At 49.4% G+C, this 238637-nt stretch overlaps 1 protein-coding gene across 1 annotated transcript; it reads right to left on the reverse strand.

Annotated features, from left to right (window-relative positions):
* Positions 1–43310: 43310 nt before the first annotated feature.
* Positions 43311–225030, reverse strand: LOC147120802 (protein EFR3 homolog B-like). The gene is made up of 20 exons (XM_085978777.1): positions 224885–225030; positions 221325–221446; positions 220536–220685; positions 210507–210641; positions 204165–204243; positions 197568–197703; positions 196080–196241; positions 156149–156260; positions 138689–138740; positions 133663–133835; positions 131324–131399; positions 103385–103546; positions 93512–93643; positions 92591–92658; positions 88423–88550; positions 81540–81628; positions 68091–68139; positions 64657–64760; positions 56162–56211; positions 43311–46323 (listed from the first exon to the last, which is right to left on the reverse strand). The coding sequence occupies exons 1-20, from the start codon at positions 225017–225019 to the stop codon at positions 46218–46220; spliced, it is 2220 nt and encodes a 739-aa protein (XP_085834903.1). The 5' UTR covers positions 225020–225030; the 3' UTR covers positions 43311–46217.
* Between the last annotated feature and the right edge of the window lie 13607 nt (positions 225031–238637).

Genomic DNA, 238637 nt, shown 5'->3' on the forward strand with positions numbered 1-238637 from the left:
GAGCAGCGAGGCCCAGGGCCCCGAGAGAGCGGAGAGGCGGTGGACCTGCGAGGGAGCACCAGAGGCGGTGGCGGTATTTAAGGAGCTTACCAATCCAGGTTCCGGGAGAGGGAAGCAAAAAGTAATCGAAGTGTGACGTCACCAAGAAGCAGGTAAGTGATTGGTTGGTGAGTGCAGAGGGAAAGTAGTGAGTGAGGAGGACATAAAAAACCTGCAAGGGGACATAGACAGGCTAAGTAAGTGGGCAGAGATTTGGCAGATGGAATACAATACTGGAAAGTGTGAGATTATGCACTTTGGCAGGAAAAATCGTAGAGCAAGTTATTATCTTAATGGCAAGAAACTGGAAAGTACAGAAGTACAAAGGGATCTGGGGGTCCTGGTGCACGAAACTCAAAAGGTTAGTATGCAGGTGCAGCAAGTGATTAAGAAGGCCAATGGAATGTTAGCTTTCATTGCTAGGGGGATAGAATATAAAAATAGGGAGGTATTGCTTCAGTTGTACAAGGTATTGGTGAGACCGCACCTCGAATACTGCATACAGTTTTGGTGTCCATACTTAAGAAAAGACATACTTGCTCTCGAGTCAGTACAAAGAAGGTTCACTCGGTTAATCCCAGGGATGAGGGGATGGACATTTGAGGAGAGGTTGAGTAGATTGGGACTCTACTCATTGGAGTTCAGAAGAATGAGAGGTGATCTTATTGAAACATATAAGATTGTGAAGGGGTTGGATCGGGTGGATGCGGGGAGGATGTTCCCGATGATGGGTGAAACTAGAACTAGGGGGCATAGTCTTAGAATAAGGGGCTGCTCTTTCAAAACTGAGATGAGGAGGAACTACTTCACTCAGAGGGTGGTAGGTCCATGGAATATGCTGCCCCAAAAAGCTGTAGAAGCTACATCATTACATAAATTTAAAACAGAAATAGACAGTTTTCTAGAAGTAAAGGGAATTAAGGGTTACGGGGAGCGGGCAGGAATTTGGACATGAGTCTAGGTTCGGATCGGTCATGGCCCTGTGGGTAGCGGAGCGGGCCCAGGGGCCGTGTAGCCTGATCCTGCTCCTATTTCGTGTGTCTAATTCTGTTAGATTCAGGAGATGGTTCTGTGATAGTAGATTGGCGGTTAGGATCAGATCAGCCATGATCTTATTGAATGGCGGAGCAGGCTCGAGGGGCCGATTGGCCTACTTCTGCTCCTATTTCTTATGTTCTTATGTTCTGATGTTCTTATGAGTATTTTCTTTCTAAATTTTTCTAAACTTAAATTATGTGGTTTCTAAGGTCTCTGTTGCATAGCGGGGACTACTATTAAGCAAGGGCCTTCGAGTATATCATTTAATTGAAGTGAAATTGGTGGGATTCATTTAATTTTAATTAATTAATTAAAGCGTAATTCATGGCAGGACAGCCCAGCCCCATGGTATGCTCCTCCTGCGCTATGTGGGAACTCAGGGACACTTCCTGTGTCCCTGACAACTACATGTGCAGGAAGTGCATCCAGCTGCAGCTACTGACAGACCGCATTGCGGCACTGGAGCTGCGATTGGATGCATACTGGAGCGTTCGCGATGCTCGGGACATCGTGAATAGCACGTTTACGGAGTTGGACACACCACAAGTAGAGGTTGGACAGGAAGAAAGGGAACGGGTGACCAACAGGCAGAGTACTAGGCGCAGGCAGGTAGTGCAGGGGTCCCCTGTGGCCATCCCCCTCTCCAACAGATACACCACTTTGAGTACTGTTGGGGGGGATGGCTTATCAGAGGAAGGCAGCAGCAGCCAACTTCCTGGCACCAGGGGTGGCTCTGCTGCACAGAATGGGAGGAAAAAGAGGGGTAGAGCTATAGTAATAGGGGATTCAATTGTAAGGGGAATAGATAGGCGTTTCTGCGGCCGCAAACGAGACTCCAGGATGGTGTGTTGCCTCCCTGGTGCAAGGGTCAAGGATGTCTCCGAGCGGCTGCAGAACATCTTGGAAGAGGAGGGTGAACAGCCAGTTGTCGTGGTGCATATAGGCACCAACGATATAGGTAAAAAGCGGGATGAGGTCCTAAAAGCAGAGTATAGGGAGTTAGGAGATAAATTAAAAAACAGGGCCTCAAAGGTAGTAATCTCAGGATTGCTACCAGTGCCACGTGCTAGTCAGAGTAGAAATAGAAGGATACTTCAGATGAATACGTGGCTAGAGGAATGGTGCTAGGGGGAGGGATTCAAGTTCCTGGGACATTGGAACCGGTTCTGGGGGAGGTGGGACCAGTTCAAACCGCACGGTCTGTACCTGGGCAGGGCCGGGACCGATGTCCTCGGGGGTTTGTTTGCTAGTGCTGTGGGGGAGGGTTTAAACTAAAATGGCAGGGGGTTGGGAACCTGATCAGGGAGACAGAGGAAAGGGAAAAAAGGATAAAAGCAAAAGATAGGAAGGAGAAAAACAAAAGTGGCAGTCAGAGAAATCAACGGTTCAAATCAAACATGGCCACAGTAAATAATAATTCTAATAGGTCTAAGAGCGTTAAAAAAACAAGCCTGAAGGCTTTGTGTCTTAATGCGAGGAGCATTTGTAATAAGTTGGATGAATTGGCTGCGCAAATAGAGGTAAACGAATATGATTTGGTTGGGATTACAGAAACGTGGCTCAAGGATGGCCAAGACTGGGAACTCAACATCCAGGGGTATTCGATATTCAGGAAAGATAGGCAAAAAGGAAAGGGAGGTGGGGTAGCATTACTGGTTAAAGAAGGGATTAACACAATTGTAATGAAGGATATTAGCTCTGATGATGTGGAATCTGTATGGGTAGAATTGAGAAATACTAAGGGGAAAAAAACATTAGTGGGAGTGGTATATAGACCTCCAAACAGTAAAGCGAAGGTTGGGGATGGCATTAAAAGGGAAATTAAAGAAGCGTGCAATAAGGGCACAGCAGTCATCATGGGTGACTTTAATCTACATATAGATTGGGCCAACCAAATTAGTAACAATACTGTGGAGGAGGAATTCCTGGAGTGTTTACGGGATGGTTTCCTGGACCAATATGTAGAGGAACCAACCAGAGATCAGGCCATCTTAGGCTGGGTATTATGTAACGAGTAAGGATTAATTAGCAATCTTGTTGTACGAGGCCCCTTGGGTCGGAGCGATCATAATATGATCGAATTCTTCATTAAGATGGAGAATGAAATAGTTGAATCAGAGACTAGGGTCCTCAATTTAAATAAAGGAAACTACGATGGTATGAGGCAGGAGTTGGGTGGGCTGGATTGGGGAAAGTTACTTAAAGGGTTGACGGTGGATAGGCAATGGCAAACATTCAAAGACAGAATGGATGAGCTACAGAATTTGCTCATCCCAGTTTGGCATAAAAATAAAACAAAAAAGGTGACTCAACCGTGGCTAACAAGGGAAATTAGGGATAGCATAAGATCCAAGGAGAGGACGTATAAATTGGCCAGAAAAAGCAGTAAACCTGAGGATTGGGAGCAGTTTAGGATTCAACAAAGGAGGACAAAGGGATTAATTAAGAGGGGAAAAATAGATTCTGAGAGTAAGCTTTCAGGGAACATAAAAACTGACTGTAAAAGCTTCTATAGATATGTGAAGAGAAAAAGATTGGTGAAGTCAAGTGTAGGTCCCTTGCAGTCAGAATCAGGGGAATTTATAGTGGGGAACTGTGGTAAACCACTGTTATTGTTGTTCACCGTTGTTGTTGTTGTTGCACACTGTTGTCCCTATGCATGCCTCAGCATGTCTCTGCTGGCTCCGCCCCTGGCTCCACCCACAGGCCCAGGTATAAAGGTGATTGCTCTGCAGCCCCCTGCCTTCTTGGAACCCAGTCAACCACGAGAGGCATGCTCTGTTCTTTGCTAATAAAAGCCTTTTAGTTACTCTCCTAACTCTCCGTCTTTTATGAGTAATTGATAGCGCATCAATTTTATTAGCAAAAACAAAATGTCGACAACAAACGCTGAGCGGCAGGCTGCTGCACCAAACACTGAGCAGCAGGAGCTGCTGCGAGCCCTCAGACCAACATGCCTGGACCTAGACCCCCAAGAATCGGGTTCGGCTACCAAATTCGCGCATTGGCTGCGTTGCTTCGAGGCCTACCTGCAAGCCTCAACTGTGACCCTGGACGAAAACAAGCTGGAAATCCTGGCCTCAAAGGTGAGCCACCAAGTTTATACAATATTCCAGGACGCGACGACCTACGCGGCGGCTATCGATCTGCTAAAAGGGCAATATGCATGCCCGGTAAATACGGTCTATGCCAGGCACCTCTTAAGATCCCGCAGACAGCAGCCCGGGGAATCGGTGGAGGCCTTCCTACGGGCACTACGGATACTCGGCCGAGGCTGCGATTGCAAAGAAGTATCAGCCACAGCACACACGGAGGGACTGATCCGAGATGCTTTCGTTGCGGGTCTAAGGTCCGACTACTCCCGGCAGAGACTGTTGGAAAAGGGAGAAATGGACCTGAGAAAGGCAGTGTCCCTCGCGCTCTCGCTCGACGCGGCCCACAGGAATATGGACGCCTTCTCCCCTAACCGCTCCGCAACGTGGACGTCACAACCTTGGGTCATGGGACCGCCACCTTCAACTGCTGCTGCGATGTCCAAGGCACAGAAATGCTATTTTTGTGGCCAGGCAAAACACCCCAGAGCACGCTGCCCGGCGAGAAACGCGACCTGCTCCGGCTGCGGGAAGAAAGGACACTATGTCAGCGCCTGCAAAGGTAAAACCGCTAACGCCAGCAGCGCCGCGTGCGAACCGTGGGGGCAGCCATCTTGTCCACCATCTTGGGCTCCCCCAGCCGCGTGGGGATCGGGATCATGGGCGCCGCCATTTTGTCCGCCATCTTGGACATCTCCAACTTTAACCACGGGGGACCCGGACTCAACCACCGCCTCATCTGACGACCACATCGACTCGCTCGACCATATGCTGGCCTCCGTGACGCTGGACCAATCTCTCCCTCATCAACTGTCCAGGTCCATGATGGACATTACGGTAAACGGCCGTGTCACTACCTGCCTTTTTGACAGCGGGAGCACGGAGAGCTTTATCCACCCCGACACGGTGCGCAATTACTCTCTCCCGGTCCTGCCGACGCGCCATCGGATCTCTTTGGCTTCCAAAGCCCAGTCAGCGGACGTCGTTGGCTACTGTGTAGTGACCCTTTCAGTACGGGGCACAGAATACCAAAATTTTAAACTTCTGGTCATGCCACATCTCTGCGCTGCCGTTCTACTGGGGTTGGATTTTCAGTGCCACCTTAAGAGTGTCACATTAGCGTACGACGGACCCCTCCCCCCACTCACAGTCTGCAGCCAGCAGCTTTTAAATCGCCCGCCGCGCACCATTTGCAGCCTCTCCACCCTTAAAGTCCCCCCCCCTCCTTGTTCGCTAACCTCACCCGCGACTGTAAGCCCATCGCTACCAAAAGCAGGCGTTACAGTGCCGGGGATAGGAGCTTCATTAAATCCGAGGTAGCGAGACTCCTGAAGGAAGGGATTGAAAGTAGCACCAGCCCATGGCGAGCACAAGTGGTGGTAGTGAAGACTGGCGAAAAACAGCGCCTAGTTATTGACTACAGCCAGACAATCAATCGCTACACCCAGCTAGATGCATACCCACTCCCCCGCATATCTGACATGGTCAATCAGATAGCACAATACCGGGTGTTCTCGACGATTGATCTGAAGTCGGCATACCACCAGCTCCCCATTAGGGCTGAGGACCGCCAGTACACAGCTTTTGAAGCTGACGGTCGTCTCTACCACTTCCTCAGAGTTCCCTTCGGCGTCACCAACGGGGTTTCAGTCTTCCAACGGGAGATGGACCGGATGGTTGACCAGAACGCGCTCCAGGCCACTTTCCCCTATCTAGAGAACGTCACCATCTGCGGCCACGACCAGCAGGACCATGATGTTAATCTAGAGAAATTCCTCCGTACGGCCCAGCGGCTGAACCTAACATACAACAAGGACAAGTGTATGTTTCGTACCATGCGCCTTGCCATCCTTGGCTGTGTAGTGGAGAACGGAGTCATTGGCCCCGACCCCGACAGAATGCGCCCCCTTATGGAGCTCCCCCTCCCCCACTGCCAAAAAGCACTGAAGAGATGCCTAGGGTTTTTCTCGTACTATGCTCAGTGGGTGCCCAACTATGCGGACAAAGCCAGACCCCTCATCAAGTCCACCTCCTTCCCCCTGGCAGCAGAGGCCTGTGCAGCCTTCACTCTCATAAAAAGAGATATTGCAAGGGCCACGATGCACGCAGTGGATGAGTCCATCACTTTCCAAGTGGAAAGTGACGCATCCGACTTTGCCCTAGCTGCAACCCTTAACCAGGCGGGGAGACCCGTGGCCTTTTTCTCAAGGACCCTCCAGGGCCCCGAGATTCGACACTCCTCTGTCGAAAACGAGGCCCAGGCCATTGTGGAAGCTGTGCGACATTGGAGGCATTACCTGGCCGGAAAACGATTTACCCTGCTCACTGACCAGTGTTCAGTAGCTTTTATGTTTAATAATAAGCAGAGGGGCAAAATCAAGAACGACAAGATCTTGAGGTGGAGAATCGAACTCTCGACCTACAATTACGATATCTTGTACCGGCCCGGGAAACTCAATGAGCCCCCAGATGCCCTATCACGTGGTACATGCGCCAACGCGCAGGTTGATAGACTGAAGACCCTCCACAATGACCTCTGCCACCCGGGGGTCACCAGGTTTTTTCACTTCATCAAATCCCGTAACTTGCCCTACTCCATCGAGGAGGTCAGGACCATGACCAGGAACTGCCAAATCTGTGCCGAGTGCAAACCGCATTTTTATAGGCCAGACAGAGCAAGCCTGATCAAAGCCACGCGCCCCTTTGAACGGCTGAGCGTCGACTTTAAAGGGCCCCTTCCCTCCTCCGACCGCAATGTGTACTTCCTCAACATAATTGACGAGTACTCCCATTTCCCGTTTGCCATCCCTTGCTCAGACATGACCAGTACCACGGTCATTAAATGTCTGAATGACCTCTTCGCCTTGTTCGGTTTCCCTAGCTATATTCATAGCGACAGGGGCTCATTTTTTATGAGCGACGAACTTCGGCAGTACCTGCTCGCGAGAGGCATTGCTACAAGCAGGACCACCAGCTACAACCCCCGGGGGAATGACCAGGTGGAAAGGGAGAATGCGACGGTCTGGAAGGCAGTCCTTTTAAACTTGAAATCTAAGGGCCTTCCGACCTCTCGCTGGCAGGAAGTCCTCCCTGCGGCACTCCATTCCATTCGGTCACTGCTCTGTACAGCCACCAATGCTACCCCTCACGAGAGAATGTTCTCCTTCCCCAGGAAGTCCACATCGGGGATCTCGTTACCGACATGGCTGACTTCTCCAGGACCCGTCCTACTGCGGAAGCACGTGAGGTCCCATAAGATGGACCCCCTGGTCGAGAGGGTGAGCCTCCTCCATGCCAACCCTCAGTATGCTTACGTGGTGTACCCGGACGGGCGGGAGGACACAGTCTCCATACGAGACCTCGCACCTTCGGGTGCTCCCGAAACACCTCCCTCGCCACCCACCACTACCCACGCCTACCCCCAGTACGCTTACGTAGCGTACCCGGACGGGCGGGAGGACACAGTCTCCATACGAGACCTCGCACCTTCGGGTGCCCCTGAAACACTACCATTGCCATCCACCACTACCCACAACCCAACCCCGCTAGACGGCATGCCGCAGCCCCAGGACCCGTCATTGACCACCCAACCACTCAATGAGACGCCAGATTCAACGTTGGATGCTGCACCATCACCGCCGCCACCACGATGATCAGGACGGCATACAAGGCCACCTGATAGACTTACTTACACGAACCTTTAGTACACTTCACCCCGCTGGACTCAATTTTAAACAAGGGGTGAATGTGGTAAACCACTGTTATTGTTGTTCACCGTTGTTGTTGTTGTTGCACACTGTTGCACCTATGCATGCCTCAGCATGTCTCTGCTGGCTCCGCCCCTGGCTCCACCCACAGGCCCAGGTATAAAGGTGATTGCTCTGCAGCCCCCTGCCTTCTTGGAACCCAGTCAACCACGAGAGGCATGCTCTGTTCTTTGCTAATAAAAGCCTTTTAGTTACTCTCCTAACTCTCCGTCTTTTATGAGTAATTGATAGCGCATCAGGAACAAAGAAATGGCAGACCAACTAAATACATATTTTGGTTCTGTCTTCACAAAGGATGACACAAATAACCTCCCAGAGATGCCGGGAACATAGGGTCTGATGAAAGGGTGGAACTGAAAGAAATCAGTATTTGTAGGGAAATGGTGTTAGGAAAATTGATGGGACTGAAGGCCGATAAATCCCCAGGGCCTGATCATCTACATCCTAGGGTAATTAAGGAAGTGGCCCTAGAAATAATAGATGCATTGCTGGTCATCTTCCAGAACTCGATAGACTCTGGAACAGTACCCATGGATTGGAGGATAGCTAATGTTACCCCACTATTCAAAAAGGGTGGTAGAAAAAAAGTGGGGAATTATAGACCGGTAAGCCTGACATCGGTAGTAGGGAAAATGCTAGAGTCCATTATAAAAGATGTAACAGCAGAGCACTTGGAAAACAGTGACAGGATCGGACAAAGTCAACATGGATTTACAGAAGGTAAATCATGCTTGACTAATCTACTGGAATTTTTTGAGGATGTAACTGGTAAAATAGATAAGGGAGAACCAGTGGATGTGGTGTATTTGGACTTTCAGAAGGCTTTCGATGAGGTCCCGCATAAGAGATTAGCATGCAAAATTAAGGCACATGGCATTGGGGGCAAGGTATTGACTTGGATAGAGAACTGGTTGGCGGACAGAAAGCAAAGAGTTGGAATAAACGGGTCGTTTTCCAAGTGGCAGGCAGTGACTAGTGGGGTACCGCAAGGATCGGTCCTAGGACCCCAGCTGTTCACAATATATATTAATGATCTGGACGAGGGAATTGAATGTAATATCTCCAAATTTGCAGATGACACAAAGCTGGGTGGGAGGATATGCTGTGAGGAGGATGTCATGAAACTCCAGTACGATTTGGACGGGTTGGGTGATTGGGCAGAAACATGGCAAATGCACTATAATGTGGATAAATGTGAGGTTATCCACTTTGGTGGCAAAAACAGGAAGGCAGATTATTATTTGAATGGCAATAGATTGGGAGAAGGGGAAGTGCAAAGAGACCTGGGTGTTCATGTGCACCAGTCGCTGAAGGTAAGCATGCAGGTGCAGCAGGCGGTTAAGAAGGCAAATGGTATGTTTGCCTTCGTAGCGAGAGGGTTCGAGTACAGGAACAAGGATGTCTTGCTACAGTTGTACAGGGCCTTGGTGAGACCGCACCTTGAATTTTGTGTGCAGTTTTGGTCGCCTTACCTGAGGAAGGACGTTCTTGCCATGGAAGTAGTGCAGCGAAGATTCACCAGGCTGATACCTGCGATGGCAGGAATGACGTATGAGGAGAGATTGTGTCGATTGGGCTTATACTCACTGGAGTTTAGAAGATTGAGAGGGGATCTCATCAAAATCTATAAAATTCTGTCAGGCCTGGACAGACTAGATGCAGGAAGGATGTTTCTGATGGCCGGGGAGTCCAGAACCAGGGGTCATAGTCTAACGATAAGGGGTAAGCCATTTAGGACTTAAATGAGGAGGAATTTCTTCACCCAGAGAGTGGTGAACCTGTGGAATTCTCTGCCACAGAGGGCGGTGGAGGCCAGTTCATTAAATATATTCAAGAAAGAGTTGGATATATTTCTTAAGGCTAAAGGGATCAAGGGATATGGGGAGAAGGCAGGGACAGGGTACTGAATTTGGATGATCAGCCATGATCTCATTGAATGGTGGAGCAGGCTCGAAGGGCTGAATGGCCTACTCCTGCTCCTATCTTCTATGTTTCTATGTAAATGGTTCATTCTCGGGTTGGCAATCAGTAACTAGTGGTGTTCCGCAGGGGTCCGTGCTGGGACCCCAACTCTTTACAATCTATATTAACGATTTGGAGGAGGGGACCAAGTGCAACATATCCAAGTTTGCCGATGATACAAAGATGGGAGGGAAAGCAGTGAGTGAGGAGGACATAAAAAACCTGCAAAAGGACAGAGACAAGCTAAGTGAGCGGGCAGAAATTTGGCAGATGGAATATAATGTTGCAAAGTGTGAGGTTATGCACTTTGGCAGAAAAAATCAAAGAGCAAGTTATTATCTAAATGGAAAAAAACTGCAAAGTGCTACAGTACTAAGGTATCTGGGGGTCCTGGTGCATGAAACACAGAAGGTTAGTATGCAGGTACAGCAGGTGATCAGGAAGGCCAATGGAATCTTGGCTTTTATTGCAAGGGGGATGGAGTATAAAAGCAGGGAAGTCTTGCTTCAGTTATACAGGGTACTGGTGAGGCCACACCTGGAATACTGCGTGCAGTTTTGGTTTCCATATTTAAGAAAAGATATACTTGCTCTCGAGGCACTTCAGAGAAGGTTCACTCGGTTGATTCCAGAGATGAGGGGGTTGACTTATGAGGAAAGGTTTGTTAAGTATGTGTATTGTATTGAACAATTAACACAAAGACTTAAACGTATAACTCAAACAGGTCTTTACTGGTTGGAGGTAGGGACTGCACGTAGGTCTTTACTTCATGCCCACAGGCGGGAACTGAGGGGAGATCAGTACCCACAGTACTATTTATACCCCTATGGCCAGGAGTGGTACTGCGTATCACTACGCCCTACAAGTAGTGCAGTCCTGTCCATAGGTTCAAAGTAGCACACATATTACATACACAACATTCCTCCCTTCTTAGCTTTACAGTCATCTCCCCATTTAACATAACGTAATAACATATATACATATATAACTTCAGGTTTACATAACAGAATAACATAGATACATAGATAACTTCATGTCAAAACAGATCACAGATTCAGTCTCTGCGGAAAACAGTTCACAGATTCAATCTCTGTGGTGTAGTCGGTTCACGTTGCTGGAGTGACTCATTCAATAGTCCTTCCATGGATTTAACAGTTTGAACTTCCGAACTGAATTGGCTCCGTTCGGAGGGACCACGTGTGTGATCTGGTAGAGGTAATAATGGTTCAGATGGGTCATCTTCTGTTTCGACTTTTCCTTTTCTGCTTCTTGGAGACTCTCTGGGCTCCACTGTCAGCTGCCAGCTGCCAGCTGCATGCGCAGTTCCTCCTTCTCTTCCTCCTTTTTCCGTAGTAGAGCCACCTTCTCCCGATGTTCCGTAGACTTTCGGTGCTCCTCCATGATTTCTGTATGGTGGGAGTCGAAGTTACAAGTTGGGCAGGACAGGACATAGTAATATTCGGTGTCGTCCTGATCTAGGCCAGCGAGAGGGTCTTCTATTTCCTCCATACCCAGCTGGGCGTTAGCCAGCTTTTGTTCCAAGTCCAGACATCTTTCCTGAAGAGACTTCTTCATGCGTACCTCTTCATCCAGCTTTTTCTGGGCTTTCAGCAAGTCGTTTACTAATGACCTCATTTGAGATTTTACTACTTCAACTTCTTTTGGAGATTGATTGATCGGACTATTCAATCCCTCTACCGGAGCAGCTGTTTCAGCGGTCTGTTGTTCTACGTTGACGTGAGTCAGCGTACTTTTGGCATCCAAGGGCTGCTCTGTTGCAGTCATCTCAGTCTGTGTTGCCACCTCAGCTCTTCCAATAGCCTTTGAGAGCTCCGAACCCCTTTCGTTTGAATATTGAAGTTCGTGTTCAAGTTTTTCCCATTTCAGAGTCCTGTCCTTCAGCATATGCAGGAGTTGGCTGACCGTTAACTCCTCTGACATCAGACGTTTTGTGTGCTCCTGCTCCATTTGCTCCAGCAGCTGCTTCTGTTGTCTTTCCAGATGTTCCCACTCTATATCAAAGAACTCTTTCGTCTCATTCATCTCTCGCTCAAAACGGCGAATCATTTGTTCTAACTGCTGTTGCAGTTTGAAATGGAGTTGAGTTCGAGCCCGGTGTCCCTCAGAAATGTGCATGTCAGTAGACTGGACAGACTCAGAATTCTCTATCTCAGTGGAATTCTGTGCTGAAACTTTGTCTTTTGCACCTGAGTTGGGCTTACCATCATCCGTTCCAGAGTCTGGGTTGATTATGTTCACCGAGTTCTCACTCGTTATTGTTTGTAGGAAATGCCAGTCGATATTCATTTTCCTAATCCACTCCCGTCCTAGTAGTGGAGGACCTCCTTCAGATAGCACATATAAGTCCATTATTTGACTTTCTTCGCCCTTGTGGACCACTGTGACCTCAATTTTCCCGATGGGGTACACTCTTTGCCCCGTGTATGTTTTCAATATGAGCTCCATATCCTGTAGGGGAATATGTTGGAATAACCTTCCATAATCTTTCTTATTTATGACCGTCAATGCCGATCCAGTGTCCAATTCCAGTTTTACTTGGACTCCTTCTATCTGAAGTGACCCAAATTGTCTGGAGGTCTGCACCCTTACCAACGTTGAGTACCCTTAAGCTAGCCAGTTCAATACTGCTTAAGCCAGCCAGTTCATTACTGCTAGCGTCTGAATCGGACTCCTGTTCGGCCACCTTGTGTACTTTTGCGTATTTTCCTTGCGGTGACTTCTTGTTGCTGGTCTTCTTCCCTGACCTGCATACTCTAGCTATGTGTCCAAGCCTACCACAAGTTCTACATTCTTGGTTTTTAAACCAACACTGGTTCTGATCATGCGTTGTCTTTCCACAACGATAACATTTGCCAGAACTCACACCCAATTTGTGTGCACTGAGCTGCGGTGACCGTAGCTGCATTACTGCCGTGCCTCTCGCTGTGGCTTCGTGTGCTGCTGCCATAGTGACCGCCTTCTCAAGCGTCAGCTCATTCTCCTCGAGCAGTCGCTTTTGTGTATCCTATTTAAATAAACCACACACAAATTTGTCTCGTAGTGCATCTGTCAGTCCCGTTCCAAACTGGCAATATTTCGCTAATTTACGCAATTCCAGCAAATATTCAGCATTGCTTTCATGCTGTAGCTGCCTTCTGTCGTAAAATTTAAATCGTTCCGCTAGCATCAGCGGCGTGGGGTTTAGATGATCTTTCAGGACAGTAACAATCTCATCGAACGTCTTATCCGCCGGTTCATCTGGTGATAACAGGTGTTTCAATTGTCCATATGTCTTCGCACCCATTAAATTTAATAATGTTAGAGCTTTATCTTGGTCACGAATTTTATTGGCCTTACAATAATTTTTTACTCTTTCAACATATATGGCCCAATCTTCGAGGTCACTATCAAAGGTGCTAATATTCCCGTGTTTAGGCATTGTAGATTTGCAATTTCTCAGATTTTATTTTCTTTACTTGTTATCAAAGATGGCGGCTTCCCGCTCTTGCCGTCGTCCTCCGCCCACAAAATGGCGGTTTTCCCGCGCTTGGCGGTCTTCACCCGTCCCCCGACGCCGTCTCCCTTCAGCCCCCGAGTGCGGCCCTTATCAGCGGATGCGATCGCTGGATCGCGAAGTGGCTCCCGACCGAAGCGGCTCTCGGCCCTTAGCTTCTGTGCGATCGATAGCCCGCGCTGTGCACCGCGGCTCTCGCACCTTGAGCTTCTGCAGCCGCCGCGCCTTTCAGTCCGAGTGCGGCCCTTATCTTTGGTCCCGATCGCTGGCCCGCGCTGCGCCTCGCACTTGAAGGCGGCCCGGCCTTATCTCCGATCGCGATCGATGGCCCTTATCTGCTCCGACTTCCCCAGCCCTGTCTTTGCAGCCAACGCTGCACGGCTTACCCCACCACCTAGGTTGAACAAGGAAACTGCAGAAAGACTTCTGTCAGTCGCTGGAAGCTGTCAGGATGGCTGCTGCACTCCAGTGCTCAGTTGCTGATGGAGGCTTCAGAGTCCTAAGCCTGTCACTTCTAGTGGGGTGGTGAGGTTTGAAACCTCTCTTCAACTGCCGCAGGGTAAGAACCTGACTCGCCGCCAGTGTTAAGTATGTGTATTGTATTGAACAATTAACACAAAGACTTAAATGTATAACTCAAACAGGTCTTTACTGGTTGGAGGTAGGGACTGCACGTAGGTCTTTACTTCATGCCCACAGGCGGGAACTGAGGGGAGATCAGTACCCACAGTACTATTTATACCCCTATGGCCAGGAGTGGTACTGCGTATCACTACGCCCTACAAGTAGTGCAGTCCTGTCCATAGGTTCAAAGTAGCACACATATTACATACACAACAAGGTTGAGTAGGTTGGGCCTCTACTCATTGGAGTTCAGAAGAATGAGAGGTGATCTTATCGAAACATATAAGATTGTGAGGGGGCTTGATCGGGTGGATGTGGGGAGGATGTTTCCACTGATGGGCGAGACTAGAACTAGGGGGCATAATCTTAGAATAAGGGGCTGCCCTTTCAAAACTGAGATGAGGAGAAACTTCTTCACTCAGAGGGTAGTAAATCTATGGAATTTGCTACCTCAGAGAGCTGTGGAAGCTGTGATATTAAATAAATTTAAAACGGAGATAGACAGTTTCCTAGCTGATAAGGGAATTAAGGGTTATGGGGAGCGGGCAGGGAAGTGGATGTGAGTCTAGGTTCGGATCAGCCATGATCCTATTGAATGGCAGAGCAGGCCCGAGGGGCCGTATGGCCTACTCCTGCTCCTACTTCTTATGTTCTTATGTAGACATTCCCCTGTCCACTACTTTAGTAACTTCTTCAAAACATTCAGTCAGGTTGGCCAGGCATGACCTACCGTTCACAAATCCTGATCCTGGTCTCTCTCTGATCAACTGAAGATGTTCTTGGTGTTCAATCACTCTATTGTTAATTATAGACTCTAGCAATTTCCCGACAACAGATGTTAGGCGAACTGGTCTATAATTCCCTGATTTCCCTCTCTCGCCATTCTTAAAAAGCGGGGTGAATCTATTGCATTTGAAGCATTACTGTGTGACTTCTCTAACTTTAACCGAGTAAAGTATCAACAATCCATTTGCCTCCATCCCAGTGTCCAGTCCGGCCTCCGTCCCAGTGTCCAGTCCGGCCTCCGTCCCAGTGTCCAGTCCGGCCTCCGTCCCAGTGTCCAGTCCGGCCTCCGTCCCAGTGTCCAGTCCGGCCTCCGTCCCAGTGTCCAGTCCGGCCTCCGTCCCAGTGTCCAGTCCGGCCTCCGTCCCAGTGTCCAGTCCGGCCTCCGTCCCAGTGTCCAGTCCGGCCTCCGTCCCAGTGTCCAGTCCGGCCTCCGTCCCAGTGTCCAGTCTGGAATCACTCAGTGCACATTCCTACTGCTCATTCCGGAATGTTCAATTTGAGTTCCGCCCGGACCACACGGCTCTAGACCTCATTACAACCTGGGTCCAAACATGGACATACGATCTGAATTCCAGAGATGACATCGGAGTGACTGCCCTTGACATCAAGGCACCAAGTGTGGTACCAAGTAGCCCTAGCAAAATTGATCAGATTCCTGGGATGGGGGATTGTCCTATGATGTCCTAGGAGATATTGAGGAGACTCGGCCTATATTCCATAGAATTTAGAAGAATAAGAAGTGATCTCATTGAAACATATAAAATTCTTACAGGGCTTGACAGGGTAGATGCAGGGAGGATGTTTCCCCTGGCTGGGAGTCGAGAACCAGGGGTCACAGTCTCAGAATAAGGGGTCGGCCATTTAGGACTGAGATGAGGAGAAATTTCTTCACTCAGAGGGCGGTGAATCTTTGGAATTCTCTACCCCAGAGGGCTGTGGAAGCTTAGTCTTTGAGTATATTCAAGACAGAGATCGATAGATATTTGGATACTAAAGGAATTAAGGGATATGGGGATAGAGTGGGAAAGTGGAGTTGAGGTAGAAGATCAGCCATGATCTTATTGAATGTAGGCTTGTAGGGCCGAATGGCCGACTCCTTCTCCTATTTCTTATGTTCTTATGAAGTCAATGGAAATCAGAGGGGAAACTCTCCCATGGCTGGATGAAGCTTCCCCTACCCTGCCACAAACTCAGAATAGTGTTGGATTGAAATTAAATTTGAGGTTGTTTGGTGCTGTGGCTCAGCTGGGCCGTGGTTGTCCAAACTCACTTCATGTATGACCCTGACAGCCAGCAGAGAGAGGAAACTTTCATCTGTCAGCCTGATCTGGATTCAGAGCCCAGTCCCAGTGGTGTGGGGCCTGTGTTGAACATACTACATCACCCTTTACAATTGGAACATTCAGGAATGCACATCAACTTGACCTCACCTTAAATGGAAGGTGCTAACCAGAGTAAATAAATTATTACACTCAGATTTAAAAAAAAAATACATTTTTATTCGTTCGTGGGATCAGGGCGTCACTGGCAAGGCCAGCATTTATTGCCCATCCCTAGTTGCCCTTGAGAAGGTGGTGGTGAGCCGCCTTCTTGAACCGCTGCAGTCCGTGTGGTGAAGGTACTCCCACAGTGCTGTTAGGGAGGGAGGTCCATGATTTTGACCCAGCGACAATGAAGGATCGGCGATATACTTCCAAGTCAGGATGTTGTGTGACTTGGAGGGGAACTTGGAGGTGGTGGTGTTCCCATGCGCCTGCTGCCCTTGTCCTTCTAGGTGGAAGAGGTCACGGGTTTGGGAGGTGCTGCCGAAGAAGCCTTGGCGAGTTGCTGCAGTCCATCTTGTAGATGGTACACACTGCAGCCACGGTACGTCTGTGGTGGAGGGAGGGATTGTTTAAGGTGGTGGATGGGGTGCCAATCAAGCGGGCTGTTTTGTCCTGGATGGTGTTGAGCTTCTTGAGTGTTGTTAGAGCTGTGCTCATCCAGGCAAGTGGAGAGTATTCCATCACACTCCTTACTTGTGTCTTGTAGATGGTGGAAAGGCTTTGGGGAGTCAGGAGGTGAGACACTCGCCACAGAATACCCAGCCTCTAACCTGCTCTTGTTGCCGCAGTATTTATGCGGCTGGTCCAGTTAAGTTTCTGGTCAATGGTGACCCTAGGATGTTGATGGTGGGGGATTTGGCGATGGTAATGTCATTGAATGTCAAGGGCGGTGTTTAGACACTCACTTATTGGAGATAGTCATTGCCTGACACTTCTGTGGTGCGAATTATGGATTGAGTTTGATATTTGAATGGGGGCTGCTTCGCCACCTACTTACCTGGGCCCAGGTGTTGAGGTTAACCTCAGCTCTCTGTTGGGGAGTTCCAGGCTGCATGGTGAGAAGACACTGCTCCATCGGAGTCTCTCTGTGCCTGTTGTACTGTCTCCGTGCTTCTTGCAATATGAGTGATTTTCTCCTTATTTAAAACAGTTGTCTTTTCATCCTTCCATTCCACAAACCCTCCCCCGACACCCCTCAGAAATGGCAGACTGCAGCCTGTTCCAGTCCTCTGACAGGTTCCCAGCTGAGATAGCCTCCCTTTCTCAATGTCCTCATTCAATGTGGAAGCTCCTTCCCATTAGAGATCAGGAACTGGGTCAGTGGCATGGTAGGGCTACACAGGAAGCAGCTTGCACTGGGCTGGACCTTCTCACTGAAAATAATTACCGACAAAACCAATATGGAAATAAACTGATTTTAAAATGATTTCACTGTGATGCGCTATCAACAACACCAAAGACTACGAAATGGACTTTGAAGTAGGCTTTTATTGACTAAGAACTAGAGCATGCCTCTGCTAGTGAATCCATCCTAAGAGCTCCCGGGGGAAGGGTGGTGAGTCACCTTTATACCCGGGCTTAGGGGTGGAGCCAGGGGCTGAGACATGCCTGGACTTGTACAGGGTTAACAGTGGTTTACCACACAGGCATGTACAGGTTAACCGTGGTTTACCACATTCACCCCTCATTTAAAAAAGAGTCCGGCGGGGTGAAGTGTTTCAAAAGTTCGTATACGAAAGTCTCTCCGGGGGTCTTGTCTGCCGTAATGATCTTCGTGGTGCCGCTTGTGGCGGTTCTTTGCCCGCGGCCGCTTCTCGCGTGGGACGGAGCACTGGCGTGTCGTCCTCTCGGGGTAGGGATGGCACCGGCATGTCGTCAGTTCGTGGTAGACACCCCGGTGGTGCGTCGTGGGTAGTGGTGGTGGGTGGAGGTAGTGGATGGTGATCGATGGTGTTTCGGGTGGTACCTGAGGGTGCGAGGTCTCGAATTGAGACTGTGTCCTCCCGCCCGTCAGGATACGCCACGTAGGCGTACTGTGGGTTGGCGTGGAGGAGGTGAACCTTTTCGACCAGGGGGTCCGTCTTATGGCTCCTCACGTGTTTCCTGAGCAGGACGGGTCCCGGAGACGTCAGCCATGGCGGTAGTGATGTCCCCGAGGTGGATTTCCTGGGGAAGACGAACATCTTCTCGTGAGGGGTGGCGTTTGTGGCAGTACAGAGCAGTGATCGTATGGAGTGGAGCGCATCGGGGAGGACATCTTGCCAGCGGGAGATTGGGAGGCCCTTGGATTTTAGGGCGAGCATGGCGGTCTTCCACACTGTTGCGTTCTCCCTCTCTACCTGTCCGTTACCCCGGGGGTTGTAGCTGGTAGTCCTGCTCGTGGCTATGCCCTTCTCGAGCAGGTACTGGCGCAGCTCGTCGCTCATGAACGACGAGCCCCTGTCGCTGTGGATGTAATTGGGGAAGCCAAATATGGCGAACAGGTCGTGGAGGCACCTGATGACTGTGGCGCTGGTCATGTCTGGGCAGGGGACGGCGAAGGGGAAACGGGAGTACTCGTCAATAATATTGAGGAAGTACGTGTTGCGGTCAGAGGAGGGAAAGGGCCCCTTGAAATCGCCGCTGAGACGTTCGAAGGGGCGGGTGGCTTTAATCGGGTGTGCCCTGTCTGGCCTATAAAAATGCGGTTTGCATTCGGCGCAGACCTGGCAGTTCCTGGTCATGGTCCTGACCTCCTCGATGGAGTAAGGCAGGTTGCGAGCTTTAATAAAGTGGAAGAACCTGGTGACCCCCGGGTGGCAGAGATCATTGTGGAGGGTCCGTAGCCTATCGACTTGTGTGTTGACACATGTCCCACGGGATAGGGCGTCTGGGGGCTCATTAAGTTTCCCGAGCCGGTATAAGATATCGTAGTTGTAGGTGGATAACTCGATCCTCCACCGCAATATCTTATCATTTTTGATTTTCCCCCTTTGTCTGTTGTTAAACATAAATGCTACTGACCGTTGGTCAGTGAGCAGGGTGAAACGTTTACCGGCCAGGTAATGCCTCCAGTGCCGTACAGCCTCCACTATCGCCTGGGCCTCCTTCTCGACTGAGGAGTGTCGAATTTTGGGGCCCTGGAGGGTCCGTGAAAAGAAGGCCACGGGTCTCCCCGCCTGGTTAAGGGTTGCGGCTAGGGCGAAGTCGGATGCATCGCTCTCCACTTGGAAAGGGATGGACTCATCCACTGCATGCATTGTGGCCTTCGCAATGTCCTCTTTTATGAGGGTGAAGGCCGCACGGGCCTCTGCCGTCAGGGGGAAGGAGGTTGACTTGATGAGGGGCCGGGCTTTGTCCGCATAGTTGGGCACCCACTGGGCGTAGTAAGAGAAGAACCCTAGGCATCTCTTCAGGGCTTTTAGGCAGTGCGGGGGGGTAGTTCCAGGAGGGGGTGCATTCGGTCGGGGTCGGGGCCGATGACTCCGTTTTCCACCACGCAGCCAAGAATAGCGAGGCACGCGGTGCGGAACATACATTTTTCTCTGTTGTATGTCAGATTCAGCCATTGGGCCATACGGAGGAATTTTTCTAGGTTGGCGTCGTGGTCCTGCCGGTCATGGCCGCAGATGGTGACGTTGTCTAGATAGGGGAAGGTGGCCTGCAGCGCGTTCTGGTCAACCATCCGGTCCATCTCCCTTTGGAAGACCGAGACCCCGTTGGTGACGCCGAAGGGGACTCGAAGGAAGTGGTAGAGGCGACCGTCAGCCTCGAAGGCCGTGTACTGGCGGTCCTCAGGCCTGATGGGGAGCTGGTGGTATGCCGACTTCAGATCAATCGTCGAGAATACCCGGTATTGTGCTATCTGGTTGACCATGTCAGATATGCGGGGAAGTGGGTATGCGTCTAATTGCGTGTATCGATTGATCGTCTGGCTGTAATCAATAACCAGGCGCTGTTTTTCGCCGGTCTTTACTACCACCACTTGGGCTCGCCATGGGCTGGTGCTGCCCTCGATAATCCCTTCCCTCAGGAGTCTTTCTACTTCTGATTTAATAAAGCTCCTATCCCCGGCACTGTACCGCCTGCTTTTAGTAGCAATTGGCTTGCAGTCTTTGGCGAGGTTAGCGAACAACGGGGGGGGTTTGACCTTCAGGCTGGACAGGCTGCATACTTTGCGCGGCGCCGTGTTTAAATTCTGCTGGCTGCAGACTGTAAGTGGGGGCAGGGGCCCGCCCTATGCCATCGTGACGCTCTCCAGATGGCACTGGAAGTCTAATCCTAGCAGTACGGGAGCGCAGAGCTGTGGCAGGACGAGGAATTTAAACTCTCTGTACTCCACGCCGTTCACTGTCAGAGTCGCTACACAGTAGCCGCCGACGTCCGCCGTATGGGACTTTGAGGCCATAACGACCTGGTGGCGTGTGCGCATAACCGATAGGGAGTAGCGTTGCACCGTGTCGGGGTGGATGAAGCTCTCCGTGCTTCCGCAGTCGAAAAGGCAATTTGTGGCATGGCCATTTACCTTTACGTTCATCATGGACCTGGCTAGTTGATGGGGCCTAGATTGGTCCAGGGTGATGGAGGCCATCGTCGAGGTTGGTGGGTCGCTGTAGTATTCGCCCGCGCCGAGGGCCTGGTCCCGAGATGGTGTCCAAGATGGCGGCTCCCCCTCGGCTGGTGGTGTCCAAAATGGCGGCCCGCACGGCTCACACGTGGTTGGTGGGGTCCAAAATGGCGGCCTGTACGGTTCACACGCGGCGCTGCTGGAATTGGGGGTCGACTTCGCCTTGCACACTCTCGCGTAGTGGCCTTTCTTGCCGCATTTGGAGCAGGTCGCGTCCTTTGCTGGGCATTGCTGTCTCGGGTGCTTGGCCTGGCCGCAGAAGTAGCATTTCTGGCCTCTGGTCATTGCAGCTGTAGTTGGGCTGCTGGCGGCTTGTGGCCTTACCGGGTCCCAAGATGGCTGCTCCCGTGGCATCCACGTGGCCATCCGGTCAGGGGGGTAGGCGTTCATGTTCTGGAGGGCCACGTCTAACGAGTTAGCGAGGGCCACCGTCTTCTGCAGGTCGAGCCCCCTCTGTTCCAGCAGCCTCTGCCGAGTATAGTTGGACCTGATGCCGGCTACGTAGGCGTCTCGGATCAAGTCTTCCGTGCATTCCTTGGCCGTCACCGCTTTGCAATTACAGTCCCGGCCGAGGATTCTCAGTGCCAGTAAATATTCAGCGCCCGATTCCCCGGGGCGCTGTTTTCGGGTAGCCAGGAGATGTCTGGCGTAGACCTCGTTAACAGGCCTCACGTATTGTTCCTTTAGCGTCACGATGGCGGCCGCGTAAGTAGTGGCGTCTCGGATGATCGAGTAGACTCGGTGGCTCACCCGTGAGTTCAAGACAAGCCGTTTCGCGTCATCTGTAGTGACAGTAGTGCTGGAGGCCTCCAGGAAGGCTTCGAAACAGCTCAGCCAGTGTTCAAAGTTATTGGCTGCATCTGCTGCTTGAGGATCCAGGTCTAAACGTTCCGGCTTCAAGATTTGCTCCATGTTGAAAATTAGTCAATAAAATTGATGCGCTATCAACAATACCAAAGACTACGAAATGGACTTTGAAGTAGGCTTTTATTGACTAAGAACTAGAGCATGCCTCTGCTAGTGAATCCATCCTAAGAGCTCCCGGGGGAAGGGTGGTGAGTCACCTTTATACCCGGGCTTAGGGGTGGAGCCAGGGGCTGAGACATGCCTGGACTTGTACAGGGTTAACAGTGGTTTACCACACAGGCATGTACAGGTTAACCGTGTTTTACCACACACTGGCAATGAAGGATCTACAGAATAAAACAATTTCACAGGACATTGCCCCTGCACCCTCTCACTGAAAGAGCTATCCCTTTAGTCCCAATCTCCTGTTCTTTCTCCATTTGACCCATCTTGCCTGTGTGAGCTCTCTCAAGAGTTCTTCCCTTAGTCCGATTCCCTTACCCCATTTGATCCATGATGGAACAGTAGGATGGATGAATGGACAGAGTCCTTCCCTTGATCTAATCATGGGGTGATGGACGTAGAGAGCCCTTTACCTGATCCAACTGTGGAATGGACAGAGTCTTTCTTCTGATCCAATAGAGGTTTGGAAGGGAAGGACGGATCCCTTCTCTTGCTCCAACAGTGGGATGGATGGACAGACTCCTTCTCTTGATGAATGAATGGATGCAAAGAGTCCTTATATTGATTCAATAGTGAAATGGATGGATGGTGGATATACAGAGTCCTTGGCTTGATCCAAGTGGAATGGGTGGATGAATGGACAAAGTCTTTCTCCTGATGCTAGAGTCGGATTGATAGATGGATGGACAGAGTCCTTCTGCTGTCACAACTGTCTCAATGAGGGAATGGATTGAATAAACAGAGGATCCTTCTCTTGCTCCAACAGCAGGATGAATGGATGGGCAGAGTACTTCTCTAGATCTAATGGTGAGATGGATGAATGGTGGTCATATCCAACAGTCTGAGTGAACCATCTCAATGAGGGAATGGATTGGATGGATAGACCCTCCTTCTCCTGATCCAACCGTCTGACTGAGCCGTCCCACTGGAGTGTGGGTTGGAAAGTCAGAATTCCTCTTGTGTCTGAAGAACTGCCCAGGTCCTTTGACGTTCTTGGTTGTAATATACATACCTATCACCTGCTTCTACTCACTGAATGTCTAGGTGGTAAATCAGCCTAGGAACAGGTGAAGGTGGCCACATTGTGTTCCTGAGACTTTTGATCCTGCACTAACAGGTGTGGAAACAAAGACAAAAGGAGTCTTGGCTCATGTTTGAGGGCAGGACAGAAGGCATAACAGGCAATATCTATCGCCAGGCCATGGTGAGCCAGACACCAACTGCGATGCAAGATATCAAAACCAGTGCTCATTTAATGGGAGCATGAGACACAACGTTTATTTCACATCTACTGGGGTATCCCAGTTAACTCATGTTAGGGGTACATCTTTCCCACATGCCTGGACCACCACCTAAAACAGGAGTTTAAGAGCAGCTGTAGAGAGTGTGACTGTGTAGTGCACATGTGTCTGTGTATATGGAGCGTGCAGCTGTAGTCCCAGTGTGTGTGCATGCATGTCTGTGTATGTAGAGTGTATAGATATGTCTATGTGTAGTGTTTGTGTATAGAGGGTGTAAATGCAGTGTGTGCATGCAGTGTACATGTGCAGTGTCTAATGAATGATGAATGTCAATACATAGAAATTCAAAATGATCTTGACAAGTTTGAACAGTGCGGGGAGAAATGGCAGATGCAGTTTAATACAAGGAAATGTAAAGCGATGAGATATTGCAGAGGGAAGGTTGATGTGGCTGATGTCTGAAATGGAAATCTACTTATGGGAGCAGAAGAGGGATCTTGGGGTTTTAGTGGACAGGTCACTTAATCCATCAGCACGATGCTCCCAGGCTGTTCAAAATAAAATGATGGGATGCACAGCAAGGAGTATAACACATAAGAGAGGCCATTTTAAATCTGTATTGGCCCTGGTCAGACCACATCTAGAGTACTGCATGCAGTTATGGTCTCTCTATCTCAAAAAGCATAATCAGTTATTGAAGGAGTTAGTGAGAAGGATATTCAGTTACTGGAGGGGGTACAGAGAAAGAATTTCAGTTATTGGAGGGGAACAGAGAAGGATATTCAGTTATTGAAGGGGATACAGAGAAGGTTATTCAGTTACTGGAGGGGGTACAGAGAAATATATTCAGTTATTGGAGGGGACAAAGAGAAGGATATTCAGTTATTGGGGTACAGAGAAGGATATTCAGTTATTGGGGTACAGGGAAGGATATTCAGTTATTGGGGTATAGAGAAGGATATTCAGTTATTGGGGTACAGAGAATGATATTCAGTTATTGGGGTACAGAGAAGGATATTCAGTTATTGGGGTACAGGGAAGGACTTTCAGTTATTGAGGTATAGAGAAGGATATTCAGTTATTGGATGGGTACAGAGAAGGATATTCAGTTATTGGGGTACAGAGAAGGATATTCAGTTATTGGGGTACAGAGAAGGACATTCAGTTATTGGGGTACAGAGAATGATATTCAGTTATTGGGGTACAGAGAAGGATAGTCAGTTATTGGGGTATAGAGAAGGATATTCAGTTATTGGGGTACAGAGAAGGATATTCAGTTATTGGGGTATAGAGAAGGATATTCAGTTATTGGGGTACAGAGAATGATATTCAGTTATTGGGGTACAGAGAAGGATATTCAGTTATTGGGGTATAGAGAAGGATATTCAGTTATTGGGGTACAGAGAAGGATATTCCGTTATTGGGGTACAGAGAAGGATATTCAGTTATTGGGGTACAGAGAAGGGTATTCAGTTTTTGGGGTACAGAGAAGGGTATTCAGTTATTGGGGTAGAGAGAAGGATATTCAGTTATTGGGGTACAGAGAAGGATATTCAGTTATTGGGGTACAGAGAAGGATATTCAGTTATTGGGGTACAGAGAAGGATATTCAGTTATTGGGGTACAGAGAAGGGTATTCAGTTATTGGGGTACAGAGAAGGATATTCAGTTATTGGGGTACAGAGAAGGATATTCAGTTATTGGGGTATAGAGAAGGATATTCAGTTATTGGGGTACAGAGAAGGATATTCAGTTATTGGGGTACAGAGAAGGATATTCAGATATTGGGGTATAGAGAAGGATATTCAGTTATTGGGGTACAGAGAATGATATTCAGTTATTGGGGTACAGAGAAGGATATTCAGTTATTGGGGTACAGAGAAGGATATTCAGTTATTGGAGGGGGTACAGAGAAGGATATTCAGATATTGGAGGGGTACAGAGAAGGATATTCAGATATTGGGGTATAGAAAAGGATATTCTGTTACTGAAGGAGTTACAGATAAGGATATTCCATTGTTGGAGGTGGTGCAAAGAAGAATATTCAGTTATTGGAGGGAGTTAGAGAGAATGAGCTCGGCACGATGCTGAGCTCTTTTTCCACCGCCTTTGTCTCTGTGCCCACTTCTTTGGCCAGGAGTCTTCCCCCCGCACGGCTGACCCTTTCTCCCACTTTCAGAATTCTCGTTCTACCTGGACCCCTCCCCCTGGCCTCTTACCCTCTCTAGATCTTTTCATTGCAAACTGCTGGCGTGACATTGGCCATCTCCATTTCTCTGCTCCCCTCACTCACTCCAACCTACCTCCCTCTGAACTTGCAGCTCTCTTTTCTGTCAGATCCATCCCCGACATTGTCATTAAACCTGCTGACAAGGGTGGCACTGTTGTTGTTTGGCGAACCGACCTCTACCTAGCGGAAGCTGAATGCCAACTCTCCGACACCTCCTCCTACCTCCGCCTGGGCCATGACCCCACTACCGAACATCAAACCACTGTTTCCAAGACTGTCACTGAGCTCATCTCCTCTGGAGATCTTCCCCCCATGGCCGCCAACCTCATAGTTCCCCAACCCCGCGCAGCACACTTCTACCTCCTTCCCAAGATCCTCAAACAGGACTGCCCTGGTCGACCCATCGTTTCAGCCTCTTCTTGTCCCACGGAACTTATCTTTTCCTATCTCGACTCTATTTTTTCTCCCCTTGTCCAGTCTCTTCCCACCTACATCCGCGAATCTTCCGACGCCCTCCGCCACTTTAACAGTTTCCAGTTTCCTGGCCCCAACCGCCTCCTTTTCACCATGGACGTACAATCCCTCTACACCTCCATCCCCCACCAGGATGGCCTGAGGGCGCTCCGCTTCTTCTTTGAACAGAGGCCCAACCAGTCCCCATCCACCACCACCTTCCTCCGCCTGGCTGAACTTGTTCTCATAGAGTTATACAGCACAGAAAGAGACCCTTCAGCCCATCGTGTCCGCGCCGGCCATCAAGCCCGGTCTATTCTAATCCCATTTTCCGGCACTTGGTCCGTAGCCCTGTATGTTATGATGTTTCAAGTGCTCATCTAAATGCTTCTTGAATGTTGTGAGGGTTCCTGCCTCTACCACCCTTTCAGGCAGTGAGTTCCAGATTCCAGCCACCCTCTGGGTGAAAAAGTTTTCCTGAAATCCCCTCTAAACCTCCTGCCCCTTACCTTGAAACTATGCCCCCTGGTTATTGACCCCTCTGCTAAGGCGAAAAGTTCCTTTCTATCTACCCTATCTATGCCCCTCATAATTTTGTACACCTCAATCAGGTCCCCCCTCAGCCTTCTCTGCTCCAAGGAAAACAACCTCAGCTTGTCCAATCTCTCTTCATAGCTGAAGCACTCCAGCCCAGGTAACATCCTGGTGATTCTCCTCTGCACCCTCTCCAATGCAATCACATCCCTCCTATAGTGTGGCGACCAGAACTGCACACAGTGTTCCAGCTGTGGCCTAACTAGCGCATTGTACAGCTCCATCATAACCTCCCTGCTCTTATATTCTATGCCTCGGCTAATGAAGGCAAGTATCCCATATGCCTTTTTAACCACCTTATCTACCTGTCTTGCTGCCTTCAGGGATCTGTGTACATGCACACCAAGGTCCCTCTGATCCTCTGTCCTTCCTAGGGTCCTACCATTCATTGTGCATTCCCTTGCCTTGTTAGTCCTCCCAAAATGCATCACCTCACACTTTTTAGGGTTAAATTCCATTTGCCACTGTTCTGCCCATCTAACCATCTCGTCTATAGCATTCTGTACCCTGAGGCGTCCCTCCTCGCTATTTACCACTCCACCAATTTTCGTGTCATCTGCGAAACTACTGATCATACCTTCTACATTCATATCTAAATCATTAATGAACACTACAAACAGCAAGGGACCCAGCATCGATCCCTGCGGTACACCACTGGACACAGGCTTCCAGTCACAAAAACAACCTTCGACCATTACCCTCTGCCTCCTGCCACTAAGCCAATTTTGGATCCAATGTGCCAAATTGCCCTGGATCCCATGGGCTCTTACCTTCTTGACCAGTCTCCAATGTGGGACTTTGTCAAATGCCTTACTGAAGTCCATGTAGACTACATCAACTGCACTACCCTCATCCACACACCTAGTCACCGCCTCGAAAAATTCAATCAAATTGGTTAGACATGATCTCCCACTGACAAAGCCGTGCTGACTAACCCGGATTAATCCCTGCCTCTCCAAGTGGAGACTAATTCTGCCCCTCAGAATTTTTTTCAATAACTTCCCTACCACTGATGCTAGGCTCACTGGCCTGTAATTCCCTGGTTTATCCCTACTACCCTTCTTGAATAATGGTACTACATTAGCTGTTCTCTGTTGTGTATGTAATATGTGTGCTACTTTGAACCTATGGACAGGACTGCACTACTTGTAGGGCGTAGTGATACGCAGTACCACTCCTGGCCATAGGGGTATAAATAGTACTGTGGGTACTGATTCCCCTCAGTTCCCGCCTGTGGGCATGAAGTAAAGACCTATGTGCAGTCCCTACCTCCAACCAGTAAAGACCTGTTTGAGTTATACGTTTAAGTCTTTGTGTTAATTGTTCAATACAATACACATACTTAACACTGGCGACGAGTCAGGCTCTTACCCTGCGGCAGTTATTCCACGGCGGCTTCGTCCAAAGACAGGACGTTGAAGAGAGGTTTCAATCCTCAACACCCCACTCAAAACTGAAGGGCAGCAGAAATCCTGACAGCTTCCAGCGACTGGAAGCGACAGGCATTAGGACCCTGAAGCCTCCATCAGCTTGTGAACCGGAGTAAAGACAGGACTGGGGAAGAGAGAGAGGTAGGGCGATAGCGATCGGCAGATAAGGGCCGGGCCGCTTTGAAGTGAGGGGCGCAGCCGGGCCAGCGATCGGGACCAAAGATAAGAGCCGCACTCGGACTGAAAGGCGCGGCGGCTGCAGAAGCTCAAGGTGCGAGAGTCGCGGTGCACAGCGCGGGCTATCGATCGCGGCGAAGATAAGGGCCGCACTCGAGGGCTGAAGGGAGACGGCGTCGGGGGACGGGTGAAGACCGCCAAGCGCGGGAAAACCGCCATTTTGTGGGCGGAGGACGACGGCAAGAGCGGGAAGCCGCCATCTTTGATAACAAGTAAAGAAAATAAAATCTGAGAAATTGCAAATCTACAATGCCTAAACACGGGAATATTAGCACCTTTGATAGTGACCTCGAAGATTGGGCCATATATGTTGAAAGAGTAAAAAATTATTGTAAGGCCAATAAAATTCGTGACCAAGATAAAGCTCTAACATTATTAAATTTAATGGGTGCGAAGACGTACGGGCAATTGAAACACCTGTTATCACCAGATGAACCGGCGGATAAGACGTTCGATGAGATTGTTACTGTCCTGAAAGATCATCTAAACCCCACGCCGCTGATGCTAGCGGAACGATTTAAATTTTACGACAGAAGGCAGCTACAGCATGAAAGCAATGCTGAATATTTGCTGGAATTGCGTAAATTAGCGAAATATTGCCAGTTTGGAACGGGATTGACAGATGCACTACGAGACAAATTTGTGTGTGGTTTATTTAAACAGGATACACAAAAGCGACTGCTCGAGGAGAATGAGCTGACGCTTGAGAAGGCGGTCACTATGGCAGCAGCACACGAAGCCGCAGCGAGAGGCACGGCAGTAATGCAGCTACGGTCACCGGAGCTCAGTGCACACAAATTGGGTGTGAGTTCTGGCAAATGTTATCGTTGTGGAAAGACAACGCATGATCAGAACCAGTGTTGGTTTAAAAACCAAGAATGTAGAACTTGTGGTAGGCTTGGACATATAGCTAGAGTATGCAGGTCAGGGAAGAAGACCAGCAACAAGAAGTCACCGCAAGGAAAATACGCAAAGGTACACAAGGTGACCGAACAGGAGTCCGATTCAGACGCTAGCAGTAATGAATTGGCTAGCTTAAGAGTACTCAACGCTGGTAAGGGTGCAGACCTCCAGACAAATTGGGTCACTCTTCAGATAGAAGGAGTCCAAGTAAAACTGGAATTGGACACTGGATCGGCATTGACGGTCATAAATAAGAAAGATTACGGAAAGTTATTCCAACATATTCCCCTACAGGATACGGGGATTATATTGAAAACATACACGGGGCAAAGAGTGTACCCCATCGGGAAAATAGAGGTTGCAGTGGTCCACAAGGGCGAAGACAGTCAAATAATGGACTTATATGTGATATCTGAAGGAGGTCCTCCACTACTAGGACGGGAGTGGATTAGGAAAATGAATATGGACTGGCATTTCCTACAAACAATAACGAGTGAGAACTCGGTGAAGATAGTCGGCCCAGACTCTGGAACGGATGATGGTAAGCCCAACTCAGGTGCAAAAGACAAAGTTTCAGCACAGAATTCCACTGAGCAACAACAACATAGTTTAACTGTGGATTCTGAGTCTGGCAAGTCTACTGATGTGCCCATTTCTGAGGGACACCGGGCTCGAACTCAACTCCATTTCAAACTACAACAGCAATTAGAACAAATGCTTCGCCGTTTTGAGCAAGAGTTGAATGCAACGAAAGAGTTCTTTGATATAGAGTTGGAGAATCTGGAAAGACAACAGAAGCAGCTGATGGAGAAAATGGAGCAGGAGCACACAAAACGTCTGATGTCAGAGGAGTTAACGGTCAGCCAACTCCTGCATATGCTGAAGGACAGGACTCTGAAATGGGAAAAACTTGAACATGAACTTCAATATTCAAACGAAAGGGGTTCGGAGCTCTCAAAGGTTATTGGAAGAGCTGAGGTGGCAACACAGACTGAGATGACTGCAACAGAGCAGCCATTGGATGCCAAAAGTACGCTGACTCACGTCAACGTAGAACAACAGACCGCTGAAACAGCTGCTCCGGTAGAGGGATTGCATAGTCCGATCAATCAATCTCCAAAGGAAGTTGAAGTATTAAAATCACAAATGAGGTCACTAGTAAACGACTTGCTGAAAGCCCAGAAAAAGCTGGATGCAGAGGTACACATGAAGAAGTCTCTTCAGGAAAGATGTCTGGATTTGGAACAAGAGCTGGCTAACGTCCAGCTGGGTATGGAGGAAATAGACGACCCTCTCACTGGTCTAGCTCAGGACGACACCGAATATTACGATGTCCTGTCCTGCCCAGCTTGTAACTTCGACTCCCAAAGTGCAGAAATCATGGAGGAGCACCAAAAGTCTACGGAACATCGGGAGAAGCTGGCTCTACGACGGAAACAGGAGGAAGAGAAGGAGGAACTGCGCATGCAGCTGGCAGCTGTGGCAGCTGACAATGGAGCCCAGAGAGTCTCCAAGAAGCAGAAAAGGAAAAGTAAAAACAGAAGATGACCCACCTAAACCATTATCACCTCTACCAGATCACACACGTGGTCCCTCCGAACGGAGCCAATTCAGTTCGGAAGTTCAGACTGTTAAATCCATGGAAGGACTATTGAATGAGTCACTCCAGCAACGTGAACCGACTACACCACAGAGATTGAATCTGTGAACTGTTTTCCGCAGAGACTGAATCTGTGATCTGTTTTGACATGAAGTTATCTATGTATCTATGTTATTCTGTTATGTAAACCTGAAGTTATATGTGTATATATGTTATTACGTTATGTTAAATGGGGAGATGACTGTAAAGCTAGGAAGGGAGGAATGTTGTGTATGTAATATGTGTGCTACTTTGAACCTATGGACAGGACTGCACTACTTGTTGGGCGTAGTGATACGCAGTACCACTCCTGGCCATAGGGGTATAAATAGTACTGTGGGTACTGATTCCCCTCAGTTCCCGCCTGTGGGCATGAAGTAAAGACCTATGTGCAGTCCCTACCTCCAACCAGTAAAGGCCTGTTTGAGTTATACGTTTAAGTCTTTGTGTTAATTGTTCAATACAATACACATACTTAACACTCTCCAGTCCTCTGGCACCTTCCCTGTGGCCAGGGAGGTTCTGAAAATTTGTGTCAGAGCCCCTGCAATCTCCTCCCTTGCCTCACATTGATCAACTTCTCCTTTAACTCCACTTCCTCCAAATCAAAGGTGTTGCTATGGGAACCCACATGGGTCCTAGCTATGCCTGCCTTTTCGTGGGATATGTGGAACACTCTTTGTTCCAGTCCTACTCAGGTCCCCTCCCTCACCTCTTTTTCCGGTACATTGATAACTGTATCGGTGCTGTTTCCTGCTCTCGCCCTGAACTAGATAATTTCATTCACTTTGCTTCCAATTTCCATCCTTCCTTCACCTTCACATGGTCCATCTCCAACTCTTCCCTTCCCTTCCTCGACTTCTCCATCTCCATCTCTGGAGATTGATTATTGACAAACATTCACTACAAGCCCACTGACTCCCACAACTACCTGGGCTACACTTCCTCCCACCCCGCATTCTGTAAGGACTCTATTCCATTATCCCAGTTTCTCCGTCTCCGCCGCATCTGCTCTGATGATGCCACCTTCCATACCATGCTTCCGACATGTCTTCCTTTTTCCTCAACCGACGATTCCCCTCTACAGTGGCTGAGATGGCCCTTAACCGTGTCCGTTTTATCTCCTGCACTTCTGCCCTCACCCTTGCCCCTCCCTCCCGGAACCACGATAGAGTTCCCCACCAGCCTCCACATTCAACGGATCATCCGCTGCCATTTCCGCCACCTCCAGCATGATCCCACCACCAAATGCATCTTCCCCTCACCTCCCCTTTCAGCATTCCATAGGGACTGCTCCCTCCGCGACATCCTAGTCCATTCCTCTGTCGCCCCCAACACCCCTTCCCCTTCACCCGGCACCTTCCCGTGCAAGCGTAGGAGATGCAACACCTGCCCTTAGACCTCCCCACTTCCCACTGTCCAGGGCCCCAAACACCCCTTCCAGGTGAAACAATGATTTACTTGTACTTCTTCCAATTTGGTATACTGTATTCGCTGCTCACGATGTGTTCTCCTCTACATTGGGGAGACCAAACGTAGATTGGGTGACCGCATTGGGGAACACCTCCATTCAGTCCGTAAGGGTTACCTTGAGCTTCCGGTCGCCTGTTACTTTAATTCACCGCCTCATTCCCACTCAGACCTCACCGTCCTCGGCCTCTTGCATTGTTCCACGGAAGCTCAGCGTAAGCTCGAGGAACAGCACCTCATCTTTCGATTAGGCACTTTACAGCCTTCCGGACTCAACATAGAGTTCAACAATTTCAGATCATAACCTCAGCCTATCATATATATATTTTTTATCCACACTTTTTGTTTGTGCCTCCTGTTCTTCTCTCCCACATGGCAGCTGTCTTTCATTCTGCCAGCGCAATTTACACTTCTAGAGCCATCCTTTGTTTCTTAACCTGTCCCATTACCATCTCCTCCCGCCTTGAATATCTCTTAATGTCTCTTAACCTCTCCGGCCTTCTATCCTATCACAGACCTTCCCTTTTGTTCTTTCATCCCCTCCCCCCTTTCCCAGCCCCTACACTTCCTTAAAAATCTGTTCCATTTCCTGCTTTTTTCCAGTTCTGACGAAAGGCCATCGACCTGAAACGTTAACTCTGTTTCTCTCTCCACAGATGCTGCCTGACCTGCTGAGTATCTCCAGCATTTTCTGTTTTTATAATAGAGAGAAGGACATTCAGTTATTGGAGGGGGTACAGAGAAGGATATTCAGTTATTGGGGTACAGAGAAGGATATTCAGTTATTGGGGTACAGAGAAGGATATTCAGTTATTGGGGTACAGAGAAGGATATTCAGTTATTGGGGTAGAGGGAAGGATATTCAGTTATTGGGGTACAGAGAAGGATATTCAGTTATTGGGGGACAGAGAAGGATATTCAGTTATTGGGGTACAGAGAAGGATATTCAGTTATTGGGGTACGGAGAAGGATATTCAGTTATTGGGGTACAGAGAAGGATATTCAGTTATTGGGGTACAGAGAAGGATATTCAGTTATTGGGGTAGAGAGAAGGATATTCAGTTATTGGGGTACAGAGAAGGATATTCAGTTATTGGGGTAGAGAGAAGGATATTCAGTTATTGGGGTACAGAGAAGGATATTCAGTTATTGGGGTACAGAGAAGGATATTCAGTTATTGGGGTACAGAGAAGGATATTCAGTTATTGGGGTACAGAGAAGGATATTCAGTTATTGGGGTATAGAGAAGGATATTCAGTTATTGGGGTACAGAGAAGGATATTCAGTTATTGGGGTACAGAGAAGGATATTCAGTTATTGGGGTATAGAGAAGGATATTCAGTTATTGTGGTACAGAGAAGGATATTCAGTTATTGGGGTATAGAGAAGGATATTCAGTTATTGGGGTACAGAGAATGATATTCAGTTATTGGGGTACAGAGAAGGATATTCAGTTATTGGGGTACAGAGAATGATATTCAGTTATTGGGGTACAGAGAAGGATATTCAGTTATTGGGGTACAGAGAAGGATATTCAGTTATTGGGGTATAGAGAAGGATATTCAGTTATTGGGGTACAGAGAAGGATATTCAGTTATTGGGGTATAGAGAAGGATATTCAGTTATTGGGGTACAGAGAATGATATTCAGTTATTGGGGTACAGAGAAGGATATTCAGTTATTGGGGTACAGAGAATGATATTCAGTTATTGGGGTACAGAGAAGGATATTCAGTTATTGGGGTACAGAGAAGGATATTCAGTTATTGGAGGGGGTACAGAGAAGGATATTCAGATATTGGAGGGGTACAGAGAAGGATATTCAGATATTGGGGTATAGAAAAGGATATTCTGTTACTGAAGGAGTTACAGATAAGGATATTCCATTGTTGGAGGTGGTGCAAAGAAGAATATTCAGTTATTGGAGGGAGTTAGAGAGAATGAGCTCGGCACGATGCTGAGCTCTTTTTCCACCGCCTTTGTCTCTGTGCCCACTTCTTTGGCCAGGAGTCTTCCCCCCGCACGGCTGACCCTTTCTCCCGCTTTCAGAATTCTCGTTCTACCTGGACCCCTCCCCCTGGCCTCTTACCCTCTCTAGATCTTTTCATTGCAAACTGCTGGCGTGACATTGGCCATCTCCATTTCTCTGCTCCCCTCACTCACTCCAACCTACCTCCCTCTGAACTTGCAGCTCTCTTTTCTGTCAGATCCATCCCCGACATTGTCATTAAACCTGCTGACAAGGGTGGCACTGTTGTTGTTTGGCGAACCGACCTCTACCTAGCGGAAGCTGAATGCCAACTCTCCGACACCTCCTCCTACCTCCGCCTGGACCATGACCCCACTACCGAACATCAAACCACTGTTTCCAAGACTGTCACTGAGCTCATCTCCTCTGGAGATCTTCCCCCCATGGCCGCCAACCTCATAGTTCCCCAACCCCGCGCAGCACACTTCTACCTCCTTCCCAAGATCCTCAAACAGGACTGCCCTGGTAGACCCATCGTTTCAGCCTCTTCTTGTCCCACGGAACTTATCTTTTCCTATCTCGACTCTATTTTTTCTCCCCTTGTCCAGTCTCTTCCCACCTACATCCGCGAATCTTCCGACGCCCTCCGCCACTTTAACAGTTTCCAGTTTCCTGGCCCCAACCGCCTCCTTTTCACCATGGACGTACAATCCCTCTACACCTCCATCCCCCACCAGGATGGCCTGAGGGCACTCCGCTTCTTCTTTGAACAGAGGCCCAACCAGTCCCCATCCACCACCACCTTCCTCCGCCTGGCTGAACTTGTTCTCATAGAGTTATACAGCACAGAAAGAGACCCTTCAGCCCATCGTGTCCACGCCGGCCATCAGGCCCTGTCTATTCTAATCCCATTTTCCAGCACTTGGTCCGTAGCCCTGTATGTTATGATGTTTCAACTGCTCATCTAAATGCTTCTTGAATGTTGTGAGGGTTCCTGCCTCTACCACCCTTTCAGCAGTGAGTTCCAGATTCCAGCCACCCTCTGGGTGAAAAAGTTTTCCTCAAATCCCCTCTAAACCTCCTGCCCCTTACCTTGAAACTATGCCCCCTGGTTATTGACCCCTCTGCTAAGGCGAAAAGTTCCTTTCTATCTACCCTATCTATGCCCCTCATAATTTTGTACACCTCAATCAGGTCCCCCCTCAGCCTTCTCTGCTCCAAGGAAAACAACCTCAGCTTGTCCAATCTCTCTTCATAGCTGAAGCACTCCAGCCCAGGTAACATCCTGGTGATTCTCCTCTGCACCCTCTCCAATGCAATCACATCCCTCCTATAGTGTGGCGACCAGAACTGCACACAGTGTTCCAGCTGTGGCCTAACTAGCGCATTGTACAGCTCCATCATAACCTCCCTGCTCTTATATTCTATGCCTCGGCTAATGAAGGCAAGTATCCCATATGCCTTTTTAACCACCTTATCTACCTGTCCTGCTGCCTTCAGGGATCTATGTACAGGCACACCAAGGTCCCTCTGATCCTCTGTCCTTCCTAGGGTCCTACCATTCATTGTGCATTCCCTTGCCTTGTTAGTCCTCCCAAAATGCATCACCTCACACTTTTTAGGGTTAAATTCCATTTGCCACTGTTCTGCCCATCTAACCATCTCGTCTATAGCATTCTGTACCCTGAGGCGTCCCTCCTCGCTATTTACCACTCCACCAATTTTCGTGTCATCTGCGAAACTACTGATCATACCTTCTACATTCATATCTAAATCATTAATGAACACTACAAACAGCAAGGGACCCATCACCGATCCCTGCGGTACACCACTGGACACAGGCTTCCAGTCACAAAAACAACCTTCGACCATCACCCTCTGCCTCCTGCCACTAAGCCAATTTTGGATCCAATGTGCCAAATTGCCCTGGATCCCATGGGCTCTTACCTTCTTGACCAGTCTCCAATGTGGGACTTTGTCAAATGCCTTACTGAAGTCCATGTAGATTACATCAACTGCACTACCCTCATCCACACACCTAGTCACCCCCTCAAAAAATTCAATCAAATTGGTTAGACATGATCTCCCACTGACAAAGCCATGCTGACTAACCCGGATTAATCCCTGCCTCTCCAAGTGGAGACTAATTCTGCCCCTCAGAATTTTTTTCAATAACTTCCCTACCACTGATGCTAGGCTCACTGGCCTGTAATTCCCTGGTTTATCCCTACTACCCTTCTTGAATAATGGTACTACATTAGCTGTTCTCCAGTCCTCTGGCACCTTCCCTGTGGCCAGGGAGGTTCTGAAAATTTGTGTCAGAGCCCCTGCAATCTCCTCCCTTGCCTCACATTGATCAACTTCTCCTTTAACTCCACTTCCTCCAAATCAAAGGTGTTGCTATGGGAACCCACATGGGTCCTAGCTATGCCTGCCTTTTCATGGGATATGTGGAACACTCTTTGTTCCAGTCCTACTCAGGTCCCCTCCCTCACCTCTTTTTCCGGTACATTGATAACTGTATCGGTGCTGTTTCCTGCTCTCGCCCTGAACTAGATAATTTCATTCACTTTGCTTCCAATTTCCATCCTTCCTTCACCTTCACATGGTCCATCTCCAACTCTTCCCTTCCCTTCCTCGACTTCTCCATCTCCATCTCTGGAGATTGATTATTGACAAACATTCACTACAAGCCCACTGACTCCCACAACTACCTGGGCTACACTTCCTCCCACCCCGCATTCTGTAAGGACTCTATTCCATTATCCCAGTTTCTCCGTCTCCGCCGCATCTGCTCTGATGATGCCACCTTCCATACCATGCTTCCGACATGTCTTCCTTTTTCCTCAACCGACGATTCCCCTCTACAGTGGCTGAGATGGCCCTTAACCGTGTCCGTTTTATCTCCTGCACTTCTGCCCTCACCCTTGCCCCTCCCTCCCGGAACCACGAAAGAGTTCCCCACCAGCCTCCACATTCAACGGATCATCCGCTGCCATTTCCGCCACCTCCAGCATGATCCCACCACCAAATGCATCTTCCCCTCACCTCCCCTTTCAGCATTCCATAGGGACCGCTCCCTCTGCGACATCCTAGTCTATTCCTCTGTCGCCCCCAACACCCCTTCCCCCTCACCTGGCACCTTCCCGTGCAAGCGTAGGAGATGCAACACCTGCCCTTAGACCTCCCCACTTCCCACTGTCCAGGGCCCCAAACACCCCTTCCAGGTGAAACAATGATTTACTTGTACTTCTTGCAATCTAGTATACTGTATTCGCTGCTCACGATGTGTTCTCCTCTACATTGGGGAGACCAAACGCAGATTGGGTGACCGCATTGGGGAACACCTCCATTCAGTCCGTAAGGGTTACCTTGAGCTTCCGGTCGCCTGTTACTTTAATTCACCGCCTCATTCCCACTCAGACCTCACCGTACTCGGCCTCTTGCATTGTTCCACGGAAGCTCAGCGTAAGCTCGAGGAACAGCACCTCATCTTTCGATTAGGCACTTTACAGCCTTCTGGACTCAACATCGAGTTCAACAATTTCAGATCATAACCTCAGCCTATCATATATATATTTTTTATCCACACTTTTTGTTTGTGCCTCCTGTTCTTCTCTCCCACATGGCAGCTGTCTTTCATTCTGCCAGCGCAATTTACACCTCATCTAGAGCCATCCTTTGTTTCTTAACCTGTCCCATTACCATCTCCTCCCGCCTTGAATATCTCTTAATGTCTCTTAACCTCTCCGGCCTTCTATCCTATCACAGACCTTCCCTTTTGTTCTTTCATCCCCTCCCCCCTTTCCCAGCCCCTACACTTCCTTAAAAATCTGTTCCATTTCCTGCTTTTTTCCAGTTCTGACGAAAGGCCATCGACCTGAAACGTTAACTCTGTTTCTCTCTCCACAGATGCTGCCTGACCTGCTGAGTATCTCCAGCATTTTCTGTTTATATAATAGAGAGAAGGATATTCAGTTATTGGGGTACAGAGAAGGATATTCAGTTATTGGGGTACAGAGAAGGATATTCAGTTATTGGGGTACAGAGAAGGATATTCAGTTATTGGGGTACAGAGAAGGATGTTCAGTTATTGGGGTACAGAGAAGGATATTCAGTTATTGGGGTACAGAGAAGGATGTTCAGTTATTGGGGTACAGAGAAGGATATTCAGTTATTGGGGTACAGAGAAGGATGTTCAGTTATTGGGGTGCAGAGAAGGATGTTCAGTTATTGGGGTACAGAGAAGGATATTCAGTTATTGGGGTACAGAGAAGGATGTTCAGTTATTGGGGTGCAGAGAAGGGTATTCAGTTTTTGGGGGGACAGAGAAGGATGTTCAGTTATTGGGGTACAGAGAAGGATATTCAGTTATTGGGGTACAGAGAAGGATATTCAGTTATTGGAGTACAGAGAAGGATATTCAGTTATTGGGGTACAGAGAAGGATATTCAGTTATTGGGGTACAGAGAAGGATATTCAGTTATTGGGGTACAGAGAAGGATATTCAATTATTGGGGTACAGAGAAGGATGTTCAGTTATTGGAGGGGTACAGAGAAGGATATTCAGTTATTGGGGTACAGAGAATGATATTCAGTTGTTGGGGTACAGAGAAGGCTATTCAGTTATTGGGGAACAGAGAAGGATATTCAGTTATTGGGGTACAGAGAAGGATATTCAGTTATTGGGGTACAGAGAAGCATATTCGGTTATTGGGGTCCAGAGAAGGATATTCAGTTATTGGGGTACAGAGAAGGCTATTCAGTTATTGGGGTACAGAGAAGGATATTCAGTTATTGGGGTACAGAGAAGGATATTCAGTTATTGGGGTACAGAGAAGGATATTCAGTTATTGGGGTACAGAGAAGGATATTCAGTTATTGGAGGGGGTACAGGGAAGGATATTCAGTTATTGGGTACAGAGAAGGATATTCAGTTATTGGGGTACAGAGAAGGATATTCAGTTATTGGGGTACAGAGAAGGATATTCAGTTATTGGGGTACAGAGAAGGATATTCAGTTATTGGGGTACAGAGAAGGATATTCAGTTATTGGGGTGCAGAGAAGGATATTCAGTTATTGGGGTACAGAGAATGATATTCAGTTATTGGGGTACAGAGAATGATATTCAGTTATTGGGGTACAGAGAAGGATATTCAGTTATTGGGGTACAGAGAAGGATATTCAGTTATTGGGGTACAGAGGAGGATGTTCAGTTATTGGGGTACAGCAAAGGATGTTCCGTTTTTGGGGTACAGAGAAGGGCTACACGGTTGATCCCAGAAGTTAAGGACATGAGCAAAGATTGTGTACCTTGGATAACCTCTCTTGAGAACTGAAGACTGAGAGGGAATACGACAGAAGTGTTTAAAATTCTGAAAGGTTTGGACAAATTGAATCCCAGTAAAATTTTCTGCTGTGGACAGGATTGAAGCACAAGTGGTCATATTTACAATTTAATGAGAACAAAGGAAACTAGGTTTTGCTGGAGGAAGTTTTTTAATAAAAGGTTGGTCAGTATGTGGAGCAGATTACTGGCACAGACAGCGGAACAAGAAACCTCAATGGGTTTCAAGAAGGATCTAGACAGGTCGAACAATAGGGACTTAGGGTTATTAGAAAGGCATCAAATAATAATGTGGGTGGGGCTGGGGGTGGGGAGGCTAGAAAGACTGAAGGATTTCTCTAGCCTCAAACTGTTGCTACCTATGCCTGTGTGGACAGTGTCGGTGTGTGCAGTATGTGTGTGTACAGTGGGTGTGTGTACAGTGTGTGCGTGTACAGTGTGTGTGTGTACAGTGTGTGTGTGTACAGTGTGTGTACAGTGTGTGTGTGTATAGTGTGTGTACAGTGGGTGTGTGTACGGTGTGTGTGTGTACAGTGTGTGTGTGTACAGTGTGTGTGTGCAGTGGGTGTGTGTACAGTGTGTGTGTACAGAGTGTGTGTACAGTGTGTGTACAGTGTGTGTGTACAGTGTGTGTGTGCAGTGTGTGTACAGTGTGTGTAGTGTGTGTGTGCAGTGTGTACAGTGTGTGTGTGCTGTGTGTGTACAGTGTGTGTGCAGTGTGTGTACAGTGAGTGTGTGTACAGTGTGTGTGTGTACAGTGTGTGGGTACAGTGTGTGTGTGCAGTGTGTGTGTGCAGTGTGTGTACAGTGTGTGTGTGTACAGTGGGTGTGTGTACAGTGTGTGTACAGTGGGTGTGTGTACAGTGTGTGTGTGCAGTGTGAGTGTACAGTGTGTGTGCAGTGTGTACAGTGTGTGTGCGCAGTGTGTGTGCGCAGTGTGTGTGCGCAGTGTGTGTGTGCAGTGTGTGTGTGCAGTGTGTGTGTGCAGTGTGTGTTCAGTGTGTGTGTACAGTGTGTGTGCGCAGTGTGTGTGTGCAGTGTGTGTGTAGTGTGTGTGTGCAGTGTGTGTGTGTACAGTGTGTGCAGTGTGTGTGCAGTGTGTGTGTGTACAGTGTGTGTGTGCAGTGTGTGTGTGTACAGTGTGTGTGTGTGCAGTGTGTGTGTACAGTGGGTGTGTGTACAGTGTGTGTGTGCAGTGTGTGTGTACAGTGGGTGTGTGTACAGTGTGTGTGTACAGTGGGTGTGTGCAGTGTGTGTGTACAGTGGGTGTGTGAAGTGTGTGTGTACAGTGTGTGTGTGTGTGTAGTGTGTGTACAGTGTCTGTGTAGTGTGTGTGTGCAGTGTGTGTGTGTACAGTGTGTGTGTGTGCAGTGTGTGCATGTACAGTGTGTGTGCGCAGTGGGTGTGTACAGTGTGTGTGTGTGTGCAGTGTGTGTGTACAGTGTGTGTGTGTAGTGTGTGTGTACAGTGTGTGTGTGCAGTGTGTGTGTGTGCAGTGTGTGTGTGTACAGTGTGTGTGTGTACAGTGTGTGTGTGCAGTGTGTGTACAGTGCGTGTGTGTGCAGTGTGTGTGTGCAGTGGGTGTGTGTGCAGTGTGTGTACAGTGTGTGTGTGCAGTGTGTGTGTACACTGTGTGTGTACAGTGTGTGTGTACAGTGCGTGTGTGCAGTGCGTGTGTACAGTGTGTGTGTGTAGTGTGTGTGTGCAGTGTGTGTGTACAGTGGGTGTACAGTGGGTGTGTGCAGTGTGTGTGTGCAGTGTGTGTGTACAGTGTGTGTGTGTACAGTGGGTGTGTGCAGTGTGTGTGTACAGTGTGCGTGTGCAGTGTGTGTGTACAGTGTGTGTGTACAGTGCGTGTGTGTGCAGTGGGTGTGTGTGCAGTGTGTGTGTACAGTGTGTGTGTGCAGTGTGTGTGTGCAGTGTGTGTGTGCAGTGTGTGTGTGTACAGTGTGTGTGTGCAGTGTGTGTGTACACTGTGTGTGTGCAGTGTGTGTGTACAGTGTGTGTGTACAGTGCGTGTGTGCAGTGTGTGTGTACAGTGTGTGTGCAGTGTGTGTAGTGTGTGTGTGCAGTGTGTGTACAGTGGGTGTGTGCAGTGTGTGTGTGCAGTGTGTGTGTACAGTGTGTGTGTGCAGTGTGTGTGTGTACAGTGTGTGTGTACAGTGTGTGTGTGCAGTGTGTGTGTGCAGTGTGTGTGTACAGTGTGTGTGCAGTGTGTGTATACAGTGTGTGTGTGCAGTGTGTGTGTGCAGTGTGTGTACAGTGTGTGTACAGTGTGTGTGTGTGTAGTGTGTGTACAGTGTGTGTGTGTACAGTGTGCGTGTGCAGTGTGTGTGTAGTGTGTGTGTGCAGTGTGTGTGTACAGTGTGTGTGTGCAGTGTGTGTGTAGTGTGTGTACAGTGTGTGTGTAGTGTGTGTGTGCAGTGTGTGTATACAGTGTGTGTGTACAGTGTGTGTACAGTGTGTGTGTACAGTCTGTGTGCAGTGTGTACAGTGTGTGTACAGTGTGTGTAGTGTGTGTACAGTGTGTGTGTACAGTGTGTGTGTGTACAGTGTGTGTGTACAGTGTGTGTGTGCAGTGTGTGTACAGTGTGTGTGTGTAGTGTGTGTACAGTGTGTGTGTACAGTGTGTGTGTGCAGTGTGTGTGCAGTGTGTGTGTACAGTGTGTGTGTGTGCGTGTACAGTGTGTGTGCGCAGTGGGTGTGTACAGTGTGTGTGTACAGTGTGTGTGCAGTGTGTGTGTACAGTGTGTGTGTACAGTGTGTGTGTGTAGTGTGTGTGTACAGTGTGTGTGTACAGTGTGTGTGTGTACAGTGTGTGTGTGCAGTGTGTGTGTACAGTGGGTGTGTGTGCAGTGTGTGTGTGCAGTGTGTGTGTACAGTGTGTGTGTACAGTGTGCGTGTGCAGTGTGTGTGCAGTGTGTGTGTGCAGTGTGTGTGTACAGTGTGTGTGTACAGTGTGTGTGCAGTGTGTGTGTACAGTCTGTGTGTGCAGTGTGTACAGTGTGTGTAGTGTGTGTGCAGTGTGTGTACAGTGTGTGTGTACAGTGTGTGTGTACAGTGTGTGTGTGCAGTGTGTGTACAGTGTGTGTGTGCAGTGTGTGTGTAGTGTGTGTGTGCAGTGTGTGTACAGTGTGTGTACAGTGTGTGTGCAGTGTGTGTGTACAGTGTGTGTGTGTACAGTGTATGTGTGCAGTGTGTGTGTACAGTGTGTGTGTACAGTGGGTGTGTGTACAGTGTGTGTGTACAGTGGGTGTGTGTAGTGTGTGTGTGCAGTGTGTACAGTGTGTGTGTGCAGTGTGTGTGTGCAGTGTGTGTGTACAGTGTGTGTGTACAGTGTGTGTACAGTGGGTGTGTGTGCAGTGTGTGTGTACAGTGGGTGTGTGTACAGTGTGTGTGTACAGTGGGTGTGTGCAGTGTGTGTGTACAGTGTGTGTGTAGTGTGTGTGTGTACAGTGTGTGTGTGCAGTGTGTGTGTGTGCAGTGTGTGTGTGCAGTGGGTGTGTGTGCAGTGTGTGTGTACAGTGTGTGTGTGTACAGTGTGTGTGTACAGTGGGTGCATGCAGTGTGTGTGTACAGTGGGTGTGTACAGTGTGTGTGTGCAGTGTGTGTGTAGTGTGTGTGTGTGTGTACAGTGTGTGTGTGTGCAGTGTGTGTGTACAGTGTGTGCGCGCAGTGGGTGTGTACAGTGTGTGTACAGTGTGTGTGTGCAGTGTGTGTACAGTGTGTGTGTGCAGTGTGTGTGTGTACAGTGTGTGTGTAGTGTGTGTGTGCAGTGTGTGTGTACAGTGTGTGTGTACAGTGGGTGTGTGTACAGTGTGTGTGTGCAGTGTGTGTGTACAGTGGGTGTGTGTACAGTGTGTGTGTGCAGTGTGTGTGTGCAGTGTGTGTGTAGTGTGTGTGTGTACAGTGTGTGTGTGCAGTGTGTGTGTGCAGTGTGTGTGTACAGTGGGTGTGTGTACAGTGTGTGTGTGTACAGTGTGTGTGTGTACAGTGTGTGTGTACAGTGGGTGCATGCAGTGTGTGTGTACAGTGGGTGTGTACAGTGTGTGTGTGTAGTGTGTGTGTGTGTGTACAGTGTGTGTGTGTGCAGTGTGTGTGTACAGTGTGTGCGCGCAGTGGGTGTGTACAGTGTGTGTGTGCAGTGTGTGTGTACAGTGTGTGTGTGTACAGTGTGTGTGTGCAGTGTGTGTGTGTACAGTGTGTGTGTACAGTGTGTGTGTGTAGTGTGTGTGTGCAGTGTGTGTGTGCAGTGTGTGTGTGCAGTGTGTGTGTGCAGTGTGTGTGTACAGCGTGTGTGTACAGTGTGTTTGTGTACAGTGTGTGTACAGTGTCGGTGTGTACAGTGGGTGTGTGCAGTGTGTGTGTGCAGAGTGTGTGTACAGTGTGTTTGTGTACAGTGTGTGTACAGTGTCGGTGTGTACAGTGGGTGTGTGCAGAGTGTGTACCTGTAAGTGTAATATTCCAGCACCATTCTTTGTCAAGAGCTCTATAAATCTGAGAGATTGTGAGTGCCTCCTTCTGGCTCACTGTGACATTTTTTTTTCGAGTTCAGTGAAAGAAGTGGACTAGAGCTCAATGTAAAGCACTTCTTCAAATACTTCAGTGTCTACCAACAGCTTCCCACCATTGCCGTACAATCAAAATACAGTCGGAAAGAATGGAGAGGGACTGTGGGAGGCAGTGCTGGTGGAAATCTACCAGTTGCCAAATCGTACTTTGTACATCTAGTTTAGTTCAAGTAAAGCCTGAAAGTTCACCAGTAATATTTCTGTTAGCGCTACACGTACATTAAGAGATCAATTCACAATAATCAATGTCAAAAATGTAGGTTAATCCACGCTAGTTACTGAAGACTGGAACACCATTGCCTTCACAGAATAATACAAAAACAATGAGACAGGCTTGGCCTGAGAGCAGGGCTCCCTGTTTGAGGTATCAGGGACTGAGTGCAGGGTCAGGCAGTACCAGGGCTCCCTGTTTGAAGAGTCGGGACTGAGTGTAGGGTCAGGCAGTACCTGGGCTCCCTGTTTGAAGAGTCGGGACTGAGTGCAGGGTCAGGCAGTACCAGGGCTCCCTGTTTGAGGTATCAGGGACTGAGTGCAGGGTCAGGCAGTACCAGGGCTCCCTGTTTGAGGTGTCAGAGATTGAGTGCAGGGTCAGGCAGTACCAGGGCTCCCTGTTTGAAGAGTCGGGACTGAGTGCAGGGTCAGGCAGTACCAGGGCTCCCTGTTTGAAGAGTCGGGACTGAGTGCAGGGTCAGGCAGTACCAGGGCTCCCTGTTTGAGGTGTCAGAGACTGAGTGCAGGGTCAGGCAGTACCAGGGCTCCCTGTTTGAGGTGTCAGAGACTGAGTGCAGGGTCAGGCAGTACCTGGGCTCCCTGTTTGAAGAGTCGGGACTGAGTGCAGGGTCAGGCAGTACCTGGGCTCCCTGTTTGAAGAGTCAGGGACTGAGTGCAGGGTCAGGCAGTACCAGGGCTCCCTGTTTGAAGAGTCAGGGACTGAGTGCAGGGTCAGGTAGTACCAGGGCTCCCTGTTTGAGGTGTCAGAGACTGAGTGCAGGGTCAGGCAGTACCAGGGCTCCCTGTTTGAGGTGTCAGGGACTGAGTGTAGGGTCAGGCAGTACCTGGGCTCCCTGTTTGAGGTGTCAGGGACTGAGTGTAGGGTCAGGCAGTACCAGGGCTCCCTGTTTGAGGTACAGGGTCAGGCAGTACTAGGGCTCCCTGTTTGAAGGGTCAGGGACTGAGTGCAGGGTCAGGCAGTACCTGGGCTCCCTGTTTGAAGGGTCAGGGACTGAGTGCAGGGTCAGGCAGTACTAGGGCTCCCTGTTTGAAGAGTCAGGGACTGAGTGCAGGGTCAGGCAGTACCAGGGCTCCCTGTTTGAGGTACAGGGTCAGGCAGTACTAGGGCTCCCTGTTTGAGGTACAGGGTCAGGCAGTACCAGGGCTCCCTGTTTGAAGAGTCAGGGACTGAGTGCAGGGTCAGGCAGTACCTGGGCTGTTCGAATGAGACTGTCTGTTTTTTGTACAGGAAGTGCCGAAAAATCTGAGATGTCAGTGGACCAATGAAAGCGTATTTTTAAAGTAAAGTCCACTTTTTCTGCTTAATTCAGCACCAAAAACAGGTCAGAAGAAGCCAGGATCTGCGGCTGCACGCCGCCCCCCCACCGCCAGCACCCACCCCTGCCTGCCCTGCCCTGCTCCCCTCCTGGGGCACTAATTGTTGGGGTACATCCTGCCCATTTCCGAGCTCTCTCCAATACTGACTCTGGGAAGACAGAGTTCATCAGGGAGAACAGAAACTCAAAACATCGAAGAAGGAGCACTCCAGAAGAAATGACCCAGCGCTACTGGTTAGTTTGCTGATTTGTCAGTATGTTAAAACAGACTGTACCTGTCCCATTCCTTACCTCAATCAGTCCAAACCAAGACGCTCATGGACCAAGTGAAATTGGTTAAGATCATAACCAAACTTCCTAACTTGGGCCCAGATTGTGGCATCTGAGAGGCAAATGCTGGGGCTGTTGGTATCTTGTTAGACTGTGATTAGCAATGGATGTTTATTATCTTAATCACTTCCTCATAGCCCAGCTGGCCACGAGTGTTCAGCAGCCTGATCGTACACTCCCACAGGGAGCCCCGAACTGCAGGTACGCCTGCCCACGATCTCAGGTAAGCATACGCAGTGCACTGAAACGTCACGTCATAATAACAAGCACTACTAAGCTGTAAGGACGATGGCTGATATGTTTGTACCAGTAGAAGCAACAGCTGTGCTAACATTCTGTGGGGAATGGTTGTCATGACGCACTAATACAGGTTCTGCTGCTGGGCCGATCCCACAATCAGCAAATAAGCCTGGATGGGAAGCCAGAATCTCTGCAATCCAATGACGCATTGTGCCGTGCCGTGCTGTGCTCCTGTTAGTACACACAAAGATCCGGGAATTTCATCTCGTAAACTGGCACGGAACGGGGCTGCGTCTGGCCATAACCAGCCGTGATCGTGCCTGATGGGCTGGGAGGTGGCCTAGAAATAAAGAGAAACATTTAGAAAAGAAAAAGTGAGCAAGTGGGCGAATAGCCATTCATTGAAGTTATATGGATCACATTGCAAACTGTATCCAGTATACAGCTATACCACACACAGAGATGCATGTAAATCTACAGGCTAAACACAAAGGAAATAGGGTTCTGGAATATGGTTGCAGGGAAGGAAGACTGAAGCCCACAGTATTAATTGGGTCAGAGGCAATTAGACATCTTTATGGAGAGAGAAAGGACTGAAGGATATGGGGAGAAGGTGGGATTGGGGTATATGGAGAGAAGGTAGGTAGGTGGGGTTGAGAGATATGGGGAGAAGGTTGGTAGGTGGGGCTGGGGGATATGGGGAGAAGGTGGGGTTGGGGGATATAGGGAGAAAGTGGGGTTGGGGGATATAGGGAGAAGGTGGGGTTGGGGGATATAGGGAGAAGGTGGGGTTGGGGGATATAGGGAGAAGGTGGGGTTGGGGATATGGAGAAGGTGGGTAGGTGGGGTTGAGCGATATGGGGAGAAGGTTGGTAGGTAGGGCTGGGGGATATGGAGAGAAAGTGGGGTTGGGGGATATAGGGAGAAGGTGGGGTTGGGGGATATGGAGAAGGTGGGGTTGGGGATATGGAGAAGGTGGGTAGGTGGGGTTGGGGATATGGGTAGAAGGTGGGTAGGTGGGGTTGGGGATAGAGTCATAGAGTCATACAGCACAGAAAGAGGCCCTTCGGCCCATCATGTCCGTGCCGGCCATCAAGCCCTGTCTAATCTAATCCCATTTTCCAGCATTTGGTCCGTAGCCTTGTATGCTATGGCGTTTCAAGTGCTCATCCAAATGTTTCTTGAATGTTGTGAGGGTTCCTGCCTCTACCACCCTTTCAGGCAGTGAGTTCCAGACTCCAACCACCCTCTGGGTGAAAAAGGTTTTCCTCAAATCCCCTCTAAACCTCCTGCCCCTTACCTTGAAACTATGCCCCCTGGTTATTGACCCCTCTACGAAGGGGAAAAGTTCCTTTCTATCTACCCTATCTATGCCCCTCATAATTTTGTACACCTCAATCAGGTCCCCCCTCAGCCTTCTCTGCTCCAAGGAAAACAACCCCAGCCTGTCCAGTCTCTTTTCATAGCTGAAGCGCTCCATCCCAGGTAACATCCTGGTGAATCTCCTCTGCACCCTCTCCAAAGCAATCACATCCTTCCTATAGTGTGGCGACCAGAACTGCACACAGTACTCCAGCTGTGGCCTAACCAGCGTTTTGTACAGCTCCATCATAACCTCCCTGCTCTTATATTCTATGCCTCAGCTAATGAAGGCAAGTATCCCATATGCCTTTTTAACCACCTTCTCCACCTGTTCTGCTGCCTTCAGGGATCTATGTACATGCACACCAAGGTCCCTCTGATCCTCTGTCTTTCCTAGGGTCTTACCATTCATTGTGTATTCCCTTGCCTTGTTAGTCCCTCCAAAATGCATCACCTCACACTTTTCAGGGTTAAATTCCATTTGCCACTGTTCCACCCATCTGACCAACCCATGTACATCGTCCTGTACCCTGAGGCTTCCCTCCTCGCTATTTACCACCCCACCAATTTTCGTGTCATCTGCGAACTTACTGATCATACCTTTTACATTCACATCCAAATCATTAATGTAGACCACGAACAGCAAGGGACCCAGCACTGATCCCTGCGGTACCCCACTGGACACAGGCTTCCAGTCACAAAAACAACTTTCGACCATCACCCTCTGCCTTCTGCCACTAAGCCAGTTTTGGATCCAATGTGCCAAGGCACCCTGGATCCCATGGGCTCTTACCTTCCTGACCAGGCACCTATGCGGGACTTTATCAAAAGCCTTACTGAAATCCATGTAAACCACATCCACTGCACTACCCTCATCCACACACCTAGTCACCCCTCAAAAAATTCAATCAAATTGGTCAGACATGATCTCCCCTTGACAAAGCCATGCTGGCTATCCCTAATTAATCCTTGCCTCTCCAAGTGGAGACTAATTCTGTCCCTCAGAATTTTTTCCAATAATTTCCCTACCACTGATGTTAGGCTCACTGGCCTGTAATTCCCTGGTTTATCTCTACTACCCTTCTTGAATAATGGTACTACGTTAGCTGTTCTCCAGTCCTCTGGCACATCCCCTGTGGCCAGAGAGGTTCTGAAAATTTGTGTCAGAGCCCCTGCAATCTCCTCCTTTGCCTCACATAGCAGCCTGGGATACATCTCGTCCGGGCCTGGGGATTTATCCACTTTTTGGCCTGCTAAAACCGCTAGCACCTCCTCCCTCTCGATGCTAATATGTTCAAGTATATCACAGTCCCCCTGCCCGATTTCTATGTCCACATCGTCCTTCTCCATAGTGAACACAGATGCAAAAAATTCATTTAAAACCCCACCTACATCTTCTGGCTCTACACACAGCTTGCCACTTTGGTCCCTAATGGGCCCTACTCTTTCCCTAGTTATCCTCTTGCCCTTAATATACTTATAAAACACCTTAGGATTTTCCTTTATTTTGCTCGCCAGTGTTATTTCATGGCTCCTCCTCGCTCTCCTAATTTCTTTTTTAAGTATCCCCCTGCACTTTTTATACTCCTCTAGGGCTTCCTCTGTCTTTAGTCCTTTGTATCTGCCAAAAGCCCCCCTTTTTTTCCTAATCCATTCTCGTATATCCCTTGACATCCAAGGTTCCCTGGGCTTGTTGGTCCCACCCTTGACCTTTACGGGAACATGTTGCCATTGCACTCTCTCTATTTCCTTTCTGAAAGACTCCCATTGCTCTGATGTGGATTTTCCTTCAAGTAGCTGATCCCAGTCCACATTGGCCAGATCCTGCCTTATCATATTAAAATCGGCCTTCCCCCAATTTAGAACCTTTATTTCCGGTCTGTCCTTGTCCTTTTCCATGACTACCTTAAATCTCACCGAATTGTGGTCACTGTCACCAAAGTGCTCACCTACTAACACTTCTACCACTTACCCAGCCACATTCCCTAGAGTTAGGTCCAGTACCCCCCCCTCTCTTGTTGGACTTTCTACATGCTGGCTCAAAAAGCTCTCCTGGATGCATTTTAAGAATTCTGCACCCTCTAAGCCTTTCACACTCTGACTATCCCAGTTAATATTGGGGAAGTTGAAGTCCCCCACTATTATTACCCTATTATTTGCACACTTCTCTGAGATTTGCCTACATATCTGTTCCTCTATCTCCCCCTGACTGTTTGGGGGCCTATAGTACACTCCCAGCAAAGTTTTTAAGTTCTACCCATATGGCCTCATTAGAGGAACCTGTTAATATATCATCCCTCCTTACAGCAGTAATTGACTCCTTAATTAATATTGCGACACCCCCTCCTCGTTTACCTCCCCCTCTGTCTCGCCTGAAGATTCTATACCCCGGAATATTGAGCTGCCAGTCCTGCCCCTCCCTCAACCATGTCTCCGTGATAGCAACAATATCATACTCCCATGTGTTCATCAACAACTTCAGTTCATCCCCCTTATTCGCAAGACTCCTTGCATTAAAATAAATGCCACCCAGCCTTGCCCTGCTCCCTTGTGCCGTTACATATTTGCTCTGCCTTCCAAGCTGACTTGTTTTTTCCTCTATATTTGGCTGTACATCACCCCCTATTATAGCTCCACTCTGTATCCCATCCCCCTGCCAAGTTCGTTTAAACCCCCCCCAACAGTGCTAGCAAACCTCCCCGCAAGGATATTTGTCCTGTTCTGGTTCAGGTGCAACCCGTCCGACTTGCACAAGTCCCACCTTCCCCAGAAGCAGACCCAGTGATCCAGGAAACTAAAGCCCTCCCTCCTGCACCAACTCTTTAGCCACGCATTCATCTGCTCTATCCTCCTATTCCGATACTCACTAGCACGTGGCACCGGGAGTAATCCAGAGATTACAACCTTTGAGGTCCTGCTCTTTAATCTGCTACCTAGCTCCCTAAATTCTTGCTGCAGGACCTCATCCCTCTTCCTACCCATGTCGTTGGTCCCAATGTGAACCACGACCTCTGACTGTTCACCCTCCCCCTTCAGAATGCCCTGCAGCCGTTCAGTGACATCCTTGGGGAGAAGGTGGGTAGGTGGGGTTGGGGAGAAGGTGGGTAGGTGGGGTTGGGGATATGGGGGGAAGGTGGGTAGGTGGGGTTGGGGCTATGGGGAGAAGGTGGGTGGGTGGGGTTTGGGATATGGGAGAAGGTGGGTAGGTGGGGTTGGGGCTATGGGGAGAAGGTGGGTGGGTGGGGTTTGGGATATGGGAGAAGGTGGGTAGGTGGGGTTGGGGTTACGGGGAGAAGGTGGGTAGGGGATATGGGTAGGAGGAGGGTAGGTGGGGTTGGGGATATGGGGAGGTGGGATATGGGGAGAAGATGGGTAGTGGGGGTTGGGGATATGCGGAGAAGGTGGGTAGGTGGGGTTGGGGATATGGGGAGGTGGGGTTGGGGATATGGAGAGAAGGTGGGTCGGTAGGGTTGGGGATATGGGGAAAAGTTGGGTAGGTGGGGTAGGTGATATGGGGAGAAGGTGGGTCGGTAGGGTTGGGGTTATGGGGAAAAGTTGGGTAGGTGGGGTAGGTGATATGGGGAGAAGGTGGGTCGGCAGGGTTAGGGATATGGGGAAAAGTTGGGTAGGTGGGGTAGGTGATATGGGGAGAAGGTGGGTCGGTACGGTTAGGGATATGGGGAAAAGTTGGGTAGGTGGGGTTGGTGATATGGGGAGAAGGTGAGTAGGAGGGGATTAAAGGAGAAAAGGAAGGAAATAAAGAAAGAAGGGAATAAAGGAAGTAAGAACACATTTATGCAGGGTGATTCATGTTGCTGCGCATTACTTTGCCAGTGCAGTCTCTGTCGTTATGTTGGTAATTACATCAGGCAATATTGGTTCATGGGATGAAGGCCAGCCCTAATTGCCCTTGAGAAGGTGGTGGTGAGCCGCCTTCTTGAACCGCTGCAGTCCGTGTGGTAATGGTACTCCCACAGTGCTGTTAGGGAGGGAGTTCCAGGATTTTGACCCAGCGACGATGAAGGATCGGCGATATACTTCCAAGTCAGGATGGTGTGTGACTTGGAGGGGAACTTGGAGGTGGTGGTGTTGCCATGCGTCTGCTGCCCTTGTCCGTCTAGGTGGTAGAGGTCGCGGGTTTGGGAGGTGCTGCCAAAGAAGCCTTGGCGAGTTGCTGCAGTGCATCTTGTAGATGGTACACACTGCAGCCACGGTGCGCCGGTGGTGGAGGGAGTGAATGTTTAAGGTGGTGGATGGGGTGCCAATCAAGCAGTCTGCTTTGTCTTGGATGGTGTCGAGCTTCTCGAGTGTTGCTGGAGCTGCACTCATCCAGGCAAGTGGAGAGTATTCCATCACACTCCTTACTTGTGCCTTGTAGATGGTGGAAAGGCTTTGGGGAATCAGGAGGTGAGACACTCGCCGCAGAATACCCAGCCTCTGACCTGCTCTTGTTGCCACAGTATTTATGTGGCTGGTCCAGTTAAGTTTCTGGTCAATGGTGACCCCCAGAATGTTGATAATGGGGGATTCAGCGATGGCAATGCCGTTGAATGTCAAGGGGAGATGACTAGACTCTCGCTTGTTGGAGATAGTCATTGCCTGGCACTTGTGTGGCACGAAAGTTACTTGTCACTTATCAGCCCAAGCCTGAATGTCGTCCAGGTCTTGTTGCATGCGGGCATGGACTGCTTCATTATCTGAGGAGTTGTGAATGGCACTGAACACTGTGCAGTCATCAGCGAACATCCCCATTTCTGACCTTATGTTGGAGGGAAGGTCATTGATGAAGCAGCTGAAGATGGTTGGGCCTAGGACACTGCCCTGAGGAACTCCTGCAGTGATGTCCTGGGGCTGTGATGATTGACCTCCAACCACCACAACTGTCTTCCTTTGTGCTGGGTATGACTCCAGCCAATAGAATGTTTGCCCCCCGATTCTCATTGACTTCAGTTTTACTCGGACTCCTTGATGCCACATTCGGTCAAATGCTGCCTTGATGTCAAGGGCAGTCACTCTCACCTCACTTCTGGAATTCAGCTCTTTTGTTCATGTTTGGACCAAGGCTGTAATGAGGTCTGGAGCTGAGTGGTCTTGGCGGAACCCAAACTGGACATCAGTGAGCAGGTTATTCGTGAGTAAGTGCTGCTTGATAGCACTGTCGATGACACCTTCCATCACTTTGCTGATGATTGAGAGTAGACTGATGGGGCGGTAATTGGCCGGATTGGATTTGTCCTCCTTTTTGTGGACAGGACATACCTGGGCAGTTTTCCACATTGTCGGATAGATGCCAGTGTTGTAGCTGTACTGGAACAGCTTGGCTAGAGGCGCGGCTAGTTCTGGAGCACAAGTCTTCAACATGATAGCCGGGATGTTGTCGGAGCCCATAGCCTTTGCTGTGTCCAGTGCGCTCAGCCATTTCTTGATATCACATGGAGTGAATCGAATTGGCTGAAGACTGTCTTCTGTGGTGGTGGGGACCTCAGGAGTAGGCCGAGATGGATCATCCACTTGGCATTTCTGGCTGAAGTTGGTTGCAAACGTTTCAGCTTTGCCTTTTGCACTCACGTGCTGGGCTCCACCATCATTGAGGATGGGGGTATTCATGGCGCCTCCTCCTCCCATTAGTTATTGAATGGTCCACCACCATTCACGAATGGATGTGGCAGGACTGCAGCTTTGATCTGATCCGTTGAGTGTGGGATCGCATGGCCCTGTCTATAGCATGCTGCTTTCGCTTTTTAGCATGCATGTAGTCCTGTGTTGCAGCTTCCCCAGGTTTTATCAAACACAAAAAGTTAGTATGCAGGTGCAGCAGGTGATCAGGAAGGCCAATGGAATCTTGGCTTTTATTGCAAGGGGTTGGAGTATAAAAACAGGGAAGTCTTGCTTCAGTTATACAGGGTATTGGTGAGGCCACACCTGGAATACTGCGTGCAGTTTTGGTTTCCATATTTAAGAAAAGATATACTTGCTCTCGAGGCGGTTCAGAGAAGGTTCACTCGGTTGATTCTGGAGATGAGGGGGTTGACATATGAGGAAAGGTTGAGTAGGTTGGGCCTCTACTCATTGGAGTTCAGAAGAATGAGAGGCGATCTTATCGAAACATATAAGGTTGTGAGGGGGCTTGATTGGGTGGATACGGGGAGGATGTTTCCACTGATGGGTGAGACTAACATAGAAACATAGAAGATAGGAGCAGGAGTAGGCCATTCGGCCCTTCGAGCCTGCTCCGCCATTCAATGAGATCATGGCTGATCATCCAAATTCAGTACCCTGTCCCTGCCTTTTCCCCATATCCCTTGATCCCTTTAGCCTCAAGAAATATATCCAACTCTTTCTTGAATATATTTAATGAACTGGCCTCCACCGCCCTCTGTGGCAGAGAATTCCACAGGTTCACCACTCTCTGGGTGAAGAAATTCCTCCTCATTTCAGTCCTAAATGGCTTACCCCTATCCTTAGACTATGACCCCTGGTTCTGGACTCCCCGGCCATCAGAAACATCCTTCCTGCATCTGGTCTGTCCAGACCTGACAGAATTTTATAGGTTTCGATGAGATCCCCTCTCAATCTTCTAAACTCCAGTGAGTATAAGCCCAATTGACACAATCTCTCCTCATACGTCATTCCTGCCATCCTAGGTATCAGCCTGGTGAATCTTCGCTGCACTCCCTCCATGGCAAGAACGTCTTTCCTCAGGTAAGGTGACCAAAACTGCACACAATACTCAAGGTGCGGTCTCACCAAGGCCCTGTACAACTGTAGCAAGACATCCTTGTTCCTGTACTCGAACCCTCTTGCTACGAAGGCCAACATACCATTTACCTTCTTAACCGCCTGCTGCACCTGCATGCTTACCTTCAGCGACTGGTGCACAAGAACACCCAGGTCTCTTTGCACTTCCCCTTCTCCCAATCTATTGCCATTCAAATAATAATCTGCCTTCCTGTTTTTGCCACCAAAGTGGATAACCTCACATTTATCCACATTATAGTGCATTTGCCATGTTTCTGCCCGATCACCCAACCTGGGCAAGAACTAGGGGGCATAATCTTAGAATAAGGGGCTGCCCTTTCAAAACTGAGATGAGGAGAAACTTCTTCACTCAGAGGGTAGTAAATCTATGGAATTTGCTACCCCAGAGAGCTGTGGAAGCTACAACATTAAATAAATTTAAAACAGAGATAGACAGTTTCCTAGCAGATAAGGGTTATGGGGAGAGGGCAGGGAAGTGGACATGAGTCTAGATTCGGATCAGCCATGATCCTATTGAATGGCGGAGCAGGCCCGAGGGGCCGTATGGCCTACTCCTGCTCCTACTTCTTATGTTCTTATGTTGGCACTGCATTTTTAGGTATGCCTGGTGCTGCTCTTGGCTTGATGGTAATGGTAGAGTGAGGGATATGCCAGGCCATGAGGTTACAGATTGTGGTGGAATACAATTCTGCTTCTGCTGATGGCCCACAGCACCTCATGGATGCCCAATTTTGAGCTGCTAGACCTGTTCTGAATCTATCCCATTTAGCACAGTGGTAGTGCTACACAACACGATGGAGGGTGTCCTCAGTGTGAAGACGGGACTTCGTCTCCACAAGGACTGTGCGGTGGTCACTGCTACCAATGCTGTCATGGACAGATGCATCTGTGACAGGTAAATTGTGAGGTCAAGTAGGTTTTTCTCTCACCACCTGTCGCAGGCCCAGACTGACAGTTATGCCAATCAGGACTTGGTCAGCTCAGTCAGTAGTGGTGCTACCGAGCCACTCTTGGTGATGGACATTGAAGTCCTTCACCCAGAGTACATTCTGTGCCCTTGCTACTCTCAGTGCTTCTTCCAAGTGGCGTTCAACATGGAGGAGTACTGATTCATCAGCTGAGGGAGGGCGGTAGGTGGTAATCAGCAGGAGGTTTCCTTGTCCATGTTTGACCTGAAGCCATGTCCGGAGTCAATGTTGAGGACTCCCAGGGCCACTCCTTCCCGATTGTATACCACTGTGCCACCACCCCTGGTGGGTCTGTCCTGCCGGCGGGACAGGACATACCCAGGGATGGTGATGGAAGAGTTTTGGACATTGGCTGAAAGGTATGATTCTGTGAGTATGACTATGTCAGGCTGTTGCTTGACTAGTCTGTGGGACAACTCTCCCAATTTTGGCACAAGTCCCCAGATGCTGGTGAGGAGGACTTTGCCGGGTCGACTGGGCTGGGTGCGCCATTGTCGTGTCTGTAGCTGGTGCTGAGGTCGATGCCGGGTGGTCCGTCTTACTGTTTCTCGTAGCGTTTTTTTTACAACTGAGTGTCTCGCTGGGCCATTTCAGAGGGCAGTTAAGAGTCAACCACGTCGCTGTGGGTCTGGAGTCACATATAGGCCAGACCAGGTAAAGACAGCAGATTTCCTTCCCTAAAGGGCACTAATGAACCAGATGGGTTTTTATAACAATCCGATAGGTTTCATGGTCACCATTCCTGATACTAGCTTTTTATTCCAGATTTATTTAATTAACTGAATTGAAATTCCCCAGCTGCCGTGGTGGGATTATGAACTCATGTCTCGGGATCATTCATCCAGGTCTCTGGGTTACTAGTCCAGTGACATTACCATTACACTACCGTTCCCTTCCCAGCAGCACCCACATCCCAGGAACGAGTAAAGGAAAAACCCCTTTACTGCACAGCTCGAAGATGTGACGGTCTATTTCCACTGGGCTCAACAAAAGAGATGGCACGTTCACCCAGAATTCACCACTTTAGTTTTCAGATGGGCTTTTCATAGTGCGGGCTGAGTGAGGTACACAAGTTCCTGCAAAACCTACCTTATAGTTATCTCAAATATTTGATTCAGTTTACTCTGCAGAATGGTCGCCTGTAATTAAAGGAATGAGAAGCATAAAGTGAGTATATAAAACCACCGGCCGGACAGGCGACGATATCTTAAATTCAAGTATCTTAACCAGAACCAAACTCTACTCCACCATTCCCAACATATGGAACATCTTCCTCCCCTTGTAGAAAACGGCAGTGCACTTGATTGGCAAGATGGTACAGCACAAAATAACGATAACCAGCAACAACTGTGGCCTCTCACAGGGGAAGTGGGGACGCGGATGGGAATGAGCTGGGGAAATTGAGATGGGAAATTGAGATGGGGATGGAGATTAGGATATGAACCAGGGTATAGATTAGGATTCCCAACCCTCCCGGAATGACCGGGAGTTTCCCCCAGTCGGGGGTCCCTCTCCCGAGCTCTGCCTCCAGTAGCTCAGGAGATCAGTGATTTCACAGAATCATAGACAGGTACAGCACGAAAGGAGGCCATTTCAGCCCATCGTGTCCGCGCCGGCCAACAAAGAGCTATCCAGCCTAATCCCAGAAGAAATTTCCCCTCAAATTCCCTCTAAACCTTCCCCCAATTACTTTAAATCTGTGCCCCCTGGTTTTTATAGGGGATATGATTAAGAAGTTTGCAGATGATACTAAAATCGGCTGTGTGGTTGATACTGAAGAAGGAAGCTGTAGACCACAGGAAGATATCAATACATTGGTCAGGTGGGCAGAACAATGGCAAATGGAATTCAATCCGGAGAAGTGTGAGGTGATGCATTTGGGGAGGGCTAACAAGGAAAGGGAATACACAATACAGTAAATGGTAGGATACTGAGTAGTGTAGAGGAACTCTTCTTCTTCTTCTTAGGCAGTCCCTCGGAACCGAGGATGACTCGCTTCCACATTAAAAATGAGTTCTCAGGTGACTGATGAGTCCGATGCGGGACCTACAGTCTCTGTCACAGGTGGGGCAGACGGTGGTTGAAGGGGCGGGTGGGTGGGGTTCTTGGGTTGACGTGCGCTCCTTGTGCTTGGTTTCCGCTTGCTCCCGGCGAAGAGACTCGAGGTGTTCGGCACCTTCCCGGATGCTTCTCCTCCACTTTGTGCGGTCCTGGGCCAGGGATTCCCAGGTGTCGGTGGGGATGTTACACTTTTTCAAGGGGGCTTTGAGGGTGTCCTTGAAGCGTTTCCTCTGCCCACCTGGGGCTCTCTTGCTGTGCCGGAGCTTCGAGTAGAGCGCTTGTTTTGGGAGTCTCGTATCGGGCATGCGGACAATGTGACCCGTCCATCGGAGCTGATTGAGCGTGGTCAGAGCTTCGATGCTGGGGATGTTGGCCTGAGCGAGAACACTGACGTTGGTGCGCCTATCCTGCCAATGGATTTGCAGGATCTTGCGGAGGCAGCGTTGGTGGTACCTCTCCAGTGCTTTGAGGTGCCTGCTGTACATGGTCCAACAGAGGGACCTTGGAGTGCATGTCCACAGATCCCTGAGGTAGCAGGACAGGTAGATAAGGTGGTTAAGAAGGCATACGGGATACTTGCCTTTATTAGCCGTGGCATAGGATATAAGAGCTGGGACGTTATGCTAGAACTGTATAAAACACTAGTTAGGCCGCAGCTAGAGTACTGCGTGCAGTTCTGGTCACCACATTACAGGAAGGATGTGATTGCACTCGAGAGGGTACAGAGGAGATTTACAAGGACGTTGGCAGGACTGGAGAATTTTAGCTATGAGGAAAGATTGGAGAGGCTGGGGTTGTTTTCTTTGGAACAGAGGAGGCTGAGGGGAAACTTGATTGATGTGTATAAAATTATGAGGGGCCTAGATAGAGTGGATAGAAAGGAACTGTTTCCCCTAGCAGAGAGGTCGATAACCAGGGGGCATGGATTTAAAGTAACTGATAGAAGGGTTAGAGGGGAGTTGAGGAGAAATGTTTTCACCCAGAGGGTGGTGGGGGTCTGGAACTCACTGCCTGAAAGGGTGGTAGAGGCAGAGACCCTCATCACATTTAAAAAGTACTTGGATACGCACTTGAAGTGCTGTAACTTACAGGGCTACGGACCAAGTGCTGGAATGTGGGATTAGGCTGGAGAGCTCTTTGTCGGCCGGCACAGACATGATGGGCCGAATGGCCTCCTTCTGTGCCGTAAAGTTCTATGATTCTATGAGAATCTTCATTGCAAAAACCATTCTGGTGAATTGGTGCTGGACTTTCTTCAACCTCAGGATATCCTGACACCCAAAACTGAAACCAATATTAGACATGCTAGATGGGGGAAATGCAGTGGATGTAGTGTACATACATAGATACATAGATACATAGAAGATAGGAGCAGGAGTAGGCCATTCGGCCCTTCGTGCCTGCTCCGCCATTTAATGAGATCATGGCTGATCCTTTAATTCAGTATCCCGTCCCCGCCTTCTCTCCGTAACCCTTAACCCCTTTTGCCCGTAGAAATATATCTAATTCCCTCTTAAATATATTTAATGAGCTGGCGTACACTGCCCTCTGTGGCAATGAGTTCCACAGGTTCACCACTCTCTGAGTGAAGAAATTCCCCCTCATCTCTGTCCTAAATGGTTTAGCCCTTATCCTTAAATTATGTCCTCTAGTTCTGTTCTCACCCGCCAAGGGAAACATTCCTTCTGCATCCAGTCTGTCTAGACCTGTCAGAATTTTATACACTTCTATGAGGTCCCCTCTCAATCTTCTAAACTCCAGTGTGTACATCCCTAAACTACATAGTCTCTCCTCATAGGTCATTCCCGCCATTCCTGGTATCAGCCTGGTGAATCGCCGCTGCACCCCCTCCATGGCAAGAACATCCTTCCTCAGATGAGGCGACCAAAACTGTACACAGTACTCGAGGTGTGGTCTCACCAGTGCCCTGTACAGCTGCAGCAAGGTATCCCTGTTCCTGTATTCTAACCCTTTTGCTATGAAGGCCAGCATACCGTTTGCCTTCTTGACCGCCTGTTGCACCTGCATGCTCGCCTTCAGTGACTGGTGTACAAGAACACCCAGGTCTCTCTGTACTTCCCCCTCTCCCAATCTATTGCCATTTAAATAATAATTTGCCCTCCCGTTCCTGCACCCAAGGTGGATAACTTCGCACTTGTCCACATTATAGTGCATCTGCCATTTATCCGCCCAATCGCCCAGTCTGTCCAAATCGCTCTGGAGCTTCCTGGTCTCTTCCTCTGAGCCCACCCCACCTCCTAGTTTAGTGTCGTCTGCAAATTTGGAAATGCTGCATCCGACTCCCTGATCCAGGTCATTAATGTAAATTGTGAACAGCTGGGGGCCCAGGACAGATCCCTGTGGTACCCCACTTGTTACTGCCTGCCATTCAGAAAATGAGCCGTTTATTCCAACTCTCTGTTTTCTATCTGACAGCCAGTTCCCTATCCACGCCAAAACTTTCCCCTTTATCCCATGAGCCTCAATTTTCCATGCTAATCTTTTATGTGGGACCTTATCGAAGGCCTTTTGGAAGTCCAGGTACACCACATCTACTGGCTCTCCCCCATCTATTCTACCAGTTACTCCCTCAAAAAATTCCAATAGATTAGTCAAGCACGATTTACCCTTTGTAAATCCATGTTGACTCTGTCCTATCCTGTCCCCATTTGCTAAGTGCTCCGCTATTTCATCCTTAATGATGGACTCCAGCATTTTGCCCACAACTGATGTAAGGCTTACAGGTCTGTAATTACCTGCTTTTTCCCTACCCCCCTTTTTGAATAGTGGGGTAACGTTAGCTACCCTCCAATCCATCGGCACTGTTCCCGAGTCTAATGAATTCTGAAAAATCATCCTTAGTGCATCCGCTATCTCTAGGGCCACCTCCTTCAGTACCCTAGGATGCATGTTATCAGGCCCTGGGGATTTGTCCACCTTCAATCCCTTTAGCTTCCTTAACACCATATCCTTAGAGATATTGATTTGCGTCAGTTCCTCCTTTGCCAATGTCCCTATTTTTCCCGATATCCCAGGGAGGTTTTTTGTGTCTTCCTTCGTAAAGACTGACCCAAAGTATGCATTTAGTTGATCTGCCATTTCCTTATTTCCCATTATATATTCCCCCGTATCTGACTGCAATGGACCAACTTTGGTTTTCACCAGTCTTTTCCTTTTGATATATTTATAAAAGCTTTTGGAGTTAGTTTTTATATTTTCCGCCAGCTTGTTTTCGTAAGCTATTTTGCCCCTCTTGATCATGCCCTTTGCCCTCCTTTGCTCTATCTTAAACTGTTCCCAATCTTCCGCTCTGGCGCTTTTTTTGGCTATTTTATACGCCCTATCTTTGGATTTTATGCTGTCTCTAATTTCCCCTGTTATCCACGGTTGAGTCACCTTTTTAGATTTCCTTTTATGCCAGATTGGTATAAACAATTTTTGCAATTTTGTCATTCTATCTTTAAATGTTTGCCATTGTTTATCTACCTCCAGTCCTCTCAGGAACGTTGTCCAATCAGACCTACTCAGTTCCCGTCTCATGGCATCATAATTCCCCTTGTTTAAATTCAGGACCTTAGTCTCTGAGTCAATTTCTTCGCTCTCCATTTCGAGTCCATTTCATGGACCTTAGAAAAGCCTCTGACAAGATGTGACATGGGAAATTACCAGAGAAGATTAAGGGGAAATAGGGGGAGGATGGTAAACTTGATTAAAAGTTGGTTAGAAGGAAGAAAATAGAGTTGGAGTTAAGGGCAGTTTCTCGGAGTAGTTGCAAGCAATGTTCCCTACAAGCTGCACACCTCTCTGCCAGTCCCGCGCAGCCAGGACTGGCTTTTTCAATGTAAAGTTTCGTGCATGCATGAAACTGTGAATGTGACAAGCACCCCGCAAAAAACAAGAAGGAACATTGGTTGCATGTGGGCAGTGGTGTCCCACAGGGTTCTGTTCTGGGCCCACTTCCGTTCACTGTGTACATCAATGATTTGGATATAGGGCTGCAGAGAGTGATGTCGAAATTTGAAGATGATATCAAAATAGGAGGGATAATTAATTCTTTAGAAGACCAAAGGAAGATGCAAAGGGATATTGCTAAGATGGGCGAATGGGCTAAAAAGTGTCCGATGTAAGTCAATGGCCCAGAAATTCGGGTCTCCACGGGTGAGTACGCGCTGGGTACTCACCCGTAGGCCCAATGGAAGTGGCTGTTTTCTGCATGCACTGCGCATGCGCGGGAAACCGGCACTTCCGATCCTCTGAACGAAGAGGTTCAGAGGTCGAACGCGCGCGCAGGAGAGGCTGCGCGTGCGCATCGAACTTCGTTTTTTTTTGCAGGTTTTCCTGCGATCGTAAGCCTGCAGGATTTAGACATGTAAAAAGCAGGTGTAAGGCCTGCTTTTTACAAGGTAAGTGGTCAATTCATTAAAATTAAAACATTTTTTCCACAGGTTTATTATTTTAAAATACTTTAAAGCAAGGTAAGTTTATTTTTAGCCCCGTTAGAATATAAAATTATTTTTTTCAAAAATTTAAATTATTGTTTAAAATAGTTATTTAATGTAATTTATAGTTTATTTAAAAAGTGTGATTTAAAAAAAAATTTATTTGAAGGTTTACTGCTATTTTGGGGCCGTAGTATTTATAAGTTTTGACAGGTCTTCCTGTCAATCTTATGAATGGGCTTTTCCCTCCTCCGATTGGCTCCCCATGGCCCACGTGATCCCAGGGGACACATCGAACTAACTACACCCCTGGGATACGCAAGCACTGCGCGCCGGCAGCTGGAGGAGGCCCAGGATCGGAATCCCACGGGGGCCCACAGCTCAACTGCCAGCGCGCCAGGTAAGTGCAGGTCGGGGGCTTACACCGGCGGGAAGCCCCCAACCCGGATTTCTGGGCCACTGTAAGTGCGAGGTAATACATTATGGTAAAAGAAGTAACAGCAGCAATGATACTGTGAACGGGAGTGTGCTCGTACCTGGGGAAGAGCAGAGCCAGTTGGGGATCCGGGGTCACAGGATATTAAAGGCAGCTCCTCAGGTAAGGCTGTAAAACTGCCAGTGGGATTCTAGGTTTTATCTCAAGAGGTATAGAATATAAAAGCCCAGAGGAAACGGTGAGCCTACATCAAACCGTAATAAGACCCCAGTTAGAGGACTGTGTGCAGTATTGGGCTCCACTATAGGAAGGATATCGAGGCTTTAGAGAGGGTACAGCACAGATTCACTGGGATGCTGCCTGGTATGAAGAAATACAAATATTAAGAAAGATTTTAACAATTGAGTCTTTTTTTGTTAGATCAATGCAACACAGATTACAGGGCAATATGATCGAGGTGTGTAAAATTCTGTGAGGATGGGACAGGGTGGATAGAAGCAGACTGTTTGCAGGAGTTGAGGGTCTAGAACAAAGAGCCACAGATACAAGGTTAAATGTCAGAGATTTAGAACAGCGGGCAGGAGAAACTTCTTCACACGGAGAGTTGTGAGGCTGTGGGATTCACTCCCAGGGTTAGTGGTTGAGGCAGAAACAACGTCAACATTGGAGATTAGATTGGAGAGGGGGATGAAGGAAAGGGGTTGAAGGGCTATGGGAACAGGGCAGGTAAATGTGATTAGAAATAACAACAGAAAATGCTGGAAAAACTCAGCAGGTCAGGCAACATCCGTGGAGAGAAATTAAAGTTGACGTTTCGGGTCGAAACCCTTTTTCAAAACTGGAAAGGAAATAAAATAGATCGAAGGCAGGGCTGCGATCGAACAAAAGAAGTAAAAGAGACATTAAAAGGTATTCAAAACCAGACGAGATGGTAATAGGACAGTGGAGACAAAAGACAGCTGAGATTAGGTGTGAAGTTTTGGTCGCCTCATCTGAGGAAGGATGTTCTTGCCATGGAGGGGGTGCAGCGGCGATTCACCAGGCTGATACCAGGAATGGCGGGAATGACCTATGAGGAGAGACTATGTAGTTTAGGGATGTACACACTGGAGTTTAGAAGATTGAGAGGGGACCTCATAGAAGTGTATAAAATTCTGACAGGTCTAGACAGACTGGATGCAGAAGGAATGTTTCCCTTGGCGGGTGAGAACAGAACTAGAGGACATAATTTAAGGATAAGGGCTAAACCATTTAGGACAGAGATGAGGGGGAATTTCTTCACTCAGAGAGTGGTGAACCTGTGGAACTCATTGCCACAGAGGGCAGTGTACGCCAGCTCATTAAATATATTTAAGAGGGAATTAGATATATTTCTACGGGCAAAAGGGGTTAAGGGTTACGGAGAGAAGGCGGGGACGGGATACTGAATTAAAGGATCAGCCATGATCTCATTAAATGGCGGAGCAGGCACGAAGGGCCGAATGGCCTACTCCTGCTCCTATCTTCTATGTATCTATGTATGTATCTAAGTGTACTGGCAGGATGAGAGACAGCTGCCAGGTTTGGGGGCGGGGGGGGGGGAAAGGAGGACCCAAAACAAAGGGGTGGAAAAAAATATATAAGTAAAAAAGTAATAGGGGCCGAGGTTATGATCTGAAATTGTTGAACTCGATGTTGAGTCCGGGAGGCTGTAAAGTGCCTAATCGGAAGATGAGGTGCTGTTCCTCGAGTTTACGTTGAGCTTCCGTGGAACAATACAAGAGGCCGAGGACGGTGAGGTCCGAGTGGGAATGGAGCGGTGAATTAAAATGACAGGCGACCGGAAGCTCGGGGTCACCCTTACGGACTGAACGGAGGTGTTCCGCAAAGCGGTCACCCAATCTGCGTTTGGTCTCCCCAATGTAGAGGAGACCACATCGTGAGCAGCGAATACAGTATACTGGATTGCAAGAAGTACAAGTAAATCGCTGTTTCACCTGGAAGGGGTGTTTGGGGCCCTGGACAGTGGGAAGGGGGGAGGTATAGGGGCAGGTGTTACATCTCCTGCGCTTGCACGGGAAGGTGCCAGGCAAAGGGGAAGGGGTGCTGGGGGTGATAGAGGAGTGGACTAGGGTGTCTCGGAGGGAGCGGTCCCTACGGAATGCTGAAAGGGGAGGGGAGGGGAAGATGCGTTTGGTGGTGGGATCACTTTGGAGGTGGCGGAAATAGCAGAGGATGATCCGTTGAATGTGGAGGCTGGTGGGGTGAAAGGTGAGGACAACTGTTTGCTGGTGTGGAGAATAAAGGCCAACACGGGCTAGTTGGGCCGAATGGCCTGTTTCCATGTTTTAACTGCTGTGTATTTCTATGTATCCCAGATGAGGTTGGCCCAGCACTTCCTTGCTCTTCTTCTGTACCTCTTGTGGTGAAGCCACTACCTCACTACCCCTTCTGATCACTTTTTGCACCTATCTTTTAATGACGAATTACCTGAGCACCTAAATGACTTTGTAGATTTACGCCAGCACCACATCCGTCTCCCTCAGACCACATTGTGTCATTCTATGTAAACTACCTTGCATGCACCATCGTGGACTTTCTCTCCACAGAAAGATGTTGAGATCTAGTTAATCTCTCCACACACTCTCTTACAAACTGCATGTCCTTACCCTTGCTCCACAATGGGCTGCTATCTCTTCAAATGGAGCTTTCTGAAACTTTTCCACCACCTGCCGTCGCCTCTCTCTCTCCTGCTCCTCCATGGCACCACCGTCTACTGACCAACAAGGACAGAGTATCAGAGCAAGCAGTGACATACACCTCCAAACCTTGCTGTCATTGAGCAGGGCTTCATGGAGCCTCACTGAAGTTAGAGACATTCACCAAGGAACAGACATATTCTGCTCATCCTTTTTGGGGATTTTCCATGGCTTGGATCATTCCGAGCAGAGATGGAGGCCTAGATTTTCTGCCCAGGTTCAGGCGGTAATCAATGGACAGGGGCAGTGTGTCACGGGATGTGTGAGGCGGGTACCTACCCACTTTGGCACCAGCCAATTTTTTGTCCTCAGTTCACACAGATGAAAAGAGCCCCAACTATTGTTGGTGTGTGCATGTATGGTATGCCTGATTCTCCATCATCTCTGTCCTCAGCTCCATCGATTTATGTTGATGCAGGAAAAATCTCGTGAGGAGCTAACTTCAAGATAGCAATCAGTTCAAGGCACTGAGCTGTTACATTTCCAATGGTTTCAAACCCCTCATTAGTGACAGCTTCCTTTGCAGGTTATCACTGAGTTATACCAAATCTTCAAGTCGAACTGCAGACCAGTGTCACTGCAGGCCCCACACTTCCAGAGGAGGGACAGGTCGTGCATACACTGCGTCAGGTGGTCTCGCCAGGGGAGGGACAGGTCGTGCATACACTGCATCAGGTGGTCTCGCCAGGGGAGGGGCAGGTCGTGTATACACTGCGTCAGGTGGTCTCGCCAGGGGAGGGGCAGGTCGTGTATACACTGCGTCAGGTGGTCTCGCCAGGGGAGGGGCAGGTCGTGTATACACTGCGTCAGGTGGTCTCGCCAGGGGAGGGACAGGTCGTGTATACACTGCGTCAGGTGGTCTCGCCAGGGGAGGGACAGGTCGTGTATACACTGCGTCAGGTGGTCTCGCCAGGGGAGGGGCAGGTCGTGTATACACTGCATCAGGTGGTCTCGCCAGGGGAGGCACAGGTCGTGTATACACTGCATCAGGTGGTCTCGCCAGGGGAGGGACGGGTCGTGTATACACTGCGTCAGGTGGTCTCGCCAGGGGAGGGGCAGGTCGTGTATACACTGCGTCAAGTGGTCTCGCCAGGGGAGGGACAGGTCGTGCATACACTGCGTCAGGTGGTCTCGCCAGGGGAGGGGCAGGTCGTGTATACACTGCGTCAGGTGGTCTCGCCAGGGGAGGGGCAGGTCGTGTATACACTGCGTCAGGTGGTCTCGCCAGGGGAGGGGCAGGTCGTGTATACACTGCGTCAAGTGGTCTCGCCAGGGGAGGGACAGGTCGTGTATACACTGCGTCAGGTGGTCTCGCCAGGGGAGGGGCAGGTCGTGTATACACTGCGTCAGGTGGTCTCGCCAGGGGAGGGGCAGGTCGTGTATACACTGCGTCAGGTGGTCTCGCCAGGGGAGGGGCAGGTCGTGTATACACTGCATCAGGTGGTCTCGCCAGGGGAGGGGCAGGTCGTGTATACACTGCGTCAAGTGGTCTCGCCAGGGGAGGGATGGGTCGTGTATACACTGCGTCAGGTGGTCTCGCCAGGGGACAGGTCGTGTATACACTGCGTCAGGTGGTCTCGCCAGGCCACCACCTGGAGGGGGGGTGGGGAGGGACAGTCACCAATTTCATTGGCAGCTCGGCTGATTGACCCCTGGACAGGGGAAGGGTTGGAGGTCAAACCCCTCCACTTCAGCTAGCCTCAAGGCACAAAAGACTGAAATACATGTTCAGAGTTGGTTGCAAGTAGAGCAGTAAGGAGGATTGTCTCTCAAGAGGAAAGCTGGTCTAAGCATAGCTAGCAGGTTAGGTTACAAAGAAAAAGATTGTCTGAGAAAAGTGAATGGCCTAGAAATTCGGTGGGCTGCGCCACCAGTTAGCGCCTAAAGAGGGCACTCAGTGGCTTTACCGCCACTGGCCACGCCTCCCACGATATTTAGCTAGGGCGGTAATGGCGGCGTTAGCCTGTTGCGCTGCGCCCCGCTACCACCCCGATCACGATATTTGGTAGCGCCCGCCTCTGTAACGCCGTTCGCAAATCGCGCCCGGTTCACGGGGCCTACCTGTGGCGGCAGTGGTGCAAATTAAGGTGGAGGCGCGGGGCGGCCATTTTTTCCGGTGGATGCCTGCCAGCACCTCCGTCCCCGGCCTCCTGATCGCCCCCCCGGGCAGTGCCGGCTGTGTCCCAAGAGCCCAGCATGTCTCCTCGGTGCCGGGCTCTCTTGCTGGCACTCGCGATCGCTCATCGCGCTGGTGCAGGCCCCGCCCCCTTAAGAAGCGGAGGAAGGCCTGCAGTACCGCAGCGCGCCGTGCCGCGGCGTGTGGCGCTGCGGCACTTTGTGCTGCGATATTCAGTTTCAGCGCCCTAAGAGGGGTGCGGGGCGCCTCGAGCAGCGCCTCGAGCAGCGCCTCGAGCAGCGCCCCGAGTCCCTCTTGGGGCATTCAAGATGAATTTCCGGCGGTCGCAACTGCTCCGATCGCAGCGGTAATTCCGGCGCCAAGGCGAGCTGGGCGCCCGTTTGCGGCTCCACCGAATTTCGCCCCCAATGTCTTTAGCCTGTTACAAAGGTCAGCGAGCCACAGTCTATGAAATTACTTTTCTTACTTCCGAGCAGCGACTGGGGTTGTACTTAAGCGAGATTTACTATAAGTGTATGTTTGCTTATTGACTATAAAATAAAGCAGCTTAGCATCCATATCTGGCCCTGGCTCGCTAATGTGTTGGTTCACCTTGTGGAAGAATGGAGAAGCGGTGATGAGGATCCCGATACCCAGTTATGTAACAAGGGAGTCTCATTTTTACACACAATGTATAACCCAGGACCCCTATTTGCATAGAATAATGCTATTAGGAGCTTTCAACAAGGTAAAGAGAGCAAGAACTTCCAATTTTATAGCACCTTTCACATCCTCAGAGTGTTTTACAACTTTTGAAAAGTAGTCACTGTTGTTTTGGAGCCTAATGAGACCGACAATTGGCACACAGCAAAGAGCCCCGAACAGCAGTGGATGAACGAGCAGTTAGGCTGTTCTGGTGGAGTGGGCGAGGGAAGGAATGTTGACACGGACACCAGGGGATTGCCCTCCTTTTTTCTGAATACTGCCAATGGATCTTTAACACACACCCGAACAGGTGGATGTGCTCTCGGTTTAGCATCTCATCTGAAGAAGACAGCAAGCTCCGACAATACACTATTCCTTCAGTGTCTGCCTAGGCTATGCGCTCAACTCTGACAGAGGGAATTGAACCCACAGCCTTTTGACTCAGAGGTAAGAGCCAAGGTGGCAGTTCAGCATTCGTTTTCTTCAGTTGAGCGTATTTCCAATGGGAGGAGCTGGACCTTACCTATTGCTTTCTTCAGGGTTTCATACGTGATTTCCTCGGCTGGCATCTTCTGTAACAGGGGACAGATATTATAAAGTTACACATATCCCTCTGTAATAACAAAATGTATAAGCCAAGCAGGGATATGAAGCATTGCGCAGCAGGATGAATGTGATGAGTGAAACATAGAAACATAGAAGATAGGAGCAGGAGTAGGCCATTCGGCCCCTCGAGCCTGCTCCGGCATTCAATGAGATCATGGCTGATCATCCAAATTCAGTACCCTGTCCCTGCCTTCTCCCCATATCCCTTGATCCCTTTAGCTTTAAGAAACATATCTAACTCCTTCTTGAATATGATGAATGAATTGGCCTCCACTGCCTTCTGTAGTAGAGAATTCCACAGGTTCACCACTCTCTGGGTGAAGAAATTCCTCCTCATCTCTGTCCTAAATGGCTTACCCCTTATCTTTAGACTGTCACCCCTGGTTCTGGACTCCCCCGCCATCGGGAACATCCTTCCTGCATCGAGTCTGTCTAGTCCTGTTAGAATTTAATAAGTTTCAATGAGATCCCCTCTCATTCTTCTAAACTCCAGCGAGTATAAGCCAAATCGACTCAATCTCTCCTCATACATCATTCCTGCCATCCCAGGTATCAGTCTGGTGACTCTTCGTTGCACTCCTTCCATGGCAAGAACATCCTTCCTCAGATAAGATGACCAAAACTGCACACAATACTCAAGGTGTGGTCTCACCAAGGCCCTGTACAACTGCAGCAAGACATCTTTGTTCATGTACTCGAATCCTCTCGCTAGGAAGGCCAACATACCATTTGCCTTCTTAACCACCTGCTGCACCTGCATGCTTACCTTCAGTGACTGGTGCACAAGGACACCCAGGTCTGGTTGCACTTCCCCTTCTCCCAATCTATTGCCATTCAGATAATAATCTGCCTTCGTGTTTTTGCCACCAAAGTGGATAACCTTGCATTTATCCACATTATACTGCATCTGCCACACATCTGCCCAATCACCCAATCTGTCCAAATCATCCTGGAGTTTCTCGGCATCCTCCTCACAGCACACACGCCCACCCAGCTTTGTGTCGTCTGCAAACTTGGAGATATTACATCTAGTTCCCTCGTCTAGATCATTAGTATATATTGTGAATAGCTGGAGTCCTAGCACCGATCCCTGCGGTACCCCACTAGTCACTGCCTGCCACTCGGAAAAAGACCCGTTTATTCCAACTCTTTGCTTCCTGTCTGCCAGCCAGTTCTCTATCCAAGTCAGTACCTTGCCTCCAATCCCATGTGCTTTAACTTTACACGCTAATCTCTTATGCGGGACCTTATCGAAAGCCTTCTGAAAGTCCAAATACACCACATCCACTGGTTCTCCCTTATCTATTCTACCAGTTACATCCTCAAAAAATTCCAGTAGATTAGTCAAGCACGATTTACCTTTTGTAAATTCATGTTGACTTTGTCCGATCCTGTCACTGTTTTCCAAGTGCTCTGCTATTACAACTTTTATAATGGACTCTAGCATTTTCCCCAGTACCGATGTCAGGCTTATAATTCCCCGTTTTCTCTCTACCACCTTTTTTGAACAGTGGGGTAACATTAGCTACCCTCGAATCCATGGGAACTGTTCCAGAGTCTATAGAATTTTGGAAGATGACGAGCAATGCATCTACTATTTCTAGGGCCACTTCCTTAAGTACCCAAGGATGTAGATTATCAGGCCCTGGGGATTTATCGGCCTTCAATCCCGTCAATTTCCCTAACACCATTTCCCTACAAATACTGATTTCTTTCAGTTCCTCCCTCTCATTAGACCCTATGTTCCCCGACATCTCTGGGAGGTTATTTGTGTCCTCCTTTGTGAAGACAGAACCAAAGTATGTATTTAATTGGTCAGCCATTTCTTTGTACCCCATTATAAATTCCCCTGATTCTGACTGCAAGGGACCTACGCTTGACTTCACCAATCTTTTTCTCTTCACATATCTATAAAAGATTTTAGTCAGTTTTTATGTTCCCTGCCAGCTTACTCTCATACTCTATTTTCCCCCTCTTAATTAATCCCTTTGTCCTCCTTTGCTGAATCCTAAACTGCTCCCAATCCTCAGGTTTGCTGCTTTTTCTGGCCAATGTATATGTCCTCTCCTTGGATCTTATGCTATCCCTAAGTTCCCTTGTTAGCCACGGTTGGGTCACCTTTTTTGTTTTATTTTTATGCCAAACAGGGATGAACAAATTCTGTAGTTTATCCATGCACTCTTTAAATGTTTGCCATTGCCTATCCACCGTCAACCCTTTAAGTAACATTCCCCAATCCATCCTACCCAACTCACGTCTCATACGATCGTAGTTTCCTTTCTTTAAATTCAGGACCCTAGTCTCTGAGTCAAATACTTCACTCTCCATCTTAATGAAGAATTCTATCATATTATGATCGCTCCGCCCCAAGGGGCCTTGCACAACAAGATTGCTAATTAATCCTTTCTCATTACAGAATACCCAGTCTAAGATGGCCTGATCTCTAGTTGGTTCCTCGGCATATTGGTCCAGGAAACCATCCCGTATACACTCCAGGAATTCCTCCTCCACAGTATTGTTACTAATTTGGTTAGCCCAATCTATATGTAGATTAAAGTCACCCATGATGACTGCTGTGCCCTTACTGCACGCATCTCGAATTTCCCGTTTAATGCCATCCCCAACCTCAGCATTACTGTTTGGGGGTCTGTATAACAACTCCCACTAACGTTTTCTGCCCCATGGTATTTCTCAGCTCTGCCCATACAGATTCCACATAATCAGAGCTAATATCCTTCCTTACTATTGTGTTAATCTCCTCTTTAACCAGCAATGCTACCCCACCTCCTTTTCCTTTTTGCCTGTCTTTCCTGAATATTGAATACCCCTGGATGTTGAGTTCCCACCCTTGGCCACCCTGGAGCCATGTCTCCGTAATCCCAATCATATCATATCCATTTACATCTATTTGCGCAGCTAATTCATCCACCTTATTACGAATGCTCCTCGCATTAAGACACAAAGCTTTCAGGCTTGTTTTTTTAACACTCTTAGACCTTTTAGAACTATTATTTACTGTGGCCATGTTTGATTTAAACCCTTGAGTTCTCTGCCTGCCACTTTTGCTTTTCTCCTTCCTGTCTTTTGCTTCTATCCTGGTTTCCCATTCCTCTGTCTCCCTGCACAGGTTCCCAACCCCCTGCCATTTTAGTTTAAACCCTCCCCCAGAGCACTAGCAAACACTCCCCCTAGGACATTGGTCACGGTCCTGCCCAGGTGCAAACTGTCCAGTTTGTACTGGTCCCACCTCCCCGAGAACCGGTTCCAATGTCTCAGGAATTTGAATCCCTCCCCCTTGCACCATTCCTCTAGCCATGTATTCATCTGAAGTATCCTTCTATTTCTACTCCGACTAGCACGTGGCACTGATAGCAATCCTGAGATTACTACCTTTGGGGTCCTATTTTTTAATTTACCTCCTAACTCCCTATATTCAGCTTTTAGGACGTTGTCCCGATTTTTACCTATATCGTTGGTACCTATATGCACCACGACAACTGGCTGCTCACCCTCCCCCTCCAGAATGCTCTGCAGCCGCTCCGAGACATCCTTGACCCTTGCACCAGGGAGGCAAGTGAAGACTAATTAACATAAACGAATTGTGATTAGAGTTGATGTGTACCATGTGTGGGTTAAACAGTGTGTATACTCGGGAGAAACACTCGGCTCACTTGCCAGTTGTTATTTCAGAGCTTGTCCCTTGCAGCGGTTTGATTTTTGCATTTCTCACATTTCCCTAATCTGTTTGCTTCTGTGAGTGAGATTGCTAAATTAGCGCAATCAGTCGAAGAAGAGCTCAGGACTCACTCACCACTGCACTGACAGCTGCCCCCACAGATCCAAATCAAACACATCTCATCAAGGTGAAGGTGGTTTACAGCACAGACACAAGTCAGCAGTGTGATGGAATACTCTGCACTTGCCTGGATGAGTGCAGCTCCAACAACACTCAAGAAGCTCGACACCATCCAGGACAAAGCAGCCCGCTTGATTGGCACCCCATCCACCACCTTAAACATTCACTCCCTCCACCACCGGCGCACCATGGCTGCAGTGTGTACCATCTACAAGATGCACTGCAGCAACTCGCTAAGACTTCTTCGGCAGCACCTCCCAAACCCGCGACCTCTACCACCTAGAAGGACGAGGGCAGCAGGCACATGGGAACACCACCGCCTCCAAGTTCCCTTCCAAGTTACACACCATCCTGACTTGGAAGTATATCGCCATCCTTTATTGTCGCTGGGTCAAAATCCTGGAACTCCCTCCCTAACAGCACTGTGGGAGCACCTTCACCACACGGACTGCAGCGGTTCAAGAAGGCGGCTCACCACCACCTTCTCAAGGGCAACTAGGGATGGGCAATAAATGCTGGCCTTGCCAGCGACGCCCACATCCCATAAACAAATCCAAAACTAACTGCACTACCTCGCTCTCCCCGCAGCCTTGTACCTTCCGCTGCTTCAAATATTGATCCACTTTCCCCTTAAAAGATGCACTGGTCTCTGCATCCACCATTCCCTGTGGTGAAACATTCCATGCTCCGGTCTCTGCGTCCACCATTCCCTGTGGTGAAACATTCCATGCTCCGGTCTCTGCGTCCACCATTCCCTGCGGTAAAACATTCCATGCTCCGGTCTCTGCGTCCAGCATTCCTTGTGGTGAAACATTCCATGCTCCGGTCTCTGCGTCCACCATTCCCTGTGGTGAAACATTCCATGCTCCGGTCTCTGCGTCCACCATTCCCTGTGGTGAAACATTCCATGCTCCGGTCTCTGCGTCCACCATTCCCTGCGGTGAAACATTCCATGCTCCGGTCTCTGCGTCCACCATTCCCTGCGGTGAAACATTCCATGCTCCGGTCTCTGCGTCCACCATTCCCTGTGGTGAAACATTCCATGCTCCGGTCTCTGCGTCCACCATTCCCTGCGGTGAAACATTCCATGCTCCGGTCTCTGCGTCCACCATTCCCTGCGGTGAAACATTCCATGCTCCGGTCTCTGCGTCCACCATTCCCTGCGGTAAAACATTCCATGCTCCGGTCTCTGCGTCCACCATTCCCTGTGGTGAAACATTCCATGCTCCGGTCTCTGCGTCCACCATTCCCTGTGGTGAAACATTCCATGCTCCGGTCTCTGCGTCCAGCATTCCCTGCGGTGAAACATTCCATGCTCCGGTCTCTGCGTCCACCATTCCCTGTGGTAAAACATTCCATGCTCCGGTCTCTGCGTCCACCATTCCCTGTGGTGAAACATTCCATGCTCCGGTCTCTGCGTCCACCATTCCCTGTGGTGAAACATTCCATGCTCCGGTCTCTGCGTCCACCATTCCCTGTGGTGAAACATTCCATGCTCCGGTCTCTGCGTCCACCATTCCCTGTGGTGAAACATTCCATGCTCCGGTCTCTGCGTCCACCATTCCCTGCGGTGAAACATTCCATGCTCCGGTCTCTGCGTCCACCATTCCCTGTGGTAAAACATTCCATGCTCCGGCCTCTGCGTCCACCATTCCCTGCGGTGAAACATTCCATGCTCCGGTCTCTGCGTCCAGCATTCCCTGTGGTAAAACATTCCATGCTCCGGTCTCTGCGTCCACCATTCCCTGTGGTGAAACATTCCATGCTCCGGTCTCTGCGTCCACCATTCCCTGCGGTGAAACATTCCATGCTCCGGTCTCTGCGTCCACCATTCCCTGCGGTGAAACATTCCATGCTCCGGTCTCTGCGTCCACCATTCCCTGTGGTAAAACATTCCATGCTCCGGTCTCTGCGTCCACCATTCCCTGTGGTGAAACATTCCATGCTCCGGTCTCTGCGTCCACCATTCCCTGCGGTGAAACATTCCATGCTCCGGTCTCTGCGTCCACCATTCCCTGCGGTAAAACATTCCATGCTCCGGTCTCTGCGTCCACCATTCCCTGTGGTGAAACATTCCATGCTCCGGTCTCTGCGTCCACCATTCCCTGCGGTGAAACATTCCATGCTCCGGTCTCTGCGTCCACCATTCCCTGCGGTGAAACATTCCATGCTCCGGTCTCTGCGTCCAGCATTCCCTGCGGTGAAACATTCCATGCTCCGGTCTCTGCGTCCAGCATTCCCTGCGGTGAAACATTCCATGCTCCGGTCTCTGCGTCCACCATTCCCTGTGGTAAAACATTCCATGCACCGGTCTCTGCGTCCACCATTCCCTGTGGTGAAACATTCCATGCTCCGGTCTGTGCGTCCACCATTCCCTGCGGTGAAACATTCCATGCTCCGGTCTGTGCGTCCACCATTCCCTGCGGTGAAACATTCCATGCTCCGGTCTCTGCGTCCACCATTCCCTGCGGTGAAACATTCCATGCTCCGGTCTGTGCGTCCACCATTCCCTGCGGTGAAACATTCCATGCTCCGGTCTCTGCGTCCACCATTCCCTGTGGTGAAACATTCCATGCTCCGGTCTCTGCATCCACCATTCCCTGCGGTGAAACATTCCATGCTCCGGTCTCTGCGTCCACCATTCCCTGTGGTGAAACATTCCATGCTCCGGTCTCTGCGTCCACCATTCCCTGTGGTGAAACATTCCATGCTCCGGTCTCTGCGTCCACCATTCCCTGTGGTGAAACATTCCATGCTCCGGTCTCTGCATCCACCATTCCCTGCGGTGAAACATTCCATGCTCCGGTCTCTGCGTCCACCATTCCCTGCGGTGAAACATTCCATGCTCCGGTCTCTGCGTCCACCATTCCCTGCGGTGAAACATTCCATGCTCCGGTCTCTGCGTCCACCATTCCCTGTGGTAAAACATTCCATGCTCCGGTCTCTGCGTCCACCATTCCCTGCGGTGAAACATTCCATGCTCCGGTCTCTGCGTCCACCATTCCCTGTGGTAAAACATTCCATGCTCCGGTCTCTGCGTCCACCATTCCCTGCGGTGAAACATTCCATGCTCCGGTCTCTGCGTCCACCATTCCCTGCGGTGAAACATTCCATGCTCCAGTCTCTGCGTCCACCATTCCCTGTGGTGAAACATTCCATGCTCCGGTCTCTGCGTCCACCATTCCCTGTGGTAAAACATTCCATGCTCCGGTCTCTGCGTCCACCATTCCCTGTGGTAAAACATTCCATGCTCCGGTCTCTGCGTCCACCATTCCCTGTGGTGAAACATTCCATGCTCCGGTCTCTGCGTCCACCATTCCCTGTGGTAAAACATTCCATGCTCCGGTCTCTGCGTCCACCATTCCCTGCGGTAAAACATTCCATGCTCCGGTCTCTGCGTCCAGCATTCCCTGCGGTGAAACATTCCATGCTCCGGTCTCTGCGTCCACCATTCCCTGCGGTGAAACATTCCATGCTCCAACAACCCTTTGCTGAAAGATTTTCCTCCTACCCTCGTCACCAAATCTCCAACCAGGGGTCAGTTCTAGGACCACTGCTTTCCTTGATATATATTAATGATGACTTGGCCTTGGGTGTACAGGGCACAATTACAAAATTTGCAGAGGACACAAAACTTGGAAGTTCAGTGAACAGTGAGGAGGATAGCGATAGACTTCAAGAGGACACAGACAGGCTGGTGGAATGGGCGGACACGTAACAGATGAAATTTAACGCAGAAAAGTGCGAAGTGATACATTTTGGTAGGAAGAACGAGGAGAGGCAATATAATGGCCACAGGGGATGTACCAGAGGACTGGAGAACAGCTAACGTAGTACCATTATTCAAGAAGGGTAGCAGGGATAAATCAGGGAATTACAGGCCAGTGAGCCTAACATCTGTGGTAGGGAAATTATTGGAAAAAATTCTGAGGGACAAAATTAGTCTCCACTTGGAGAGGCAAGGATTAATCGGGGATAGTCAGCATGGCTTTGTCAAGGGTAAATCATGTCTGACAAATCTGATTGAATTTTTCGAGGGGGTGACTAGGTGTATGGATGAGGGAAATGCTGTGGATGTGGTTTACATGGACTTCAGTAAAGCTTTTGACAAAGTCCCGCATAGGAGACTGGTCAAGAAGGTAAGAGCCCATGGGATCCAGGGTGCCTTGGCGTGTTGGATCCTAAACTGGCTGAGTGGCAGGAGGCAGAGGGTGATGGTCGAAGGTTGCTTTTGTGACTGGAAGCCTGTGTGCTTCAGGGATCGGTGCTGGGTCCCTTGCTGTTTGTGATCTACATAAATGATTTGGATGAGAATGTAAAAGGTATGATCAGTAAGTTCGCAGATGACACGAAAATTGGTGGGGTGGTAAATTGTGAGGAGGAAAGCCTCAGGCTACAGGAAGATATAAACGAGTTGGTCAGATGGGCGGAAAAGTGGCAAATGGAATTTAACCCTGAAAAGTGCGAGGTGATGCATTTTGGACGAACAAATAAGGCAAGGGAGTACACAATGAGTGATAGGACCCTAGGAAGTACAGAGGGACCTTGGTGTGCATGTACATAGATCCCTGAAGGCAGCGGAACAGGTAGATAAGGTGGTTAAAAAGGCATATGGGATACTTGCCTTCATTAGCCGAGGCACAGAATATAAGAGCAGGGAGGTTATGATGGAGCTGTACAAAACGCTGGTGAGGCCACAGCTGGAGTACTGTGTGCAGTTCTGGTCGCCTCACTATAGGAAGGATGTGATTGCTTTGGAGAGGGTGCAGAGAAGATTCACCAGGATGTTACCTGGGATGGAGCGCCTCAGCTATGAAGAGAGGCTGGACAGGCTGGAGTTGTTTTCCTTGGAGCCGAGAAGGCTGAGGGGGGACCTGATTGAGGTGTACAAAATGATGAGGGGCATAGATAGGGTAGATAAAGAGGAACTTTTCCCCTTAGTAGGGGGGTCAATAACAAGGGGGCATAGATTCAAGGTAAGGGGCAGGAGATTTAGAGGGGATTTGAGGAGGAACTTTTTCACCCAGAGGGTGGTTGGAATCTGGAACTCTCTGCCTGAAAGGGTGGTAGAGGCAGGAACCCTCACAACATTCAAGAAGCATTTGGATGAGCACTTGAAATGCCATTGCATGCAAGGCTATGGACCAAATGCTGGAAAATGGGATTAGACTGGACAGGGATTGATGGACGGCGCAGGCACGATGGGCCGAAGGGCCTCTTTCTGTGCTGTAAAACTCTATGACTCTACAATGTTCCATCAAACACTCCCAGGACAGGTACAGCACGGGTTAGATACAGAGTAAAGCTCCCTCTACACTGTCCCATCAAACGCTCCCAGGGCAGGTACAGCACGGGTTAGATACAGAGTAAAGCTCACTCTACAGTGTCCCATCAAACACTCCCAGGACAGGTACAGCACGGGTTAGATACAGAGTAAAGCTCACTCTACACTGTCCCATCAAACACTCCCAGGGCAGGTACAGCACGGGTTAGATACAGAGTAAAGCTCCCTCTACACTGTCCCATCAAACACTCCCAGGGCAGGTACAGCACGGGTTAGATACAGAGTAAAGCTCCCTCTACACTGTCCCGCAAAACACTCCCAGGGCAGGTACAGCACGGGTTAGATACAGAGTAAAGCTCCCTCTACACTGTCCCATCAAACACTCCCAGGGCAGGTACAGCACGGGTTAGATACAGAGTAAAGCTCACTCTACACTGTCGCATCAAACACTCCCAGGGCAGGTACAGCATGGGTTAGATACTGAGTAAAGCCCCCTCTACACTGTCCCGTCAAACACTCCCAGGGCAGGGACAGCATGGCTTAGCTACAGAGTAAAGCTCCCTCTAGCCTGTCCCATCAAACACTCCCAGGGCAGATACAGCATGGGTTAGATACAGAGTAAAGCTCCCTCTACACTGTCCCCATCAAACACTCCCAGGACAGGTACAGCATGGGTTAGATACAGAGTAAAGCTCCCTCTACACTGTCCCCATCAAACACTCCCAGGACAGGTACAGCATGGGTTAGATACAGAGTAAAGCTCCCTCTACACTGTCCCCATCAAACACTCCCAGGACAGGTACAGCATGGGTTAGATACAGAGTAAAGCTCCCTCTACACTGTCCCATCAAACACTCCCAGGGCAGGTACAGCACGGGTTAGATACAGAGTAAAGCTCCCTCTACACTGTCCCGTCAAACACTCCCAGGGCAGGGACAGCACGACTTAGATACAGAGTAAAGCAATAAACCTGAGGATTGGGAGCAGTTTAGGATTCAACAAAGGAGGACAAAGGAATTAATTAAGAAGGGGGAAATAGAATATGAGAGTAAGCTTGCAGGGAACATAAAAACTGACTGTAAAAGCTTTTATAGATATGTGAAGAGAAAAAGATTGGTGAAGTCAAGCGTAGGTCCCTTGCAGTCAGAATCAGGGGAATTTATAATGGGATACAAAGAAATGGCAGACCAATTAAATACATATTTTGGTTCTGTCTTCACAAAGGAGGACACAAATAACCTCCCAGAGATGTCGGGGAACATAGGGTCTGATGAAAGGGAGGAACTGAAAGAAATCAGTATTTGTAGGGAAATGGTGTTAGGGAAATTGATGGGATTGAAGGCCGATAAATCCCCAGGGCCTGATAATCTACATCCTAGGGTAATTAAGGAAGTGGCCCTAGAAATAGTAGATGCATTGCTGATCATCTTCCAACATTCGATGGAATCTGGAACAGTACCCATGGATTGGAGGGTAGCTAATGTTACCCCACTATTCAAAAAAGGTGGTAGAGAGAAAACGGGGAATTACAGACCGGTAAGCCTGACATCGGTAGTGGGGAAAATGCTAGAGTCCATTATAAAAGATATAATAGCAGAGCACTTGGAAAACAGTGACAGGATCGGACAAAGTCAACATGGATTTACAAAAGGTAAATCGTGCTTGACTAATCTATTGGAATTTTTTGAGGATGTAACTGGTAGAATAGATAAGGGAGAACCAGTGGATGTGGTGTATTTGGACTTTCAGAAGCCTTTCGATAAGGTCCCACATAAGAGTTTAGCGTGTAAAGTTAAGGTACATGGGATTGGGGGCAAGATATTGACTTGGATAGAGAACTGGTTGGCAGACAGAAAGCAAAGAGTTGGAATAAACGGGTCTTTTTCCGAGTGGCAGGCAGTGACTAGTGGGGTACCGCAGGGATCGGTCCTTGGACCCCAGCTATTCACAATATATCTTAATGATCTAGACAAGGGAACTAGATGTAATATCTCCAAATTTGCAGACGACACAAAGCTGGGTGGGCGTGTGTGCTGTGAGGAGGATGCTGAGAAACTCCAGTATGATCTGGACAGGTTGGGTGATTGGGCAGAGCATGGCAGATGCAATATAACGTGGATAAATGTGAGGTTATCCACTTTGATGGCAAAAACAGGAAGGCAGATTATTATCTGAATGGCAATAGATTGGGAGAAGGGGAAGTGCAACGAGACCTGGGTGTCCTTGTGCACCAATCGCTGAAGGTAAGCATGCAGGTGCAGCAGGTGGTTAAGAAGGCAAATGGTATGTTGGCCTTCGTAGCGAGAGGGTTTGAGTACAGGAACAAGGATGTCTTGCTCCAGTTGTACAGGGCCTTGGTGAGACCACATCTTGAGTATTGTGTGCAGTTCTGGTCACCTTATCTGAGGAAGGATGTTCTTGCCATGGAAGGAGTTCAGCGAAGATTCACCAGGCTGATACCTGGGATGGCAGGAATGACGTATGAGGAGAGATTGGGTCGATTGGGCTTGTACTCGCTGGAGTTTAGAAGAATGAGAGGGGATCTCATTGAAACTTATAAAATTCTGACAGGACTAGACAGACTAGATGCAGGGAGGATGTTCCCGATGGTCGGGGAGTCCAGAACCAGGGGTCACAGTCTAAGGATAAGGGGTAGGCCATTTAGGACAGAAATGAGGAGGAATTTCTTTACCCAGAGAGTGGTAAACCTGTGGAATTCTCTACCACAGAAGGCAGTAGAGGCCAATTCATTAAATATATTCAAGAAGGAGTTGGATATATTTCTTGAAGCTAAAGGGATCAAGGGGTATGGGGAGAAAGCAGGGACCGGGTACTGAACTTGAATGATCAGCCATGATCGCATTGAATCGCGGAGCAGGCTCGAGGGGACGAATGGCCTACTCCTGCTCCTATCTTCTATGTTTCTCTACACTGTCCCATCAAACACTCCCAGGGCAGGTACAGCACGGGTTAGATACAGAGTAAAGCTCCCTCTACACTGTCCCATCAAACACTCCCAGGGCAGGTACAGCACGGGTTAGATACAGAGTAAAGCTCCCTCTACACTGTCCCATCAAACACTCCCAGGGCAGGTACAGCATGGGTTAGATACAGAGTAAAGCTCCCTCTACACTGTCCCATCAAACACTCCCAGGGCAGGTACAGCACGGGTTAGATACAGAGTAAAGCTCCCTCTACACTGTCCCATCAAACACTCCCAGGGCAGGTACAGCACAGGTTAGATACAGAGTAAAGCTCCCTCTACACTGTCCCATCAAACACTCCCAGGGCAGGTACAGCACGGGTTAGATACAGAGTAAAGCTCCCTCTACACTGTCCCATCAAACACTCCCAGGGCAGGTACAGCACAGGTTAGATACAGAGTAAAGCTCCCTCTACACTGTCCCATCAAACACTCCCAGGGCAGGTACAACATGGGTTAGATACAGAGTAAAGCTCCCTCTACACTGTCCCATCAAACACTCCCAGGGCAGGTACAGCATGGGTTAGATACAGAGTAAAGCTCCCTCTACACTGTCCCATCAAACACTCCCAGGGCAGGTACAGCACGGGTTAGATACAGAGTAAAGCTCCCTCTACACTGTCCCATCAAACACTCCCAGGGCAGGTACAGCACAGGTTAGATACAGAGTAAAGCTCCCTCTACACTGTCCCATCAAACACTCCCAGGGCAGGTACAGCACGGGTGAGATACAGAGTAAAGCTCCCTCTACACTGTCCCATCAAACACTCCCAGGGCAGGTACAACATGGGTTAGATACAGAGTGAAGCTCCCTCTACACTGTCCCATCAAACACTCCCAGGGCAGGTACAGCACGGGTTAGATACAGAGTAAAGCTCCCGCTACACTCCTGGGGACTGTGGATAAGGCCAGGAGGCACCATCCGCACAGAAGCACTGCGGTCGTGGATCAGCTCTCGCCTCCCCCCATGGGCGGAATCCACATCACTATTCCAGGGGAATGTGTGGTCTGGGTGTAACTACCCTCACCCTGCCAGCACCAACCTCAGCTCCTCCAGAGAAGGAGCTTGTTGCAATGTCCCTGAGCAGCGCCATTGTGCCTGCTGCTGATCCCTATCACTGTGCTGGTTCCTGGGGCTACATACATTTAGCAGGCAGCCCTGACTGATGCCGTGTATTCTCGCGAGCCACCTTCAGGTTCTCTAACTCAAGGCAAGCTGCCAATGGTAAGATCAGGGCGGTACCTCTTTTTCTGGACTGTTGCGTGACTCCACTTCCACTTGCAGTGAGATGGTCTCTCCAATGCTCTTCCTCTTTGATAAGCGGTCTTCATCTGTGACACACCAGACACAGCACAAATTAATCTCAGGCTTTTGAAATGGAATTTTTTGAGATGTATTTTGGAGAAAAGCCAGTCTGTGGCCCAGGTTGAGTGTTTGTTCACTCAGGTCAGTCTGTAAACCCCATCCCTCCTCCTTGTGTTGAAACCAAGCCCCGGCACTGTCTGCTACTCTAACACCTTCTCCCAGGCCCTCAAGCCTCTGACTCTCCTCCTCTCCCTCAGTCACTGAACCACCTTTGCCCGATTCACCTCATCTTCTCTCTTCACCCTTCGTGTTCTCCTTGGTTACTGGCCTTGGTTTTCCATTCACTGGAGAAAGGGCCTCAGCCCCAGTGTGATTAGAAGTGTGTGTGTTACAGCAAAAGTTTTCTAACAGAGCACTGATCACCAATTTCATCCAAGTTGCCGCTGTTCTCCCACCGTAACTCCAGCAGGGTCCAACGGAACTGACTAAAGGTTGGGACCCGGTTGTGCCGGGTTCCTGCTGACTCCTGAATTTCCTGGTCAGCCCGGAACAAAGGCCAATTCTGCAAATGGGCAGAGACCCCCTATGCTAGGAATTCCCACTTCCCTGTCCCACTAGGCCTGGCGTAGTACAGGAGGCTGAGAGAGATGAGACATGCCAGTCTCCAGATAGGTGGAGCTGGGATCCACTGCGGGGTTGGGGGGTTGGGGGGGGGGCGTGGGCGGTGGTGCAATGGAAGCAGACCCAGGCCTGGGGAATCCCCTCTTACTGATGGTGCCCAGGCATCAGAGCTTCTACCTTTTTTGGGTAAGCAGGTGCCAGAGATGTGCTGCCACTGACCCTGCACGCTCTGGCGAGGTCAGTGCTGGAGGGCATAGGTGGGCACGATCCCAGCATTACCGCCAGAATCACCACCACAAACATTGAGCCTCTCAGTGGGAAATGGGCACCAGCCCCAGTTGGACATTTCCATAATTAAAGCGTGCTTGTGATCGCAGGAAAATTACCCGCTCCGTGCTGGGACTGGGTCCCTCCCCGTGCTGGGACTGGATCGCTCCCCATGCTGGGACTGGATCCCTCCCCGTGCTGGGACTGGATCCCTCCCCGTGCTGGGACCGGGTCCCTCCCCGTGCTGGGACTGGATCGCTCCCCATGCTGGGACTGGATCCCTCCCCGTGCTGGGACCGGGTCCCTCCCCGTGCTGGGACCGGGTCCCTCCCCGTGCTGGGACCGGATCCCTCCCCGTGCTGGGACCGGGTCCCTCCCCGTGCTGGGACCGGGTCCCTCCCCGTGCTGGGACTGGGTCCCTCCCCATGCTGGGACTGGTTCCCGCCCCGTGCTTGGATTGGATCCCTCCCCGTGCTGGGACTGGGTCCCTCCCCGTGCTGGGACTGGGTCCCTCCCTGTGCTGGGACTGGGTACCTCCCCGTGCTGGGACTGGATCCCGCCCTGTGCTGGGACTGGGTCCCGCTCCGTGCTGGGACTGGGTCCCGCCCCGTGCTGGGACTGGGTCCCTCCCCGTGCTGGGACTGGGTCCCGCCCCGTGCTGGGACTGGATCGCTCCCCGTGCTGGGACTGGATCGCTCCCCGTGCTGGGACTGGATCGCTCCCCGTGCTGGGACTGGATCCCGCCCCGTGCTGGGACTGGGTCCCTCCCCGTGCTGGGACTGGGACCCGCCCCGTGCTGGGACTGGGACCCGCCCCGTGCTGGGACTGGAACGCTCCCCGTGCTGGGACAGGATCGCTCCCCATGCTGGGACTGGGTCCCTCCCCGTGCTGGGACTGGGTCCCTCCCCGTGCTGAGACTGGGTCCCGCCCCGTGCTGAGACTGGGTCCCGCCCCGTGCTGGGACTGGATCCCGCCCTGTGCTGGGACTGGATCCCGCCCCGTGCTGGGACTGGATCGCTCCCCGTGCTGGAACTGGATCGCTCCCCGTGCTGGGACTGGATCGCTCCCCGTGCTGGGACTGGAACCCGCCCCGTGCTGGGACTGGATCCCGCCCCGTGCTGGGACTGGATCCCGCCCCGTGCTGGGACTGGATCGCTCCCCGCGCTGGGACTGGGTCCCGCCCCGCGCTGGGACTGGATCCTGCCCCACGCTGGGACTGGATCGCTCCCCGCGCTGGGACTGGATCGCTCCCAGCGCTGGGACTGGATCGCTCCCCGCGCTGGGACTGGATCCCGCCCCGCGCTGGGACTGGATCCCGCCCCGCGCTGCGACTGGATCCCACCCCGTGCTGCGACTGGATCCCGCCCCGTGCTGCGACTGGATCCCGCCCCGTGCTGCGACTGGATCCCGCCACGTGCTGGGACGGGATCCCTCCCCGTGCTGGGACGGGATCCCGCCCCGTGCTGGGACTGGATCGTGCCCCGTGCTGGGACTGGATCCCGCCCCGTGCTGGGACTGGATCCCTCCCCGTGCTGGGGCTGGATCCCTCCCCGTGCTGGGACTGGATCCCTCCCCGTGCTGGGACTGGATAAATCCTCGTGCTGGGACTGGATCAATCCCCGTGCTGGGACTGGATCCCTCCCTGTGCTGGGACTAGGTCCCTCCCCGTGCTGGGACTGGATCCCTCCCCATGCTGGGACTAGATCCCTCCCCGTGCTGGGACTGGATCCCGCCCCGTGCTGGGACTGGATCCCGCTCCCCATGCTGGGACTGGATCCCTCCCCGTGCTGGGACTGGATCCCTCCCCGTGCTGGGACTGGATCCCGCCCCGTGCTGGGACTGGATCGCTCCCCGTGCTGGGACTGGATCGCTCCCCGTGCTGGGACTGGATCCCTCCCCGTGCTGGGACTGGATCCCTCCCCGTGCTGTGACTGGATCGCTCCCCGTGCTGGGACTGGATCCCTCCCCGTGCTGGGACTGGATTGCTCCCCGTGCTGGGACTGGATCGCTCCCCGTGCTGGGACTGGATCCCGCCCATCACACTCGGAAGTCTGACTCTAACATCCTGTCTGGCCCCAGTTGATCCACTGAGCTGGTGCAGTTGCTGCGATCCAGTGGGCCGACTGGAACGGGGACTCTCCAGCTCCGATGTGCATTCCAGCGCTGCAATGGCTGCAGGTACCTGGTTCTGACTGCAAGTGCCGAGGGCAGTCACCAAAATACTAAGCTCCTGAGGATATCACAACTTGTTCCTTAGCCAGTCTCAACCTCCCTGCCACGAGTATCCTCGGCCTCTAATAGCACAGCCACCCTCGGTTCATGGCTCGCTCACTCGGCCTCTAATAGCGCAGGCCACCCTCCCTGCCACGAGTATCCTCGGCCTCTAATAGCACAGCCACCCTCCCTGCCACGAGTATCCTCGGCCTCTAATAGCGCAGCCACCCTCCCTGCCACGTGTATCCTCGGCCCCTAATAACGCAGCCACCCTCCCTGCCACGTGTATCCTCGGCCTCTAATAGCGCAGCCACCCTCCCTGCCACGTGTATCCTCGGCCTCTAATAGCGCAGCCACCCTCCCTGCCACATGTATCCTCGGCCTCTAATAGCGCAGCCACCCTCCCTGCCACGTGTATCCTCGGCCTCTAATAGCGCAGCCACCCTCCCTGCCACATGTATCCTCGGCCCCTAATAGCGCAGCCACCCTCCCTGCCACGTGTATCCTCGGCCTCTAATAGCGCAGCCACCCTCCCTGCCGCGTGTATCCTCGGCCTCTAATAGCGCAGCCACCCTCCCTGCCACGTGTATCCTCGGCCTCTAATAGCGCAGCCACCCTCCCTGCCACGTGTATCCTCGGCCTCTAATAGCGCAGGCCACCCTCCCTGCCACGTGTATCCTCGGCCCCTAATAGCGCAGCCACCCTCCCTGCCACGTGTATCCTCGGCCCCGAATAGCACAGCCACCCTCCCTGCCACGAGTATCCTCGGCCCCTAATAGCGCAGGCCACCCTCCCTGCCACGTGTATCCTCGGCCCCTAATAGCGCAGCCACCCTCCCTGCCACGTGTATCCTCGGCCTCTAATAGCGCAGCCACCCTCCCTGCCACGTGTATCCTCGGCCTCTAATAGCGCAGCCACCCTCCCTGCCACGAGTATCCTCGGCCTCTAATAGCGCAGCCACCCTCCCTGCCACGAGTATCCTCGGCCTCTAATAGCGCAGCCACCCTCCCTGCCACGTGTATCCTCGGCCTCTAATAGCGCAGCCACCCTCCCTGCCACGTGTATCCTCGGCCTCTAATAGCGCAGCCACCCTCCCTGCCACGAGTATCCTCGGCCTCTAATAGCGCAGGCCACCCTCCCTGCCACGAGTATCCTCGGCCTCTAATAGCGCAGCCACCCTCCCTGCCACGTGTATCCTCGGCCTCTAATAGCACAGCCACCCTCCCTGCCACGAGTATCCTCGGCCTCTAATAGCACAGCCACCCTCCCTGCCACGTGTATCCTCGGCCTCTAATAGCGCAGCCACCCTCCCTGCCACGAGTATCCTCGGCCTCTAATAGCACAGCCACCCTCCCTGCAACGTGTATCCTCGGCCTCTAATAGCGCAGCCACCCTCCCTGCCACGAGTATCCTCGGCCTCTAATAGCGCAGCCACCCTCCCTGCCACGAGTATCCTCGGCCTCTAATAGCACAGCCACCCTCCCTGCCACGAGTATCCTCGGCCTCTAATAGCACAGCCACCCTCCCTGCCACGTGTATCCTCGGCCTCTAATAGCGCAGCCACCCTCCCTGCCACGTGTATCCTCGGCCTCTAATAGCGCAGGCCACCCTCCCTGCCACGAGTATCCTCGGCCTCTAATAGCGCAGCCACCCTCCCTGCCACGTGTATCCTCGGCCCCTAATAGCACAGCCACCCTCCCTGCCACGAGTATCCTCGGCCCCTAATAGCGCAGGCCACCCTCCCTGCCACGTGTATCCTCGGCCCCTAATAGCGCAGCCACCCTCCCTGCCACGTGTATCCTCGGCCTCTAATAGCGCAGCCACCCTCCCTGCCACGTGTATCCTCGGCCTCTAATAGCGCAGCCACCCTCCCTGCCACGAGTATCCTCGGCCTCTAATAGCGCAGCCACCCTCCCTGCCACGTGTATCCTCGGCCTCTAATAGCACAGCCACCCTCCCTGCCACGTGTGTCCTCGGCCTCTAATAGCGCAGCCACCCTCCCTGCCACGAGTATCCTCGGCCTCTAATAGCGCAGCCACCCTCCCTGCCACGAGTATCCTCGGCCTCTAATAGCACAGCCACCCTCCCTGCCACGTGTATCCTCGGCCTCTAATAGCGCAGCCACCCTCCCTGCCACGAGTATCCTCGGCCTCTAATAGCACAGCCACCCTCCCTGCCACGTGTATCCTCGGCCTCTAATAGCGCAGCCACCCTCCCTGCCACGAGTATCCTCGGCCTCTAATAGCACAGCCACCCTCCCTGCCACGTGTATCCTCGGCCTCTAATAGCGCAGCCACCCTCCCTGCCACGAGTATCCTCGGCCTCTAATAGCACAGCCACCCTCCCTGCCACGAGTATCCTCGGCGTCTAATAGCGCAGCCACCCTCCCTGCCACGTGTATCCTCGGCCTCTAATAGCACAGCCACCCTCCCTGCCACGAGTATCCTCGGCCTCTAATAGCACAGCCACCCTCCCTGCCACGAGTATCCTCGGCCTCTAATAGCGCAGCCACCCTCCCTGCCACGAGTATCCTCGGCCTCTAATAGCGCAGCCACCCTCCCTGCCACGTGTATCCTCAGCCTCTAATAGCGCAGCCACCCTCCCTGCCACGAGTATCCTCGGCCTCTAATAGCGCAGCCACCCTCCCTGCCACGAGTATCCTCGGCCTCTAATAGCGCAGCCACCCTCCCTGCCACGAGTATCCTCGGCCTCTAATAGCGCAGCCACCCTCGGTTCATGGCTCGCTCACTCGGCCTCTAATAGCGCAGCCACCCTCCCTGCCACGAGTATCCTCGGCCTCTAATAGCACAGCCACCCTCCCTGCCACGAGTATCCTCGGCCTCTAATAGCGCAGCCACCCTCCCTGCCACGAGTATCCTCGGCCTCTAATAGCACAGCCACCCTCCCTGCCACGAGTATCCTCGGCCTCTAATAGCGCAGCCACCCTCCCTGCCACGAGTATCCTCGGCCTCTAATAGCGCAGCCACCCTCCCTGCCACGAGTATCCTCGGCCTCTAATAGCGCAGCCACCCTCCCTGCCACGTGTATCCTCGGCCCCTAATAGCGCAGCCACCCTCCCTGCCACGTGTATCCTCGGCCTCTAATAGCGCAGCCACCCTCCCTGCCACGAGTATCCTCGGCCTCTAATAGCGCAGCCACCCTCCCTGCCATGTGTATCCTCGGCCTCTAATAGCACAGCCACCCTCCCTGCCACGAGTATCCTCGGCCTCTAATAGCGCAGCCACCCTCCCTGCCACGAGTATCCTCGGCCTCTAATAGCGCAGCCACCCTCCCTGCCACGAGTATCCTCGGCCTCTAATAGCGCAGCCACCCTCCCTGCCACGTGTATCCTCGGCCTCTAATAGCACAGCCACCCTCCCTGCCACGTGTATCCTCGGCCTCTAATAGCGCAGCCACCCTCCCTGCCACGTGTATCCTCGGCCTCTAATAGCACAGCCACCCTCCCTGCCACGAGTATCCTCGGCCTCTAATAGCACAGCCACCCTCCCTGCCACGAGTATCCTCGGCCTCTAATAGCGCAGCCACCCTCGGTTCGTGGCCCGCTCACTCTGGAATCCTGCACGCAATGACTTTGATGCTGTAGGAGGACAGATGGAAAGTCCCACAGGATTCGGAGGAGCCAGTTATTCACACAGCCCTCAAGTACTGCCTGGTAGTTGTCTGCAGGAGTAAGAAGGGGCTTACTGCAGTCCCATACCTGTGAACTGTGGAATGTAGGGGATCCCCAGTCTGTCAGAGCTGTAACCACTCCCTGCCAGAACCTCACTGATCTTACTCTGCAAGAATAGCATGTCCTTCTCCAATCTGTCCATAGTCTTGGGTACACTGCGGAAAAGAGAAAGGCAAGAATGCCATCAGTAAGGATGTGAGACTGTGTGAGGACCCAGTGGGCTTAGAAATGGCCATTCCTGCTCTTTGCAGCAATAAGAAGCAGCATGGCCTACAAGCAGCATCAACCTCTCTCTGGGCTTTCCTAGTGACTGAAAGCAAACTTCCGAAGAGCACCACTAACTGCGACACAGTGCCAAACGGAAGTGTCTATTCAGCCCCAGGAGGTGTAAAAGGACAGTGGCACCAACCAGATCCTCAGCACGTTACCGTACTGCCTCAACATAATCCCATTTAGGACAGCTCATCAGTGACACTTTGCACAACTCACTAACACCAGTGCGTTGGTCTAGGTCAAACCAATCTCCATCTGCAGTGACACGGCTGCCACCTCGACTTACTGCACAAGCTAAACCTGTCTCGGTCTCTCATCTCCTCTCCCGAAGGTACTGACTATTGTTAGGCATAGGTTCCCAAGGGGCTGTTAATGTGTGAGCCCAGACAGTGTGTATCAACAGGCTATTCAACTGTGGCTGGCAGGGCAGCTGAGCCTGTAGCTTCACCAGGTTGGCACCTCATTTATCAGGTACACCTGGTGCTGCTCCCGGCATGTACTTCTACACTCCTTATTGAACCAAGGTTGCTCATCTGGTTTGATGGTGATGGTAGAGTGAAGGATATGCCAGGCCATGAGGTTACAGATTGTGGTGGAATACAATTCTGATGCTGCTGATGGCCCACAACACCTCATTGACACACAGTTTTGAGCTGATAGATCAGTTCTTAATCATCCCACTTAGTACGGTGGTAGTGCCACACAACACGATGGAGGATGTCCTCAGTGTGAAGATGGGACTTGATCGCCACAAGGACTGTGCGGTGGTCATTCCCACCAATGCTGTCATGGACAGATACATCTGCGACAGGTGAGGACGAGGTCAAGTAGGTTATTCTCTCGTGTTGGTTCTCTCACTTCCTGCTGCAAGCTCAGTCGATCGGTGGTGGTGCTACCGAGCCACTCTTGGTGATGGACATTGAAGTCCCCCATCCAGAGTACAGTCTGTGCCCTTGTGACCTTCGGTGCTTCCTCCAAGATGGTTCAACATGGAGGAGTACTGATTCATCAGCTGAGAAAGGGCAGTAGGGGTAATCAGCAGGAGGTTTCCTTGCTCATGTTTGACCTGAAGCCATGAGACTTCATAGGATCCGGAGGAAATGTTGAGGACTCCCAGGGCCACTCCCTCCCAACTGCATACAACGGTGACACCACCGTAGTGGGTCTGCCCTGCCGGTGGAAAACAGTGACAGGATCGGACAAAGTCAACATGGATTTACAAAAGGTAAATCGTGTTTGACTAATCTACTGGAAGTTTTTGAGGATGTAGAATAGATAAGGGAGAACCAGTGGATGTGGTGTATTTGGACTTTCAGAAGGCTTTCGATAAGGTCCTGCATAAGAGATTAGCGTGCAAAGTTAAAGCACATGGGATTGGGGGTAAGGTACTGTCTTGGATAGAGAACTGGTTGGCAGACAGGAAGCAAAGAGTTGGAATAAATGGGTCTTTTTCCGAGTGGCAGGCAGTGACTAGTGGGGTACCGCAGGGATTGGTGAAAGGACCACAGCTATTCACAATATATATATAAATGATCTAGACGAGGGAGCTAGATGTAATATCTCCAAGTTTGCAGATGACACAAAGCTGGGTGGGCGTGTGTGCTGTGAGGAGGATGCAGAGAAACTCCAGTACGATTTGGGCAGGTTGGGTGATTGGGCAGATGCATGGCAAATGCAATATAATGTGGATAAATGCGAGGTTATCCACTTTGGTGGCAAAAACAGGAAGACAGATTATTATCTGAATAGCAATAGATTGGGAAAAGGGGAAGTGCAACGAGACCTGGGTGTCCTTGTGCACCAGTCGCTGAAGGTAAGCATGCAGGTGCAGCAGGCGGTTAAGAAGGCAAATGGTATTTTGGTCTTCATAGCGAGAGGATTCGAGTACAGGAGAAAGGATGTCTTGCTGCAGTTGTACAGGACCTTGGTGAGACCACACCTTGAGTATTGTGTGCAGTTTTGGTCGCCTTATCTGAGGAAGGATGTTCTTGCCATGGAGAGAGTGCAGCGAAGATTCACCAGACTGATACAGGAAACTTTGGTTTATCCAGAGATTGTATGTCCGGAATACTCGATCTAACGGCAAAAATCAGGAGCCGTTTTCCGTAAGTTTTTTTAGATCTCGTTTTTTTTTCCCCAGTCAGCCACTGCAAGGTCTGTAGCCATAGCAACAGCTTCAGCTAGAGACGCTTGCAGCTGCAGCCGACTCTTTAGAAGCTGTTGCTAAGTAACAGTGTTTGTTGTCAGATATGGAGACGAAAACCTCCGTATGCTTCAACATTAACTTTGTATGTCCGGCAGTTTTGATAGATCGGCAACACGCCGGTCCCGTCGGTGCCGGATATCACAAAGTTTCCTGTACCTGGGATGGCAGGAATGACGTATGAGGAGAGATTGGGTCGATTGGGCTTGTACTCGCTGGAGTTTAGAAGAATGAGAGGGGATCTCATTGAAACTTATAAAATTCTACCAGGACTAGACAGACTAGATGCAGGAAGGATGTTCCCGATGGCCAGGGAGTCCAGAACCAGGGGTCACAGTCTAAGGATAAGGGGTAAGCCATTTAGGACAGAGATGAGGAGGAATTTCTTCACCCAGAGAGTGGTGAACCTGTGGAATTCTCTACCACAGAAGGCAGTGGAGGCCAATTCATTAAATATATTCAAGAAGGAGTTAGATATATTTCTTAAGGCTAAAGGGATCAAGGGATATGGGGAGAAGGCAGGGACAGGGTACTGAGTTTGGATGATCAGCCATGATCTCATTGAATGGCGGAGCAGGCTCGAGGGGCCGAATGGCCTCCTCCTGCTCCTATCTTCTGTGACATACCCAAGGGTGGTGATGGAGGAGTCTGGGATGTTGGCTGAAAAGTATGATTCTGTGAGTATGACTACTCAGTGTCAGGCTGTTGCTTGACTAGTCTGTGGGACAGCTCTCCCAACTTTGGCCCCATTCCCCAGATGTTAGTGAGGAGGACTTTGCAGGGTCGACTGGGCTGGGTGTGCCTTCGCCGTGTCCTGATTCGATGGATGGTCCGTCCGGTTTTATGCTTCTTATTCTGTGTAGTGGTTTGATACACTGAGTGACTTGCTCGACCACTTCAGAGTCAATCACATTGATAAATAAACCTTTGTAATTGAGAAGTGCACCTTAATAAAGACACTCTGGGAGAGAAATTCAAGATTATTTTGTCTGGTTTTGGAGCAAAATGAAGAACAGGTGGGCGAATTTCAGATGGCGATCTCTCATGCCTGATCTCCTCTGGAGATGCACCAGTTGCCCAATTGGAAGCCGACGATTTTTATTTGTGTGTTGGGCACCCAACTGAAACAAGTGTAAGGTGCCCTGCATTTGCTAATCGGGGTTCAATGCTGCTTTTAAGATCCCAATTGAAAATCACCTACAAAATGGGCAGCTTGTTCCAAGCTTGCTTCACCCAGTTGTTCCAGGCTTCGCTGGCTTGCCACCTGTTTTGGGCGCGAGTCCAATTTCTCGGCCTCTGTCTTCATCCCATCGGGCCAATTGTTAGCTAATAGTTAATTTTCACATTCCCTGTTAGTGCTCCGGGGTGGCCTTCACCACGGCTGCAGCCGTGACATGCATCAAGGAGCTACCCGCCCCTAAGCCTGCCTCCCTCTCAGTCACAAGGGATCTAACTGGTGCTCACAGTAAGGGAGACGGCCCAGTGCATGGGTGACCCATCCTCCAGCACTGGCACACAGATGTGGTGTACTGCTGAACCAACACACAGATAGGTGCCGCCTCTCTTCACCATGCCTAGCTCTAAAATAAGCAGAGAAAGTGTCAATAACCACAAGAAACAGACTTAGTGGACTGTGAAGGAAAGTTATGAATGTGAGGAAAACACAGCAAGAATATCAAACGAACTCAAGAGGATCTCATCCCCATTCCCTGCTCATACCTGCTTTCAGCCTCAAAGACAGCCTCCGGTAATAGGTATGGTGCTTCCTTATGCCTGACATCAATCACCTGTAAAAAAGGTCAAAAGTCAGGAAATCAATAACAGAGCGAGGGACGGGGAGATCGAATCATGGACTCCACCAACAGAGCGAGGGATGGGGAGATCGAATCATGGACTACACCAACAGAGCGAGGGATGGGGAGATCGAATCATGGACTCCACCAACAGAGCGAGGGACGGGGAGATCGAATCATGGACTACACCAACAGAGCGAGGGATGGGGAGATCGAATCATGGACTCCACCAACAGAGCAAGGGACGAGGAGATCGAATCATGGACTCCACCAACAGAGCGAGGGACGGGGAGATCGAATCATGGACTCCACCAACAGAGCGATGGACGGGGAGATCAAATCATGGACTCCACCAACAGAGCGATGGACGGGGAGATCAAATCATGGACTCCACCAACAGAGCGAGGGACGGGGAGATCGAATCATGGACTCCACCAACAGAGCGATGGACGGGGAGATCAAATCATGGACTCCACCAACAGAGCGATGGACGGGGAGATCAAATCATGGACTCCACCAACAGAGCGAGGGACAGGGAGAGCGAATCATGGACTCCACCAACAGAGCGAGGGACGGGGAGATCGAATCATGGACTCCACCAACAGAGCGAGGGACGGGGAGATCGAATCATGGACTCCACCAACAGAGCGAGGGACGGGGAGGTCGAATCATGGACTCCACCAACAGAGCAATGGACGGGGAGATCGAATCATGGATTCCACCAACAGAGCGAGGGACGGGGAGATGGAATCATGGATTCCACCAGCAGAGCGAGGGACAGGGAGACCACTGCCAGTGGTTCTCATTCTTTGGACTCTTCCCCCATCCATTGCCCACATGACCTTACCTGCTGGATATTCTGGCAGAAGGCAGGCAGGGTGGTAAGCTGGCTGATGAGGTTCAGATAGGCAGCGGAGAGGGCATGAATTGCACAGCGGCTCCACACAGACAGACTGTCCTCATTGCTCAAAGAAAGTTCCTGTTAAATAAAGAGATTTTAGCATCCCTTGTAGTCCCACATCTGAGCAGAGAGGATGAGGTCGGTGATGGACTAACAGAAAACCCTACGTGTGACATAGGAACAGGAGTAAGCCATTCAGCCCCTCGAGCCCGCTCCGCCATGCAATGGCTGACCTGTATCCTAACTCCATCTACCCGCCTTTGGCCCATATTCCTTAATACCTTTGGTTAACAAAAAGCTATCAATCTCAGATTTAAAATTAACAATTGATCTAGCATCAATTGTCGTTTGTGGAAGAGAGTTCCAAATTTCTACCACCCTTTGTCTGTAGAAGTGTTTCCTAATTTCACTCCTGAAAGATCTGGCTTTAATTATTAGTCCGAGACTCCCCAGCCAGCGGAAATAGTGTCTCTCTATCTACCCTATCTGTTCCCCTTAATATCCTGAAAACTTCAATCAGTTCACCCCTTAACCTTCTAAATTCTGGGGATTACAACCCTAATTTATGTAATCTCTCCTCGTAACTTAACCCTTGAAGTCTGGGTATCACTCTGATGAGCAGGAAGATGAGGTTCTGCTGAGGGAGTTTGAGCAGCTAGGGGCCAAATTAAAAAGCAGAACCACAAGGGTAATAATCTCTGGATTATTACCTGAGCCACGAGCGAATTTGGCTAGGACAAATAAAATTAGAGAGTTAAATGCGTGGCTCAAAGACTGGTGTGGGAGAAATGGGCTTTGCTTCCTGGGACACTGGCACCAGTACTGGGACAGGAGGGAGCTGTTCCGTTGGGACGGGCTTCACTTGGCCAGTGCTGGGACTAGAGTCCTGGCGGATCATATAACTAGGGCTGTAGAGAGGGCTTTAAACTAACTAGTGGGGGGGAGGTTCCCAGAGAGCAAATAATACAAATGACAACAGAGAAGGTCATAGACTTAGGTAGCAGCGGGGAAATTAAAAACCAGAGCGTGTCAGGAAGGGGTAGAAGGTGTGGAGTAAAAGGTAAAGTAATAAAAAGGGCAATAGCAGGAACTAAGTGTCACAAAACATATTTGAAAGTTCTCTATCTGAATGCACGTAGCATTCGTAACAAAATAGACGAGTTAAAGGCACAAATAGCTACATATGGGTATGATCTTGTGGCCATTACAGAAACATGGCTGCAGGGTGACAATGCCTGGGAATTAAACATACCAGGTTATTTAACAATCAGGAAGGACAGGCAGGAAGGAAGGGGAGGTGGGGTGGCTATGTTAATAAAGGAAGGAATCACTGTAATACAGAGAAATGATATTGGGTCAAAGGATCAGGATAATGAAACAGTTTGGGTGGAGATAAGGAATAATAAGGGGAAAAAAACACTAGTGGGTGTAGTATATAGGCCTCCGAACAGTCGCAACTCGGTTGGACGGAGTATCAATCAGGAAATAGTTGAGGCTTGTTGTGGTAAACCACTGTATTGTATATTGCCACCTCTGGGTGGCGCTGTGTATGGAGGCATGCCTCAGCTGACTCCACCCACCACTGTGTGGGTTTCGTTCAGACTTGTTCAGTCACTCACGAAGAAGCATGGTCTCTTCTTAGCTAATAAAAGCCTTATTCATCTCTTCTTTCGACTCATCATCTCTTCTTCGACTCATCACCTTTTATGAAGTAATTGATAAGCGTATCAATTTTATTAGCTAAAAGTTAAATGGCGACACCTGAGGAGCAACAACAGCAACGGATACAGCAGACATTGCTGAGAGCCCTCAGACCACCACGCCTGGACCTCGACCCTCAAGATGTGGGTGCATCAGCCAAGTTTGAACACTGGCTGAGCTGCTTTGAATCCTTCCTCGCAATCTCACAGGTTACAGAGGAGGATCACAAACTGAAAATTTTGACCGCCCAGGTGAGCCATCAAGTATATATGCTAATCCGGGACTCTAATACGTACGTGGCGGCCCTCGAGCTACTAAAAGGGCAATATACGCGCCCAGTGAACACAATTTACGCCCGACACCTCTTGGGATCCCGCAGGCAGCAACCGGGAGAATCGGTAGGGGCATTTGCACGGGCGCTACTGGCACTCTGCAGAGACTGCGATTGTAAAGCGGTAACGGCTGTGGAGCACGCGCAGGGACTCGCCTGTGATGCCTTCGTCAGGGGCCTCCAGTCAGACCACACCCGGCAGAGACTGCTAGAAAGCAAGGAACCCGACCTGAAGACGGCCATTGCCCTTGCGCTCTCGTTAGAGGAGGCCCACCGAAACCTCGAGGCATACCCCCGTAACGGCGCCGAGACATGGCAATCGAAACCGTGGGACACGGGACCGCCGCCCCCGGCACCAACCGCTGCAGCGACCCAACCGAGACAGCAGCCTCCGGTAAGAACTGCTTCGATGCCCAGTAACCAGGCCCAAAAATGCTATTTCTGTGGCCAGTTAAAACATCCCAGAGCGCACTGCCCAGCTAAGACAGCTACCTGCTCGGGCTGCGGGAAGAAAGGCCATTACGCTAACGCCTGCAAGGGGAAGCCAGCCAGCAGCGCAGCGTGCGGGCCGTGGGAGCAGCCATCTTATCCGCCATTTTGTGTACCCCCGGCCGCATGGCATCCGCCGCCATCGTATCCAACGCACTCAACCGCCATTTCGTCACCGGAACCGACCACCGTCTCGGCGGATGACTATAGTGACTCACTAAGCCACATACTGGCCTCCGTGACGCTGGATCAAGGCCACCCTCACCATCTATCCAGCTCCATGATGGATATCGCGGTAAACGGCCGCGCCACCAGTTGCCTGATCGACAGCGGGAGCACAGAGAGTTTCGTCCACCCCGACACGGTACGTAGCCACTCCCTCACGATTCTGCCAACGCACCATCGCATTTCTATGGCGTCCAAGTCCCAGTCAATGGACATCAGCGGCTACTGTGTGGTGACCCTGTCAGTAGGGGGCACTGAATATCAAAAATTTAAACTGCTAGTCCTGCCCCGTCTTTGCGCTGCCGTCCTGCTAGGGTTGGATTTTCAGTGCCACCTTAAGAGTGTCACACTAGCATACGGTGGACCCCTCCCCCCACTCACAGTCTGCAACCAACAACTTTTAAATCGCCCGCTGCAAACCACCTGCAGCCTTTCCACATTAAAAGTCCCCCCCCCTCCCCTGTTCGCTAACCTCACCCGCGACTGTAAACCCATCGCTACCAAAAGCAGGCGGTACAGTGCCGGGGACAGAGCTTTTATCAGCTCTGAGGTGGAGCGGCTCTTGAAGGAGGGCATTATCGAAGGTAGCACTAGCCCCTGGCGAGCCCAGGTTGTAGTTGTTAAAACCACTGCAAAACGCCGCATGGTAATCGACTACAGCCAAACCATAAACCGGTACACCCAGCTGGACGCGTACCCCCTCCCTCGCATATCTGATATGGTCAATCAGATTGCGCAATACAAAGTATTCTCCACCATCGACCTTAAGTCAGCGTACCACCAGCTGCCCATCCGCCATGAGGACCGCCAGTATACTGCCTTCGAGGCAAACGGCCGCCTCTACCACTTCCTTAGGGTCCCCTTCGGCGTCACCAACGGGGTTTCGGTCTTCCAAAGGGAGATGGACCGAATGGTTGACCAGAACGCGCTGCGGGCAACCTTCCCCTATTTGGATAACGTCACCATCTGCGGCCACGACCAGCAGGACCACGACGTTAATCTAGCAAATTTCCTCCGTACGGCCCAACGGCTGAACCTAACGTACAATAAGGAAAAATGTATGTTTCACACCAAGCGCCTGGCCATCCTCGGCTGCGTGGTGGAGAACGGAGTCATCGGGCCCGACCCCGACAGAATGCGCCCCCTAATGGAGCTACCCCTTCCCCACTGCCAAAAAGCACTGAAGAGATGCCTGGGGTTTTTCTCCTACTACGCCCAGTGGGTGCCCCTCTATGCAGACAAAGCCAGGCCCCTCATCAAAGCCACCTCCTTCCCCCTGACACCAGAGGCGTGTGCAGCCTTCACTCTTATCAAGAACGATATCGCGAAGGCCGCAATGCACGCGGTGGATGAGTCCATCCCCTTCCAAGTGGAGAGCGATGCCTCCGACTTCGCCCTAGCCGCGACCCTTAACCAGGCGGGCAGACCCGTGGCCTTTTTCTCAAGGACCCTCCAGGGCCCCGAGACGAGACACTCCTCCGTCGAAAAGGAGGCCCAGGCTATTGTAGAAGCGGTGCGTCACTGGAGGCATTACCTGGCCGGGAAACGATTTACCCTGCTCACTGACCAGCGTTCAGTAGCTTTTATGTTTAATAATAAGCAGAGGGGTAAAATCAAGAACGACAAGATCTTGAGGTGGAGAATCGAACTCTCCACCTACAATTATGATATCTTGTATCGGCCAGGGAAACTCAATGAGCCCCCAGATGCCCTATCACGTGGTACATGCGCCAACGCGCAGAGTGATAGGCTGCAGTCCCTCCACAATGACCTCTGCCACCCGGGGGTCACCAGGTTTTTCCATTTTATCAAATCCCGTAACCTGCCCTACTCCATCGAGGAGGTCAGGACCATGACCAAGAGCTGCCAAATCTGCGCCGAGTGCAAACCGCACTTCTATAGGCCGGACAGAGCAAGCCTGATCAAGGCCACCCGCCCCTTCGAACGCCTGAGCGTCGATTTTAAAGGGCCCCTCCCCTCCGCTGACCGCAATGTGTACTTCCTCAACATAGTTGATGAGTACTCCCGTTTCCCCTTTGCCATCCCTTGCCCAGACATGACCAGTACCACGGTCATCAAGTGTCTGAATGACATCTTCGCTCTGTTCGGGTTCCCCAGCTATATACATAGCGACAGGGGCTCATCGTTCATGAGCGACGAACTTCGGCAGTACCTGCTAACAAGAGGTATCGCCACGAGCAGGACCACCAGTTACAACCCCCGGGGGAACGGCCAGGTGGAAAGGGAGAACGCGACGGTTTGGAAGGCAGTCCTCTTAGCACTAAAATCTAAGGGCCTTCCGACCTCCCGCTGGCAGGAGGTCCTCCCTGCAGCGCTTCACTCCATTCGGTCACTGCTTTGTACTGCCACTAATGCGACCCCTCATGAGAAAATGTTCGTTTTCCCCCGGAAGTCTACATCGGGAACCTCGCTACCGGCATGGTTGACTTCTCCTGGGCCCGTCCTACTGCGGAGGCACGTGAGGACGCATAAAACGGACCCCCTGGTCGAGCGGGTGCACCTCCTACACGCCAACTCCCAGTATGCCTGGGTGACATACCCAGACGGGCGGGAGGACACGGTCTCCATACGAGATCTCGCACCCTCGGGTACCCCTGAATTACCACCGTTATCCCCCTTACCACCGTTATCCCCCTTACCACTGTTATCCCCCACCACCCCTCCCAACCCAACCCCTGCAGACGGCATGCCAAAGCCCCAGGAATCTTCGCCAACCACCCAGACACCAGACCCGACGTCGGATGCTGCAACACCACCGCCGCCACCACGACGATCAGGACGTCAGACAAGGCCTCCTGATAGACTTAACTTGTAGTACCCTTCACCCCGCCGGACTTCACATTAAACAAGGGGTGAATGTGGTAAACCACTGTATTGTATATTGCCACCTCTGGGTGGCGCTGTGTATGGAGGCATGCCTCAGCTGACTCCACCCACCACTGTGTGGGTTTCGTTCAGACTTGTTCAGTCACTCACGAAGAAGCATGGTCTCTTCTTAGCTAATAAAAGCCTTATTCATCTCTTCTTTCGACTCATCATCTCTTCTTCGACTCATCACCTTTTATGAAGTAATTGATAAGCGTATCACTTGTAATAAGGGAACATCTATAATTATGGGGGATTTTAACTATCATATAAATTGGACGAATCAAATTGGGCAGGGCTGCCTTGAGGATGAGTTCATTGAGTGTATTAGGGATGGGTTTCTTGAGCAGTATGTAACTGAACCAACCAGGGGGCAAGCAACCTTAGATCTGGTCCTGTGTAACGAGACAGGATTAATTAAAAATGTCCTAGTAAAGGATCCCCTTGGAATGAGTGACCATAACATGGTTGAATTCCATATTCAGTTAGAGGGTGAGGAGGCTGTATCTCAAACAAGCGTGCTAAGCTTGAATAAAGGAGACTATGAAGGTATGAGAGCGGAATTGAGTAAAGTGGATTGGGAAAATAGGTTAAAGGATAAGACGATACATGATCAGTGGTGTACATTTAAGGAGTTATTTTACAAATTCCAAAAAAAGTATATTCCACTGAGAAAAAAAGGGTGTAAAAGAAAAGACAGCCATCCGTGGCTAAGTAAAGAAATTAAGGATAGTATTCGACTAAACACAAGGGCATATAAGGTAGCCAAATCTAGTGGGAGGATAGAGGATTGGGAAAACTTTAAAAGACAGCAAAAAATAACAAAAAGATTGATTAAGAAAGGGAAGATACATTATGAAAGTAAATTAGCAAAAAATATAAAGACAGATAGTAAGAGTTTTTATAGTTATATAAAAAGAAAAAGGGTGGCTAAAGTAAATGTTGGTCCCTTAGAGGATGAGACCGGGAAATTAATGGTGGGAAATATGGAGATGGCAAAAACACTGAATGAATATTTTACATCAGTCTTTACAGTAGAGGACACCAAGAATATCCCAACACTTGACAAGCAGCTAAATACGATTAAAATCACTAAGGAAGTAGTACTTGGTAAAATAATGGGACTCAAGGCGGATAAATCACCTGGACCTGATGGCTTACATCCCAGGGTTTTGAGGGAAGTGGCGGTAGGGATTGTGGATGCATTGGTAATAATCTTCCAAAACTCCCTGGACTCAGCAAAGGTCCCGGCAGACTGGAAAACTGCTAATGTAACACCCTTATTTAAAAAGGGCAGTAGACAGAAGGCTGGAAACTATAGACCGGTTAGCCTAACATCTGTGGTAGGTAAAATTTTGGAGTCCATTATTAAGGAGACAGTAACAGGACATTTGGATAATCATAATTTAATAAGACAAAGTCAGCATGGTTTTATGAAGGGGAAGTCATGTTTGACAAATTTGCTGGAGTTCTTTGAGGAAGTAACATATAGGGTGGATAAAGGTGAACCAGTGGACGTAGTGTATTTAGACTTCCAAAAGGCATTTGACAAGGTGCCACACAAAAGATTATTGCTTAAGATAAAAAATCACGGGATTGGGGGTAATATTCTGGCATGGATAGAGGATTGGCTATCTAACAGAAGGCAGAGAGTTGGGATAAATGGTTCATATTCAGACTGGCAATCAGTAACCAGTGGTGTTCCGCAGGGGTCAGTGCTGGGTCCCCAACTCTTTACAATCTATATTAACGATTTGGAGGAGGGGACCGAGTGTAACACGTCAAAGTTTGCAGATGATACTAAGATGGGAGGGAAAGTAGTGAGTGAGGAGGACATAAAAAACCTGCAAGGGGACATAGACAGGCTAAGTAAGTGGGCAGAGATTTGGCAGATGGAATACAATACTGGAAAGTGTGAGGTTATGCACTTTGGCAGGAAAAATCATAGAGCAAGTTATTATCTTAATGGCAAGAAACTTGAAAGTACTGAAGTACAAAGGGATCTGGGGGTCCTGGTGCACGAAACTCAAAAGGTTAGTATGCAGGTGCAGCAAGTGATTAAGAAGGCCAATGGAATGTTGGCTTTCATTGCTAGGGGGATAGAATATAAAAATAGGGAGGTATTGCTTCAGTTGTACAAGGTATTGGTGAGACCGCGCCTGGAATACTGCATACAGTTTTGGTGTCCATACTTAAGAAAGGACATACTTGCTCTCGAGTCAGTACAAAGAAGGTTCACTCGATTAATCCCGGGGATGAGGGGATGGACATATGAGGAGAGGTTGAGTAGATTGGGACTCTACTCATTGGAGTTCAGAAGAATGAGAGGCGATCTTATTGAAACATATAAGATTATGAAGGGGTTGGATCGGGTGGATGCAGGGAGGATGTTCCAGATGATGGGTGAAACTAGAACTAGGGGGCATAGTCTTAGAATAAGGGGCTGCTCTTTCAAAACTGAGATGAGTAGGAACTACTTCACTCAGAGGGTGGTAGGTCCATGGAATATGCTGCCCCAAAAAGCTGTCGAAGCTACATCATTACATAAATTTAAAACAGAAATAGACAGTTTCTTAGTAGAAAAGGGAATTAAGGGTTACGGGGAGCGGGCAGGAATTTGGACATGAGTCTAGGTTCGGATAGGTCATGGCCCTGTGGGTAGCGGAGCGGGCCCAGGGGCCGTGTAGCCTGATCCTGCTCCTGTTTTCGTGTGTCTAATGCTGTTAGATTCAGGAGATAGTCCTGTCATAGTGGATTGGCGGTTAGGATCAGATCAGCCATGATCTTATTGAATGGCGGAGCAGGCTCGAGGGGCCAATTGGCCTACTCCTGCTCCTATTTCTTATGTTCTTATGTTCTTATGAGATATTCACACATGAGATGGAGATGACATGAAAGGGGTGCATCAAAGGTTTATGGATAAATAGAGAGTTTGGAGCAAAAATGAGGTTTAATAAAAGGTACCCAATTGATAAAGGCGGATAATACAGAAGGAAACTATGGGAAGCAAAAAGTAAAGTTAGGAAGGATAAGAGGGACTTTGCAAGGAGACTGGCAGTCAACACAAAGCAGAGCAGCAAAGAATATTTATAAACATAAAAGAAATAAATGGGTAGTCAAAGAAGGACCGAGCGAACTGAGACATGAATGGGCCCTGGCACTTCTGCCCGTTGTCTGCTGGCATCCATGACCAGCGGCCCCACAACGCCCCCATGCTCCTTGATCCCCAGCCTCGTGCCTTTTCCCCTCCACTGGCTGCTGCCACCCACTGTGCGGCCCTTGCACTCGCAATGGACCATGAGATGCACATGCTGACTGCTTGTTAATGGTGTAAATGGACCAGCTTCATGTTATCCAGTGAGCTCAGCCATCCCTGACTGGCCCGTGTAGCTGGATTGGCATCACCTTTAGTCCGGCCTCAATTGGCCATTGCTTCTTTTCCATACTTTTGATGCACTGAATGAAGCGAAGTAGCACTTTCTGTCTGCTTTGTCTGGGCTAAGCTAGATGCGCAACTCTTCCATTTAGATGCTAAGGGAAGCACTATGAGCTATGGAAGTGCCCCAGGGTTTATGGCCTATTCTGGTTTTGCAGCTTTGCAGTATATTTTTATTACAGACTTACTAATTTCTGTTGGTATTTAATGATATTTCTTCTCCTTTGTCTGCTCCCCAGTTGCTGTACTTCATAGTTTAACAGATACCGATGGAAGATGGCATAGCAGGCGAACCAGCAGGCAGTGCAGCCAGATTGCCTGCACCTACTATGATGCCACCAACTATATCTGCACATACCAACCTGACTCTATCTGCAGGCTCTGGGTCAGCACGCCACCCACTGTAGCCAACTTACAGCAAAGGGCAGCTCTGCCAGTTTTAGTTGCTGCATGAGAGGACAGCAAGTTGTGAGCAGTGTGATGGGGAGTAACCAAGGCCATTGATGAAGAGAGAGGGATGGAGGACGGGCAGAGCCCTGAGTCATGCGGAAAAGTCAGAGCAGGAGCCATCGACCATCACATAGACAGAGCACCTGCAGAGGAAACTAGGGAGCATCAACAAGGTTTTAGTTGGAGGCCACGTGATGGTGACTTGCTTAGAATTGCACAGCAGCAGGTACGATAAATGGAACGGAGATGTCCAAGATGAGGATAGAGGATTTGGCAAAGTGTTAAAGAGCAGAGCACGTACCTGGAGGGCTAATACCACCCGAATAAGATCGACAACCACCTCCTCGTTGGCCAGCTCCACGCTGATGAGTGCGAGCATGGCATATAGTGCATCGTAATGGATATGGGAGTTATTCTCCTGTTTACAGCTCATGTAGATATATCTGTACAAGGTCTGTGAGTGCTGCAACGAAAGATGCCAGCCTTCATCAAAATGGACAGGTATTCACCACACAAAGAGAGTCAGTCTTAATACACAAGAGAATTTCCGCTGGGATTCTTCTGGTCTGCCAACAATCAGCAGAAGATCGATGGAAACCCTGGAGAAGTGGCGTAAGGAACGAGGAGATGAGAGAAAACCGTGCGACAAATTCTGCTGTCTCGTTTATCCATTCCCATCATAAAGGACATAACAGTGAGATATAGAGGGGACACACTGGGAAACAGTGGGATATAGAGAGACACACTGGGAACAGTGGGATATAGAGGCACACTGGGAACAGTGGGATATAGAGAGACACACTGGGAACAGTGGGATATAGAGAGACAGACTGGGAACAGGGGGATATAGAGAGAGACACTGGGAACAGTGGGATATAGAGAGACACACTGGGAACAGTGGGATATAGAGACACACTGGGAACAGTGGGATATAGAGAGACAAACTGGGAACAGTGGGATATAGAGACACCGGGAACAGTGGGATATAGAGAGAGACACTGGGAACAGTGGGATATAGAGAGACACACTGGGAACAGTGGGATATAGAGAGACACTGGGAACAGTGGGATATAGAGAGACACACTGGGAACAGTGGGATATAGAGAGACACACTGGGAACAGTGGGATATAGAGAGACACACTGGGAACAGTGGGATATAGAGAGACACACTGGGAACAGTGGGATATAGAGACACACTGGGAACAGTGGGATATAGAGAGACACACTGGGAACAGTGGGATATAGAGAGACACACTGGGAACAGTGGGATATAGAGAGACACTGGGAACAGTGGGATATAGAGAGACTCACTGGGAAAAGTGGGATATAGAGAGACACTGGGAACAGTGGGATATAGAGAGACACACTGGGAACAGTGGGATATAGAGACACACTGGGAACAGTGGGATACAGAGAGACACACTGGGAACAGTGTGATATAGAGAGACACACTGGGAACAGTGGGATATAGAGAGACACACAGGGAACAGTGGGATATAGAGAGACACACTGGGAACAGTGGGATATAGAGAGACACACTGGGAACAGTGGGATATAGAGAGACACACTGGGAACCGTGGGATATAGAGAGGCACACTGGGAACAGTGGGATATAGAGAGACACAGTGGGAACAGTGGGATATAGAGAGACACACTGGGAACAGTGGGATATAGAGAGACACAGTGGGAACAGTGGGATATAGAGACACACTGGGAACAGTGGGATATAGAGAGACACACTGGGAACAGTGGGATATAGAGAGACACTGGGAACAGTGGGATATAGAGAAACACACTGGGAACAGTGGGATATAGAGAGACACACTGGGAAAAGTGGGATATAGAGAGACACACTGGGAACAGTGGGATTAGAGAGAGACACTGGGAACAGTGGGATATAGAGAGACACTGGGAACAGTGGGATATAGAGAGACACACTGGGAACAGTGGGATATAGAGAGACACACTGGGAACAGTGGGATATAGAGAGACACACTGGGAACAGTGGGATATAGAGAGACACAGGGAACAGTGGGATATAGAGAGACACACTGGGAACAGTGGGATATAGAGAGACACACTGGGAACAGTGGGATATAGAGAGACACACTGGGAACCGTGGGATATAGAGAGACACACTGGGAACAGTGGGATATAGAGAGACACAGTGGGAACAGTGGGATATAGAGAGACACACTGGGAACAGTGGGATATAGAGAGACACTGGGAACAGTGGGATATAGAGAGAGACACTGGGAACAGTGGGAAAAAGAGAGACACTGGGAACAGTGGGATATAGAGAGACACTGGGAACAGTGGGATATAGAGAGACACACTGGGAACAGTGGGATATAGAGAGACACACTGGGAACAGTGGGATATAGAGACACACTGGGAAAAGTGGGATATAGAGAGACACAATGGGAACAGTGGGATATAGAGAGACACACTGGGAACAGTGGGATATACAGAGACACACTGGGAACAGTGGGATATAGAGAGACATGCTGGGAACAGTGGGATATAGAGAGACACACTGGGAAAAGTGGGATATAAAGAGACACTGGGAACAGTGGGATATAGAGAGACACACTGGGAACAGTGTGATATAGAGAGACACACTGGGAACAGTGGGATATAGAGACACACACTGGGAACAGTGGGATACAGAGAGAGACACTGGGAACAGTGGGATATAGAGAGACACACTGGGAACAGTGGAATATAGAGAGACACACTGGGAAAAGTGGGATATAGAGAGACACTGGGAACAGTGGGATATAGAGAGACACACTGGGAACAGTGTGATATAGAGAGACACACTGGGAACAGTGGGATATAGAGACACACTGGGAACAGTGGGATATAGAGAGACACACTGGGAACAGTGGGATATAGAGAGACACACTGGGAACAGTGGGATATAGAGAGACACACTGGGAACAGTGGGATATAGAGAGACACACTGGGAATAGTGTGATATAGAGAGACACACTGGGAACAGTGGGATATAGAGACACACTGGGAACAGTGGGATATAGAGAGACACACTGGGAACAGTGGGATATAGAGAGACACACTGGGAACAGTGGGATATAGAGAGACACACTGGGAACAGTGGGATATAGACACTGGGAACAGTGGGATATAGAAAGACACACTGGGAAAAGTGGGATTTAGAGAGAAACTCGGAACAGTGTGATATAGAGAGACACACTGGGAAAAGTGGGATATAGAGAGACACTGGGAACAGTGGGATATAGAGAGACACTGGGAACAGTGGGATATAGAGAGACACTGGGAACAGTGGGATATGGAGAGACACACTGGGAATAGTGGGATATAGAGAGACACACTGGGAACAGTGGGATATAGAGAGACACACTGGGAACACTGGGATGTAGAGAGACACACTGGGAACAGTGGGATATAGAGAGAGACACTGGGAACAGTGGGATATAGAGAGACACACTGGGAACAGTGGGATATAGAGAGACACACTGGGAAACAGTGGGATATAGAGAGACACACTGGGAACAGTGGGATATAGAGAGACACACTGGGAACAGTGGGATATAGAGAGACACACTGGGAACAGTGGGATATAGAGAGACAGACTGGGAACAGTGGGATATAGAGAGACACACTGGGAACAGTGGGATATAGAGAGACACACTGGGAACAGTGGGATATAGAGAGACACACTGGGAACAGTGGGATATAGAGAGACACACTGGGAACAGTGGGATATAGAGAGACACACTGGGAACAGTGGGATATTGAGAGACACACTGGGAAACAGTGTGATATAGAGAGACACACTGGGAACAGTGGGATATAGAGAGACACACTGGGAACAGTGGGATATAGAGAGACACACTGGGAACAGTGGGATATAGAGAGACAGACTGGGAACAGTGGGATATAGAGAGACACTGGGAACAGTGGGATATAGAGAGACACACTGGGAACAGTGGGATATAGAGAGACACACTGGGAACAGTGGGAGAAAGAGAGACACACTGGGAACAGTGAGATATAGAGAGACACACTGGGAACAGTGGGATATAGAGAGACACACTGGGAACAGTGGGATATAGAGAGACACACTGGGAACAGTGGGATATAGAGAGACACACTGGGAACAGTGGGATATAGAGAGACACACTGGGAACAGTGAGATATAGAGAGACACTGGGAACAGTGGGATATAGAGAGACACATTGGGAACAGTGGGATATAGAGAGACACACTGGGAACAGTGGGATATAGAGAGACACACTGGGAACAGTGGGATATAGAGAGACACACAGGGAACAGTGGGATATAGAGAGACACACTGGGAACAGTGGGATATAGAGAGACACACTGGGAACAGTGGGATATAGAGACACACACTGGGAGCAGTGGGATATAGAGAGACACACTGGGAACAGTGGGATATAGAGAGACACTGGGAACAGTGGGATATAGAGAGACACACTGGGAACAGTGGGATATAGAGAGACACACTGGGAACAGTGGGATATACAGAGAGACACTGGGAACAGTGGGATATAGAGAGACACACTGGGAACAGTGGGATATAGAGACACACTGGGAACAGTGGGATATAGAGAGAGACACTGGGAACAGTGGGATATAGAGAGACACAGTGGGAACAGTGGGATATAGAGAGAGACACTGGGAACAGTGGGATATAGAGAGAGACACTGGGAACAGTGGGATATAGAGAGACACACTGGGAACAGTGGGATATTGAGAGACACACTGGGAACAGTGGGATATAGGGACACACACTGGGAACAGTGGGATATAGAGAGACACACTGGGAACAGTGGGATATAGAGAGACAAACTGGGAACAGTGGGATAGAGAGACACACTGGGAACAGTGGGATATAGAGAGACACACTGGGAACAGTGGGATATAGAGACACACACTGGGAGCAGTGGGATATAGCGAGACACACTGGGAACAGTGGGATCTAGGCACACACTGGGAACAGTGGGATATAGAGAGACACACTGGGAACAGTGGGATATAGAGACATACTGGGAACAGTGGGATATATAGAGAGACACACACTGGGAACAGTGGGATATAGAGAGACACACTGGGAACAGTGGCATATAGAGAGACACACTGGGAACAGTGGGATATAGAGACACACTGGGAACAGTGGGATATAGAGAGACACACTGGGAACAGTGGGATATAGAGAGACACACTGGGAAAAGTGGGATATAGAGAGACACTGGGAACAGTGGGATATAGAGAGACACACTGGGAACAGTGTGATATAGAGAGACACACTGGGAACAGTGGGATATAGAGAGAGACACACTGGGAACAGTGGGGTATAGAGACACACTGGGAACAGTGAGATATAGAGAGACACACTGGGAACAGTGGGATATAGAGAGACACACTGGGAACAGTGGGATATAGAGAGACACACTGGGAACAGTGGGATATAGAGAGACACACTGGGAACAGTGGGATGTAGAGAGACACACTGGGAACAGTGGGATATAGAGAGACACACTGGGAACAGTGTGATATAGAGAGACACACTGGGAACAGTGGGATATAGGGAGACACACTGGGAACAGTGGGATATAGAGAGACACACTGGGAACAGTGGGATATAGAGAGACACACTGGGAACAGCGGGATATAGAGAGACACACTGGGAACAGTGGGATATAGAGAGACACACTGGGAACAGTGGGATATAGAGAGACACTGGGAACAGTGGGATATAGAGAGACACACTGGCAACAGTGGCATATAGAGAGACACACTGGGAACAGTGGGATATAGAGAGACACGCTGGGAACAGTGAGATAAAGAGAGACACACTGGGAACAGTGGGATATAGAGAGACACACTGGGAACAGTGGGATATAGAGAGACACACTGGGAACAGTGGGATATAGAGAGACACACTGGGAACAGTGGGATATAGAGAGACACACTGGGAACAGTGGGATATAGAGAGACACTGGGAACAGTGGGATATAGAGAGAGACACTGGGAACAGTGGGAAAAAGAGAGACACTGGGAACAGTGGGATATAGAGAGACACTGGGAACAGTGGGATATAGAGAAACACACTGGGAACAGTGGGATATAGAGAGACACACTGGGAAAAGTGGGATATAGAGAGACACACTGGGAACAGTGGGATTAGAGAGAGACACTGGGAACAGTGGGATATAGAGAGACACTGGGAACAGTGGGATATAGAGAGACACACTGGGAACAGTGGGATATAGAGAGACACACTGGGAACAGTGGGATATAGAGACACACTGGGAAAAGTGGGATATAGAGAGACACAATGGGAACAGTGGGATATAGAGAGACACACTGGGAACAGTGGGATATACAGAGACACACTGGGAACAGTGGGATATAGAGAGACATGCTGGGAACAGTGGGATATAGAGAGACACACTGGGAAAAGTGGGATATAGAGAGACACTGCGAACAGTGGGATATAGAGAGACACACTGGGAACAGTGTGATATAGAGAGACACACTGGGAACAGTGGGATATAGAGACACACACTGGGAACAGTGGGATACAGAGAGAGACACTGGGAACAGTGGGATATAGAGAGACACACTGGGAACAGTGGAATATAGAGAGACACACTGGGAAAAGTGGGATATAGAGAGACACTGGGAACAGTGGGATATAGAGAGACACACTGGGAACAGTGTGATATAGAGAGACACACTGGGAACAGTGGGATATAGAGACACACTGGGAACAGTGGGATATAGAGAGACACACTGGGAACAGTGGGATATAGAGAGACACACTGGGAACAGTGGGATACAGAGAGACACACTGGGAACAGTGGGATATAGAGAGACACACTGGGAACAGTGTGATATAGAGAGACACACTGGGAACAGTGGGATATAGAGACACACTGGGAACAGTGGGATATAGAGAGACACACTGGGAACAGTGGGATATAGAGAGACACACTGGGAACAGTGGGATATAGAGAGACACACTGGGAACAGTGGGATATAGACACTGGGAACAGTGGGATATAGAAAGACACACTGGGAAAAGTGGGATTTAGAGAGAAACTCGGAACAGTGTGATATAGAGAGACACACTGGGAAAAGTGGGATATAGAGAGACACTGGGAACAGTGGGATATAGAGAGACACTGGGAACAGTGGGATATAGAGAGACACTGGGAACAGTGGGATATGGAGAGACACACTGGGAATAGTGGGATATAGAGAGACACACTGGGAACAGTGGGATATAGAGAGACACACTGGGAACACTGGGATGTAGAGAGACACACTGGGAACAGTGGGATATAGAGAGAGACACTGGGAACAGTGGGATATAGAGAGACACACTGGGAACAGTGGGATATAGAGAGACACACTGGGAAACAGTGGGATATAGAGAGACACACTGGGAACAGTGGGATATAGAGAGACACACTGGGAACAGTGGGATATAGAGAGACACACTGGGAACAGTGGGATATAGAGAGACAGACTGGGAACAGTGGGATATAGAGAGACACACTGGGAACAGTGGGATATAGAGAGACACACTGGGAACAGTGGGATATAGAGAGACACACTGGGAACAGTGGGATATAGAGAGACACACTGGGAACAGTGGGATATAGAGAGACACACTGGGAACAGTGGGATATTGAGAGACACACTGGGAAACAGTGTGATATAGAGAGACACACTGGGAACAGTGGGATATAGAGAGACACACTGGGAACAGTGGGATATAGAGAGACACACTGGGAACAGTGGGATATAGAGAGACAGACTGGGAACAGTGGGATATAGAGAGACACTGGGAACAGTGGGATATAGAGAGACACACTGGGAACAGTGGGATATAGAGAGACACACTGGGAACAGTGGGAGAAAGAGAGACACACTGGGAACAGTGAGATATAGAGAGACACACTGGGAACAGTGGGATATAGAGAGACACACTGGGAACAGTGGGATATAGAGAGACACACTGGGAACAGTGGGATATAGAGAGACACACTGGGAACAGTGGGATATAGAGAGACACACTGGGAACAGTGAGATATAGAGAGACACTGGGAACAGTGGGATATAGAGAGACACATTGGGAACAGTGGGATATAGAGAGACACACTGGGAACAGTGGGATATAGAGAGACACACTGGGAACAGTGGGATATAGAGAGACACACAGGGAACAGTGGGATATAGAGAGACACACTGGGAACAGTGGGATATAGAGAGACACACTGGGAACAGTGGGATATAGAGACACACACTGGGAGCAGTGGGATATAGAGAGACACACTGGGAACAGTGGGATATAGAGAGACACTGGGAACAGTGGGATATAGAGAGACACACTGGGAACAGTGGGATATAGAGAGACACACTGGGAACAGTGGGATATACAGAGAGACACTGGGAACAGTGGGATATAGAGAGACACACTGGGAACAGTGGGATATAGAGACACACTGGGAACAGTGGGATATAGAGAGAGACACTGGGAACAGTGGGATATAGAGAGACACAGTGGGAACAGTGGGATATAGAGAGAGACACTGGGAACAGTGGGATATAGAGAGAGACACTGGGAACAGTGGGATATAGAGAGACACACTGGGAACAGTGGGATATTGAGAGACACACTGGGAACAGTGGGATATAGGGACACACACTGGGAACAGTGGGATATAGAGAGACACACTGGGAACAGTGGGATATAGAGAGACAAACTGGGAACAGTGGGATAGAGAGACACACTGGGAACAGTGGCATATAGAGAGACACACTGGGAACAGTGGGATATAGAGACACACTGGGAACAGTGGGATATAGAGAGACACACTGGGAACAGTGGGATATAGAGAGACACACTGGGAAAAGTGGGATATAGAGAGACACTGGGAACAGTGGGATATAGAGAGACACACTGGGAACAGTGTGATATAGAGAGACACACTGGGAACAGTGGGATATAGAGAGAGACACACTGGGAACAGTGGGGTATAGAGACACACTGGGAACAGTGAGATATAGAGAGACACACTGGGAACAGTGGGATATAGAGAGACACACTGGGAACAGTGGGATATAGAGAGACACACTGGGAACAGTGGGATATAGAGAGACACACTGGGAACAGTGGGATATAGAGAGACACACTGGGAACAGTGGGATATAGAGAGACACACTGGGAACAGTGTGATATAGAGAGACACACTGGGAACAGTGGGATATAGGGAGACACACTGGGAACAGTGGGATATAGAGAGACACACTGGGAACAGTGGGATATAGAGAGACACACTGGGAACAGCGGGATATAGAGAGACACACTGGGAACAGTGGGATATAGAGAGACACACTGGGAACAGTGGGATATAGAGAGACACTGGGAACAGTGGGATATAGAGAGACACACTGGCAACAGTGGCATATAGAGAGACACACTGGGAACAGTGGGATATAGAGAGACACGCTGGGAACAGTGAGATATAGAGAGACACACTGGGAACAGTGGGATATAGAGAGACACACTGGGAACAGTGGGATATAGAGAGACACACTGGGAACAGTGGGATATAGAGAGACACACTGGGAACAGTGGGATATAGAGAGACACACTGGGAACAGTGAGATATAGAGAGACACTGGGAACAGTGGGATATAGAGAGACACACTGGGAACAGTGGGATATAGAGAGACACACTGGGAACAGTGGGATATAGAGAGACACACTGGGAACAGTGGGATATAGAGAGACACACTGGGAAAAGTGGGATATAGAGAGACACACTGGGAACAGTGGGATATAGAGAGACACACTGGGAACAGTGGGATATAGAGAGACACACTGGGAGCAGTGGGATATAGAGAGACACACTGGGAACAGTGGGATATAGAGAGACACTGGGAACAGTGGGATATAGAGAGACACACTGGGAACAGTGGGATATAGAGAGACACACTGGGAACAGTGGGATATAGAGAGACACACTGGGAACAGTGGGATATACAGAGAGACACTGGGAACAGTGGGATATAGAGAGACACACTGGGAACAGTGGGATATGGAGAGACACACTGGGAACAGTGGGATATACAGAGAGACACTGGGAACAGTGGGATATAGAGAGACACACTGGGAACAGTGGGATATAGAGAGACACTGGGAACAGTGGGATATAGAGAGAGACACTGGGAACAGTGGGATATAGAGAGACACACTGGGAACAGTGGGATATAGAGAGAGACACTGGGAACAGTGAGATATAGAGAGACACACAGGGAACAGTGGGATATAGAGAGAGACACTGGGAACAGTGGGATATTGAGAGACACACTGAGAACAGTGGGATATGGAGACACACACTGGGAACAGTGGGATATAGAGAGACACACTGGGAACAGTGGGATATAGAGAGACAAACTGGGAACAGTGGGATAGAGAGAGACACACTGGGAAACAGTGGGATATAGAGAGACACACTGGGAACAGTGGGATATAGAGAGACACACTGGGAACAGTGGGATATAGAGAGACACACTGGGAACAGTGGGATATAGAGAGACACACTGGGAACAGTGGGATATAGAGAGACACACTGGAAGCAGTGGGATATAGAGAGACACACTGGGAACAGGCGGATCTAGACACACACTGGGAACAGTGGGATATAGAGAGACACACTGGGAACAGTGGGATATAGAGACACACTGGGAACAGTGGGATATATAGAGAGACACACACTGGGAACAGTGGGATATAGAGACACACTGGGAACAGTGGGATATAGAGAGACACACTGGGAACAGTGGGATATAGAGAGACACACTGGGAACAGTGGGATATAGAGAGACACACTGGAAGCAGTGGGATATAGAGAGACACACTGGGAACAGGGGGATCTAGACACACACTGGGAACAGTGGGATATAGAGAGACACACTGGGAACAGTGGGATATAGAGACACACTGGGAACAGTGGGATATATAGAGAGACACACACTGGGAACAGTGGGGTATAGAGACACACTGGGAACAGTGGGATATAGAGAGACACACTGGGAACAGTGGGATATAGAGAGACACACTGGGAACAGTGGGTTATAGAGAGACACACTGGGAACAGTGGGATATAGAGACACACTGGGAACAGTGGGATATAGAGAGACACACTGGGAACAGTGGGATATAGAGAGACACACTGGGAAAAGTGGGATATAGAGAGACACTGGGAACAGTGGGATATACAGAGACACACTGGGAACAGTGTGATATAGAGAGACACACTGGGAACAGTGGGATATAGAGAGACACACTGGGAACAGTGGGATATAGAGAGACACACTGGGAACAGTGGGATATAGAGAGACACACTGGGAACAGTGGGATATAGAGAGACACACTGGGAACAGTGTGATATAGAGAGACACACTGAGAACAGTGGGATATAGGGAGACACACTGGGAACAGTGGGATATCGAGAGACACACTGGGAACAGTGGGATATACAGAGAGACACTGGGAACAGTGGGATATAGAGAGACACACTGGGAACAGTGGGATATAGAGAGACACTGGGGACAGTGGGATATAGAGAGAGACACTGGGAACAGTGGGATATAGAGAGACACACTGGGAACAGTGGGATATAGAGAGAGACACTGGGAACAGTGAGATATAGAGAGACACACAGGGAACAGTGGGATATAGAGAGAGACACTGGGAACAGTGGGGTATAGAGACACACACTGGGAACAGTGGGATATTGAGAGACACACTGAGAACAGTGGGATAGAGAGAGACAAACTGGGAACAGTGGGATAGAGAGACACACTGGGAACAGTGGGAGAAAGAGAGACACACTGGGAACAGTGGGATATAGAGAGACACACTGGAAGCAGTGGGATATAGAGAGACACACTGGGAACAGGGGGATCTAGACACACACTGGGAACAGTGGGATATAGAGAGACACACTGGGAACAGTGGGATATAGAGACACACTGGGAACAGTGGGATATATAGAGAGACACACACTGGGAACAGTGGGATTTCGAGACACACTGGGAACAGTGGGATATAGAGAGACACACTGGGAACAGTGGGATATAGAGAGACACACTGGGAACAGTGGGATATAGAGAGACACACTGGGAACAGTGGGATATAGAGACACACTGGGAACAGTGGGATATAGAGAGACACACTGGGAACAGTGGGATATAGAGAGACACACTGGGAAAAGTGGGATATAGAGAGACACACTGGGAACAGTGTGATATAGAGAGACACACTGGGAACAGTGGGATATAGAGAGACACACTGGGAACAGTGGGATATAGAGAGACACACTGGGAACAGTGGGATATAGAGAGACACACTGGGAACAGTGGGATATAGAGAGACACACTGGGAACAGTGTGATATAGAGAGACACACTGAGAACAGTGGGATATAGGGAGACACACTGGGAACAGTGGAATATAGAGCGACACACTGGGAACAGTGGGATATAGAGAGACACACTGGGAACAGTGGGATATAGAGAGACACTGGGAACAGTGGGATATAGAGAGACACACTGGGAAAAGTGGGATATAGAGAGAAAGTGGGAACAGTGTGATATAGAGAGACACACTGGGAAAAGTGGGATATAGAGAGACACTGGGAACAGTGGGATATAGCGAGACACTGCGAACAGTGGGATATAGAGAGACACTGGGAACAGTGGGATATAGAGAGACACACTGGGAACAGTGGGATATAGAGAGACACACTGGGAACAGTGGGATATAGAGAAACACACTGGGAACAGTGGAATGTAGAGAGACACACTGGGAACAGTGGGATATAGAGACACACACTGGGAACAGTGGGATATAGAGAGACACACTGGGAACAGTGGGATATAGAGAGACACACTGGGAAACAGTGGGATATAGAGAGACACACTGGGAACAGTGGGGGAAAGAGAGACACACTGGGAACAGTGGGATATAGAGAGACACACTGGGAACAGTGGGATATAGAGAGACACACTGGGAACAGTGGGATATAGAGAGACACACTGGGAACAGTGGGATAAAGAGAGACACACTGGGAACAGTGAGATATAGAGAGACACACTGGGAACAGTGGGATATAGAGAGACACACTGGTAACAGTGGGATATAGAGAGACACACTGGGAACAGTGGGATATAGAGAGACACACTGGTAACAGTGGGATATAGAGAGACACACAGGGAACAGTGAGATATAGAGAGAAACTGGGAACAGTGGGATATAGAGAGACACACTGGGAACAGTGGGATATAGAGAGACACACTGGGAACAGTGGGATATAGAGAGACACACAGGGAACAGTGGGATATAGAGAGACACAGTGGGAACAGTGGGATGTAGAGAGACACACTGGGAACAGTGGGATATAGAGAGAGACACTGGGAACAGTGGGATATAGAGAGACACACTGGGAACAGTGGGATATAGAGAGACACACTGGGAAACAGTGGGATATACAGAGACACACTGGGAACAGTGGGGTATAGAGAGACACACTGGGAACAGTGGGATACAGAGAGACACACTGGGAACAGTGGGATATAGAGAGACACACTGGGAACAGTGGGATATAGAGAGACACACTGGGAACAGTGGGAAATAGAGAGACACACTGGGAACAGTGGGATATAGAGAGACACACTGGGAACAGTGGGATATAGAGAGACACACTGGGAACAGTGGGATATAGAGAGACACACTGGGAACAGTGGGATATAGAGAGACACTGGGAACAATGGGATATAGAGAGACACACTGGGAACAGTGGGATATAGAGAGACGCACTGGGAACAGTGGGAGAAAGAGAGACACACTGGGAACAGTGAGATATAGAGAGACACACTGGGAACAGTGGGATATAGAGAGACACACTGGGAACAGTGGGATATAGAGAGACACACTGGGAACAGTGGGATATAGAGAGACACACTGGAAACAGTGGGATATAGAGAGACACACTGGGAACAGTGAGATACAGAGAGACACTGGGAACAGTGGGATATAGAGAGACACACTGGGAACAGTGGGATATAGAGAGACACACTGGGAACAGTGGGATATAGAGAGACACACTGGGAACAGTGGGATATAGAGAGACACACAGGGAACAGTGGGATATAGAGAGACACACTGGGAACAGTGGGATATAGAGAGACACACTGGGAACAGTGGGATATAGAGAGACACACTGGGAGCAGTGGGATATAGAGAGACACACTGGGAACAGTGGGATATAGAGAGACACTGGGAACAGTGGGATATAGAGAGACACACTGGGAACAGTGGGATATAGAGAGACACACTGGGAACAGTGGGATATACAGAGAGACACTGGGAACAGTGGGATATAGAGAGACACACTGGGAACAGTGGGATATAGAGAGACACTGGGAACAGTGGGATATAGAGAGAGACACTGGGAACAGTGGGATATAGAGAGACACAGTGGGAACAGTGGGATATAGAGAGAGACACTGGGAACAGTGAGATATAGAGAGACACACAGGGAACATGGGGATATAGAGAGACACACTGGGAACAGTGGGATATAGAGAGACACACTGGGAACAGTGGGATATTGAGAGACACACTGGGAACAGTGGGATATAGGGACACACACTGGGAACAGTGGGATATAGAGAGACACACTGGGAACAGTGGGATATCGAGAGACAAACTGGGAACAGTGGGATAGAGAGACACACTGGGAACAGTGGGATATAGAGAGACACACTGGGAACAGTGGGATATAGAGAGACACACTGGGAACAGTGGGATCCAGACACACACTGGGAACAGTGGGATATAGAGACATACTGGGAACAGTGGGATATATAGAGAGACACACACTGGGAACAGTGGGATATAGAGACACACTGGGAACAGTGGGATATAGAGAGACACACTGGGAACAGTGGGATATAGAGAGACACACTGGGAACAGTGGGATATAGAGACACACTGGGAACAGTGGGATATAGAGAGACACACTGGGAACAGTGGGATATAGAGAGACACAATGGGAAAAGTGGGATATAGAGAGACACTGGGAACAGTGGGATATAGAGAGACACACTGGGAACAGTGTGATATAGAGAGACACACTGGGAACAGTGGGATATAGAGACACACTGGGAACAGTGGGATATAGAGAGACACACTGGGAACAGTGGGATATAGAGAGACACACTGGGAACAGTGGGATATAGAGAGACACACTGGGAACAGTGGGATATAGAGAGACACACTGGGAACAGTGTGATATAGAGAGACGCACTGGGAACAGTGGGATATAGGGAGACACACTGGGAACAGTGGGATATAGAGAGACACACTGGGAACAGTGGGATATAGAGAGACACACTGGGAACAGTGAGATATAGAGAGACACACTGGGAACAGTGGGATATAGAGAGACACACTGGGAACAGTGGGATATAGAGAGACACAGTGGGAACAGTGGGATATAGAGAGACACACTGGGAACAGTGGGATATAGAGAGACACACTGGGAGCAGTGGGATATAGAGAGACACATTGGGAACAGTGGGATATAGAGAGACACTGGGAACAGTGGGATATAGAGAGACACACTGGGAACAGTGGGATATAGAGAGACACTGGGAACAGTGGGATATAGAGAGACACTGGGAACAGTGGGATATGGAGAGACACACTGGGAACAGTGGGATATAGAGAGACACACTGGGAACAGTGGGATATAGAGAGACACACTGGGAACAGTGGGATGTAGAGAGACACACTGGGAACAGTGGGATATAGAGAGAGACACTGGGAACAGTGGGATATAGAGAGACACACTGGGAACAGTGGGATATAGAGAGACACACTGGGAAACAGTGGGATATACAGAGACACACTGGGAACAGTGGGGTATTGAGAGACACACTGGGAACAGTGGGATATAGAGAGACACACTGGGAACAGTGGGATATAGAGAGACACACTGGGAACAGTGGGATATAGAGAGACACACTGGGAACAGTGGGATATAGAGAGACACACTGGGAACAGTGGGATATAGAGAGACACACTGGGAACAGTGGGATATAGAGAGACACACTGGGAACAGTGGGATATAGAGAGACACTGGGAACAGTGGGATATAGAGAGACACACTGGGAACAGTGGGATATAGAGAGACACACTGGGAACAGTGGGAGAAAGAGAGACACACTGGGAACAGTGAGATACAGAGAGACACACTGGGAACAGTGGGATATAGAGAGACACACTGGAAACAGTGGGAGAAAGAGAGACACACTGGGAACAGTGAGATATAGAGAGACACTGGGAACAGTGGGATATAGAGAGACACACTGGGAACAGTGGGATATAGAGAGACACACTGGGAACAGTGGGATATAGAGAGACACACTGGGAACAGTGGGATATAGAGAGGCACACAGGGAACAGTGGGATATAGAGAGACACACTGGGAACAGTGGGATATAGAGAGACACACTGGGAACAGTGGGATATAGAGAGACACACTGGGAGCAGTGGGATATAGAGAGACACACTGGGAACAGTGGGATATAGAGAGACACTGGGAACAGTGGGATATAGAGAGACACACTGGGAACAGTGGGATATAGAGAGACACACTGGGAACAGTGGGATATACAGAGAGACACTGGGAACAGTGGGATATAGAGAGACACACTGGGAACAGTGGGATATAGAGAGACACTGGGAACAGTGGGATACAGAGAGAGACACTGGGAACAGTGGGATATAGAGAGACACAGTGGGAACAGTGGGATCTAGACACACACTGGGAACAGTGGGATATAGAGAGACACACTGGGAACAGTGGGATATAGAGACATACTGGGAACAGTGGGATATATAGAGAGACACACACTGGGAACAGTGGGATATAGAGACACACTGGGAACAGTGGGATATAGAGAGACACACTGGGAACAGTGGGATATAGAGAGACACACTGGGAACAGTGGGATATAGAGAGACACACTGGGAACAGTGGGATATTGAGACACACTGGGAACAGTGGGATATAGAGGGACACACTGGGAACAGTGGGATATAGAGAGACACACTGGGAAAAGTGGGATATAGAGAGACACACTGGGAACAGTGTGATATAGAGAGACACACTGGGAACAGTGGGATATAGAGACACACTGGGAACAGTGGGATATAGAGAGACACAATGGGAACAGTGGGATATAGAGAGACACACTGGGAACAGTGGGATATAGAGAGACACACTGGGAACAGTGGGATATAGAGAGACACACTGGGAACAGTAGGATATAGAGAGACACACTGGGAACAGTGGGATATAGAGAGACACTGGGAACAGTGGGATATAGAGAGACACACTGGCAACAGTGGGATATAGAGAGACACACTGGGAACAGTGGGATATAGAGAGACACACTGGGAACAGTGAGATATAGAGAGACACACTGGGAACAGTGGGATATAGAGAGACAAACTGGGAACAGTGGGATATAGAGAGACACACTGGGAACAGTGGGATATAGAGAGACACACTGGGAACAGTGGGATATAGAGAGACACACTGGGAACAGTGAGATATCGAGAGACACTGGGAACAGTGGGATATAGAGAGACACACTGGGAACAGTGGGATATAGAGAGACACACTGGGAACAGTGGGATATAGAGAGACACACTGGGAACAGTGGGATATAGAGAGACACACTGGGAAAAGTGGGATATAGAGAGACACACTGGGAACAGTGGGATATAGAGAGACACACTGGGAACAGTGGGATATAGAGAGACACACTGGGAGCAGTGGGATATTGAGAGACACACTGGGAACAGTGGGATATAGAGAGACACTGGGAACAGTGGGATATAGAGAGACACACTGGGAACAGTGGGATATAGAGAGACACACTGGGAACAGTGGGATATACAGAGAGACACTGGGAACAGTGGGATATAGAGAGACACACTGGGAACAGTGGGATATAGAAAGACACTGGGAACAGTGGGATATAGAGAGAGACACTGGGAACAGTGGGATATAGAGAGACACACTGGGAACAGTGGGATATAGAGAGAGACACTGGGAACAGTGAGATATAGAGAGACACACAGGGAACAGTGGGATATAGAGAGACACACTGGGAACAGTGGGATATTGAGAGACACACTGAGAACAGTGGGATATAGAGACACACACTGGGAACAGTGGGATATAGAAAGACACACTGGGAACAGTGGGATATAGAGAGACAAACTGGGAACAGTGGGATAGAGAGACACACTGGGAACATTGGGATATAGAGAGACACACTGGGAACAGTGGGATATAGAGAGACACACTGGAAGCAGTGGGATATAGAGAGACACACTGGGAACAGAGGGATCTAGACACACACTGGGAACAGTGGGATATAGAGAGACACACTGGGAACAGTGGGATATAGAGACACACTGGGAACAGTGGGATATATAGAGAGACACACACTGGGAACAGTGGGATATAGAGACACACTGGGAACAGTGGGATATAGAGAGACACACTGGGAACAGTGGGATATAGAGAGACACACTGGGAACAGTGGGATATAGAGAGACACACTGGGAACAGTGGGATATAGAGACAGACTGGGAACAGTGGGATATAGAGAGACACACTGGGAACAGTGGGATATAGAGAGACACACTCGGAAAAGTGGGATATAGAGAGACACACTGGGAACAGTGTGATATAGAGAGACACACTGGGAACAGTGTGATACAGAGAGACACACTGGGAACAGTGGGATATAGGGAGACACACTGGGAACAGTGGGATATAGAGAGACACACTGGGAACAGTGGGATATAGAGAGACACACTGGGAACAGTGGGATATAGAGAGACACACTGGGAACAGTGGGATATAGAGAAACACACTGGGAACAGCGGGATATAGAGAGACACTGGGAACAGTGGAATATATAGAGACACACTGGGAACAGTGGGATATAGAGAGACACACAGGGAACAGTGGGATATAGAGAGACACACTGGGAACAGTGGGATATAGAGACACACTGGGAACACTGGGATATAGAGAGACACACTGGGAACAGTAGGATATAGAGAGACACTGGGAAACAGTGGGATATAGAGAGACACATTGGGAACAGTGGGAAATAGAGACACACACTGGGAACAGTGGGATATAGAGACACACTGGGAATAGTGGGATATAGAGAGAGACACTGGGAACAGTGGGATATAGAGAGACACACTGGGAACAGTAGGATATAGAGAGACACACTGGGAACAGTGGGATATAGAAAGACACACTGGGAACAGTGGGATATAGAGAGACACACTGGGAACAGTGGGATATAGAGACACAGTGGGATATAGAGAGACACAGTGCGAACAGTGGGATATAGAGAGAGACACAGGGAACAGTGGGATATGGAGAGACACACTGGGAACAGTGGGATATAGAGAGACACACTGGGAACAGTGGGATATAGAGAGACACACTGGGAACAGTGGGATATAGAGGCACACACTGGGAACAGTGGGATATAGAGAGACGCACTGGGAACAGTGGGATATAGAGAGACACACTGGGAACAGTGGGATATAGAGAGAGACACTGGGAACAGTGGGATATAGAGAGACACACTGGGAACAGTGGGATATAGAGAGACAAACTGGGAACAGTGGGATATAGAGGCACACACTGGGAACAGTGGGATATAGAGAGATGCACTGGGAACAGTGGGATATAGAGAGACACACTGGGAACAGTGGGATATAGAGAGAGACACTGGGAACAGTGGGATATAGAGAGACACACTGGGAACAGTGGGATATAGAGAGACACACTGGGAACAGTGGGATATAGAGAGACACACTGGGAACAGTGGGATATAGAGAGACACACTGGGAACAGTGGGATATAGAGAGACACTGGGAACAGTGGGATATAGAGAGACACACTGGGAACAGTGGGATATAGAGACACACACTGGGAACAGTGGGATATAGCGAGACACTGGGAACAGTGGGATATAGAGAGACACACTGGGAACAGTGGGATAAAGAGAGACACACTGGGAACAGTGGGATATAGAGAGACACACTGGGAACAGTGGGATATAGAGAGACACACTGGGAAAAGTGGGATATAGAGAGACACACTGGGAACAGTGGGATATAGAGAGACACACTGGGAGCAGTGGGATATAGAGAGACACACTGGGAGCAGTGGGATATAGAGAGACACACTGGGAACAGTGGGATATAGAGAGACACTGGGAACAGTGGGATATAGAGAGACACACTGGGAACAGTGGGATATAGAGAGACACACTGGGAACAGTGGGATATACAGAGAGACACTGGGAACAGTGGGATATAGAGAGACACACTGGGAACAGTGGGATATAGAGAGACACTGGGAACAGTGGGATACAGAGAGAGACACTGGGAACAGTGGGATATAGAGAGACACAGTGGGAACAGTGGGATCTAGACACACACTGGGAACAGTGGGATATAGAGAGACACACTGGGAACAGTGGGATATAGAGACATACTGGGAACAGTGGGATATATAGAGAGACACACACTGGGAACAGTGGGATATAGAGACACACTGGGAACAGTGGGATATAGAGAGACACACTGGGAACAGTGGGATATAGAGAGACACACTGGGAACAGTGGGATATAGAGAGACACACTGGGAACAGTGGGATATTGAGACACACTGGGAACAGTGGGATATAGAGGGACACACTGGGAACAGTGGGATATAGAGAGACACACTGGGAAAAGTGGGATATAGAGAGACACACTGGGAACAGTGTGATATAGAGAGACACACTGGGAACAGTGGGATATAGAGACACACTGGGAACAGTGGGATATAGAGAGACACAATGGGAACAGTGGGATATAGAGAGACACAATGGGAACAGTGGGATATAGAGAGACACACTGGGAACAGTGGGATATAGAGAGACACACTGGGAACAGTAGGATATAGAGAGACACACTGGGAACAGTGGGATATAGAGAGACACTGGGAACAGTGGGATATAGAGAGACACACTGGCAACAGTGGGATATAGAGAGACACACTGGGAACAGTGGGATATAGAGAGACACACTGGGAACAGTGAGATATAGAGAGACACACTGGGAACAGTGGGATATAGAGAGACAAACTGGGAACAGTGGGATATAGAGAGACACACTGGGAACAGTGGGATATAGAGAGACACTGGGAACAGTGGGATATAGAGAGACACACTGGGAAAAGTGGGATATAGAGAGACACACTGGGAACAGTGGGATATAGAGAGACACACTGGGAACAGTGGGATATAGAGAGACACACTGGGAGCAGTGGGATATTGAGAGACACACTGGGAACAGTGGGATATAGAGAGACACTGGGAACAGTGGGATATAGAGAGACACACTGGGAACAGTGGGATATAGAGAGACACACTGGGAACAGTGGGATATACAGAGAGACACTGGGAACAGTGGGATATAGAGAGACACACTGGGAACAGTGGGATATAGAAAGACACTGGGAACAGTGGGATATAGAGAGAGACACTGGGAACAGTGGGATATAGAGAGACACACTGGGAACAGTGGGATATAGAGAGAGACACTGGGAACAGTGAGATATAGAGAGACACACAGGGAACAGTGGGATATAGAGAGACACACTGGGAACAGTGGGATATTGAGAGACACACTGAGAACAGTGGGATATAGAGACACACACTGGGAACAGTGGGATATAGAAAGACACACTGGGAACAGTGGGATATAGAGAGACAAACTGGGAACAGTGGGATAGAGAGACACACTGGGAACATTGGGATATAGAGAGACACACTGGGAACAGTGGGATATAGAGAGACACACTGGAAGCAGTGGGATATAGAGAGACACACTGGGAACAGAGGGATCTAGACACACACTGGGAACAGTGGGATATAGAGAGACACACTGGGAACAGTGGGATATAGAGACACACTGGGAACAGTGGGATATATAGAGAGACACACTGGGAACAGTGGGATATAGAGAGACACACTGGGAACAGTGGGATATAGAGAGACACACTGGGAACAGTGGGATATAGAGACAGACTGGGAACAGTGGGATATAGAGAGACACACTGGGAACAGTGGGATATAGAGAGACACACTGGGAAAAGTGGGATATAGAGAGACACACTGGGAACAGTGTGATATAGAGAGACACACTGGGAACAGTGTGATACAGAGAGACACACTGGGAACAGTGGGATATAGGGAGACACACTGGGAACAGTGGGATATAGAGAGACACACTGGGAACAGTGGGATATAGAGAGACACACTGGGAACAGTGGGATATAGAGAGACACACTGGGAACAGTGGGATATAGAGAAACACACTGGGAACAGCGGGATATAGAGAGACACTGGGAACAGTGGGATATAGAGAGACACACTGGGATCAGTGGGATATAGAGAGACACACTGGGAACAGTGGGATATAGAGACACAATGGGATATAGAGAGACACACTGGGAACAGTGGGATATAGAGAGAGACACTGGGAACAGTGGGATATAGAGAGACACTGGGAACAGTGGGATATAGAGAGAGACACTGGGAACAGTGGGATATAGAGAGACACTGGGAACAGTGAGATATAGAGAGACACACTGGGAACAGTGGGATATAGAGAGACACACTGGGAACAGTGTGATATAGAGAGACACTGGGAACAGTGAGATATAGAGAGAGACACTGGGAACAGTGGGATACAGAGAGACACTGGGAACAGTGGGATATAGAGAGACACTGGGAACAGTGAGATTTTGAGAGACACACTGGGAACAGTGGGATATAGAGAGACACACTGGGAACAGTGGGATATAGAGAGACACACTGGGAACAGTGGGATATAGAGACACACACTGGGAACAGTGGGATATAGAGACACACTGGGAACAGTGGGATATAGAGAGACACACTGGGAACAGTGTGATACAGAGAGACACACTGGGAACAGTGGGATATAGAGAGACACACTGGGAACAGTGGGAGAAAGAGAGACACACTGGGAACAGTGGGATATAGAGACACACACTGGGAACAGTGGGATATAGAGACACACACTGGGAACAGTGGGATATAGAGAGACGCACTGGGAACAGTGGGATATAGAGAGACACACTGGGAACAGTGGGATATAGAGAGAGACACTGGGAACAGTGGGATATAGAGGGACACACTGGGAACAGTGGGGTATAGAGAGACACTGGGAACAGTGGGATATAGAGAGAGACACTGGGAACAGTGGGATATAGAGAGAGACACTGGGAACAGTGGGATATAGAGAGACACACTGGGAACAGTGGGATATAGAGAGACACACTGGGAACAGTGGGATATAGAGAGACACACTGGGAACAGTGGGATATGGAGAGACACACTGGGAACAGTGGGATATAGAGAGAGACACTGGGAACAGTGGGATATAGAGAGACACACTGGGAACAGTGGGATATACAGAGAGACACTGGGAACAGTGGGATATAGAGAGACACACTGGGAACAGTGGGATATAGAGAGACACTGGGAACAGTGGGATATAGAGAGAGACACTGGGAACAGTGGGATATAGAGAGACACACTGGGAACAGTGGGATATAGAGAGAGACACTGGGAACAGTGGGATATAGAGAGAGACACTGGGAACAGTGAGATATAGAGAGACACACAGGGAACAGTGGGATATAGAGAGACACACTGGGAACAGTGGGATATTAAGAGACACACTGAGAACAGTGGGATATAGAGACACACACTGGGAACAGTGGGATATAGAGAGACACATTGGGAACAGTGGGATATAGAGAGACAAACTGGGAACAGTGGGATAGAGAGACACACTGGGAACAGTGGGATATAGAGAGACACACTGGGAACAGTGGGATATAGAGAGACACACTGGGAACAGTGGGATATAGAGAGACACACTGGGAACAGTGGGATATGGAGAGACACACTGGGAACAGTGGGATATAGAGAGAGACACTGGGAACAGTGGGATATAGAGAGACACACTGGGAACAGTGGGGTATAGAGAGACACTGGGAACCGTGGGATATAGAGAGAGACAGTGGGAACAGTGGGATATCGAGAGACACACTGGGAACAGTGGGATACAGAGAGACACACTGGGAACAGTGGGATATAGAGAGACACACTGGGAACAGTGAGATATAGAGACACACTGGGAACAGTGGGGTAAAGAGAGACACAATGGGAACAGTGAGATATAGAGAGACACACTGGGAACAGTAGGATATAGAGAGACACACTGGGAACAGTGGGATATAGAGAGAGACACTGGGAACAGTGGGATATAGAGAGAGACACTGGGAACAGTGGGATATAGAGAAACACACTGGGAACAGTGGGATATAGAGAGACACACTGGGAACAGTGGGGTATAGAGAGACACTGGGAACAGTGGGATATAGAGAGAGACACTGGGAACAGTGGGATATAGAGAGACACACTGGGAACAGTGGGGTATAGAGAGAGACACTGGGAACAGTGGGATATAGAGAGAGACACTGGGAACAGTGGGATATCGAGAGACACACTGGGAACAGTGGGATATAAAGAGACACACTGGGAACAGTGGGATATAGAGAGACACACTGGGAACAGTGGGATATAGAGAGACACACTGGGAACAGTGAGATATAGAGAGACACACTGGGAACAGTGGGATTTCGAGAGACACACTGGGAACAGTGGGATATAGAGAGACACACTGGGAACAGTGGGATATAGAGAGAGACACTGGGAACAGTGGGATATAGAGAAACACACTGGGAACAGTGGGATATAGAGAGACACACTGGGAACAGTGGGGTATAGAGAGACACTGGGAACAGTGGGATATAGAGAGAGACACTGGGAACAGTGGGATATAGAGAGACACACTGGGAACAGTGGGGTATAGAGAGAGACACTGGGAACAGTGGGATATAGAGAGAGACACTGGGAACAGTGGGATATCGAGAGACACACTGGGAACAGTGGGATATAAAGAGACACACTGGGAACAGTGGGATATAGAGAGACACACTGGGAACAGTGGGATATAGAGAGACACACTGGGAACAGTGAGATATAGAGAGACACACTGGGAACAGTGGGATATAGAGAGACACACTGGGAACAGTGGGATATAGAGAGACACACTGGGAACAGTGGGATATAGAGAGAGACACTGGGAACAGTGGGATATAGAGAGAGACACTGGGAACAGTGGGATATGGAGACACACACTGGGAACAGTGGGATAAAGAGAGACACACTGGGAACAGTGGGATATAGAGAGACACACTGGGAACAGTGGGATATAGAGAGACACACTGGGAACAGTGGGATATAGAGAGACACACTAGGAACAGTGGGATATAGAGACACACTGGGAACAGTGGGATATAGAGAGACACTGGGAACAGTGGGATATAGAGAGACACACTGGGAACAGTGGGATATAGAGAGACACACTGGGAACAGTGGGATATAGAGAGAGACACTGGGAACAGTGGGATATAGAGACACACTGGGAACAGTGGGATATAGAGAGACACACTGGGAACAGTGGGATTTTGAGAGACACACTGGGAACAGTGGGATATAGAGAGACACTGGGAACAGTGGGATACAGAGAGACACTGGGAACAGTGGGATATAGAGAGACCCACTGGGAACAGTGGGATATAGAGAGACACACTGGGAACAGTGGGATATAGAGAGACACACTGGGAACAGTGGGATATAGAGACACAATGGGAACAGTGGGATATAGAGAGACACTGGGAACAGTGGGATATAGAGAGAGACACTGGGAACAGTGGGATATAGAGAGACACACTGGGAACAGTGGGGTATAGAGAGAGACACTGGGAACAGTGGGATATAGAGAGAGACACTGGGAACAGTGGGATATCGAGAGACACACTGGGAACAGTGGGATATAAAGAGACACACTGGGAACAGTGGGATATAGAGAGACACACTGGGAACAGTGGGATATAGAGAGACACACTGGGAACAGTGAGATATAGAGAGACACACTGGGAACAGTGGGATTTCGAGAGACACACTGGGAACAGTGGGATATAGAGAGACACACTGGGAACAGTGGGATATAGAGAGAGACACTGGGAACAGTGGGATATAGAGAAACACACTGGGAACAGTGGGATATAGAGAGACACACTGGGAACAGTGGGGTATAGAGAGACACTGGGAACAGTGGGATATAGAGAGAGACACTGGGAACAGTGGGATATAGAGAGACACACTGGGAACAGTGGGGTATAGAGAGAGACACTGGGAACAGTGGGATATAGAGAGAGACACTGGGAACAGTGGGATATCGAGAGACACACTGGGAACAGTGGGATATAAAGAGACACACTGGGAACAGTGGGATATAGAGAGACACACTGGGAACAGTGGGATATAGAGAGACACACTGGGAACAGTGAGATATAGAGAGACACACTGGGAACAGTGGGATATAGAGAGACACACTGGGAACAGTGGGATATAGAGAGACACACTGGGAACAGTGGGATATAGAGAGAGACACTGGGAACAGTGGGATATGGAGACACACACTGGGAACAGTGGGATAAAGAGAGACACACTGGGAACAGTGGGATATAGAGAGACACACTGGGAACAGTGGGATATAGAGAGACACACTGGGAACAGTGGGATATAGAGAGACACACTAGGAACAGTGGGATATAGAGACACACTGGGAACAGTGGGATATAGAGAGACACTGGGAACAGTGGGATATAGAGAGACACACTGGGAACAGTGGGATATAGAGAGACACACTGGGAACAGTGGGATATAGAGAGAGACACTGGGAACAGTGGGATATAGAGACACACTGGGAACAGTGGGATATAGAGAGACACACTGGGAACAGTGGGATTTTGAGAGACACACTGGGAACAGTGGGATATAGAGAGACACTGGGAACAGTGGGATACAGAGAGACACTGGGAACAGTGGGATATAGAGAGACCCACTGGGAACAGTGGGATATAGAGAGACACGCTGGGAACAGTGGGATATAGAGAGACACACTGGGAACAGTGGGATATAGAGACACAATGGGAACAGTGGGATATAGAGAGACACACTGGGAAACAGTGGGATATAGAGAGAGACACTGGGAACAGTGGGATATAGAGAGACACACTGGGAACAGTGGGATATAGAGGCACACTGGGAACAGTGAGATATAGAGAGACACTGGGAACAGTGGGATATAGAGAGACACACTGGGAACAGTGGGATATAGAGAGACACACTGGGAACAGTGGGATATAGAGAGACACACTGGGAACAGTGGGATATACAGAGACACACTGGAAACAGTGGGATATAGAGAGACACACAGGGAACAGTGGGATATAGAGAGACAGATTGGGCAGAGTAAAATCAGCTCTCCTGTCCCCTTGGTGTTTATTAACTTTAAAATACCACAGCTTACAACACTGACTCTTTCAAAAGTGGTTCTCACAGTCCTGCCCCCAAGAAAATCCATGAGTTTAATGTTTTTGTAACCACAAACCTGACATCCCAACGAAAGTGCTCCTAACCGTGCCAGAGTATGCGGGATCAGGGGAAGGTCGCATTTAATATTGGCAGCAGGGTTGTCGGGATTACTAGGGAGGCTCACAGCTCCAGGGGGCAGAGGTGTTTGAGGGTCGAGGGCCGGTGATGCCCACTTCTGCCAGGTATTGGTTTGGTGTGCCTGCTCTCTCAGTGTCCCAGGCCGAGGATGAGGAAACTCTTGGCCCCAGTTCTTCCCCAACTGTTCTGATGGGGGGAATTATCCCTTGGAGATGTATGGGGAAGGCTGGGACTCTGTATATCCAGATCTTGGCCTAATCCTGGTTGTTCCTACACCGGGAGTGCACTGTATGGGATGTGGAGTTTCAGGGCACTGCTCTAGTTCAAACAGTCGACAAAACTCAGGCAGAAGAGATGGAGAAGGACTTACCTTCTTCATAAAGAGCGTATCCTGCCGTGAGCACTTGTCTACCTTTAGCATCAGTAGAGAAATATCTGAAACAATACTGAGGAGCAAGAGGAAAATTACTATCAGCCTGAGAATACTCAGATACACATACAGACACAGGCAGATGCAAGAGAGAGAGGTACAGACAAAGACACACACACACACAGATAATGACAAACAGATACAGATACACACATATACATACAAAGCACAGAGATTATATGTATACAGGCACAGAGAGACACATATACAGACATAGACACACACAAAGACACAGAGGTACAGATACAGATATACATACACAGAAAAATACAGATACACATATTGACGTATACAGATACACACCTGGGTGTGTGCACACATTTTCACACTCACGCGCAAGCAGATAAGTAAACAGGCACACATGTATACACAAAGGCACACACAGACACACACAGGCTCACTCAGGTACACACAGGCGCACACAGAGGCACACAGGCGCACAGACACACACAGGCACATGAAGCAGAGCTCCATGCCCTGACTGCGGTGTTGTACTAAACTAGGCTCTGTCCCTGTTTGCTAACCTCAGCTAGAGCGTCAGTTAGGCCACGGCAACTGACCCCAGGGTTCCTGCTCCTAATGATTAGTTTGTTTTTTAAAAATTCATTTTTATGGGATCTGGGCGTTGCTGGCAAAGCCAGCATTTATTGCCCATCTCTAGTTGCCCTTGAGAAGGTGGTGGTGAGCCGCCTTCTTGAACTGCTGCAGTACGTGTGGTGAAGGTCCTCCCACACTGCTGTTAGGGAGGGAGTTCCAGGATTTTGACCCAGCAATGGTGAATGAACGGCCGATATACTTCCAAGTCAGGATGGTGTGTGACTTGGAGGGGAACTTGGAGGTGGTGGTGTTCCCATGCGCCTGCTGCCCTTGTCCTTCTAGGTGGAAGAGGTTGCGGGTTTGGGAGGTGCTGCTGAAGAAGCCTTGCCGAGTTGCTGCAGTGCATCTTGTAGATGGTACACACTGCAGCCACGGTACACCGGTGGTGGAGGGAGTGAATGTTTAAGGTGGTGGATGGGGTGCCAATCAAATGGGCTGCTTTATCCTGGATGGTGTCGAGCTTCTTGAGTGTTGTTGGAGCTGCACTCATCCAGGCAAGTGGAGAGTATTCCATCACACTCCTGACTTGTGCCTTGTAGATGGTGAAAAGGCTTTGGGGAGTCAGGAGGTGAGACACTCGACACAGAATACCCAGCCTCTGACCTGCTCTTGTTGCCACAGTATTTATGTGGCTGGTCCAGTTAAGTTTCTGGTCAATGGTGACCCCCAGGATGTTGATAGTGGGGGATTCGGCAATGGTAATACCACTGAATGTCAAGGGGAGGTGGTTAGACTCTCGCTTGTTGGAGATAGTCATTGCCTGGCACTTGTGTGGTGCGAATGTTACCTGCCACTTATCAGCCCAAGCCTGAACGTCGTCCAGGTCTTGTTGCATGTGGGCATGGACTGCTTCATTATCTGTGGAGTTGTGAATGGCACTGAACACTGCAGTCATCAGCGAACATCCCCATTTCTGACCTTATGTGGGGGGGAAGGTAATTGATGAAGCAGCTGAAGATGGTTGGGCCTAGGACACTGCCCTGAGGAACTCCTGCAGCGATATCCGGGGGCTGTGATGATTGACCTTCAATCACCACAACCATCTTCCTTTGTGCTAGGTATGACTCCAGCCAGTGGAGCGTTTGCCTCCTGATTCCCATTGACTTCAGTTTTACTAGGGCTCCTTGATGCCACACTCGGTCAAATGCTGCCTTGATGTCAAGGGCAGTCACTCTCACCTCACCTCTGGAATTCAGCTCCTTCGTCCATGTTTGGACCAAGGCTGTAATGAGGTCGGGAGCCGAGTGGTCCTGGTGGAACCCAAACTGGGCCTCAGTCGGCAGTTTATTGGTGGGTAAGTGCAGCTTGATAGCACTGTCGATGACGCCTTCCATCACTTTGCTGATGATTGAGAGTAGACTGATGGGGCGGTATTTGGCCGGGTTGGATTTGCCCTGCTTGACGTACCTGGGCAGTTTTCCACATTGATACATGCCAGTGTTGTAGCTGTACTGGAGCAGCTTGGTGAGTGAGGCCTGTCTGTACGTGGACAGCGGACAGATTTGGCACCAGCTGTGAGGCACTCTGCTGTGCATCAGTGCTGAGACTCAGACAGAAGCAGCAGCTACCTGGGCGACACCAGTGGAGCGAGACAGTAGCAAGAGACAGTACCTGCAGGATATAAGGGCACAGAGAAGGAGAAACTGGGAGGAATCAGCGCAAAGCTTCCAGTTGGTACGTACCTGACGTGGGAGAACTTGTGTCTGTTTTCTTGGCGGTCGATCAGACTGAGGAGGATCTCTATGACGAGGAGTCGAAGTTCAGCATCCTCCATTAATGAGGCGGATAGAAGAGGCTCCAGGAAGGAGGTGGGCAGGGTCGCTAACAGGTTATTGCTCTGGAACCCAATCGTCACCTTCAGGCAACATCAAAGAAACAAAAATCTAAAAACTGCAAACCAAACAATCTATAGAGCATCCGGAGGACCAAAGAGTAACATAAACACTGGAAAATAGCCCAGTTACAACCCCACCACCTCACACTGAAACACACACAGCCCCGCTTAAGTTTTTAAACACTCGTTAAACTGAAATTTGTGCTTATCCTGATGAGAGATGTTCAACGTGACAGATTGGAATACTTTGCCACTTATAACACTCATTGTCAGCATCAAGAACTCCCAAAGCAGGTACAGCACGGGTTAGATACAGAGTAAAGCTCCCTCTACACTGCCCCATCAAACACTCCCAGGGCAGGTACAGCACGGGTTAGATACAGAGTAAAGCTCCCTCTACACTGTCCCTTCAAACACTCCCAGGGCAGGTACAGCACGGGTTAGATACAGAGTAAAGCTCCCTCTACACTGTCCCATCAAACACTCCCAGGGCAGGTACAGCACGGGTTAGATACAGAGTAAAGCTCCCTCTACACTGTCCCATCAAACACTCCCAGGGCAGGTACAGCACGGGTTAGATACAGAGTAAAGCTCCCTCTACACTGCCCCATCAAACACTCCCAGGGCAGGTACAGCACGGGTTAGATACAGAGTAAAGCTCCCTCTACACTGTCCCATCAAACACTCCCAGGGCAGGTACAGCACGGGTTAGATACAGAGTAAAGCTCCCTCTACACTGTCCCATCAAACACTCCCAGGGCAGGTACAGCACGGGTTAGATACAGAGTAAAGCTCCCTCTACACTGTCCCATCAAACACTCCCAGGGCAGGTACAGCACGGGTTAGATACAGAGTAAAGCTCTCTCTACACTGTCCCATCAAACACTCCCAGGGCAGGTACAGCACAGGTTAGATACAGAGTAAAGCTCCCTCTACACTGTCCCATCAAACACTCCCAGGGCAGGTACAGCACGAGTTAGATACAGAGTAAAGCTCCCTCTACACTGTCCCATCAAACACTCCCAGGGCAGGTGCAGAACGGGTTAGATACAGAGTAAAGCTCCCTCTACACTGTCCCATCAAACACTCCCAGGGCAGGTACAGCACGGGTTAGATACAGAGTAAAGCTCCCTCTACACTGTCCCATCAAACACTCCCAGGGCAGGTACAGCACGGGTTAGATACAGAGTAAAGCTCCCTCTACACTGTCCCCATCAAACACTCCCAGGGCAGGTACAGCACGGGTTAGATACAGAGTAAAGCTCCCTCTACACTGTCCCATCAAACACTCCCAGGGCAGGTACAGCACGGGTTAGATACAGAGTAAAGCTCCCTCTACACTGTCCCATCAAACACTCCCAGGGCAGGTACAGCACGGGTTAGATACAGAGTAAAGCTCCCTCTACACTGTCCCATCAAACACTCCCAGGGCAGGTACAGCACGGGGTTAGATACAGAGTAAAGCTCCCTCTACACTGTCCCATCAAACACTCCCAGGACCGGTACAGCACGGGTTAGATACAGAGTAAAGCTCCCTCTACACTGTCCCATCAAACACTCCCAGGGCAGGTACAGCACGGGTTAGATACAGAGTAAAGCTCCCTCTACATTGTCCCATCAAACACTCCCAGGGCAGGTACAGCACGGGTTAGATACAGAGTAAAGCTCCCTCTACACTGTCCCATCAAACACTCCCAGGGCAGGTACAGCACGGGTTAGACACAGAGTAAAGCTCCCTCTACACTGTCCCATCAAACACTCCCAGGGCAGGTACAGCACGGGTTAGATACAGAGTAAAGCTCCCTCTACACTGTCCCATCAAACACTCCCAGGGCAGGTACAGCATGGGTTAGACACAGAGTAAAGCTCCCTCTACACTGTCCCATCAAACACTCCCAGGGCAGGTACAGCACGGGTTAGATACGGAGTAAAGCTCCCTCTACACTGTCCCATCAAACACTCCCAGGGCAGGTACAGCACGGGGTTAGATACGGAGTAAAGCTCCCTCTACACTGTCCCATCAAACACTCCCAGGGCAGGTACAGCACGGGTTAGATACAGAGTAAAGCTCCCTCTACACTGTCCCATCAAACACTCCCAGGGCAGGTACAGCACGGGTTAGATACAGAGTAAAGTTCCCTCTACACTGTCCCATCAAACACTCCCAGGGCAGGTACAGCACGGGTTAGATACGGAGTAAAGCTCCCTCTACACTGTCCCATCAAACACTCCCAGGGCAGGTACAGCACGGGGTTAGATACGGAGTAAAGCTCCCTCTACACTGTCCCATCAAACACTCCCAGGGCAGGTACAGCACGGGTTAGATACAGAGTAAAGCTCCCTCTACACTGTCCCATCAAACACTCCCAGGGCAGGTACAGCACGGGTTAGATACAGAGTAAAGTTCCCTCTACACTGTCCCATCAAACACTCCCAGGGCAGGTACAGCACGGGTTAGATACGGAGTAAAGCTCCCTCTACACTGTCCCATCAAACACTCCCAGGGCAGGTACAGCACGGGTTAGATACAGAGTAAAGCTCCCTCTACACTGTCCCATCAAACACTCCCAGGGCAGGTACAGCACGGGTTAGATACAGAGTAAAGCTCCCTCTACACTGTCCCATCAAACACTCCCAGGGCAGGTACAGCACGGGTTAGATACGGAGTAAAGCTCCCTCTACACTGTCCCATCAAACACTCCCAGAGCAGGTACAGCACGGGTTAGATACAGGGTAAAGCTCCCTCTACACTGTCCCATCAAACACTCCCAGGGCAGGTACAGAACGGGTTGGATACAGAGTAAAGCTCCCTCTACACTGTCCCATCAAACACTCCCAGAGCAGGTACAGCACGGGTTAGATACAGAGTAAAGCTCCCTCTACACTGTCCCATCAAACACTCCCAGAGCAGGTACAGAACGGGTTGGATACAGAGTAAAGCTCCCTCTACACTGTCCCATCAAACACTCCCAGAGCAGGTACAGCACGGGTTAGATACAGAGTAAAGCTCCCTCTACACTGTCCCATCAAACACTCCCAGGGCAGGTACAGCACGGGTTAGATACAGAGTAAAGCTCCCTCTACACTGTCCCATCAAACACTCCCAGGGCAGGTACAGCACGGGTTAGATACAGAGTAAAGCTCCCTCTACACTGTCCCATCAAACACTCCCAGGGCAGGTCCAGCACGGGTTAGATACAGAGTAAAGCTCCCTCTACACTGTCCCATCAAACACTCCCAGGGCAGGTCCAGCACGGGTTAGATACAGAGTAAAGCTCCCTCTACACTGACCCATCAAACACTCCCAGGGCAGGTACAGCACGGGTTAGATACAGAGTAAAGCTCCCTCTACACTGTCCCATCAAACACTCCCAGGGCAGGTACAGCACGGGTTAGATACAGAGTAAAGCTCCCTCTACACTGTCCCATCAAACACTCCCAGGGCAGGTACAGCACGGGTTAGATACAGAGTAAAGCTCCCTCTACACTGTCCCATCAAACACTCCCAGGGCAGGTACAGCACGGGTTAGATACAGAGTAAAGCTCCCTCTACACTGTCCCATCAAACACTCCCAGGGCAGGTACAGCACGGGTTAGATACAGAGTAAAGCTCCCTCTACACTGTCCCATCAAACACTCCCAGGGCAGGTACAGCACGGGTTAGATACAGAGTAAAGCTCCCTCTACACTGTCCCATCAAACACTCCCAGGGCAGGTACAGCACGGGTTAGATACAGAGTAAAGCTCCCTCTACACTGTCCCATCAAACACTCCCAGGGCAGGTACAGCACGGGTTAGATACAGAGTAAAGCTCCCTCTACACTGTCCCATCAAACACTCCCAGGGCAGGTCCAGCACGGGTTAGATACAGAGTAAAGCTCCCTCTACACTGTCCCATCAAACACTCCCAGGGCAGGTCCAGCACGGGTTAGATACAGAGTAAAGCTCCCTCTACACTGACCCATCAAACACTCCCAGGGCAGGTACAGCACGGGTTAGATACAGAGTAAAGCTCCCTCTACACTGTCCCATCAAACACTCCCAGGGCAGGTACAGCACGGGTTAGATACAGAGTAAAGCTCCCTCTACACTGTCCCATCAAACACTCCCAGGGCAGGTACAGCACGGGTTAGATACAGAGTAAAGCTCCCTCTACACTGTCCCATCAAACACTCCCAGGGCAGGTACAGCACGGGTTAGATACAGAGTAAAGCTCCCTCTACACTGTCCCATCAAACACTCCCAGGGCAGGTACAGCACGGGTTAGATACAGAGTAAAGCTCCCTCTACACTGTCCCATCAAACACTCCCAGGGCAGGTACAGCACGGGTTAGATACAGAGTAAAGCTCCCTCGACACTGTCCCATCAAACACTCCCAGGGCAGGTACAGCACGGGTTAGATACAGAGTAAAGCTCCCTCTACACTGTCCCATCAAACACTCCCAGGGCAGGTACAGCACGGGTTAGATACAGAGTAAAGCTCCCTCTACACTGTCCCATCAAACACTCCCAGGGCAGGTACAGCACGGGTTAGATACAGAGTAAAGCTCCCTCTACACTGTCCCATCAAACACTCCCGGGGCAGGTACAGCACGGGTTAGATACAGAGTAAAGCTCCCTCTACACTGTCCCATCAAACACTCCCAGGGCAGGTACAGAACGCACGTATAACAGGGAACCTTGCACTGAGGTCAGAGTCGATCAGGCCCTGAGTGAATTTCCCTTTCTATCCTCAGGCAGAGAGACCGGTCGTCACCAGTTAACCCTTTGCCTGCTGATTTGGGTGAGCACAATTCAGCCACATTCGGACTTTACCAATGAACACAAGGAGTGAGCACTGAAGGACTGAGGGAATATTTTCTGTAAGTCATACCTGTAGGAGTGATTTCAGCAGCATCAGCTGAATCATACGATTTCCATCCTCCCTGGAAGAGGAAGCAGAAAGGGAAATGAGTGCTGTGTCACCGGCCTGTGTGTGCTGCATTCAACTAAAAATACACAATCAGCCAGTCACAAGACAGTGTGCATCAGTAGGGAGGCGGGTAGCTGAATCAGACCATGTCCCTCTCTGACGCTCAGCACTCTCCCATGTGACCATGCCCATTGTGCTGAAGCTCGGTGTATGCCACTGTGCTGTGCAGAAACACAGCAACACTCCTCTCCACCGTGAGGGCTGTACATCGAGCAGGTTTGGGGATTTCAGAGGGAGGATGAACAGGTTATCCAGCAGCAACATAGCTGACTGGCGACTGGCAGCTCTATCAGCCACATCCCCACACGCAGTAAACAAGGAGGCAGCTTCCTGCCGTCACCCCTTACAAGCCGGCTTTTAGAACCCCTTCCTCCATATCACAGAAAAACTGCGACTGCTGGAAGTCTGGTGGTGTGCTGGGTCTAGTGGGTGTGCTGGGTCTAGTGGATGTGCTGGTGTGGTGGGTCTAGTGGGTGAGGTAATGCATTTGGGGAGGGCTAACAAGGAAAGGGAATACACATTAAATGGTAGGACACTGAGTAGTGTAGAGGAACAAAGGGACCTTGGAGTGCATGTCCACAGATCCCTGAAGGTAGCAGGCCAGGTAGATAAGGTGGTTAAGAAGGCATACGGAATGCTTGCCTTTATTAGCTGAGGCTTAGAATACAAGAGCAGGGGGGTTATGCTTCAACTGTATAAAACACTAGTTAGGCCTCAGCTAGAGTACTGCGTGCAGTTCTGGTCACCACATTACAGGAAAGATGTGATTGCACTAGAGAGGGTACAGAGGAGATTTACAAGGATGTTGCTGGGAGTAGAGAATCTTAGCTATGAGGAAAGACTGGATAGGCTGGGTCTGTTTTCCTTGGAACAGAGGAGGCTGAGGGGAGACCTTATTGAGGTGTATAAAATTATGAGGGGCCTGGATAAAGTGGATAGAAAGGACTTATTTCCCTTAGCAGAGGGGTCAAAAACCAGGGGGCACAGATTTAAAGTAATTGGTGGAAGGTTTAGAGTGGATTTGAGGGGAAATGTCTTCACCCAGAGGGTTGTGGGGGTCTGGAACTCACTGCCTGAAAGGGTGGTAGAGGCAGGAACCCGAACCACATTTAAAAAGTTCTTGGATGTGCTCTTGGGATGCTGTAACCTGCAGGGCTACGGACCAAGAGCTGGGAAGTGGGATTAGGCTGGATAGCTCTTTGTTGGCCGGCGCGGACACGATGGGCCGAATGGCCTCCTTCCGTGCTGTAACTTTCTATGATTCTATGGTGGGTCTAGTGGATGTGCTGGGTGTGGTGGGTCTTGTGAGTGTTCTGGATGTGCTCGGTCTAGTGGGTGTGCTGGTGTGGTGGATGTGCTGGGTGTGCTGCGTTTGCTGGGTCTACTGGGTGTGGTGGGTGTAGTGGGTGAGCTGGTGTGGTGGGTGTGCTGGTTTGGTGGGTGTGTTGGGTCTAGTGGGTGTGCTGGGTCTAGTGGGTGTGCTGGTGTGGTGGGTGTGTTGGGTCTAGTGGGTGTGCTGGGTGTGCTGGTGTGATGGTCTGGTGGGTGTGCTGTGTGGTAGGTGTGCTGGTTTGGTGGGTGTGCTGGTCTGGTGGGTGCGCTGGATGTGGTGGGTCTACTGAGTATGCTGGGTCTAGTGGGTGTGCTGGGTCTGGTGGGTGTGCTTGGTGTGGTGGGTGTGTTGTGTCTGGTGGGTGTGCTGGCGTGGTGGGTGTGCTGCGTCTGGTGGGTGTGGTGGTGTGCTGGTGTGGCGGTGTGCTGGTGTGGCGGTGTGCTGGTGTGGCGGGAGTGCTGGGCGTACTGAGTCTGCTGGTGTGCTGGATCTAGTGGGTGTGCTGGGTCTGGTGGCTCTGCTGGTGTGGTGGGTGTGCTGTGTCTGGTGGGTGTGGTGTGTTCTGAGTGTACTGGGTCTGCTGGTTGTGGTGTGTGCTGGATCTGGTGGGTGTTGTGGGTGTGCTGGGTCTAGTGGTTGTGCTGGGTGTGGTGCATGTGCTGGTGTGCTGTGTGTACTGCGTGTGGTTGGTGTACTGTGTCTACTGGGTGTCCTGGTGTGCTGGGTCTAGTGGGTGTGCTGGGAATGGTGGATGTGCTGTGTCTGGTGGGTGTGCTGGGTGTACTGTGTCTGGTGGATGTGCTGGTGTGGTGGGTGTGCTGGGTCTGGTGAGTGTGCGGGTCTGGTGGGTGTGCTGGTCTATTGGGTGTGCTGGGTCTAGTGGGTGTGCTGGGTGTGGTGGATGTGTTGGGTGTAGTGGGTGTCCTGGTGTGCTTGGTGTGGTGGGTGTGCTGCTTTTGGTGGGTCTACTGGGTGTGGTGGTGTGCTGGTTGTGGTGGGTCTAATGGGTGCGCTGGGTCATAGAAACATAGAAAATAGGAGCAGGAGTAGGCCATTCGGCCCCTCGAGCCTGCTCCGCCATTCAATGAGATCATGGCTGATCATCCATATTCAGTACCCTGTCCCTGCCTTCTCCCCATATCCCTTCATCCCTTTAGCCTTAAGAAATATTTCTAACTCCTTCTTGAATATGTTTATCTAACTCCTTCTGGAATATATTTAATGAATTGGCCTCAACTGTCTTCTGTGGTAGAGAATTCCACAGGTTCACCACTCTCTGAGTGAAGAAATTCCTCCTCATCTCTGTCCTAAATGGCTTACCCCTTATCCTTAGACTGTGACCCCTGGTTCTGGTCTCCCTGGCCATCGGGAACATCCTTCCTGCATCTAGTTTGTCTAGTCCTGTTAGAATTTTATAAGTTTCAATGAGATCCCCTCTCATTCTTCTGAACTCCAGCGAATATAAGCCTAATCGACCCAATCTCTCTTCATACGTCATTCCTGCCATCCCAGGTATCAGGCTGGTGAATCTTCGCTTCACTCCCTCCATGGCAAGAACATCCTTCCTCAGATAAGGCAACCAAAACTGCACACAATACTCAAGATGTGGTCTCACCAAGGCCCTGTACAACTGCAGCAAGACACCCTTGCTCCTGCACTCGAATCCTCTCGCTATGAAGGCCAACATACCATTTGCCTTCTTAACCGCCTGCTGCACCTGCATGCTTACCTTCAGCGACTGGTGCACAAGGACACCCAGGTCTCGTTGCACTTCCCCTTTTCCCAATCTATTGCCGTTCAGATAACAAGCTGCCTTCCTGTTTTTGCCACCAAAGTGGATAACCTTGCATTTATCCACATTATACTGCATCTGCCATGCATCTGCCCAATCACACAACCTGTCCAAATCATACTGGAGATTCTCGGCATCCTCCTCACAGCACACACACCCACCCAGCTTTGGGTCATCTGCAAACTTGGAGATATTACATCTAGTTCCCTCGTCAAGATCATTTATATGTATTGTGAATAGCTGGGGTCCTAGCACCAATCCCTGCGGTACCCCACTAGTCACTGCCTGCCACTCGGAAAAAGACCTGTTTCCTGTCTGCCAACCAGTTCTCTATCCAAGTCAGTATCTTACCCCCAGTCCCATGTGCTTTAACTTTGCACGCCAATCTGTTATGCGGGACCTTATCGAAAGCCTTCTGAAAGTCCAAATACACCACATCCACTGGTTCTCCCTTATCTATTTTACCAGATACAGGAAACTTTGGTTTATCCGGAGGTTGTATGTCCGGAATACTCGATCTAACGGCAAAAATCAGGAGCTGTTTTCTGTAAGTTTTTTTAGATCTCGTTCTTTTTTTTTCCCAGTCAGCCACTGCAAGGTCTGTAGCTATAGCAACAGCTTCAGCTAGAGACGCTTGCAGCTGCAGCCGACTCTTTAGAAGCTGTTGCTAAGCAACAGTGTTTGTTGTCAGATATGGAGATGAAAACCTCCGTATGCTTCAACATTAACTTTGTATGTCCGGCAGTTTTGATAGATCGGCAACACGCCGGTCCCGTTGGTGCCGGATATCACAAAGTTTCCTGCAGATTCTCAAAAAATTCCAGTAGATTAGTCAAGCATGATTTACCTTTTGTAAATCCGTGCTGACTTTGTCCGATCCTGTCACTGTTCTCCAAGTGCTCAGCTATTACATCTTTTATAATGGACTCTAGCATTTTCCCCACTACCGATGTCAGGCTATACTTCCCTGTTTTCTCTCTACCACCTTTTTTGAATAGTGGGGTTACATTAGCTACCCTCCAATCCATGGGAACTATTCCAGAGTCTATAGAATTTTGGAAGATGACCAGCAATGCATCTACTACTTGTAGGGCCACTTCCTTAAGTACCCTAGGATGTAGATTATCAGGCCCTGGGGATTTATCGGTCTTCAGTGCCGTCAATTTCCCAAACACCATTTCCCTACAAATACTGATTTCATTCAATTGCTCCCTCTCATTAGACCTTATGTTCCCCGACATCTCTGGAAGGTTATTTGTGTCCTCCTTTGTGAAGACAGAACCAAAGTGTGTATTTAATTGGTCTGCCATTTCTTTGTTCCCTATTATAAATTCCCCTGATTCTGACTGCAAGGGACCTGCTTACTCTCATATTCTATTTCCCCCCTCTTAATTAATCCCTTTGTCCTCCTTTGCTGAATACTAAACTGCTCCCAATCCTCAGTTCTGCTGCTTTTTCTGGCCAATTTATATGTCTTCTCCTTGGATCTTATGCTATCAGTCATTTCCCTTGTTAGCCACGGTTGAGTCACCTTTTTTGTTTAATTTTTATGCCAAACAGGGATGAAAAAAATTCTGTAGTTCATCTCTGCGATCTGTAAATGTTTGCCATTGCCTATCCACCGTCAACCCTTTAAGTAACGTTCCCCAAGCCATCCTAGCCAACCTGTGCCTCATACCATCGTAGTTTCCTTTATTTAAATTCAGGACCCTAGTCTCTGAGTCAACTACTTCACTCTCCATCTTAATGAAGAATTCTATCATATAATGATTGCTCCTCCCCAAGGGGCCTTGCACAACAACATTGCTAATTAATCCTTTCTCATGACATAATACCCAGTCTAAGATGGCCTGATTTCTAGTTGGTTCCTCGACATATTGGTCCAGGAAACCATCCCGTATACACTCCAGGAATTCCTCCTCCACAGTATTGTTACTAATTTGGTTAGCCCAATCTAGATGTAGATTAAAGTCACCCATGATAACTGCTGTGCCCTTATTGCACGCGTCTCTAATTTCCTGCTTAATGCCATCCCCAACCTCAGCATTACTGTTTGGGGGGTCTGTATACAACTCCCACTAACGTTTTCTGCCCCTTGGTATTTCTCAGCTCTACCCATACAGATTCCACATCATCAGAGCTAATAGCCTTCCTTACTATTGTGTTAATCTCCTCTTTAACCAGCAATGTTACCCCACCTCCTTTTCCTTTTTGCCTGTCCTTCCTAAATATTGAATACCCCTGAATGTTGAATTCCCAGCCTTGGTCACCCTGGATCCATGTCTCCGTAATTCCAATTATATCATATCCATTTACATCTATTTTCGCAGCTAATTCATCCACCTTAATACGAATGCTCATCGCATTAAAACACAAAGCCTTCAGGCTTGTTTTTTTTTAACACTCTTAGTCCTTTTAGAATTATTATTTACTGTAGCCCTGTTTGATTTACACCCTTGATTTCTCTGCCTTCCACTTTTGCTTTTCTCCTTCCTATCTTTTGTTTCTATCCTTGCTTCCCTTTCCTCTCTCTCCCTGCACAGGTTCCCAACCCCCTGCCATTTTAAGTTAAACCCACCCCAACAGCACTAGCAAACACTCCCCCTAGGACATCGGTCCCGGTCCTGCCCAGGTGCGTGGAACCAGCCGGACGGGGAGCCAGGTCCCGGAGCGAGACGGTGGACTCCCGGCCATCCGGGTACCGTACGTGGGGTTGACGTCTGCAAGTTCTACCTCGTCGACTAGAGGATCGGTTTTTGACGATCGGACGAATCTTTGGAGCAGCACGGGGCCAGGAGCTGCCAACCATGATGGTAGAGATGTCCCATGGGTGGAGCGACACTGGAAGCTGAAGAATCGCTCATGAGATGTGACATTGGTAGAAGTAGAAAGGAGAGACCTGATGGAATGCAACGCGTCAGGGAGCATAGTTTCCCACTGCTGGTCTGGTAGGTTGCGTGACCTCAGCGTAAGACGATCAGCGTTCCAAATTATAGCGTTGTATCTCTCAACCTGTCCGTTACCGATGGGATGGTACGGTGTCGTTTTACTGGTGGCGATTCCCCGTTGGGAGAGATAACTTTTGAGTTCGCTTGACATGAAGGAGGGGCCCCGATCAGAGTGGATGAAATTGGCCATACCGCAAAGGGAAAAGACTTGATCAAGGCATTTGATCACTGTGGAAGTAAGTATATTGGGATAGGGGAAAGCAAAGGGAAAGCATGAATATTCGTCCACCATAGTCAGCAAGTAGGTGTTCCGCGTTGAGGAAAGCAATGGCCCTTTAAAGTCAATGCTGAGTCGCTGCATAGGCTGCATAGCGTGTATGAGCGAGCCATCCGATGGATGGAAGAATTGCGGTTTTAACTCCGCACAAATTTTACAGGAGGAGCACGTTCTTTTCACATCTTCCGTAGAAAATGGGAGACTTTTAGATCGCACAAAGTGCAACATATGGGTAACGCCAGGATGGCATAAGTCAGTATGAAGATCCGCCAGAGTCGAAGTTGACATAGAAGCGCAGAGTGCCCGCGTGAGGGTATCCGGGGCCACAATCTCTTTGCCGGGTCGATAAAGTATGGTGTATGCAAAGGCGGCCAATTCCATCCTCCAGAGCTGTATTTTGTTATTCTTGATCTTAGTGCGTTTCCGGTTATCCAGCATAAAGGCCACGGAGCGCTGATCGGTTATAAGTGTGAAATGGCGACGAGCGAGAAAATGACTCCATTTATGTACTGCTTCAATGATGGCCGTAGCCTCCTTCTCGACAGGAGGATAATGGAGCTCGCTACCCTGCAAAGTTCTGGACAGAAATATAACGGGTCGGCCACCTTGATTCAAGGTAGCAGAGATCGCCACCTCCAATGCATCGCACTCAACCACGAAAGGAAGATTTTCATCAATGGAACGAAGCATGGCTTTTACCAGTTGTCGCTTGAGGAGGTTGAAAGCTGAAATAGCCGTTGCCTCCAATGGAAATGACTTTGCGTGAAGCAGGGACTGGATCTTGTCGGAGAAGTGGGGTATCCACTTCGCATAATAGGCGAACATGCTGAGTGCCCGACGAAGAGAGCCGAGATTCATAGGGGGAGGGAGCTCCTGAAGTGGACGAAGTCGCTCCGGATCCGGTTTGATGACACCGTTGCCCACCCATTAGCCAAGGATGTTGACTGATGGTACTGATTTCACAGATTTGGACTCATTTAAGGTTAAGTTGCAACGACGGAGAACGTCAAAAAATTTCTGGAGATTGGCATCATGCTCCTTCTGGTTATGACCAGCAATGGTGATATTGGCCCAGAAATTCGGCTCTCCACGGGTGAGTACGCATGGGGTACTCACCCGTAGGCCGAATGAAAGTGCGGGTTTCCTGCATGTACTGCGCATGAGCGGGAAACCGGCAATTCCGATCCTCTGAACGAAAGGGTTCAGAGGTCGAACGCGCGCGCAGGGGAGGCTGCGCGTGCGCTTTGAACTTAGGTTAAGCCTGTAGGATTTACACATTTAAAAAGCAGGCTTTTTACAAGGTAAGTGGTGAATTAATTAAAATTAAAACATTTTTTCCACAGGTTTATTATTTTTAAATACTTTAAAGCAAGGTAAGTTTATTTTTAGCCCCGTTTTATTATAAAATTATTTTTTTCAGAAATTTTAATTATTGTTTAAAATAGTTATTTAATGTAATTTGTAGTTTATTGAAAAAGTGTGATTTAAAAAAAAAATTATTTGAAGGTTTACTGCTATTTTGAGGCCCGTAGTATTCATAAGTTTAGACAGGTCTTCCTGTCAATCTTATGAATGGGCTTTTCCCTCCTCTGATTGGCTGCCCATGGCTCACGTGATCCCAGGGGATGCATCGCACTAACTACGCCCCTGGGACACGCAAGCACAGCACAGAATTCCACGGGGCCCTACAGCTCAACTGCCGGCGCGCTAGGTAAGTGCAAGTCGGGGGCTTGCACCCGCGGGAAGCCCCCGAACCAAATTTCTGGGCCAAAATCTAGATATGGAAAAGTGTCCGTTAAGTTCTCCTGTTTGACTAGGCTATCCTTTGCCCGTTGAAAGACGGCCACCCCATTGGTGACCCCAAATGGAAGGCGACAAAACTGGTAAAGCCAACCATTGGCCTCAAAGTTCCGTATACTTTTTGTCAGAGTCCTTTAACGGTACTTGATGATATGCGCTCTTTAAATCAAAAGTTGAAAATACCTTGTAGTTGGCAAGGTTATTGACCATGTCATCGATGCGTGGTAGTGGGTAGGCATCCAGGTCGGTATACTGTTTTAATAGTTTGCGAGTAATCGATGCAAAGACGTTTCTTGTGTTGCTTCAGAGGATTTTTAACAACGACGACTTGAGCTCGCCAGGAAGATGAACATGGCTCAATGATTCCGTCAGTTAGAAAGCGAGAGATTTCTGCCTCGATAAAGGATCGATCATCTTGGCTGAAACTTCGTGATTTAGTGACTATGGGATTACATCGGGGGGAAAGATTGGCAAACAAGGAAGGCTTGTTGAGCGAAGCCGCCGAAAGCGCACAAAACAGTACTTTGGAAATAGTAAGCTCCAGCATTGACCCTCCAAACTCGAAAGTGAGTCTTGTGTTGTTTCTGGAAATCCTGTCCCAGGAGCACATCACTGCATAGGTTCTTGAGCACCCCGAGCCAGGTGGAGAAATAAGTGCGGCCATTGAGAATAAGGTCTACAAGACAAAAGCCGGAAGAATTGGTGGTCAGTGTCATCAGAGCCATTGCAATTTCCCTGTCCGAGGGGTAAATACGCAGTTTTAACTTACTGACAGCCTGCTCACTAATGAAGCTGTCAGAGCTACATGAGTCGATTAGTGCACTCAAAATGTGTCCATTTACCAAAACCTTCGTGACTGCATGGGGCAGACTTTGGGGAAAAACAGCTGTGATGGGAGGAGGGGCAGTTTTACCCTTGACAGCTGTAACCTTAGTAGTGGCTCTTGGGGGAGGAGCAATTTTATAGATAGTAGCTGCAAAACTAACAGGAGCTCTCGACCGGTATACCTTAGAAAAGTGGCCTTTCTTACTAACAGCGGCTCTTGACTGGCATACCTTAGAAAAGTGACCTTTCTTGCTGCAATGGTTGCAGGTCGTGTTACAAGCAGGACAAAATTTCCTATAATGGAACGCACCTCCACAGAAGAAACACTTCCTTCCAGATTGCCAAGATGCCGCTAGGGCGGGGTCGTCATCAGTGAAGGTTTCTAGGGTAGGGTTGTCATCAGCCGGGTTGGAGTCGTCATCCGTGAGGGCTTCCGCCCGAGGCCTGTCGAAGGAGTCACTAAAAGTGATAGCAGCAGCCCGTGCACGTGGTGAAAGATAGGTATCTGCATTCCTCTTTGCTAAGTCCAGAGAACATGCCTGGTCATAGGCAGCCTGTAACTTGAGGGTTTTATTCTCCAACAGACGCTGACGTATGAAGGGAGACGCAATCTCATTAATAAAGGAATCACGAATTAACTCCTCCTGGTACTGCTCAGCTGTAACAGCTTTAAGATTACAATCCTTGCTGAGCCTGCGAAGTTTCTGAAGGAATTCATCAAGTGATTCCCCGGGTTGTTGTCGAGTTGTGGCCAGTAGTTGCCGAGAAAACATTTCATTTGGGGACTTGACATATAGCTGCTGTAGTATTTGGATAGCGGCGTCATAGTCTACACAGTCTTCGATATAATCAAACATATGAGGGGATACGTAATTAGCAAGTATTTCTAATTTATCAGGAACATTTTCACCACACACCCTGAGGAAGTTGCTGAAAGTACGATACCAGTGTTTCCATACTTTAGCAGCTGTAAGTGAATTCGGGTCCAGGTCGAGACAGGCGGGGCTGAGTAGTTTCTCCATGATGGATCGATTACTTATCTGAGTTCCCTTCTACGGTTCGAGTTGTAGCTGGCTGTTCCCGAATCACCCAAAACGTGGAGTCGATATCAAGTTGATTAAATTGACGTAATAAAACTCACTACGCACTTGGTTTGAGTATAAAGCAAGGCTTTAATCAACTTGGTTCAGAACATGGAGGTCTAGTTGTACTTCACTAGTTCCTTGTCTTACAAAATGTCCCTGGAAAGCTGGGGCCCACGCCCGAGTATTTATACTCCTTGGACAGCGCCACCAGCTGGCCTACAGTGTTATTTCATGGGTAGTTTCTCGATGATGAGATTTATGACAGTGGGTGTGCTGGGTGTGGTGGTCTAGCAGGTGTGCTGGTGTGGTGGGTGTGCTGGATGTACTGTGTGTGGTGGGTATGCTGGGTCTAGTGGGTGTGCTGGGTGTGCTGCTGTGGTGGGTGTGCTGGGTGTGCTGGTGTGGTGGGTGTGTTGGGTGTGGTGGGTGTGCTGGATGTACTGTGTGTGGTGGGTATGCTGGGTCTAGTGGGTGTGCTGCTGTGGTGGGTGTGCTGGGTGTGCTGGTGTGGTGGGTGTGGTGGGTGTGCTGGGTCTGGTGGGTGTGCTGGGTCTGGTGTGGAGGGTGTGCTGTGCTGATGTGGTGGATGTGCTGGGTCTGGTGAGTGTGCTGGGTCTAGTGAGTGTGGTGGGTCTAGTGGGTGTGGTCTAGTGGGTGTGCTGGAGTGTGGTAGGTATGCTGGGTCTAGTGGGTGTGCTGGTCTAGTGGGTGTGCTGATGTAGTGGGTGTGCTGGTCTAGTGGGTATGCTGATGTGCTGGGTCTAGTGGGTGTGCCGGGTGTGGTGCATGTGCTGGGTGTGCTGGTGTGGTGGATGTGCTAGGTCTAGTGGGTGTGCTGCTGTGGTGCGTGTGTTGGTGTTGTGCGTGTGCTGGGTGTGGTGGGTCTACTGGGTGTGCTGGTGCGCTGGGTGTGGTAGGTATGCGTGTGCTGGGTCTAGTGGGTGTGGTGCATGTGCTGGGTGTGCTGGGTCTAGTGGGTGTGCTGTGTGGTGGATGTGCTAGGTCTAGTGGGTGTGCTGGTCTAGTGGGTGTGGTGAGTGTGTTGGTGTGCTGGTGTGGTGGTCTAGTGGGTGTGGTGGGTCTGCTGGTGTGGTGGGTGTGTTGGTGTAGTGGCTGTGCTGGTGTGGTGGGTGTGCTGTGTGTGGTGATGTGCTGGATCTGGTAGATGTGCTGGGTGTGGTGGCTGGTGGGTGTGGTGGGTCTAGTTGGTGTGCTGGATCTAGTGGATGTGCTGGGTGTGGTGTGTCTAGTGGGTGTGCTGGTGTGGTGGGTGTTCAGAATTCCAAAGATTCACCACCCTCTGTGTGAAGAAATTTCTTCTTATCTCAGTCCTGAATGACCTACCCTTTATCCTGAGGCTGTGGCCCCTGGTTCTAGACTCCCCAGCCAAGGGAAACATTCTGCCAGCATCCACCTTATCAAGCCCTGTAATAATAGAGTCATAGTCATAGAGCTATACAGCACAGAACGAGGCCCTTCGGCCCATCGTGTCGGCGCCAACCATCAAGCCCTGTCTATTCTAATCCCATTTTCCAGCACTTGGTTCGTAGCCTTGTATGCTATGGCGATTCAAGTGCTCATCTAAATGCTTCTTGAATGTTCCTCAAGGTGAGGGTTCTTGCCTCTACCACCCTTTCAGGCAGTGAGTTCCACATTCCAACCACCCTCTGGGTGAAAAAGTTTTTCCTCAAATTCCCTCTAAACCTCCTGCCCCTTACCTTGAAACTATGCCCCCTGGTTATTGACCCCTCTACTAAGGGGAAAAGTTCCTTTCTATCTACGTTATCTATGCCCCTCATAATTTTGTACACCTCAATCAGGTCCCCCATCAGCTTTCTCGGCTCCAAGGAAAACAACCCCAGTCTGTCCAGTCTCTCTTCATAGCTGAAGCGCTCCAGCCCAGGTAACATCCTGGTGAATCTCCTCTGCACCCTCTCCAATGCAATCACATCCTTCCTATAGTGTGGTGACCAGAACTGCACACAGTATTCCAGCTGTGGCCTAACTAGCGTTTTGTACAGCTCCATCATAACCTCCCTGCTCTTATATTCTATGCCTCGGCTAATACAAACATAGAAGATAGGAGCAGGAGTAGGCCATTCGGCCCTTCGAGCCTGCTCCGCCATTCAATGAGATCATGGCTGATCATCCAAATTCAGTACCCTGTTCCTGCCTTCTCCCCATATCCCTTGATCCCTTTAGCCTTAAGAAATATATCCAACTCTTTCTTGAATATATTTAATGAACTGGCCTCCACCGCCCTCTGTGGCAGAGAATTCCACAGGTTCACCACTCTCTGGGTGAAGAAATTCCTCCTCATTTCAGTCCTAAATGGCTTACCCCTTATCCTTAGACTATGACCCCTGGTTCTGGAATCCCCGGCCATCAGAAACATCCTTCCTGCATCTAGTCTGTCCAGGCCTGACAGAATTTTATAGGTTTCGATGAGATCCCCTCTCAATCTTCTAAACTCCAGTGAGTATAAGCCCAATCGACACAATCTCTCCTCATACGTCATTCCTGCCATCCCAGGTATCAGCCTGGTGAATCTTCGCTGCACTCCTTCCATGGCAAGAACGTCCTTCCTCAGGTAAGGCGACCAAAACTGCACACAATACTCAAGGTGCGGTCTCACCAAGGCCCTGTACAACTGTAGCAAGACATCCTTGTTCCTGTACTCGAACCCTCTTGCTACGAAGGCCAACATACCATTTGCCTTCTTAACCGCCTGCTGCACCTGCATGCTTACCTTCAGCGACTGGTGCACAAGAACACCCAGGTCTCTTTGCACTTCCCCTTCTCCCAATCTATTGCCATTCAAATAATAATCTGCCTTCCTGTTTTTGCCACCAAAGTGGATAACCTCACATTTATCCACATTATAGTGCATTTGCCATGTTTCTGCCCAATCACCCAACCTGTCCAAATCGTACTGGAGTTTCACGACATCCTCCTCACAGCATACCCTCCCACCCAGCTTTGTGTCGTCTGCAAATTTGGAGATATTACATCCAATTCCCTCGTCCAGATCATTAATATATATTGTGAACAGCTGGGGTCCTAGGAACGATCCTTGCGGTACCCCACTAGTCACTGCCTGCCACTCGGAAAACGACCCGTTTATTCCAACTCTTTGCTTTCTGTCCGCCAACCAGTTCTCTATCCAAGTCAATACCTTGCCCCCAATCCCATGTGCCTTAATTTTGCATGCTAATCTCTTATGTGGGACCTTATCGAAAGCCTTCTGAAAGTCCAAATACACCACATTCACTGGTTCTCCCTTATCTATTTTACCAGTTACATCCTCAAGTATCCCATATGCCTTTTTAACCACCTTATCTACCTGTCCTGCTGCCTTCAGGGATCTATGTACATACACACCAAGGTCCCTCTGATCCCTCTGTCTTTCCTAGGATCCTACCATTCATTGTGTATTCCCTTGCCTTGTTAGTCCTCCCAAAATGCATCACCTCACACTTTTCAGGGTTAAATTCCATTTGCCACTGTTCTGCCCATCTGACCAACCCGTCTATATCGTCCTGTAGCCTGAGGCTTCCCTCCTTGCTATTTACCACTCCACCAATTTTCGTGTCATCTGTGAACCTACTGATCATACCTCCTACATTCATATCTAAATCATTAATGTACACTACAAACAGCAAAGGGCCCAGCACCGATCCCTGCGGTACACCACTGGACACAGACTTCCAGTCACAAAAACAACCTTTGACCATCACCCTCTGCCTCCTGCCACTAAGCCAATTTGGATCCAATGTGCCAAATTGCCCTGGACCCCATGGGCTCTTACCTTCTTGACCAGTCTCCCGTGCGGGACTTTGTCAAAAGCCTTACTGAAGTCCATGTAGACTACATCAACTGCATTACCCTCATCCACACACCCAGTCACCCTGTCGAAAAATTCAATCAAATTGGTTAGACAGGATCTCCCCCTGACTATCCTTGATTAATCCTTGCCTCTCCAATGGAGACTAATTCTGTCCCTCAGAATTTTTTCCAATAATTTCTCTATTACTGATGTTAGGCTCACTGGCCTGTAATTCCCTGGTTTATCCCTGCTACCCTTCTTGAATAATGGTACTACATTAGCTGTCCTCCAGTCCTCTGGCACCTCCCCTGTGGCCAGAGAGGTTCTGAAAATTTGTGTCAGAGCCCCTGCAATCTCCTCCCTTGCCTCACACAGCAGCCTGGGATACATCTCGTCTGGACCTGGGGATTTATCAACTTTTAAGCCCGCTAAAACCACGAGTACCTCCTCCCTCTCAATACTAATTTGTTCAAGCCTCATTAGAGGAACCTGCTAAGATATCATCCCTCCTTACAGCAGTAATTGACTCCTTGATTAATATTGCAACACCCCCTCCTCTTTTACACCCCCCTGTGTCTCGCCTGAAGATTCTATACACCGGAATATTGAGCTGCCAGTCCTGCCCCTCCCTTAACCATGTCTCTGTGATAGCAACAATATCATACTCCCATGTGTTCATCAACACCTTCAATTCATCTGCCTTACTCGCAAGACTCCTTGCATTAAAATAAATGCCATCCAGCCTTGCCATACTCCCTTGTGCTGTTACATATTTGCTCTGCCTTCCAGGCTGACTTGTTTTTTCCTCTATATTTGGCTGTGCATCACCCCCTACTATAGCTCCACTCCGTATCTCATCTCCCTGCCAAGTTAGTTTAAACCCCCCCCAACAGTTCTAGCAAACCTCCTCGCAAGGATGTTGGTCCCGTTCCGGTTCAGGTGCAACCCGTCCAACTTGTACAGGTCCCATCTTCCCCAGAAGCAGACCCAGTGATTTGTGCACAGCAAGCTCCCCGCCAACAGCACTGTGGTAATGACCAGTTAATTTTTTTCAGTGATGTTGGTTGAGGGATAAATATTGGCCAGGACACCGGGGAGAACTCCTCTGCTCTTCTTCAAAATACTGCCATGTGATCTATTACATCCACCTGAGAGGACAGACGGGGGCTCGGTTTAACGTCTCATCCGAAAGGTCCAACAGTGCAGCACTCCCTCAGTACTGCCCCTCCGACAGTGCAGCGCTTCCTCAGTACTGCCCCTCCGACAGTGCAGCGCTCCCTCAGTACTGCCCCTCCGACAGTGCAGCGCTCCTTCAGTACTGCCCCTCCGACAGTGCAGCACTCCCTCAGTACTGCCCCTCCGACAGTGCAGCACTCCCTCAGTACTGCCCCTCCGACAGTGCAGCACTCCCTCAGTACTGCCCCTCCGACAGTGCAGCACTCCCTCAGTACTGCCCCTCCGACAGTGCAGCGCTTCCTCAGTACTGCCCCTCCAAAGTGCAGCACTCCCTCAGTACTGCCCCTCCAACAGTGCAGCACTCCCTCAGTACTGCCCCTCCGACAGTGCAGCACTCCCTCAGTACTGCCCCCCGACAGTGCAGCGCTCCCTCAGTACTGCCCCTCCAACAGTGCAGCGCTCCCTCAGTACTGCCCCTCCGACAGTGCAGCACTCCCTCAGTTCTGCTCCTCCAATCAATGGCAGATAAGCCCGGTCCCATCACACTGTCAATCACACAGAATTAAACCCCGCCCCATCACACTGCCAATCAGAGTAAACCCCGCCCCATCACACTGTCAATCACAGAGATAAACCCCGCCCCATCACACTGTCAATCACAGAGATAAACCCCGCCCCATCACACTGTCAATCACAGAGATAAACCCCGCCCCATCACACTGTCAATCACAGATAAACCCCGCCCCATCGCACTGTCAATCACAGATAAACGCCGCCCCATCGCACTGTCAATCACAGAGATAAACCCCGCCACATCACACTGTCAATCACTGAGATAAACCTCGCCCCATCACACTGTCAATCAGAGATAAACCCTGCCCCACACTGTCAATCACAGAGATAAACCCTGCCCCATCAGACTGTCAATCAGAGATAAACCCCGCCCCATCACACTGTCAATCAGAGACAGACCCCGCCCCATCACACTGTCAATCAGAGATAAACCCCGCCCCATCACACTGTCAATCACAGAGATAAACCCCGCCCCATTACACTGTCAATCACAGAGATAAACCCTGCCACATCACACTGTCAATCACAGTGATAAACCCCGCCCCATCACACTGTCAATCACAGTGATAAACCCCGCCCCATCACACTGTCAATCACAGAGATAAACCCTGCCCCATCACACTGTCAATCACACAGAGATAAACCCCGCCCCATCACACTGTCAATCACAGAGATAAACCCCGCCCCATCACACTGTCAATCACAGAGATAAACCCCGCCCCATCACACTGTCAATCACAGAGATAAACCCCGCCCCATCACACTGTCAATCACAGAGATAAACCCCGCCCATCACACTGTCAATCACAGAGATAAACCCCGCCCCATCACACTGCCAATCACAGAGATAAACCCCGCCCCATCACACTGTCAATCACAGAGATAAACCCCGCCCATCACGCTGTCAATCACAGAGATAAACCCCGCCCCATCACACTGTGACCTGGCGTTGCTGCTGGCCAGGACTGGTGGAGAGCGAGTCTTTCAATGCTAAATCCCTGATTTTAACTGAGTCGCCCGGCGGCGAGTCAGTGAAGCGTAAAACTGGACGGGGTAAAGCGGGTACCCAGCCTGAACCCTCCCCGCTCCCGCCGGCCGGCCCACACTGGGACTTCATTTTGAGTGGCGACACTGGGATTGTGTCACTGCCACCGCTGCTGTGGTCAGTTCCTTTCTTTTTTTCGAGAAATGCTGTGCAGGAATAGTTCAGCCCAGGATGGAGTAGCTCTTAGATTGCTCTTAAATATATTCAGGTAATGTGGGCAGAAACTGCCACAATAACCTCACAGACACAGCACCAACCTACATTGAAAGCCTCACACCCTCCGAGTCCGCACCAACTCTGCCCACCTCAGTCTACCCTACATGGCTGGTGTCACCAAATAATGTACGGATATTATAGCAAGTAATATGGACTCCAACAAGTCACTTCTCAAAAGTATGAACAGCAGGGCAGACAGCTCGCTGTGTCCCTCCCCCTCCCACAGCTCCACCCATTCAGCACCAGCTGCCTCCCACTGCCAGGCCAGATCCGCTCCACACACTAACCATCTTGACCCTTTTCCAAAGCCTCAGATTCAGAAACTAACCAAACACCTAGAAAAGCAGGTATGGTCCAGCTAGTGAGTTAGTGGATGGAGAGATTTGCTCACTCTGGAGAGCATGCTTTGATGGGGAGAGGAGGGTGTAACCAAAAGCGACACAGTGCAGCAGTAGATTTGCTCACCCTGCTTTTCCGACGTCTAAAGCCTGATGAACTGCAGGAAGCGGAACTTTTCCCATGATAAACAACATGACCTCTGACCTCTGATAGGCAGGTAAAGTGTTGGCAAAAGCGCCTAAAGGAAAAGGAGAAAATTCAAGTAAAAGGAATTGAGGAACAGTCACAGCATCAACAATCTCAGTGAACAGACAACAATCCCAATGAACAGTCAATAAACCCAGTGAACAGACAACAATCCCAGTGAACAGACAACATTCCCAGTGAACAGACAACATTCCCAGTGAACAGACAACAATCCCAATGAACAGTCAATAAACCCAATGAACAGACAACAATCCCAGTGAACAGCCAACAATCCCAATGAACAGTCAATAAACCCAGTGAACAGCCAACAATCCCAGTGAACAGACAACAATCCCAGTGAACAGACAACAATCCCAGTGAACAGACAACAATCCCAGTGAAGTCTGCAATCCCAGTGAACAGTCAGCAATCCCAGTGAACAGTCAGCAATCCCAGTGAACAGACAACAATCCCAGTGAACAGTCAACAATCCCAGTGAACAGACAACAATCCCAGTGAACAGACAACAATCCCGGTGAACAGTCAGCAATCCCAGTGAACAGACAACAATCCCAGTGAACAGTCAGCAATCCCAGTGAACAGTCAACAATCCCAGTGAACAGTCAACAATCCCAGTGAACAGTCGACAATCCCAGTGCACAGACGACAATCCCAGTGAAGTCAACAATCCCAGTGAACAGACAACAATCCCAGTGAACAGACAACAATCCCAGTGAACAGACAACAATCCCAGTGAACAGACAACAATCCCAGTGAACAGTCAGCAATCCCAGTGAACAGTCAGCAATCCCAGTGAACAGTCAACAATCCCAGTGAACAGACAACAATCCCAGTGAACAGTCAGCTATCCCAGTGAACAGTCAGCAATCCCAGTGAACATTCAGCAATCCCAGTGAACAGTCAGCAATCCCAGTGAAGTCCGCAATCCCAGTGAACAGTCAGCAATCCCAGTGAACAGTCAACAATCCCAGTGAACAGTCAGCAATCCCAGTGAACAGTCAGCAATCCCAGTGAACAGTCAGCAATCCCAGTGAACAGTCAACAATCCCAGTGAACAGGCAACAATCCCAGTGAACAGTCAGCTATCCCAGTGAACAGTCAGCAATCCCAGTGAACATTCAGCAATCCCAGTGAACAGTCAGCAATCCCAGTGAAGTCAACAATCCCAGTGAACAGTCAACAATCCCAGTGAACAGTCAACAATCCCAGTGAACAGTCCACAATCCCAGTGAACAGTCAACAATCCCAGTGAACAGTCAACAATCCCAGTGAACAGACAACAATCCCAGTGAACAGTCAGCTATCCCAGTGAACAGTCAACAATCCCAGTGAACAGTCAACAATCCCAGTGAACAGTCAACAATCCCAGTGAACAGTCAACAATCCCAGTCAACAGCCCGCAATCCCAGTGAACAGTCAGCAATCCCAGTGTACAGTCAGCAATCCCAGTGAACAGTCAACAATCCCAGTGAACAGTCAACAATCGCAGTGAACAGTCAACAATCCCAGTGAACAGTCAACAATCCCAGTGAACAGTCAACAATCCCAGTGAACAGTCAACAATCCCAGTGAACAGTCAACAATCCCAGTGAACAGTCAACAATCCCAGTGAACAGTCAACAATCCCAGTGAACATTCAGCAATCCCAGTGAACAGTCAACAATCCCAGTGAACAGTCAACAATCCCAGTGAACAGTCAACAATCCCAGTGAACAGACAATCCCAGTGAACAGTCAGCAATCCCAGTGAACAGTCAACAATCCCAGTGAACAGTCAACAATCCCAGTGAACAGTCAACAATCCCAGTGAATATTCAGCAATCCCAGTGAACAGTCAACAATCCCAGTGAATATTCAGCAATCCCAGTCAACAGTCAACAATCCCAGAGAACATTCAACAATGCCAGTGAACATTCAGCAATCCCAGTGAACAGTCAGCAATCCCAGTGAACAGTGAACATTCCCAGTGAACAGTCCGCAATCCCACTGAAGTCAGCAATCCCAGTGAACAGTCAACAATCGCAGTGAACAGTCAACAATCCCAATGAACAGACAACAATCCCAGTGAACAGTCAACAATCCCAGTGAACAGACAACAATCCCAGTGAACAGACAACAATCCCAGTAAACAGTCAGCAATCCCAGTGAACAGTCAGCAATCGCAGTGAACAGTCAACAATCCCAGTGAACAGTCAACATTCCCAGTGAACAGTCAGCAATCCCAGTGAACAGTCAGCAATCCCAGTGAACAGTCAACAATCCCAGTGAACAGTCAACAATCCCAGTGACCAGTCAACAATCTCAGTGAACAGTCAGCTATCCCAGTGAACAGTCAACAATCCCAGTGAACAGACAACAATCCCAGTGAACAGACAACAATCCCAGTGAACAGACAACAATCCCAGTGAACAGACAACAATCCCAGTGAACAGACAACAATCCCAGTGAACAGACAACAATCCCAGTGAACAGACAACAATCCCAGTGAACAGTCAGCAATCCCAGTGAACAGTCAACAATCCCAGTGAACAGTCAACAATCCCAGTGTACAGATGACAATCCCAGTGAACAGTCAACAATCCCAGTGAACAGACAACAATACCAGTGAACAGACAACAATCCCAGTGAACAGACAACAATCCCAGTGAGCAGACAACAATCCCAGTGAACAGACAACAATCCCAGTGAACAGACAACAATCCCAGTGAACATACAACAATCCCAGTGAACAGTCAGCAATCCCAGTGAACAGACAACAATCCCAGTGAACAGACAACAATCCCAGTGAACAGACAACAATCCCAGTGAACAGACAACAATCCCAGTGAACAGTCAACAATCCCAGCGAACAGTCAACAATCCCAGCGAACAGTCAACAATCCCAGTGAACAGTCAACAATCCCAGTGTACAGACAAAACTCCCAGTGAACAGTCAGCAATCCCAGTGAACAGACAACAATCCCAGTGAACAGACAACAATCCCAGTGAACAATCAGCAATCCCAGTGAACAATCAGCAATCCCAGTGTACAGAGAACAATCCCAGTGAACAGTCAACAATCCCAGTGTACAGACAAAACTCCCAGTGAACAGTCAGCAATCCCAGTGAACAGTCAGCAATCCCAGTGAACAGTCAGCAATCCCAGTGAACAGACAACAATCCCAGTGAACAGTCAGCAATCCCATTGAACAATCCCAGTGAACAGTCAACAATCCCAGTGAACAGTCAGCAATCCCAGTGAACAATCCCAGTAAACAGTCAACAATACCAGTGAACAGTCAGCAATCCCAGTGAACAGACAACAATCCCAGTGAATAGTCAGCAATCCCAGTGAGCAGTCAACAATCCCAGTGAACAGACAACAATCCCAGTGAACAGTCAACAATCCCAGTGAACAGTCAGCAGTCCCAGTGAACAGTCAGCAATCCCAGTGAACAGTCAGCAATTCCAGTGAACAGACAGCAATCCCAGTGAACAGTCAGCAATCCCAGTGAGCAGAGAACAATCCCAGTGAACAGTCAACAATTCCAGTGTGGAGAGAAAAATCCCAGTGAACAGACAACAATCCCAGTGAACAGTCAACAATCCCAGTGAAAAGACAACAATCCCAGTGATCAGTCAGCAATCCCAGTGAACAGTCAGCAATCCCAGTGAACAGTCAGCAATCCCAGTGAACAGTCAGCAATCCCAGTGAACAGTCAGCAATCCAAGTGAACAGTCAGCAATCTCAGTGAAAAGTCAGCAATCCCAGTGAACAGACAACAACCCCAGTGAACAGTCAGCAATCCCAGTGAACAGTCAACAATCCCAGTGAACAGTCAGCAATCCCAGTGAACAGTCAGCAATCCCAGTGAACAGTCAGCAATCCCAGTGAACAGTCAGCAATCCCAGTGAACAGTCAGCAATCCCAGTGAACAGTCAGCAATCCCAGTGAACAGTCAGCAATCCCAGTGAAGAGTCAGCAATCCCAGTGAACAGACTACAACCCCAGTGAACAGTCAGCAATCCCAGTGAACAGTCAGCAATCCCAGTGAACAGTCAGCAAGCCCAGTGAACAGTCAACAATCCCAGTGAACATTCAGCAATCCCAGTGAACAGACAACAATCCCAGTGAACAGTCAACAATCCCAGTGAACAGTCAGCAATCCCAGTGAACAAACAACAATCCCAGTGAAGTCAGCAATCCCAGTGAACAGTCAGCATTCCCAGTGAACAGTCCGCAATCCCAGTGAACAGTCAGCAATCCCAGTGAACAGTCAACAATCCCAGTGAACAGTCAGCAATCCCAGTGAACAGACAACAATCCCAGTGAACAGTCAGCAATCCCAGTGAACAGTCAGCAATCCCAGTGAACAGTCAGCAATCCCAGTGAACAGTCAGCAATCCCAGTGAACAGACAACAATCCCAGTGAACAGTCAGCAATCCCAGTGAACAGTCAACAATCCCAATGAACAGACAACAATCCCAGTGAACAGTCAACAATCCCAGTGAACAGACAACAATCCCAGTGAACAGACAACAATCCCAGTAAACAGTCAACAATCCCAGTGAACAGTCAACAATCCCAGTGAACAGTCAACATTCCCAGTGAACAGTCAGCAATCCCAGTGAACAGTCAGCAATCCCAGTGAACAGTCAACAATCCCAGTGAACAGTCAACAATCCCAGTGAACAGTCAACAATCCCAGTGAACAGTCAGCTATCCCAGTGAACAGTCAACAATCCCAGTGAACAGACAAAAATCCCAGTGAACAGACAACAATCCCAGTGAACAGTCAGCTATCCCAGTGAACAGTCAACAATCCCAGTGAACAGTCAGCAATCCCAGTGAACAGACAACAATCCCAGTGAACAGACAACAATCCCAGTGAACAGTCAACAATCCCAGTGAACAATCAGCAATCCCAGTGTACAGAGAACAATCCCAGTGAACAGTCAACAATCCCAGTGTACAGACAAAACTCCCAGTGAACAGTCAGCAATCCCAGTGAACAGTCAGTAATCCCAGTGAACAGTCAGCAATCCCAGTGAACAGACAACAATCCCAGTGAACAGTCAGCAATCCCAGTGAACAATCCCAGTGAACAGTCAACAATCCCAGTGAACAATCCCAGTAAACAGTCAACAATCCCAGTGAACAGTCAGCAATCCCAGTGAACAGACAACAATCCCAGTGAATAGTCAGCAATCCCAGTGAACAGTCAACAATCCCAGTGAAAACACAACAATCCCAGTGAACAGTCAACAATCCCAGTGAACAGTCAGCAATCCCAGTGAACAGTCAGCAATTCCAGTGAACAGACAGCAATCCCAGTGAACAGTCAGCAATCCCAGTGAGCAGAGAACAATCCCAGTGAACAGTCAACAATCCCAGTGAACAGTCAACAATTCCAGTGTAGAGAGAACAATCCCAGTGAACAGACAACAATCCCAGTGAACAGTCAACAATCCCAGTGAAAAGACAACAATCCCAGTGAACAGTCAGCAATCCCAGTGAACAGTCAGCAATCCCAGTGAACAGACAACAACCCCAGTGAACAGTCAGCAATCCCAGTGAACAGTCAGCAATCCCAGTGAACAGTCAGCAATCCCAGTGAACAGTCAGCAATCCCAGTGAACAGACAACAACCCCAGTGAACAGTCAGCTATCCCAGTGAACAGTCAGCAATCCCAGTGAACAGTCAGCAATCCCAGTGAAGAGTCAGCAATCCCAGTGAAGAGTCAGCAATCCCAGTGAAGAGTCAGGAATCCCAATGAACAGTCAATAATCCCAGTGAATAGTCAGCAATCCCAGTGAACAGACAACAACCCCAGTGAACAGTCAGCAATCCCAGTGAACAGTCAGCAATCCCAGTGAACAGTCAGCAATCCCAGTGAACAGTCAGCAATCCCAGTGAACAGTCAGCAATCCCAGTGAACAGACAACAATCCCAGTGAACAGTCAGCAATCCCAGTGAACAGACAACAATCCCAGTGAACAGTCAGCAATCCCAGTGAACAGTCAACAATTCCAATGAACAGACAACAATCCCAGTGAACAGTCAACAATCCCAGTGAACAGACAACAATCCCAGTGAACAGACAACAATCCCAGTAAACAGTGAACAATCCCAGTGAACAGTCAGCAATCCCAGTGAACAGTCAACAATCCCAGTGAACAGTCAACATTCCCAGTGAACAGTCAGCAATCCCAGTGAACAGTCAGCAATCCCAGTGAACAGTCAACAATCCCAGTGAACAGTCAACAATCCCAGTGAACAGTCAACAATCCCAGTGAACAGTCAGCTATCCCAGTGAACAGTCAACAATCCCAGTGAACAGACAAAAATCCCAGTGAACAGACAACAATCCCAGTGAACAGTCAGCTATCCCAGTGAACAGTCAACAATCCCAGTGAACAGTCAGCAATCCCAGTGAACAGACAACAATCCCAGTGAACAGACAACAATCCCAGTGAACAGTCAACAATCCCAGTGAACAATCAGCAATCCCAGTGTACAGAGAACAATCCCAGTGAACAGTCAACAATCCCAGTGTACAGACAAAACTCCCAGTGAACAGTCAGCAATCCCAGTGAACAGTCAGTAATCCCAGTGAACAGTCAGCAATCCCAGTGAACAGACAACAATCCCAGTGAACAGTCAGCAATCCCAGTGAACAATCCCAGTGAACAGTCAACAATCCCAGTGAACAATCCCAGTAAACAGTCAACAATCCCAGTGAACAGTCAGCAATCCCAGTGAACAGACAACAATCCCAGTGAATAGTCAGCAATCCCAGTGAACAGTCAACAATCCCAGTGAAAACACAACAATCCCAGTGAACAGTCAACAATCCCAGTGAACAGTCAGCAATCCCAGTGAACAGTCAGCAATTCCAGTGAACAGACAGCAATCCCAGTGAACAGTCAGCAATCCCAGTGAGCAGAGAACAATCCCAGTGAACAGTCAACAATCCCAGTGAACAGTCAACAATTCCAGTGTAGAGAGAACAATCCCAGTGAACAGACAACAATCCCAGTGAACAGTCAACAATCCCAGTGAAAAGACAACAATCCCAGTGAACAGTCAGCAATCCCAGTGAACAGTCAGCAATCCCAGTGAACAGACAACAACCCCAGTGAACAGTCAGCAATCCCAGTGAACAGTCAGCAATCCCAGTGAACAGTCAGCAATCCCAGTGAACAGTCAGCAATCCCAGTGAACAGACAACAACCCCAGTGAACAGTCAGCTATCCCAGTGAACAGTCAGCAATCCCAGTGAACAGTCAGCAATCCCAGTGAAGAGTCAGCAATCCCAGTGAAGAGTCAGCAATCCCAGTGAAGAGTCAGGAATCCCAATGAACAGTCAATAATCCCAGTGAATAGTCAGCAATCCCAGTGAACAGACAACAACCCCAGTGAACAGTCAGCAATCCCAGTGAACAGTCAGCAATCCCAGTGAACAGTCAGCAATCCCAGTGAACAGTCAGCAATCCCAGTGAACAGTCAGCAATCCCAGTGAACAGACAACAATCCCAGTGAACAGTCAGCAATCCCAGTGAACAGACAACAATCCCAGTGAACAGTCAGCAATCCCAGTGAACAGTCAACAATTCCAATGAACAGACAACAATCCCAGTGAACAGTCAACAATCCCAGTGAACAGACAACAATCCCAGTGAACAGACAACAATCCCAGTAAACAGTGAACAATCCCAGTGAACAGTCAGCAATCCCAGTGAACAGTCAACAATCCCAGTGAACAGTCAACATTCCCAGTGAACAGTCAGCAATCCCAGTGAACAGTCAGCAATCCCAGTGAACAGTCAACAATCCCAGTGAACAGTCAACAATCCCAGTGAACAGTCAACAATCCCAGTGAACAGTCAGCTATCCCAGTGAACAGTCAACAATCCCAGTGAACAGACAAAAATCCCAGTGAACAGACAACAATCCCAGTGAACAGTCAGCTATCCCAGTGAACAGTCAACAATCCCAGTGAACAGTCAGCAATCCCAGTGAACAGACAACAATCCCAGTGAACAGACAACAATCCCAGTGAACAGTCAACAATCCCAGTGAACAATCAGCAATCCCAGTGTACAGAGAACAATCCCAGTGAACAGTCAACAATCCCAGTGTGCAGACAAAACTCCCAGTGAACAGTCAGCAATCCCAGTGAACAGTCAGTAATCCCAGTGAACAGTCAGCAATCCCAGTGAACAGACAACAATCCCAGTGAACAGTCAGCAATCCCAGTGAACAATCCCAGTGAACAGTCAGCAATCCCAGTGAACAATCCCAGTAAACAGTCAACAATCCCAGTGAACAGTCAGCAATCCCAGTGAACAGACAACAATCCCAGTGAATAGTCAGCAATCCCAGTGAACAGTCAACAATCCCAGTGAAAACACAACAATCCCAGTGAACAGTCAACAATCCCAGTGAACAGTCAGCAATCCCAGTGAACAGTCAGCAATTCCAGTGAACAGACAGCAATCCCAGTGAACAGTCAGCAATCCCAGTGAGCAGAGAACAATCCCAGTGAACAGTCAACAATCCCAGTGAACAGTCAACAATTCCAGTGTAGAGAGAACAATCCCAGTGAACAGACAACAATCCCAGTGAACAGTCAACAATCCCAGTGAAAAGACAACAATCCCAGTGAACAGTCAGCAATCCCAGTGAACAGACAACAACCCCAGTGAACAGTCAGCAATCCCAGTGAACAGTCAGCAATCCCAGTGAACAGTCAGCAATCCCAGTGAACAGTCAGCAATCCCAGTGAACAGACAACAACCCCAGTGAACAGTCAGCTATCCCAGTGAACAGTCAGAAATCCCAGTGAACAGTCAGCAATCCCAGTGAAGAGTCAGCAATCCCAGTGAAGAGTCAGGAATCCCAATGAACAGCCAGTAATCCCAGTGAACAGTCAGCAATCCCAGTGAACAGACAACAACCCCAGTGAACAGTCAGCAATCCCAGTGAACAGTCAGCAATCCCAGTGAACAGTCAGCAATCCCAGTGAACAGTCAACAATCCCAGTGAACAGTCCACAATCCCAGTGAACAGTCAACAATCCCAGTGAACAGACAACAACCCCAGTGAACAGTCAGCAATCCCAGTGAACAGTCAGCAATCCCAGTGAACAGTCAGCAATCCCAGTGAACAGACAACAATCCCAGTGAACAGACAACAATCCCAGTGAACAGTCAGCTATCCCCGTGAACGGTCAGCAATCCCAGTGAACATTCAGCAATCCCAGTGAACAGTCAGCAATCCCAGTGAACAGTCAGCAATCCCAGTGAAGAGTCAGCAATCCCAGTGAAGAGTCAGCAATCCCAGTGAAGAGTCAGGAATCCCAATGAACAGTCAGTAATCCCAGTGAACAGTCAGCAATCCCAGTGAACAGACAACAACCCCAGTGAACAGTCAGCAATCCCAGTGAACAGTCAGCAATCCCAGTGAACAGTCAGCAATCCCAGTGAACAGTCAGCAATCCCAGTGAACAGTCAACAATCCCAGTGAACAGTCCACAATCCCAGTGAACAGTCAACAATCCCAGTGAACAGACAACAACCCCAGTGAACAGTCAGCAATCCCAGTGAACAGTCAGCAATCCCAGTGAACAGTCAGCAATCCCAGTGAACAGACAACAATCCCAGTGAACAGTCAGCTATCCCCGTGAACGGTCAGCAATCCCAGTGAACATTCAGCAATCCCAGTGAACAGTCAGCAATCCCAGTGAAGTCCGCAATCCCAGTGAACAGTCAGCAATCCCAGTGAACAGTCAACAATCCCAGTGAACAGTCCGCAATCCCAGTGAACAGTCAGCAATCCCAGTGAACAGTCAGCAATCCCAGTGAACAGTCAGCAATCCCAGTGAACAGTCAACAATCCCAGTGAACAGACAACAATCCCAGTGAACAGTCAGCTATCCCAGTGAACAGTCAGCAATCCCAGTGAACATTCAGCAATCCCAGTGAACAGTCAGCAATCCCAGTGAAGTCAACAATCCCAGTGAACAGTCAACAATCCCAGTGAACAGTCAACAATCCCAGTGAACAGTCCGCAATCCCAGTGAACAGTCAACAATCCCAGTGAACAGTGAACAATCCCAGTGAACAGACAACAATCCCAGTGAACAGTCAACAATCCCAGTGAACAGTCAACAATCCCAGTGAACAGTCAACAATCCCAGTGAACAGTCAACAATCCCAGTGAACAGTCAACAATCCCAGTGAACAGCCCGCAATCCCAGTGAACAGTCAACAATCCCAGTGAACAGTCAACAATCCCAGTGAACAGTCAACATTCCCAGTGAACAGTCAACAATCCCAGTGAACAGTCAACAATCCCAGTGAACAGTCAACAATCCCAGTGAACAGTCAACAATCCCAATGAACAGACAACAATCCCAGTGAACAGTCAACAATCCCAGTAAACAGTCAACAATCCCAGGCGGTACTGGACCTAATTCTGGGGAATGTAGCCGGGCAAGTGGTGGAAGTGTCAGTAGGAGAGCATTTTGGCGACAGTGACCATAATTCGGTGAGTTTTAAGGTGGTCATCGAAAAAGACAAAGGCGGCCCGGAAATAAGGGTTCTAAATTGGGGGAAGGCCGATTTTAATATGATAAGGCAGGATCTGGCCAAAGTGGACTGGGAGCAGCTACTTATAGGAAAATCCACATCAAAACAGTGGGAGACTTTCAGAAGGGAAATAGAGAGAGTACAACGCCAACATGTTCCTGTAAAGGTCAAGGGTGGGACCAACAAGCAAAGGGAACCTTGGATGACAAGGGATATACAAAAATGCATTAGAAATAAAAGGGGGGCTTTTGGCAGTTACAAAAGACTAAAGACAGAAGAAGCCCTAGAGGAGTATAAAAAGTGCAGGGGCATAATTAAAAAAGAAATTAGGAGGGCGAGGAGGGGCCATGAAATAACACTGGCGAGCAAAATAAAGGAAAATCCTAAGATGTTTTATAAGTATATTAAGGGCAAGAGGATAACCAGGGAAAGGGTAGGGCCCATTAGGGACCAAAGTGGCAATCTGTGTGTAGAGCCAGAGGATGTAGGCGGGGTTTTAAATGAATTTTTTGCATCTGTGTTCACTATGGAGAAAGACGATGCAGACATAGAAATCGGGCAAGGGGACTGTGACATACTTGAACATATTAGCATCGAGAGGGAGGAGGTGCTAGCGGTTTTAGCGGGCCAAAAAGTGGATAAATCCCCAGGCCCGGACGAGATGCATCCCAGGCTGCTGTGGGAGGCAAGGGAGGAGATTGCAGGGGCTCTGACACTAATTTTCAGAACCTCTCTGGCCACAGGGGATGTACCAGAGGACTGGAGAACAGCTAACGTAGTACCATTATTCAAGAAGGGTAGCAGGGATAAACCAGGGAATTACAGGCCAGTGAGTCTAACATCTGTGGTGGGGAAATTATTGGAAAAAATTCTGAGGGACAAAATTAATCTCCACTTGGAGAGGCAAGGATTAATCGGGGATAGTCAGCATGGCTTTGTCAAGGGTAAATCATGTCTAACAAATCTGATCGAATTTTTCGAGGGGGTGACTAGTGGGGTGGATGAGGGAAATGCTGTGGATGTGGTTTACATGGACTTCAGTAAAGCGTTTGACAAAGTCCCGCATAGGAGACTGGTCAAGAAGGTAAGAGCCCATGGGATCCAGGGTGCCTTGGCGCGTTGGATCCTAAACTGGCTGAGTGGCAGGAGGCAGAGGGTGATGGTCGAAGTTGCTTTTGTGACTGGAAGCCTGTGTCCAGTGGGGTACCTCAGGGATCGGTGCTGGGTCCCTTATTGTTTGTGATCTACATAAATGATTTGGATGAGAATGTAAAAGGTATGATCAGTAAGTTCGCAGATGACACGAAAATTGGTGGGGTGGTAAATTGCGAGGAGGAAAGCCTCCGGCTACAGGACGATATAAACGGGTTCGTCAGATGGGCGGAAAAGTGGCAAATGGAATTTAACCCTGAAAAGTGCGAGGTGATGCTTTTTGGACGGACAAATAAGGCAAGGGAATACACAATGAGTGGTAGGACCCTAGGAAGTACAGAGGGTCAGAGGGACCTTGGTGTACATGTACATAGATCCCTGAAGGCAGCGGAGCAGGTAGATAAGGTGGTTAAAAAGGCAGATGGGTTACTTGCCTTCATTAGCCGAGGCATAGAATATAAGAGCAGGGAGGTTATGATGGAGCTGTACAAAACGCTGGTGAGGCCACAGCTGGAGTACTGTGTGCAGTTCTGGTCGCCTCACTATAGGAAGGATGTGATTGCTTTGGAGAGGGTGCAGAGAAGATTCACCAGGATGTTACCTGGGATGGAGCGCCTCAGCTATGAAGAGAGGCTGGACAGGCTGGAGTTGTTTTCCTTGGAGCAGAGAAGGCTGAGGGGGGACCTGATTGAGGTGTACAAAATAATGAGGGGCATAGATAGGGTAGATAAAGAGGAACTTTTCCCCTTAGTGGGGGGGGCAATAACAAGGGGGCATAGATTCAGGGTAAGGGGCAGGAGATTTAGAGGGGATTTGAGGAGGAACTTTTTCACCCAGAGGGTGGTTGGAATGTGGAACTCAATGCCTGAAAGGGTGGTGGAGGCAGGAACCCTCACAACATTCAAGAAGCATTTGGATGAGCACTTGAAATGCCATTGCATACAAGGCTATGGACCAAATGCTGGAAAATGGGATTAGACTGGACAGGGATGGATGGGCGGCGCAGACACGATGGGCCGAAGGGCCTCTTTCTGTGCTGTAAAACTCTATGACTCTATGAACAGTCAGCAATCCCAGTGAACAGTCAACAATCCCAGTGAACAGTCAACATTCCCAGTGAACAGTCAGCAATCCCAGTGAGCAGTCAACAATCCCAGTGAACAGTCAACAATCCCAGTGAACAGTCAACAATCCCAGTGAACAGTCAGCTATCCCAGTGAACAGTCAACAATCCCAGTGAACAGACAAAAATCCCAGTGAACAGACAACAATCCCAGTGAACAGACAACAATCCCAGTGAACAGTCAGCTATCCCAGTGAACAGTCAACAATCCCAGTGAACAGACAACAATGCCAGTGAACAGACAACAATCCCAGTGAACAGACAACAATCCCAGTGAACAGACAACAATCCCAGTGAACAGACAACAATCCCAGTGAACAGACAACAATCCCAGTGAACAGTCAGCAATCCCAGTGAACAGTCAACAATCCCAGTGAACAGTCAACAATCCCAGTGTACAGACGACAATCCCAGTGAACAGTCAACAATCCCAGTGAACAGACAACAATCCCAGTGAACAGACAACAATCCCAGTGAACAGACAACAATCCCAGTGAACAGACAACAATCCCAGTGAACAGACAACAATCCCAGTGAACAGACAACAATCCCAGTGAACAGTCAGCAATCCCAGTGAACAGACAACAATCCCAGTGAACAGACAACAATCCCAGTGAACAGACAACAATCCCAGTGAACAGACAACAATCCCAGTGAACAGACAACAATCCCAGTGAACAGTCAACAATCCCAGCGAACAGTCAACAATCCCAGCGAACAGTCAACAATCCCAGTGAACAGTCAACAATCCCAGTGTACAGACAAAACTCCCAGTGAACAGTCAGCAATCCCAGTGAACAGACAACAATCCCAGTGAACAGACAACAATCCCAGTGAACAGTCAACAATCCCAGTGAACAATCAGCAATCCCAGTGAACAATCAGCAATCCCAGTGTACAGAGAACAATCCCAGTGAACAGTCAACAATCCCAGTGAACAGACAAAACTCCCAGTGAACAGTCAGCAATCCCAGTGAACAGTCAGCAATCCCAGTGAACAGTCAGCAATCCCAGTGAACAGACAACAATCCCAGTGAACAGTCAGCAATCCCAGTGAACAATCCCAGTGAACAGTCAACAATCCCAGTGAACAGTCAGCAATCCCAGTGAACAATCCCAGTAAACAGTCAAGAATCCCAGTGAACAGTCAGCAATCCCAGTGAACAGACAACAATCCCAGTGAATAGTCAGCAATCCCAGTGAACAGTCAACAATCCCAGTGAACAGACAACAATCCCAGTGAACAGTCAACAATCCCAGTGAACGGTCAGCAATCCCAGTGAACAGTCAACAATCCCAGTGAACAGTCAACAATCCCAGTGAACAGTCAGCAATCCCAGTGAACAGTCAGCAATTCCAGTGAACAGACAGCAATCCCAGTGAACAGTCAGCAATCCCAGTGAGCAGAGAACAATCCCAGTGAACAGTCAACAATCCCAGTGAACAGTCAACAATTCCAGTGTAGAGAGAACAATCCCAGTGAACAGACAACAATCCCAGTGAACAGTCAACAATCCCAGTGAAAAGATGACAATCCCAGTGAACAGTCAGCAATCCCAGTGAACAGTCAGCAATCCCAGTGAACAGTCAACAATCCCAGTGAACAGTCAGCAATCCAAGTGAACAGTCAGCAATCCCAGTGAACAGTCAGCAATCCCAGTGAACAGTCAGCAATCCCAGTGAACAGTCAGCAATCCCAGTGAACAGTCAACAATCCCAGTGAACAGTCAGCAATCCCAGTGAAGAGTCAGCAATCCCAATGAACAGTCAGCAATCCCAGTGAACAGTCAGCAATCCCAGTGAACAGACAACAACCCCAGTGAACAGTCAGCAATCCCAGTGAACAGTCAGCAATCCCAGTGAACAGTCAGCAATCCCAGTGAACAGTCAGCAATCCCAGTGAACAGTCAGCAATCCCAGTGAACAGTCAGCAATCCCAGTGAACTGTCAGCAATCCCAGTGAAGAGTCAGCAATCCCAATGAACAGTAAGTAATCCCAGTGAACAGTCAACAATCCCAGTGAACAGTCAACAATCCCAGTGAACAGACAACAATCCCAGTCAAAGTCAGCAATCCCAGTGAGCAGAGAACAATCCCAGTGAACAGTCAACAATCCCAGTGAACAGTCAACAATCCCAGTGTACAGAGAACAATCCCAGTGAACAGTCAACAATCCCTGTGAACAGTCAGCAATCCCAGTGAACAAACAACAATCCCAGTGAACAGTCAACAATCCCAGTGAACAGTCAGCAATCCCAGAGAACAGACAACAATCCCAGTGAACAGTCAACAATCCCAGTGAACAATCCCAGTGAACAGACAACAATCCCAGTGAACAGTCAACAATCCCAGTGAACAGTCAACAATCCCAGTGAACAGTCAACAATCCCAGTGAACAGTCAACAATCCCAGTGAACAGTCAACAATCCCAGTGAACAGTCAGCAATCCCAGTGAACAGACAACAGTCCCAGTGAACAGTCAGCAATCCCAGTGAACAGTCAGCAATCCCAGTGAACAGTCAGCAATCCCAGTGAACAGTCTGAAATCCCAGTGAACAGTCAACAATCCCAGTGAACGGTCAACAATCCCAGTGTACAGTCAACAATCCCAGTGAACATTCAACAATCCCAGTGTGTAATGTATGTACCTTTAAGGGGGAGAACTACTTTTTACAGCTCCTGTATCCTGTAGTACCGGCAGTGACCACACCTGTACATGAACCCTGAGTAGTGATCTGTACATTCAGTTGCAGTTTGAACCCTCATTCAGTAAACACCTGTTGATCGTTCCCTGCAGTCTTTGTCTGATTATTGAAGGACACAACATTAAGATACACGGATCTAACATTGGCAACGACGGAGATTCGAACCTACCTGCAACTCTGCATCACCTCCCAGGGATTCGCTCCTGGAGAACAGTGGAAGGAAGTCGAGTCCAGAAAAACGGGCGTCGACCACGGGCAACCGCCCAGTCATCCAGCGGAGATTGGAGCATCGCAGGGAAGGCTGTCGAGAGCCAGGCTTGGCTATCCAGTCACAGTGGTCCAGCGAAACGGGCTGGCAACAGGTACTGCGCAGACCCTTCCTGGACAGCGGTGGCTAGAGCCGACCGAGCGGCACAGAGAAAGGCCGAGGAGCGTCGACGGGGGAGAGAGAGAGGGCAGAGCGCACAGGGCGCAGCCGGTGTTCAGGACGGAGCGGCGTCAACGGGGAGAGAGACGAGAGAGAGCAGAGCGCAGCCGGTGTTCAAAGGCCGAGCAGTGTCAACGGGAGAGAGAGGCGCGCAGGAAAACGCGAGGCGCTGCCATTGCCACGAGGACCACCGAGAGCGGCATTGGCAGCAGCGCGGGAGACGCCATTTTAAGCCGCAGCGGGGAAGAAAGGGAAGCGCGGGAGACGTCATTTTAAGCCGCAGCGGGGAAGAAAGGAAAGCGCAGGAGACGCCATTTTAAGCCAGTCGAACCACACCCAAAAATGCCAAAGAGTGGCAGTATCACAGCGTTCGACAATGAAGTCGAAGATTGGACGACATATGTCGAACGCATAGAAGTATACTGCAAGGCGAATGAAGTGCCAGATGACAAGCGCTGGTATTGTTGAATTCAATGGGTGCAAAAACGTATGGCTTACTACGAAACCTAGTAACCCCAGAGAAGCCAGTAGAAAAGGATTTTGAAAACATAGTGTCAATCCTACAGGACCACTTAAACCCCACACCGCTGCTGATAGCAGAAAGATTTAAGTTTCACAAAAGGAACCAGCATAAAGATGAAAGTAATGCTGAGTATTTAACGGAACTGCGCAAGCTATCGAAACACTGCCAGTTTGGAACGGGACTAGCAGATACTTTAAGGGACAAGTTTGTGTGTGGGCTTCAAAGTGAAGGAACCCAGAAACGGCTTCTATCAGAAAAGGATCTTACGCTGGATAAGGCTTTCAGCATTGCAGTATCACACGAAGCAGCCGCACGGGGCGCTGCAGAGATACAATGGAGACCGCAAGAATATGGCACAAATGAAATGTCATACGGAACAGTGAAGTGCTATCGCTGTGGCAGAACAACACACGACCATAATGATTCTGGTTCAAGGACAAAGTGTGCAGACAGTGTGGAAAAGTAGGACACATAGCAAGAGTCTGCAGGTCGGGAAAGAAAACCAGCAGCAAGAAATCTCCACAGGAGAAGTACAAGAAGGTACATAAGGTGACGGAGAGTAGTTCAGACGAACAGAAGAGTGATACAGACTCCGGAAGCAAGGAGCTGGGTTGTCTGAAAGTACATAATGTGATCAAAACGGAGGATCACCAAACTATCTGGGTCACGCTCAAGATAGCAGGAGTCCAAGTGAAAATGGAATTGGACACAGGATCAGCCCTAACAGTCATAAACCAAAGGGACTACAAGCGGCAAACCAAAGGGACTACAAGCGGCTATTCTCACATATACCCTTGAGAGATACAAAGATTGTCTTGAAGACGTACACGGGGCAAAAAGTCTACCCCAAAGGAAAAATAAGGGTGAACGTTATATATAACGGCAAGGAAACACCAAAAATGGACCTATATGTATTGCCAGATGGAGGACCACCACTACTAGGACGTGAATGGATCCGGAAGATACAGCTAGATTGGCATTCCATACAAGCACTGACTGTAGATGCCAAAAAGGATGACGACGTCACACCTGGACGACTGTCAAAAATGCTAACTGACGCACAAGAATTCCAGCAGGGACTCGGAACACTAAAAGGCATAACAGCGACGATCAAAATAGAGGAAAATGCAAGCCCAAAGTTTTTTAAGGCCTTATGCGATCCGCCCAGCAGTCGAAGCAGAGCTGGAAGGTTTGGAATGTTCAGGAGTACTGTCCAAAGTGGACTGGAGCGAGTGGGCTACACCCATCGTTCCTGTAATGAAGAGGTCGTTGAGTAATACGCCTGGGGAACCAAAGAAGGTTCACATCTGTGGGGACTTTAAGGTGACAGTGAACCCAGTCCTTCACACTGTACAGTATCCGCTTCCACGGATTGAAGATATTTTCGCCTCGCTATCTGGAGGGAAACGCTTCACTAAGATTGATCTGGCCCAGGCGTACCTGCAAATGGAGGTAGAAGAAGCCTCGAAACAGTACCTCACGATCAACACTCATAAAGGTCTCTACCAATACAACCGGCTGGTGTTCGGGGTAGCATCAGCTCCGGCTATTTGGCAACGGGCAATGGAACAAGTCCTGCAAGGGATTCCAGGAACCCAGTGTTATTTGGACGACATCCTGGTCACGGGCAAAAATGACAGTGATCACCTCGCCAACCTGGAGCAGGTGCTCACTAGATTGAAGGAATATGGGCTCCGAGCTAATCGCCACAAATGCGAGTTTTTCCAGAAGCAGATCTCGTATTGTGGCCACGTTATTGATAAAGAGGGGTTACATAAGTCCCCTGAAAAGATTGAGGCAGTAGTCAAGGCTCCAGCACCGGAAAATGTGTCAGAACTGAGGTCGTTCCTCGGGCTGGTGAACTACTACCATAAGTTCTTGCCGAATTTGTCTACCGTACTACACCCACTGAACACCCTACTGCAAACGGGGGTACCATGGAAGTGGAGTGACGAATGTAAACGAGCTTTCCAGTAGAGCAAAGCATTGATCACATCAAAAGAGGTGTTGGCTCATTTCAACCCAGCACTACCAATTCGGTTGGCGTGTGATGCATCACCCTATGGCATTGGAGCGGTGCTGTCGCACAAATTCCCGGACGGCTCAGAGAGGCCAGTAGCCTTTGCGTCTCGGTCACTAACCTCAGCCGAGCGTAACTACGCCCAGATTGACAGGGAGGCCCTCAGCCTAGTATGGGGAGTGAAAAAGTTCAATCACAATCTGCACGGGCAGAAGTTCACCTTGCTGACTGACCACCAACCACTTGTCTCCATCTTTAATCCAAAGAAGGGCGTTCCGGTGATGACTGCGCAACGGCTACAAAGATGGTCCCTTTTTCTAGGGGCGCACCAATATGAAATCGAGTATAAGGGCACGAAACAGCATGGAAACGCTGATGGGCTATCCCGCCTGCCACTGCCTACTGCGGAGGAAGCACCAGCAGTGGATCCTGTCGAAATATTTCATTCGACTATAATTGAATGCTTGCCAGTAACTAACGCTGGTATAGAGGAGACCTGAAATGACCCGACACTGTCTCGGGTATATGATTTGACGGTGAAGGGATGGCCAGCACATGGCAACCCACTGTTGCCAGTATTCTCATCCAGAAGAGAGCAGCTGTCAGTATGCCAGGGGATCTTGATATGTGGATCCCGAGTGGGAATTCCACCCAAGTTAAGGGAGAGAGTGCTCAATGAGCTTCACGAAGGTCATCTGGGAGGGGTGAAAATGAAAAGCCTTGCTAGGGCTTATGTGTGGTGGCCGGGGATCGATCAGCAAATCGAGGACCTGACAAAGAGCTGCTCAGGATGCCAGAAGGTCCAAAATGCACCACCACATGCCCCTCTACACCCATGGGAGTGGCCCTCATCTCCATGGCAACGGGTGCATATTGATTTTGCTGGTCCATTCATGGACTCAATGTTTTTAATAGCCGTGGATGCGCACTCGAAATGGCCTGAGGTGATCAAAATGTCCTCCACCACCACGGAGAAAACTATTGCAGTCCTACGGACCATTTTTGCCAGGAACGGCTTGCCAGAGCAGATATGCTCTGATAACGGACCACAGTTTGTGTCCGAAGAGTTTCGAAGGTTTATGAAAAGGAATGGGGTAAGGCATTACACATCCGCCCCGTATCATCCAGCCACAAATGGATTGGCTGAGAGGTTCGTACAAACCTTTAAAAAAGCAGTAAAGGCCATGTGCGATGACGACATTCCACTGCAGCATAAAGTGGACAATTTCCTGTTAGCCTACAGAAATGCGACACATGCAGTCACCAACCAGGCCCCGGCCATGATGTTCTTTAACCGAAGGTTGAGATCTCGTCTGGATTTGCACAGACCAAATGTACGAAGAGATGTTGAGAGTAAGCAATTCCAGCACATCAATGAGAAGCCGACAAGGAGCTTCAATGTAGGGCAACCAGTCTTGGCCCGCGACTACCGAACAGAGAAATGGCAACCAGGAACGATATGCACACGGCAGGGGCCACTAATGTACACAGTGGATGTTGGGGAGAACATTGTGAGACGCCATGCTGACCAGATCCTAGAGTCACAGGAACGAGTCAACCCCATGTCTCGGCCATACGTACCTGGTGAGGAACCCGACACACAGGTCGCATCTACCTCAGAAACAATAGCATTGGAAGCTGATGAATCAACTGACGACAGGGTGTTAGAATCACCTCCGCACCAAGAGCGAGACACTCGGGAAAGGCGTTATCCAGAAAGAATCAGGAAGCCTCCCCAAAGACTGAATTTATCAATAGACTATTTTCAGTTAATGTTGCATGTTAAAAGTGTTAATTGTAATTAGTTGATATTTAATTGTTAAATGAGTGTTATGGTACTGTTAATCTAAAAGGGGAGGAATTGTAATGTATGTACCTTTAAGGGGGAGAACTACTTTTTACAGCTCCTGTATCCTGTAGTACCGGCAGGGACCACACCTGTACATAAACCCTGAGTAGTGATCTGTACAGTCAGTTGCAGTTTGAACCCACATTCAGTAAACACCTGTTGATCGTTCCCTGCAGTCTTTGTCTGATTATTGAAGGACACAACATTAAGATACACGGATCTAACACAGTGTACAGTCAACAATCCCAGTGAACAGTCAACAATCCCAGTGAACAGTCAACAATCCCAGTGAACAGTCAGCAATCCCAGTGAACAGTCAGCAATCCCAGTGAACAGTCAGCAATCCCAGTGAACAGTCAACAATCCCAGTGAACAGTCAACAATCCCAGTGAACAGACAACAATCCCAGTGAACAGTCAACAATCCCAGTGAACAGTCAACAATCCCAGTGAACAGTCAGCAATCCCAGTGAACAGTCAACAATCCCAGTGAACAGTCAACAATCCCAGTGAACAGACAACAATCCCAGTGAACAGTCAACAATCCCAGTGAAAGGTCAACAATCCCAGTGAACAGACAACAATCCCAGTGAACAGTCAACAATCCCAGTGAACAGTCAACAATCCCAGTGAACAGTCAACAATCCCAGTGAACAGTCAACAATCCCAGTGAACAGACAACAATCTCAGTGAACAGACAACAATCCCAGTGAACAGTCAACAATCCCAGTGTACAGTCAGCAATCCCAGTAAACAGTCAACATTCCCAGTGAACAGTCAACAATCCCAGTGAACAGTCAACAATCCCAGTGAACATTCAGCAATCCCAGTGAACAGTCAGCAATCCCAGTGAACAGTCAACAATCCCAGTGAACAGTCAACAATCCCAGTGAACAGTCAACAATCCCAGTGAACAGTCAGCAATCCCAGTGAACAGTCAACAATCCCAGTGAACAGACAACAATCCCAGTGAACAGTCAGCAATCCCAGTGAACAGTCAGCAATCCCAGTGAACAGTCAGCAATCCCAGTGAACAGTCAACAATCCCAGTGAACAGTCAGCAATCCCAGTGAACAGACAACAATCCCAGTGAACAGTCAGCAATCCCAGTGAACAGTCAGCAATCCCAGTGAACAGTCAGCAATCCCAGTGAACAGTCTGAAATCCCAGTGAACAGTCAGCAATCCCAGTGAACAGTCAACAATCCCAGTGTACAGTCAACAATCCCAGTGAACATTCAACAATCCCAGTGTGTAATGTATGTACCTTTAAGGGGGAGAACTACTTTTTACAGCTCCTGTATCCTGTAGTACCGGCAGTGACCACACCTGTACATAAACCCTGAGTAGTGATCTGTACATTCAGTTGCAGTTTGAACCCTCATTCAGTAAACACCTGTTGATCATTCCCTGCAGTCTTTGTCTGATTATTGAAGGACACAACATTAAGATACACGGATCTAACATTGGCGACGACGCAGATTCGAACCTACCTGCAACTCTGCATCACCTCACAGAGATTCGCTCCTGGAGAACAGTGGAAGGAGGTCGAATCCAGAAACACGGGCGTCGACCACGGGCAACTGCCCAGTCATCCAGCGGAGATTTGAGCATCGCAGGGGAGGCTGTCGAGAGCCAGGCTTGGCTTTCCAGTCACCGTGGTCCAGCGAAACGGGCTGGCAGCAGGTACTGCGCAGACTCTTCCCGGACAGCGGCGGCTAGAGCCGACCGAGCGGCACAGAAAAAGGCCGAGCAGCGTCGACGGGGGAGAGAGAGGGGGCAGAGCGCACAGGGCGCAGCCGGTGTTCAGGACCGAGCAGCGTCAACGGGGAGAGAGACGAGAGAGAGCAGAGCGCAGCCGGTGTTCAAGGGCCGAGCAGCGTCAACGGGGGAGAGAGGCGCGCAGGAAAACGCGAGGCGCTGCCATTGCCACGAGGACCGCAGAGAGCGGCATTGGCAGCAGCGCAGGAGCAGTGCACAAAACCCACTGATGTAACAAAAGAGTCTCACACATCAAGGAACTTTAAAGTAAGCTTTAAGCAACTTATAATTAAACTATATACAAGAGCGGTCTTCACCATGCCTCTAGGTGAAGCCCTTTTACCATACTGAGCAGTTTAGTATTTATACTAGTCCAAACACAGGAAGTGACGTATGCACATGAAGTGATGTATGCACAGAGTTCACAGTTCACAGGAAGTGATGTGCACATAACTTCCCGGAAGTTATTATTATTGTCACATTCTTCCCTCCTGCGAGATTAGAAGGCTGTGGTCTTCCTTTTATTCCGCAGCCGCCGAACGAGGAAGAGTCGCACCCGTATGGGTTCCCGTCGTAGAGGGTCGCTGGTCCGCTTACATGCTGTTGGCCATTGGTCAGAGTCTGTGTGGCCTGGATTACCCTGTGAAGGGTCGGGGAGATCATGGCTTCGTGTACGAGTCCCAATAGGTGCTGAGTCGGTCTGTCTCTGTTCAGAGGGAGGTGCAGAGCTGGTCTGTGGCGGATCAGTACATTGGTGCGCGGTACTGGGAGGGTCGCAACTTTGAGTACGGGGTTCTACCGGCACCAAGCTAGTTGGTGTCAGATCAGGATCCTGGAGAGGTGTACCCGATAGGTCCCAAGAGTTTCCTGGTGAAATGCCATCACCCGATGTCCCACTAGGTCCTGGTGGGCAGGGAGCCAGATCCCGTAATGATACGGTAGATTCTCGGCCGTCGGGATATCGTATGTATGCATAGGTGGGGTTGGCATCGGTTAGTTCGACCTCGTCTACGAGAGGGTCATTTTTAGACGTCCGAACGTATCTTCGGAGTAGTACAGGTCCAGGAGTAGTTAGCCATGACGGGAGTGATGTCCCATGAGATGAGCGACGCTGGAATCCAAAGAACCGCTCATGAGGTGTAGTATTTGTGGCTGTAGAAAGAAGGGTCCGTATAGAGTGCAATGCATCCGGAAGCACTGCTTCCCATTGCTGGTCTGGTAGGCCCCGAGATCTTAAAGCAAGACGTACGGAATTCCAGATGATACCGTTATACCTCTCTACCTGCCCATTTCCGATGGGATGATATGGCGTTGTTTTGCTTGTAGCAATTCCCCGTTCTGAGAGGTAGTCCTTGAGTTCCCTTGACATAAAGGATGGACCCCGATCTGAGTGAATATAAGCCGGCATGCCACAGAGAGAAAATACCTGCTCAAGGCAGCAGATTACTGTGGACGCCAGCATATTGGAGCAGGGGAAGGCAAACGGAAAACGTGAATATTCATCAATCATGGTGAGCAAATATGTGTTCCGAGTTGAAGAGGGCACTGGGCCCTTAAAATCGATGCTAAGTCGTTGCATCGGTTGGGTTGCATGTATGAGCATACCATCTGAGGGGCGGAAGAATTGAGGTTTTAATTCCGCACAAAGCCGGCATTCTGAGCATATTTTCTTTACATCTCCAGTGGAAAAAGGGAGATTCCGTGATCGTACGAAATGTAGCATGCGCGTAACGCCAGGATGACACAAACCATTGTGGACATCCATGAGAGTGGAGGATGACATAGTGGAGCAGAATGCCCGTGTGAGGGTGTCCGGGGCCACATTCTCCTTGCCAGGCCGATAGAGAATGGTATAACCAAAAGAGGCCAGTTCCATCCTCCAAAGTTGTATTTTATTATTCTTAATTTTGGTTCGTTTTCGATTATCGAGCATGAAGGCGACTGATCGTTGGTCCGTGATCAATGTAAAGTGCTGGCGAGCTAGAAAATGGTTCCACTTCCGAACTTTGCGCCGGCGCATTAAAGGCCCCGCGGCGGCCGGCCGCTTTCCCGCCGGCCGCCTGGCCGCAGCTCCCTCCCCGGACTTCCCGCCCCCCCCCCCCCCGGAACAGAAGCAAGCCCGGCACTTGTCCGAGGTGCCGGGCTCATTTTTAAAAAGATTATCGCGGGCCGCGGCCGGGTGCAGGCAGCTCCTCCTTAACGGAAGGAGGAGGCCTGCACTTCCCGAGCCTGCCGCACCGCAGCGGGCGCCGCAGCGCCGGAATAGCGCCGCAATGCGGCGCGTGGCGCCAGTTTTGAGGCGCTGAGACCCGTCAGTAGCGCCGGCAGCCGTTTGGGCGCGGCGCTACTGAATTTTTGGCGCGCGCAGGGGGACTTAGCGCCGGCACTAACTTCCGGCGCTAAAGCCCTCGCTGCGCCAAAACCGAATTTCTAGGCCATAGAGTTTTACAGCACAGAAAGAGGCCCTTCGGCCCATCGTGTCTGCGCCGCCCATCCATCCCTGTCCAGTCTAATCCCATTTTCCAGCATTTGGTCCATAGCCTTGTATGCAATGGCATTTCAAGTGCTCATCCAAATGCTTCTTGAATGTTGTGAGGGTTCCTGCCTCTACCACCCTTTTAGGCATTGAGTTCCACATTCCAACCACCCTCTGGGTGAAAAAGTTCCTCCTCAAATCCCCTCTAAATCTCCTGCCCCTTACCCTGAATCTATGCCCCCTTGTTATTGACCCCCCTACTAAGGGGAAAAGTTCCTCTTTGTCTACCCTATCTATGCCCCTCATCATTTTGTACACCTCAATCAGGTCCCCCCTCAGCCTTCTTTGCTCCAAGGAAAACAACCCCAGCCTGTTTAGTCTTTCTTCATAGCTGAGGCGCTCCATCCCAGGTAACATCCTGGTGAATCTTCTCTGCACCCTCTCCAAAGCAATCACATCCTTCCTATAGTGAGGCGACCAGAACTGCACACAGTACTCCAGCTGTGGCCTCACCAGCGTTTTGTACAGCTCCATCATAACCTCCCTGCTCTTATATTCTATGCCTCGGCTAATGAAGGCAAGTATCCCATATGCCTTTTTACCCACCTTATCTACTTGTTCCGCTGCCTTCAGAGATCTATGTACATGTACACCGAGGTCCCTCTGACCCTCTGTACTTCCTAGGGTCCTACCACTCATTGTGTATTCCCTTGCCTTATTTGTCCGTCCAAAATGCATCACCTCGCACTTTTCAGGGTTAAATTCCATTTGCCACTTTTCCGCCCATCTGACCAACCCGTCTATATCGTCCTGTAGCCTGAGGCTTTCCCCCTTGCAATTTACCACCCCACCAATTTTCGTGTCATCTGCAAACTTACTGATCATCCCTTTTACATTCTCATCCAAATCATTTATGTAGATCACAAACAACAAGGGACCCAGCACCGATCCCTGAGGTACCCCACTGGACACAGGCTTCCAGTCACAAAAGCAACCTTCGACCATCACCCTCTGCCTCCTGCCACTCAGCCAGTTTAGGATCCAATGCGCCAAGGCACCCTGGATCCCATGGGCTCTTACCTTCTTGACCAGTCTCCTATGCGGGACTTTGTCAAAAGCTTTACTGAAGTCCATGTAAACCACATCCACAGCATTTCCCTCATCCACCTCCCTAGTCACCCCCTCGAAAAATTCAATCAGATTTGTCAGACATGATTTACCCTTGACAAAGCCATGCTGACTATCCCCGATTAATCCTTGCCTCTCCAAGTGGAGACTAATTTTGTCCCTCAGAATTTTTTCCAATAATTTCCCTACCACAGATGTTAGGCTCACTGGCCTGTAATTCCCTGGTTTATCCCTGCTACCCTTCTTGTATAATGGTACTACATTAGCTGTTCTCCAGTCCTCTGGTACATCCCCTGTGGCCAGAGAGGTTCTGAAAATTTGTGTCAGAGCCCCTGCAATCTCCTCCTTTGCCTCCCACAGCAGCCTGGGATACATCTCGTCCGGGCCTGGGGATTTATCCACTTTTTGGCCTGCTAAAACCGCTAGCACCTCCTCCCTCTCGATGCTAATATGTTCAAGTATGTCACAATCCCCTTGCCCGATTTCTATGTCTGCATCGTCTTTCTCCATAGTGAACACAGATGCAAAAAATTCATTTAAAACCCCGCCTACATCATCTGGTTCTACACACAGATTGCCACTTTGGTCCCTAATGGGCCCTACCCTTTCCCTGGTTATCCTCTTGCCCTTAATATACTTATAAAACATCTTAGGATTTTCCTTTATTTTGCTCGCCAGTGTTATTTCATGGCCCCTCCTCGCCCTCCTAATTTCTTTTTTAAGTATGCCCCTGCACTTTTTATACTCCTCTAGGGCTTCTTCCGTCTTTAGTCTTTTGTAACTGCCAAAAGCCCCCCTTTTATTTCTAATGCATTTTTGTATCTCCCTTGTCATCCAAGGTTCCCTTTGCTTGTTGGTCCCACCCTTGACCTTTACAGGAACATGTTGGCGCTGTACTCTCTCTATTTCCCTTCTGAAAGTCTCCCACTGTTTTGATGTGGATTTTCCTGTAAGTAGCTGCTCCCAGTCCACTTTGGCCAGATCCTGCCTTATCATATTAAAATCGGCCTTCCCCCAATTTAGAACCCTTATTTCCAGGCCATCTTTGTCTTTTTCCATGACCACCTTAAATTTCACCGAATTATGGTCACTGTCGCCAAAATGCTCTCCTACTGATACTTCCACCACTTGCCCGGCTACATTCCCCAGAATTAGGTCCAGTACCGCCCCCTCTCTTGTAGGACTTTCTACATGTTGGCTCAAAAAGCTCTCCTGGATGCACTTTAAGAATTCTGCACCCTCTAAGCCTTTCACACTCTGACTATCCCAATTTATATTGGGGAAGTTGAAATCCCCCACTATTATTACCCTATTATTTTCACACTTCTCTGAGATTTGCCTACATATCTGTTCCTCTATCTCCCCCTGACTGTTTGGGGGCCTATAGTACACTCCCAGCAAAGTGCTTGCCCCCTTTTTGTTTTTAAGTTCTACCCATATGGCCTCATTTGAGGAACCCGCTAATATATCATCCCTCCTTACAGCAGTAATTGACTCCTTAATTAATATTGCAACACCCCCTCCCCTTTTACACCCCCCTCTGTCTCGCCTGAAGATTCTATACCCCGGAATATTGAGCTGCCAGTCCTGACCCTCCCTCAACCATGTCTCCGTGATGGCAACAATATCGTACTCCCATGTGTTCAACAACAACTTCAGTTCATCCACCTTATTTGCAAGACTCCTTGCATTAAAATAAATGCCTTCCAGCCCTGCCATATTCCCTTTTGCCTTCACATATTTGCTCTGCCTTCCCAGCTGACTTGTTTTTTCCTCTGTATTTGGCTGTAAATCACCCCCTACTATAGCTCCACTCTGTACCCCATCCCCCTGCCAAGTTAGTTTAACCCCCCCCCCAGCAGTGCTAGCAAACCTCCCCGCAAGGATATTGGTTCCCCTCTGGTTCAGGTGTAAACCGTCCGACTTGTACAAGTCCCAGCTTTCCCAGAAGCAGACCCAGTGATCCAGGAAACTAAAGCCCTCCCTCCTGCACCATCCCTTTAGCCACGCATTCATCTGTTCTATCTTCCTATTTCTATACTCACTAGCACGTGGCACCGGGAGTAATCCAGAGATTACAACCTTTGAGGTCCTGCTCTTTAATCCTTCACCTAGCTCCCTAAATTCTTGCTGCAGGACCTCATCCCTCTTTTTACCTATGTCGTTGGTACCAATGTGGACCACGACCTCTGGCTGTTCACCCTCCCCCTCCAGAATGCCCTGCAGCCGCTCAGTGATATCCTTGACCCTGGCACCAGGGAGGCAACAAACCATCCTGGATTCACGTCTACGGCCACAGAAACGCCTATCTGTTCCCCTTACTATAGAATCCCCTACCACTATTGCTCTCCCACTCTTTTTCCCCCCTTCCTGGGCAGCAGGAGCACCCCCAGTGCCAGGAAGTTGGCTGCTGCTGCCTTCCCCTGGTGAGTCATCCCCCTCAACAGTATCCAAAGCGGTATACTTGTTTGAGAGGGGAATGGTCACAGGGGTCTCCTGCACTACCTGCTTGCTTCTATTGCTCCGCCTGGTGGTCACCCATTTCCTGTCTTCCTGTGCAGCCCTTCCCTGCGGTGTGACCAACTCACTAAACGTGCTATCCACGACCCTCTCAGCATCGTGAATGCTCAACAACCCATCCACCCGCAGCTCCAGCGCCTCAATGCGGTCTGCTAGTAGCTGCAGATGGATGCATCTCTGGCACACGTGGTCATCAGGGGCACCGGCAGTGTCCCTGAATTCCCACATAGAGCAAGAGGAGCATATCACGGGGCTGGGCTCACCTGGCATGACCTTCCCTTTACTTAATTTAAATTAATTTACTATCACCAATTAAAATTATCTCTAAGGCGCTTGTATAGTCTACCAACAGTCCCTGCTACACCAGAAAAGACCCTAGTAACTCTAAACTACAGAGTTAAAGTTTAAAAAAGAGAAATACTCACCAACCAATCAATCACTTACCTGCTCCCTGGTGACGTCACACACTGATTACTTTTTACCTCTCTCCCCGCTGCTGAGTTGGTAAGCCTCTGCTGGTCGCCGGTTTTTATACCGGGCTCCTCCTCTGCTGCTCCCGCTGCTCCGACTGGTCTCGGGCCTCTGCTGGTCGCCGGTTTTTATACCGGGCTCCTCCTCTGCTGCTCCCGCTGCTCCGACTGGTCTCGGGCCTCTGCTGGTCGCCGGTTTTTATACCGGGCTCCTCCTCTGCTGCTCCCGCTGCTCCGACTGGTCTCGGGCCTCTGCTGGTCGCCGGTTTTTATACCGGGCTCCTCCTCTGCTGCTCCCGCTGCTCCGACTGGTCTCGGGCCTCTGCTGGTCGCCGGTTTTTATACTGGGCTCCTCCTCTGCTGCTCCCGCTGCTCCGACTGGTCTCGGGCCTCTGCTGGTCGCCGGTTTTTATACCGGGCTCCTCCTCTGCTGCTCCCGCTGCTCCGACTGGTCTCGGGCCTCTGCTGGTCACGTGGTCTCTGCTGGAGTGAAGAGCCGCTTTCTCCAACTGTTTTTTGAGAAGGTTAAAGGCTGCAACAGCCGCTGTTTCCAATGGAAATGATCTAGCATGCAGCAAGGGTTGGATTTTGTCTGAAAAATGAGGAATCCATTTAGCGTAGTATGCAAACAGACCGAGAGCCCGACGTAAAGAAGCCGGATTCTTAGGTGACGGGAGCTCTTGGAGCGGGCAAAGTCTTTCTGGGTCTGGCTTAATGATACCATTGCCTACGCAGTAGCCAAGGATGTTGATGGTCGATTGCGACTCAACAGATTTAGATTCATTCAAGGTTAAGTTACGGCGATGGAGGGCATCCCGAAATTTTTGGAGGTTGGCGTCGTGTTCCTGTTGATCGTGACCTGCAATAGTAATGTTATCAAGATAGGGAAAAGTGTCCCTTAGGTTTTCCTGTTTAACCAGGCCATCCATTGCCCATTGGAAGACAGCCACTCCATTAGTAACCCCGAATGGGAGGCGACGAAATTGGTACAGCCGTCCATTAGCCTCAAAGGCCGTGTACTGCTTATCTGAGACCTTCAAGGGTACCTGATGATAGGCACTTTTTAAAATCGTAAGTTGAGAACACTTTGTATTCGGCCAGTTTATTAACCATATCATCAATGCGTGGCAATGGGTAGGCGTCCAAGTCAGTATATTGATTGATGGTTTGCGAATAATCAATGCATAGTCGTTGTTTGTGAGGTTTTAGAGGGTTCTTGACGATGACGATTTGAGCCCGCCAGGGCAACGAACATGGTTCGATGATAACCTGTGCTAAAAGTCGAGAGATTTCAGCCTCAATAAAAGATTGGTCTTCCTGACTAAAGCGCCGCGATTTCGTTATTATTGGTTTGCATCGAGGAGGAATACTGGCAAATAATGAGGGTTCATCAAGCGAAGCTGCTGATAATGCACAAAACGGTAATTTAGACGGTATATTAGAAATAGTAAGTCCAGGTTTGGATCCGCCGAACTCAATGGTGAGTTTCTTATGCTGTTTTTGAAAATCCAGCCCTAAGATGAGATCACTACATAAGTCCTTGAGCACCGAAAGTCGGGTGGAGGGATACATGCGACCATTAAGTGTCATATCAACAACACAAAAGCCGGAGGTTCTGGTATTAAGTGATGACTGAGCCATCGCAATTGCCTGGTCCGATGGGAAGATATGTAGTTTCAATTTTGCAACAATCTGTTCTCTAATGAAACTATCAGTACTTCCTGAGTCAATTAAGGCATCTAAGGTATGCCCATTAACTGAAACTTTTGTAGCTGCATGAAACAGGTTCTGTGGGCAAGCAGCTGTAATTGGTGTGGTTGCACAGAGAGTGGCTGAAACTCCAGGTGTGCTTCTTCGGGAGAGAGCTCAAGAGGAAGCTTGATAGGTCCTAGCTGGAGCATCTTGATTGGCCCTAATTGGGGCAGTTCGGTAGGCCTTAGCTGGATAGGCCCTCGTAGAGGCTCTTGATTGGCAAACTTTTGCAAAGTGTCCCTTTTTATCGCAATGACTGCAGATCGCATTGCGAGCAGGGCAGAATTTCCTAGGGTGAAAAGAATCTCCACAAAAGAAGCATTCCTTCCTAGATTGCCAAGAGGCTGCTAAAGTGGGGTCATCCTCCTCTTCTTCATCAGAATTATCATCAGGATTAGATTCCTCCAAGATAGGGTTCACCTGAGGCCACTTGAATCGTCTGGTTGCAGTTACAGCAGCAGATCGAGATCTGGGCAGCTGATAGAGGTCTGCATTTTTCTTTGCCAAATCCAGAGAACAAGCCAGGTCAAAAGCCTTTTGTAGCTCAAGTGTTTTACTTTCTAGTAGACGCTGGCGTATAAATGGAGAGGCAATCCCGCAGATGAAAGCATCACGAATCATTTCTTCGCGGTACTGCTCAGCCGAGGCTGCCTGAAAGTTACAATCTACGCTGAGCCTGCGAAGTTCTTGAAGGAATTTGTTAATTGATTCCCCTGGCCCTTGTCGGGCTGTGGCCAGTAGATGTCTAGCATAGACCTCATTTGCGGTCTTGGCATATAGTTTTTTAAGTGCCCGGATCACCTCATCGTAATTATCCCATTCATCAACATATTCAAACACTGTTGGGGTCACATAGTTGATAAGTATCCTCAGTTTAGTAGAAGCATTCGCTTTACATTCATCAAGAAAATTCTCAAAAGTACGGTACCAATGCTTCCATACCCTGCCAGCTGCTGGTGCGTTTGGGTCCAAGTCCAGACGAGTAGGTTTAAGGATGTTTTCCATGATGGGTGGTTCCCTGGATCCTTAACTCCGAGTTTGTCCGAAGGTCTAGTATTTGTGAGTGCAAATACTAAGTTGCTTAAATTGATGTAACAAAAGAGTCTCACACATCAAGGAACTTTAAAGTAAGCTTTAAGCAACTTATAATTAAACTATATACAAGAGCGGTCTTCACCATGCCTCTAGGTGAAGCCCTTTTACCATACTGAGCAGTTTAGTATTTATACTAGTCCAAACACAGGAAGTGACGTATGCACAGGAAGTGATGTATGCACAGAGTTCACAGTTCACAGTTCACAGGAAGTGATGTGCACATAACTTCCCGGAAGTTATTATTATTATCACACCCACAGGGCGTCGCCATTTGCCACGAGGACCGCCGAGAGCGGCATTGGCAGCAGCGCGGGAGACGCCATTTTAAGCTGCAGCGGGGAAGAAAGGGAAGTGCGGGAGACGCCATTTTAAGCCGGTAGAAAAGGATTTTGAAAACATGGTGTCAATCCTACAGGACCACTTAAACCCCACACCGCTGCTGATAGCAGAAAGATTTAAGTTTCACAAAAGGAACCAGCATAAAGATAAAAGTAATGCTGAGTATTTAACAGTCAACAATCCCAGTGAACAGTCAGCAATCCCAGTGAACAGTCAGTAATCCCAGTGAACAGTCAGCAATCCCAGTGAACAGTCAGCAATCCCAGTGAACAGTCAGCAATCCCAGTGAACAGTCAGCAACCCCAGTGAACAGTCAGCAATCCCAGTGAACAGTCAGCAATCCCAGTGAACAGTCAGCAACCCCAGTGAACAGTCAGCAATCCCAGTGAACAGTCAACAATCCCAGTGAACAGACAACAATCCTACTGTACAGTCAACAATCCCAGTGAACAGTCAGCAATCCCAGTGAACAGTCAGCAATGCCAGTGAACAGTCAGCAATCCCAGTGAACAGACAAGAATCCCAGTGAACAGACAAGAATCCCAGTGAACAGACAACAATCGCAGTCAACAGACAACAATCCCAGTGAACATAAAACAATCCCAGTGAACGTTCAACAATCCCAGTGTACAGTCAAGAATCCCAGTGAACAGACAACAATCCCACTGTACAGTCAACAATCCCAGTGAGCAGTCAGCAATCCCAGTGAACAGTCAGTAATCCCAGTTAACAGTCAACAATCCCAGTGAACAAACAACAGTCTCAGTTAACAAACAACAATCCCAGTGAACAAACAACAATCCCAGTGAACAGTCAAGAATCCCAGTGAACAGTCAACAATCCCAGTGAACAGTCAGCAATCCCAGTGACCAGTCAACAATCCCAGTGAACAGACAACAATCCCAGTGAACAGTCAGCAATCCCAGTGTACAGTCAACAATCCCAGTGGAGTCAACAATCCCAATCAACAGTCAACAATCCCAGTGAACAGTCAACAATCCCAGTGAACAGTCAGCAATCCCAGTGAACAGTCAGCAATCCCAGTGAACAGTCAGCAATCCCAGTGAACAGTCAGCAATCCCAGTGTACAGTCAACAATCCCAGCGAACAGTCAACAATCCCAGTGAACAGTCAGCAATCCCAGTGAACAGTCAACAATCCCAGTGAACAGTCAGCAATCCCAGTGAACAGTCAGCAATCCCAGTGAACAGTCAACAATCCCAGTGAACAGACAACAATCCCAGTGAACATACAACAATCCCAGTGAACATTCAACAATCCCAGTATACAGTCAAGAATCCCAGTGAACAGACAACAATCCCAGTGTACAGTCAACAATCCCAGTGAACAGTCAGCAATCCCAGTGAACTGTCAGCAATCCCAGTGAACAGTCAACAATCCCAGTGAACAGTCAAGAGTCCCAGTGAACAGTCAACAATCCCAGTGAACAGTCAACAATCCCATTGAACAGTCAACAATCCCAGTGAACAGACAACAATCCCAGTGAACAGTCAGCAATCCCAGTGTACAATCAACAATCCCAGTGAACAGTCAACAATCCCAATGAACAGTCAACAATCCCAGTGAACAGTCAACAATCCCAGTGAACAGTCAACAATCCCAGTGAACAGTCAGCAATCCCAGTGAACAGTCAGCAATCCCAGTGAACAGTCAGCAATCCCAGTGAACAGACAACAATCCCAGTGAACAGACAACAATCCCAGTGAACAGACAACAATCTCAGTGAACAGACAACAATCCCAGTGAACAGACAATCCCAGTGAATATTCAACAATCCCAGTGAACAGTCAAGAATCCCAGTGAACAGACAACAATCCCACTGTACAGTAAACAATCCCAGTGAAGAATCAGCAATCCCAGTGAACAGACAACAATCCCAGTGAACAGTAAGCAATCCCAGTGAACAGTCAGCAATCCCTATGAACAGTCAACAATCCCAGTGAACAGTCAACAATCCCAATGAACAGTCAACAATCCCAGTGAATAGTCAACAATCCCAGTGAACAAACAACAATCCCAGTGAAAAAACAACAATCCCAGTGAACAAACAACAATCCCAGTGAATAAACAACAATCCCAGTGAACAGTCAACAATCCCAGTGAACAGTCAGCAATCCCAGTGAACAGTCAACAATCCCAGTGAACAGTCAACAATCCCAGTGAACAGTCAACAATCCCAGTGAACAGTCAACAATCCCAGTGAACAATCAGCAATCCCAGTGAACAGAGAACAATCCCAGTGAAGTCAGCAATCCCAGTGTACAGTCAACAATCCCAGTGAACAGTCAACAATCCGAGTGAACAGTCAACAATCCCAGTGAACAGTCAACAATCCCAGTGAACAGTCAACAATCCCAGTGTACAGTCAACAATCCCAGTGAACAGTCAGCAATCCCAGTGAACAGTCAACAAACCCAATGAACAGTCAACAATCCCAGTGAACAGTCAGCAATCCCAGTGTACAGTCAACAATCCCAGTGAACAGTCAACAATCCCAGTGAACAGACAACAAACCCAGTGAACAGTCTGCAATCCCAGTGAACAGTCAGCAATCCCAATGAACAGTCAACAATCCCGGTGAACAGTCAGCAGCATTCACTGGCACTGGAATAGTCAGCAATAGCCAAAGTAAGTGTGGTATAGCAGCAACCGAACGCAGAGTGAGACACGGACTGAACCCAGTGTGAGACACGGTCTGAACCCGGAGTGAGGCATGGACTGAACCCAGAGTGAGGCACGGACTGAACCCAGAGTGAGACGCGGACTGAACCCAGAGTGAGACACGGTCTGAACCCAGAGTGAGACACGGTCTGAACCCAGAGTGAGACGCGGACTGAACCCAGAGTGAGACACGGTCTGAACCCAGAGTGAGGCACGGACTGAACCCAGAGTGAGACACGGACTGAACCCAGAGTGAGGCACGGACTGAACCCAGAGTGAGACGCGGACTGAACCCAGAGTGAGACACGGTCTGAACCCAGAGTGAGACACGGACTGAACCCAGAGTGAGACGCGGACTGAACCCAGAGTGAGACACGGTCTGAACCCAGAGTGAGGCACGGACTGAACCCAGAGTGAGACACGGACTGAACCCAGAGTGAACACGGACTGAACCCAGAGTGAGACAAAGACTGAACCCAGAGTGAGACACGGACTGATCTCAGAGTGAGACACGGTCTGAACCCAGAGTGAGGCACGGACTGAACCCAGAGTGAGACACGGACTGAACCCAGAGTGAGACACGGACTGAACCCAGAGTGAGGCACGGACTGAACCCAGAGTGAGACACGGACTGAACCCAGAGTGAACACGGACTGAACCCAGAGTGAGACAAAGACTGAACCCAGAGTGAGACACGGACTGATCTCAGAGTGAGACACGGACTGAACCCAGAGTGAGACACGGACTGAACCCAGAGTTAACACGGACTGAACCCAGAGTGAGACGCGGACTGAACCCAGAGTGAGACACGGACTGAACCCAGAGTGAGACACGGACTGAACCCAGAGTGAGACACGGACTGAACCCAGAGTGAGACACGGACTGAACCCAGAGTGAGACGCGGACTGAACCCAGAGTGAGACACGGACTGAACCCAGAGTGAGACACGGTCTGAGCCCAGAGTGAGACACGGTCTGAACCCAGAGTGAGACACGGACTGAACCCAGAGTGAGACGCGGACTGAACCCAGAGTGAGACACGGTCTGAACCCAGAGTGAGGCACGGACTGAACCCAGAGTGAGACACGGACTGAACCCAGAGTGAGACATGGACTGAACCCAGAGTTAACACGGACTGAACCCAGAGAGAGACGCGGACTGAACCCAGAGTGAGACGCGGATTGAACCTAGAGTGAGACGCGGACTGAACCCAGAGTTAACACGGACTGAACCCAGAGTGAGACATGGACTGAACCCAGAGAGAGATGCGGACTGAACCCAGAGTGAGACACGGTCTGAACCCAGAGTGAGACATGGACTGAACCCAGAGTGAGACACGGACTGAACCCAGAGTGAGACACGGACTGAACCCAGAGTGAGACACGGACTGAACCCAGAGTGAGACACGGACTGAACCCAGAGTGAGACACGGACTGAACCCAGAGTGAGACATGGACTGAACCCGGAGTGAGACATGGACTGAACCCGGAGTGAGGCACGGACTGAACCCAGAGTGAGACACGGACTGAACCCAGAGTGAGACACGGTCTGAACCCAGAGTGAGACATGGACTGAACCCAGAGTGAGACACGGACTGAACCCAGAGTGAGACACGGACTGAACCCAGAGTGAGACACGGACTGAACCCAGAGTGAGACACGGACTGAACCCAGAGTGAGACATGGACTGAACCCGGAGTGAGACATGGACTGAACCCGGAGTGAGGCACGGACTGAACCCAGAGTGAGACACGGACTGAACCCAGAGTGAGACACGGTCTGAACCCAGAGTGAGACACGGACTGAACCCAGAGTGAACACGGACTGAACCCAGAGAGAGACGCAGACTGAACCGAGAGTGAGACACGGACTGATCTCAGAGTGAGACGCAGACTGAACCCAGAGTGAGACATGGACTGAACCCAGAGTGAGACACGGACTGAACCCAGAGTGAGACGCGGACTGAACCCAGAGTGAGACACGGACTGAACCCAGAGTGAGACGCGGACTGAACCCAGAGTGAGACACGGACTGAACCCAGAGTGAACACGGACTGAACCCAGAGTGAACACGGACTGAACCCAGAGTGAACACGGACTGAACCCAGAGTGAACACGGACTGAACCCAGAGTGAGACACGGACTGAACCCAGAGTGAGACATGGACTGAACCCAGAGTGAGACACGGACTGAACCCAGAGTGAGACGCGGACTGAACCCAGAGTGAGACACGGATTGAACCTAGAGTGAGACACGGAATGAACCCAGAGTGAACACGGACTGAACCCAGAGTGAGACACGGACTGAACCCAGAGTGAGTGTTATGTTGTAAGGGGTGCACCACCCATCCCCCACTCCCAAGCTCCCTCCCAACATGTAATAGCAAAGAGATTCCAGCGGCCATGTGATGGCCAAGCACTCCTTTCCCCCAGAGCATCATGCTTCCCACTCACAGATTGGCTGTTCTTTCTCCCCCAACCTGCCAAAGTCCCGACCCCAATCCTGCGTCGCACACACCAGTCTGAAGGACGAATGGCTGTGCAAAGTCTAGGCTGATCAAGGTGGGCTTTGAACACAATCCCCTTCAGACTCAGGAAGGCGGCCTGTACAAGACCATTCCATTCACCATGCCTTCCTGTTTGTGAGCTGGTAATGGCACCGATCTCTCCTGGCAAAACATTTCATAAATCGCTTGTACCACCTGACCAGGCCTACAAATTACACTACTTACTTTTTATTAACTGGCCAGCGACAATTTTGCATGGCTTCCCAATTTGTGATTGCTCTAAACGCCCTCCCAGGTTATACCCTAAATACTCGGTCTCCTGCGTTGCCCGTCACACAGCCGGATTGGCTGTTAAATTAGCCCGTCTCAGACTCTAGGACTGCTTCTACATTTTCCAGGTAGTCTTCCAGTCCTTACTAAAAATGAATACGTCAAACACATCCACAACGGTATAGTCTGTATGGAGTCTCAATAGCTCACCCATCAACCTTTGACAGGTAGTGGGAGCGCTGTGCAGAATGAAGTACCGTAAATTGAAATAAACCATCAGGAGATAATACGACAGATAGATTTTTGAACTTTAGGGATCAAGGGATATGGGAATCGGGAGGGAAAGTGGAGTTGAGGTCGATGATCAGCCATGATCTTACTGAATGGCGGAGTAGGCTCGAGGGGCCGTATGGCTGACTCCTGCTCCTATTTCTTATTTTCTTATGTAAATGCCCTTTTCTTCTGGGGAAGAGGTATTTACTAATAGCCCTTGGCTAGCTGCAACGTACTGATAGATTTCACTTTTCCCAGCCGTTCAAATACCTCAAATAGGAAAGGATGGAATGCTTTCAGAGAGCTGGTACAGACACGACTGGCTTCCTTCTGTGCTGTAATGCTGTATATGCTGTAATAGCTTTCGGGATCCTGGGCTTCATAAATAGAGGCATAGAGTACAAAAGCAAGGAAGTGATGATGAACACTGGTTCGGCCTCAACTGGAGTATTGTGTCCCATTCTGGGCACCACACTTTAGGAAGGTTGTGAAGGCCTTAGAGAGGGTGCAGAAAAGATTTACAAGAATGGTTCCAGGAATGAGGGATTCAGTTACGTTGATAGACTGGAGAAGCTGGGGTTGTTCTCCTTGGAGCAGAGAAGACTGAGAGGAGATTTGATAGAGGTGTTCAAAATCATGAGGGGTCTGGACAGAGTAGATAGAGAGAAACTGTTCCCATTGGCGGAAGGGTCGCGAACCAGAGGACACAGATTTAAGGCGATTGGCAGAAGAACCAAAGGCGACATGAGGAAAAACTTTTTTACGCAGCGAGTGGTTAGGATCTGGAATGCACTGCCTGATAGGGTGGTGGAGGCAGACTCAATCACCGCTTTCAAAAGGAAACTGGATAAGTACTTGAAGGAAAAAAATCTGCAGGACTCCGGGGAAACGGGAGGGGAGTGGGACTAGCTGAAGGGCTCTTGCAGAGAGCCGGCACGGGCTCGACGGGCCGAATAGCCTCCTTCTGTACTGTAACCATTCTAGGATTCTCTGATTCGCTGGCGGAGTGTGTTTGCGGGTTCTCCCAATCTCCCACTGTGACTTTGGAAGGTCAGTGGGAACCCTGCAGAATTGGCATAAGTGGCCATTTTTAGTTGGTGCCGCTGTTTCTCCTTCTCCGAGGGAAATGTCTGGTCTAAGCTTGGCGCCTAATAATGTTGAGATTGGGAAATCCGAGTGATGAACCCATGCCATGCCATTACATTGAAACACCGATGCCAAGTCACTGCCTTGGCTTCCTGCATTCAACATGAATTGTGGGAAGTAGTCAGCCTGGTCAGTGGTCCAGAATACTGCCGGTATAACTGCACGAAACAGAAAATACTCCACATTCCTGCCCACTCAGGGTATATCCCATTGATAAACATATCGGATTGTTTACCTCTCCTTTTGGGGAGCTAGGAATTCTAGGAAGCATCTCTACTTCAGCAGTGCCGTGTGCTCTTCTAGACTTAAAGGAGGCAGATTTGGGTCGCACCCCCGCACCCGAAATTCACTGGTAGCGCCCCAAGAGGGAGGAGGGGCGCTACTGGAAGCGCTCCCCCTCCCTCTTGGGGCGCTGCGAGTGAATATTGTGGTGCTTTGTGCCGCGGTATTGCAGGCCTTCCTCCCCTTATTAAAGGGGAGGGGCCGAGTGCAGCGCGACCTGGGGCCCAGCTGGGCCACCAGGGATCGGAGTGCCGGAAAAAGAGCCCGGCACTCAAGAGAAGTGCCGGGCTCCCGGAGCGCAGCCGGCACGCCGCGAGGGGGGGCTTCACAGGAGGCCGGGGACGGCAACGGGGGCAGGTGCTGGCAGGCGGCCAGCAACAAACATGGCCGCCCGGCACCTCCCCTTTAATTTACGCCACCCCGGCCGCACATAGGACCCCTGACCCTGTCGGACATAGCGTCCGGCGGTAGGTCAGGGGACGCTACCAAAGGGCGCTGCACACGGCGATGATGTCATTGCCAGAGGCACTGTGCCACGCAGCGCTAATGGATACTGCTGCCGCTAACCTCCCGCTGAATTTCACGGGAGGCATTAGTGGCATTGTGCCCGGGCACTGGTTGCTTGTGCCCCGTTAGCGCTCGAAGGATGCAAATCAACCAAATTTTCCCCCAAACTGTTCAATAGGGATGGGCAGTAAGTGCCGACCTTGCCAACGATGCTCACATGTCGAGAATGAATAAAAGACTGAGATAGGTTCAGGCACAAGGATGTTGAACACTCACCAATGGTCTTGATGACAGCTTCCTGAAACACTCTCTCCTCCTGCTCTTTAATGATTTGGTTACTGATGTTGGTGGTTGAATCATACTTGCCGGTGAGTTCGTAGTCAATGCTGAGGCGAAGATGTCGTAGTAGTGTATTGAACACCTCCAGCACCGTGGGCCCTGAGTAAGAAGGCAATACAGTAAGTGTGCCCTGCATAATCTGAGGGACGGCACTTTGCTAAAGGACCAGCAATGTCATAGAATGTGAGTCAATGAGCCTGCAGAATGGCAGGGCTGTGTGTGGAAACATTACTCAGTGTATACGCTTCCCGATAAGCGAGCCACATCCCTGAAAAGTTTCCATGGAAGCTGGAAGGTGAGCTTTTCATAAACATGGGCAGCCTTGTGAGTGAGGGGAAGGCTACAGGTTCATCATGATCATCATGCACCCAAAGTCACGAAGCAGCTGGCTGAAGTGAGCGTGTGTTGCAGCCATGACTAGCATCACACATGAAGCAACTGCATTCAGGATTTCTCCTTCGTGTTAAACCTTTCCTCATCTGTGCTAGTGATCCTCTCACACATGACCTGCTCTGTCCCTTCTTCGATGGCAGCCCAGACACCAGGCTTCGGAGAAGCGTGCGCCTCAGACCCAACCCTTCACTGCACTTCCCTCAGTATCACCTCCAAGGCTCTCTCGTTAAAGAGGGCACTGCTTCCCCCTCTCGGGGCTCGGGCTCGACCCTAAACTCTCTCTTTCGTGGCAGGGAAATGATTATTTTGTGCGCTGCTGGAATTGTCACTTCCCCTTTAGGCCACAGCGGTAGTTGTTTAAATCTGCTGCTGTGCCAGATATCCCACCCTCCGCACCCCACAAGCGCCCAAGGCAAGGCTCATCTGCACTACCAAGCCCTAGATCATTATTTAAATCAGCACACCTCCTAGAATATCGCAAGCTTTGCGCCGTGAGCATCCAACAGGAGATGAGACACTCTGCATGCTCCGCCGCTGCACTGAGTAGAAAATCAGTCCTATCATTGTCCTGTGCCTTTTTTACACGCAGGTTTTCTCCAGTGAAAGGCTAACCTTTAGGGGCAGGACTTGAGCCCTGTGTCCAGCTCTGCTCACTGAGACACAGGACAGATATCAAACTCTGCAAGAGGCGCACAGATTAGCAAGACTGCTCTTGAGTGGCAGAGGATTGAGATATGAGGAAAAACAGGATTTTCCTGGGTTTTCCCGCCCATATTCTGTGGTCATACCACATCCCTGCCCATTTCCGGCATCATTTCATCCAGATGGGAGAGCAGCTGCTGTAGTGTTTAAATGAGGCAGTTACAAAGTGATAATGTTAGCTGTCTGATTTTCCTGGATGTGCTGAATGACCTCCATCATGTGTATCTGACCTGCAACACAAAAACTGCACGTTGTCCAACTAGTAATACAATATGATCTGTACAAAGCAACATGTGCAATGAGCAATGAGAAAAGGTCCTTCCTACCCACCTACAGATCCACCGGCTGCGATCACAGCAGACTCCGACAGCACCTCCACAATCCCAGTGCGCACTTTGGCAGCGCTCTTACTGTTAGCATCCAGGTGGCTCACCAACTGCTGAATGACCAGGTGGGAGTGCTGCGACTGCAAATCAGACAGAGAGAGTAATGAGTTGTGCCACTAGTTGTTTGAGCTAGATAAACAACAAACTATTGAGATGATGTAAATCACCTTTTCTCCCCCAGCCCGCGCCTACACTGCAGGTTCCGAGTGCTGCTAACACTGGTTACTAAAGCACTGAGAGAGGCAGAAACATTCAGCACGCTGGGGCAGTGCAGGCAGAAACATTCAGCACTCTGGGGCAGTGGAGGTAGAAACATTCAGCGCTCTGGGGCAGTGGAGGTAGAAACATTCAGCACTCTGGGGCAGTGGAGGTAGAAACATTCAGCGCTCTGGGGCAGTGGAGGTAGAAACATTCAGCGCTCTGGGGCAGTGGAGGTAGAAACATTCAGCGCTCTGGGGCAGTGGAGGTAGAAACATTCAGCACTCTGGGGCAGTGGAGGTAGAAACATTCAGCGCTCTGGGGCAGTGGAGGTAGAAACATTCAGCGCTCTGGGGCAGTGGAGGTAGAAACATTCAGCGCTCTGGGGCAGTGCAGGTACAGGAAGTCAAGTGATGCACCTAGTAGCAAGACTTGCTGATCATTTCATTCCTGATAATCGATGGATTAGGGATCATTCCTGATAATTTACAGATCAATAACTGTTTCCGATAATTCAGATTAATAACTGTTTCCGATAATTCAGATCAATAACTGTTTCTGATAACTCAGATCAATAACTGTTTCTGATAATTCACAGATCAATAACTTTCCGATAATTCAGATCAATAACTGTTTACGATAAATCACAGATCAATAACTGTTTCTGATAATTCACAGATCAATAACTGTTTCTGATAATTCACAGATCAATAACTGTTTACGATAAATCACAGATCAATAACTGTTTCTGATAATTCACAGATCAATAACTGTTTACGATAATTCACAGATCAATAACTGTTTACGATAAATCACAGATCAATAACTGTTTCTGATAATTCAGATCAATAACTGTTTCTGATAATTCACAGATCAATAACTGTTTACGATAATTCACAGATCAATAACTGTTTACGATAATTCACAGATCAATAACTTTCTGATAATTCACAGATCAATAACTGTTTCTGATAATTCAGATCAATAACTGTTTCTGATAATTCACAGATCAATAACTGTTTACGATAATTCACAAATCAATAACTTTCTGATAATTCACAGATCAATAACTTTCTGATAATTCACAGATCAATAACTGTTTCTGATAATTCAGATCAATAACTGTTTCTGATAATTCAGATCAATAACTGTTTACGATAATTCACAGATCAATAACTGTTTACGATAATTCACAGATCAATAACTGTTTACGATAATTCACAGATCAATAACTGTTTCTGATAATTCACAGATCAATAACTGTTTCTGATAATTCACAGATCAATAACTGTTTCTGATAATTCACAGATCAATAACTGTTTCTGATAATTCACAGATCAATAACTGTTTACGATAATTCACAGATCAATAACTGTTTCTGATAATTCACAGATCAATAACTGTTTCTGATAATTCACAGATCAATAACTGTTTACGATAAATCACAGATCAATAACTGTTTACGATAAATCACAGATCAATAACTGTTTCTGATAATTCACAGATCAAGCATTATTTCTGGATAGTTCACTGATCAGAGATGACATTTTTTAATTTGTGGATTGTGAATTGTCTGTGGTAACTTATCTGATTGGGATTATTTTTGATGAATGATGAATTATAGACGTCTCTGATAATGCACTGACCATTCCCCATCGTCCAGAAGCAAACATGCTTTTGAGTAAAGCACACTGTGTCTGCTTAAAGGTTGTGAGGATGGATGTTCAGATGACACTGATCCTATCAACTAAATGGTTTACCCGAGGATTTTGACAACTATCCAATTTGCACGGTCCATCTAATATGGGTTTATTATGGATTATCCAGGATGCTGCATTAGAAAGATTTAGTTTGACACTGCATTAAAGGGATCAGATAAGCAACACCTTATGTGTTAGGGCATAATACAATAAGAGGGTTAATTCCACACAAACTGACAGCACAGCCAAAGGTAGCACATTCAAGCAAAGAACCACCATCTCCCCTTTCCCAGGGAAAACCTGAGATTAGCATAAAAAAGGAAAAACGAATTTCTCATCGCTGTACAACACACTGATCCTCTTTGGCTCTGAAATGACACGACTAAACACACATAGGATTACATGGGATATACGGCACAGAAACAGGCCATTCGGCCCAAACACTCCATGCCGGTATTTATGCTCCACTCGATCCTCCTCCCGTCTTTCCTCATCTAAATCTATCAGCATAACCCTCGATTCACTTCTCCCTCAGATGCTTGTCCAGCCTCCCCTTAAATGCATCGATACTATTCACCTCAACCACTCCCTGTGGGAGCGAGTTCCACATTCTCACCACTCTCTGGGGAAAGAAGTTTCTCCTGAATTCCCTATTGGATTTCTTGGTGACTATCTTATATTGATGGCCTCTAGTTTTGCTCTTCCCCACAAGTGGAAACATTCTCTCTGTATCCACTCTATCAAAACCTTCCATCTTTTAAAGACCTCTATTAGGTCACTCCTCAACATTCTCTTTTCAAGAGAATAGAGACCCAGCCTGTCCATCCTTTCTGACTGTAGTACACAAGACTGTAGTCTGAACCTCTCCACTGCCCTCACTTACAATAAATGGGTTCACGTCCACACTAAATCAGCAGAAGAGGAATTTGCGCTAAACGCAGTCAGCTTTCCTCTGCTTGTACCTGACAGTAACTGCAGGGCCTGTGCAGTTTGGAATAGGTCCTTATTATTTCCCTCCTTCAAATGAAAGCAGCTCCCAATAAGAATGAAAGAATAGTTGGGAACAGGAAAACAGCAATAAGCTCAACAAGCCTATCCATATTCCATATCCAACTACCTATCTTCTCACCATATCCACCAGCCCCTGTTCATCATATCCCTCAGTACCCTCACCATATACCCAGTCCCTTCTCATACTACCTCCTTATTCCTTTAACATATTAACTAACACTGTGGCTAGAAGAGTGGGGGAGAGACTGGCAATCGACTGGTAATCTGTGACACATAGCTCATCTCCTCAAAGCCTCTCCACCATCACAGAAGCCAGTCTTCAGCCAATTCGATTCACTCCACGTGATATCAAGAAATGGCTGAGCGCACTGGATACAGCAAAGGTTGTGGGCCACGACAACATCCAATAATGGACAAAGGAGCTGAATTCCAGAGGTGAGGTGAGAGTGACTGCCCTTGACATCAAGGCAGCATTTGACCAAGTCTGGCATCAAGGAGCCCTAGTAAAACTGAAGTCAATGGGAATCAGGGGAAAATGCTGCACTGGCTGGAGTCATACCTAGCACAAAGGAAGATGGTTGTGGCGGTTGAAGGTCAATCATCACAGCCCCAGGACATCGCTACAGGAGTTCCTCAGGGCAGTGTCCTAGGCCCAACCATCTTCAGCTGCTTCATCAATGGCCTTCTCTCCATCATAAGGTCAGAAATGGGGATGTTCGCTGATGACTGCACAGTGTTCAGTGCTATTTGCAACTCCACAGATAATGAAGCAGTCCATGCCCGCATGCAACAATACCTGGACGACGTTCAGGCTTGGGCTGATAAGTGGCAGGTAACATTCGCGCCACAAAAATGCCAGGCAATGACTATCTCCAACAAGCGAGAGTCTAACCATCTCCCCTTGACATTCAACGGCATTACCATCGCCGAATCCCCCACTATCAACATCCTGGGGGTCACCATTGACCAGAAACTTAACTGGACCAGCCACATAAATACTGTGGCAACAAGAACAGGTCAGAGGCTGGGTATTCTGTGGCGAGTGTCTCACCTCCTGACTCCCAAAGCCTTTCCACCATCTACAAGGCACAAGTCAGGAGTGTGATGGAATACTCTCCACTTGCCTGGATGAGTGCAGCTCCAACAACACTCAAGAAGCTCGACACCATCCAGGACAAAGCAGCCCGCTTGATTGGCACCCCATCCACCACCTTAAACATTCACTCCCTCCACCACCGGCGTACCGTGGCTGCAGTGTGTACCATCTACAAGATGCACTGCAGCAACTCGCCAAGGCTTCTTCGGCAGCACCTCCCAAACCCGCGACCTCTTCCACCTAGAAGGACAAGGGCAGCACCTCCAAGTTCCCCTCCAAGTCACACACCATCCTGACTGAGAAGTATATCGCCGATCCTTCATCGTCGCTGGGTCAAAATCCTGGAACTTCCTCCCCAACAGCACTGTGGGAGCACCTTCACCACACGGACTGCAGCGGTTCAAGAAGGTGGCTCACCACCACCTTATCAAGGGCAACTAGGGATGGGCAATAAATGCTGGCATTGCCAGCGACGCCCTGATCCCATAAAACGAATTTAAAAATTTAATTTAAAAAAAAGACTGTTCAGAAGTGTGATGGAATATTCGCCACTGGATGTGTGGAGCTGCAACAACACTTCAGCTCAACATCATCCAGAACAGATCAGTTTGCTTGATGGGAGTCCCTGCCACTGGGTTTGATATCCACCCCCTCAGCACCGGCACACCGTGGCTGCAGTGTGTACCATCTACAGGATGCACTGCAGCAACTCGCCAAGCTCACTGCAGCAACTCCCAGCCTCACCTCTACTACCAGGAACAAGTGCAGCAATGTTGTAGGATCACCATCAACTCCAAGTTCTCTTCCAAGCCACACACCATTCTGACTTGCACATATATCGCTGTTCCTTCACTGCTGCTGGGTCAATGTGCCCAGCATCATTGAAAGAGAACCATCAATCACTAAAAGAACTGCTCTGTTCAAGAAGGCCCACCTCCTCAAAGCAACTGGGGGTGGGCAATGAATGCGCCTGGAGTGTACTCTACAAATAAAGTGTCTTCATTTTGAGTCTGTGTCCCTGGTATTTCCACCAATGCACTGAACTCAGTTTAACAAATCCCACAGCAAATATTGGAATAATCACTTGAACAATGCATTCCAAACAAACTGTGTTACCACAACCTGACTGTGACCAGCACACCTATTGTACAGATCTAGCACCCTGGAAGGTGAGGAGATAGGCTTGACCTATTGAGTGTAATGGTGTCTTCACAGAATCATAGAAACCCCACAGTGCAGATAGAGGCCATTTCGGCCCATCGAGCCTGCACCGACACATATCCCACCCGATCCCCGTAACCCATACACCAACACATATCCCAACCTATCCCCGTAACCCCACGTATTTAATCCCCCTAACACTAAGGGTCAATTTATCATAGCCAATCAACCTAACCCGCACATCTTTGGACTGTGGGAGGAAACCGGAGCACCCGGAGGAAACCCACGCAAACACGGGGAGAATGTGCAAACTCCACACAGACAGTCACCCGAGGCCGGATTCGAACCCGGGTCCCTGGCGCTGTGAGGCAACAGTGCTAACCACTATGCCACCGTGCTGCCCTACTATGCCACCGTGCTGCCCTGTTCCTAATACAAAGGGCTGGATTTTGTCAATGGGGACGTGATGGAGGCGGGACTCGCACTTTTTGGGTTGTAGTCCCGCCTCCATCGACTTGTGGCCAACCCACGCTATTTTCCCTTGATTGGCCTTGTTAAGCCCGCCCAGCGAGCTCAGCAGGCCAATTAAGGGACACCTGGTTACTGGTGACGTCAGTGATTGACATTTCATCTGTCAAGAGCTTTTGACAGATGAAAAATCAGCGTTTGACAGCTCTGTGAAGCTGTCCAACACTGACAATCTGTCTTCTAACTTGAGTCCTTCTCCACAGACTCAGTTAGAGATCTCTCCAGACCAGAAAGCAGAGGCTGCAGCTTTTGACAGTTCAGCGGCCATTCTGCTTTCTGTGCCGGTGAACTGAGGGACTCCCGAGAACTGAAAGGAGGAAGCCTGCAGGAGAAGGTAAAGGTAAGTAAAACTTATTAAAACACTTTACACTCACCTCACACACTTACCTCTGCACACATGCACCCATCATTCACCTGCACAACAGACATCTCGGCCCCTCCAACCCCCGCAGACCGACGGTCCGCCTCGCTAACTTGGCGTGGTTCGGAGCCGTCGGGAAGCCCACACTTCAGGGCTAAAAATAGGGATTAGGCAAAAAACTCCCTGTTAACAGGCAGTTAATTGGCACTAATTCCCTTCCCGCCTCGGGGAGGCGGCTCCCAGCACAGGTCGGATACCCGCCTCCTGGGACATTGGCACGGAGGCGGGTTGGGGGCGAGATGGGTTCCTGCCCCCCGATTCTGCAATTTTCCCACCACTCCCGCCTCCAAACCCGTCTCCACGGGGCTTGGAAATTCGAGCCCAAAGAGTGTAAACCAAGATGCTATAGTCTCTTCACTATTCGCTGAATTATTACACAGCACCCAATAGGAAGATTTGGTGAAGCCAAAATATCAACACCCTTACCTGAACAGAGTACATGATGATCTTGAAGCACCGCACTCCAAACAGCTTGGGCTCCCACAGTGAGTGGTTATCCAAGTGCCTGAGGAACAGATTACCAGGGTTTATTTACATTTACAGCGCCCATCCCAACCCCGTGTCACACACAACATCTGGCACAACAGGGCAGGTGACAGATCCACCTTTGTCTCGTTGGCTCTATTGTTATCAAGCACCATGGGGAGGCATCTCATCCTTGTTTTCAAATCTCTCCATGGCTTCGCCCCTCCCTACCTCTGGAACCTCCTCCAGCCCTACAATCCTCCGAGATCTCGGCGCTCCTCCAATTCTGGCCTCTTGCGCATCCCCGATTTTAATCGCTCCACCATTGACGGCCGTGCCTTCAGCTGCCTGGGCCCCAAGCTCTGGAATTCCCTCCCTAAACCTCTCCACCTCTCTCTCCTTCTTTAAGATGCTCCTTAAAACCTACCTCTTGACCAAGCTTTTGGTCATCTGCCCTAATATCTCCTTATGTGGCTCGGTGTCAAATTTTGTTTGATAACGTTCCTGTGAAGCACCTTAGGGCGTTTTACAACATTATAGGCGCTATATAAATATAAGTTGTTGTCTGTGTTGAGACTCTAGACTACAGCATACATTCAATTGTGTTACTGGACTGTGGGAGGAGGTTAAATGGGTGGGTAGAGTCTGTGATAGGGGAGAGAGTACAGGGGCTGTGGGAGGAGATTAAATGGGTGGGTAGAGTCTGTGATAGGGGCGAGTGTACATGGGCTGTGGGAGGAGATTAAATGGGTGGGTAGAGTCTGTGATAGGGGAGAGTGTCCATGGGCTGTGGGAGGAGATTAAATGGGTGGGTAGAGTCTGTGATAGGGGCGAGTGTTCATGGGCTGTGGGAGGAGATTAAATGGGTGGGTAGAGTCTGTGATAGGGGAGAGAGTACAGGGGCTGTGGGAGGAGATTAAATGGGTGGGTAGAGTCTGTGATAGGGGCGAGTGTACATGGGCTGTGGGAGGAGATTAAATGGGTGGGTAGAGTCTGTGATAGGGGAGAGTGTCCATGGGCTGTGGGAGGATTAAATGGGTGGGTAGAGTCTGTGATAGGGGAGAGTGTCCATGGGCTGTGGGAGGATTAAATGGGTGGGTAGAGTCCATGGTAGGGGAGAGTGTCCATGGGCTGTGGGAGGAGATTAAATGGGTGGGTAGAGTCTGTGATAGGGGAGAGTGTCCATGGGCTGTGGGAGGAGATTAAATGAGTGGGTAGTGTATGTGATAGGGGAGAGTGTCCATGGGCTGTGGGAGGAGATTAAATGGGTGGGTAGAGTCCATGGTAGGGGAGAGTGTACATGGGCTGTGGGAGGAGATTAAATGGGTGGGTAGAGTCTGTGATAGGAGAGAGTGTACATGGGCTGTGGGAGGAGATTAAATGGGTGGGTAGAGTCCATGGTAGGGGAGAGTGTCCATGGGCTGTGGGAGGAGATTAAATGGGTGGGTAGAGTCCATGATAGGGGAGAGTGTCCATGGGCTGTGGGAGGAGATTAAATGGGTGGGTAGAGTCCATGGTAGGGGACAGTGTCCATGGGCTGTTGGAGGAGATTAAATGGGTGGGTAGAGTCTGTGATAGGGGAGAGTGTACATGGGCTGTGGGAGGAGATTAAATGGGTGGGTAGAGTCTGTGATAGGGGAGAGTGTACATGGGCTGTGGTAGGACATTAAATGGGTGGGTAGAGTCTGTGATAGGGGAGAGTGTCCATGGGCTGTGGGAGGAGATTAAATGGGTGGGTAGAGTCTGTGATAGGGGGAGTGTACATGGGCTGTGGGAGGAGATTAAATGGGTGGGTAGAGTCCATGGTAGGGGAGAGTGTACGTGGGCTGTGGGAGGGGATTAAATGGGTGGGTAGAGTCTGTGATAGGGGAGAGTATACATGGGCTTTGGGAGGAGATTAAATGGGTGGGTAGAGTCCATGGTAGGGGAGAGTGTACATGGGCTGTGGGAGGGGATTAAATGGGTGGGTAGAGTCTGTGATAGGAGAGAGTGTCCATGGGCTGTGGGAGGAGATTAAATGGGTGGGTAGAGTCTGTGATAGGGGAGAGTGTCCATGGGCTGTGGGAGGAGATTAAATGGGTGGGTAGAGTCCATGGTAGGGGAGAGTGCACATGGGCTGTGGGAGGGGATTAAATGGGTGGGTAGAGTCTGTGATAGGGGAGAGTATACATGGGCTTTGGGAGGAGATTAAATGGGTGGGTAGAGTCCATGGTAGGGGAGAGTGTACATGGGCTGTGGGAGGGGATTAAATGGGTGGGTAGAGTCTGTGATAGGGGAGAGTGTCCATGGGCTGTGGGAGGAGATTAAATGGGTGGGTAGAGTCCATGGTAGGGGAGAGTGTACATGGGCTGTGGGAGGAGATTGGGTGGGTAGAGTCCGTGATAGGGGAGAGTGTACATGGGCTGTGGGAGGAGATTAAATGGGTGGGTAGAGTCTGTGATAGGGGAGAGTGTCCATGGGCTGTGGGAGGAGATTAAATGGGTGGGTAGAGTCCATGGTAGGGGACAGTGTCTATGGGCTGTGGGAGGAGATTAAATGGGTGGGTAGAGTCTGTGATAGGGGAGAGTGTCCATGGGCTGTGGGAGGAGATTAAATGGGTGGGTAGAGTCCATGGTAGGGGACAGTGTCTATGGGCTGTGGGAGGAGATTACATGGGTGGTGTAAGGGTCACAAGGATCCCAAGGACACAGCAGGGTCCCAGAAAGCTGCGGATCGCCCGAGCTAAGAAGGGGGCATTTCCCCAGAAACCTGTTTAAACTGTGTGATTTTGAAATGTGTGTGTGTGGTAATTTCTAGTTTAAGCTGAGGGGAAGGTGGGGGTCTCCCAGTTGGGGAGAGGCCATACGAGAACCTCTACCCAGAGTTGGAAGGGGTCCCCGGACCCCGGAAAGGAGGAATTTTTGGATCCCATGAAAAACATTTTCTTTAAAAAGGCAACACATCATTCTCAACCGACAGAACATTCCAGAAGGAAGGGTGAACTGGGGGCCATTAGCATCTAAAGGCCCTGGTCACCCCAACCCAAAACACCAGATGCAACACCTCTACAGGGCAAGAGCTCAACCCAAAACAAACCTCACAAAGAGGGAACAGACTGGTCAGAGCCAGGAGCTTCCAAAGCCAAACAAGACAAAGGAAAAGGATTAACGGACAATCTAGTCTACACTTCGCACCTACTCACACTTTGAGCACCGGACCGAACACAAAGGGACAGCCATCACCGGACCATTATTGGTATCTAAAGACAAAGGACTCTCAAGCCCAGATACAGTATAACTGGGGTGAGAATCTCACAGACAGTGTGCGTGTGGAGGCAGAGTCGAAGGAACGCCCGACGAGAAGGAAGGAAGAAGAAGCCCGCGGACCACGGAGGCATCGGAACCAGAGACCGGAGAGCGAGGGGGGAGAAAAGCGCGCTGTTCCGGACCGAAAGCGTTTTCAAAACCGTACGAAAGGGGACTGTGAGTATGAGCGCTCCTCAATGAGGATCACCCCACTTAGTGATAGGAGGATGGGAGGCTTGTGGTAATAGGAATAGGGTTTAAAGTCATTTTAGTTTGGTTTCACCCTATGTTTTCCCTTCCCAGAACGATTGGTTAAGTTTAAAGTTCTATGTTTAAGGTGCTGTTTTAAGAACTTGTTCAGGTTTAAAGACATCAAGGAACTTTCAGTAGGAAGTGCTGTGTGGAGTTCGGTACTGAGATTATTGCCTTGCCTGTGTTTTACGTGTCCAAATAAAGTGAGTTGTATCTTTTATCCGGTGTCTGCTTCTGGTTACTGCAATTTGAATCTGTCACAAATGTCCAAGCTGTAATTCGCGTTGTAGAACAGTAGTGGGGGAAGTGGGATTCGAAACCTCACACCAGTAATTTGGGGGATGAGCTGCAATTGGGAATGAGCTGTTAGATTAAGTGGGACAGGCTGAAACTCTGCCTGGGGTTGTATCTGGTATAAACAACCAAGAAACACTTACTCAGAGAAATTCTCTGAGGACTGTGATTTGCTATAAACAGTCAAAAGCCCCAAACTCCTCAGGGACTGTACATCAGCCTGAGGTACCCAGGACTACCTGGGTGTAAGATAACCCCCCTTACAGTGGGTAGAGTCTGTGATAGGGGAGAGTGTCCATGGGCTGTGGGAGGAGATTAAATGGGTGGGTAGAGTCTGTGATAGGGGAGAGTGTACATGGGCTGTGGGAGGAGATTAAGTGGGTGGGTAGAGTCTGTGATAGGGGAGAGTGTACATGGGCTGTGGGAGGAGATTAAATGGGTGGGTAGTGTCCATGGTAGGGGAGAGTGTACATGGGCTGTGGGAGGAGATTAAGTGGGTGGGTAGAGTCTGTGATAGGGGAGAGTGTACCTGGGCTGTGGGAGGAGATTAAATGGGTGGGTAGAGTCTGTGATAGGGCAGAGTGTACATGGGCTGTGGGAGGAGATTAAATGGGTGGGTAGAGTCTGTGATAGGGGAGAGTATCCATGGGCTGTGGGAGGAGATTAAATGGGTGGGTAGAGTCCATGATCGGGGAGTGTGTACATGGGCTGTGGGAGGAGATTAAATGGGTGGGTAGAGTCCATGATCGGGAAGAGTGTACATGGGCTGTGGGAGGAGATTAAATGGGTGGGTAGAGTCTGTGATAGGGGAGAGTGTACATGGGCTGTGGGAGGAGTTTAAATGGGTGGGTCGAGTCTGTGATAGGGGAGAGTGTCCATGGGCTGTGGGAGGAGATTAAATGGGTGGGTAGAGTCCATGGTAGGGGAGAGTGTACATGGGCTGTGGGAGGAGATTAAATGGGTGGGTAGTGTCCATGGTAGGGGAGAGTGTACATGGGCTGTGGGAGGAGATTAAATGGGTGGGTAGTGTCCATGGTAGGGGAGAGTGTACATGGGCTGTGGGAGGAGATTAAATGGGTGGGTAGAGTCCATGGTAGGGGAGAGTGTACATGGGCTGTGGGAGGAGATTAAATGGGTGGTTAGAGTCTGTGATAGGGGAGAGTGTACATGGGCTGTGGGAGGAGATTAAATGGGTGGGTAGAGTCCATGGTAGGGGAGAGTGTCCATGGGCTGTGGGAGGGGATTAAATGGGTGGGTAGAGTCCATGGTAGGGGAGAGTGTACCTGGGCTGTGGGAGGAGATTAAATGGGTGGGTAGTGTCCATGGTAGGGGAGAGTGTACATGGGCTGTGGGAGGAGATTAAATGGGTGGGTAGAGTCCATGGTAGGGGAGAGTGTACCTGGGCTGTGGGAGGAGATTAAATGGGTGGGTAGTGTCCATGGTAGGGGAGAGTGTACATGGGCTGTGGGAGGAGATTAAATGGGTGGGTAGTGTCTGTGATAGGGGAGAGTGTCCATGGGCTGTGGGAGGAGATTAAATGGGTGGGTAGAGTCCGTGATAGGGGAGAGTGTACATGGGCTGTGGGAGGAGATTAAATGGGTGGGTAGAGTCTGTGATAGGGGAGAGTGTCCATGGGCTTTTCTATTTCCTTGTGGGCTAAAACTGTGTTGATCAATGTCAGCTCCAGAGGTGAACTGTTGATATCATGGCCTAGAAATTCGGTTTTGGCGCAGCGAGGGCTTTAGCGCCGGAAGTTAGTGCCGGCGCTAAGTCCCCCTGCGCGCGCCAAAAATTCAGTAGCGCCGCGCCCAAACGGCTGCCGGCGCTACTGAGGGGTCTCAGCGCCTCAAAACTGGCGCCACGCGCGGCGCTATTCCGGCGCTGCAGCGCCCGCTGCGGTGCGGCAGGCTCGGGAAGTGCAGGCCTCCTCCTTCCGTTAAGGAGGAGCTGCCTGCACCCGGCCGCGGCCCGCGATAATCTTTTTAAAAATGAGCCCGGCACCTCGGACAAGTGCCGGGCTTGCTTCTGTTCCGGGGGGGGGGGGGGGGGGGGACGTCCGGGGAGGGAGCTGCGGCCAGGCGGCCGGCGGGAAAGCGGCCGGCCGCCGCGGGGCCTTTAATGCGCCGGCGCAAAGTTCTGTAAGGCACCTCTGCCAGAACGTTGCTTGCGGCTGCCACGGGCGAGGCGGCCGCAACTCAATTTCCGAGTTCGGGCGGGTTACCATGGCAACCGGGACGCTGCGCACACCGATGACGTCATCGGTGCCGGCGCAGCGCTACCTGCCTAACGCCGATTTAGGGCCCCTGTCAATTTCTAAACTGGCCATAACTTCGGCGCTAGGCCCTCTAGCGCCTCAAAAGCGGCGCTAAGGCCAGTGAATTTCTAGGCCCATGTGTTAGCTACTGATAAATTGGTCAGTCTGACGGGCAAAGCACTCTCCATTCAACATTGTTTAATAAAACGCATCACCTACATTAAAACTGGCTTGATGGCATTTTTGATGTTTCCGTACGCAGCTCGGCCCAGCAGCTCCCGGAGACAACCTTCCGCCACAGCAGCAGGATTCTCCTTCTCCTTCTCAGTTGCTTGCAGTGGGGATGGAGAACGACTGAAAAGATTTATTAAGGAGTATTAGAATTCATTAACTGGAACACAGCTGATGTTTTAATCACAAGGATGGGAATTTGAAAGTTGAGGGGTTCAGGACAAGGATCCAGTGTCGGTCAGCGTGCAGAGGAGTGATTTGGTGTGTGATAATATACTGTCTGCAGAGTTTGTGGTGAACTGAAAGTTACAGAGCTTGGAGGATAGGAGCTGGCCAGGAGAGAATTGGAATAGTTGTCTGTTGGTGAAACGGTGGATGAGTGTTTCAGCAGCAGATTGGCTGAGGAAGGTGTGGAGACGGGCGATGTTACTGAGGTGGATGTAGGCAGTCTTTGTGATGGAGAGGATGTGGGTCGGGAGCTCAGCTCAGGGTTGAATAGGACACTCAGGTTGTGAATAGTCTGCTTCAGCCTGAAATACTGGCCAGGGAGGGGGATGGAGTCGGGGCTAGGGAACAGAGTTTTTGGCAGGGGATTCCAAATTCAGCAACTGGGAGCCAGAGGTGGCAGGAGGAGATTCACTAGTCAGTAAACTGTGAATCATAGAATCATGCAGCACAGGAGGCCATTCGGCCCATCGTGCCTGTGCCGGCTCTTTGAAAGAGCTCTCCAATTAGACCCACTCCCCCGCTCTTTCCCCACAGCCCTGCAAATATTTCCTTTTCAAGTATTTATCGAATTCCCTTTTGAAAGTTACTATTGAATCTGCTCCCACCGCCCTTTCAGGCAGCGCATTCCAGATCACAGCAACTCGCTGCGTAAAAAAAATCCTCACGTCACCTCTGTTTCTTTTGCTAGTTATCTTCAATCTGTGTCCTCTGGTTACCGACCCTCCTGCCACTGGAAACAGTTTCTCCTTATTTACTCTTTCAAAACTCTTCATGATTTTGAACACCTCTATCCAATCTCCCCTTAACCTTCTCTGCTCCAAGGAGAACAACCCCAGCTTCTCCAGTCTCTCCACATACAGTGTATAAACAGGTATATCCCTGAGTGTATAAATATACATTCGCATTATTTATATATACTCTTTTCTTAGTTTACTGGTTGTCCCTCTGTTCATGGCAAGCTGTAACATAGTGTGCCGCCAGTGCTACACAGCTTCTCTCCTCCCCCAGTAGGTATGGGAGTTTTTGGTTGTCATTCAGATTTCTGAATTCAGGGCATATTTGTGAGAATTTTTGGTCTGTACCTTGTCAAGGTTTTTCTCAGTTTGTTATCCTTTACCATGGTCAGGTACTCAGCCATGTTGTATTGTCTGTTTAGGGTCAAGTAGCAATTGAGTTTGCTTTGGGTTTTTGTTGTTTCTGCCCAATATGACAGGTATTTTTCCTTTTGTTTAGTGACAATTGTGTTGGGTCGAATTCTCTCTGCTACGATGTCACTGTCCTGGGGCTGGTTATTGTTAGTAGTGTTAGTGGTTGCTTCACTGAGTCCCAGGACTAGTTGACTGAGGGAGTTATTCTTTATGGCCCTCTCTTGGCATTTCAGGGCTTCGTAATGATAGCAGTGGGGGTTGCTCATTTCTAGGTGTTTCCAAAATTTGGTGGCTCTTTTTTGGATAGTAATTATTAGTGGAAATTTGCCTAGTTCTGCCCTGCATGCATTGTTTACGGGATTTCTATTTGGATTGATCTTTTAATGGCGTAGAAAGATCTTCTTGCTTTCTCTTTCAGTTCATTCACAGCCAGTTTGAAATTTCCCGTAGAGCTGATTTTTATGCCCAAGTATGTGTAGTTAGTGGTTTGTTCGATTTTAGTTGTTCCTAGTGTGAGATTTATTTTGGGTCCCTGATGTCTGGATCTTTGTTGGAACACGAGGACTTTGGTTTTTTGGAGGTTTATTGTCAGGGCCCAGGTCTGACAGACTGATTCCAGCAGATCCAGGTTCTGCTGTAGACCCTCCTTAGTTGGTGACAGTAGAACCAGGTCGTCTGCATAGAGGAGGAATTTAACCTTGGATTCATATAGGGTGAGGCCGGGTGCTGTAGATTGTTCAAGTAGTTTTGCTAATTCATTTATGTAAATATTAAAGAGTGTCGGTGAGATTGGCGAGCCCTGCGTCACCCCCCGCCCCTGTGGGAAGTATTTTGTTTGTTTGTCTCCAATTTTAACTGCACATTTGTTGTTTGTATACATTGATTTAATTACATCATATGTTTTTCCCCCTACCCCGCTTTCGATAAGTTTCAGGAATAGACCCTTCTCCCTCATATGCTTGTCCAGCCTCTCCTTAAATGCATCTATACTATTCGCCTCAACCACTCCCTGTGGTAGCGAGTTCCACATTCTCACCACTCTTTGGGTGAAGAAGTTTCTTCTGAATTCCCAATTGGATTTCTTGGTGACTATCTTATATTGATGGCCTCTAGTTATGCTCTTCCCCACAAGTGGAAACATTCTCTCTGTATCCACTCTATCAAAATCTTCCATAATTTTAAAGACCTCTATTAGGTCACCCCTCAATCTTCTGTTTTCAAGAGAAAAGAGACCCAGCCTGTGTAGTGATCAATAGCATGTCATTCTATAGTGGACACTAGGTGGAGCTGTATATAGCTGTATGTACAAGACTACACTACCCAGCTGTATGATATTAAGACTACATTACCCATGAGGCACTAGGCTACCCAGAAGGCAACAGTCAAGATGGCAGCCTGCACACAGGAGCACACATGGAAGCCTCTACAGGTACTGTACCTAGAGAACATGTACTGAATAAATAACTAGCTAGAAGCTAGCTGTGTTCATAATAAGAATGTCTAGTTATTAATGAACATAACATGGTACCAGGGTGGTGAAGATCTGCTGAAAATTGTGAAAAGCGACATGGAGAATTTGAAGCCACCAGGAGGTTTGAATCTCGAGGGAAATGTCGACTACAATTGGCGGATTTTTAAACAACAATTCGAACTCTACATTGCAGCCATCGGATTCGGTACGAAGCCAGACGCAAGGAAGATAGCGTTGCTGCTTACGGTTGCAGGCCCACAGGCGATAGAGGTATTTAATACATTTGTATTTAATCCAGCGGAGAACAGAGAAAAATTAGAAGATGTGCTAAAAAAATTTGATGCACATTGCTCTCCCAAAAAGAATGAGACGTATGAAAGATACATCTTCCGTTCTCAGACGCAACAAAATGAGACTTTTGTTAGCTTTATAACTGATCTGAAACTGAAAGCACAGACATGTAATTTCTCTGAGCTCAAAGCATCCATGATTCGTGATCAGATTGTGTTTGGTATTCATGATAAAAAAGTCAGGGAACGTCTGTTGAGAGAAACCGAACTAAATTTGGAAAATGCAGTGAAAATATGCAAAGCCAGCGAGCTAGCTCGAAATCACGGGAAGACTTTCAGTGAAATCAATAATGATGCGAATGTAATGAGTGATAATGCTGCTGTCGGTGCTGTGTCCTACAAGGGGAAGAAACATGGGCAGAACAGAAATGAAAAGCAATCGGAGGATGACATTTTTAATTGTAAACGCTGTGGTTACAAACACCAGTTAAGACAATGCCCAGCGTTTGGAAAAATGTGCACAAAGTGTAATGGAAAGAATCACTTTGCCAAACAATGCTTTTCAAAAGTAAAAACGACGAAAGGGCAACGAGTTAATGTGATTGAGGACACTGATGTAAGTGAGGCATTTTTTGTAGGAATGGTGTCATGTGACGATATCAAAAAAGATACAGAAAATGTGCAGCCCTCAGAAATAGACAATGCTGAACATAAAGTTAATGCAGTAAAAGAGGACAAATGGATGATCCCACTGCAGATAAATGGAGCATTAGTTACATTGAAACTGGACACTGGGGCAAAAGCAAACTTAATCAGTATGAGTGACATTAACAATATGAAAGAAAAGCCCAAAATACAGAAAAAGTCAGTACTACTGAAGGACTATAATGGACAGAAAATAGATAGCTTAGGCATATGCAGACTTAAAGTGACAGTCAAAGACAAAGTGCATCATCTCATGTTTTCTGTTGTGGCTGAAAGACTTGATTCACTATTAGGTGACAAAGCTTGTGAGGACTTAGAACTGGTCAAGAGAGTCTACCGTATAAACTGTGCCATAAGCAGACCAGATGACTCAGGTGATGAAGCAGAGAGCCCATCAAGGATGAAAAGGCCAAAGGGTAGCCATGTCTTCAAAAAGCCTAGTTTCTCCAAGAAGAAAGAAAAAGACTTTAAGGTCAAAGAGAAGCCAAAGGAAGAAAAGCACAAAGAGGAAAAACACAAGGAGGAAAAGTCCAAAGATATAACCGCAGCAGATGTTGTTAAGCAGTGGAAAGAGAAAAAGAAAAAGAAGAAGCCTGCACCAGAGCAGGAAGCAGTTCCGGTGGATACTCCTTCTTCCCTCAGGCCAATCTTTGGTGTTCCATTAGCCGAGGCTGCTGAGAGGACTATGCTGTATGATGGGATCCAGCTGCCAGCAGTTTTTCGAGAGTGCATTGACTACATTGAGAGTTATGGCATGAAGAGTGAAGGAAACACTGAAACCCTCTCCAAGCAAAGATCGCAAGGAGACCTCGATCTATACAAGAGCAGATTGATGACAATGCCGCAACTGCATCTTGTCATTCACCGCCAGAACAATCTCATGAAGACACATCAGACTTACCCGTGTTGAGAAGATCCACACGTGAAGTAAAAGAGCCTGATAGACTTAATCTTTGAGTACAATGTAAAGCTTTGAAAATGTGTTGACTGTTTTGAAAATGTTTATGTTTATAGAGCATTAACAAAAGTGTTACTGATATTATCTTTATTGTTTTCTTGAAAGTTGATTGATATTGATTTTGTTAAACATCAAAGAAAGGGGGATGTAGTGATCAATAGCATGAACTTGAAAGCTCGCAAGAACAAACCCAAAACAAAAAACTATGAAAAATGGTTTGACCCAGATTGCCATAACATGAGGAAAAAAATTAGAAAAATATCAAACCAAAAACACAGACATCCAGAAAACGAGGAATTACGCCTTACTTATTGTCAGACACTAACACAATACAGAAACACACTCAGAACTAAAAAAGAGCAATATATTAAGAATACACTCAGCTCCATTGAGGAATCCATTGATTCCAATTGTTTCTGGGACAACTGGAATACATTACACAAAAAACAACACGACGAATTGGCCATTCAAAATGGAGACACATGGGAAAACCACTTTGAAAAATTATACCAGAAAAACACACTAAGGCCAGAGCAACACCAAATATGCAAAAAACTGGAAAAGCTAGAAATGGCCATAAAAGATAACCAAAACCCGCTAGACTCCATAATAACAGAAAAAGAACTTTTTGAAAAACTCAAGGACCTGCGACCAGGAAAAGCTTGCGGGGCAGACGGCATACTAAGCGAGATGATTAAACACACAGACGACAAAATGAAACTGGCTATCCTAAAACTCTTCAACTTGGTTCTGAGTGTCGGTTATTTCCCTGATATCTGGAACAAAGGACTCATAACGCCCATATACAAAAGTGGGGACAAAGTCGACCCAAATAACTATCGAGGCATCTGTGTAAACAGTAACCTGGGGAAGGTATTCTGCAGCATCATAAACAAAAGACTTATAAACTTCCTTGAGGAGCACAATGTCTTGAGTAAAAGCCAAATTGGATTCCTGCCAAACTATAGAACATCAGATCATATCTTTACCCTACAGACCCTAATTGACAAACACGTTCATCAAAACAAAAGCAAAATCTACGCATGCTTTATAGATTTCCAGAAGGCTTTCGACTCCATCTGGCATGACGGTTTATTCCTGAAACTTATCGAAAGCGGGGTAGGGGGAAAAACATATGATGTAATTAAATCAATGTATACAAACAACAAATGTGCAGTTAAAATTGGAGACAAACAAACAAAATACTTCCCACAGGGGCGGGGGGTGATGCAGGGCTCGCCAATCTCACCGACACTCTTTAATATTTACATAAATGAATTGGCAAAACTACTTGAACAATCTACAGCACCCGGCCTCACCCTATATGAATCCAAGGTTAAATTCCTCCTCTATGCAGACGACCTGGTTCTGCTGTCACCAACTAAGGAGGGTCTACAGCAGAACTTGGATCTGCTGGAGTCATACTGCCAGACTTGGGCCATGACAATAAATCCCCAAAAAAACAAAGTCCTTGTGTTCCAGCAAAGATCCAGACATCAGGGACCCAAAATAAATTTCACAGTAGGAACAACCAAAATTGAACAAACCACTAACTACACATACTTGGGCTTAAAAATCAGTTCTACGGGAAATTTCAAACTGGCTGTGAATGAACTGAAAGAGAAAGCAAGAAGGGCTTTCTATGCCATTAAAAAATCAATCCAAATAGAAATCCCAATTAGCATTTGGCTCAAAATTTTCAAATCAGTAATTGAACCAATTGCACTCTATGGCAGTGAGGTGTGGGGACCGCTAACACAACAAGAATTTGCAAAATGGGACAAACACCCAATTGAGATCCTACATGCAGAATTCTGTAAAAGTATACTCCAGACTCAAAGGAAAACCATAAACAATGCATGCAGGGCAGAACTAGGCCAATATCCATTAATAATCACTATCCAAAAAAGAGCCACCAAATTTTGGAAACACCGAGAAATGAGCAACCCCCAATGCTATCATTACGAAGCCCTGAAATGCCAAGAGAGGACCATAAAGAAGAATACCCTCAGTCAACTAGTCCTGGGACTCAGTGAAGTAACTACTAACAATACTAACAATAACCAGCCCCAGGACAGTGACAGCGTAACACAAAGAATTCGACCCAACACAATCGTCGCTAAGCAAAAGGAAAAATATCTGTCATATTGGGCAGAAACAACAAAAACCCAAAGCAAACTCAATTGCTACTTGGCCCTAAACAGACAATACAACATGGTTGATTACCTGACCATGGTAAAGGATAGCAAACTGAGAAAAACTTTGACAATGTACAGACTTAGTGAACATAACCTGGCGATCGAAAAAGGTAGACACAGACAGACCCGGCTACCAAGAGAGGACAGGATATGCTCTCACTGCAGTCAGGGAGTGGTGGAGACAGAGATGCACTTCCTCACAGCTTGTAGAAAATATCAGGGCATAAGGGAGAATTTCTACCCAAAATTCACAAAAATATGCCCGGAATTCAGAAATTTGAATGACGACCAAAAACTCCCATACCTACTAGGGGAAGAGAGAAATTGCATAACACTAGCGGCACACTATGTTACAGCTTGCCATAAACAGAGGGACAACCACTAAATATAAGAAAAGAGTATATATAAATTATATGAAAGTATATATTTATACACTCAGGGATATATCTGTTTATACACTGTATGGATAGATCTGTATTTTTGTGAACAAACATGAATGTTTTCCGATGCTTTGGCAACATAAGATGTAACTTGTCATGCCAATAAAGCGATTTGAATTGAATTGAATTGAATGGAAATGTCATTCTATAGTGGACACTAGGTGGAGCTGTATATAGCTGTATGTACAAGACTACACTACCCAGCTGTATGATATTAAGACTACATTACCCATGAGGCACTAGGCTACCCAGAAGGCAACAGTCAAGATGGCAGCCTGCACACTTGCAGCATCTCTACAGATACTGTACCTAGAGAACGTGTACTGAATAAATAACTAGCTAGAAGCTAGCTGTGTTCATAATAAGAATGTCTAGTTATTAATGAACATAACAGCCTGTTCATCCTTTCCTGATATGTATACCCTCGCATTTCTGGTATCATCCTTGTAAATCTTCTCTGCACCCTCTCCAGTGCCTCGATATCCTTTTTATAATACGGCGACCAGAACTGTATGGAATACTCCAAGTGTGGTCTAATCAAGGTTCGATATAAGTTTATCATAACTTCCCTACTTTTCAATTCTATCCTAGAAATAAACCCTAGTACTTGGTTTGCCTTTTTTATGGCCTTGTTAACCTGTGTCGCTACTTTCAGTGATTTGTGTATTTGTACTCCGAGTGCTCTTCTACCCCTCTTAGATTTGTATTTTCCAAGTAATATGTGACCTCCCTATTTTTTTTTACCAAAATATTATACCTCACATTTATCTGTGTTGCATTTCATTTTCTATGTTTCTATGGGTGCTGAATTTGGATGATCAGCGATGATCTCATTAAACGGCGGAGCAGGCTCGAGGGGCCGAATGGCCTACTCCTGCTCCCATCTTCTATGTTTCTATGTAATTATATATCCATTTTTCAAGTTTATTAATGTCTTTTTGTCCTTCTACCGTCAGGGATCTGTGGACATGCACTCCAAGGTCCCTCTGTTTCTCTACACTTCTCAGTGTCCTACCATTTAATGTGTATTCCCTTTCCTTGTTAGCCCTCCCCAAATGCATTACCTCACACTTCTCTGGACTGAATTGCATTTGCCACTTGTCTGCCCACCTGACCAGTCCATTGATATCTCCCTGCAGTCTACAGCTTTTGTCCTCACTATCAACCACTCAGCCAATTTTTGTATCATCTGCAAACTTCTTAATCATGCCCCCTATATTGATGTCTAAATTATTGATATATACAGGAAACTTTGGTTTATCCGGAGGTTGTATGTCCGTAAACCTCGATCTACCGGCAGAAATCAGGAGCCGTTTTGTTAGGTTTTTTTTCTTCTCGTGGCTTTTTTTTCAACAGTCAGGCTGTGCAAAGTCTCTCTGAAGCTGTTGCTAAGCTAGAGAGACGCTTCTAAGGTACGGCGGCCGACTGTTTAGAAGCTGTTGCTAAGCAACAGTGTTTGTTGCCAGATACGGAGCTGCAAATCTCCGTATGCTTCAACATTAACGCTGGTATGTCCAGCAGTTTTGATAGATCGGCAACAGCTCGGTCCCGTCGGTGCCGGATATAACAAAGTTTCCTGTATCCCACAAAAAGCATGGGACCCAGTACTGAGTCCTGTGGCTCAGTAAATCTTCTCTGCACCCTTTTCGAGGCTTTGACATCCTTCTTAAAGTGTGGTGCCCAGAATTGGACACAACTGGGGCCGAATCAGTGTTTTAGAAAACCTGTGGAAGGAAGTGGTTTATGGTTTTTGCAAGTAATTTGAGTTATTAGATGGTTATTGAAGCCGCGAGAGTGGTTCTCCCTATCTCTGTAACCTCCTCCAGCCCTACAACCCGCCGCGATCTCTGCGCTCCTCCGATTCTGGCCTCTCGCGCATCCCTGATTTCAATCGCTCCACCACTGGTGGCCGTGCCTTCAGCTGCCTAGGTCTAAACTCTGGAATTCCCTCCCTAAACCTCTCCGCCTCTCTACCTCTCTCTCCTCCTTTAAGGTGCTCCTTAAAACTGACCTTTTTGACCAAACTTTTGGACATCTGCCCTAATTTCTCCGATGTGGCTCGGTGTCAACATTTGTTTGATAATCACTCCTGTGAAGCGCTTTGGGACGTTTTACTGCGTTAAAGGCGCAACATAAATACAAGTTGTTGTTGTTAATCCAGACCAGGGATGTCTGGAAGCCAGCCAGTGCTCACCACAAGACCAGGAACGTGAGACACAGGAACAGAACAGCAAATTTGTACATGTCCCTCAGCTTGAACTCGCCTGTGTTAGCTGCAATTACCCGATTATTATACACAGGGTAATTGGGCTCTGTAAGTGTAGCATTAGGACCACTAAATATGTTCACCTATATAACCGTGACACAGCCGTTGGAAAATCCCTTGAGATAATGGGTGTAAAGGTTGATCATGACTGACCTGTCTTTGGGAGGTAAAGCTCACCCAAGAGCTCAGTGAGTTTATTGAGTGAGCAGCTAAGCTGTAGAGAGCAGGAAGGTCCAAGGTTTGATCAGAGGGAGAGGGGCCAGGGAGAGAAAGACAAAGAGAGACAGAGGAAGGAAGGAACGCAATGGCTCACCTCTCAGCCGCCTCTGCTTGCTGTAAGTTGAAGAGGAGGGATGGGACAATCTTATCCATGTGCTGGGGTTCCCAGATGTTGGCCTGCAGCTCATCATTGACTGTCTTCCTCACCACGCCCTGCAGACCCTTTATACCAGCCATACGGATCCTGATGGGAAGAATAGAGCAAAAGATACCAGGGATTCTACCCTGTGTAATGTGCTTCCTTAAAGTCCAGTAGGAAGGGAGAAGGGGAGCGAATGTTCCACAATCCACCCATATCAAAGGGGCTGGTCTGAGGGAGGGGGCGCCCGGCCAATCCCAGGAATGATGCCCAGTGTGCCATTATAAGGTTTCAATAGAACTCTTGCCATCTGAGAAGTGGCATGCATTCCAGTTAGGCCTTTGGAAAGGCCCCAGTAGCTGCCTGGGCTAAAGTAATCGAAGCGAGAGGAGATGGATGACCTTAGCCTTTGGCCCTCAGGTGGGCCCCTGGTCACTCTAGCGGAGTGGCTGTGGGTGGATCGGGGCAGGCAGCTTGCTCCACCCAGGTAGGTGACCCCACGCCTACAATTTGGGACAGGGACAGCATCCTTCTCTGTGGGCACACAGGTGCCACTCCACCACACTTCCACCAATGGAGTGGGACCAATGGAATTTCAGACATAATCTAACTATAAAACGGTCAGCCAAAGCAAGCTGAGACCATTCTCCTTAGTAGGCATTAGCTGCTCTTTCAAAACCCCAACTCAACCAGTAGGAAAGAGGCTGAGGATCACTCCACAAATCATGCTGGATATCTACTCACTTAGTCCTGTCTATAGCATCATCATGTCCTGAGTGGCACATTTCACTGAACCGGGACACGAAGAAGTCATAGCTTCGGTGATATGATGGCGTGTCCTCTTCAATGTTCGCAAACTTTATGAACTGTAGGAAAGAAAACTTCCTATTTAGTAAAATAGAGTCTAGTTCACACCAATCAAGAGCGCTGCTCACCTCATTCCTCACTCTCCTGTAACTGCTTCCTTATTGCACCACTCCCTCCCTGTCTCTCATGGTGCCCCACTCCCTCCCTGTGTCTCATGGTGCCCCACTCCCTCCCTGTGTCTCATGGTGCACTCCCTCCCTGTGTCTCTCATGGTGGGTGACATAATGGCCTTGGATAAGATTCAGAAGAGAGCTACAAGAAAGATCCCCAGCTTGAAGAACCTTAGTTACTCAGATAGGCTTCAAGTGCTGGCTCTATTTCCTTTAGAGCGGCGTAGACTTGGAGGAGACCTAACAGAGGTATATAAAATAATGAAAGGGCTGGAACGAGTGCCTAATGATAGATTATTTCAGTGTGACAGATTGGGGAGGACAAGGGGACAAGCATTTAAACTATGCAGAAGTAGGAATAGACTGGATGTTGGGCGGTTCTTCTACTCCTGGGGAGTAGTGAGCCTCTAGAATGCGTTGCCAGCTTGTGTGATGTGTGCTGACTCTCTGCACGTCTTCAAGAGGGAGCAGGACCAGTTCTTGACTGGGGCAGAGATGGCATTGTATAAAAGGTAAGTGGATTAGCAGATACCGTACGCAGGGTCAATGTAATCTCCCGGACGGGTTTCAATCACTGAGGGTGTCAGAGAGGAATTTTCCTGATTCTCCACAGTTTTTCCATTTTTATGCTTCTCCCAGGAGATTACAAACCTGCAGGGAGCTGGGTAGCGTCTAGTCAGGATGTTCCAGGCATCATGAGTGGGGCAGGCTTGAGGGACCAGCTGGTCTTTTCATGCCCATCATTTTCGTATGTTCTTTGTCTCCATCTTATTGACAGAGATGAGGAGGAATTTCTTCACCCAGAGAGTGGTGAACCTGTGGAATTCTCTACCACAGAAGGCAGTTGAGGCCAATTCATTAAATATATTCAAGAAAGAGTTGGATATATTTCTTAAGGCTAAAGGGATCAAGGGATATGGGGAGAAAGCAGGGACAGGGTACTGAATTTGGATGATCAGCCATGATCGCATTGAATGGCGGAACAGGCTCGAGGGGCCGAATGGCCTACTCCTGCTCCTATCTTCTATGTTTCTATGTTTATTCCCAACTCCCTCCCCGTGTCTCCATCTTATGGCTCTGAGGAAAGAGCGGGGGAGTGGGACTAATTGGAGAGCGCTTTCAAAGAGCCGGCACAGGCACGATGGGCCCAATGGTCTCTTTATCTGCTGTAAGATTCTATGATTATTCGCCACTCCTTCCTAATGTCCCCATCTTATTTTTCAATTTCTGCCTGTGTCGCCAATCTATTATCCCCCTAATCTATTGTTTCGTTACCGCTCCAACATTGCCTCCCCCCATTCTTTGGATCGTCTCCCTCTTGTCAGAATCATAGTAATTACAGCAAAGGAGGCCATTCACCCATCATACTAGCTCTTCACCAGAGCAACTACTCTACCCTGTCCTTTACCCTGTATCCTTTTATATTCTTCCTTTTCAAACACTTATACACGGCCCCTCGAGCCTGCTCCGCCACACGGCCCCTCGGGCCTGCTCCGCCACACGGCCCCTCGAGCCTGCTCCGCCACACGGCCCCTCGAGCCTGCTCCGCCACACGGCCCCTCGAGCCTGCTCCGCCACACGGCCCCTCGAGCCTGCTCCGCCATTCAATAAGATCATGGTTGATCATCCACCTCAACTCCACTTTCCCGCTCAATCCCCATATCCCTTGATTCCCCTCGAGTCCCCTAGTTGTTCATCTGATAATCCTCAGTCTCTACCCGCTTACTACTGATTCATCAACCAGGCAGAACAATCCTTCACTATTTACACTCAATAAGCCTTTCATAATGTGCTTCAGAGAAAATGCTATGTTGAGAATCCCTCATAACTGCTGCTCTTTTCACATGACTGCATCTCTCATAATAGCTTCAGGCAATTTGTCTATCACTGGCCTATAGGTTCCTGGTTCTGACTTACTGCCCTGTTTAAATATAGGCACCACGTGGGCCTACTTCAGTCCATGGAATAATCCCACACCGCTAAATAAGTGAGTCCATCGCTGGCCTAATACAGCGCCCAGTTCCTTTCTATGGCCAATACCATCAGGGCCAGCAGTTTGATCAAGCTGACGGGTCTGCCCTCTTGAGCATCCGATTATAATCGCTCAACCATTGGTGGCCGTGCCTTCTGTTGCCTAGACCCTAAGCTCCGGAATTCCCTCCCTAAACCTCTCCGCCTCGCTACCTCTCTTTCTTCCTTTAAGATGCTCCTTAAAACCTACCTCTTTGACCAAGCTTTTGGTCACTTGCCCTAATTTCTCCTGATGTGGATCGGTGTCAAATGTTTTGCTTTATAACACTCCTGTGAAGCGCCTTGAGACATTTTACTATGTTAAAGGCGCTATATAAATACAAGTTGTTGTTGTTGAGTCCAGACCTTAGACAGGACTAATTCTGCACCAACTTTAACAATTCAGTTTTAGTATCACATTTATCACTCAGTTAGAGCCTCACCAGTTTCAGCCCTCGTCTCCTAGCTGCAAGCTGTTTGGGACAGGTCTCTGGTCATTTTGAAGATCTTTTGAGACCGACCCATACCTGTTATTGTCGGTACACTGTCCAGCTCTCCTCTGCCATGTGTGGAAGCCTGACCTTGGAGATAAGCAGCTCTCCCTTATCTCTGAGCAAAGACAATTGAAGGTGATTATCTAATAACTCAGCTGCATCTTTGCCCAGGACAGCAATAGTTGGGGAGGCTGGGGGATAGCATGTAGTTATTAGAGTTTGCAACAGTTCTCGATAACCCAATCCCTTCAGTGTCAGCCGGGGCTCGGTGGGCAGCACCCTCGCCTCTGAGTCAGAAGGTTGTGGATTCAAGTCCCACTCCAGAGGCTTGAGCACAAAAATCTAGGCTGACACTCCAGTGCAGTGCAGAGGGAGCGCTGCACTGAGGGAGCGCTGCACTGAGGGAGCGCTGCACTGTTGGAGGTGCCGTCTTTCGGATGAGATGTTAAACTGAGACCCTGTCTGCTCTCTCAAAAGATCACAAAAGATCCCATGGCACTATTTCTAAGAAGAGCAGGGGAGTTATCCCCGGTGTCCGGGCCAATATCTATCCCTCAATCAATGTCATTAAAGCAGATTATCTGGTCATTATCACATTGCTGTTTGTGGGAGCTTGCTGTGCGCAAATTGGCTGCCGTGTTTCCTACATTACAACAGTGACTACACTTCAAAAGTACTTCATTGGTTGTAAAGTGCTTTGGGACGTCCAATTGCCGTGAAAGGCGCTATATAAATGCAAGTCTTTCTTTCTTTCTTTCCTTCCTCTGTCGCACAGATCCACTCGGGTTAAGTTCCAGTCTGAGGGTGTGGGAGGCAGACTTACCGAATTTGTTCCCAGAATCTGCAATGCTGCTTTGTCAGACTCGAGAAGCTTGGCCACCATCTTGAGAAAGCTCTCCACGAACAAGTTGATGCTCTGGCAGTGACAGGCCATCAGGAGCTGGTCTAAAGCCTCCATCGCAATACACACATACCTGACGAGCAATCAAACACACAGCACCATGAGCAATGAGCTCTGGGACACCACAGCAAACTGCGAAGAATATCTGGCAACTATTATTGTATCGATATCTGGTCCACCTGCTGCCATAGAACATTCACAGATAACATACTGTCTACACTCCGATAACATACTGTCTACACTCCGATAACATACTGTCTACACTCTGGTAATATACTGTCTACACTCCGATAACATACTGTCTACACTCTGGTGACATACTGTCTACACTCCGATAACATACTGTCTACACTCCGATAACATACTGTCTACACTCTGATAACATACCGTCTACACTCCGATAACATACTGTCTACACTCTCGTAACATACTGTCTACACTCTCGTAACATACTGTCTACACTCTCGTAACATACTGTCTACACTCCACTAACATACTGTCTACACTCCGATACCATACTGTCTACACTCCGAGAACATACTTTCTACACTCCGAGAACATACTGTCTACACTCCGATAACATACTGTCTACAATCCGATAACATACTGTCTACACTCCGATAACATACTGTCTACACTCTGATAACATACCGTCTACACTCCGATAACATACTGTCTACACTCCGATAACATACTGTCTACACTCCGATAACATACTGTCTACAATCCGATAACATACTGTCTACACTCCGATAACATACTGTCTACACTCCGATAACATACTGTCTACACTCCGATAACATACTGTCTACAATCCGATAACATACTGTCTACACTCCGATAACATACTGTCTACACTCCGATAACATACTGTCTACACTCCGATAACATACTGTCTACACTCCGATAACATACCGTCTACACTCCGATAACATACTGTCTACACTCCGATAACATACTGTCTACACTCCGATAACATACCGTCTACACTCCGATAACATACTGTTTACACTCCGATAACATACCGTCGACACTCCGATAACATACTGTCTACACTCCGATAACATACTGTCTACACTCCGATAACATACTGTCTACACTCCGATAACATACTGTCTACACTCCGATAACATACTGTCTACACTCCGATAACATACTGTCTACACTCCGATAACATACCGTCGACACTCCGATAACATACTGTCTACACTCCGATAACATACTGTCTACACTCCGATAACATACTGTCTACACTCCGATAACATACTGTTTACACTCCGATAACATACCGTCGACACTCCGATAACATACTGTCTACACTCCGATAACATACTGTCTACACTCTAGTAACATACTGTCTACACTCTAGTAACATACTGTCTACACTCTGATGAGGATGCATTATTTCTAGGGAAGATGGACAAATTTTGACTGATTTTTTCCAAAACCTGCACTATCCTTCCTCCAGTTTCTTTGTATATATGATTTAGTGTTGTGGGACATGCTGGCAAGACCAGATTTATTGGTCACTCCTAATGCCTCCGAGTTAGGAAGGGTTGCCACCCCTGACCCTGACCATGACCATGAGTCCTGTTGTTAAGGCAACAGTGATGACAGGGTGAGCACCACAGTCAACACTCATGTCCAGGTGCATATACGAAGAGCCACGTGAGTGACGATGCAGTGGGCAACCAGTGCCGGGAGTCAGCCCATGTCCCAGACAGGATAGGTCAGTGTTCAACACCCAGCACTGCCCGTGTCCCAGACAGGATAGGTCAGTGTTCAACACCCAGCACTGCCCGTGTCCCAGACAGGATAGGTCAGTGTTCAACACCCAGCACTGCCCGTGTCCCAGACAGGATAGGTCAGTGTTCAACACCCAGCACAGCCCGTGTCCCAGACAGGATAGGTCAGTGTTCAACACCCAGCACTGCCCGTGTCCCAGACAGGATAGGTCAGTGTTCAACACCCAGCACTGCCCGTGTCCCAGACAGGATAGGTCAGTGTTCAACACCCAGCACAGCCCATGTCCCAGACAGGATAGGTCAGTGTTCAACACCCAGCACAGCCCGTGTCCCAGACAGGATAGGTCAGTGTACAACACCCAGCACTGCCCGTGTCCCAGACAGGATAGGTCAGTGTACAACACCCAGCACAGCCCATGTCCCAGACAGGATAGGTCAGTGTTCAACACCCAGCACAGCCCGTGTCCCAGACAGGATAGGTCAGTGTTCAACACCCAGCACTGCCCATGTCCCAGACAGGATAGGTCAGTGTTCAACACCCGGCACAGCCCATGTCCCAGACAGGATAGGTCAGTGTTCAACACCCAGCACAGCCCATGTCCCAGACAGGATAGGTCAGTGTTCAACACCCAGCACTGCCCATGTCCCAGACAGGATAGGTCAGTGTTCAACACCCAGCACAGCCCATGTCCCAGACAGGATAGGTCAGTGTTCAACACCCAGCACAGCCCATGTCCCAGACAGGATAGGTCAGTGTTCAACACCCAGCACAGCCCATGTCCCAGACAGGATAGGTCAGTGTTCAACACCCAGCACAGCCCATGTCCCAGACAGGATAGGTCAGTGTTCAACACCCAGCACTGCCCGTGTCCCAGACAGGATAGGTCAGTGTTCAACACCCAGCACTGCCCGTGTCCCAGACAGGATAGGTCAGTGTTCAACACCCAGCACTGCCCGTGTCCCAGACAGGATAGGTCAGTGTTCAACACCCAGCACAGCCCATGTCCCAGACAGGATAGGTCAGTGTTCAACACCCAGCACTGCCCATGTCCCAGACAGGATAGGTCAGTGTTCAACACCCGGCACTGCCCATGTCCCAGACAGGATAGGTCAGTGTACAACACCCAGCACTGCCCGTGTCCCAGACAGGATAGGTCAGTGTTCAACACCCAGCACAGCCCATGTCCCAGACAGGATAGGTCAGTGTACAACACCCAGCACTGCCCATGTCCCAGACAGGATAGGTCAGTGTACAACACCCAGCACTGCCCATGTCCCAGACAGGATAGGTCAGTGTTCAACACCCAGCACTGCCCATGTCCCAGACAGGATAGGTCAGTGTTCAACACCCAGCACTGCCCATGTCCCAGACAGGATAGGTCAGTGTTCAACACCCAGCACTGCCCATGTCCCAGACAGGATAGGTCAGTGTTCAACACCCAGCACAGCCCATGTCCCAGACAGGATAGGTCAGTGTACAACACCCAGCACTGCCCATGTCCCAGACAGGATAGGTCAGTGTACAACACCCAGCACTGCCCATGTCCCAGACAGGATAGGTCAGTGTTCAACACCCAGCACTGCCCATGTCCCAGACAGGATAGGTCAGTGTTCAACACCCAGCACTGCCCATGTCCCAGACAGGATAGGTCAGTGTTCAACACCCAGCACTGCCCATGTCCCAGACAGGATAGGTCAGTGTTCAACACCCAGCACTGCCCATGTCCCAGACAGGATAGGTCAGTGTTCAACACCCAGCACAGCCCATGTCCCAGACAGGATAGGTCAGTGTACAACACCCAGCACTGCCCATGTCCCAGACAGGATAGGTCAGTGTTCAACACCCAGCACAGCCCATGTCCCAGACAGGATAGGTCAGTGTTCAACACCCAGCACAGCCCATGTCCCAGACAGGATAGGTCAGTGTTCAACACCCAGCACAGCCCATGTCCCAGACAGGATAGGTCAGTGTTCAATGCCCAGCACTGCCCATGTCCCAGACAGGATAGGTCAGTGTTCAACACCCAGCACAGCCCGTGTCCCAGACAGGATAGGTCAGTGTTCAACACCCGGCACAGCCCATGTCCCAGACAGGATAGGTCAGTGTTCAACACCCAGCACTGCCCATGTCCCAGACAGGATAGGTCAGTGTTCAACACCCAGCACTGCCCGTGTCCCAGACAGGATAGGTCAGTGTTCAACACCCAGCACAGCCCATGTCCCAGACAGGATAGGTCAGTGTTCAACACCCAGCACTGCCCATGTCCCAGACAGGATAGGTCAGTGTTCAACACCCAGCACAGCCCATGTCCCAGACAGGATAGGTCAGTGTTCAATACCCAGCACAGCCCATGTCCCAGACAGGATAGGTCAGTGTTCAACACCCAGCACTGCCCATGTCCCAGACAGGATAGGTCAGTGTTCAACACCCAGCACAGCCCGTGTCCCAGACAGGATAGGTCAGTGTTCAACACCCAGCACAGCCCGTGTCCCAGACAGGATAGGTCAGTGTTCAACACCCAGCACAGCCCGTGTCCCAGACAGGATAGGTCAGTGTTCAACACCCAGCACAGCCCGTGTCCCAGACAGGATAGGTCAGTGTTCAATACCCAGCACAGCCCATGTCCCAGACAGGATAGGTCAGTGTTCAACACCCAGCACTGCCCATGTCCCAGACAGGATAGGTCAGTGTTCAACACCCAGCACAGCCCATGTCCCAGACAGGATAGGTCAGTGTTCAACACCCAGCACTGCCCATGTCCCAGACAGGATAGGTCAGTGTTCAACACCCAGCACAGCCCATGTCCCAGACAGGATAGGTCAGTGTTCAACACCCGGCACAGCCCATGTCCCAGACAGGATAGGTCAGTGTTCAACACCCAGCACAGCCCATGTCCCAGACAGGATAGGTCAGTGTTCAACACCCAACACTGCCCATGTCCCAGACAGGATAGGTCAGTGTTCAACACCCAACACTGCCCATGTCCCAGACAGGATAGGTCAGTGTTCAACACCCAGCACTGCCCATGTCCCAGACAGGATAGGTCAGTGTTCAACACCCAGCACAGCCCGTGTCCCAGACAGGATAGGTCAGTGTTCAACACCCAGCACAGCCCATGTCCCAGACAGGATAGGTCAGTGTTCAACACCCAGCACTGCCCATGTCCCAGACAGGATAGGTCAGTGTTCAACACCCAGCACAGCCCGTGTCCCAGACAGGATAGGTCAGTGTTCAACACCCAGCACTGCCCGTGTCCCAGACAGGATAGGTCAGTGTTCAACACCCAGCACTGCCCATGTCCCAGACAGGATAGGTCAGTGTTCAACACCCAGCACTGCCCGTGTCCCAGACAGGATAGGTCAGTGTTCAACACCCAGCACAGCCCGTGTCCCAGACAGGATAGGTCAGTGTTCAACACCCAGCACTGCCCATGTCCCAGACAGGATAGGTCAGTGTTCAACACCCAGCACAGCCCATGTCCCAGACAGGATAGGTCAGTGTTCAACACCCAGCACAGCCCATGTCCCAGACAGGATAGGTCAGTGTTCAACACCCAGCACTGCCCATGTCCCAGACAGGATAGGTCAGTGTTCAACACCCAGCACTGCCCGTGTCCCAGACAGGATAGGTCAGTGTTCAACACCCAGCACAGCCCGTGTCCCAGACAGGATAGGTCAGTGTTCAACACCCAGCACTGCCCGTGTCCCAGACAGGATAGGTCAGTGTTCAACACCCAGCACAGCCCATGTCCCACACAGGATAGGTCAGTGTTCAACACCCAGCACTGCCCATGTCCCAGACAGGATAGGTCAGTGTTCAACACCCAGCACTGCCCATGTCCCAGACAGGATAGGTCAGTGTTCAACACCCAGCACTGCCCATGTCCCAGACAGGATAGGTCAGTGTTCAACACCCAGCACTGCCCATGTCCCAGACAGGATAGGTCAGTGTTCAACGCCCAGCACTGCCCATGTCCCAGACAGGATAGGTCAGTGTTCAACACCCAGCACTGCCCATGTCCCAGACAGGATAGGTCAGTGTTCAATGCCCAGCACTGCCCATGTCCCAGACAGGATAGGTCAGTGTTCAACACCCAGCACAGCCCATGTCCCAGACAGGATAGGTCAGTGTTCAACACCCAGCACTGCCCGTGTCCCAGACAGGATAGGTCAGTGTTCAACACCCAGCGCAGCCCATGTCCCAGACAGGATAGGTCAGTGTTCAACACCCAGCACTGCCCGTGTCCCAGACAGGATAGGTCAGTGTTCAACACCCAGCACTGCCCGTGTCCCAGACAGGATAGGTCAGTGTTCAACACCCAGCACAGCCCATGTCCCAGACAGGATAGGTCAGTGTTCAACACCCAGCACAGCCCATGTCCCAGACAGGATAGGTCAGTGTTCAACACCCAGCACAGCCCGTGTCCCAGACAGGATAGGTCAGTGTTCAACACCCAGCACTGCCCATGTCCCAGACAGGATAGGTCAGTGTTCAACACCCGGCACAGCCCATGTCCCAGACAGGATAGGTCAGTGTTCAACACCCAGCACTGCCCATGTCCCAGACAGGATAGGTCAGTGTTCAACACCCGGCACAGCCCATGTCCCAGACAGGATAGGTCAGTGTTCAACACCCAGCACTGCACATGTCCCAGACAGGATAGGTCAGTGTTCAACACCCAGCACTGCCCGTGTCCCAGACAGGATAGGTCAGTGTTCAACACCCAGCACTGCCCGTGTCCCAGACAGGATAGGTCAGTGTTCAACACCCAGCACTGCCCATGTCCCAGACAGGATAGGTCAGTGTTCAACACCCAGCACAGCCCATGTCCCAGACAGGATAGGTCAGTGTTCAACACCCAGCACAGCCCATGTCCCAGACAGGATAGGTCAGCGTTCAACACCCAGCACTGCCCGTGTCCCAGACAGGATAGGTCAGTGTTCAACACCCAGCACTGCCCATGCCCCTGACAGGATAGGTCAGTGTACAACACCCAGCACTGCCCATGTCCCAGACAGGATAGGTCAGTGTTCAACACCCAGCACTGCCCATGTCCCAGACAGGATAGGTCAGTGTTCAACACCCAGCACAGCCCATGTCCCAGACAGGATAGGTCAGTGTTCAACACCCAGCACTGCCCATGTCCCAGACAGGATAGGTCAGTGTTCAACACCCAGCACTGCCCGTGTCCCAGACAGGATAGGTCAGTGTTCAACACCCAGCACAGCCCATGTCCCAGACAGGATAGGTCAGTGTTCAACACCCAGCACTGCCCGTGTCCCAGACAGGATAGGTCAGTGTTCAACACCCAGCACAGCCCATGTCCCAGACAGGATAGGTCAGTGTTCAACACCCAGCACTGCCCGTGTCCCAGACAGGATAGGTCAGTGTTCAACACCCAGCACAGCCCGTGTCCCAGACAGGATAGGTCAGTGTTCAACACCCAGCACTGCCCATGTCCCAGACAGGATAGGTCAGTGTTCAACACCCAGCACTGCCCATGTCCCAGACAGGATAGGTCAGTGTTCAACACCCAGCACAGCCCATGTCCCAGACAGGATAGGTCAGTGTTCAACACCCGGCACAGCCCATGTCCCAGACAGGATAGGTCAGTGTTCAACACCCAGCACTGCCCGTGTCCCAGACAGGATAGGTCAGTGTTCAACACCCAGCACAGCCCATGTCCCAGACAGGATAGGTCAGTGTACAACACCCAGCACAGCCCATGTCCCAGACAGGATAGGTCAGTGTTCAACACCCAGCACTGCCCATGTCCCAGACAGGATAGGTCAGTGTTCAACACCCAGCACTGCCCGTGTCCCAGACAGGATAGGTCAGTGTTCAACACCCAGCACTGCCCGTGTCCCAGACAGGATAGGTCAGTGTTCAACACCCAGCACTGCCCATGTCCCAGACAGGATAGGTCAGTGTTCAACACCCAGCACAGCCCATGTCCCAGACAGGATAGGTCAGTGTTCAACACCCAGCACAGCCCATGTCCCAGACAGGATAGGTCAGTGTTCAACACCCAGCACTGCCCATGTCCCAGACAGGATAGGTCAGTGTTCAACACCCAGCACAGCCCGTGTCCCAGACAGGATAGGTCAGTGTTCAACACCCAGCACTGCCCATGTCCCAGACAGGATAGGTCAGTGTTCAACACTCAGCACAGCCCATGTCCCAGACAGGATAGGTCAGTGTTCAACACCCAGCACAGCCCGTGTCCCAGACAGGATAGGTCAGTGTTCAACACCCAGCACAGCCCATGTCCCAGACAGGATAGGTCAGTGTTCAACACCCAGCACTGCCCGTGTCCCAGACAGGATAGGTCAGTGTTCAACACCCAGCACAGCCCGTGTCCCAGACAGGATAGGTCAGTGTTCAACACCCAGCACAGCCCATGTCCCAGACAGGATAGGTCAGTGTTCAACACCCAGCACAGCCCGTGTCCCAGACAGGATAGGTCAGTGTTCAACACCCAGCACTGCCCATGTCCCAGACAGGATAGGTCAGTGTTCAACACTCAGCACAGCCCATGTCCCAGACAGGATAGGTCAGTGTTCAACACCCAGCACTGCCCGTGTCCCAGACAGGATAGGTCAGTGTTCAACACCCAGCACTGCCCATGTCCCAGACAGGATAGGTCAGTGTTCAACACCCAGCACTGCCCATGTCCCAGACAGGATAGGTCAGTGTTCAACACCCAGCACTGCCCATGTCCCAGACAGGATAGGTCAGTGTTCAACACCCAGCACAGCCCATGTCCCAGACAGGATAGGTCAGTGTTCAACACCCAGCACAGCCCGTGTCCCAGACAGGATAGGTCAGTGTTCAACACCCAGCACTGCCCGTGTCCCAGACAGGATAGGTCAGTGTTCAACACCCAGCACTGCCCGTGTCCCAGACAGGATAGGTCAGTGTTCAACACCCAGCACAGCCCATGTCCCAGACAGGATAGGTCAGTGTTCAACACCCAGCACTGCCCGTGTCCCAGACAGGATAGGTCAGTGTTCAACACCCAGCACAGCCCGTGTCCCAGACAGGATAGGTCAGTGTTCAACACCCAGCACTGCCCATGTCCCAGACAGGATAGGTCAGTGTTCAACACCCAGCACTGCCCGTGTCCCAGACAGGATAGGTCAGTGTTCAACACCCGGCACTGCCCATGTCCCAGACAGGATAGGTCAGTGTTCAACACCCAGCACAGCCCATGTCCCAGACAGGATAGGTCAGTGTTCAACACCCAGCACAGCCCATGTCCCAGACAGGATAGGTCAGTGTTCAACACCCAGCACTGCCCGTGTCCCAGACAGGATAGGTCAGTGTTCAACACCCAGCACAGCCCATGTCCCAGACAGGATAGGTCAGTGTTCAACACCCAGCACAGCCCGTGTCCCAGACAGGATAGGTCAGTGTTCAACACCCAGCACTGCCCATGTCCCAGACAGGATAGGTCAGTGTTCAACACCCAGCACAGCCCGTGTCCCAGACAGGATAGGTCAGTGTACAACACCCAGCACTGCCCGTGTCCCAGACAGGATAGGTCAGTGTTCAACACCCAGCACTGCCCGTGTCCCAGACAGGATAGGTCAGTGTTCAACACCCGGCACAGCCCGTGTCCCAGACAGGATAGGTCAGTGTTCAACACCCAGCACAGCCCATGTCCCAGACAGGATAGGTCAGTGTTCAACACCCAGCACAGCCCGTGTCCCAGACAGGATAGGTCAGTGTTCAACACCCAGCACAGCCCATGTCCCAGACAGGATAGGTCAGTGTTCAACACCCGGCACTGCCCATGTCCCAGACAGGATAGGTCAGTGTTCAACACCCAGCACTGCCCATGTCCCAGACAGGATAGGTCAGTGTTCAACACCCAGCACTGCCCGTGTCCCAGACAGGATAGGTCAGTGTTCAACACCCAGCACAACCCATGTCCCAGACAGGATAGGTCAGTGTTCAACACCCAGCACAGCCCATGTCCCAGACAGGATAGGTCAGTGTACAACACCCGGCACTGCCCATGTCCCAGACAGGATAGGTCAGTGTTCAACACCCAGCACTGCCCATGTCCCAGACAGGATAGGTCAGTGTTCAACACCCAGCACAGCCCGTGTCCCAGACAGGATAGGTCAGTGTTCAACACCCGGCACTGCCCATGTCCCAGACAGGATAGGTCAGTGTTCAACACCCAGCACAACCCATGTCCCAGACAGGATAGGTCAGTGTTCAACACCCAGCACTGCCCGTGTCCCAGACAGGATAGGTCAGTGTTCAACACCCAGCACAGCCCATGTCCCAGACAGGATAGGTCAGTGTTCAACACCCAGCACAGCCCATGTCCCAGACAGGATAGGTCAGTGTTCAACACCCAGCACTGCCCGTGTCCCAGACAGGATAGGTCAGTGTTCAACACCCAGCACTGCCCATGTCCCAGACAGGATAGGTCAGTGTTCAACACCCAGCACTGCCCATGTCCCAGACAGGATAGGTCAGTGTTCAACACCCAGCACAGCCCATGTCCCAGACAGGATAGGTCAGTGTTCAACACCCAGCACTGCCCATGTCCCAGACAGGATAGGTCAGTGTTCAACACCCCACACAGCCCATGTCCCAGACAGGATAGGTCAGTGTTCAACACCCAGCACTGCCCATGTCCCAGACAGGATAGGTCAGTGTTCAACACCCAGCACTGCCCATGTCCCAGACAGGATAGGTCAGTGTTCAACACACAGCACTGCCCATGTCCCAGACAGGATAGGTCAGTGTTCAACACCCAGCACTGCCCATGTCCCAGACAGGATAGGTCAGTGTTCAACACCCAGCACTGCCCGTGTCCCAGACAGGATAGGTCAGTGTTCAACACCCAGCACAGCCCGTGTCCCAGACAGGATAGGTCAGTGTTCAACACCCAGCACTGCCCGTGTCCCAGACAGGATAGGTCAGTGTTCAACACCCAGCACTGCCCGTGTCCCAGACAGGATAGGTCAGTGTTCAACACCCAGCACAGCCCATGTCCCAGACAGGATAGGTCAGTGTTCAACACCCAGCACTGCCCATGTCCCAGACAGGATAGGTCAGTGTTCAACACCCGGCACAGCCCATGTCCCAGACAGGATAGGTCAGTGTTCAACACCCAGCACAGCCCGTGTCCCAGACAGGATAGGTCAGTGTTCAACACCCAGCACAGCCCATGTCCCAGACAGGATAGGTCAGTGTTCAACACCCGGCACAGCCCATGTCCCAGACAGGATAGGTCAGTGTTCAACACCCAGCACTGCCCGTGTCCCAGACAGGATAGGTCAGTGTTCAACACCCAGCACAGCCCATGTCCCAGACAGGATAGGTCAGTGTACAACACCCAGCACAGCCCATGTCCCAGACAGGATAGGTCAGTGTTCAACACCCAGCACTGCCCATGTCCCAGACAGGATAGGTCAGTGTTCAACACCCGGCACAGCCCATGTCCCAGACAGGATAGGTCAGTGTTCAACACCCAGCACTGCCCATGTCCCAGACAGGATAGGTCAGTGTTCAACACCCAGCACTGCCCATGTCCCAGACAGGATAGGTCAGTGTTCAACACCCGGCACAGCCCATGTCCCAGACAGGATAGGTCAGTGTTCAACACCCAGCACAGCCCGTGTCCCAGACAGGATAGGTCAGTGTTCAACACCCAGCACAGCCCATGTCCCAGACAGGATAGGTCAGTGTTCAACACCCGGCACAGCCCATGTCCCAGACAGGATAGGTCAGTGTTCAACACCCAGCACTGCCCGTGTCCCAGACAGGATAGGTCAGTGTTCAACACCCAGCACAGCCCATGTCCCAGACAGGATAGGTCAGTGTACAACACCCAGCACAGCCCATGTCCCAGACAGGATAGGTCAGTGTTGAACACCCAGCACTGCCCATGTCCCAGACAGGATAGGTCAGTGTTCAACACCCGGCACAGCCCATGTCCCAGACAGGATAGGTCAGTGTTCAACACCCAGCACAGCCCGTGTCCCAGACAGGATAGGTCAGTGTTCAACACCCAGCACTGCCCGTGTCCCAGACAGGATAGGTCAGTGTTCAACACCCAGCACTGCCCATGTCCCAGACAGGATAGGTCAGTGTTCAACACCCAGCACAGCCCATGTCCCAGACAGGATAGGTCAGTGTTCAACACCCAGCACTGCCCATGTCCCAGACAGGATAGGTCAGTGTTCAACACCCAGCACAGCCCGTGTCCCAGACAGGATAGGTCAGTGTTCAACACCCAGCACTGCCCATGTCCCAGACAGGATAGGTCAGTGTTCAACACTCAGCACAGCCCATGTCCCAGACAGGATAGGTCAGTGTTCAACACCCAGCACAGCCCGTGTCCCAGACAGGATAGGTCAGTGTTCAACACCCAGCACAGCCCATGTCCCAGACAGGATAGGTCAGTGTTCAACACCCAGCACTGCCCGTGTCCCAGACAGGATAGGTCAGTGTTCAACACCCAGCACAGCCCGTGTCCCAGACAGGATAGGTCAGTGTTCAACACCCAGCACAGCCCATGTCCCAGACAGGATAGGTCAGTGTTCAACACCCAGCACAGCCCGTGTCCCAGACAGGATAGGTCAGTGTTCAACACCCAGCACTGCCCATGTCCCAGACAGGATAGGGTCAGTGTTCAACACTCAGCACAGCCCATGTCCCAGACAGGATAGGTCAGTGTTCAACGACCCAGCACTGCCCGTGTCCCAGACAGGATAGGTCAGTGTTCAACACCCAGCACTGCCCATGTCCCAGACAGGATAGGTCAGTGTTCAACACCCAGCACTGCCCGATGTCCCAGACAGGATAGGTCAGTGTTCAACACCCAGCACTGCCCATGTCCCAGACAGGATAGGTCAGTGTTCAACACCCAGCACAGCCCATGTCCCAGACAGGATAGGTCAGTGTTCAACACCCAGCACAGCCGCTGTCCCAGACAGGATAGGTCAGTGTTCAACACCCAGCACTGCCCGTGTCCCAGACAGGATAGGTCAGTGTTCAACACCCAGCACTGCCCGTGTCCCAGACAGGATAGGTCAGTGTCAACACCCGCACAGCCCATGTCCCAGACAGGATAGGTCAGTGTCAACACCCAGCACTGCCCGTGTCCCAGACAGGATAGGTCAGTGTTCAACACCCAGCACAGCCCGTGTCCCAGACAGGATAGGTCAGTGTTCAACACCCAGCACTGCCATGTCCCAGACAGGATAGGTCAGTGTTCAACACCCAGCACTGCCCGTGTCCCAGACAGGATAGGTCAGTGTTCAACACCCGGCACTGCCATGTCCAGACAGGATAGGTCAGTGTTCACACCCAGCACAGCATGTCCCAGACAGGATAGGTCAGTGTTTCAACACCCAGCACAGCCCATGTCCCAGACAGGATAGGTCAGTGTTCAACACCCAGCACTGCCCGTGTCCCAGACAGGATAGGTCAGTGTTCAACACCCAGCACAGCCATGTCCCAGACAGGATAGGTCAGTGTTCAACACCCAGCACAGCCCGTGTCCCAGACAGGATAGGTCAGTGTTCAACACCCAGCACTGCCCATGTCCCAGACAGGATAGGTCAGTGTTCAACACCCAGCACTGCCATGTCCCAGACAGGATAGGTCAGTGTACAACACCCAGCACTGCCCGTGTCCCAGACAGGATAGGTCAGTGTTCAACACCCAGCACTGCCGTGTCCCAGACAGGATAGGTCAGTGTTCAACACCCGCACAGCCCGTGTCCCAGACAGGATAGGTCAGTGGTTCAACACCCAGCACAGCCCATGTCCCAGACAGGATAGGTCAGTGTTCAACACCCAGCACAGCCCGTGTCCCAGACAGGATAGGTCAGTGTTCAACACCAGCACAGCCCATGTCCCAGACAGGATAGGTCAGTGTTCAAGCACGCCCTGGGCGACTG

Source organism: Somniosus microcephalus, chromosome 3 (assembly GCF_052327205.1).
Source record: "Somniosus microcephalus isolate GS21.2 chromosome 3, FLI_Smic_1.0, whole genome shotgun sequence".
NCBI classification, from domain to species: Eukaryota; Metazoa; Chordata; class Chondrichthyes; order Squaliformes; family Somniosidae; genus Somniosus; species Somniosus microcephalus.

Excerpts from the sequence above, each read along its gene's own strand:
- LOC147120802 (XM_085978777.1), bottom strand. The coding sequence starts at position 225,019 with ATGGAGGCTTTAGACCAGCTCCTGATGGCCTGTCACTGCCAGAGCATC. Across the intron at positions 220,686-221,324 it reads GATGCTATAGACAGGACTAA|GATCCGTATGGCTGGTATAA; the intron begins GTGAGTAGATAT and ends TCTTCCCATCAG. Across the intron at positions 138,741-156,148 it reads TTAGACGTCGGAAAAGCAGG|GGAGGATGGAAATCGTATGA; the intron begins GTGAGCAAATCT and ends TTCCTCTTCCAG.